This window comes from Bufo gargarizans, chromosome 2 (assembly GCF_014858855.1).
Source record: "Bufo gargarizans isolate SCDJY-AF-19 chromosome 2, ASM1485885v1, whole genome shotgun sequence".
Lineage (NCBI taxonomy): Eukaryota > Metazoa > Chordata > Amphibia > Anura > Bufonidae > Bufo > Bufo gargarizans.
This window is the reverse complement of record NC_058081.1, coordinates 380325897-380614254: the sequence shown is the minus strand read 5'-3', so window position 1 is coordinate 380614254 and position 288358 is coordinate 380325897. Positions and strand designations below refer to the sequence as shown.

At 43.3% G+C, this 288358-nt stretch overlaps 1 protein-coding gene across 2 annotated transcripts; it reads right to left on the bottom strand.

Moving 5' to 3' along the window:
• Positions 1-88572: 88572 nt before the first annotated feature.
• NR3C1 (nuclear receptor subfamily 3 group C member 1) lies at positions 88573-255369 on the bottom strand. Of its 2 annotated transcripts, none has more exons than XM_044280769.1 (9): positions 255232-255369; positions 250790-251959; positions 157579-157742; positions 139545-139661; positions 124847-125125; positions 121981-122125; positions 99988-100118; positions 98979-99136; positions 88573-96229 (listed from the first exon to the last, which is right to left on the bottom strand). In XM_044280769.1, exons 2-9 carry the CDS (start codon positions 251944-251946, stop codon positions 96077-96079), a joined length of 2304 nt encoding a protein of 767 aa, XP_044136704.1. In that variant the 5' UTR covers positions 251947-251959; positions 255232-255369; the 3' UTR covers positions 88573-96076. The 2 variants fall into 2 exon arrangements, with proteins under 2 accessions (XP_044136704.1, XP_044136705.1); XM_044280770.1 differs by lacking the exon at positions 255232-255369 and adding an exon at positions 255071-255219.
• Between the last annotated feature and the right edge of the window lie 32989 nt (positions 255370-288358).

Genomic DNA, 288358 nt, shown 5'->3' with positions numbered 1-288358 from the left:
AAAAACGACAAAATTACAAAACAAAGCGGTTTATATGATTTTATTTGAAAAATTATGTTCAAAGGCCATATTAAAACAAATTTTGGATGGCGCTGTTATGGGGAGGGGGATCTGTGGGTGGCGCTGTTATGGAGAGGGGGATCTGTGGGTGGCGCTGTTATGGAGAGGGGATCTGTGGGTGGCGCTGTTATGGAGAGGGGGATGTGTGGGTGGCGCTGTTATGGAGAGGGGGATCTGTGGGTGTCACTGTTATGGAAAGGGGGATCTGTGGGTGGCGCTGTTATAGAGAGGGGGATCTGTGGGTGGCGCTGTTATGGAGAGGGGGATCTGAGGGTGGCACTGTTATGGAGAGGGGGATATGTGCACTGTTATGGAGAGGGGGATCTGTGCACTGTTATGGAGAGGGAGATATGTGCACTGTTATGGGGAAGGGGATATGTGCACTGTTATGGGGAAGGGGATATGTGCACTGTTATGGGGAAGGGGATATGTGGATATGTGCACTGTTATGGGCATAACAGTGCACAGATCCCTTTCCCCATAACAGTGCACAGATCCCTTTCCCCATAACAGTGCACAGATCCCTTTCCCCATAGCAGTGCCATAGACAGATTTCCCCCTCCCCATAGCAGTGCCATAGACAGATTTCCCCCTCCCCATAGCAGCCCCGGCCCTGCTGCTCACAGCAGACTAATCACTCACTGTATCTTTATTTTACCTTACAATCGTGACGCTCCAGTTAGGCCTCTTTCACACTTGCGTTTTCCGGATCCGGCGTGTACTCCACTTGCCGGAATTACACGCCGGATCCGGAAAAACGCAAGTGCACTGAAAGCATTTGAAGACGGATCCATCTTCAAAATGCTTTCAGTGTTACTATGGCACCCAGGACGCTATTAAAGTCCTGGTTGCCATAGTAGTAGTGGGGAGCGGGGGAGCAGCATACTTACCATCCGTGCGGCTCCCGGGGCGCTCCAGAATGACGTCAGAGCGCCCCATGCGCATGGATGACGTGTCCATGCGATCACGTGATCCATGCGCTTGGGGCGCCCTGACGTCACTCTGGAGCGCCCCGGGAGCCGCACGGATGGTAAGTATGCTGCTCCCCGCTACACTTTACCATGGCTGCCAGGACTTTAGCGTCCCGGCAGCCATGGTAACCATTGAGAAAAAGCTAAACGTCGCATCCGGCAATGCGCCGAAACGACGTTTAGCTTAAGGCCGGATCCGGATCAATGCCTTTCAATGGGCATTCATTCCGGATCCGGCCTTGCGGCAAGTGTTCCGGATTTTTGGCCGGAGCAAAAAGCGCAGCATGCTGCGCTATTTGCTGCGGCCAAAAAACTTTCCGTTCCGGAACGGAAGACATCCTGATGCATCCTGAAGGACGGACTGTCCATTCAGAATGCATTAGGAAAATCCTGATCAGTATTCTTCCGGCATAGAACCCCGACGACGGAACTCTATGCCAGAAGACTATAACGCAGGTGTGAAAGAGCCCTAACAACTAACAGGCAGAGCGGAGGGCGGCGTAACGTCACTTACTCATGTGATGTGCCTGCTCCGCCCACTTTATGAATGAAGGAGGCGGAGCAGGCGCGTTACATGAGTAAGTGACGTTACACCGCCCTCCGCTCTGCCTGTTAGTTGTTACTGGAGCGTCACGATTGTAAGGTAAAATAAAGATGCAGTGACTTAAAGTAAACCGCCCGCTCGGCGCCCGCCCGCATAGCAACGAATCAGCGATTATTCGATAACTGGATTCGTCGACAACGAATCCAGTTATCGATTATTATCAATTACATCGATTAATCGTTGCAGCCCTAAATTTGATATTTTTATTTAAATAAAAATTAAAAATTTTGACTCAATTTTACCACTGTCATGAAGTACAATATGTGATGAGAAAACAATCTCAGAATGGCCTTGTAAAAGCGTTTTAAAGTTATTACCACGTAAAGTGTCAGATTTGCTAAAAATTGCCTGGTCCTAAAAGAGGACCTTTCATCAGTTTTGACTTGGCTAATTATGGTATGTATATATATTTTTTCAAACCAATCCCCCCCTCCCCTCATTTGTCCGTTGTGGCCCCACAATGATTTTGCGCGCTTTATTATAATGAGCATTAAACTCGCAACAGGGAGGAGACGGAGTCTTCTGCTGTGGGTGTCTCCTTCTCCCTGGCTGTAAGCGCGATCCAATCAGTGCGGACAGGTCACAGCCATGGAGAAGGAATCTCGCTCCTTCTCCCTGGCTTTGAGCGGTCCACTCTGATTGAGAACGAACGGGAGTGGGGATGGGGGATTGGTTTGGAAAAAAGAATATACACCCATTGCATCAGTGGGGGCCGCCCTACAAGGTAATACCATAATTAGCCTATGTCAAACTGATGAAAGGTCCTCTTTATGGTGAAAAAAAGGCAGGGTCCTTAAGGGGTTAAACCCCATAGACAACGCTTACCTAACAACAAAGAACGTGTATCATCCTAAAAAAAACAGGGCAGATACGAGTAGTATGCGAGTCGAGGGCCAGGTGCGAAGGCATTTCGCTAAATGATATTTTACTGTCTTGTCCAGACCTCAACAACAGACTTCTAGAGGTACTTCTCCGCTTCCACAGAGATTCCGTAGCATTTATGGACAACAAACAACAGACTTTGATTGGGATGTTTTTGTCTGGCTTTAGGAGTCACGGTATAAATTTTGTTTGTTCTTTACTGTGTTTAGAAAATTGCAGAACATTATGGAAAGGTTTGCAGACTTGATTTGTATAATACATATCAGTAACATAGTATACTAGGTGAATATAGTGAGGAAGCTCTGTTGAGACTGAGGGGAAATAGATGTCTGAATTTTGTTACTTTCTATAGTTCTGGTACAGTTGAAGAGAAATGGGGAATAATTTTAGTATACCCGAAGGTTATAAGACAAGCCAAAGCATTGATGAAGGAAAGAGGCGTTAAGGAGGGTCTGAAGAATGTGGACAGAGTGTTAGAGAAGGCAGGGATGAAGTATGGGAATCTTAACTTAGAGGTCTTGGAAAGATTCAGAAGTACACATTGTTGTTGGATAAAGGATCATCAATGTGAAGAAGTGGTTGGTATATAAATAAAGGTAGCTTGTGAGGTTGAAACTGAGGGATGGAGAGGAGAAGTTGTGTGAGGTAGATTGTTGTATACTCTGCAACAAAAATGTGTGAAAACTGGAGATACGCCAACTCCATACCCCCTGGCAAGTGCACCTACTAAAGAGACCAGTAGTGGACCAGAGGGATTAATGTGTAACGTCTGCGGAAATCAGAAACCAGACTGGACGGACACTTGTAAGGTTTGTGGGGCACATCGACCTCAGAAACCAGCAGGCATTTATCCTGTATTGACTAAGACTAGAATCCTACCTGCTCAGACACCCAAAACAGATGCCACAGACCCATTTGCCCCTATGGCTCCCGAAGCCCCAGGACCGTCAGGACAGTATGGTTACTGTTATAACATATGGTTACTGTGACAGAATATCACCCTTGGAGCCCTAAAGACCAATTAGGACTGTTGACTAGACTCCAAGACCCCCTGATGAGACCAATTCCCACTGCCAGGATGTTACAACAGATTCAGGCGACATACAGAGCCACCTGGGCTGACCTGAAGGATTTGATGTTGCTGAAACTAGGGGAGCCACAGTATAAGGTTGTGGACCCTTTCGTGACTGAGCATAGGAGGAGGGCTTTTGAGAATCTGTCTCTAGAGGACTGGGAGAAAACTCTACCATCAGGGGCAGAGTTTGTCCGGGTTTTCAAGGAATGGGCAAAGGGAAAAGAAGATGAGAGTTCCAGGAGTCTAAAATACATAGTTTAGGGACCTCAAGAGACAGTAGAGACGTATGCAGCTGGACTGTGGACCAATTAGACTGACATGGGTTGGGATCAGACTGGACCAATGGGTGAGAAATTATTGACATCCGCATTTATGAAAGGCTTGAGACCTGCTCTGCAAGCCAAGTTAAAAGCCTGTAAACCTGAATGTCGAGTCACTCCACTGCCACAATTGATTGCTGCTGCAAAACAGAACTGGACATGAAAAAGAATTCAGGGGCTGCAGTCAAATATGTCAAGCCAGGGACAGCAACAAACATCCCATAGAGACTTCAGATGTTATAACTGTGGGAAACCTGGCCACATAAAATTTAATTGCCGTCCTCCACGTCAGCAACAGGAAGCGCCCAATGATACTAACAGTGGAGATCAACAGACCTCCACTGCCATTTCTATTCCCTGCTAGGAAATAGGAAACCCCGTGCCAGTACTTCATGTACCCATATCCATAGGCAACAGAAAGACAGTACCATTCCTGGTTGACACGGGGGCAGCCAAGACAGTAGTGGACCAGAGTTTCTTGCAGCCTCATCAGTTAACCCCTTATTATGTACCGGCTGTGGGATTTACAGGAGAAACTGTTTTTGTCCGTGAATCTGAGCCAGTTAAACTAAAGATAAAAGACAGTACGGTTGTTACCCAATTGTTAGAAAAGCCCGCAAGAACCTTTTTTAGAGACTGATGTTTTGCAAGCTCTGGGAGCCCACATACACCTTTACCCTGATGGCACCACTCCTGTAGATTTTGGGGTCCCAGAGGAAGTATTATGTCCCTTAATAGCGACACTGGCCCTGCCTGAGACTGAACCGTCAGAATGAACCCTTGTAGATCAGGTTGTTCTTAAGGTGGTACAGAAGGATTTATGGGGAACATCAAAAACAGACATAGGAAAACTCCCCGTGGCTCCAGTCGCTGTGCATCTTTTTTTAAAATATATATTTATTGTTTTTTAACATATACATTCATTTTTACAAACATTTGATTTAATATCATTTAATAAGACTTACATCCCATCATCCCACCCGCCCTCCTTATTTGTTGGCCGCTTTAAAAAAACAAAAATCTTAAAGGGATTCTGTCACCAAGTTTTGGGCTATAGAGATGGATGCGGACATGCTCCAGTCGCTGTGCATCTTTTTTTATTTTTTTATATTTATTGTTTTTTAACATACAAATTCATTTTTACAAACATTTGATTTAATATCATTTAATAAGACTTACATCCCATCATCCCACCCGCCCTCCTTATTCGTTGGCCGCTTTAAAAAAACAAAAATCTTAAAGGGATTCTGTCACCAAGTTTTGGGCTATAGAGATGGATGCGGACATGCACGGCTAGATCGCCACTAACATGTCCGCAATATACCTGTCCTATAGGGCTGTGTGCTTTTATTTTCTTTAAAAAAGGATTTTAGAGATATCTAAATTAGTCTTGTAGGTGCCCAAAGGGCTATACGAACCTTCCTGGTGCCCAGCCGTGCCCAGCCACGCCCGCCTGTGAAGGAGCCCAGCACCGCCTATGTCCTCCAAATCTCCTCCTTTCATCAACAATAGATTGCCGTAATCTCACGATGCGCGAGCTCGCTCACGTGCAGTTCTTTCCCTGAGGCTGATGCCAGCACAGGGAAGGAACACTATACCGGCACTGCTCATCGCGAGATTACAGAAATCTATCGGTGATGATAGGAGGAGATTCGGAGGACATAGGCGGTGCTGGGCTCCTTTACAGACGAGCGTGGCTGGGCACCAGGACGGTTTGTATTGCCCCTTGGGCACCTACAAGACTAATTTACATATCTCTAAAATCCTTTTTTAAAGAAAATAAAAGCACACATGCCTATAGGACAGGTATATTTTGCAGACATGCTAGCGGCGATGTAGCCATGCATGTCCGCATCTCTATAGCCCAAAACTTGGTGACAGAATACCTTTAAGCCAGGATGTCAGCCTATTCAAGTGAAGCAGTACCCCTCAGTCATACCCAGGAGATAGCAGTGGCCAGTCAAATTGATGCTTTATCCCGGTCGGTGTATTGATAAAAACAGTATCACCCGCTAATACCCCGCTGTTCCCAGTAAATAAGAAACCAGTTAATGGACAGCCTGTCAGTTACAGGATGGTTCATGATCTTAAAGAAGTTACCGAGGTGACAATTTTACAAACGCCAATAGTGCCAAACCCACATACCTTACTGTCACAAGTTCCATACACTGCTACGTGTTTCACAATGATAGACCTGGCAAATGCTTTCTTTAGTGTCCAGCTACACAAAGATTGTCAGTATATGTTTTCCTTTACATTTAAGGGTAACCAATATACTTGTACTGTCCTGCCTCAGGGAGCTCAGAACTCCGCGACCATGTATACACGGGCTCTGCAATCTTTCCTTACAAACTGGACACTGCCAGGCTCAGTGGTCCTGTTGCAATACATGGATGTTTTTCTCCTTTGTGCTGAAGACAATGAAATTTGCTGTGAGGCAACTTTATCTCTTTTAATTTAACCTGTTCTGTTCAGAAATGCAGGGTCACAGCACGGCTTTGCTGACTCAGAAACATGATCACCGCCAGAGGCCAGTGGCGTACTTTTCAGCCAGATTAGATCCTGTCACCATAGGCGCCCCCTCCTGTGTCAGGGCAATAGCGGCAGTGCAGGCAATAATAGAAAATGCCTCTGAAATTGTGTTAGCCTACCCAGTAATTGTACAAACACCTCATGACATACAGGGCATATTAACACAGGTTCAACCTAAGCATATTTATATGGCCAGGCAACTCAGAATCCAATGTGCACTTCTCATGCCTGCTAACATTTCTTTCACAAGGTGTGCTACTCTGAATCCTGCTACTTTGTTACAAATCACAGATCCAGAAATGGGGGAAGGAGGCATAAAAGGTACAGGCAGCCTCCAAAATAACATGATGGAACATGACGGAACATGACCTCCATGACTGTGTACAATTACTGAAACAAGAAAGGTCAGGATTTAATTATGTATATAAAAAAAAACTTCATAACCCTGATTTTGAGTATTTTGAAGCAAGTTGATGGAAGAGGATGGCCAGTTCCACACTTGGTCACACAGCATGAGGTAGGAAAAGCTGAACCAATGCCACCTCACATGTCAGCACAAGAGGCGGACTTGAAGGCACTCACTGAGGCATGTAAATTGGCCAAGGGGAAAAAGGTGAACATCTACACAGACTCAAGGTAAGCTTTTGGTATTGCACATGACTATGGACCCATATGGTGGGCTAAAGACTTTCTAACATCAGCAGGCCAGCCAATTAAAGATAAAGACTTTGTACTTGAACTTATGAACTCTCTGTTATTACCAGAGGAGGTTGCTATTATTAAGATAAAGGCTCATACAAGATGTACCACGGTGGAAGCAAAAGTCAATGATCGAGCAGACAAGGCAGCCAAACAAGCTGCACTCCAGCCACTAAATGCTGATGCCTTGAGACCTGAGGACATTTCAGTAAATACATTTCAAAGAATGCTCGAACAAGCCCCTCCTGAGGAAAAAAGAACTTTGGGCAAAACAAGGGGCCAAACCTGATGAACATGGAATTTGAGGAAACAAGGACCAAATTTGTCTACCACGCCCTCTATACCCAGCTATGGCTCAGGAGGTCCACGGGCCCACACGCCTATCAAAAGGTGCCATGGTAAGTGTGGTTAATGCAGGGTGGATTGCTCCAGGATTTTCTACAGTAGCCTCTCGGTTTGTACAAGGATGTAGGGTCTGTACATTGAACAATCCCAGTCAAGCGGTGAAGACTCCAAGCAAGCACACCCCTAGGCCACTTTACCCGTTCCACAGACTGCAGATATACTATATAAAGGTATAGACTGCCCAAGGTAGGAGTATATGAATTTGTCCTTGGGTGTGTTGATCTCTTTTCAGGGTGGCCAGAAGCCTTCCCAGTAGCAAAGGCAAATCCAAAGAACATAGCAAAGAAGCTGGTCAGTGAACTGGTGTGCAGGTATGGGGTCCCTGAAGTTATTGAATCATACAGGGGTTCCCATTTCACAGGAGAAGTAATGAGGGAAGTGATGCAGGCTTTAGGGGTCACCCAAGCTTTCCATACAGCATACCATCCCCAAAGCAGAGGCCACGTCAAGCGCCTATATGGCACGCTCAAATTGAAAATCCAGAGAGCCATGCAGTAAACTCAGCGGCTTTGGCCAGAGTGTTTGCTTTTAGCCTTATACTCAGTCAGGACCACTTCAAACAGAAAGACAGGATTATCCCCATTTTAGATTCTGTTTGGAAGCACCGCCAGATTAGGATTGTATTTTCCAGAACGGTTGCAAATGAACTATGAGAGCCTAACAAGCTACATGCAAAGAGGCTTGAGCACACTCAAACAAATGTTTGCTTCCCTTCCAGATCCAGATTCAGTAGAAGGAACACACAGTCTGCAACCAGGAGACTGGGTGGTGATAAAAGGACATGTGAGGAAAGGCCTGGATCCCAGATTTGAGGGTTCTTTCCAAGTCCAGTAAAGGTTGAAGGAAAGCCTAACTGGATACACGCTTCTCACTGCAAGAAAGTTCTGACACCCAAGGATGAGGATCCTCCTGCTGATGGCCACCCTAATCCTGGGGAAAACAGCACTGAAGGATAACTGGGACAATGCACTTATCCGACACCACCAGGTGCTGTTTGCAGGACTCAATAACACTGACAGTAAAATTAAGGACTGTTGGATCTGTACTGAGTCCCGTGAGTTCAAGAACTCTGCCTTATCTGGCAATCCCTTTGACTTTTAAATAACTCATTTATTGTCTAGTTGGCAGTTTGTCTCACAAAGAAGACCAGGGTCTGATGATCGAAAGTATAACCCCACTGCTGTCCCTCTCCCCGTAGCAGGGTGGGTGGAGGCTCCCTGGTGGCAAGACAAACAATAATGCAGTGTTGATTATAATAGCAGTATATGCTGTGTTTAAGCTTATGTTTATGTGCGGCAACAGGTTCTGTACCAAAAGGAGAAACTACCAGGATTATTGATAGGTCTTGGGAACTTCATCAATACCTGAGAGGGAATCTGGCCTCCGGCTGGCATTTGGAGCTTTCCCACCTAAAGTACCTCTGGGTTAGGATGTCAGTTCAAAGATATCTTAAAATGGGGGAATTGTGAGGGATGAGAATCCATTTTTGTATGAATATGTCCTCCATGCCTGTGTATAGGTGGAAAATTACTGACCCAGCTGTGAAGGATGGGGGGGAGGGGTTCTGTTAATAAGCTTCCTTATCAGAGTCTGACATTCAAGAGAGAGTTATACTTCTTGTTAGTTTGGAATGCACTGCTAAGTACTAACTTTGAGAAACGATTCAGTAGAATCTTTTTAATTAGTAGAATGTTATTAGTATAATGTGGAAGTATTACCTTTTATAAATAACCAATCAAATCATTAGTTTCACTTTCCACCCCCTTTTGTGGTGTGCAAGATGTATCTGTTATCTATACTGTTATAAAATGTATGCTTTTTATGGAATAAAGTATAGTAGTTGATTCAGCAAGCGTGTCTGCTCTCCGAGCGCTCATAAATAATACTTCAATTTGGAATCCTGACAATCATAGAGGTGAGGTTTTGCCCTAACACCATCCAAGGTAAAATGATGTTAAGAGACTTCACCACAGAGATGTCCGATTAGAATGATCCGCTTCCCACAGAGAAAAAATACCTGTGGACAGGTTGAAGAAAGTCTCTTGAAGCTTTGACCACCTTTCACATGGCACGACCCTATACTTTCGTGCCATCAACTGAAGTCAAGATGCAAAGACTGTATATCTTCTGTGATGATTCAGTCAAGGCAATTGCTGCCGTAGCATACCTAAAGACCATTGATGTCAAAGAACAATGCCATATATGATTTGTCATGAGCTGAACCAAACTGGGGCCACTCCGTGAACACACGATTCCCAGACTCCAGTACACATCTCAGGGACACATCAGCAGAGCTGTTCTTTTGCATGTCTCCTTCTCAAACTCCACCATCCTTGTAAAATCATATCTGGTGAGAGATCTACCTTTGTTTCAGGAATATTGTGTGTTGCAGAGCTGTTCAGCTAGTTGTAATTGTTACTCAGGAAGTTGTTACTACTGTTAGCTAGACATGTAATCCTATGTATAGGCAGCCATTTTACAATGCGCTTTTAGTGTTAATGCAAATGTTACAGTACATGCCATCTATACTTATACTTGCTATATGTTCCAACTCTGCACTGCTGTGCTTGCAGTGGAGTTAGATGAACTTGTAATAAGAGGAATGAACCTAGAAATCGAGGAAATTTAGTTTGACACGGACAGCAAGGTAGTCCTAGGATATATTTGCAATGAACCCAGATGCTTTTATGTCTATGTCAGCAATCGGGTGCTAAGGATCAGAAGATCCACTTGTCCTAAGCAGTGGCACTATGTGCCTACACAGCATAATCCTGCGGACCACGTGATACGGTGTAGCGGTTACCACGGGAGCATAGAGGGGTTTCCACCGCTGGAGGGTGTCCTTTTCCTGATCGTTGATGAGTCTACTCAGCATCCAGTAGTGATCCAAGGGAAGAAGCTCTTCCAAGTGCTAGTGTGATAGCTGTATATTTGTTACCCCCAATAAGAGACAAGACTCTAGATTGAGGGTGAAGAAAAACTGTCTTTATTGATGGCCACAGCTCAGCCTTTTATGCAGGAACACAAACTACAGTAACCAATCAATATACAGTAAAAGATAATGCACTCACAAACAGGGGCCTGGTCACATATCTTACAAGTAGACACTGTGTCTTTACCCAGACAATAGACCAGAGTGTTATCTTCTGTATTGTAATTAAGTAGATCAGTTTTGAGGTTAGAGTAGACTGACTGTCCAGAAGTGTGTGTACACATATGTCCTTGATACACATAGCTGTCTGCTCCATTGGTAAAAGTAGGTATCCAAGGTCCTGGCTAAAAACCATCTTTAACTTTAAACAGGGGGATCTGTTACATACGGATCCGACACATTTGAATTGATAGACCCAGATGCTGATGCAGAAATCTGACCTGAAGTATCTGTTCTACGTACAGTGACTCGGACCACCAACTCAAATCCCATCGTTTTGACAGGTTCTCCACCTGGATGTTGCTCATTTGTGCTATAGCCTGTCTAGTTCATATAGCTCAGTCCTACAAGTCGACATTACCTATGAGCCAGAGGCCCTGCCATGGTTGGCATCACTGAAAACACTCCTTTACCCCCCCTAATCTGGAAAGGTCCAAGAACATAAAAATTAGCATGATACATCGTGAATGTCATGCTAAGGAAATAGACTACCTCAGCAAAGGTCAAACAGTCTCCAAGAAAAGCGCTTTGATGAAGCTTGTTCCCATCATTGACCAAAATGGGTTGCCAAGAATGAAGGAACTAGTAGTCTGTTGACGCGAGACGGGGAGTATTCTGCCCAGGAGGGTTATAAAATGATTCTAGTTCAATCTGCTAGAGTCATGGTATTTCTCAGGTGGTTAGTGTGGTTATAGCACCATTTAGTGGTGTTAAGTTGTATTATACTTTGCTTTTCTGTTACAAAGACTACTGCATTGTGGGAGTGAAAAGCATCCTGGGAAAGGGAAGTCTCCAGTCTCCGGGACACATCAGCAGAGCTGTTCTTTTGCATGTCTCCTTCTCAAACTCCACCATCCTTGTAAAATCATATCTGGTGAGAGATCTACCTTTGTTTCAGGAATATTGTGCGTTGCAGAGCTGTTCAGCTAGTTGTAATTGTTACTCAGGAAGTTGTTACTACTGTTAGCTAGACATGTAATCCTATGTATAGGCAGTCATTTTACAATGCGCTTTTAGTGTTAATGCAAATGTTATAGTACATGCCATCTATACTTATACTTGCTATATGTATTCTTATAGTTTTACCAGTCAAACAATCCTGTTTTGCCAATAAACACGTTAGACTACAGTCCTGTCAGATTGCACACTGTGTGAACGTGTGTGAAGACAGAACACCGGATCACAATTTTTTTCCCCTACTGCCCCCTATTTAAAGCTATACTGAAGTACAGCTATGCATGATGGAATCCTTCTCCTAATGGACTATGAAGTATTGCCATAAATGTTGCCAAATTTTTCAAACCTACACAATGTTTAATACATTTGGTGCATCCTTAAGGGGTGTTTCAAAGCTTTAATGGCATATTCACAGGCATATGTCTTGAGAATTTGGTTCTGTTTGCTAACTGCATCGTATGTGCAGGTTTTTTAATGCAGTTTTTTTTAAACCAAAATCAGAAGTGGATAATAAAAGTGGGAAAAATATAGATGTCTTATTACAAATACGTATTCCCCGACCACAGGATAGGGGATGAGTCTCTGACAGTGGGGGTACTCCTGTTGGGGCCCCAGCTGATCACAAGAAGGGAAGCCCTGTGTTCCCCCATTTGAATGGCAGTGCTGTCAAATATGGGTGCAGTTGCTCCATTCAACTCTACTGGACTGCCAGAGACAGCTAAGCACAAGCATTAAAGCATTTGATGAGGATCCTAAACTTGATAAATTCTTTAAAGAGGACTTGTTGCCTCTCCTCACGTCTATTTTAGCAACTACGGTACTTGTATTCTCCAGGTAACAACAGTTCTGGAGCATCTATTCTTATGACTTTATGTTATATTGTTTCTATATTATTCCTCCTAAAAGGAATGAATTGGTAGCAGTTTGCAATGAAGGTACAGATGTGTGTTTCTAGTAGTTGGGGCATGTCCCTGCATGGTATCCGACACTGCAGTGATTTGACTCTGTCAGACTGTGCAGGGGCACACCCCCAACTGGTAACACACGTCTGTACTTTCATTACAAACTGCTAGCAATCAATCCATAAATTCTAGGAGGAATCATAAAGGAACAGCTCAACCGAGTCATAAGAATTGATGCTCCAGAATTGGTATTACATGAATAGTGCAAGTAGTTAGTAAAACAGACATGTCAGGAGAGGTGCCAGGTCCCTTTCAAGTTTTGTGAATGCATGCTTGTAAGTGCAGTAACTGTGCATGCAGTTTTAAAACACATCACAATCATACCACGTGACAGCACCCTAAGCCATATCTATGGGGTTTACTCCACCTTTATAACCTGTTTACATGGCTACCTTCTACCATTCTCTGGAGGCAATGGGGAAATTTATCATGAGAGGTATTTGTGTCAAATTTGGTGCATCCTTATAAAGAACACTTGTCTAAATCTACGTAAAAATGGAGAAGCCAAGCTTGAATAGAGGTGTGGGGGGGGGGGGGGGGGGGTTAGACATCTATTGTCTGCCACGTATAATGCTGTCTTGACACCTTTTTCTGGGAAGTCTTTATCACCTACTGACTCCAATTAGGATAATGGAATCAACACCTTTGACCCAATGCTGGGTATAATTAACAGATGTGGATTCAGTTACATATTTATTTCCAGAATTTTTGTACAATCACTCAGAATTGAGAAAGCTCTTTGGAAGAACGAGTGAAACGTTTTCAAGAAATCTACAGTACGTAGATTAAATCAGTTGCCTTGATTTATTCTTTACAGATATACTTGTCTAAATAATGTAATTAACAACCTGGACCACTTTTCCATTCACACAAAAGTTTGAACAAAAATGATGTTCCAAAATTTGTGACTTTTTTTAAAAATGCCAGACAAGTAGCGTAAATCCTCTGTGTCACGGTTCATTATGCCAGTAAGGGAACACTGTACTTACAAATGACAGTAAACATGCACACACTATTTGCATTCTTGTAGAAATCTTGCAGGCAAGACAGGTATATAATTTTCTGTTAATCCCTTCAATTTTGGCTGTCAGACAGATGGTGGGAGACCACTGTATGACAATGGTGAATAATTTCTCACAGTTTTGTGTGCAGTATTAGACAGAATAGGATCAAAGGTGAGGAGGATATTAATAGAAGCATTTTTACCTTGTACATTTCGTGTTTCTGTAAGCTAGCTGTCAATAGATAAGGACTTATATGATGAAACATTGGTCAGATCTAATTTTTACCTTGTAAAAAGGTAATTTTTGCCTAAAACTTGCTTAGCTCAGTTATATATTGCTGCCCATAAGATTTACAGTGATATATATATTTTTTATAACTAAGACAACCCCTTTAGGCTGTGGGCACTTGGAAACCATCACAGTCATGCTGTGATTGGCCGGTGCACCATATGACCATGCATGCATAAATGCTGGATCACATGGTGCACCGCCATTCTTCTCTGACTAGTGTAGGGACAGGACGCTGCTGCAGGCAGGGAGAGTGTTGGGATTTTATCATTTCTAAAAAGTGTGCTGGTGACCCGTAGGCATTATTGATGGGTGCAATACATCTCCTTTGCACCAGTGAGACAGAAATACCATACTTAATCATGCTGTTCAGTCTGAGGGTGATCTGTTGGCAATTTTGTCAGTGCAATCCTACTCCTTTGCACCAGTGACAGGGAAATGTAATAGTTAATCAGTCCATTCATTTTGTGGGTGAGACATACCATACCTATTTATTTATTTTTTGAAAAACTTTATTTGCCACTGTCAAAGGGATATATAGATAATAGTTATTCAGCCAAGTAATAGGGTCGGTGTGTCCTAACTTTTTTTTTTTGTTTTGCTTAAAATACGCTGTACTTGCCAAAGTCAAAGGGAATATGTGTTAGGCAATAAATATTGCCGTATTTGTGCGAGGGGAGGCGGGGCTAAACGCGATTAAAAGGTATTCAGAAGCAGTCAGTCAAGAAAAGGCCCACCAGACAACCTTTCTCCGGTAACATGGTTAGGTCTGTTTCTGATGTACTGTTGAACAAACCGTTAGGCCAATACATTAGCTTACTAATAAGAACAGCTAAGTATTTGGCTTTCTATGGATTCCTCAGGCTGGGAGAGTTCACATGCGCAAAGTCTTCCTGTGGCTATCTGCAGAGGAACCAGCTACACTGGAACGGCACGCACTTTATCCTCCAGTTGGGTACCAGCAAGACAGTCCGGCCTGGGGAGTCAGTTCAGGTCAAATACTTTGCCACCAACTATAAATGGTGCCCAGTCACAGTATTGCACGAGTGGTTGCAGTGCATCAGAGACGATCCTGCTGAGTCCCGCTTGTTTAAGTTCGAGAGAGCAGCCATGAACATTCAAACTTTCCTCAAATACATCCGCTTGCTGTTGTCCACATCAGGAGTCAACCCACTGGCTATTACAGGGCATTCGTTTAGAATAGGCGCTGCCTCGGCTGCCTCTAAAAATAATGTACCCGAACATGTCATCAAGAAATTGGGCAGATCATGGAAATCTGCGTGTTATGCCCGTTATGTTCCTGATCCACAACGTGAGATGTCGCTTGCTTTCAATAAATTGGTTTTTTAAAATATTGATGCGTTAAATATATTTTCTAATCATTCCTGCATCTATTGTGTGTTTTTGGCCCCTTTAGGCTCCCCTCCTACAGCAGTTCCGGCATAACTCTACTGCTTCAGGTAGGTATATAGATTAGGCAGATCCTCACGGTGAGCTGATCTGAGCACAAGTGTTAGGCAATAAATATTGCCGTATTTGTGCGAAGGGAGGCGGGGCTAACCCCGTTTAAGAGACAGCGGCACATACCTGCTGGATGGTCGACGTAATTACTGAACCTCCGGTTTGTTCAGGTTCTCCCACGTGCTACTCAGGTCAGCGTTCGGGCGTCTTGCGGTTGCAGCAGAGACTGAATCAGAGAGTGACTCACGACACCAAAAGTAAGACTGGGGCTGTTCTGTGGGACCGCTGGGGTCTCCGGCTGTACAGCGCTCGGCCAGAGTACACAGTAAGGGGAGGGCAGTGGAACGCAGCACGAGTACCTTGTGGCAGCAGAGGCGCTCACATACCAGCCAGCTTCTTACATCGGCGTAGCGCCGCACACTGTCCGTGGGGGCTGTGAGCGCCCTCTGCTGCACAGAGCCCATGCAAAAGCTATGGCTGCTCTGACCATAGCGAGTCCAGGCTCCTAAGGACACCGGACCGGGTCTTCCCCAGGGGCACAACATACGGTGGCCGGGGTTTCAGTAGGGGAGAGGGCAGCAGAATGCAGCCAGGAGGCTCCTTGTGGCAGCGGGAGTGCTTGCACCCCCGCCGGCTACTTCACATCAGCATGCGCTGATGACAGTCGGCATGGGGTGTGAGTGCCCTCTGCTGCTCACAGACATTATAGCAGCATGCAAGGTAGCAAGTACGAGTGCGGGAGAGCACTCGATAGACCCTATGCTTCTAGGCACACATGGGGGATCATGTTGAGCATGCCTGTTCTATTGGGTTAAGTACATTTTAGTACAGTGAACTCATTGTCATGTTCAAGAAACCATTTTTCCAGACTTCAACAGTCCAATTTTGGTGAGCTCATGCCAATTGTAGCCTCTTTTTCCTATTTGTAGTGGAGATGAGTGGTACCCGGTGGGGTCTTCTGCTGTTGTAGCCCATCCGCCTCAAGGTTGTGCGTGTTGTGGATTCACAAATGCTTTGCTGCATACCTCGGTTGTAACGAGTGGTTATTTCAGTCAACGTTGCTCTTCTATCAGCTTGAATCAGTCGGCCCATTCTCCTCTGACCTCTAGCATCAACAAGGCGTTTTCACCCACAGGACTGCCGCATACTGGATGTTTTTCCCTTTTCGCGCCATTCTTTGTAAACCCTAGAAATGGTTGTGCGTGAAAATCCCAGTAACTGAGCAGATTGTGAAATACTCAGACAGGCCCTTCTGGAACCAACAACCATGCCACGCACAAAATTGCTTAAATGACCTTTTTTTCCCATTCTGACATTCGGTTTGGAGTTCAGGAGATTGTCTTGACCAGGACCACAACCCTACATGCATTGAAGCAACTGCCATGTGATTGGTTGACTAGATAATCGCATTAATGAGAAATAGAACAGGTGTTCCTAATAATACTTTAGGTGAGTGTATATATATATATATATATATATAACGGAAGAAGCCAGCAGCACACCATTAAGATAAAAAAAAAACATGTGCGGTTTATTCACCCAGTGTCATGTAGCAGCAACGTTTCAACCACTTGTGGTCTTTCTCAAAAAACTCACACAATCAGCTAATAGACTGCGCACGCCGCTCGCACTTTATTTCAATTATGTATTTTTCACATTGATATGGATGAATTTTTATATATGTTTTAATTGTGATTTATGATGAATTTTGTTCACTTTTATAGTTAATTGATTCTTTTGTACTATGAATTGATACACTTATATATATTGTGGTTGTAACACATGTGCACATAACTTGAGAAAGACCGCAACTACAGTGTTCATTTTAGGACATGGTCAGATATCATAGTCAAGTATCAAAATAATGCCAATGTGACACCTGACCCTGACTCTGACACCTGACCTTGACACCTGACTCTGACACCTGACTATGACATCTGACCCGGATACCTGACCCTGATACCTGACACCTGACCCTGACACCTGACTCTCACATCTGACTCTCATATCTGAGTTTGGCTTATGCTCTTCATAGGTCAGGGTCAAAGTGAGAATGAGTTATAGATATACTATGTATTTGTATGCTAAATCACACAACCAAAGTGTGTCTATTGCTGAGCTTATAGCTTTGTGCCAAGCAAGTTGGTAGCTCAGTGGTAATGCTGTTGCCCCATGTCCAGGCTTTCTGAGTTCAAAGCCCCTTTCAGTCTCAAAAAAATGTTTGCATTTTATTATGCCCTAGATAAGAGGCAAAATTAAATGATGTGTGACGCTGATATCTCACTTCCTTCACTTGTCAGTGTCACAAAGGATCTTAAGTTTACTGTGTTTTTTGCTATACTACATCTCATAGATCAAAAAAATAACCACCTTTGGTGTCTAAAGCTATAACTCAGTGGTAAGACACTTGCTTTGCATGTAGAGTTCATGGGCCCTTTTAGTTCATGAGAAATTAGGCACTTGAAACCTGCACATATGGGGGAAGGGGAGGGGAGAGACACCTTATACTGGCACATATTTGGGGGGGAGGAGAAAAGAGGCACTTGAAATTGGCACATATAGGGGAAGGGGTGGAAAGAGGCACCTTATACTGGCACATATTGGGGGGGATGAGGCACTTGAAACTGCCACATATGGGGGGGAAGGGGGGAAAAAGGCACCTTATACTGGCACATATGCAGCACGCCAGACCTGCAGGGTATAGCGATAGTGAGGTCACGGTTATGGGCAATCGAGGGTGACTCACTTTTCTGAGAAGAACCTTGGGCAGGCATGCGACAGTGAATGAGAGGTAGACACTAGTTCCTCTGGGGCACACTTGGTAAATAGGGACCAGGCCTGATGGTATGTGAGGTGCCCTGGATGTTGCAGGTATTTTGAGTGCCTTAGGTAAGGTCCCTTTAAGAATCGTGATGCCAGTGCCTGTAACGGTGGCACACCGGTTTGCAGGAGGATTAATGGAGTACACAGATGATAAACCAAACGTTGCTTTACTTTAGGAAACAGTCCAACTTTATACAAGCAATTGCAGTAGTTGATAATGCAGTCCTTTACAGTATAAATGCATAGCAGGTTTACTTTACAGCACGGCAGGTTTAAATCTTGCAAGATACTTGGAGGGTAAACGGTTAATGCTTTGCAGTACAATGCTGCTCTATCCCCTCAGCTATTCTAGCTGGCTGGATCCCAAGGCCTGGATGCCTAATTGCTGGCTTGAATCCTTGGTATATATAATCTTCCTCCAGTATTGGCACTTGCTTTAGGTTACAGTACCTTTGTTTCCTAGCTGTCTTGTCTGCTGAAGTGGAAAGGTGGCTGCAGGTTTCTCCCAGGAGGTGCTCTCTTACTACTGGGGTATCTCAACTGAGCTATGCTTAGCCTCAGGAGCTTCAGGCTGACTAGGTGACTCCTCTAGTCCCCTGGAATACACTAACTCTCCCCTGTCTGGGCCGTCCTATATATAGGGCTCTCTAGCTCCATCTAGCGTCTGGGAGGCTAAACTGCACCCAGACAGGCCTGACACCCAGTTAATACAGGGAAATGCATACACATGACAGTAAATGCAATAAACACATTAACCCTTGTGTAGTGCCCACCTTTACCTAGTGGGACACTACATACCCCCACGCTATGACGTTGCGTCCCTGGCGCAACATAAAGGGGTCTGCCCAACTGGAAAACTGCAGCCTGAAATACAAAATGGAGAACAGGCATACACAGCAATCACCACATTAGCAATATAAATATGACAGTGTCACTGAAAGGTGTGGTGAAAAGGGGCGTCGTTCTCTTCTTTCAGGATAATGTAAGGGAACAGGGGCGCTGACCTGGTGCAGCGTATCAATAATACCAGGATAGTCCATTATAGAAGTGCAAATAGCCCATAATAAAACGGTAGTAGTCCATAGAAAATGTAAACAAACATAAGTCCTTGGAGGCTCAAAGGATAACATGAGTCCGTACCCAGGCTTGCAAAGAGTTAAACAGGGGTTTCCCATGAAGGGCCACCTGGGCCCATAATGTAGTCTTCAAACCTCACAGGTGGGTGCCCCCTGGTAGAACGGGTGGACCTCCTTACTGGCAGGGATTCTTCCTGCCTGGACTCAGGGAGGTCAGAGGAGCCCACCGCCTCTGGAGCTACTTCAGGAGCTCTCTGGGACAAGGTGTCTGAGGGCTAACAGGAACTGGAGCTGGTACCATCAAGTTCAACCAGGGTGTGAGAAACCAATGGAGCGGTTCTTTGTCATAGAGTAAGTTCTCCACAGCCTGCATAGGGTCCATAGGTGGAGCTGGCAATTCCGGTTCAGGAGACTCCGGCTCCATATCCTCTGCCGCCGATTCTTCTTCTATACAAGGCTTTACCTTCTCTGGAGACTTGGTAAATATGAGCTTCAGCATTAGGGATGGCAGAAATAATATAGGGAATCCTTTCCCATTTACTGTCCAACTTGCTGGTTCAGTGGTTGTTTTTCAACCATACCTTGTCTCCTAGAGCTAGGGGTTCCGCATGAGCAGCCAGGTTATAGTCTTTTTGCTGTCGTTCCCGAGCATTCTCCATGCGTTCCTGAACAATCTCCTTTACATTGAGGAGACGTCTTTAGTGCTCCACTACCTAATCAGTCCTTGGCAGTGGGTTAATCACATCCGGCACTTGCACACCCATGGAGTGATCCGCAGGCAACCTCCCTTGTCGGCCAAATATCAAATAGAATGGGGTGTAACCGGTGGAACAATGAATGGTGTTGTTATAAGTATACATGAGCTGTGGCAACAGAGTAGGCCAATCACCCCTCGTCTCAGGGGGTACTGCTCTCAGCATTTCAATGAGAGTTTGATTCATCTTTTCACAGAGTCCGTTACCTTGCAGATGATAGGCGGTGGTCCGGACTTTCTGGCAATTATGCAGCAGGCACATTTCTTGAAACAGCTGTGACTCAAACGCAGACCCTTGGTCGGTGAGGATTCTCTCTGGGCAGCCGTAGGGCAGAAGGAAATGCTTCTAGAACGCCTCTGCTGTAGTCTTAGCTGTCAGGTCTTTCACAGGCACTGCTACAACAAACTTAGTGATGTGATCAATAATAGTCATGGCATAAGTATACCCTGAGCGACTCGGCTCCAACTTCACATGATCAATAGCAACAAGTTCTAAAGGAGTTTTACTTACGATAGGATGGAGAGGCGCCCTCCGGTCATGGCGTTCAGTTCGCCCCACAGCACAGGCAGTGCATTCTCGGCACCATTTCTCAATATCTTCTCTCATCCCAATCCAATAGAATCTTCTGCGAATAGTGGCCTCAGTCTTCTGCACGCCGAAGTGTCCGGACTGGTTGTGATACATTTCCAACACCAGACTGGCATCTCGACGTGGTATGAGGATTTGATATATCCTATCACAGGACACTGGATCCAGACTCCTTCTGAGCAACAAGCCTTTTTGAAGGAATAATTGATGGCGATGTCTCCACAGTCTCGCTAGTTCTAGGTCTGCACTCTTCCTGCGGATTCTCTCAGGGATTTTCCCACTAGTAATGAAGTCGAGCAGTTCACAGAGGACTCTACTTTCAGACTGGAGCTTAATACACCTTTCTTGGTCACCTCTGGACTCCGGAATGTTTGCTGAGGGAGGATCAGCAGCAGGGAGGTTTTCAGTGCAGATATTATCCTGCTGAGCGAATTTATTGTAGAACGCTGGCATTTCCACTTCTTCCCAGGCATCTTTTGGTTCATCTGGGGCTTCTGTAGTGGGAAGCCGCGACAGAGCATCATTGTTATTGTTGGAGCGGCCTGCCCGGTATTTCACAGTGAAGTCATAGTCGGCAAGGCGGGAGGCCCATCTTTGCTCCAGTGCCCCTAATTTGGCTGTATTCAGATGCGCTAGGGGGTTATTGTCCGTGAAGGCTACAAATGGTGTGGCAGCGAGATAGTCTTTAAACTTTTCTGTCACAGCCCACACTAAGGCAAGAAACTCCAGCTTGAAGGAACTGTAGTTCTGGTCGTTCTTCTCAGCTCCCTTCAGGGATCTTCTGGCGTAGGCAATTACCCTCTCTTTGTTATGTTGCACCTGAGCCAACACGGCCCCCAGGCCTCTTTTACTGGCATCTGTGTAGAGGTGGAACGGCTTCTGATAATCTGGGTAACCCAGAACAGGGGGTTCAGTCAACTTCCTCTTTAGGAGCTGAAAGGCAATTTCCCGTTCTTCGTTCCATTCAACAGGAATAGGAGTTTTTTGGGCTCTTCTTTGGATGCCCCCTCAGGAGTTCCTGGATGGGATCTGCAATTTGTGCGAAATGCGGGATGAAACGCCTGTAATACCCTGCAAAACTGAGAAAGCTTCTCACCTCTTTCACGGTGGTAGGAGTAGGCCAGTTGCGGACAGCAGCAAGTTTATCAGGATCAGGCTGTACTCCTTCGGCACTGACAACGTGCCCTAGGTATTTGACCGCTGGTATTAGCAGGTGGCACTTGGATGGTTTGATTTTGAGGCCATATTTAGTAAAAACTTGAAACACTTCACCCAGGTGTTTTAAATGGTCCTCATACGTCTTGGAGTATATAATGACGTCATCCAGGTATAATAGTACAGTCTCAAAATTCCTATGGCCTAAACAACGTTCCATCAGCCTCTGGAACGTTCCTGGAGCGTTTCACAGCCCAAACGGCATATAATTGAATTCAAACAGGCCCATAGGTGTAGTGAAAGCAGTCTTTTCTCGATCTTCTGGGGCCATGGGTACTTGCCAGTACCCACTGGTTAAGTCCAAGGTAGAGAAATAGGCTGATGACCCCAGAGCAGTGAAGGACTCCTCAATGTGTGGCAATGGATATGCATCTTTGTGGGTGATTTGATAAATTTTTCTGTAATCCACACAGAACCTTATGCTGCCATCTTTTTTCCGGACAAGAACCAGGGGCGCAGCCCAGGGACTATGACTGTCCCGGATTATATTAGAGTCTTTCATCTCTTGTATCATCTCTTTCACAGACTGATAGGTAGTAGGTGGTATGGGTCTGTGTCTCTCCTTAATAGGAGGATGCCGTAGTCCGTGGAGTGCTTGCTGAAAGCCCGGTGGTGCTCTTTCACCAGATTCAGAACTCCCTCTATTTGCTCCTTCGGGGTGGATTCGTTCCCCACATGAAGTTCTTCCCACCAGAATGTTGTAGGGGCACTGGCAGTGGCGCTGCTGCTCTGTGCGGTCTGGAATGTCTCCGTGGCAGGCAGACGACTCACATCCTGGAAAGACACTTGGAAAAGCTGAGCAACGAGGCAGTGCTTAAAAAGAGTAACGGGGTGATCACCAAAATTAATTAAACGGACAAGCACTTTACCTTGAGACACGGTCACCAGACTCTTGGCTGTTCGCACGAAGGGATGATTCTCAATTGGAATAGGTTCCACTAGGGCTTGATAGTCCTGGCCATAGATCCCTAACACAGCACGGCACCACAGGATGATCTGGGAATTTGGAGGCAGAATTACCGGCCGGTTATCCCGGATCCGGACAGTACAAACTTCTCCTTTTTTGTTGGCGAACCTTCGCTGATAGTCTTTTGAATGACTCTTCTGGAAGCAGGCGAGGCTGAAGATATAGTTTGATTCAATGCGTCAAGCACTTCGGAGTAACAATTTTTAAGAACATTAGTCCCTAAGATCACAGGGTGTCCTCCTTTATCTCCTGCTTGTACCACAATCACGCCTTGCTGTGGCAGGGTGGCTTCTCCCACCTGAACGGTAGGTTCCCAATACCCATGGACTTTCACTGGCTTACCGTTGCTGGCAATGATATCTAACCAGGACTCTGGTGGCTGGGTGAGGAGACTTGGATCCCAGAACTTGTCAAAGGCAGGCCGTTGAATGGGGGTGACCTGTGACCCAGTGTCCAACAGGGCTTCAAAAGGTATCCCGTTGATACATATTTTATTTTTGGGATGGGATCCTACATACTTAGGCATCCAGCTTGGATCCTTTGGACCTACTGTTCTACCTCCCGAGGGGTGGTCCTCTGCCTCAGGGGTTGCCCGTTTAACTGCCAGCACATTGATTCAGTATGTCCATATTTCTTACAATGGTGGCAGACAGACTGCTTTCTACTTCTGGACCGGTAACTCGGTCGCCTATCAGGCTCTTTTGGATATACATCCCTATAGGCAGGTGGGAGTCTTGGAGGAAAAGGGCCTTCATCTTCAAGTAACAATGGTCTCTCCCACTCCTCTATTTTCTTGCACACTTTCTCCAAGCTTAGAGTAAGATGGTTCACTTGCTCCATTAGTGCGGCCACTACATCTGTGACTGGAGCCTGGGTAGCCTGGCTGACCCCTGCAGGCCCCACATTAACAGTCTTTGGCTGACAAGCCTGAAGTTCAGGGAAAGCTGCTGGCCCTGCGGCAGGGTTCTGGCCTAGTATACTGATGGCCAATTCCTTAAAATCCAAAAATGTGCAGTGGGGGTGCTGAGCTGACAACATCCGCAGCTGGCCCTTTAAATGCTCAGTACTTATGCCTGCAATGAACTGCTCTCTAAGAGTCCTGTCCTGGTCCTCAGTAAAGTCTTTGGTCACTAATAGAGGACCCTCTCTGCTGCCCTGGCAGGGGTCGGGAATGTTCCGGTAAGGTAATCAGAAGGGCCGGCAAAAGATTAAAGTTGGTACTTACTCCGGTGATGCTCGCTCCAGATCTCACGAGATGCGTGGCTTCGTGCGTTGGGCGTCCTGCGTACAGCGTCAGCAGGTAGGCGCGGCCTCACGCATCTCCGGGACTCAGGTAGGCGGCACCTTTTCTTCCAGACAGGGCGGCATTCTTCCTCCTTGTTGGCTGGGCGATGACTCCACCTTGTTCTTTTTCGCGCCAAAGTCCTTTTATTGGTGCCAAACGGGTCCCACAAGGCGCACCTGTAATCCAGTCAGGTTAAGCGGCCATCTTTGAGCAAAATCGCTGTCTATTCACTGACAGAAAGCAGTGGCTTAAATAAGCAGCAAACAGTCCATGCAATATAATCTTCACACCGCAAATTATTACAGTTCACTTTGGCCCAGCAATTTTCAATAAAGCGATTAGGGCTTGGTCACTTTAAGGCAAATAGCAGCACACCGTTTTTATATCCGCAATGGCGCAGGAATGATTGTATCCTGTTCGTGACACCAATTTATGCAGCACGCCAGACCTGCAGGGTATAGCGATAGTGAGGTCACGGTTATGGGCAATCAAGGGTTACTCACTTTTCTGAGGAGAACCCTGGGCAGGCATGCGACAGTGAAGGAGAGGTAGACACTAGTTCCTCTGGGGCACACTTGGTAAATAGGGGCCAGGCCTGATGGTATGTGAGGTGCCCTGGATGTTGCAGGTATTTTGAGTGCCTTAGGTAAGGTCCCTTTAAGAATCATGACGCCAGTGCCTGTAACGGTGGCACACCAGTTTGCAGGAGGATTAATGGAGTACACAGATGGTAAACCAAACGTTGCTTTACTTTAGGAAACAGTCCAACTTTATGCAAGCAATTGCAGTAGTTGATAATGCAGTCCTTTACAGTATAAATGCACAGCAGGTTTACTTTACAGCACGGCAGGTTTAAATCTTGCAAGATACTTGGAGGGTAAACGGTTAATGCTTTGCAGTACAATGCTGCTCTATCCCCTCAGCTATTCTAGCTGGCTGGATCCCAAGGCCCGGATGCCTAATTGCTGGCTTGAATCCTTGGTATATATAATCTTCCTCCAGTATTGGCACTTGCTTTAGGTTACAGTACCTTTGTTTACTAGCTGGCTTCTCTGCTGGAGTGAAAGGTGGCTGCAGGTTTCTCCCAGGAGGTGCTGTCCTACTACTGGGGTATCTCAACTGAGCTATGCTTAGCCTCAGGAGCTTCAGGCTGACTAGGTGACTCCTCTAGTCCCCTGGAATACACTAACTCTCCCCTGTCTGGGCCGTCCTATATATAACTAGGGCTCTCTAGCTCCCTCTAGCGTCTGGGAGGCTAAACTGCACCCTGACAGGCCTGACAGGCCTGACAGGCCTGACACCCAGTTAATACAGGGAAATGCATACACATGACAGTAAATGCAATAAACACATTAACCCTTGTGTAGTGCCCACCTTTACCTAGTCGGACACTAAACATATTGGGGGAGAGAAATGAGGCACTTGATACTGGCACATATGGGGGGGAGAGAAATGAGGCACTTGATACTGGCACATATAAAGGAAGGGGGGAAGAGGCACTTTATACTGGCACATATTGGGGGAGAGAAATGAGGCACTTGATACTGGCACATATAAGGGAAGGGGGGAGAGGCACTTTATACTGGCACATATTGGGGGGAGAGAAATGAGGCACTTGATACTGGCACATATAAGGGAAGGGGGGAGAGGCACCTTATACTGGCACATATTGGGGGGGAGAAAAGAGGCGCTAACTCTTACTGACACATGGGGGGCATCTATGGGGGGCACTTACTGGCACATTATTTGGGGGCTTCTACTGAGGCCACAAAGAAGGGGTATTTTATATGGGGGCTTTGTGAGGTACTAGTATTATCAGCGGGTTTATCTGTTTCTGCAGTATAGTATTGGGGAGCACAGCAGCACAGTATTGGGGGTAGTAGGATGATTTGTCCAGAAGATGGGAGGATGATGGAAAAGTAGTAAACTAAGATTTTTTTTGTTGTTAAACTGCAGAGACGAAAAATGGCGACAAAATGGTAGTCTGGTCTGAAGGTCTGAAAGGAGAAGATGAGGAAAGAGAACATTTACATCACAGGAGACGTCACTGGATGTAAGAGGTATGGGGCGCTATATTTCTGTAGTGACGGGATCAGGGGCATAACGATCGAGGTGTGACAGCGACCAGGGGTGTAGGCGGAACATGAGCGTGGCTGAAGGTGGGACATGGGCGTGGCTGGAGGTGGGACACGGGTGGGGCCTGGCTGGAGGCGGGACATGGATGGGGTCTGGAAGGAGGCCCTCCCTCACTTCTGTTCAGGTTTGGCTTGAAGAAAAGGTGGCAACCCTAAACGCCATGCGCAAAGCCCCAAGCATGGTACAAAGAAGTTGGGGTCTACTTGGTGCAGGTTGCCTTGTACAACTCTTTTGTGCTGTCCTGGAGCACTGGCAACACAGGGAAATTCCTGCAGTTCTATGAGGCAGTCCTCAATGCCCTGATCTTTTCTGACCGGGAAAGAGCAGGCCGGAGTACCTCTGGAACTGGAGGAGCCCGGATTATCCCTGGCCAACGCTTTCCAGGTGTGGTTCCCCCATACTGGAAAGAAGGGATGGTCACAAAAAAAAGTGCAGAGTGTGTAACAGGAGGGGGTAACGGAAGGACATCACCACTCAGTGTGACACGTGCCCCGATCATCCGGGCCTCTGTATTGACGGTTGCTTCAGGGAGTTCCACACTTCCATGGAGTACTAAATTTATAATCCCCTTCCCCCATTTTAATTTATTTTTCCACAGTCTTCACAGGAATAGCTGCAAAGTGGAGGAGAAAATTCAAAATCTCCTTTTTTTACACTAACATGTAGCCCCTTTTATTTCATTTTTACAAGAGGTAATAGGAGAAAAAGCGCTCTTTCTCTTCTGAGCCGTGTAGTTCACCCACAGATCACTCTACATCCACATATGAGGTATTTTATGACTTGGGAGAAATTGGGCTATAAACTGTTGGGCGAACAAGTTCGTTTGCTCCACCATCAGATTCACAAATTGTTCACTGAAAAAAACTCAAAAATGTCATATTCAGTGAAGCCCACTGTGCGTACCTGGATTCCTGGTTGGCCAACAAAGTCAGAAATCAAGGGCTCAAAATCCTCTGGGGTACTCCAGCCAAGTTCACCGGTAGATGGCTCAGGTGAACTAGCCTGGTGGGCCAGAAAACTAGTACGAGCCCTAGGGCTGCTCATACTAGTGTGGGCAAAGGGTTCCTGGCATGGGGGGCTCCTGGCTCCGCCGCCTTGGGGCTCATCATTATCACTAGATGATGAGGAGCACGAGGATGACAACAGGAAAGTGGGGTTATCCTCATCCTCACTGGGGCTGTCGGAGTCGGAGAACATCCGGCGGGCCATCTTAGAACGCAAAAGGGGAGTGCGTGTGTGTGTAAAACTTTATTTAGTGTGTGTGGGGGGGGGGGGGGTGGTGTGTTTTTTTGTATACCCTAACCCACCCTAACCTAACAGAAAAAATAGCTCACAGCCCAAAAACGCACTGATCAGCGGTACCAAGCTGATCAGCGGTGGGGTGGGCGATGCACTAACAGTGGCCAGGCGCTCTTTTACAGCTAAGAGTGCCGGCCACATTCAGCGCACCTACAAATAGAAAAAAAGAAATAAAATGCGCTTGCGCCCCAAAATATGTGGGGGGGAAGGGCAAGTTGCAGCACCCCTGGGGATGGGCGTCGCACAACCCCAGCCACCCTCAGATCCGGGTGCTGCACACAAAAATTAACTTTTTTTTTCACTACCCCTGCCTAACCTAAAGCTCTCCCTAAATGTTTATATGCCAGATGGCACTTTATGGGGTCTCAGGGTCCACGGATGGCGGCGGATCGTGTGGGATGCAGATGGGCCGACACAGAAGTCTGTGGGTGGGGAGAGTGGAGCTCCAGGACGTTATCGCCAGGTCAGCCCCTCCAACCAATCACAGGCAATCCTCACCCTCATCCTCTGTCACCGTCACCTCACAGGATCTACGGAGGGTGATTGGTGGTGTATATTACACCACTGATCACCCTCCTATTCAGGGTCACCGGATATTATTTATTATAGTATATGCTATTAAAGAAAAAAACATATGTCTTTCTGGGGACTTCAACATACAAAGCCATTAATGTAACCTCCAAGCTATGACACTATCACATGTTTTTTCTATACTTAGAAGCTATCACATAGTACTGCGATCTGTATGATCATATATTGTGTGTGTGGATAAACCAGTAATATGTATATCAGCTTTCTGAGCAAATCTCAGTGTGGTGAAGCTATAGCACACTTTACTTCTTTGGGTACGGTTTTGGCCATCCTGAAAACAAGTCATCACATATCAATACATACTCATACATGCCCACCTTGGGTAGTTGAAGGTAGTCTGCAAACGTTGAAACAGATACAAAAAGCAAGACGTGTTTCTTGGGTACCTTAACCACCTTGCCCACGTTGTTCTGGGCACAAACCATTTATCCTTGAGTATGTCTGACTGTTACAGTGTTGAACCCTGGCGCATACCATATGCTACGTACTAAATCACACATAGCAGTTTTTGTCTGGTGCATCACTCCATGGGTTGCCTGTGCCATCGTGGAGTAGAGGGACCTGGGAAGGTAAAGTTTCCCTTCTTATTTGTAGTCCCCCTTTTCCATCCACTAGTCCCTTTCCTCCTTCCCCATCTGGTTCTGTAAGGTCTTAAGAACTTTCGGGAGACAGGAGGAGTTATTTCAGGGACCTGAACTGTGGCCACTTAAGACAGGGGTCTGCTTAGGTAATTTGGCAGCCATTTTTGCCGCCTGATCTGCCGTGGCTTTCCCCTTTGCCTCCTCTGCATCTGTTTACAGTGGCCTTTCGTTGCTATCATCACCCCTCATGTTAGTGACAAGAGGGCTTCCATCAGAGACCTCACTGCTTCCCCACTTTCGATGGGTTTACCTGAAGCGATCAAGGAGTCTCTGGCTTTCCATATGGGCCCATAGTCATGGGCTATCCGAAAAGCACACCTGGAATCAGTGTAAATGTTGGCTGATTTTCCATCTGCATATCTGCAAGCCATCTTCAGAGTCTTTTAGCTCCACTTCTTGAGCAGACATGTGTGGTAGTTCACGTTTAATCACCACTGCCCAACCTGTGTAGTACCTGCCATCCTGGCCATACCTTGATCCATCCACAAAGAGCACATGATCTAGATTACCTGATGGCTGATTTAACAAATCCCACGACCTCTTGTGACATCATCTGCAAACAGCCAGGAGCCTCTTCCTTTGCATCTGGAAGAAAAGTTTAAAGTGCGGTGCCCTAACTCTTCCCTCCCCCCTTGATCCAGAGGCAACAGGGTGGCTGGGTCCAAAGTATTACCTTTGGAGAGCAACATTGTCAGGCAACAAAATGGAACACTGCATTCCCAAATAACGGGCAATAAAACAATCACTTGGATTGTACGTTCATTAGGATAGATGTAATATCACCATCACTTTGTGTTTCAGAACTATCTAGCATAGCTAGTACAACTACTACGGCTCTGATGCAGAAAGGGGCACCTCTGGCCATGGGATCAAGTCTGAATAATATTCTACAGGGCGTTATTGCTGGCCATGCAGTTGGGTGAGGACTGCTGAGTCATGGCCACGCACTTCATAACAATACAATCTAAATGTAATAATCTGATAGCCCAGTGTGGGGGGACACAAAATTGCCAGTTCTAGGCACAAAAAGCATCTACCACCTCATCTGTGAGGCGGTAGGGACTAAAGGACAAATCAATCACAGTGGAGTGAGTAGGGATAATGGGAACCTGAGCCGACAAGGTGGGTGTTAGAAACTGTGGCTTCATTAACGGCATGTAGGTCATGTACCATCCAATGGTGAGTGGTTTGCTTTTCTCAGCTTCTGGGAGTACTGATACAAACATGGACCAGGGAATTTTATCACTAATGGCCAACAAACAAAGTTCCTGGTTGTTGAGAGCATCTGTAAGCTTCACAGTGCCGTCCTCCTGATGTGAGATACCAGCATGTACTTTTTCAAACAAATCTGCACCTAGGAGGCAACAAGGGGCGTTACCACTGACCAGCAAATGGGCAAGCGCATCTTGGTTAGGGGCAAATCTAATATGGATGGTTTCTGTTGAAAAGGGAGCGTACTACTTTCCCATCCACTTCTACCCAAAGACTAGTGTCCTTGGAGAGTAAATCAGGGGAGGCCATGTTTGCTGTGCACAACTGTCTTGGCTGCTCCAGTATCAATAAAAAACGGGATTACTTTCTTTATCACCCAGAGTGAGGGATATCATTGGGCCAGACTGAATCTGCTAAAAATGTTTAAAAGTAGAGCCGATACTGGATTTCCTGTTTCCTAATCTTGATCTAACTCCCCCCCCCCCCTTTACTGTCTTTGTGTTCTCCTTATGACAAAAAAAACAAAACATGGGTGTCTGTGGGGACGGACAGTGATCCGGGCATGGTCAACATAGAATACAATCCTCGTGTGGTGTGGACGAGGAGTACCAAACACAGCACACCACTCTGTCTTCTGGGATTTGGGTCCCACAGACTCTGCAGCCCCATCATAGGGTGGCAGACTTACTTTTTCCTCACTTCAATGAGGCGTTTGACATCAGGGCTGAAGCAATGCCAAAGGAACACTACCTATGGTTGGCACCACTGAACCACCCAATGCTGCTTGATGTTACTCTGCATTTTGGCTTACAGAAGTATACAACTTTTCCTATCGCAGAATTAATAGACTGGAAAACAAAACAGGACTTCTCATCTTCCATGGGAGTGTCTGTAACTAGGGGATGGGCACAAGGGCTGTCATTGTCTGTAACGTCCACCCCTATCCTCCTCCCTCCTCTCTGAGTCATCTAAGTCCACCCCCTTCAGTCGGACGCTGTGGTCCTCCTTTTGTCCGTCAGTAATCTGCCAGCTGTCCATTAGAACAGAGCTCTGATGTTTAGCACAACACTTAACATGTAACACGTAACTTCAAACATTGAAACAAACAGATCTGACAATACAGACATGAACACACAAAGGGCCCATAAGAAACTTTTCATTGACTTCAATTTAAAAATAAAATAAATAAATAAAAATGTACAGCTTGATCAATGCTGTTGGCACTAATAAAAAACAAAAACTTCCAAGAAAAATAAAATAAAATTCTCAATGCGCATATTATTTTTAAAAAAAATATCGTACTCCACACGCATTCATTTTTCCATGTACTCATTTTCATTAACAGCTCATAGTCTTCACACATATTCGCCTCAACTACAACTCAAAGCCACACCCAGCCACACTGTTTTCATCCCAAAACTTGCAGCACGGACAAACACAGCTTTCCTGGAAACAGATAGCCACACCACACCCAGAATTGCTGATGGTCTGTCGCTGCAAGACAATATACATGTTATAATCATACAGTCATTTTGTTAAAAGCTGGATTTCCACAGTACACTGCTTGGGAAAGAAGAAAGAAGATTATTGAACAATTTTTATTTTACTTCTATAATAATATTACACATATAACATCACTTACTCTACATGATTCCCTGCCCCCATGCCCCTTGCCTTGAGTCTTTTATCTCAGGAATGTTCAGGCAGGGGAAGTAAAGCAATCCATCACAGGACGCTCAACCGTCCCAAATATTCCTCAAACTTTTACTCATATCTGAATAAGGACTTAGAATGGGTGCAACCTTAGAATTACCAGCCCCCCCAACCCCCATATGGAGGGGAGTTGAATTCCTCAGGGGGTTTTAGTAAGAGCACATCCCAAAGAGAAAACAGGAAAAGTTCTTGTGGAACTACAAGTCACATTTTGGAATTAACAGCAGATGTGGTGGGGGAAGGGATGCCACATGGCAACTTCTTTGTTCTCTATAGGATTCAAAATCCTCCATCTTGTAATAAGAAATGCTACACATTTCTCCAACTTTCAATTTCTCTCAGTTACTTCCATGGACACTTCAAACCATAACTCAGTATGCACCAGCCTATTATTATCTTTCAACCAACTTCTCTTTTCCTTCAATACACTTATCCATTAACTGACCATTTTATATCATTAGGGCAACAAAACTTAACCAGTTCATTTCGGAACATTTAACACAAGCGCCTTTCTGATTGCAGACACTGGGGCACTTTTCTTTCTTGCTATTGCCATCAATTAACATCCTGACACTGCTCTGTTTTCTCACTCATTAGAACCCCCCCTCAACATCACGGGAGTTCTGATGCCCACAGTCTGTAAGCTCTAACTTCACAGATTCTTACAGATCTTCATCCCTGTTGCCAGCCGGGCGACCTCTGTCCGGGGCTACACTTTCTCTAACATTCTTTTTCACATTTTAACTTACAATTCTTAATATCACATTCTATAATCTCCCTCTTCCCTCACTACTAGCTAGGGGCTGTATTTTCTCCTTCTTCATAATACTGGGACTGATCCATATCAACAACAGTATTTCAGACTGACACACACACAAAACAAAGGAGTGATCAGCACCTTTAACCCTTTCCTCTGCAGACAAAGGATTCACCCTCCCCTCTGGTTGGCTCAAATCTGACTATCACGTCTGACTAGTCAGCTGGGACTCCCCGCACGTCTTCCCCAAGACCAGGGGTCAGGTGGGCTCTGTCGCGTCTTCCTGGGGTCAGGTCAGGTGGAGAATATCTCTGCAGTCTTCCCTTAGGTCAAAGGATCATACGGCTCACACTCATCTCCCTGGCCAGGTCAGCCGGAGTTTACTTTGTCCCACACCTCCGCGCTACAGCGCCCCCTTCCCAACCAGGAGGTTACTGTCCCCTTACTTTGTCTGTGGTCTTACCGTCTGTGCTCAACTCACTCCTCACATAAATCACAGACACACACAAAACATATACACACCAGAGTGATCTATAAATTCAGACTATGATTCTATGGACTCCAAGCTTTCAGCATTACAGCCGACTACTATACTTACATCGTTATCACCTCACAGCAGACTGAGCTATCTGAGAATGACGAAGTAAATAGCAAAAAGGCAGATGAGATAAAAAGTTTTCTCACCTTTCTTTGAGGTTGCAATCCTCTCCCCTCTGCTGTTCGTCAAGCTCAGGGGCGTTTTGTCAGCTGTTTGACGCTACGTTCGCTCAGAGTCCCATTTTGATGAAACCGCCCTAAATTAGGGCATTTAAGATACACTCTGGTGTTCCAAATCAATTTACCCCCCCCCCCCCAGGGTTTAATATCCACGCGTGACTGAGAGACTAGACGCTGACACAGAAGTTGGTCAAAGCAATCTGTAACTTTTATTACATGGGGTAAGCGTATATACATCTTCAGAAGAGGGCAGTCTTTCAATGAGGATTAAACATTGTTTCATTGGTCAAAAAGGAAGAAGAGATAAGAGAGAGGAGATAGCACCCTGGCTTCTGCGCACTGGGTCCTACTTTGGAATGTGAACTAATGTAAACATCTGGTTACCATCGCCATTTTGTAATGGAGTTTATTCTAACAAGAATACTGCCTACGTCATATGTGATACTTCAAAGAGGTGCTTCTCTATAGGCAGTGAATAATATATACATATCATCGAGCCATATAATTGGCTTATGCACTCCTTCACAGTCTATATGACTCTCTATATAGCTCCCTTGTTGGGACGCCTGTACAAGGATGAGAAAACAGACACCTCTCACAGCACAGCCCTTTGCCCCCCCTCTCTTCTTCAATCTTGGAACAAACAGGGGGGTGGGTGGGCACTTGGAAGTAGAAAAAGTTAACTCATTACAATCCTAGATATACAAAATATAGAATAAAATTCACACATCTTTAACAGTATAATACACATATATACAGTAGATATGTAAAATCCAGGATACAGCTCTGTATACAGGCCCCCCTTTACTATAGTGCTGCCCATGTACTCTTAATAAAATAAAAAAGGACTACTTACATCACACACCACTGGAATTTGTCTCTGATCTAGAGCTCAATAAAATATAAAATAATTTTTTTTATTAAAAGCCTAAAAGGGGCTTTGAGCCCATGAACTCTACATGCAAAGCAAGTATCTTACCACTGAGCTATAGCTTTAGACGCCAAAGGTGGTTATTTTTTTGATCTATGAGATGTAGTATAGCAAAAAACACAGTAAACTTAAGATCCTTTGTGACACTGACAAGTAAAGGAAGTGAGATATCAGCGTCACACATCATTTAAATTTGCCTCTTATCTAGGGCATAATAAAATGCAAACATTTTTTTGAGGCTGAAAGGGGCTTTGAACTCAGAAAGCCTGGACATGGGACAACAGCATTACCACTGAGCTACCAACTTGCTTGGCACAGAGCTATAAGCTCAGCAATAGACATACTTTGGTTGTGTGATTTAGCATACAAATACATAGTATATCTATAACTCATTCTCACTTTGACCCTGACCTATGAAGAGCATAAGTCAAACTCAGATATGAGAGTCAGATGTGAGAGTCTGGGATCAGGTGTCAGAGTCAGGTGTCAGAGTCAGTCAGGGGTCAGGTGTGGGTCAGGTGTCACATTGGCATTATTTTGATACTTTACTATGATATCTGACCATGTCCTAAAATGAACACTATACGCAACAAGCGGTTGAAGCATCGCTGCTACATGACACTGGGTGAATAAACCGCACGTGTTTTTTTTTTATCTTAATGGTGTGCTGCTGCCTTCTTCTTCCGTCTTATTGAATGGGACTGTGGTGCTGGTTCACACTGTCCTGATTTTGCACCCAACCGAGAAAGTGTGCTGCATCTTCATTTTCCATATATAACAGCTGACAGCGGTTTTGGACCCACACAGTGGATCCTGCCCACTTTATGGCTGTGAGTGACATGGAGCAGATTTGCTGTTATTCTGGACTGCAGGATGTTAACGGTGTGAATACCGCATCATCCCACAGATACAGATATCCTATTGGTGACTGACGTTGACCCGCCGGTCCCCGATGCTGTACAAGTGCCTGTCATATGTACATGGGCGGTTGTACTGGCATGCGCATGCGCCCTAAAGCAATGCTCAGAAGTAGCCATCTTTGATGTGGTTTGTACGTTCTGTACTACCTCTGTGAATCTCGCGATAGCAGTTGGAGCGGCGCATGCGCCGTCTTCTCTTCCAGACGCCAACAGTTCCCACCATGTCTACTCTGCCTGAAGTGATTCATTCAAAGGTTTTTAACTTTTTTATTGGTATATTATGTCAAACACACTTGTTCACTTGTCACTTTTGATTAGCAATTATGGATTTTTTTGTGATTTTATATTGTATTTATTACACTATGGAATTTCCATTACTATATTTATATTGCTGCTATATTGAACCACGGTGATATACTGACTATACTTGTAACATGGTTGTAATATGTATGCATTTGCACTTTATTATATGATGTATCAATTTGTATTTTGTTAATCACTTGCACTATTTATATATGTAATTTTGCACATGTTACTCAGCTGGAAAAAGGCTCCATAGAGAGAGCTGAAACGTTGCTGATGAGTGAATAAATCGTCCACTTTTTCATTATCATCTGGAGTGCTGCCTTCTTTTGCGTCTTTATATATATATATATATATATATATATATAAAAAACAAGAAAAAACACTGCAGCACATCCGTAGGTGAAAAATTGTGGATCTTTATTCACCCTTGCGACGTTTCAGTCCTCTTGCTGGGACTATTATCAAGCAATGCATCATACAAAATTGTGGGTATTTATGTGATCAAATCAAATTAATATACATAAGTGGTAATTAACAACATATATATATATATACAGCAAAAATATTTCATGTATAAATGAGAAAAATACATTGTGTCTAGAAAACCATATGGTCAATCCAGATATTCATATAAAACACATCCAGTATTGTGATTTATCAGAAAACATGATATAATTTACAAATGATAATCAACAAGAGTTATACTCATCACCTGTGAAAGTATAAGTGTGGGCAGGACCGACAAGGAATCAGTTGGGCTCAATGGCTGGAGGATACACTATTGCGGCATCACCGCATGAATACGGCGTCCCGGAACTAGAGCTGCGCATGTCCATGATCTCACTTCCGGAATAATCACATGAACCCTTTGCGAGAAGGTAAAGCTGTATCTGCGCATGTCCGTGAGGTCATCCCCAGAGCAATCACATGACCCCGTGCAAAGACATCACATGATCACCTGCGGAGGCGTCACCCGACAGGTCGCATAACAGTCTATTACAGTAAATCATCTAGTATGGGAGCAAGCGTGTTGAATCAGTATAGATAAGGAGTATAGGCTATTCAATCAGGATATGACACCCCGGGTAAAATATCGGGTGACGTGCTATCTTGCGATGCACTGTCATCCGAAAATTATGAAAAGAGAAGGGGGAGAGCAGCGACAGCCGCTATCCTCCCATCTCTCTCATTATGTAATAACCCTATCAGGTGAAAATTATCCTATATAGCCATAAAAGTAATGCTTGCAAATGTATGTTTAAAAAAACTAACAAAATCTAATAAGTATGCAGCTGTCACGGGATAAGTCGTGCATTATCCCGTGACAGCTGCATACTTATTAGATTTTGTTTGTTTTTTTAAACATACATTTGCAAGCATTACTTTTATGGCTGATTCCTTGTCGGTCCTGCCCACACTTATACTTTCACAGGTGATGAGTATAACTCTTGTTGATTATCATTTGTAAATTATATCATGTTTTCTGATAAATCACAATACTGGATGTGTTTTATATGAATATCTGGATTGACCATATGGTTTTCTAGACACAATGTATTTTTCTCATTTATACATGAAATATTTTTGCTGTATATGTATATATGTTGTTAATTACCACTTATGTATATTAATTTGATTTGATCACATAAATACCCACAATTTTGTATGATGCATTGCTTGATAATAGTCCCAGCAAGAGGACTGAAACGTCGCAAGGGTGAATAAAGATCCACAATTTTTCACCTACGGATGTGCTGCGGTGTTTTTTCTTGTTTTATATCATACACCTTGGTAAGGTGTTTCCGCCGCTGGCACCCATCGGTTTGATACTAGGTGTGCTGCCCTGATTCTACATAGTCTATATTTATATATATATATATATATATATATATATATATAGAAAAAAGGGCAGCACTCCAGATGATAATGAAATCACTATTTATTCACCCTTGTGGCAATGGTGAGATTTTGGCTCTGCTCTAGAGCATTTTTCAAGCAAAATCGCAGGACATAGTAAACAATATATATACACCAACAAATAATTACATCATGTATTATGTGACCAATACATAATCAGTGAATTAACTCTCTAGTGTCCAGATACAAAAGATAAAAACATATCATAATCACAAAATTGCATGATAGTTGTGATAAAATACTTCCATAGCTATGAAAACATGATCAGTGAAATTGCATATAACATATACATATATATTCATATTTTTTGCTAAAATGTAAATAAAGGCTGAGAAATGTTTTTTTTTCCACAATAATGCCTCTTGTACATCGTCTTATTATCTTTTGGGAAACACCTATGTCATTTCCCGTCAAAAAATTACTTGCTGGTTGAATAAAAGTAACTTTAAGTAAAAATTTGCCAGGGGTATGAATAATTATGGGCAGCACTGTATAAATATATATATATATATATATATATATATATATATATATATAGTAGGGATCTGCCCCAATGGTAGCCTTCAGATAAGAATACAGCAGCAGCCTTTTAGCGGTGAAAGCAAAGCAACGGTTGTCTTTTATTCTTGACAAAACAATAAGGCAGTAAATGACAGTAAATGACAGAAACAATAAAGTCCCGTATTTATAGCATAACACAGGTATGGTTTTGCACAGTACAGAAACCCCACGGGGTGTATGTGCACCTCACTTTGTCCTCAGTCTTTCAAGCACTGCAACTCCAGCTCAAACTCTGATCCCAGACAGCCCTCCACAGAGCTCCACAGTCAGAAAGGTCATCACCCCCACCTGGCACTGCTGGCTGTTTTTTGTAGGCCAGTAGTGATTAGCGGCAGGGGCAATATTCGAATTCGTGATATATCACATATATTTAGGCAAATATTTGCCAAATATTTGTGATTTCGTGATATTCATGATATTCTTTTCGATTGCGCTATTATGCACTCGAGCACACGTACGCACGCACTATTAGCTACATAAGTGGTGAAAATGGTTGGCAGCAACTTTTGAGATAGTGAGGAAGGACTCCTGATCACAGAAGTTATTGTACTGTACATTAAAACACTGTTTTAGATTCAAATTCCATGCATGTCATAACAATAGCTTTATATGCAGACAGAGTTTTTCAAAGTATTCAAGATCACGAAAATCGCCACAATTGATTCGAAAATTTTAGCACAATGCATACAACTTCACCTTCAATCAGGTCTGACAACATAATACTGATTGTTGAACTTAGTATTGTGAGGACATCACAGCACTATTTCTGTAGCATGTACAGTACAGACCAAAAGTTTGGACACACCTTCTCATTCAAAGAGTTTTCTTTATTTTCATGACTATGAAAATTGTAGATTCACACTGAAGGCATCAAAACTATGAATTAACACATGTGGAATTGTATACATAACAAAAAAGTGTGAAACAACTGAAAATATGTCCTATTCTAGGTTCTTCAAAGTAGCCACCTTTTGCTTTGATTGCTGCTTTGCACATTCTTGGCATTCTCTTGATGAGCTTCAAGAGGTAGTCACCTGAAATGGTTTTCACTTCACAGGTGTGCCCTGTCAGGTTTAATAAGTGGGATTTCTTGCCTTATAAATGGGGTTGGGACCATCAGTTGCATTGTGGAGAAGTCAGGTGGATACACAGCTGATAGTCCTACTGAATAGACTGTTAGAATTTGTATTATGGCATGAAAAAAGCAGCTAAGTAAAGAAAAACGAGTGGCCATCATTACTTTAAGAAATGAAGGTCAGTCAGTCCGAAAAATTGGGAAAACTTTGAAAGTGTCCCCAAGTGCAGTCACAAAAACTATCAAGCGCTACAAAGAAACTGGCTCACATGCGGACAGCCCCAGGAAAGGAAGATCAAGAGTCACCTCTGCTGCGGAGGATAAGTTTATCCGAGTCACCAGCCTCAGAAATCGCAGGTCAACAGCAGCTCAGATTAGAGACCAGGTCAATGCCACACAGAGTTCTAGCAGCAGACACATCTCTAGAACAACTGTTAAGAGGAGACTGTGTGAATCAGGCCTTCATGGTAGAATATCTGCTAGGAAACCACTGCTAAGGACAGGCAACAAGCAGAAGAGACTTGTTTGGGCTAAAGAACACAAGGAATAGACAAGTGGAAATCTGTGCTTTGGTCTGATGAGTCCAAATTTGAGATCTTTGGTTCCAACCACTGTGTCTTTGTGCGATGCAGAAAAGGTGAACGGATGGACTCTACATGCCTGGTTCCCACCGTGAAGCATGGAGTAGGAGGTGTGATGGTGTGGGGGTGCTTTGCTGGTGACACTGTTGGGGATTTATTCAAAATTGAAGGCATACTGAACCAGCATGGCTACCACAGCATCTTGCAGCGGCATGCTATTCCATTCGGTTTGCGTTTAGTTGGACCATCATTTATTTTTCAACAGGACAATGACCCCAAACACACCTCCAGGCTGTGTAAGGGCTATTTGACCATGAAGGAGAGTGATGGGGTGCTGCGCCAGATGACCTGGCCTCCACAGTCACCGGACCTGAACCCAATCGAGATGGTTTGGGGTGAGCTGGACCGCAGAGTGAAGGCAAAAGGGCCAACAAGTGCTAAGCATCTCTGGGAACTCCTTCAAGACAGTTGGAAGACCATTTCAGGTGACTACCTCTTGAAGCTCATCAAGAGAATGCCAAGAGTGTGCAAAGCAGTAATCAAAGCAAAAGGTGGCTACTTTGAAGAACCTGGAATATTACATATTTTCAGTTGTTTCACAATTTTTGTTATGTATATAATTCCACATGTGTTAATTCATAGTTTTGATGCCTTCAGTGTGAATCTACAATTTTCATAGTCATGTGTAGCTGAATAAAGAAAACTCTTTGAATGAGAAGGTGTGTCCAAACTTTTGGTCTGTACTGTATGTATGGACAGCAGAGAAATCTCTCTCACATGCACATTGCACATTTATTTTCCTGCCACACACTATAACCTATACTATCTAACACTAACTATATGGATTACAGTATATATTTGGGCTAACTATCTCTATAACCTACTCTACACCCTGCACTGGACCCTATCAGCTATTCAGCTACACAATTCCCTATTAATATCTAACACTAACGATCAGGATTATTTATATGTGATTTGAAATGTGATTTGAAAAAGCACAGCACAGTATTCAAGGTCCTCCCTCTCTCACATCAAACTCCACAAAATGCCTGCTGGAAAGTGACTTAATTTATATAGTGAAGGGGTAGGCAACTTTTCTATTGGTTGGTAGGGATGTTGCTTAGCTGTGACAAAGCCTTTTCATTGGCCCACAAGCTAGAAGAAGGGAGGGATGATCACCTGATGTGTACTGTGTTAAAAACAAAAAAAACAAAAAATATTCATCATTACGAATATATAGCACTATATTCTAAATATTCGTGAATTCTCGAAGAGCCGATATTCGCTATAAAAATTCGTAATACGAATATTCGCGCTCAACACTATAGGCTAGTCAAGACCTTGCCTGGAACGTGGGGAGTAGTCACCCACCCAACACTATGACTACTCCCAGTAAGAGCTGCCCGGATCAGCTATTCACAGCTATACTAAAGTTCAGTGAAGATGATGGACCACTTTATTCACCCCACTTGCAATGTTTCAGCCCAACACAATGAGGCCTTTCTCAAGCAATGTGACATGTGCATACAAACTCCATATAAATAGGGTAGTGGGAGGGATCAAATTAATGATCAATAATGAGTTCTATAGTGTACAATCAATAAATATATCACAATCCAAATTTTGTCAAACCTTAGTGCCATCATATACTGTAGCGTATTCTTCATCTGCAAACATGAAATCATGTGCAAAAAGTAATAAAATTCATGAAATATACATTAATTGATAATTGTGCTCATCACCGACTCATGTGTGCTAATTAAAATCATGTAAACACACCTGTAATGATGTATAGTAACTTACAGGATCTTTGATATGGAAGCCTATGTCCTGTGTGTAGAGATGAATTGGCGTCTGTATATGCGCACTACGCATGCTTCGTCTTTGATTTCATGTTCGCAACAGCAGCCAGATAGGTCGGGCACTGAGCCCACGTGCGTAGTGTACGTGATGAGATAGTAGTCAGGTGACGTATCGCAAACTGTCTACGCTTGCGCGCTGGTTGTGCCCTGACTGCCCATACGTTAGACATACAAAAGAGCGGTCATCAGCGCATGTGCAAATCTCAGTACATATTTTAAAACAAATAATGATAATAATAATATAGAAATAGTAATGTGATGGTGCAAGTAGTTTAAGTAATATTCTACCTCCTTGAGGTAGTTTCAGTTATATTCTACCTCCTTCAGCATCCAGTCTCTAATAAGGGGATTAGATATAAGTATAGTAGCTGACTACCTGTATGCAAACACTCAAATGACTTGAACCGTGGCTCTATGTGAAAATGGCCACTATGTAAATCCATCCACCAGTCGGCACCCCAATCATTTTAGGTGCCTGGGGATTGCCAAAAGCTGAGACGCAACCTTATGGAAGCATGTTTAATGTCCCAGCAGGTCACATCTACTCCAATGTGGCTGGACAACAGTCTAATGGCATCATGCTACCCCGATTTGTGATAAATATGGGGCAAAAATGGTTTAGTCCAACAATATCTAACTTACTTTGTACGACACCAGATACAGGGGTATTGATCACACAATTATCAACCTTTCCTTGTACCACACCAAGTACAGGGGAATCAATAGCATAATGATGGGTAAGTATACATTTAATCAGTTTAATCAATTTGAACTGACTAAAACTGCGGCCCACCTCGATTGTAAGTGTCTGTGTCCTAATCAAATGGGTAAAACTATAAAGAAGCAAACAAAAAGAGACAAACATTGCTCCATAGATGAACCTAAAGAGACTTGATTGTGTCATGTATACTAGAATGGATACCTAAAATAATAAAAGGAAAAACTCAATGAGTATATAGTTAACACATATCACATCTCCATAGCCACAACTTTATATGGACTAGGGATACCCCAGGTCAATGGACAACACAAATTCCTTATTGCCATACCCCGAAATTGAAATCAACATTAAGACCATTGGGTTTCAAAGTACGTAATCTGTATATCCACCGTAATTCACTTTGACGTAGTAGTTGTTCCCTGTTCCCACCTCGCCGAAGCGAGGGGATATGATTAGTGATGATCGAGCATGCTCGGCAGAATACCAGTTCGGCTCGAGCATCTTGATGTTCGGCACATGGCAGTATTCGGCACAATGCTGGAGTCTCCGCCCCGCACGTTTCTTGGCTGCTACGCAGCCCAAAAACGTACGGGTAGGTGATGCCCTCACTGTAATGCCGTAGCCATGTTGGTTGCTGCCATTACAGTGATTGGCTGGCCGGAACGCATCATAGGGTTCTATATAGCACTTGATGACGCATGTTCGGCTCAGTCTTAGTCAGGGAGAGCTGTGCTGAGGAAAGGACAGACATTGTAGGTAGTGATTTAATAATATATTTACCACCAAAACTTTTCAGAGACCCAAAAGTCCTTTTAAGGACTATTGTGTGTAGCAGCAGCAGCAATATCTTTTTTTAGCACAAACTGCTCTAAATAGCTAAAACTTTACAGACCGAAAAGTCCTTCTAAGGACTATTGTGTGTGGCAGCAATATCTATTTTTAGGGCATCCTACGTTAAATAGCGTACAATAGTTAGGCCGCTGCAGACATCTCCAGTGTAAAGTGTGCGCATCCCAAAAATATCTGTGACATCCAATGTACTTTTTCAATAGACGGTGTCCGCTGCGGACAGTGACATTAGCTGCACCACATCTGCAGTGTAATGGAGCACACCCTTGCAGAAATCTCCCTTGCCAAGGGGTAGTGTTCCACAGTCTTTTTTGAGGAAAGTGCGGAAGACAAAAGAATTGTAATTTGCAACCTGTGCCATACAAAAATGAGCAGGATCGTGAACACTAGCAACCTCACCACCACCAGCATGATCTGCCACAGAATCAAAGCACTGTAATAGGTGGGCCAAATGCCTGGATCCACAATCTGTGTCTGTGGGTCACACCACTGCCTCCTCTTCCCCTGTGTTACCTGCTGGCCAATCCCCTGTCCAAGATGCAGGCCCAGATGCCTCCCGCCCTGCACTTGGACCTTCGCAAGCACCATCAGCGACCACATCCACTTCAGTGTCCCAGCGCAGCATCCAAATATCCTTACCCCAGACCTTTGAACGCAAGCGCAAATACCCAGCCACCCACCCACAGGCCATAGCACCAAATGTGCAGCTTTCCAAATTACTGACCCTGGAAATGTTGTCAATTTGGCTTGTGGACACTGAGGCGTTACGCAGCCTGAGGCCTATCCCACGTTAAGCAGTCCCCAGCCGCCACTATTTTTCAAGGTGTGCCGTGCCCGCCTTACACCAACATGTGTCCCGTAACATCCCACGTGCCCTGACCTACGCAGTTACTGGGACGGTCTGGGGCACATGGACAAGTGCATTCAGCCAGGGATGCTGCATTTCCCTGATGGCACACTCTGTGAATGTTGTGGAGGCCGGGAGTGAGTGCTACCGACGCCAAGGATTGCGGGCCCTACGTTGATCAGGGTTTCCTCCAGCACCTATGTTAGTGGCTCCAACCACTACTTCTCCTCCTCCACCTCCACTTCCACCTCCGAATTATTTGCGTGCAGCACCAGTCAGTCATCAGTTGGTAGCTGGAAGCAGTGTAGCACTGCAGTGGGGAAGTGGCAACAGGCCCAGCTTAATCTGATATGCTTAGGGGACAAACAACACACTACCACAGAGCTGTGGCAGGGGATAAGAGACCAGACTGAGCTGTGGCTCTCGCCACTCAACCTAGAACCCGGCATGGTGTCTTATAATGGCTGTAACTTGGTGACGGCTTGGAGCTCGACAAGCTCAGACACATCCTATGCCTAGCCCACGTCTTAAACTTTGTGGTTCAGTGGTTTCCGTCTGTCAACGCTGCAGCAGCGCTTGAAATTGCCAGCTCGCCGGCTGTTGAGCGAAAATGCTGAAACTCAACGTTCCACATGTTGGCCAGGCTTTGTGAGCAGCAGAGGGCAGTAGTGGAATACCAGCTGCAACATGGGGGTCACCTTTCCAGTCAGCATCCGCTATTCACAAGCTAGGAGTGGGCATGGATGTCTGACCTCTGTGAGGTTTTAAGAAGCTTTGAGGAATTAACACAGATGGTTCCTATTATCAGTGTAACCATCCCACTTCTGCGTCTACTCAAACGCTCGCTGCTCACAATTAAGGCCGACACTTTGCATGTGGAGGAGGTGGAAATTGGGGAAAACATTACACAGGGTGCCAGACCACCCTCAGTTCGTCTTCTCAGCGCAAATTGGACGATAAAGAGGAGTAGGAGCAGGAGACGGTTGGCTCTGCTACAGAGGGTAGTACCCATGGAAGTTTCATTCCATCTGTTCAGCTTGGGTGGGAAGAAGAGGAGGAAGAGGATGAGGAGATTAAAAGTGATCCTCCTGATGACGACAGCAAAGTCTTCCCTGTTGGTACTCTGGCACACATGGCTGACTTCATGTTAGGCTGCCTTTCCTGCGACACGCGTGTTTTACGCATTTTAGACAACACATATTACTAGTTGTTCACCATTCTTGACCCCCGCTACAAAGAGAACACTCATCTCTCATTCCTTTGGTGGACAGGATTAGCAAAACAGTGCAATACCAGAAGGTCCTTGTTGAAAAATTGCTCCAAAAATTTCCATCTGACAATGCTGGCGACAGAGTAGGTAGTTCCTTGGCCAACCGAGGAGGGGAGACAAGGGGAACACATAGCAGTTCCAACAGAGGCAGGGCAACACTCTCCAAAGCCTGGGACAGTTTCATGACACCCCGCCAGCAGCCTCACCCTGATGCGCGGCCTAGTGTCACAAGGAGGGAAATTTTTTGGAAGATGGTTAGGGAGTACATAGCAGACTCAATGATCCCTCAGTGCCTTACAACTACTGGGTGTCCAAATTGGACACGTGGCACGAACTGGCACTCTACGCCTTGGAGGTGCTGGCCTGCCCTGCCACCAACGTATTGTCTGAGCGGGTATTTAGTGCTGCTGGTGGCATTATAACAGATAAGCGTATCCGCCTGTCAACTAAAAATGCTGACAGGATGACTCTTATAAAAATGAACAAGGCCTGGATTGACCATGACTTTTCGACTCCACCAGAGAAAAGCTGATGAACATAAAGGCACTTTAAATCTGTTGTTTGTAATGTACTGAATACACTGTATTCCCATGCACTCCTTCCACCACAAACAAGGGTATATGGCTGAATCTTCCTTTTCTCATCCTCCTTCTCCTCTTCCATCATATCAACATGTTTATTCATCGCATATAATGCCCTTCGCATATAATGTTTCACAGGGTCAGCTCACAGCAGGCCCTCGCATATACATTTTTACAAGGTCAGCTCACCAGCAGGCCCTCACCTACAATGTTTTACAGGGTCAGCTCACCAGCAGGCCCTCGCATATAATTTTTTAGAGGGTCAGCTCACCAGAAGACCCTCACATATGTTTTACAGGGTCATCTCACAGCAGGCCCTCGCATATGATTTTTCACAGGGTCAGCTCACCTAAAGGAACTTGCATATAATTTTTTAGAGGGTCAGTTCACCAGCAGGCCCTCACATATAACGTTTTTTTGTGTGAATGGACCCTAATGGTGGATTCTGCAATTCTGGAATATGTGGTAAACTATTAGATAAGGTTGACAAGTGTTTCCGTATGATCCTTACGTAAAGATGAAAGGGATTCGTTTATTGATGGTCTTAATCTTAAGTCTTCCACTGGTTGTCCATTGTGTTGACTGCTATGGAATGACTGACTATCTTTTGTATTTCAGTCAAAAATTTTAAAAGATCTGTAAATATTGTGTTATGTAACCCTGTCAGGAGTGTCTCTTTAAACAATTTAACTATTAGACAATACTGCATCAAACAGTATAGTATATACATTAAACAGTCTTGCTACATCTATGAGCTAATGCCATAGAAAATTACAAATAGATACAATGAGGGGAATTCATCACTCCCTGACCTCTAAAATCTCGCTTAAAAAGTCTCAAAATAGGGCTTTTTTGTACTTGCTGAAAACTTTTGGTCACATTTTGCATTTTCACTTTACTCGCTCTAGTTTTGAAAAGTAGATGAGAACGTGGGCATGGTTAGTCTGCTAAGCTGATTTAAAGGGTCACTGAGTTTTCAAAAAGCTTGTTATGGAATAGAGACCTATCAAAAGTTTTGATCACTGAGGGTCTGAGTGCTAAGACCCCCAATAATGCCAGTCTTGATCTCCCTGCACTGGTGTGAGATGTGCCTCAAAGCAGCAACAGGGAAGTGATAGGGTAATTGGCTGGGTGGAGCTGTGGTAAAGAAAGGAGAAGTGCATCGTAGTTTGGCTGGGTACAACAACAGAAAATGCTACATAGAAGATGTAAACCAACCAAGATGTAAACCAGTGTTCTATATTCTGCGTTTTTTCAGGCAGCCCTGGCCCCATAGAAGTGAATGGGGCTTCAGTAAAAACGCATTGCATCCGGAAGCAAGTGTTCTATATTCTGGCCCCATAGAAGTGAATGGGGCTTCAGTAAAAAACGCATTGCATCCGGAAGCAAGTGTTCTATATTCTGGCCCCATAGAAGTGAATGGGGCTTCAGTAAAAAACGCATTGCATCCGGAAGCAAGTGTTCTATATTCTGGCCCCATAGAAGTGAATGGGGCTTCAGTAAAAAACGCATTGCATCCGGAAGCAAGTGCGGATGCAATGCGTTTTTCACTGATGGTTGCTAAGAGATGTTGTTTGTAAACATTAAAAAATTTTATCACACACGTGAAAAACGCATCAAAACGCAATGCACCCGCATGGAAACAACTGAACGCAATCGCACACAAAACTGAGTGAACTTGCTTGCAAAATGGTGCAAGTTTCACTGAACGCACCCTGAACGCATCTGGACTTAATCTGTCACGTTCGTGTGAAAGAGGCCTAATCCTGAAAAACACCTTTAAAGGGGCTATGCAAGATTGGCGGGGGGTGGCCTGTAAAGGGAAGTTTATTTACCTGCCTCCTGGTGCTTGCTCCCTCCTACTCCTTCTCCAGGCCGGTGATGCTCCGCTGGGATCCTTCGATGTAAACATCCAGTTGGACATCGCCACAGCCAATCACTTTGCATCATGTGATCTATTTGTCATGATGTAAGGGGAGCTGTCACCACCACGCCCAGTGGCGACGTCAAACTGCATGTTTACAGAGAGGGAACCCAGCAGAGTACCGCAGGTCTGAATAAGGAGTTGGGAGTCACTGCCGGGAAGAAAGTAAGTAATCTTCACTTTGAAGGTCCAGTCAAGTGACAGGGTTTGCCAAACTGCCCCTTCCCCATTCTTGCACAGCCATATCGATAAGATTCTTGCACAGCTATATCGATACAGATAAGCAAAGTTTTGAAAATTTTTATTTTGTCTAATTTGCTGAACTTTGATTACTTACTAATTAATTTATCATGAACTGTAATAAATCAGATAAACCCAGGCCACTCTGCCTAATCATATTCATCCCACTTGGTGGCCCAATCTCAGTGTGCACTGCAGAGAGATTGTATCGGCGTGTGCATTACAATCTAGTGCACTCACATTCATAGTTAATCTGTTCTGTAGGTGCCACCAGTATTACAGGTATAAATTATCACTGTCTACATCGCTGTGCAGTGCACCAAGATTCATAGCCATTCCCTTCTGTTAAAAAGAAAAGCATACAGTACCCTTCAGTAAAGCAAACAAAAACAAAAACAAACATGCACACCCTTGCAGTGCAATGGCTCCTTAGTGGAACAAAATAAACAAAAAGAGGCTGTGTCAATAAAGTAGTGGAGACTTTTTTTTTTCTTTAGATTCATGTGCTTTTTAATACCTTCTGTTAGCTGTAGATTTACTTTGCATGGCCCCATGAGTGTGGAGGGTGGCAGCAGTGGCAGTACCAGAGACAACAGTGGCCCCATAACAGCGTGGGGGGGGGGGGGCAGCAACAGTGACAATAGCTTTCCCATGATAGAGTGGGGAGGAGAGGGGACAGCAGCAGTGTCATACAGCAGAAGATGGTTAGCAAGACCCAGTGGCATATGCTTTAAAAAAAATAACATGTACTGTACGCATCAGTAGGACAAGAAGCCCCATTGTAAAAGGGCAGTATGAGGGTGGCAGCATCAGAATGGTGGCAGCAGCATGTGGCCAGAAGTAACCATTTTGCAGAATATTCTGGTGTGGCAGCACACTACAGTATGATCTTTAATGCCGGAATGATCTATTCTGGCGTCTATAAATCCAGGTTGATCCACGTATGAGTAATTTTTATGGAGGTTAGTCTCTCAACATTTTGGGAGGAAAGATGAGTTCTCTTTAGGGGTAACTATGCCCCCCACCAAAGCGGCCCAAAACGGATCAGTTTAGCCCCATTGCATTCTAAATGGATAAGGAATTGTTCAGAATGCATCAATTTGGCTGCGTTTGGTGTCCATTAGGTTTTTTAGACGGTCAGGGAACAAGAGTGCTCTGGTCTCTGACTTCCTCTTGGCCTGTGGCTTAATAGTCTTGGTGTATGACGTTATACAGTGCCTACTTGGATCTCGACAGCCCGAACACGACCACCGGAAGATTTTCTCCAACTGCTATCCAGGAGAAGACTTTGTGAAGACTCGACGAGGAACCCCGACGATGAGGATTGAAGATCACGGTCTGAAGACTCCAGCCTCGGGGGACCCCGCCGAGGAAAACAAGCTCAACGAAGACCTTCCCCGGAAGAAGCTCCGCCCAGTAGTAAGGAAGCAGCAAAACCCCGCCCCCTGCGGCAAAGGGACGCTTTGCGAAGACTTTCCAGGGAGAGGAAGGCAGGAAGAAGGAAGAAGCCATGGCCTCAACCTCAATCTCCAAGCCTCCCAAGAACAAGACCAAGAAGCCGACCACAGAAGGAAGAAAGGCCACGGAAGAAGCCCTCCAGGACCCTTCAGCCTCCACTTCATCGGCTACTGACTCGGCGGCGCCAGTTCCTCCGAAACAACAGGAAGGCCAAAAACCCGGCCCTGGCTCCCCTCCCCTGGAGCCCTGGATGAGGCAGACGGTCGTCCTGAAGTTGAAGAAAGTGGACGGGAGAGTGCCGGACATGAGCTAGGATGTGTTTGGCAAGAGGATGGTCCAGGAACAGGGGTTTGCAAAGCCAGAAGTGGTATCCACCCATACATTCTTCTCAGGCATTTTCTGGATCAGTTTTGCTTCCGTGGCCATCTGCAAAAGGTACTGGGAGATGGTGAAAGCAGTGAGACCGGAATCCCCTTTCAGGCGCTTTGTGGGCAGCTGCCCCGTACAGAGGGAAGAAAGGAGAGTGACCACCTTTATGCGGAATCCACAAGTCCCAGGCAAGGACATCGTCACCTTCCTGAAGCGGTTCTACACCGTGGTGAGGGATCCCACCCACATCTTGGATGGAAACGGATTCTGGACTGGCAAGTGGTCCGTCATCGTCCGTCTCAATGAGGACCCTTCAGACCCGGATGGCGTAGAGCACCTGCCACAGTCATTTTCCCTGGGCAACTCTTCAGCCCTCATCTACTTCCCTGATATGCCGCAGGTCTGTAGGAAATGCAGAAAGAAGGGCCACCAGATGAAGGACTGCAAGGAGGATGCCTGCAGGATCTGTCTATGTGGCAGGGCACGACTTCAAGGACTGCCCCAAGAAGACGGTATGCAATCTGTGCAGTCTGGCCTCGCACGTCTACAAGGATTGCCCAATGAGGGAATGTACCTGGGCAGCCGTCGCAGCCAGAGCCACGGACAGCAGGAACTCCACTGAAGATTCTCAAATCCAACTGCCCATTACCTCAGTGGTACCTTCCACCGCCCCCAGCCCAACCCGCCCCATTGCCACCACTGCAGCAGCACTAACCCTTCCTCCAGCTGCTGCAGCCCTCTCTTTGGAGGACTTTTCCCCTCTTGAATCCCCAGGTGTCGCCCAAAGGATTGGGAAAAGAAAGGGGAGGGACAGCCTAACCGCTGATCACTCCAAGAAAAAGATGGTCGAGGCAGTGGAAATCTCCCTGTCTGACGAAGAAGAAATGGAGTAGCAGGTGGAAGACCCAGTAGTCAACAACGAGGCCCCTGAACAGCAAAACCTCCACACCACAGAAAGCCTCGGCGAGACGAATGTGGAGGTAACAGTGGCCAGCGGGGAAACCACCGAGCCGCAAGAAGCCCCCCAGAAAACTGAAGCTCTCGACGAGATCGCAGAGCAGTGCCAGCTGTTGGAGAATTCACTCATGGACAGCAGGCAAGATGAAGAGAAGCCGCCGGACGACCGGAGTGGTAACTAAGATGTATCGTTTCCGCTAACCTCTTTCTTTCTCTTACATGATGGCAAATCAATGTCAGGATCATCAGGGACAGGTTCAGATGTCAGACGGTACTAACCTTTCTTACTGCACAGGTCGCCGACGTGTTTATGTTACAGGAGTGTACTTTGCCCCCCTCTAGGTCATACAACCATCTGGCCAGGGAGTGGTCCCATGGCCCCTCCCACTGGTCCGGTGGTGGGGACTGTAAGTCGGCCGGGGTTGCCATCCTCCTCAGGGGAAACGCGTTCACACTTGACTCCATCCAGGAGCTCGTCTGCGGCAGACTTTTTGTTGTAGACGGCTCCTGGGCGGGAGAGCCGGTTAGGCTCATCAACGTGTACGCCTCCCCTGACACGAGTGAGCGACTGGATCTCTTGCAGGCCCTCCGACTGCGACTTGATACCACCAGGACCGTAGTGATGGCTGGGGATTTCAACTGCCCGATCGAGGAGGACGGAAGAAGCTCCAGCACTTCAAGCAGGCTTGACATCACTTCCAAGCTGCTCATTGTGATGGTGACCGAAGCGTCCTTACATGATGTTGTGGGATCCATTAATTATACGTGGTGCCGACCCAATGGCTCACTCCGTTCTCGGATCGACTTTGTGTTCACCTCTCGGGCAGTCAGGCGGTGTGGGCACTCTTGCTTCTTCTCCGATCACAGGGCCATTCAGGTCCAGTGTACCCTAGGCACCGGGTTTCCCCTGGGCCGTGGGTCCTGGAAACTGAACTGCGCCCTGCTGAATCGCGAGGGCGTGGTTGCGGAACTTAGAGAATTCTACATGGGCTGGCGGAATGACAAATGCTTGTTTCAACAGACTAGTGACTGGTGGGAGTATGTTAAAGTCCAGTTTCGTTGTTTCTTTCAGGTCAAACAACAACATCAGGCGTGTGAGAAGTAGGGGGCATTCAGAGCACTGCAACGCTCCCCTTACATCAAGACCTTCACCGATGAGGATGGAAGGTTAGAGAGTTGCTGGAGGAGGCCAAAAAGAGCCTGAAAAGGCACTTTGAGGAGGAATCCAGGCAAATCATCTTCCGTTCCAAAGTGGAAAACCTGGAGAAGGGTGGGAAGTGTAACTCATTCTTTTTCAGGAAACTCCACCCCGGCCACACGACCCTGAGCGAACTTCGAGACAAAGACGGCAATATGCGTTCGGGGAAGGAGGAAGTAATGGCAGTCATCACAGACTTCTACAGCGACCTCTACTCCCTGAAAAACACAGACTAGACGGCCACCGATAAATTCCTGTCAGGTATCACTATCTTGATCCGGCAGGTGCGGAGGCCATGGATGATCCTCTGATGGTGGGGGAGGTGCTCTCTGCCACTAGATCCTTTAGGTCCGGCAGGACCCCGGGCAGTGACGGCCTTCCAGCGGAGCTCTATGTAGCGCTGGGGGTCCTGATCTGTCCGGACCTGTTGGAACTCTATGAGGAGATGGCGGTGGAGGATACAGTGCCCCCATCCTTGAGAGAAGGAATGATCACGATCCTGTATAAGCGGTAGGGGGAGAGATGTGACCTAAAAAACTGGCGTCCCATCTCTCTCCTGAACGTGGACTACAAGATCTTCGCAAAGGTGCTAGCCAACCGGCTGAAGGTCGTCATCGTCGGAATCATCCACCCGGATCAGACCTGCAGCATTCCGGGCCGCAGGATCATAGACAGTCTCGCTCTCGTGAGAGACACGGTGCACTACATCCAGGACCGCCGTGTTCATGCTGCCCTGATCAGCCTGGACCAGGAGAAGGCATTCGACCGGGTCACTCATGAGTTTATGGGCAAGGCGCTGCGCAGGCTAGGTCTAGGCAGGAGGTTCTGTTCCTTTGTTGACCCTAATGTACCTTGACAGCACGGTGTTGGTGAACGGTTGGGAGACTGACCCCTTCTCTGTCCTCTCTGGGGTCAGGCAAGGCTGCCCTCTTTCACCTCTCCTTTTTGTTTGTGTTATAGAATCCTTCGCGGAGGCTATCCGGCAGAATGGGGAGATCAGAGGGATTACTGCACCAGGACACTACGAGGCCAAGTGCTCGCTGTATGTGGACGACGTGACCGGCGTTCGGTGACTGCACTCGTCCAGACCTGCGAGGAGTTCGGACAAGCTTCAGGGGCCACAGTCAACTGTGGCAAGTCAGAAGCCATGCTCTTCGGGGACTGGCAACTGGCTTCTTCTGCCCCCTTTCCATTCAACATCAAATAAGACGTCATCAAAATCCTCGGAGTCTGGTTCAGGAAGGAAGGCGCATCCCTCAAGTCTTGGGAAGAACGCTTGGCCAAGGTGAATCAAAGAATCGGATTGTGGAGCCTCAGACTCCTCATAATCGAAGGGAAAGCACTTGTCCTGCGTAATGAAGTTTTGCCCGTGCTACAGTACACCGCACATGGCATGGCCCCCTCTTGCCGCCGTTTCCAGGGCCATCACCAGGACAGTGTTTCGCTTCATCTGGGGATCTAAGATGGACAGAGTGAAGTGAGCCATCATGTACAAAGAGCCCCGCAAGGGCGGAAAGGGCATACCGGACCTGCCCACTTTATTGCGGATCGCCTTTGTCTGTGACAGCGTTCGCCGGACTCTGAGAACTGTCAACGGCTCTGCGGGCAAGGCTATGTCTCGCTTCTTCCTCCTGCCCCTCTGGAGGGGAATGGGCTGGGACAAGTGGGACAGCTCCATCCCTTACAACTTGCACGCTCCCTGGTTCTACGGGGACGTCGTCAGGTTTGTGAGGGAACACCAGCTGGAGGGCCTCAAACCCGACTCGTGGAAGCCAAAATCTATCCACAAACTCATCAGAGCAAAGGACGTGGTGGAGTCAATTCCAGGGATCCATGACGACACCGCAGAGACAGTTTGGACTAATGTGTCATCAGACAGGTTAAGCAACGGGTACAAAGACTTGTCATGGATGGCCATTCAGGGCGGACTGCCAATCCGGTCATTCATGCATGCCCGCACCTGAGCAAAACCCAGTACTGCCCCAGGTGCCCATTTAAGGAGGAAACATCTTACCACTTGTTTTGAGAGTGCCCCTTTGCTCAGGGCCTGTTGGACGCCCTGGAACATGAACTCAAAGACTCGGTACCCAGGAACAGCCTGCAATACACTTCAGTGATGTACGGACTATTTCCTGGGATTCATACTGTTGGAGCCATCCAGGAGGCCTGGCGCCTTATGAACTGTGTTAAGGCCGCTATATGGCCTGCTAGGAACCGGCTCGTACTGTCCATCCTTGACTGCCGCAGACTTATCCACAGCCTGCTGCGGGATTACAACATCTTCGAGGACGTCGGCAAAGAAGAGGACTGAACCCCTCTCCTTCCCCCTTCTCCCCCCGTGTGTTTGTATGTCAATAAAGCTTCGGGCATGTGATTTCCCCCTCCCTACCCCCTCCTCCCCATCCCCCACCCACATCACTGTCTGTATGCTTTGTTGTAAGGTTTATTGTGATTGAATAGGTATGATAGTGTAGCATGTATTGCGATATATAGCGTAGGTTAGCCTGTGTTTTTACATAACAATGCTATGCTCATCAAGATGAATATTTGTAATTTATTGAGTGCTGTGCTGCGTCACAATACCCTAGTATGTATGTATGACGACTGATTGTAATAAAGGTGTTTCAATTAAAAAAAATACAAAAAAGGATCTGTTCAGAATGCATCAGTTTGCCTCCGTTCAGCCTCCATTCCGCTCTGGAGGCGGACACCAAAACGCTGCTTGTAGCATTCTGATGTCCGCCTGACGATACAGAGCCAAACGGATCCGTCCTGACTTACAATGTAAGTCAATGAGGACGGATCTGTTTTCACTGACACAATATGGTGCAATTGAAAACGGATCCGCCTCCCATTGACTTTCAGTGTAAGTCAAAACGGATCAGTTTGTTTGCATTATCATGAACATTGTAATGCAAACGGATCCGTTCTAAACAGGTACAAGCATTTGCATTATCGGTGCGGACCCGTCTGTGCAGATACAAGACAGATCCGCACCTAACGCAGTTGTGAAAGTAGCCTTAGTTCACCCTTGACCCGGACACAGGCCTCTTACCCAGTTAAGCCAGTACTCTCTGCTCTGCACTGATGAGGGGCAATCACCCTGAAACAGCTGTCTGCAGATAAGGTGCTGGCTTATTTAATATCCAAGTCATATCTCAAGGCTTATTTTAAGAGCTGAACATTGACATCTGGTGGCATTAGAGGCAGAGCTTGTTAAGAGCTCATTTGCATCCCTCCCAGAATTCCAGAGGAGCATTGACTTAAAGGATAGCTGCCTTACATCTGGTGGCATTAGAAGCAGAGCTTGATAACAGCTCATTTGCATCCCTTCCCTCCCAGAATTCCAGAGGAGCATGTATGGCTTGTAAGTCTCGTCATGCTGATTAAGGTGCTCTCTCCCTAAGGAGAGTTAGTCCCCCCCCAACCATAACAATCGCTTTATATGCAGATAGAGTGTTTAAAAAAGGTGCCATTGTGAAAATCACTACTGATGTGATTTTTTTTTTTTTGCAGTACACACAACTTCACATTTTATGAGGTCTCAGTAGATATTAGTGATTGGTGCATTAATTATTGTTGTAACATCACAGCACTATGTCGGTGGCATTATGTATGGACAGGAGAGAAATATCTCTCACATGCACATTGCACATACATTTTCCTGCCGCACACTATATACCACACAAACACACATACACACACAGTCTATAGATTATAGTTTGTGTCCTGTTGGTCAGGACTCAGGAGAATCTTTATTTGTTAGACCGCCAGTATTTGCTGGTAGTGATGGACGAACATCGTACGGGACGGTTTGCGAACCAAAAGTTCACAACGGGCCCCATTCACTTTAATGGCAGGCGAACCTTAAAAACCTTCAGCTCATATTTGCAGCCACCAAATACTTAGTAGAAGTGTACAAATAGTCCCACAACATGGACAGTGACATACTAGAGGGGGATCAATGACAAAAATTCCAACAAAAAATATGTATCTTACTCAGGGGACATTTTTATGCGTCTTAAAGGGAAATTCTCTGAAATGTGCCCTGCTGGAGCCTAGAAAATTTTAGGCCACAGGAGTACGGGCCTTAAAAATTTGGCATTCACATGACAAAATAAATTCTGATTATGTGGCTCAAGGTACAATATTAGGTCAATGGATAAAAATTTTATTGTAGGCCACTGGACTACAGGCCCCAAACATTAGGCATTGACCGGACAGAAAAGATCAAGTGATTATGTGATCATATTACACGGTCAATGGATATCAATTTTACTGCAGACCAGTACAAATACAGATCACATACATGTGTTTTTACTCCTTAAGAACACAGCCTTACTTTACCTTAAGGACCAGGACATTTTTTGCAAATCTGACCAGTGTCACTTTAAGTGATGATAACTTTAAAACACTTTGACTTATCCAGGCCAGATTGTTTTTTCGTCACATATTGTACTTCATGACACTGGTAAAATGGAGTCAAAAAAATTATTTTTTATTTATAAAAAAATACCAAATTTGCCAAACATTTGGAAACATTTGCAAATTTCTATGTTCCAATTTCTCTACTTCTATAATACATAGTAATACCTACAAAAATAGTTATTACTTTACATTCCCCATATGTCTACTTCATGGTAGGATCATTTTGGGAATTACATTTTTTTTGGAGGACGTTACAAGGCTTATAAGTTTAGAAGTAAATCTCGAAATTTCTCAGAAATTTTCCAAAAACAACTTTTTAAGGACCAGTTCAGGTCTGAAGTCACTTTGTGAGGCTTACATAATAGAAACCACCCCATTCTAGAAACTACACCCCTCAAGGTATTCAAAACTGATTTAAAAAACATTGTTAACCCTTTGGTGTTCCACAAGAAATAATGGAAAATAGAGATACAATTTCGAAATTTCACTTTTTGGGCAGATTTTCCATTTTTTTTTTTTTTTCCAGTTACAAAGCAAGGGTTAACAGCCAAACAAACTCAATATTTATGGCCCTGATTCTGTAGTTTACAGAAACACCCCATATGTGGTCGTAAACTGCTGTACAGGCACACGGCAGGGCGCAGAAGGAAAGGAATGCCATACGGTTTTTGGAAGGTAGATTTTGCTGGACTGTTTTTTTTGACACCATGTCCCATTTAAAGCCCCCCTGATGCACCCCTAGAGTAGAAACTCCATAAAAGTGACCCTATCTAAGAAACTACACCCCTCAAGGTATTCAAAACTGATTTTTACAAACTTTGTTAACCCTTTAGGTGTTCCTCAAGAATTAATGGAAAATAGAGATACAGATTCAAAATTTAACATTTTGGGCAGATTTTCAATTTAAATATTATTTTTTTCAGTTACAAAGCAAGAGTTAACAGCCAAACAAAACTAAATATTTATGGCCCTGATTCTGTAGTTTACGGAAACACCCCATATATGGTTGTAAACTGCTGTACGGGCACACAACAGGACACAGAAGGAAAGAAATGCCATACGGTTTTTGGAAGGCAGATTTTGCTGGACTGGTTTTTTGACACCATGTTCCTGATGCATCCCTAGAGTAGAAACTCCAAAAAAGTGACCCCATTTTAGAAACTACGGGATAAGGTGGAAGTTTTGTTGGTACTAGTTTAGGGTACATATGATTATTGGTTGCTCTATATTAAACTTTTTGTGAGGCAAGGTAACAAGAAATAGCTGTTTTGGCACCGTTTTTATTTTTTGTTATTTACAACATTCATCTGACAGGTTAGATCATGTGGTATTTTATAAACCAGGTTGTCACAGACGCGGCGATACCTGTATATGTACACTTTTTATTTATTTATGTAAGTTTTATACAATGATTTCATTTTTGAAACAAACAAAAAATCAAGTTTTAGTGTTTCCATAGTCTGAGAGCCATAGTTTTTTCAGTTTTTGGGCGATTATCTTGGGCAGGGTATGATTTTTGCAGGATGAGATGACGGTTTGATTGGCACTATTTTGGGGCGAGTGTGACTTTTTGATCCCTTGCTATTACACTTTTTGTGATGTAAGGTGCCAAAAAATGGTTTATTTAGCACAGTTTTTATTTTTTATTTTTTATGGTGTTCATCTGAGGGGTTAGGTCATGTGATTTTTTATAGAGCCGGACGATATGAATGCGGCGATACCTAATATGTATACTTTTTTTTATTTATGTAAGTTTTACACGATAACAGCTTTTTTTAAAACAAAAAAAATATGTTTTAGTGTCTCCATATTCTATATTCTAAACCATAGTTTATATTTTTTTGGGTGATTGTCTCAGGTAGGGGCTCAATTTTTGCGGGATGAGGTGACGGTTAGGTTTGGCACTATTTTGGTGGGCATATGCCTAAGGTGACAATTTTTTTTAAATTTAGCACAGTTTTTTGATTTTTTACGGTGTTCATCCAGGGTAAGGTCATGTGATATGTTTATCGATACACACGCGGCGATACCTAATATGTCTTTTTTTCCCCCCTATTTTTTACCAATCCTTCCTTAGGCATCACGCTGCCTTCCATGCCATCGGGTCACCCCTACAGCCCCACGGGGACCCGATGGCACCGCTGACCGCAACCGCCGCCGCATGTAAAAGCAGGGCTGAATTGACCTGCGGTTTGCGGCAATCGCCGACACTGGACCCCCCTGGGCATTGAGCCAAGGTGCCTGCTCAATGATTTGAGCAGGCACCCTGTTCCGATCACCGCCTGCCGGCCGGCGGTGGTCGGATGTACGCATGACATACCGGTACGTCATGTGTCCTTAAGTACCAGGACAACATGCCGTACTGGTACGTCATGTGTCCTGAAGAGGTTAAAGAACTAAAAATATAAAATTGGATTAAAAACATAGCTAACGAAATCCCCCTCTAGTTGAAATTCGATAACACGTTGTCGTCACTGGTGTTGAATTCTTCCGAGGCTGCAACAATTATTCATTCAGCGTACATAAAAGAACAAGAATATGGGGCGGAGCCTGACGATGCATGGAGCAGGACGCGTGAGTGAAGAGCTCCTCTCCGGCAGTCCCTACAAACGGCTACTCCGTGCCATCAACAGTACCAAAAATGGTAAAATATGGCAAAGATAGGAGAACGGAGGGTGGAGGTACCCACCAGCCTTCGCAGAACTCGTCGGACATTCACAAATTCCTCCACCACAAAGGCTTTGCTGCGGCGGCCAGCACTCACAAGATGGCGCCGGAAGAACATGAGGCAGAAGACAGCGAGGATACAAGTCAAGCCTCTGGACAGCCTGCGAGCAGGGGAGAACTGGAATTAACAGCCTCCTTCAAAGCCTTCTTTGTGACAATTGCCTAGACCTTACAGACAGTCTTGTCGGATCTCTCAGAAATAAAATCGGATGTGAAACAAATAGGCAATCAAGTAGAAGCGCTGGAGAACAACTACGCTGCCATAATGGCGCACTCCGAAGCACTCAAGAAGCATGCCTCTGACCAGCTCACACATCTAAATAGAGCTCTAACGCTCATTGAGGACCAAGAAAATAGAAACCGCCGGCACAATATAAGAATTAAAGGGTTACCTGAGTCCTGGTCTTCGAATACTCTGCGGAAAATCGCAGGTGAAATATTTGCAGAGCTGCTCGGAGATGAAGCGGGGGAAAAATGTCGTCATTTAAAGGATTCATAGAGCGCTCCGGCCGGTCCCTCCACCATCGGACCCTCCGCGAGATGTGATATGTGGCCTTCTGTCCTATGTGGACACAGAGCGCTTATTAAAAGCCACCAGAGAGAAAGATCAACTGAAATACGCGGACATTTCTTTTTATCAAGATGTTGCCCCCTCAATATTCAGCAAGCGGAGGATTCTACGCCCACTGTTGGAGAAGCTACGCCAGAGAAACACACTATACTCATGGCTCTATCCATTTGGGTTGGCAATTCTGTACAAAGGTCGTAGAATCCGCATACATACACCGGAAGACCTGCACAAAGCATGGCCACTACTGGATATCGACCCGATCAAACTCCCGTCCTGGATGCCAATCTCGGAATCACTGCAGCTGCCAAACTTGCCCTCATCGCCATCATGGCAGTTCATCCACAGAGGGAAACGTCTGCGCCCCAGCAGAGAACACAAGGAGGATACACAGGACCCTGCTTGAAAGCTTTTAAGGAGAGCTCCAGGTATCTCAACCAGTCAGGGAATGGCCAGTGGGTCAACCCACCAGTTTCTTTCTCATGTTGAGCCCATGTTCAAGTTAGACCCTTAAATATGTTCCGAGCATTGTATACCAGGCCCTAGCGCACGGACAGTTGGCCTCGTGCTAACCAACGGGCGGACCCTAGCTTACAGGATCGAACACCATCCAACTACTGGTCGCAAGACTCTTTTTTCATTTGTCATTTTTTTCATTTTTTTCTTTTTCTTTTTTCTCTCCACCCTCCGCTCCCTTCCTCTCCTTTCCTTCCCCTTCCCTTCCTTCTCCCTCTTTGTTAAGTCTTGTTTAAGTATCTTATTGTTCATTTATGTATTCCTAAGTCCATTTATCAGTTTTAGCTTAATATTGAGTCTATATATGCTTAATGCATCGCTGATGTCAGACTTAAAGAGCACGATAGTAAGAGAATACCATACGTACTACATGTGTCACGATTTTACCCCCCCAATCAACCCCTCCCCCTCTTTTTTAGTTCCCCGCCTTCTACCTTTTATCAGGCTTTCCCTTTATTATTACCTATTTTAGCTGTACTGTTTGCTGTTACACACGCGCACATGCAGTAATTTAGATTTACTGATGAGGATGAGTTGGTATTGTAATGATTTCGTAGCCATACTTTCATGATCTCTGCCATGTATTTCATATATCACCCGCCTTTTGACATAGCCTAGCTCTGATTATGGTTTTTCTTATGTATCTCCCCCCCCCCTCCCCTCCTTCTTCCCGCCTCTGTACCCCCACTTTCCGGTAGATGGAGGAAAGGACAGGACCCCCCCCCCCCAACCCTTTCTCCCTGAATTGATGTGTAGCATTACCATGGAATACTTACAATCCCCGGGTCGACCTATTCGGTATTTCTCAACGTAGATGCATCTACACATACTAGTGTTACCCTGCTAACTTTATTAGCCTACCCACATTTTAACCTAGAGTAACCTTTTTACGTAACGCACACCCTCCTAATGGATTCCCCAAGTAAACCAACCACTTCCTGGAAACTACTGGGTCAGCCGCTTGCATACTGCCCGTCAGGACTGATACACTTGTCTTGCTCCTAAACACTTCCCCCACACTTTACTTTAGTCTCCCTGTTAAGGAAGACTACTTACAACTCTCTCTTTTCTACGAAATAACCTAGACACACGGTACATCTCTCCCCCTCCCCCTCTCAACTCCCCCTTCGATCAAACTATTCTCACACCTGAACCCCCCCTTTTTCTTACTATATTGAATACCCTATGTGGACCAGATTGCACTGAACAGTTAGCTCACACTAATGCATGTACAATTTACAACTCTCAATACTAAAGGTCTGAACTCACCCAACAAGCGAAGCCACATACTATTATTACTGAAGAAACTCAAAACGTATATAGCCTTTCTGCAAGAAACGCACTTTAAAACTAACAAAATGCCAAAACTCCCCAAATCACCGTTTACACAATGGTATCATAGTACCAGCCCCTCATCGACCTCCAGAGGAGTCTCCATAGCTATCCACCACTCGATACCCTTCACACATCTGAACACTGTCACGGATGCTGATGGTAGGGTATTGTTGGTGAAGGGGACAATTGGAACTCAAACATATACACTGGTGAATATGTATGCGCCAAACATTAGACCAGTAGCTTGGTTGCTCAAAGCACTAGATTCACTGTCCCTATTTGCTGAGGGTTCGATTGTTCTTGGTACAGATATAAATCTTGTGCTTAACCCGATTCTGATGATTCTTCCACAGGGAAGTCGAGGGTCCCCTCCAGAGAAATCAAGAGACTTAGGGATAAACTACACTCCCTCAAACTAATAGATGTATGGAGAACGTGCAATCCAACAACTAAAGACTATACTTTCCACTCACTTCCCCATAATACTCTTCATCGCTTGGATTACATTTTTGCCTCTGCAAAAGCTGTGCAACTCTTTCAGTCAGCGCATATAGGGAACATAACGGTTTCGGATCACGCCCCATGCTCCACTAGATGCCACATCCAACAACTCCCTAACAGAGAGTGGATCTGGAGACTAAATTAATCCTTGTTGGATACAGAGGAAGCCCAGTCACATATCCGCAACCACTTGATATCCTTTTTTAAAGAAAATAAGATCCCCAATATTTCCCCATCACTCCTTTGGGAATCGCACAAAGCATGCATTAGAGGTGCTTTTGTTGCTCTGGGAACAGCACAAAAAAGAAAAAAGGCAGAAAGAGATTGACAGCCTACTAGACAAAATAGCCTCAGAGGAAGCTAACCTCAAATCTAACCCTGCAACTGCACATACGGAAAATCTAAAGAAATTTAGAGTAGATTTGAGATGCATGCTTGATCTAAGGTATGCAAAACAGCAGCTACACTTTAGACATAAACTTTATGCGCATGGAGATAAGGGAGGGAAGCTGATGTCAGCTCTGATTAAAAAGGCACGTGCGCAGCAGTACATTCATAAAATTAAGACAAAACAAGGAATGATTCACACTCAAACCTCTGAAATAGCCAAAGATTTCCACTCGTACTACACGAGTCTATGTAACTTACGGCCCGATAGAGATCCTCTACTTCCCTCCAGAATCCAAAACTTTTTAAATCCCCTAGAGGTTCCTCAAATAACAGAGTCAGAAAGATCCACACTGTTAGCACCGGTCACGGAAAAATAAGTTAGGTCGATCTTATCCAGTTTCCCAGTGGGAAAAAGTCCAGGTTCAGATGGTCTCCCGCTGTTGTACTATAGGAAATTTGAAGATACACTTTTGCCCCACCTCACTGATCTCTGCAATTACCTTCTCACAGGAGGAACTCTTTTCCCTCAATCACTAGAAGCACATATTACTTTAATTCACAAACAAGATAAGGATCCACAGGCATGCGAGAATTACAGACCCATATCTCTTCTAAACCTAGATCTTAAGATCTGGGCTAAACTAATAGCAAACCGCATTAACCCTCTGCTTCCCCGTCTAATTGGCCCTGAGCAAGCAGGTTTTGTGAAAGGAAGGGAAGGTAGGGACAACTCGCGTAAACTCCTACACATCATCCACGCAGCACATCATAACAAATCCCCACTCGCCCTATTGGGAATAGACTCTGAAAAAGCGTTTGATAGGGTGGATTGGGGATTTCTGGAGGCCACGCTACACAAATTTAACTTCCCAGCAGAACTGGCAATTTTGACATTATATAAGAACCCCTCGGCACGAATAAAAATAAATGGGACATTATCTCCCTCTTTTAAGATAGCAAACGGGACACGCCAAGGCTGCCCACTATTCCCAGCCCTCCTTATATTAGTAGTTGAAACATTACTGCAGAGTGTAAGACAAAATTTGCAAATACAAGGTTTTAAATGTGGTCAAGCGCAACTGAAATGTATGGCATTTGCGGATGATTTGCTTTTCTTAATCTCCAATCCTAGGGCAGATCTACAAGTTATACAAACCCTATTAGAGGAATATGGATATGTATCATCCTTCAAAGTTAATCTTACCAAATCAGAACTTATAAATATATCTCTCCCTAATGCATTGGTTCTAGAAATCAAACAGAGGTCACCCTTCCCTTGGGCCGCAAACACCATTAGATACTTAGGGATACAGCTGCCTAAGAAACTCTCAGACTTATACACTCTCAACTTCACTCCCCTCCTAGTGGAATTCAAACGTCTCACAAGCGAATATGATTACCCATACATCTCGTGGCTGGGTAGAAAGAACCTCCTAAAAACTTATATAATCCCAAAAATAACATACATGCTCTCAATGATACCAACCCACTTACCAGCAAAGTTCTTTACTTCCGTTAGAATGCTTTTCTCGAGATTTCTCTGGAGGGGACGCAGACCCAGGCTTGCCCATTCACTACTGATAAGAAGAAAAGAGCATGGGGGTATAGGTTTACCAGACATACAAAACATATACCGGGTTAATCACATCAACAACTAGATGGACCTAGTAAGCCCCAGGAAACAGACAAATCTTACGTTATTTACTCAGGAGTCTATTAACAGACCGCTACGTTACATCCTCTGGTGGCCAACCGAGTGCACGTTAAAAGAACCAGACCTAAATCCCCTCCTCATGGGGATGTGCAGAGTGTGGCTGTCATCCAGGAACTCCCTGGCTCCAGTCCCATCCCCCTACATGCCTGCTGCCCTAATTCCAAACGCAGTGGCGAAAATTGACTCACCCTACAATGATTTTTGGCAGAAGCTAAGTAAAACTACAATAGCGGACCTACTTCCACAAGGTAAAATGCCTTCTCATTCTGCATTGCAGGATTTGCTGGGTCCCGTCCCCTTGGGAGATCTACACTGGGCCCACTTTCATAAAGTGACAGATAGGTTCCTCAAAACCTTCCCAGCTCGTTTGCAATTAACTAAATTTGAGGAGACACTGAAATCAACACAAATAGTGCAAAGGAAACTAGGGCTTACTTGTTCCTTGCTCTCCGAGAGGAAAGAAGTGAGCAGACCCACCTACATTTACTCATGGGAGAAGGAACTAAACATAACTCTTTCAGATGCAGACGTTAAACAGATTCTTACCAGATCACACGGTTTCTCACCATGTGTCAGGCTTTAAGAGAACCATTATAAGCATTATAAGCTACTCACAAGATGTACAGAACGCCGGAATTTCTCTCATCGTTCGACACATGCTGGAGATGTGGTAATGCTACAGGCTCCTTATCACATATATGGTTTACATGCCCAGCAATACATGCCTTCTGGAAAAACGTAGAAGAGACTGTGAAAAATGTATGTAATACTAGACTTAAGATACAACCTGAGCATATCATACTAGCACGAACCACAGATAACTATAAACCATCCGAACTAAATTTGCTAACACATCTAATTGCGGCAGCAAAAACCTTAATTCCCCTGCACTGGTTGAGTTCAGACCCACCCACTCACCAAGAGTGGATACAGAAGGTAGACCAAATATGTACGTTTGAGGAAATCTCAGCGTATAATAACAGGACCAGAGACAAATATCTCAAAACCTGGTTACCATGGCATTCCTTTCGTTCGTGAGTTTGTAAGAGGAACACAGCCTTTAGACAATTAAGCTTTACATCCTCCTTATAGCATACTGGCATTTCCGACAAGCCAGCGGTTAGCCGTTGGGCAAGAGGGTTATCCGGCGTCATCATCTTTTTTCACTCAAACATTTGGGCCACTGAAGCCTGCCTTTTGCCAGATGAACGCGACGATGGCACGGTGGAAGGTGGAGTGGAGGACAAATAGGAGGAGAGAGGAGAAGGGGAAGGAGAAGAGGCAGGATGTGGAGCACCAGGAGTGTGTCTTTGTGGGTTCTGATGGTGTTGCTCCCACTAGGCTCGGTGTAGGAGGCCAGGTGCCTTCTTAAGGCGGTCGTCCCTATGTTAGTGTTTGGCTTACCCCGACTTATGCGTTGCCTGCACAGGCTGCAGATGGCAACACTATTGTCAGCAGTGGACACGTTAAAAAAAGCCCACACTGCGGAGCCATGTGCTGGCATCCTGTGCGCTGTAAGTTCTGCTTGCTTCGCCTCCTTCTCCTCCCTATCTGCTGCTCCGTCTCTCCCTCTGAACTTCCCTCCTCTTCCTCTCTTGTGGGCACCCACGTGACGTCCATAGACACGTAATCATCGTCCTCTTCACCACCACTGACATTAGAGATCTTGGAGTAGGCAGCAACAGCGGGGAAACCCCTCCATGGGCTGATCTGGGTACTTTTTTCTCACACCGCTGGGTGGCAACTGTTGATACGTCCTCTTCCTGAGCCGATGCCAAGAATGGCTGTGTATCGGTAAGGTCTTGAAATGGATGGGAAAATAATTCCTCTGACTCGAGTGGAGGGGATATGGTGGTGGTGTCTTTGGGGGTGCACACAGCAGAGAGTGAAGAGGGGGCAGATAGAGAGGATGAGAAGGGTGCAGAAGCGGAAGGCTGAGTGAGCCACTCAACCAAGTCTGGTGCATCCTTTGACGTAATCGCACGCACCTTCTGCAACTTCCCACTTAGGCTCCAGCCTGGTGCACCTGCCCGGCCCCTACCACTTGTGCAGAATGGCCTGCCTCTTCCTCTGCCTGTCATTTTCAAAATGACCCTGTGACAAAAGTCCCTATAGAAGAGCAGTATTTGTAGAAGAAGGTATATCACTCCCTTGCATCAATATAGCCAGTAGAAATTATTTGTTCCAATGTCGTTTGTCACTATCTGTAGCTGTGGTAACGCAACAAAACCGGAAACCAGTGCTGCACTACCCAAATGCACTATATAGAAAGTATATATTTAGTATATACAAACCCCTGCTTCAATCACTTTTTTGGGGGGCAACTGGTATATCACACCAGTAGAAATTATTTGTTCCAATGGCGTTTGTCACTATCTGTAGCTGAAGCAACACAGCAAAACCGCAAACAAATGCTGCATTACCCAAATGCACTATATAGAAAGTATATTATTGGTATATAACACCCCTGCTTCAAGCATTTTTTTTTTGGGGGGGCAACTGGTATATCACACCAGTAGAAATTATTTGTTTCAATGGCGTTTGTCACTCTGTGTAGCTGCGGTAACACAGCAAAACCGCAAACAAATGCTGCACTACCCAAATGCACTATATAGAAAGTATATTATTGGTATATCACACCCCTGCTTCAATCAGTTTTTTTGGGGGGCAACTGGTATTTCACACCAGTAGAAATAATTTGTTCCAATGGTGTTTGTCACTCTGTGAGCTGAGGTAACGCAGCAAAACCGCAAACAAATGCTTCACCACCCAAATTCACTATATAGAAAGTATATTATTGATAGAAAAAAAAAACTGCTTCAATCAGTTTTTTTGGGGGGGGCAACTGGTATATCACCCCAGTAGAAATTATTTGTTCCAATGGCGTTTGTCACTTTGTGTAGCTGAGGTAACGCAGCAAAACCGCAAACAAATACTGCACTGCCCAAATGTACTATATAGAAAGTATATTATTGGTATATCACACCCCTGATTCAATCAGTATTTTTTGGGGAAACTGGTATGTCACACCAATAGAAATTATTTGTTCCAATAGCGTTTGGCACTCTGTGTAGCTGCAGTATCGCAGCAGAACCGCACACAACTGCTGGACAATACAAATGAACTATAATATACTTTCTATCTTAGAAAGTATAAGTATATTACACCCCTCAGTAAGTCACACCTATGGATAGCACACCTATACCAGTCCTTAAAAGGACTTTTGTGGCCCTATTAGCTAGCGATTTGTGTCCCAACAGTCTGTCTCTGCTCCACACAGCAACCTCTCCCTACACTGGCAAAAGACTGAATGTAAAATGGCGGCCAGATCAGTTTTTTTTATAAGGTAGGGGGTATGTCCATGTGCTGAAACGTCTCAATTGGCTGTCCTGTACCACCTGATTGATGGAAGTGGAGGAATCCAGAGCGGATCAGAGAGATCAGAGACCGAACAAGCCCAGGTACAATGCGTACATTACTTTTGTATCTCTTGCCAACACTCTGTAATGTATATATACAGTTGTGCAAATAAGTATTTCATCCCTTTATAAATGATTACTTAGAAGGTTACTTCATACATCTCTATCTCGCCATGAGCATATACCGTATTTTTCGCTTCATAAGACGCACTTTTTCCCCCCCAAAAGTGGGGGGGAAATGGCCGTGCGTCTTATAAAGCGAATACTTCGCTGGCCGCTATGCTGCACAGCGCGGCCAGCGAAGTATCAGTGTGAAGGGAGGAAGCGGGGATACTTATGGCGGGGCCCGGTGCAGTGACTCTACTCTAACACACCGGGCCCTGCAACTGTTAAACATTCAATTTGATCTCTATATCTAATTGTAGACGCGCTGTACGGTACTTACTGTAGTACCGGAGGTATAACATTAAGACGGCGCAGCGCCTGCTGCAGCTCCCTCCTCATGCGCCGCCTGCCCCAGCTCCCTCTGTCATGCGGCACCTGCCCCAGCTCACTCTGTCATGCGCCGCCTGCCTGTTCATTCATAAAGTGAGATAAGCAGGCAGGCGGCGCATGAGGAGGGAGCAGGGGCAGGCGGCGCATCAGGAGGGAGCTGTGACAGGCGGCGCATGACCGAGAGAGATGCCGGTCTACGCCGTATTAATGTTATACATCTGGTACTACAGTAGGTACCATACAGCGCGTATACAATTAGATATAGAGATCAAATTGAATGTTTAACAGTTGCGGGGCCCGGTGTATTAGAGTAGAGTCACTGCACCGGGCCCCGCCATGAGTGTCCCCGCCTCCTCCCTCCACACTGAACCATCTGATGGGGGATCTGTAGATGACACTTATGGGGATCTGTGGATGACATAAGTGTCATCCACAGAGCCCCATAAGTGTCATCCACAGATCCCCCATCAGTGTAATGCACAGATCCCCCATCAGTGTCATCCACAGAGCCCCCATTAGTGTAATGCACAGATCCCCCATCAGTGTCATCCACAGAGCCCCCCACAGTGTCATCCACAGAGCCCCCCACAGTGTCATCCACAGAGCCCCCCTTAGTGTCATCCACAGAGCCCCATAAGTGTCATCCACAGAGCCCCATAAGTGTCATCCACAGATCCCCCCTCAGTGTCATTCACAGATCCCCCAATAACAGTGCGTCATCCACAGATCCCCCCATAACAGTGCGTCATCCACAGTCCTGATCAAAAGTTTAAGACCACTTGAAGACCACTTGAAAAATGGCAAAAAATCTTATTTTACATTGTTGGATCTTAACAAGGTTCCAAGTAGAGCTTTAACATGCAACAAGAAGAAATGAGAGTGAGACAAAACATTTTTTGAGCATTTAATTGAAAATAACAATTAAACTGAAGCAGGCTGTTTTTCAGCTGATCAAAATTTTAGGATCACATGCCTTTAAAAGGCCAAATCTGTGCAAAGATGTGGATTCATTGATTCATTGTCATTTTCTGTCAGGTAGTCACACGTTGTGATGGCAAAGGCAAAAAAACTCTCCCTTTTTGAACATGGTCTCTCACAGCGTGCCATCGCTGCTGAGGTGGGACGCAGTAAGTCATTTGGAATTTCTTAAATGATCCTGAGGGTTATGGAACAAAAAAGTCAAGTGGAAGACCCAAAAAAATTTCATCAGCACTGAGCCGGAGGATCCAATTGGCTGTCCGTCAAGACACTGGACGATCCTTGACCCAAATTAAGGTCCTTACTGGTGCTGACTGTAGCCCCATAACCATCAGACGGCATCTGAGACTGAAGGGCTTCAAAAACAAAAAACTTCTTCAAAGACCTTGTCTCCTTGAACGCCACAGAACTGCTCGTTTGGACTTTGCAAGAGAGCACCAAACATGGGACATTCAAAGTTGGAAGAAAGTATTATTCTCTGAGGAGAAAAAATTTAACCTTGATGGTTCTGATGGTTTCCAACGTTACTGGCATGACAAGCAGATCTGACCCGAGATGTTTTCTACGCACCACAGAGGAGGGGGCGCTATAATGGTCTGGGGTGCTTTTTCCTTTAGTGGAACAATGGAGCTTTAGGACGTGCAGGGGCGTCAAACGCCTGCTGGCTATGTCCAGATGTTGCAGAGAGCATTCCTCATGAATGAGGGCCCTCATCTGTGTGGTAACGACAGGGTTTTTCAACAGGACAACGCTACCGTACACAAGTCCCGCAGGACAAGGGACTTCTTCCAGGAGAATAACATCACTCTTTTGGCCCATCCTGCGTGTTCCCCTGATCTTCATGCGGCCGTCTTTATCAATTGGAGAAATGTTCCCACTCACCGCATGGAAACGCTTGCATCAAGCATGCCGAAACAAAGTGATAAACAATAACGGCGGAGCTACTCATTACTGGTTCATGTTTGGAAGTTGAATTTCAGTTTTTTGGGGGGGTGGTTAGTTTTTTTTTTTTGGAGGTGTGGTCCTAAAGTTTTGATCAGCTGAAAAGCAGCCTGTTTCAGTTTATTCGTTGTTTTCATTAAATTGAATGCTCAAAAAAAATGTTTTGTCTCTCTCCCATTTCTTCTTGTTGCATGTTGAAGCCCTACTTGGAACCTTGTTAAGATCCAGCCATGCTAAATATGATTTTTTGCCATTTTTCAAGTGGTCTCAGAACTGCTATTACTAGTTAAACAAAGTAATAACCTTCCAATTATCATTCAAAAGAGCGTTTCTACAGGGAGGAACAAAAATACCAAACTTCAAAAAAGCTAAATTTAGCCAACTAAGAGAGGCCATAGGCCAAACTAACTGGGACAAAGTCCTCAAAAATAAAAATACAGCCACAAAATGGGATATCTTTAAAAACATCCTAAAATCTCATTGTGAGAGGTACATACCGTATGGTAATAAAAGGTTAAGGAACAAAAAGAAACCAATGTGGATAAATAGAACTGTAAAGAAAGCAATAAATGACAAAAAGAAAGCATATCATTTACTGAAACAGGAGGGGAGCACAGAAGCACTGAAAAACTATAAGGAAAAAAATAGAACATGTAAAAAACAAATAAAAGCGGCCAAACTAGAGACCGAGAGATTAATTGCCAAAGAGAGTAAAACTAACCCTAAAATGTTCTTCAATTATATAAATGTTAAAAAGTATAAATCTGAAGGTGTCGGCCCTTTAAAGAGTAATGAGGGGGAAGTCGCAGAGAGTGATGAGGAGAAAGCAAAGCTGTTAAATATTTTTTTCTCCAATGTATTCACTGAGGAAAATAAATTGTCAGATGACATGCAGAATGCAAAAATAAATTCCCCATTAAAAGTGTCCTGTCTGACCCAGGAAGAAGTACATCAGCGACTTAAAAAGATTAAAATAGACAAATCGCCAGGACCGGATGACATACACCCCCGTATCCTAAAGGAACTAAGTAATGTCATAACCAGACCCTTATTTCTGATATTTGCAGACTCTATACTGACAGGGAATGTCCCACAGGATTGGCGCATGGCATATGTGGTGCCAATATTCAAAAAGGGGCCAAAAACAGAGCCTGGAAACTATAGGCCGGTAAGTTTAACATCTGTTGTGGGTAAACTGTTTGAAGGTTTACTGAGAGATGCTATATTAGAGCATCTCAACAGAAATAAGCAAATAACGCCATATCAGCATGGCTTTGTGAGGGATCGGTCATGTCAGACTAATTTAATCAGTTTCTATGAGGAAGTAACTGGCTCAGTGATAGAAAACAGAGGGTGGTTATTAACGGTACACACTCAGATTGGGTCACTGTCACTAGTGGGGTACCTCAGGGGTCAGTATTGGGCCCTATTCTCTTCAATATATTTATTAATGATCTTGTAGAAGGCTTGCATAGTAAAGTATAAATTTTCGCAGATGACACTAAACTGTGTAAAGTAATTTACACTGATGAGGACAGTATACTACTACAGAGGGATCTGGATAGATTGGAGGCTTGGGCAGATAAGTGGCAGATGGGGTTTAACACTGATAAATGTAAAGTTATGCACATGGGAAGGAAAAATGCAAGTCACCCGTACATACTAAATGGTAAAACACTCGGTAACACTGACATGGAAAAGGATCTAGGAATTTTAATAAACAGCAAACTAAGCTGCAAAAACCAGTGTCAGGCAGCTGCTGCCAAGGCCAACAAGATAATGGGTTGCATCAGAAGGGGCATAGATTCCCGTGATAAGAACATAGTCCTACCACTTTACAAATCGCTAGTAAGACCACACATGGAGTACTGTGTACAGTTCTGGGCTCCTGTAAACAAGGCAGACATAGCAGAGCTGGAGAAGGTCCAGAGGAGGGCATCTAAAGTAATAACTGGAATGGGGCAACTACAGTACCCTGAAAGATTATCAAAATTAGGGTTATTCACTTTAGAAAAAAGACGACTGAGGGGAGATCTAATTAATATGTATAAATATATCAGGGGTCAGTACAGAGATCTATCCCATCAGCTATTTATCCCCAGGACTGTGACTGTGACGAGGGGACATCCTCTGCGTCTGGAGGAAAGAAGGTTTGTACACAAACATAGAAAAGGATTCTTTACGGTAAGAGCAGTGAGAATATGGAACTCTCTGCCTGAGGAGGTGGTGATGGTGAGTACAATAAAGGAATTCAAGAGGGCCCTGGACGTATTTCTGGAGCTTAATAATATTACAGGCTATAGCTACTAGAGAGGGGTCGTTGATCCAGGGAGTTATTCTGATTGCCTGATTGGAGTCGGGAAGGAAGTTTATAGTCCCCTAAAGTGGAGAAAATTGCCTTCCTCTGGATCAACTTGCGGGATAACAGGCCGAACTGGATAGACAAATGTCTTTATGTACTTTATGTACTTTATGGCCTTATGTACTATGTTACTATGTATACATATATATATATATATATATATATACACACACACAGCGATGTAGAAATTTATGATGTAACCGGCTGATTTCGTACATCTCCCACTTAATTTGCATGGGATTTTTTATATATATATATATATATATCTATATATATATATATATATATATATATATATATACACACACACCCCAGTAACTTAACCTTTATAAACCAATAATAAAATTAGAAACATGGACACATAATATCAATGAATAAATTAGGCCATGGCCAACGTTATTAAAGAATAGTTAAACAAATGAATAAATTCCATAAGACATATTAACCACTGAATAGATCAGCCATAAGCTTTGATAAAATACCATAAAAACAACTAGTCTGCTCGCCACCTATCGGCAAGTCACTTTATCCCTCCTTATAATAAAGTGACTGTGACAAAAAAATCTACAGGGAGGGTGGGCGGGCAGCAGATCTTCAAAATGTGGCTTGGCAAACAGTATAACGCTGGCAGCCACTGCAATTATATACCCACCATAACACCACCCAATAACCCTTTATCGAGTGTACTAATTGTTGCTGGGGTCCCCTAAACTTCAATAACCTAGCAACAGTACACTATAGGACACCTTACTAACCAATCCCCTGCTACCTCATCCTACCTAGTAACAGGCTATTTTTACCACTTGTTTTGGTAGGTTTTACTGCCAAAATCAGCCTAAGCCACAATTGGGATAATCCTAATCCCATACTGATCCCTCCATATTGTAATTTCTGGATATTTTAAGTTGTTATGATTTCTTAGTTGTTTGTCTAAATACTTAACATTGTGTGATTACAGATGTTCCCATTCCCTTAGTCCGCCACAGGCCTTCCACCGAGGATTTGGAGGTCTGCACAGAGGAGGAGGAGGGAGAGGAGGACAGACCCTCCCATCATGTGGATGCACCACACCCACCAGAGGTTGGCGAAGTGTTGGAGATGGAGGCGGAAACTGTCACCAGACCTGCCAGGAGGGTAAAAATGTGCACACAGCAATATGATTATGTATCCATAACATGTACATAAACATTAACCACTTAAGGACCACAGGTTTATACCCCCCTAGTGACCAGGCCCTTTTTTACAAATCGGCACTCCACAACTTTAGCGGTTTATTGCTCGGTCATGCAACTTACCACCCAAATGAATTTTACCTCCTTTTCTTCTCACTAATAGAGCTTTCATTTGGTGGTATTTCATTGCCGCTGACATTTTTACTTTTTTTGTTATTAATCGAAATTTAACGATTTTTTTGCAAAAAAATGACATTTTTCACTTTCAGCTGTAAAATTTTGCAAAAAAAACGACATCCATATATACATTTTTCGCCAAATTTATTGTTCTACATGTCTTTGATAAAAAAAAAATGTTTGGGCAAAAAAAAATGGTTTGGGTAAAAGTTATAGCATTTACAAACTATGGTACAAAAATGTGAATTTCCGCTTTTTGAAACAGCTCTGACTTTCTGAGCACCTGTCATGATTCCTGAGGTTCTACAATGCCCAAACAGTAGAAAACCCCCACAAATGACCCCATTTCGGAAAGTAGACACCCTAAGGTATTCGCTGATGGGCATAGTGAGTTCATAGAACTTTTTATTTTTTGTCACAAGTTAGCGGAAAATGATGATGATTTTATTTTTTTTATTTTTTCTTACAAAGTCTCATATTCCACTAACTTGCGACAAAAAATAAAAAATTCTAAAAACTTGCCATGCCCCTCATGGAATACCTTGGGGTGTCTTCTTTCCAAAATGGGGTCACTTGTGGGGTAGTTATACTGCCCTGGCAATTTAGGGGCCCAAATGTGTGAGAAGAACTTTGCAATCAAAATGTGTAAAAAATGACCGGTGAAATCCGAAAGGTGCACTTTGGAATATGTGCCCCTTTGCCCACCTTGGCAGCAAAAAAGTGTGACACATCTGGTATCGCCGTACTCAGGAGAAGTTGGGGAATGTGTTTTGGGGTGTCATTTTACATATACCCATGCTGGGTGAGAAAAATATCTTGGTCAAATGCCAACTTTGTATAAAAAAATGGGAAAAGTTGTCTTTTGCCAAGATATTTCTCTCACCCAGCATGGGTATATGTAAAATGACACCCCAAAACACATTCCCCAACTTCTCCTGAGTACGGCGATACCAGATGTGTCACACTTTTTTGCTGCCAAGGTGGGCAAAGGGGCACATATTCCAAAGTGCACCTTTCAGATTTTGCAGGCCATTTTTTACACATTTTGATTGCAAGGTACTTCTCACACATTTGGGCCCCTAAATTGCCAGGGCAGTATAACTACGCCACAAGTGACCCCATTTTGGAAGAAGACACCCCAAGGTATTCCGTGAGGGGCATGGCGAGTTCCTAGAAATTTTTATTTTTTGTCACAAGTTAGCGGAAAATGATGATTTTTTTTTTTTTCTCTTTTTTCCTTACAAAGTCTCATATTCCACTAACTTGCGACAAAAAATAAAAAATTCTAGGAACTCGCCATGCCCCTCACGGAATACCTTGGGGTGTCTTCTTTCCAAAATGGGGTCACTTGTGGCGTAGTTATACTGTCCTGGCAATTTAGGGGCCCAAATGTGTGAGAAGTACTTTGCAATCAAAATCTGTAAAAAAATGACCGGTGAAATCCGAAAGGTGCACTTTGGAATATGTGCCCCTTTGCCCACCTTGGCATCAAAAAAGTGTCACACATCTGGTATCGCCGTACTCAGGAGAAGTTGGGGAATGTGTTTTGGGGTGTCATTCTACATATACCCATGCTGGGTGAGAGAAATATCTTGGCAAAAGACAACTTTTCCCATTTTTTTATACAAAGTTGGCATTTGACCAAGATATTTTTCTCACCCAGCATGGGTATATGTAAAATGACACCCCAAAACACATTCCCCAACTTCTCCTGAGTACGGCGATACCAGATGTGTCACACTTTTTTGCTGCCAAGGTGGGCAAAGGGGCACATATTCCAAAGTGCACCTTTCAGATTTTGCAGGGCATTTTTTACAGATTTTGATTGCAAAGTACTTCTCACACATTTGGGCCCCTAAATTGCCAGGGCAGTATAACTACGCCACAAGTGACCCCATTTTGGAAAGAAGACACCCCAAGGTATTCCGTGAGGGGCATGGCGAGTTCCTAGAATTTTTTATTTTTTGTCGCAAGTTAGTGGAATATGAGACTTTGTAAGGAAAAAAGAAAAAAAAAGAAAAATCATCATTTTCCGCTAACTTGTGACAAAAAATAAAACATTCTAGGAACTCGCCGTGCCCCTCACGGAATACCTTGGGGTGTGTTCTTTCCAAAATGGGGTCACTTGTGGCGTAGTTATACTGCCCTGGCAATTTAGGGGCCCAAATGTGTAAGAAGTACCTTGCAATCAAAATGTGTAAAAAATGGCCGGGGAAATCCGAAAGGTGCACTTTGGAATATGTGCCCCTTTGCCCACCTTGGCTGCAAAAAAGTGTCACACATCTGGTATCGCCGTACTCAGGAGAAGTTGGGGAATGTGTTTTGGGGTGTCATTTTACATATACCCATGCTGGGTGAGAGAAATATCTTGGCAAAAGACAACTTTTCCCATTTTTTTATACAAAGTTGGCATTTGACCAAGATATTTCTCTCACCCAGCATGGGTATATGTAAAATGACACCCCAAAACACATTCCCCAACTTCTCCTGAGTACGGCGATACCACATGTGTGACACTTTTTTGCAGCCTAGATGCGCAAAGGGGCCCAAATTCCTTTAAGGAGGGCATTTTTAGACATTTGGATCCCAGACTTCTTCTCACACTTTCGGGCCCCTAAAAAGCCAGGGCAGTATAAATACCCCACATGTGACCCCACTTTGGAAAGAAGACACCCCAAGGTATTCAATGAGGGGCCTGGCAAGTTCCTAGAATTTTTATTTTTTTTGCATAAGTTAGCGGATATTGATTTTTTTTTGTTTTTTTCTCACAAAGTCTCACTTTCCGCTAACTTAGGACAAAAATTTCAATCTTTCATGGACTCAATACGCCCCTCACGGAATACCTTGGGGTGTCTTCTTTCCGAAATGGGGTCACATGTGGGGTATTTATACTGCCCTGGCTTTTTAGGGGCCCTAAAGTGTGAGAAGAAGTCTGGAATATAAATGTCTAAAAATGTTTACGCATTTGGATTCCGTGAGGGGTATGGTGCGTCCATGTGAGATTTTATTTTTGGACACAAGTTAGTGGAATATGAGACTTAGTAAGAAAAAACAAAAACAAAAACAAACAAAAAATTTCCGCTAACTTGTGCCAAAAAAAATGTCTGAATGGAGCCTTACCAGGGGGGGGTGATCAATGACAGGGGGGTGATCACCCATATAGACTCCCTGATCACCCCCCTGTCATTGATCACCCCCCCTGGGGGGTTATCAATGACAGGGGGGGATCAGGGTAATCAGGGTGATCACCCCCCTGTCACTGATCACCCCCCCTGTAAGGCTCCATTCAGACATCCGCATGATTTTTTACGGATCCATGGATACATGTATCGGATCCACAAAACGCATGCGGACGTCTGAATGGAGCCTTACAGGGGGGTTATCAATGACAGGGGGTGATCAGGGTAATCACCCCCCTGTCACTGATCACCCCCCCTGTAAGGCTCCATTCAGACATCCGCATGATTTTTTACGGATCCATGGATACATGTATCGGATCCACAAAACGCATGCGGACGTCTGAATGGAGCCTTACATGGGGGTTATCAATGACAGGGGGTGATCAGGGTAATCAGGGTGATCACCCCCCTGTCACTGATCACCCCCCCTGTAAGGCTCCATTCAGACATCCGCATGATTTTTTACGGATCCATGGATCGGATCCACAAAACGCATGCGGACGTCTGAATGGAGCCTTACAGGGGGGTTATCAATGACAGGGGGTGATCAGGGTAATCACCCCCCTGTCACTGATCACCCCCCCTGTAAGGCTCCATTCAGACATCCGCATGATTTTTTACGGATCCATGGATACATGGATCGGATCCACAAAACGCATGCTGACGTCTGAATGGAGCCTTACAGGGGGGTTATCAATGACAGGGGGGTGATCAGGGAGTGTATATGGGTGATCACCCGCCTGTCATTGATCACCGCCTGTAAGGCTCCATTCAGACGTCCGCATGTGTTTTGCGGATCCGATCCATGTATCCACGTAAAAATCATGCGGACGTCTGAATGGAGCCTTACAGGGGAGTGATCAATGACCGGGGGGTGATCAATGACAGGGGGTGATCAGGGAGTGTATATGGGTGATCACCCGCCTGTCATTGATCACCCCCCCTGTAAGGCTCCATTCAGACATCCGCATGATTTTTTACGGATCCATGGATACATGTATCGGATCCACAAAACGCATGCGGACGTCTGAATGGAGCCTTACATGGGGGTTATCAATGACAGGGGGTGATCAGGGTAATCAGGGTGATCACCCCCCTGTCACTGATCACCCCCCCTGTAAGGCTCCATTCAGACATCCGCATGATTTTTTACGGATCCATGGATCGGATCCACAAAACGCATGCGGACGTCTGAATGGAGCCTTACAGGGGGGTTATCAATGACAGGGGGTGATCAGGGTAATCACCCCCCTGTCACTGATCACCCCCCCTGTAAGGCTCCATTCAGACATCCGCATGATTTTTTACGGATCCATGGATACATGGATCGGATCCACAAAACGCATGCTGACGTCTGAATGGAGCCTTACAGGGGGGTTATCAATGACAGGGGGGTGATCAGGGAGTGTATATGGGTGATCACCCGCCTGTCATTGATCACCGCCGGTAAGGCTCCATTCAGACGTCCGCATGTGTTTTGCGGATCCGATCCATGTATCCACGTAAAAATCATGCGGACGTCTGAATGGAGCCTTACAGGGGAGTGATCAATGACAGGGGGGTGATCAATGACAGGGGGTGATCAGGGAGTGTATATGGGTGATCACCCGCCTGTCATTGATCACCCCCCTGTAAGGCTCCATTCAGACGTCCGTATGATTTTTTACGGATCCATGGATACATGGATCGGATCCACAAAACGCATGCGGACGTCTGAATGGAGCCTTACAGGGGGGTTATCAATGACAGGGGGTGATCAGGGTAATCAGGGTGATCACCCCCCTGTCACTGATCACCCCCCCTGTAAGGCTCCATTCAGACATCCGCATGATTTTTTACGGATCCATGGATACATGGATCGGATCCACAAAACGCATGCGGATGTCTGAATGGAGCCTTACAGGGGGGTTATCAATGACAGGGGTGATCAGGGTAATCAGGGTGATCACCCCCCTGTCACTGATCACCCCCCCTGTAAGGCTCCATTCAGACATCCGCATGATTTTTTACGGATCCATGGATACATGGATCGGATCCACAAAACGCATGCTGACGTCTGAATGGAGCCTTACAGGGGGGTTATCAATGACAGGGGGGTGATCAGGGAGTGTATATGGGTGATCACCCGCCTGTCATTGATCACCCCCCTGTAAGGCTCCATTCAGACGTCCGTATGCTTTTTGCGGATCCGATCCATGTATCCGTGGATCCGTAAAAATCATACGGACGTCTGAACGGAGCCTGACAGGGGGGTGATCAATGACAGGGCGGTGATCAATGACAGGGGGGTGATCAGGGAGTTTATATGGGGTGATCATGGGTGATCAGGGGTTTATAAGGGGTTAATAAGTGACGGGGGGGGGGGGTGTAGTGTAGTGTAGTGTGGTGTTTGGTGCGACTGTACTGACCTACCTGAGTCCTCTGGTGGTCGATCCTAACAAAAGGGACCACCAGAGGACCAGGTAGGAGGTATATTAGACGCTGTTATGAAAACAGCGTCTAATATACCTGTTAGGGGTTAAAGAATTCGGATCTCCAGCCTGCCAGCGAGCGATCGCCGCTGGCAGGCTGGAGATCCACTCGCTTACCTTCCGTTCCTGTGAGCGCGCGCGCCTGTGTGCGCGCGTTCACAGGAAATCTCGGCTCACGCGAGATGACGCCAATCGGCGTTAGCGTAGCCTGGGAGCGCCGCGGAGATGACGCCTTTCGGCGTTAGCTTAGCGGTAAGTGGTTAAAAGGGCCAACAATGAGGACACAACATTAAAAATACTCCACACAATGCACTAATTTGCTCTTAATCTGAATTGCAAGTAAATATATACATTTTTTTATCCTAACAGTAAATCAAAAAATAAATGGGAAAATAAAAAAGCTGCAGCAGGAGCACCAAAAAGCAATCAAGGAGCTTGAAAATTAAGGAGCTGCAGCGCAAGATGCGGGCGCAGAGCATGACATTTGTGCACAAGGTGCAAAAGTTGGATGAGCAGCACCACACTGGGATGCAGGAGGTGCTAGACCCGCTGGACCAACTTAAAAAAATTCCATAAAAGGCATGTTATTTTTGTATAATTGTTCATAAATAGTTTTTTCGTTTATAACGTGTGCTTTCATTTTTTAAATATTGTTATGTTTTGGTAAGGTCCCTTTAGTTCAGGGCAAACTCATCAGGACAGACAGCAGCAGGTAAAGTTAATGGTTAAGTATAAGGCCTACACATAACCTGGGAAAGAATGGGAGAATAATTACCCTGACTTGAGTGGAGGGGATATGGTCGTGGTGGTGTCATTGGGGGTGCACACAGCAGAGAGTGAGGAGGATAGAGAGGATGAGGAGGGTGCAGAAGCAGAAGGCTGAGTGAGCCACTCAACCAACTCTGGTGCGCCCTTTGTACAGGCAGTCTAACTTAGGCTCCGGCCTGCTGCACTTGCCCGACCCCTACCATCCCTGCGGAATGGTCTGCCTCTTCCTCTGCATTTTCTAAATGACCCTCTGCCTAAGTCCGTAGAGAAGAGCAGTATTTGTGGAGAAAGGTATATCTCATCCCTCAATCAGTATTTGGCGGAAACTAGTAAATAGCATCCCTCAATCAGTATTTGGCGGAAACAGGTATATGGCACCCCTCAATCAGTATTTGGCGGAAACAGGTATATGGCACCCCTCAATCAGTATTTGGCGGAAACAGGTATATGGCACCCCTCAATTAGTATTTTGTGGAAGCAGGTATATTGCACCCCTCAATCAGTATTTGGTGGAAGAAGGTATGTAGCAATCGTACCCCTCAATCAGTATTTAGTGGAAGAAGGTATATGGCACCCCTCAATTAGTATTTGGTGGAAACCGGAATATGGCACCCCTCAATCCGTATTTGGTGGAAGAAGGTATATCGCAATAGCACCCTTCATTCAGTATTTAGTGGATGAAAGTAAATGACACCCCTCAATCAGTATTTGGCAGAAAATGGTGTATAGCACCCCTCAATCAGTATTTGGTGGAAACTGGTAAATAGCACCCCTCAATCAGTATTTGGCAAAAAAAGGTATATAGCACCCCTCAATCAGGATTTTGTGGAAGAAGGTATTTGGCACCCTTTAATCAGTATTTGGTGTAAACAGGTATATAGCACCCCTCAATCAGGATTTTGTGGAAGAAGGTATATCGCAGCCCTCAACCATTTTTTTTTGGGCAACAGGTATAGCACACCCGTTGCAATTAGTTACCCCAATATCGCTTGTCCCTCTATCTAGCTGCGGTATGACAGCAGAACTGCACACAACTGCTGCACAATACAAATACACTATAATAAAATTTCTATGTTACAACGTATATTATAAGTATATCACACCCCTCAGTATGTCACACCTATCGATAGCACACCTATACCAGTCCTTAAAAGGACTTTTGTGGCCCTATTAGCTAACGTTTGGTGTCCCTAACAGTCTGTCCCTGCTCCACACAGCAACCTCTCCCTACACTGGCTGCGAGGTTGGGTTTATTTATAGGGTAGGAGGTGTGTCCATGTGCTGAAACGTCTCAATTGGCTGTCCTGTCCCACCTGATGGATGTGTCATGTCAAAGTTCGGCGCTATGCAAAATATATATGGCATGTGCGAATATCGCCATATGTTCGCATGTTCGGCAAATAGCGAACGAGCAAAGTTCGCAGAGAAACGACCGCTAGGCAAACCGCAAGGCCATCTCTAGTAGGAATTACTGTTCCTCTGCTGTCCATATATACATGCTACAGACATACAGTAGCGAGTGCTGTGATATCACAACAATACTTAGTGCACCAATCAGTAATATCTACTCAGACCTGATAGAATCTGGAGTTGCATGTATTGTGCAAAAAATATGCGCATCATTAGTGCCGATTTGCGCAATCGCGAAAATAATGACTGGAGATCACAAATTCGAGAATTCGCTAATTTATTGCAAATATTACCCCCAAAAAATTCACGAAATATCACAAAAATGAATATTGCCTACGCTGCTCAGTAGTAGCGAGGGTCTAACAATGTGGACGGTCTGTCGGTGTCATCTGCATCATCGCCCTCCAGCTCCTCTCGTGTCACTTGGGCAGATAAACCACCTAGTTGTGTAAAAAATTCCTGGCCGTTTATGTCCACTGCCAGTTCATCTATCTTCGGGCTCAGGTGGCCATGAAATGGAGGTGCCACGTCTTCTGTCCCCTTGCCTCACTTCCTCAGAAGTGGAATTACATAATTCATCCCATAGTTCTGCCGACTGACAAATAAAGTGGCCTCCTCAAAGGGCATGAGCAAATGGCATGTGTCATGCATGAGCTGGTACTGGCTAATGTAGAAGCTACACCAGGGAGTAGACCTGTCCGTCTGCAGCATTAATAAATTGTTGACCACCTTTCTCTGCTTGAACAGGCAGTCTAACACATGTAGCGTGGGGTTCCGACGAGTGGAAATGTTACATATCAGTTGTTGTTGGGGAACAGCATTTTGCCTTTGCAGCTCAAGGTGGGTGTGTTTTGCACAAGAAGAGTGGCTGAAGTGTATGCACAGTTTCCTGGACATTTTTAACAGCTCTTGCAGTTTAGAGGACCCCCTGAGGAACCAGGTGACGAGACTGAAGACATACGATATGCAGTGCGCATGGATCTGCCCTCCCTGACGCAGCACAGACAAAATGTTCTTCCTGTTATTAGTATACACAGTTCCTATCTCCAGTTGGCAAGAAGACAGCCAGTGCTCAATTTCTTTATTGATGACGTGGAACAGTTCCTCCCTGCTGTGGCTATGTTCACCAAAGCTGACAAGGTGCAGAACCGCATGACAACACCTAGCTTTGCATAGGTGATATGCTGGAGGACCACTGTGAACTAAGCCTAGAGGGGAGGTTGAGGACAAGATAGAGGATGAGGAGGCAGAGGCGCAGAAATCTCAACATGTCTCATTCAAACGTCAATGTTTTGGTCAGTGCTTTCCATCAGTGATTGTGAGCCAAAACCAGATGTGGCTCTAAACACAGAATAGGTGCAGATCTTTACATTCTAACGTATCTCTGTGGACGCTCCAATCCTGGTTTTGGCTCACAATAATTGATAGAAAACACTGACGTGTAAACTAGGCTTTTTAAAGCAGAGGTGGCATTGCCATCACCTGGCCAAGTTTCAGGTGTGCCTGGTCCGCAATGACATTTAGGCAGTGGGTTGTGAACGACATATATTGTCTTTGACCATAGTTACAACTCCATACCTCAGCAATCTCTACCAGACACCGAGAGGCTCAAAGATTGGGCACCTTCTGCTCAATATAAGTGTGCAGGGGTGGTACAGCTTTTTTGGAAAAGTAATGTTGGCTTGGGACTATCCACCTTGGAAGGGCACAAGCCATCCGTTCAGAGTGCAGAGTCAACTACATGGAAAGGGAGGGACTATAGTACCAACAACTTGGCCAGGTACACGTTCAGCTTCTGCACTGTAAGATGAGTACACACATACTGTTGTTTTTTTTTTTGCAACTGTTTCGGTGATCGATTGCTGTTGGGAGTAGGAGGAGCTTCAGGAGCACAAGACATTGAAGTTGATGTCAAGTCTTGACTGACGCGAGATGCAGCAGTTTCTGCATCAGGCTATAATACTAAATGAGTGGCACTGTTTTCCCACACCAGTTTATGGTGACGCTCCATGTGTTGACGCAGGGCTGCTGTTCCAACATTAGCACCCTTGCCATGCCTCTTCTGCCCACAAATCCTGCATACCACCACGTTAATGTCACCCAGCAACTTGGTAAAAAATTCACACAATACATTTTTCCTTCACCACTGCGTGATGCCTGCTGCTGCTTTTATGAACCCGTGCACTGCTAGTGTGTTCCTCACAGGTAGTCTCCCTAGTAGCAGACGGTTTACGCCTCCTGTGTTTAACTGCAGATCTCCTACTCTGCTGTCTAACAAGCACGCTGCCACCCTCACCCCCACTGATGAGCACGATGTCCCCTATTCACTTGGCTCCATCATCTACATCTTTATTTTTGTCACCCTCACCTATCTCTTGTGCATGTCTTTCACCTCTATCAACATGTGCTCCCACCCGTGCTAGCCTGTAACTGCTGACTGTCCTCACAAAGCTCATCTTGGCTGAGGAGCAAAGCCAGCGTTTATCATTACTTGGCTAGCAGAAGAAGTAGCAAAAGCAAGAAGCAGGTTCAGGACAGGTGAGGACACAGAGGCAGTTTCTGGGCCATGTGAACTAAGCGTGGTGTCAAGATAAATCCACCATTTCTTGGCTGTGTGTATCTGTTGTCACTTGAAATGATGTTGAAGAGCGAGTCAACCATTCCAGTACAGCTTTGTTAAATCATGGCAGCTGGCGGATAGTAGCAACTCTGGGCTGTTGCTGAGGTGGCTATCTCCTGCTGCTACTTGTGCCGGCTACAGCAACATTTCTGCCACTGCCCGTTCCTTTGAAAGTCCAAAGCAACTGTCTGTTGGTCATAGTGTACAGTAACTCATCATTAATTTAACGGATTAACTAAGAATGTGGCAGCAGTTGAACATGATGCTATGCAGCGATATATTAGACCGCCCTTTAATACTGAGGCACAGTAAGTCTATGTATAAACTAACAGATTAACTAGGAATGTGGCAGCAGTCATCAACAATATGCACACAGCGATTCTTTTCACACAACGTAGTGTGAATTCGGTATTCTGTTCTACAATCTTTAAAAACATTTCAAATTCAGAATCTGAAGTCGGGTCTGGTACGAGCTGGTAACTCGACTTCGGATTGCTAATTTGAATGTTTTTAAATGATGTAAAACTGAATACTGAATTCATTCACCAAAGTCTTGCGTGACTTTGAGTGAAATGATTTTTCCCTCAACGGAGGCAATACATTTTAATCCAAAGTTCGATTAGCTCACCACTAGTCATCGTGTTCTCAGGCTTCTTACGGTCACTTTGTAACATGTGCAGCATGCATTTTCTGGTTTTGATACACCTTAGTATTCATTGTTCCCTCAATGACTGCAAGGTGTCCAGGTGCAGAGGCAGCAAAATAGCCCTAAACCCCTCCGACATGCTTGACAGCTGGGATAAGGTTTTGTTTTTTCTTTTTCCTCCAAAAATAGCAATTGTACTAAAAATCTTAACTTTTGTCTCATCTGTCCAACATCAAAGTGGTCTAGGGCACTCATGAAATGGGCCGCAATGTGTTTTGAAAAGCAGAAGCTTTTTTCGTTGTGTTCTTCCATAAACACCATTCTTGTTCAGAATTTTCTACAGTCCTCTTCTCACAGCACCATATTGGCGCCATATAAGGGTAATGATTTTAAGGCGTGATAGTAACCAAGACTTTGGGTGGCTATTTGATTAGGAAAACAGTATTATTGATTCATAAAATAAATTAAAAAAATCATTTTAGGCAATGTAGAACATTTTAAAAGAAGATTTTATAAAAGTTTAGTTACTCTTTAACCACTTCCCATCTGGGCCATTTGCCCCCTTCCTGACCAGGCCTAATTTTGCAAAACTGACATATCTCACTTCATGTGGTAATAACTTTGGAACGCCTTTATTTATCCAAGTCATTCAGAGATTGTTTTCTCGTGACACATTGTACTTCATGATAGTCATAAATTTGTGTCAAAATATTTCACCTTTATTTATGAAAACATCCCAAATTTACCCAAAAATTTAAAAAATTCGCAATTTTCTAAATTTCAATTTCTCTGCTTTTAAAACAGAAAGTGATACCTCATAAAATATTTATTATTTAACATTCCCCATATGTCTACTTTATGTTGGCATCATTTTGGAAATGTCATTTTATTTTTTTAGGACGTTAGAAATTGCCAAAACCCACTTTATAAGGACCAGTTCAGGTCTGAAGTCACTTTGTGGGGCCTACATAGTGGATACCCCCATAAATGACCCCATTGTAGAAACTACACCCCTCAAGTTACTCAAAACTGATTTTACAAACTTTGTTAACCCTTTATGCGTTCCACAAGAATTAAAGGAAAATGGAGATCAAATTTTTAAATTTCACTTTTTGGGCAGATTTTCCATTTTAATCCAATTTTTTCTTTAACACATCGATGGTTAACAGCCAAACAAAACTCAATATTTATTACCCAGATTCTGCGGTTTACAGAAATACCCCACATGTGGTCATAAACTGCTGTAAGGGCACACGGCAGGGCGCAGAAGAAAAGGAACTCCACATGGTTTTTAGATGCCATGTCCCATTTGAAGCCCCCTGATGCACCCTTACAGTAGAAACTCCCAAGAAGTGACCCCATTTTGGAAATTAGGGGATAAGGTGCCAGTTTTAGTAGTACTATTTTTGGGTACATATGATTTTTTGATCATTCATTATAACACTTTATGGGGCAAGGTGACCAAAAAATTGGTTGTTTTAGCACAGTTTCTATTTATTTATTTTTACAGCGTTCACCTGAGGGGTTCAGTCAAGTGACATTTTTATAGAGCAGATTGTTACGGACGTGGCGATACCTAATATGTATACTTTTTCTCATTTATTAAAGTTTTACACAATAATAGCATTTTTGAAACAAAAAAATTATGTTTTAATGTGTCCATGTTCTGATAGCTATAGTTTTTTTTTATTTTTTGAGAGATTTTCTTATGTAGGGGCTCATTTTTTTCGGGATGAGGTGACTGTTTTATTGGTACCATTTTGTGGGACATACGCGTTTTTGATCACTTGGTGTTGCACCTTTTGTGATGCAAGGTGACAAAAATTGCTTGTTTTGACACATTTATTATTTTTTTTTTACGGCGTTCATCTGAGGGGTTAGCTCATGTGATATTTTTATAGAGCTGGTTATTACGGATGCGGCAATACCTGATATGTATACTTTTTTTATTTGTTTCACTTTAACACAATAATAGCATTTTTGAAACCAAAAAATGATGTTTTAGTGTCTCCATGTTCTAAGAGCTATAGTTTTTTTATTTTTTGAGAGATTTTCTTATGTAGGGGCTCATTTTTTGCGGGATGAGGTGACGGTTTTATTGGTACCATTTTGTGGGACATACGCATTTTTGATCACTTGGTGTTGCACCTTTTGTGATGCAAGGTGACAAAAATTGCTTGTTTTGACACAGTTTTTTTTTTTTTTTTACGGTGTTCATCTGAGGGGTTAGCTCATGTGATATTTTTATAGAGCTGGTTATTACGGATGCGGCAATACCTGATATGTATACTTTTTTTATTTGTTTCACTTTAACACAATAATAGCATTTTTGAAACCAAAAAATGATGTTTTAGTGTCTCCATGTTCTAAGAGCTATAGTTTTTTTATTTTTTGAGAGATTTTCTTATGTAGGGGCTCATTTTTTGCGGGATGAGGTGACGGTTTTATTGGTACCATTTTGTGGGACATACGCATTTTTGATCACTTGGTGTTGCACCTTTTGTGATGCAAGGTGACAAAAATTGCTTGTTTTGACACAGTTTTTTTTTTTTTTTTACGGTGTTCATCTGAGGGGTTAGCTCATGTGATATTTTTATAGAGCTGGTTTTTACGGATGTGGCAATACCAAATATGTCTATTTTATTTTATTTTTTTCTATTTTTAATTTTTTTTTTTATTCCTTACTTGGGGACATTTTTTTTTTACATGTGAAACTTTTTTTTATTTTATTTTTTTCAACCCTTTATTTTTTTTATTTTATTTTACACTTTTCGTCCCCCATAAGGTCATACAAGACCTCTGGGGGACATTTGCTTCACTTTTTTTTTTTTTTTTCACTGTTGATTTCTCCTGTAACTGGGGCCGGAACAGGAAGCGCGCAGCGATCCGGAAGGCAGGGACACCTGGGCACTGTCCCTGCCTTCTCTCTGGGTTGCCCTGCTGTCACTGACAGCGGGCAACCCGATCAGCAGCTGCACGATTAGCGTGCAGCTGCTATTTCTGAAAGGACGTTTTAAAACGTGCTTTCAGAAATAGAGGTCCACCCATAGGACGTTTATATCCTATGGGTGGACTTAAAGCGGTTAATGGCATTACTACAGGCCATTATAGGACTCGTGTCTGGTATTTAAGTGGTTTACTTCTCTGCCTTGTCTTTCTCAAATTTTCAGTTTCCAAATAATCTAGGTGGACACCAGCTGCTATAATGGTTCCCATACACTGCATATGGAAGAAACAGGAGATTCTGCTCACATGGCCATATTCTTTCACCCAAGATGACCAACTTCTCAAAATATCTTAAAGGGAATCGGTCACCATGAAAATGCTAATTAATTTGCAGGTAGCATGTTATAGAGCAGGAGGAACTGAGCAGATTGAAATGTAGTTTTATGGAAAAAGATTTCCCATAAAAATTTCATTGATTTGAATTCCTGCTCAATCTGGGATTTTAAAGTCAAGGAGGCAGTCCTATCAGTGATTGACAGCTATCTCTGTATACACAGTTATAGAGGGAAGGCTGTCCACCACTGATACGACCGCCTCCTCGATTTCAAAGCCCAGAATGAGCAGAAAGTTAAATCAATGAAATACAAGTTTTTATTGAATATTTTCCCATCAATCTGCTCAGCTCCTCCTGCTCTATTACAAGCTGCCTTCAGCTCAGACACCATGTTCAACGTGACAAGTTCCCTTTAAGAACAGTGTGCTATGGAAGAGTGAATCCCGTCTGCTGTCCATTGGAACAGAACTAAGGCGTCAGCACTGTGTTCATGTTCCTCTGCAGGATATGTGACCAATGTCATCAGTAGTGTGGAGTGTCTCAGACTTCCACAGAAGATGGTGTATACCTCGTGGCAAAATGAGGGATTGGTGGAAAAACACCAAGGTACTTTTACTAAACATTCCATAGCTACTGTTACATATTTGTGTAAAACCAGAGGATCTCATTCATGAAATTGCACGCGTATAATCAAATGAATGCATTAATGAGAAAAGACACACAATTATTTATAACTAAAAATAACAAAGACTGAGTAGAAGTTGGTTAATGAAAAAGCATGTTTTTATTATGTGACTTCAATGTTTCTTTTATTGAGAGCTGCAGCGTATGTCTCACATATACTGCAACACTGTACAAATGGGACTTGGTTTTACGCAAACAGCAAATTAAGAGAAAATAAATGCAAATCTGTTCCACACACAGACATAATAGTCCAACATTTCACAAAATAAAGGGAAAAGACATTATTACAAGTGAATTTCATTCAGCATGTATAAAAAAAAAACTACATTTTAACAGAAGTTACTGTTTTAATTTTATACAGGGTTTACAATTAATATAATGTAAAAAAAAATATATATATGCATCTTTCTATTAATTTCTAATAAGGCCTTACACCATTATAGAATCCAATCTCTCCCCATTATAATGTATTTCTTATACTTTATACAAAATAAAATATTGACATAGCTCCAATCTTTTCATATGGATTATTCTAGAGAAAAAGGGTTAAAACAACATTGGCATCTGTTGAAATAAAGAAACATTTTTTATAATATATATATATATATATATATACATATATATTGGCTATAACATGTAGCAAAGTAATCAGCACAGGCATACGGACAGAAGAAAGGACACAAGAGTAACACAGTGCTGCTTGTACGATCAGATGTTGTATCAATAATTTAATAATGAATGTTAAAGCTTGACAATGGTGACATCTACATAAAAAAAAAAATATATATATATATGTTCTCTGCATGGCTTACAAAAGGATACTTGCATGGAACAATTCTAATATCCCACCAAAACAAGTAATGAATAACACTAGAACCATACAAAAGTGCTTTCTTTAGCTTACTCAAGTGTGCAAGCTCGTCTACACCCAGACCCCCTACTCCTCGTATACTAATTGGCACATCCATATGGATAAGGCAAACAGACAATTGTACAATGTAAGTGGGCAGCTTTTTAGAGTTTATTCAAATATACCTGTACTCATCAGTAGTATGCCAGGTAGAGAAAGATAATACATGGTCATTACATAAATTATAGGTATGTTATCGGTAGCTTAAGTAACTGTATAATATTACAAGTAAATAGAAGCATGTGCCCCTTATGTTAGGACTATGGCTTGTCAATTATGGGAATTTGATTTTATATACAGTAGGATGAGACAGTTATAATGAAACCATGTACAAAGCTGCAAGGAGCAAATGCATCAGCCCTTTGCCACTTCTATTGCCAAAAGGCTCAGTTTCCTTTATTACTAGACAGGTAAAAGAGGGTAACCTCTGTTCAGAAGATCAACCTACAAACCTCTGTTAGAACATTTTATGAAGACAACTGAAGCAAGCAACATAAATCTACTCAATTTAGTTGATCACGGAAAATATTCCTATACATGAAATACTGAGAGTTACTGATATTTGGGAAAGTTCCTGTCTATTTTTGAATTTGCTTTCTTCTTTCTTTGGAGTCTGCTCCCATGTGGAAAAAGCATGTGCAGCAACTGTGAACGTGGTTTTAGTTTATCACACAATATAGTACACTCCCTGCCTTCCCACATATAAATATTGCATCAAGCAAGCATTCAAATATAGCTGTTGCTGAATGTTACCACAAAGGAGGGCCATTACCATGTACCCCTGGCTACCTAAGGCATAGTTAAGTGCTGTCCTTTTCACACACTACAGACTACGAGACAGACTAGCTGTCTCAGAGTTGCTAACAATGGTCAGCAATATATAATTTCTCACATACGGTACTTAGAATTAACATACTTAAATAGTCCATTGTTGGGTTCTGTCTTTGATATGGACAACAAGATCACTGACGTGAATTCTGCATTGTGGGGGAGAAAATCTCCTCAGGAGCATTCACTTCAGCTCCTTTCTGATATTACTATGACATTTTTAGAAATATTATGTCAAAAGGTTTGCTTAGTTTTTATAGCATACTTCAAGCAAACACATGCACTGAACTAATCTTTACAGTATGCTAATCACTGTGTTCACACACTTATAAATCCCTACTCGCTTACACCAAACTTGGAAATTGGAATCTATCTCATAAAACGACCAATGAATATCAGCAGATGCAAACTACGACTAAGTTAACTATGGTACCTAATGTCCGCTTACACTCCACCGTCCATGGGCCCGATAAGTGCTCATAAGAAATGTCATCTGGGTTGATCATTACTTAAGTCCCTTCTGCAGTCCACAGGGGACAATATCTAACATTCTCAGGACTCCATATGGTATTTGGGTACAATACTATTTTACCAGAAAAACAGGTCATTCAATGTCTTATGCCAACAATCACTTAGCTTTTGGTTTTCATAGTGTTACAACAGTCAATTATCAAGGGGAAATACGTACATTATTAAAATGGGGAGAATTCATTTCACTATAAATTTGGAGAGCTTAAAACTTGAGCTAACTGTGCAAAATGTATCCCTTCGATTTACACAGTGAGAGAGATTTGGTGCACTTTGCTAAACATTTAGACACTTTCTCTGACTTACACAACTTTTTCATTGGCTTACTTTAAATCAATATTTTGTGCCAAAGTTTAGTTGCAAGTTGGCACATTTTAAGGCATACCCTTTTTTCTAGAGTTCCAGCTTATTTATCTTTGTAAATCAAAATCATTGTTTTGGGAGTTTCTTTGTGCACAAAAAATTAGACTGATTACATCATTAGGAAAAAAAAATAATCTCAAATTTCTATAGACTTTTTTTCAATCTTATTTGGACTTTCAGGCCTATTGCACTATTGGCATGTTTAGTTCTAAGAAAATAAAAAGTTATCTTCTACAGATTACACTGGACCATAATATTTTCATTTCAATGTCATACATCACCACACTGTGGCCAATTTTTCCCCATTTTTAGGGACTTTTTCACTAAACATCTATTTCAGGGAAGAGCGGCATTTCAGTAGTGACCAAACTGCTTTCTTTTCTAAACCAGTACAGATCAATTGGTGAAAGCGCTGCCCAATGTTATGCTAGTCAATGAGCTGGCCACTACTGCTGTTAGCAAGAAGGGCACAGAACTGAGAGTCAATAAGTGCAACTACTATTAATTAATTGTCAATTCTTGACAGATTTGTCAGCCCATAAGCAGTAGAGATCTTACACTAAAGCAATTTTACACTCCCTCCCCAACGTTTCACAGCTACAGAGGTAATGTGACAAACTTTATATACATACACAACTACAAATGAATTTATGGAAAAAAAAAAAAAAAAAAACATCTCTGGTTCCTTCCAGAGACACATCACTACTCTTGTCCCTGTACTATGTCTGGTATTGCAGGTCAGGTGCATTCAAGTGAATGTGTCTGAGCTGCAGTGCCATTTACACCAAAATAATACATCTAACATCATACAGCCCCTTTAAAGAATGGAGATGGAGAATAAGTGATCTATAAATGTTGAGATTATCTACTACAGCTGTCCAGAGAGGTGTGATGAGAGGTTATTTCACAAGATTAAAGAACCTATCAAACTACAGACTCCGGCCTAGTTCACACTCCAGTAATTTGGTCTTCGAGTTTTCACATTCAGAGATGGAACTCACCGACCAAACCACTGAATTGTGAACTGGACCTCAGACCTTCATTTCATTGACTTGGCCTCTTTCTTTTAGGTTCTTTAACCTCCCTCTGTAACTCTGAATCTGATGCAAAGGCAACACCATATAATTATATGTGGCTTATTTATAAATTATGTCTTCACAGCCCTATTTTCATGTAGCAATTTTTTTAAAATACATTTTGCTTCAGATTAGAAGGCATGCCTATTATGTTGCGGTTTTGCAGTGGTTTATAATGGCAGATTTCAACCTTTGCAAAGCAGATTCATGTTGCATCTAGGGTTTCTACACATTTTCCTAACATGTATGAAAATGGGAGGGGACTTATGAGAAAGTGGATGGAGATTCGTAGGGAAAGAGGGAGCTAAGATGTGACATAATTCTGGCTTAAAAATCTGTCTCAAAGTAAGCCAGCTAATAGTTGGTATAGAATCAGAGAAAAGAGTCTATTCCTGCACCAGATTTATCATCCAGCCTGAGCCCGTGTGATTAATCCTGTCATGGTCTAGACAGCACGTGTAAGCTTACACTATCTTTAAAGATTAGTAAATCGGAGCATTTATTTTAATAATATTTTAATAAATCTTACTAATCCTCCACAGCTTCCATGTTAATTGCTGGGGCCGATTGCCAGTTTCTGTATCCTAGTCTCAAGTGATGATGTTTTAAAGTGAGCATGTGACTGTTGCAGCCAATCAATGTCTAAGACAAACCATCATCAATGGAGGCTAGGATACATAGACCAGTGGGGGACCCAAGAAGCAGACGCACAAGAGCAGCAGGAGATTCATAATGTATTATTTACTTTATTTTATATCATAAAACTTTGGTAACAAAATGTCAAGGGGCTCTTCAAATGAAATGACAATTTAGAAGCCCACATGGCATGGTATATAATGGGGCCTCATATATAAAATGTAGACAAAAGATGGAGTTACTGCCCAGAGCAAAAATGGCTTTTAGTACTTCCAGAACAGGTTAGAAAAGAAAAGGGTAATTAGATTATTTGCTACAGGCAACTGCTCTGCCCTTTGTATGAGGCCTTTCTTAAGGGGTACATAAAATCTATGCAGCTCTCATCTCTTTATATTGGTAGGCATATCACTGTTTATTACACCCTACAACATGGAAATTAGGTTTATAAATTATCCAGTCACATAATATGTGAATTATGTCTACATAATAGGCTTTGTCACATTATCAATTAAAGCACTCTAGCAATATACATTTACCCTGAACTAGGCACATCTTACATGTGCAAGATTTGGTATTATACAGTGCCCTCTGGAAAGCAAAGAATGGCTAGCTAGGTAGGTTCAGTAGATATAAATTACGACACAACATCGATCGGTTTTAGGTAATAGCATAGCTCTTAAAAGACCAAGGCTGTATTTCCACATGTCGTTATTGTTGCAGTTCATTTCTATAACTTTAGTGTGAATGCTCCCCAACAGCCACTGGTGCAACTAATAGATTGAGACTTATTCCCTGGAAACAGCTGATAAATTGACACTAAACTCTTAAGGCATTGAAGATTTCAAAACATATAAAAACGTTTAAGGAGAAAGAGAAAATAAACTTCAACACTAACGGTAACTAAATTATGCACTACAGGAATATGGACATCACAATACATTAGGCTATTTACACCACATACAAATAAGCCATCAGGGGTGGGGTATTATAGATAAATTTGTCAAGGAAAGAGAATCGCTATCTCTATAGTTAGCCAACAAGTGTCTGCCTGACATTCAACATAAACCTTTTGGTACAGTGAGGGGTTGGGTGTGTGTCCTATTAACACAATTCTCCATCTTAACACTGCCATTTTAGATAAGAGAATAAGTGTTCTCAATACTGTCTTCTGGGGAATGATGGACAAGATTCACAGATATCACTGGGAAATAGGGTGATCCTTTTATAGGTGCAGATTTCAACTATAGACCTAGGAGGTAGAGCAGTGGGAGGTGGTGGGACTAAGCCAGAGAAATCCTGAGAAATTACACTGATTTGCTTTCCTAAAGCTTCATAGCACAGAATTTGATTGCGCTTGTACTATTTTTTATTCTCCTTGACAAAAATAATAGTCACAGATTTGTCTCTGAATCCTGAAAAAGTTGAAAAGTTTCTAAAAACAAATATGAAAATTTCCCATTTATTAAATCTTTAAAAAGTTGTAAAATGTGAGGATTTAGTTACGCACAAACTAATGGATTCTCGTCACTGACATTTGAGCAGACATTTGTTATATCATTCAATGCTGTTGTAGGATGACATTAGAGACAAAAAATTCATCCTATAAAATTTTAGGCCTAAATACAATAAGGCCTGAACGCTATTGCAGATTATAGCATATATTAAGTAGTACAAAAGAGAAATGCAGAGAAAAGACTTGATTCACCGAAGTGCTTATCCAGTTTTTTTTTTTTTCAGAAGCAAAAATCACACAATAAAACATCAGCACTATCAAAGCTGGTTAATGTCATACACCTTCTGCATTCTGAATTACCACCATGCCTCTTTCCATCTGGAATTAACTAGTTGTCCTGAACCCAATGGGACTTGTTTCTGTACATTAGATAAAGCATTTAGCGATAGACGAGAGAGTTATTCAAGCTGCAGTAGCCCTTTCATTTTCTGTCTACATTTCCAATTATACCAATATGGCATACATCTGTAAAAAGTATAAATATAAGGTTAACAATTTATACATAGTAATGTAGCTTGATGATTATTTTTTTACCACATTAAACTGTTTTTTTTATGACCCTGCTGTAAAGTGGCTTTGTAGTGACCCTGATAAAGTAAATCATAGTTTTCTCTGATTAAAAAAAATTCTTGTGAATGGCAATTTTTTTTTGTTTTCTTTTGTATATTTTTTTGTATTTTTTTGTATTTTTTTTTTTTTACAAATACACGCATACATATAGGCAAGCTTTGAAATGGCTACAGCAGCTTCTACCATTGCATCTCTGAGCAATTATGGCACATGATCGATGGGAACTAATCCACTTAAGAACAACCGTGCAGTCAGTTCCTGCCACTGCAAGGCTCGAACCTACACAGTGTTGTAGGGAATATGAACCAGATCCCAGGAGAAACACTCCTGGTTGGAACTAACAACTGGTACACTATTTGTAAAAAAAAAAATTAAAAAAATAAAAATAAAAGAATGGTACGTGATTCAGACCATCAACTTCATAAAAAATAAATGTATTTGGCCATACAACTCTGACCTTAGTTTGGGAGAGTAGCTCATGGCCAACATGGTGAGAATAGTTATAAAAGGCAGACTGTGTGAGACTGTTACATTTTATTTGTGTTAGGAAAGCTGTGAGCTGCCCCAGTCTTAAAAAAAGGACCACATCTGTAAAACAGGATTCTTGAAAGAATAGGAAAAAGATGATGTAAGAAAAAAACTCTGTAAAGTTCATCTGTAAAAACCGAGAAAATGCTAGATCCAAACAGTAGCTTAAAAGGCACAACTTCCCTTTTCTGATATTCACTTGTAAACATTCAGCAGGTTACATGCAGAAATCAAATTCGTATTTTTCCCCATGGGAGAAAGGAAAAAAAACAAGCAAAAACACCTGACAGGAGAATAAAACAATGATAAAAATGTAGCACAACTTCCATCCAATTTAAGGATATTACCAGAATGTTCAGAATGGAGCCTCTGGTTTAATGATCTTTTATTCTTCTCATTTCCATAGTCCAAATCTTGGCCCTCTGTAAACCACATGAACTGTAGTGCATAATCACATTAGGTACACCGTTGTAAGGACAATTACCACGTCAGATTTCTTTTTTTTTTTTTTTTTTTTTTAATACAGTAAAAGCTATAATTTGACTTATTCTTTCCTTAAGGCAACTTTTTATGTTTATGTATTTATATATTTATATATATATTTTATATATAAGATTTTAGTAATGCAGTCACTTCTGATGAAATAAAAGTTTTCGGATATTTCCAGACGAATATTTTGGTATCTGATTGCTGATAATTTCAGACAACATCTCCGGAAATTCAACACTCAGCGATTTGTCCGTAAAAGAATAGAAGCAAAAGGCTAGAAGATTTTCAACCACCTAAAAATGAAGGACAATATGGTGACATAAAACATACGAATACATGACAGATAGCTATGCATTCTATTACATTATATAGCACTATGCATTTAAATTGGTGAAGATGCCATTCCCCTTGCAATAGCTAGATTGTAGATGTAAATAGGACATTATGTGCAGTTTGTTTCATGGGGTGACAATGCACGCTCTGTCATTCCCTGTAATATTGGGATTCTTCTGTCTAGCTGCCTGCAATTGTCTCCAAAGTTACTAAACTCCAGTATCTGTATTGGCAACAAATAAGTGTTTAAGTTCTGTCATATTGCCCTTGAAGTAAACTGCATGTACCACATTTCCATTATCAACCCCTCGACAAGTGGGAGAAATTTAGGTAAGGCTGCAATTATATTGAAATAATATCACAACTATGTGAACTCATCCTTATATGAAAGACAGAAAGTAGTGAGTCTCCCAATATACAGTTGCAAGAAAAAGTATGTGAACCCTTTGGAATTATATGGATTTCTGCGCAAAATGGTCATAAAATGTGATCTGATCTTTATCTAAGTCACAACAATATACAATCACAGTCTGCTTAAACTAATAATGCACAAATAATTAAATGTTACCATGTTTCTATTGAACACACCATATAAACATTCACAGTGCAGGTGGAAAAAGTATGTGAACCCCTAGACTAATGACATCTTCAAGAGCTAATTGGAGTGAGGTGACAGCCAACTGGAGTCCAATCAATGAGATGAGATTGGAGGTGTTGGTTACAGCTGCCCTGCCCTATATAAAACACACACCCATTCTGGGTTTGCTTTTCACAAGAAGCATTGCCTGAAGTGAATGCTGTTCATCAGACCACGGTAAGACAAATTGTCTAATAACTGAAAAAGTTCAGCACTGCTGCTACTCTCCCTAGGAGCGTCCGTCCTGTAAAGATGACTGCAAGAGCACAGCGTAGACTGCTCAATGAGGTGAAGAAGAATCCTAGAGTGTCAGCTAAAGACTTACAAAAGTCTCTGGCATATGCTAACATCCCTGTTAGCGAATCTACGATACGTAAAACACTAAACAAGAATGGATTTCATGGGAGGATACCACAGAGGAAGCTACTGCTGTAAAAAAATACATTGCTGCACATTTACAGTTTGCACAAGAGCACCTGGACGTTCCACAGCAGTACTGGCAAAATATTCTGTGGACCGATGAAACCAAAGTTGAGTTGTTTGGAAGAAACACACAACACTATGTGTGGAGAAAAAGAGGCACATCACACCAACATCAAAACCTCATCCCAACTGTGAAGTATGGTGGTGGGGCATCATGGTTTGGGGCTGCTTTGCCGCGTCAGGGCCTGGACGGATTGCTATCATCGAAGGAAAAATGAATTCCCAAGTTTATAAAGACATTTTGCAGGAGAACTTAAGGCCATCTGTCCACCAGCTGAAGCTCAACAGAAGATGGGTGTTGCAACAGGACAACGACCCAAAGCATAAAAGTAAATCAATAACAGAATGGCTTAAACAGAAGAAAATACGACTTCTGGAATGGCCCAGTCAGAGTCCTGACCTCAAACCGATTGAGATGCTGTGGCATGACCTCAAGAAAGCGATTCACACCAGACATCCCAAGAATATTGCTGAACTGAAACAGTTCTGTAAAGAGGAATGGTCAAGAATTACTCCTGACCATTGTGCACGTCTTATCTGCAACCACAGGAAACGTTTGGTTGAAGTTATTGCTGCCAAAGGATGTTCGACCAGTTATTAAATCCAAGGGTTCACATACTTTTTCCCCCTGCACTGTGAAAAAACATGGTAACATTTAATTCTTTGTGTGTTATTAGTTTAAACAGACTGTGATTGTCTATTGTTGTAAATTAGATTAAGATCAGATCACATTTTATGACCAATTTGTGCAGAAATTCATATCATTCCAAAGGGTTCACATACTTTTTCTTGCAACTGAAGTTATTAAAGGGGTTTTCCCCAGGCTAGGTCATCAATATCAGATCAGTGGGGGGTCCAATTCTGCCGAGCAGCTGTTTCAGACAGACGCTGGAAACTGTGTACTGGCCATGTTGGGGTACTTCAGCTCAGCTCCTATTCAACTGAATGAGAGCTCAGCTGCAGTATGCTGGTGTTGAAAACTAAACAGTGGATGGATACTTCTGACTACTGTATAGCTATCAATGGCGGTGGCTGCCCAAAACAGCTGATCAGTGAGGGTGACAGGTGTCGGATCCCCACTGATCTGATATTGGTGACCTATCCTAAGTACTGGAAAACTTATTTAACAGGAAAGACACTGTGAAAAGGGGCACTGTCTACATAGTTGACCATATTCTGTCCATGGTGCTAGGGAGAGCATCTTAGATACAGTTGCACTTTCTCTTCCTGATTATAAAACGTAGATGTGGCCATAACTATGGAACATAGGGCAAACAATAGTTTTCAGAGACTGTAATGATGCTTAGCATTAGATCTCAGTACAGTCTCTTATGGAGTGGTGGTGACATCATTAACTACCGTCTGCCCAGCTTCCTACACTGGGCACTGGAGATCCTGTTAAGGATCCATTAAAGGTTTGCTTTGGCTTTAAAGAATTGCAAAGGTTAACAGCAACGCGAAGGGAGGGATGCAATATGAAGATGTCTCTACAATGCTGTGAAGATCCCAAGGATCTGTATTTCACAATCAATCATTCTCCTGTGAGCAAGGAAATTATTGAATCCTATTATATTCCTCTAAAGACTTACCTCATGCATTGTATCCATGAGCTTTGTCAGTTGGTAAAATCGTTGCCAGTTTTGACTGGAATTTCCTTCCCTCTTTACTATGGCTTTTCCAAGTTCTTTAATATAGGTCATACGGATTTCCTCAAATAGTGCATGGCTTTTCAGGCCATCCTTAGGAACTATAAAGTAATACACAGAAAAGGAATGTAAGAGGGAAGGAGGAACAAGTTTAAATTGTAGCAGATTCTCCTCTGTAATGTCTAATGCCAAGCTGTTGCATTCAGTTATTACAGGGAAGATGATCAGCTTTGAATTACCATTAGGTATCCAGTGAGTAACTGCTGCCGGTCAGACTGCCGTGAACCATTAACATCTGACTGACTGAAAGATCAAAAAATCAGCAGCAATCCGAGCCCACCTGTTGGGTAGAGTACACTGGACATCTGAACAATAGGTCCATGGAGTGAAGGTGGACGTGGATACGGATCCTGGCAGTAGAAGGATCCACAGCACTCAACTGTTTAAATAATCCCTTGAGTTTATTCAGAAGACGCTTGATAAAGACTTAACGTCGAAACGTTGCAATGTTTGCCGTCTTCTGAATAAACCTAACGGATTATTTAAACGGTCAAGTGCTGTGGATCCTTCTGACTGACTGAAAGAACACTGGACTGCCAAAAGCAGGCAGATGGTAAGCTTAGAGAAATGGTATACAGATGTCTCCCTGGAAGATGAACTTTTAGCTTTGAATTTTATTTTCTACTCTACAGGGTCACTAAACCTTTGTAAAAAAAAAAAAAAAACATGAAGGGCAGAAGCGCTGTTGAAAATGCTCTGCCCCTAAAGCTGGATAAGTGTGCGTACTGCGTAGTATGGATCCCTACCCCACACACTCGAAAAGCCAAGCACACCAGATTTTATTTTATTTGACAAAGGTTTAGACACCCTTTTTTAACTGTTAGTTTGGACAGTGGAAACAACTATGACCAGGCCACAATCTAGAAGAAACACACAGTCTACCAATACTTACTAGTACACAGAAGCAACAACGTTTTCATGCACAGATATTCGTCATATGAAACCTGTAGGCGAGTCATTTCACTGACAATTCTGAACATGTCTTGAAATCGCTCTTGCATGTAGGGTAAGTGCATCCTTTCCCTGCCAGAAGAGAAAAGATGTGAGTATTGACCTGCAGTGTCAAGTAGTAAAATAAGGCCTCATGCACACGACCGTTTTTTTTTAAGGTCCGCAAAAACGGGGTCCGTAGGTCCGTGATCCGTGACCCTTTTTTCGTCCGTGGGTCTTCCTTGATTTTTGGAGGATCCACGGACATGAAAAATGAAAAAAAAATCTAAGTCAAGTTTGCCATTGAAATGATAGGAAAAAATGGACACGGATCACGGACACGGATCACGGACACGGATGACAATCTTGTGTGCATCCGTGTTTTTTCACGGACCCATTGACTTGAATGGGTCCGTGAACCGTTGGCCGTGAAAAAAATAGGACAGGTCATATTTTTTTCACGGCCAGGAAACACGGATCACGGATGCGGCTGCCAAACGGTGCATCTTCCGATTTTTCCACGGACCCATTGAAAGTCAATGGGTCCGCGAAAAAAAATGGAAAACGGTACAACGGCCACGGATGCACACAACGGTCGTGTGCATGAGGCCTAAGGATGCATTTTTCACACCTTATTTCACAGTATATTTAGAAAGAGGCAGATACACGGTCTGATGCATAGAATAACAAAAGGAAATGTAAAGCGTTACATCAAAATATTAGGAAACCAAGCTCCAACTTTTAGAAAACAATGATGATTAGGGGGTTCAGTCTTGTGCACGGGGAACTACTTCCTATATACAATGTAATGATATTATACTGCCTTTCCACAGTGCAGCATATCAGCACATGGCATATCAATCTAATAACAGTATGCATAACACTACCATCAGTTCTACTAGAGAACATTTCCAACCTATACTATCATTTCCATAGCACAATGTGGTAATGACTACTGGGTGTATGACATATTTACAGGGCAGAGATCTATTAGTGTCACGTGACACTGTCAGCAAAGCTTGGATAATGTCAGCGTGTGTGGGGATACAACCCTGGCAAATAACCACTTGTCAATTTATTCATAAACTTCCATCCCTGAGAATGGGTGAGGACCACAGCTTATCCTCCCTGAACTGGTCACACATGTCCAGAACAGTTTCTGGAAAAAAACATGGCAAATGTTTCATTCAGCTGGCGTTTATTTCAGTTGATGGTGCACGGACAGAAGATGTGTGTCTCTTAGTGTCTTTAGTACTTTTTTTTTTATTTTTTTTATTAAGGAATAACTCATTTCTTTAAAGCTATCTCTACAAGTATCTCAAAACCGTTCTTACTGTTGCTTCATCCCTGCTACAAGTCTCTCTTTCTGCTTTTCTTGCACTGGTCTGCCATCTTTATCTGCCTTTTCTCTCTACTGCTGCTGTGTACAAATTCGTTCCCACGTTGCTGTAGTCTTGCCTACAAGTCCCAGAATACGGCTGTCATAAGGCCACTTTCACATGAGCGTACTGAAATCCATCGGTATTCTGGCTCTGGATGATATACCATCAGTATTACTTCAGCATTCCATCAGGATTTATATGCGTATTGCTCACTCCTTGCATTTTTGATGCACTCCAACATACTATAATGGACATATTAAGGAAACAAATACGCAAAAGACTCGGACATGCTGCAGATTTCAAATACTGACGGAAATTACACGCCCATGTGAATAGCTCTATTCATTAACATTAGCAGCATATTCTGGTGCATATATACTGATTGTAAATATGCTCGTGTGAAAAAGGCTTAAGGGGAAGAGTGTAAATAACGGTGGGTGTTTCCTCCATAATGTTGTTTCCACCCACTGATCCTCCTCCTGGCAGTCTGTATGATCTATTAAATTATTATATTTCATTTCATAACATAATGGAGCTTATAGAATAGCTATCACAGAGCATTGTTTCATTTTTCTGTGTATCCCAGATCTGGTCACATGAGCTTCAGCATTCTGTGCTGGTGTGGAGGAGGAGGTCTTGGGGCTGTAGTGGGAGGACTGAAGAGCTGCTGAGGGGCAGAGATACACCAGATGACAATCTTCCTTCAGTAACTGCAGAGGAAGGGGAGAAACTGGCTTCCCGGGAAGAAATAAGTGTAAGGACAGAATCTAAGGCTAGTCTCACACCTCCATTTGAATTCCATCAGGCTGTTCAGGTAAAGGATGCTGGGAATCGTCCAGTCACAAATTGCAGCATTCCGCAGTTTGTGTCCAGCCGATCCTCCACATTGTCTTCTGGAATGTGTACAGATGGTACCATGGGAGTGGGTCTTTAAAACTGGCATATGAGTCACGGCCACACTACAGGTTTGTATGGTCCATGTGGTAGCTGTACAGCACATCTGTGAATACAGCATCAAAAGCAAGATGTTCACCTCCATAATAATTTTTCTAGGAGAGTACAAAATACTCCTCTCAAAATACTTTTGAGAAGTATTTTCTAGCCGAGGAGGAGTATGAAAGTTGCAGTAATTCAAATTAATAATATGTAGGCCTCCATAATGTTAAACAGGTTTTCCAAGACTTTATAATTGAGGACCTATCCTCAGGTAAGGTCTTCAGTATCTGATTGGTGGGTGTCCGACACCTGGGACTCCCGCCGATCAGCTGTTTGATAAGGCAGTGGCGCTCAACCTAGCGATACGGCCTTCTCTAAGCTTTTCCTAGCCCAATGACAACACGTTCATTGATCACAAGGACTAGGAGAAGCTCAACCCCATAGAAGTGAAGGGGGCTGAGCTGCAATACCAAGCACAACCGCTATACATGTATGGCGCCGTACATGGTGAGCTGAGAGAAGGCCGTGGTGCTCACAGGAGAATTAAATAAAAACTCAGGTAGCGCCTGTAAATGGTATATATATTTATATATTATTATTAATTATTAAAGCGCCATGCATTCCGTAGCGCTGTACATATGATAAGGGATGCGCATACATAATACAGACAATTGTACTAATCATAAACAAGACGAGTTACAAACTGGTACAGAAGGAGAGAGGGCCCTGCCCGTGAGGGCTTACAATATATATATATATACAGTACAGACCAAAAGTTTGGACATACCTTCTCATTCAGAGTTTTCTTTATTTTATTTGATGACTATGAAAATTGTAGATTCACACTGAAGGCATTAAAACTATGAATTAACACATGTGGAATTACATACATAACAAAAAAGTGTGAAACAACTGAAAATAGGTCATATTCTAGGTTCTTCAAAGTAGCCACCTTTTGCTTTGATTACTGCTTTGCACACTCTTGGCATTCTCTTGATGAGCTTCAAGAGGTAGTCACCTGAAATGGTCTTCCAACAGTCCTGAAGGAGTTCCCAGAGATGCTTAGCACTTGTTGGCCCTTTTGCCTTCACTCTGCGGTCCAGCTCACCCCAAACCATCTCGATTGGGTTCAGGTCCGGTGACTGTGGAGGCCAGGTCATCTGGCGCAGCACCCCATCACTCTCCTTCATGGTCAAAAATCCCTTACACAGCCTGGAGGTGTGTTTGGGGTCACTGTCCTGTTGAAAAATAAATGATGGTCCAACTAAACGCAAACCGGATGGAATAGCATGCCGCTGCAAGATGCTGTGGTAGCCATGCTGGTTCAGTATGCCTTCAATTTTGAATAAATCCCCAACAGTGTCACCAGCAAAGCAACCCCACACCATCACACCTCCTACTCCATGCTTCACGGTGGGAACCAGGCATGTAGAGTCCATCCGTTCACCTTTTCTGCGTTGCACAAAGACACGGTGGTTGGAACCAAAGATCTCAAATTTGGACTCATCAGACCAAAGCACAGATTTCCACTTGTCTAATGTCCATTCCTTGTGTTCTTTAGCCCAAACAAGTCTCTTCTGCTTGTTGCCGGTCCTTAGCAGTGGTTTCCTAGCAGATATTCTACCATGAAGGCCTGATTCACACAGTCTCCTCGTAACAGTTGTTCTAGAGATGTGTCTGCTGCTAGAACTCTGTGTGGCATTGACCTGGTCTCTAATCTGAGCTGCTGTTGACCTGCGATTTCTGAAGCTGGTGACTCGGATGAACTTATCCTCCGCAGCAGAGATGACTCTTGGTCTACCTTTCCTGGGGCGGTCCGCATGTGAGACAGTTTCTTTGTAGCGCTTGATGGTTTTTGTGACTGCACTTGGGGACACTTTCAAAGTTTTCCCAATTTTTCGGACTGACTGACCTTCATTTCTTAAAGTAATGAGGCCACTCGTTTTTCTTTACTTAGCTGCTTTTTTCTTGCCATAATACAAATTCTAACAGTCTATTCAGTAGGACTATCAGCTGCGTATCCACCTGACTTCTCCACAATGCAACTGATGGACCCAACCCCATTTATAAGGCAAGAAATCCCACTTATTAAACCTGACAGGGCACACCTGTGACGTGAAAACCATTTCAGGTGACTACCTCTTGAAGCTCATCAAGAGAATGCCAAGAGTGTGCAAAGCAGTAATCAAAGCAAAAGGTGGCTACTTTGAAGAACCTAGAATATGACATATTTTCAGTTGTTTCACACTTTTTTGTTATGTATATAATTCCACATGTGTTAATTCATAGTTTTGATGCCTTCAGTGTGAATCTACAATTTTCATAGTCATGAAAATAAAGAAAACTCTTTGAATGAGAAGGTGTGTCCAAACTTTTGGTCTGTACTGTATATATATATATATATATATATATATATATATATATTAATATATATCACTGCTTGAGAAAGATCCCAGTAAGCGGATCGAAACGTCGCGGGTCTGGTGAATAAAGCCTTTTCTATTTTTATACGCTTTGGAGGTGTGGTAATTTTTTCACATATATATATTATATATATATATATATATATATATATATATATATATATATATAAATATATATAGAAGAAAATCCAGCGGGAGCACCACCAGGAATCGGGTGCAATATCCACAGAGGCAGCGGCAATGCCCCAACAATACGGTTCAAAGAAAGCAGGACTGCACTCCAAGTGAAAGTGAAAAATCAGTGGAGTTTTATTCACCCATAACTTCGGCAACTTTGCGACGTTTCGGCTGGAAGAAGGCTCTTGTGAGCCGAAACGTCGCAAAGTTGCTGAAGCTATGGGTGAATAAAACTCCACAGATTTTTCACTTTCACTTGGAGTGCAGTCCTGCTTTCTTTGAACTATATATATATATATATATATATATATATATATATATATATATATATATATATATACGAAAAATGGCGGCACTGACTACAAATAGAAAAAGTGGGTGCACGTTCCAGGGGAATCGACCTCTTACCCCAATCAATGGATCCAGAAAAAGGACGGCACTCCGGTCTTGAAAAAGTAAAATTATTCTTTAATCAACCTTGCGGTACAACGTTTCGGCTCCAATACTGAGCCTTTCTCAAGCCTTGAGAAAGGCTCAGTATTGGAGCCGAAACGTTGTACCGCAAGGTTGATTAAAGAATAATTTTACTTTTTCAAGACCGGAGTGCCGTCCTTTTTCTGGATCTATATATATATATATATATATATATATATTTATATATATATAGATATATATACACACATACACACACTGCTTTGTCCAGCGCTGAACTCCAGTCTACCACTCTGCTGTTTGTTTTTGTTGGCTACAGCGGTGATGTTCCATGGACGTAGAACATCTTTGTAGTCAATTACTGGCCTCAGCAGTGGCGTCCTGTATACTGCTGAGGCCAGTGATTGGCTGCACAGTAACCTGTGTGCACAGAATGTCGCTGATGCAGCCAGAAAGATGATGTCAGTTGCAGGGAGCACCAGAGTGCAGTGCTAGAAGAAGCAGGGGAGAAAAGGGTTGAGTATTGACTATTTTATTTCGGCACATTCACAGGGGCTTCCCGTATTTTTATGCAACTTTGACAATGCCGTTAAGAAATGTATGCCAGAAGGCTCTCTATATCTCAACAATGAACCTGTAACCCTTTTCCCAACAGCTTTCATACCTGGATGTGCATGACAGACATGAGATTAAAGGGGTTGTCTTATCTCCCTCTTTTACCTCTTCAGCAGTGTCAGATCACTCTGCTTCCTGTGTGGGTGGTAGCCTTTTGTTTGATTGACAGCACTGTGGTGATGTCATAGCGCTGCTTGCCTGTATGGGTGCACTCTACATTTACATATAGAGATAACAGTGCCTTAAAGCAAGTGTGCTGTCTAAGCCCTGAAAAGTTTTTTGGAGCTTAGCAGCTACTCTCACACTGCATCACTGAAGTGAACAGATCCGGGACTACTGTGGCCTAGAGCTGTCCCACTAAGAGCATTTGCACATTTGCACAATTATGCATACTTCCATGTTCCTGGCCACTAGACTAAGAAGAGGTCATCTTACCTTGCAAGCGCAAGCAACCGCTGCTGCATCGCAATGATGACTGTAACCCCAGACAAAGAGCAGTAAATAAAGAGGGGAAAGTGGGAGGTCTAACAGGAAAACAAGACACTTTTGAAAAAGTAAGTTCTTAATAAGTGACTTATTTTGAGTTTTCCCACAGTTATAGAGATAAGACAAAATCTTAATAAAATAATTATGGGCTTTGGTTTTGATCACGGGAAACCAGACCTGCATTCTTCTCAGCTATTACAGTGCCCTTTGACTATTGAACAGAGAAGGCTGGTAAGGCTACTTTCACACTTGCGGAAGGACGGATCTGACAGGCTGTTCACCATGTCGGATCCGTCCTGCGGCTATTTCGCCGTGCCGGATGACTATAATGGGGACGGGGGCGGAGCGCTGGTGCAGCACGGCGGTGCACGGAGAAGGCCGCCGGACTAAAAAGCCCGACATGCAGTAATTTTAGTCCGGCGGGCTTTCTCCGTGCACCGCCGTGCTGCGCCGGAGCTCCGCCCCCGTCCCCATTATAGTCAATGGGGACGGAGCAGCGGTCCGGCGGCACGGCGAAATAGCTGCAGGACGGATCTGACCTGGTGAACAGCCTGTCAGATCCGTCCTGCCGCAAGTGTGAAAGTACCCTAACTAATATTTTATTTCAATGTATAAAAAGTTATGACTAATGAAGTGTATGGATGCAAAAACAATTTGTTGACTATCACTACTTGGATAGTAGGAAATACAACTTTTCGCTTACTGTTTGTTTAGGTTAAGTCATCCATATCAGATTAGTGAGGGTCTGACTCCCAGCAACCCAGCCCAATCAGCTGTTGGCAGGGCCAGTAGCATACCATATAATCATATAACCTCTCTGCAGCTCAGACCTTTTCAAGTGAATGTATAGTGGATTTGCTTGGTCCCAATGTATGGCACTGTACTTGGTATACTATGAAGAGGCAACAATGCTTCTTCAAACAGTTATTTAGCAGGGGTGTCAGACCCCCACCCATCTGATACCAATAGCCTATCCTGAGAAGAGGCCCTCAATATTTAAGTCCTGGACAACCACTTTAAAATACTGTAACCCAGTAACTCTGTTTACTTAAGTATTGAGGCGCAACTGTCTCAACAATTTTTGATATACTGTAGGTGTTTATGTAGTTTAGTGACTGAAGTAATATGGGCACTTGCATAAGCATCTACAGTATCTCACAAAAGTGAGTACACCCCTCACATTTTTGTAAATATTTTATTATATATTTTCAGCACTGAAGACATGACACTGATACAATGTAAAGTAGTCAGTGTACAGCTTGTATAACAGTGTAAATTTGGTGTGCCCTTAAAATAACCCAACACACAGCCATTCATGTCTAAATTGCTGTCAACAAAAGTGATTACACCCCTAAGTGAAAGTGTCCAAACTGTGCCCAAAGTGTCAATATTTTGTATAGCCACCATTATTTTCCAGCACTGCCTTAACTCTTTTGTGCATGGAGTTCATAGGGTTTGGGTATGGAGACATGCTTGGCCAGTCCAGCACCTTTACCCTCAGTTTCTTTAGCAAGGCAGTGGTGGTCTTGGGTGGGGGTGGGGTAGGGTTAGAATTGTTATGTTGGAATACTGCCCTGCGGCCCAGTTTCCCGAAGGGAGGGGATCATGCTCTTCTTCCGTATGTTACAGTACATGTTGAGATTCATGGTTTCCTCAATGAACTGTAGCTCCCCACAGCCGGCAGAACTCATGCAGCCATAAACCAAGACACCACCATGAGAACAATATGGAAAATTTCAGCCCGCACAACCCCTAGCAGGTGCAGATTGCTATGGCGAAATAGAGATATAAATGTAAAAACACAAAATGCAATCGCACACTGCAACCAGCAGTCTGCCCTGCCTTTATGCTGGATGTTGAATAAGGCATTGGTGTACATTTTGGCCAAAGCGTAATAAGCCACTCACCGCGTCAAGGTTGCCTTCATGAGTGGTCCCTAACACTAGTTCCTACCTGTTATGGGCCATGACAGCCACATAAAGTCCAGGGAGCGCAGGTACAGCATGCATGCCAAGCACACTCTGCTTTTAACCCCGTCCGGTGCCATTACAGCTTTCATCGGATCCAGGGATGCAAGTACTCACATGCATGCTGAGCCCACTTTATACTTCTCCTGGAGCCTAATGGCTACTGGTAGGTGCTGTATAAGCAGACTCAGTTTTATACTGACTTTAAAACCAGCCTCCAGGGGGCAGATTAACTGGACAGGTGTGCTTGACTGCTTGGAGATCGCCACGCCTCCAATACGTACTACAAAGAGAAAAATATGGAAAATTTCAGCCCGCACAACCCCTAGCAGGTGCAGATTGCTACAGTCTTCTTGTCTTCAGCAAACTGTTTGCAGGCTTTCTTTTGCATCATCTTTAAAAGAGTCTTCCTTCTGGGACGACAGCCATGCAGACCAATTTGATGTGGCGTATGGTCTGAGCAGTGACAGACCCCCCACCCCTTTAAACTCTGCAGCAATGCTGGCAGCACTTATACCTCTATTTTGAAAAGACAATCTCTGGATAGGACGCTGAGCACTCAACTGTTCTGAGTGGAACTTGTCTTGTTAAACCGCTTTATAGTCTTGGCCACCGTGCCGCAGCTCAGTTTCAGGGTGTTGGCAATCCAGTCACCAGTAGGAAAGAGTGTGAGAGCGATAACAAAAATGTAACAGTATACTCACTATTGTTGCCAACGGTTTAGACATTAATAGATGTGTATTTTGAGGGCACACCAAATTTACACTGTTATATGTACACTGACTACTTTACGTTGTATCAAAGTGTCATATCTTCAGTGTTGTCTGATGAAAAGATATAATAAAATATTTGCAAAAATGTGAGGGGTGTACTCACTTTTGTGAGATACTGTATTTGTGGCACATATCTACTTATTGCCTACTGGGCAAGGTAATGTTGGTAAAGTACATCATTATGGGGAGGGATTAATGACATAATTCAGGGATTTGTCCACTCTGGCCAGCATCCAGAAGATCTGAATTCTCAGCAAATAAAATGCAAAGTCAACAACTTCATAAATTGCTCTCCTCTCACAGTAGGATTCAAATCATGAAATGTTAATAGACATATGAGGGAATATAAGGGGTTTCTTCATTTTGTATCCAGAATTGTTATTAGTACATTTAATAGGCATTTAATCAGCTGGTAGAATCAGGTTTATTTCGATGTCCTGATAACATGTATATATTATGGTCACACACAAATGTATATTTCTACAGTTTACAGCAATGAACTAGTGTTATGCAACATAAGCACAGAGAAGGCAGCCATAAAAGGGATACAGTTTGAGGAAGGAATGTTTGATTCCAGGGCATGAAGTACGTGTTAGATCTACATCACAGAACTCTCCAATATTTCTAAACCGTGACACACAAAAACGTCTAATATTCATTCACCAGGTCTGGTGAACTCAGGAAGCAAGTATGCAAGAACGTGTGGTCTAGCGATACCATACACGTGACTCATCTTTTATGTTCATCATTATTTTTATAGCACAATTTTTTTTTCCATACGTCTGTTGCTGGCACAAGTAAACAAATAAAAGTAGTCACTGGCAAGAGACCAATAAAGCCAAACAAAACACATTCTCTGTAATTAATGTTAATTATATGTGCAAGCAATTCCAATATAGAAAAAAATAAATATAAAAATCTCATAAAATTTCCAACTATCCCTTGAATATGAATTAATAAAACAAAAAATAGTGTCATATTAACACTGTAATCACTAGGAAACGTGTGCTGCAAAATGCCTGGCCTGAGATGGCTTTGTATAACATGCAGCAGGAGGGACATCAGTGTAGAAGTCTAGGTTTTCTACAGTCTCCTCATGCGAGGCATGGACACAGCAGTGCCAAGGCTAGGAGTGTACCGCTAGGCATGGCCTTGAAACCGTAGCACCAGTGGCTTTTAAACTGGCGCCGTATGGCGACACCTCCTCTCTAGCCCTGCTAGCAGCTTTGCATTGTTTGGTTACGACAGAATCTGTTGCTGCTATGTGACGAGATCACGTCCTCTATTGTCACAAAGCTCTAGCCTCGCTGAGAGTTTCAACTATAATATACAGTGCTGTGAAAAGTATTTGCACTTAAACATTTCTCAGAATATTATCAAACAACTTTGAATATCAGACAAAGATAACCTGAATAAATACAAAAATACAGTTTTTAAAATTATGGTTTCATTTATTAAGGGAAAAAAGCTATCCAAACCAACCTGGCCCTATGTCAAAAAGTAATAATTCATAATTTTATAGCAACAGCATTTTTGTATTTACTCAGGTTATCTTTGTCTAATATTCAAATTTGTTTGATAATCTGAAACATTTAAGTGTGACAAATGTGCAAAAACAAAAGAAATCTGTAAGGGGGAAAATTCTTTTTCACAGCACTGTACCTAGTGAGCGCAAAGTGCTTTTTATATGCTTTAATTTTATTTTTGTTTGAAATATACCGTATTTTTCGCCCTATAAGACGCACCGGCCCATAAGAAGCACCTAGGTTTTTGGGGAGGAATATAAGAAAAAAATAATTTTTAACCAAAAGGTGTGCTGTGTGTTTGGTGGGTTTGGGACGAATGGTGGTCTCTGGATGGCACTATTACTGGGGATCTGTGGATGACTGACACTTATGTGGGGGATCTGTGGATGACTGACACTGTTATGTGGGGGATCTGTGGATGACGGACACTGTTATGGGGATCTGTGGATGACGGACACTGTTATGAGGGATCTGTGGATGACGGACACTGTTATGAGGGATCTGTGGATGACGAACACTGTTATGAGGGATCTGTGGATGACGGACACTGTTATGGGGGATCTGTGGATGACGGACACTGTTATGGGGGGATCTGTGGATGACTGACACTGTTATGTGGGGGATCTGTGGATGACGGACACTGTTTTGGGGGATCTGTGGATGACGGACACTGTTATGGGGGGGATCTGTGGATGACGGACACTGTTATGGGGGGATCTGTGGATGACGGACACTGTTATGGGGGGATCTGTGGATGACGGACACTGTTATGGGGGGATCTGTGGATGACGGACACTGTTATGGGGGGATCTGTGGATGACGGACACTGTTATGGGGGGATCTGTGGCTTGCACTATTACAGGGGGATCTGTGGATGACTGACACTGTTATGTGGGGGATCTGTGGATGACGGACACTGTTTTGGGGGATCTGTGGATGACGGACACTGTTATGGGGGGGATCTGTGGATGACGGACACTGTTATGGGGGGATCTGTGGATGACGGACACTGTTATGGGGGATCTGTGGATGACGGACACTGTTATGGGGGGATCTGTGGATGACGGACACTGTTATGGGGGGCATCTGTGGCTTGCACTATTACAGGGGGATCTGTGGATGGCATTGTTACAGGGGGGGGGGGGAATCTGTGGATGGCACTGTTATGGGCTGGGGGGGGATCTGTGGGTGGCACTGTTATATATGTGCCATCCACAGACCCCCCCCCAGCCCATAACAGTGCCATCCACAGACCCCCCCCAGCCCATAACTGTGCCATCCACAGACCCCCCCAGCCCATAACTGTGCCATCCACAGATCGCCCCCGCCGCCAGTATACTAAAATAAGATGTCATATTCAATTAATACTTATTAAACATGCCCCCTCAGTCCTATTTCTACCTTACATCCGAATCGCTGCTGTAGAATTCAGGCAGGCAGGACGGGCGTCCGGCGCGTCTCTTACTGACGTCACTTGCCTGCGCCGCCTGCTTCATTCATAAAGTAGGCGGCGCAGGCACGTGACAAGAGTTACGCTGCCGCCCGCCCGGCCTGAATTCTACTGCCGCGATTAGGATGTAAGGTAGTAATAGGACTAAGGGGGCAAGTTTAATAACTATTACTTGAAAATTACATCTTATATTAGTATACTGGAGCGGCGGGGCGGTGCTATACTACACTGACTGCACCGCCCCGCCGCTATTGCCAGCCCCCAGACCCTCCTCCCAGTCCCTCCCCGAGTCCCCGCTCACTGATACATCGCTGCCAGCGATGTAAAACTGCAAGCATTCGCCCCATAAGACGCAGGGGCATTTCTCCCCCATTTTGGGGGAAGAAAAAGTGCGTCTTATGGGGCGAAAAATACGGTAATAAAGCTCTTTAGAGTACAAGCCTCAATAGAAAAGGACTGATGTGAGTTACACCAATCTCTGTAAAAGCACTGCAGAATATGTTTGGGGCTGTAGAAATGAATAAAACAAAAAATACATTGTGTAAAAAAATACATTTTTTAACGGTTTTATGTCCATTCAATTAAGTTGTAGTGTAGATACACAGACTGACGCGGAAGCCCGAGGTTTGCAACGGAGGTCTTGATATCCCATGCACTAGTGGAGGGTGGATTCAATTTATGACTAGGCAAATGCCTTGTCATAAATTAAAGGCATTCTTCTGCAGTCTGTGCGTCAGCTCAAGGCCAGTGAAGGTTTTAGTCCTCATTTAAGCCGGGAGTAAATGATGATAAATATGCTGGGGACAATAGCCTTACCTCCTTTTTGGAAAGTGGAGAGGGTGAGGTAAAAATGCCAAATTGCAACTAAGGTTAGTCACAATGGCATTTGAAAAGTTGCACACCGGGTTTGGGGGAAGATAAGGTTCCTCTTATTATTGGCATCTAGGCTCTATTTGACACATCCCATGATCTTATATGCCTTTGCAACTTTTGCCTGACCCTGGTTTCTACAATTAAGGGTCCATTCACACGACCATATGAGTCCTTGCGGACTGCAAAACACTGATACCGGTTGTGTGCATTGTGATAGAAATGCATATTCTTGTCTGTAAAATAGGACACAGTCTATCTTTTTTGCTGGGCCATGGAATGGAAGTGTGGAAGCGGACAGCACACTGTGTGCTGTCCACATCTTTTGCGGCCCCATTGAAATGAATGGGTCCGCATCTGATCCGCAAAATTGCGTAACAGATTTAGACAGAAAAAATACATAGTGCATGTTATTATATTCACTTTTTGCACAACCTTCCCGCTTCTCTAAATGAGTTTGTAAAATGATGCTATTCTTTTCTGTGTTAGTTTATTAATTATGGCTCTTTCACATGGGCTCAGGTCTTACCATAAACGCTGCTGACCGAAGATATCAAAAGATGACTGGTGCTCGTTTACAGAGCTTTTTACACTGCCCAATGCAAACTGTATGAGGATGAACATAATAGGCAGTACATCCCTGGTTAACAATAAAGATCTTTAGGCCCACATAAAAGACATTTAATCCATATTTTCATTTGTAAAAGGAAAAAAAATAATGACATGTAATATCCCAATAGTTCTAAGTATGTATAGTTTGTGTATGTACTGATCCAGCGGAACAGAGGGATAAAACTTAACATTTAATGTCAGTAAATTCTAAAATAGATAGGTAGACACCAGAGGATGAGCCTCTACAACAAACAATAATTAAAGACAGCCCTATGGGCATAAACTTGTACACATACATACAAAATGTGGCCAAGATGGTATAAGTAATAAAATCAGGAACGTTCTCACCCGATTAACGACCAGGGTTTCTCACAGAGATGGCTAATGATGGAGAGGATCCTGGAATACTTGATGGCCGCACTGGAGACAAGTAGGTATAGGTGCCCCTTTGACATAGGTGGGTAGCAGGGCGATTAACCCTAGACGGCCCTGAATAGGGGGCAGGGGCTAGTACGCCCTACCTACCTATACGGGGAACTTGCCCCGCAAGGAGCGTCCCCGTCCGGATACCTGGCCCTGGGGGGACAGATTCCCTAGTAATCCTTAAAAAAATGTGCTCCCTACGTGTCACGTTTCAGTTCGTAAAGAATATCATCAGGGGAGATCAAATGGTGGTCACAGGGCTATGGATGGGGCCTGTGCAACCATTGAGAGGGGGGAAAAATAGTACAAAAAGAGGGGAAGGTAAGGTCAAGTGTCTGTCAGTGTGTATAGCCAGTCAGGCTGAATCACACAGGACACGACCGCATCAAGGTTCTCTATCCAAAAAAGTACAGCTGCACCAGTGGGTGCCAACTATAAAGGATAGAAGGGGCCACAGGATGGTCAATCCAAGGGCAGGCTGTCAGCCTGCCCTTGGATTGACCATCCTGTGGCCCCTTCTATCCTTTATAGTTGGCACCCACTGGTGCAGCTGTACTTTTTTGGATAGAGAACCTTGATGCGGTCGTGTCCTGTGTGATTCAGCCTGACTGGCTATACACACTGACAGACACTTGACCTTACCTTCCCCTCTTTTTGTACTATTTTTCCCCCCTCTCAATGGTTGCACAGGCCCCATCCATAGCCCTGTGACCACCATTTGATCTCCCCTGATGATATTCTTTACGAACTGAAACGTGACACGTAGGGAGCACATTTTTTTAAGGATTACTAGGGAATCTGTCCCCCCAGGGCCAGGTATCCGGACGGGGACGCTCCTTGCGGGGCAAGTTCCCCGTATAGGTAGGTAGGGCGTACTAGCCCCTGCCCCCTATTCAGGGCCGTCTAGGGTTAATCGCCCTGCTACCCACCTATGTCAAAGGGGCACCTATACCTACTTGTCTCCAGTGCGGCCATCAAGTATTCCAGGATCCTCTCCATCATTAGCCATCTCTGTGAGAAACCCTGGTCGTTAATCGGGTGAGAACGTTCCTGATTTTATTACTTATACCATCTTGGCCACATTTTGTATGTATGTGTACAAGTTTATGCCCATAGGGCTGTCTTTAATTATTGTTTGTTGTAGAGGCTCATCCTCTGGTGTCTACCTATCTATTTTAGAATTTACTGACATTAAATGTTAAGTTTTATCCCTCTGTTCCGCTGGATCAGTACATACGCCATTTAATTTGGGATTAAGCAGGCCCGGTCGCCAAATCCGGCCTTTCTGGTCTTCCCTATGTATAGTTTGTCATCAATTTGCTGACTGTCATACAGTTAATAAAAGAATAAAAAATATTGCTTGCTTTTCTTTAAAATACTACAAGTCATATGCTTGTTTTTAGCATTAATAATGAACTCTATGGGAAACTGGAAAAATAATTTGGATGGGATGCCCTGCTGTGTCTAGATAATGAAAGCTCAAAATGTAATCTCAAATCCATTCTGTCCCCAACAAGCAGAAATAGGAGAATTTAGGAGCCATCTAACAAACACTACATTATTCAGCTATAACTATGGTCACATTTTGATTGATTTTATGTGGTACTTCAAAAACACTGACATGGCCAGTCTGACTATAAAAACTCCTATATTGTGCATGGATTGTCAATAATACACATACCGAGTGAGAAGGGTTAGTTGACATTTTGCATGTCATCATACTACGCTGCCCGGTTAAAGTATGGTGAAGCTAAGCTTTCCTGTTCCATATGGCTAACAGGAGCTATCAAAGTACACAGTGGACTCATAGTTATAAGTCTGCTATGTTCATGAGGGCAGCAGTGACTGTTGTGTAGGATATATGCTGACTTTTTACAGATTGGAGGGGACCGCTGCCTTCATGAATACAGCAGATCCATTGTGTTCTTCATTAGCTAAATAGGTGCATTTTTAGGGACTAGACTGTTGAGGCTCAGGGTAGTTTCACACTAGCGCTTAGGATCTAGCAGGGAACACCCTGCCGGATCTCTCTGCATTCCAGCATTGCCAGAAGCTTAAAGGGGTTGTCTGGATTCAGAGATGAATCTAGACATGACCCCTTCTTCCTCATGCAGCACTGTGTCGTGCAAGACAAGGGCTTTTTCTTTAGATCGGGTGACGTACCGAGTCTCTGTATGGGAATGCTAGGCGGAGACTTCCATCTAGCAGTGATCCTGGTGACGTCACAATCACTAATGGGCGGTCTTTAGTGCTGCCCTAGCCTGTAAAACAGCATCTGCCTGGCAGTGTAAAAGAAGGGGTTATGTCCAGGTTCAGCTCTTAACTTGGACAACCCCTTTAAAAGTCGCTGTCCAGCCCCATTAACTATAATAGGGACCGGCGGAGATCAGGCTGCAACCTGGCAAATATACTGAGAATCAGCTGGAAGAAAACCGCTGCACAGTTAGGCCTAATTCACGTGTCTTGTTTCCATCAGTTTGTCAGTATTTGATCAGTGATTGCGAACCATAACCAGGATTGGAGACTACACAGAGATAAAGTATAATGCAAAGATTTGTTCAGTTTTTTTGACCCATATAAGGTTTTGGCTAACAATCTTGGCCTGTATGATGAGAGATCCTCTTTTATGGCCAGGTTTGCATCTCAATTCCTATTTTTTCTCCAGATATCACCTAGAAAGAGACATGGGTATTTTCTTTTAAGTAGTCGGAATACTTTTCAGGTATGTCTGTATATTGGTCCTCTTCTGACAATTTTTTTTCACCAAAATTAGGCATTGGTTGAGAGTCCATATTACATAGTTAATACAGTTGAAAAAAAAAGACAAACGTCCATCAAGTTCAACCAATAGGTGGGGACACGAATCCCAGAAGAAAGTGAGACTCAGATTTCTACAAATTTTCATAAGCCTTAATGTCAATTACTTTTAGGAATTCATCTAAGCCCTTTTTTTAAACTGTCCACTGTTCCTTCTGTGACCACGTCCTGAGGAAGTCTATTCCACAGATTCACAGTTCTTACAGTAAAGAAGTTTACTGTAATTGTTAGATCCATTCATGTGTGTTTTGGAAGACCCTGCATCTTTTTGAAGGTTTCTGGTTTATGTTGGAAAATTACTACTGGAGAGACTACTACTAATAAGAAACATTTCAGAAACTACCTGGTGATTATAATTTATCAAGACACATTTTAATTATGACTCGCTTCCTCTGAACCCCCAGAGTTGAACTATATTATATTGGTTTATTGGTTATTCTTATTCCTCTCCCACCTTCCTTTGTGATGGCTTTAGGGGGTTTAATTGTATAGATTTCTGATTCATTCTTTTGGGCTTTGCAAAAACAATTTAGTATTAACTGATTCTAGCATTATTAAGTTTTCGGAAACATACAGAATGTGGCAAATAGGCTCCCTAGTATACCCATTAGACTGTCAATCATTGTGGAGATTTAGAGATATCGCTCGCCAAACAGCAAGTTGAACCTATTAGGGTTAGATGCATCAAAACCATTAAAAAAAAAAAAACATCAGTGTTGCCCGCTACTTCCTTTTAAACCTGCTCTGGAAATATCCAAAGAGGGACCAGGTCACCCAGGGCAATATATTTTGTTGGTTTCACTACTTCTCACCCTTCTCAGAAAAATAGCTGCCATACAAGAATAGAAACATGACACCAGGTTAGATAGGGGCATTTTTAGATTTTGCAGTGGAGTGAACGGATAACCAGTTTATAAACCTGATAGATGGTACTGGACAGTTTCTGTAAGCTGCCAGGATGTTATTGTAGTTCTTCCAAAAATCCAATGCTTTAGAAAAAGGCAATGGTCATGGAAAGAGCAGAAGTGCATATTTAACAATGAGCAAATGTGAATGCGTCTGGGCTGCAGTAAAATGTGATGGGATGCATCATATTTATGAGTAATATTTCGCAATAGAGAAAAAGGCAGTGTCACTTCCTAGACTGTAAAAGAATGCTCAATAGATCATATGTACAGGGAGTGCAGAATTATTAGGCAAGTTGTATTTTTGAGGATTAATTGTATTATTGAACAACAACCATGTTCTCAATGAACCCAAAAAACTCATTAATATCAAAGCTGAATATTTTTGGAAGTAGTTTTTAGTTTGTTTTTAGTTTTAGCTATTTTAGGGGGATATCTGTGTGTGCAGGTGACTATTACTGTGCATAATTATTAGGCAACTTAACAAAAAACAAATATATACCCATTTCAATTATTTATTTTTACCAGTGAAACCAATATAACATCTCAACATTCACAAATATACATTTCTGACATTCAAAAACAAAACAAAAACAAATCAGTGACCAATATAGCCACCTTTCTTTGCAAGGACACTCAAAAGCCTGCCATCCATGGATTCTGTCAGTGTTTTGATCTGTTCACCATCAACATTGCGTGCAGCAGCAACCACAGCCTCCCAGACACTGTTCAGAGAGGTGTACCGTTTTCCCTCCTTGTAAATCTTACATTTGATGATGGACCACAGGCTCTCAATGGGGTTCAGATCAGGTGAACAAGGAGGCCATGTCATTAGATTTTCTTCTTTTATACCCTTTCTTGCCAGCCACGCTGTGGAGTACTTGGACGCGTGTGATGGAGCATTGTCCTGCATGAAAATCATGTTTTTCTTGAAGGATGCAGACTTCTTCCTGTACCACTGCTTGAAGAAGGTGTCTTCCAGAAAATGGCAGTAGGACTGGGAGTTGAGCTTGACTCCATCCTCAACCCGAAAAGGCCCCACAAGCTCATCTTTGATGATACCAGCCCAAACCAGTACTCCACCTCCACCTTGCTGGCGTCTGAGTCGGACTGGAGCTCTCTGCCCTTTACCAATCCAGCCACGGGCCCATCCATCTGGCCCATCAAGACTCACTCTCATTTCATCAGTCCATAAAACCTTAGAAAAATCAGTCTTGAGATATTTCTTGGCCCAGTCTTGACGTTTCAGCTTGTGTGTCTTGTTCAGTGGTGGTCGTCTTTCAGCCTTTCTTACCTTGGCCATGTCTCTGAGTATTGCACACCTTGTGCTTTTGGGCACTCCAGTGATGTTGCAGCTCTGAAATATGGCCAAACTGGTGGCAAGTGGCATCTTGGCAGCTGCACGCTTGACTTTTCTCAGTTCATGGGCAGTTATTTTGCGCCTTGGTTTTTCCACACGCTTCTTGCGACCCTGTTGACTATTTTGAATGAAACGCTTGATTGTTCGATGATCACGCTTCAGAAGCTTTGCAATTTTAAGAGTGCTGCATCCCTCTGCAAGATATCTCACTATTTTTGACTTTTCTGAGCCTGTCAAGTCCTTCTTTTGACCCATTTTGCCAAAGGAAAGGAAGTTGCCTAATAATTATGCACACCTGATATAGGGTGTTGATGTCATTAGACCACACCCCTTCTCATTACAGAGACGCACATCACCTAATATGCTTAATTGGTAGTAGGCTTTCGAGCCTATACAGCTTGGAGTAAGACAACATGCATGATGTGGTCAAAATACTAATTTGCCTAATAATTCTGCACTCCCTGTATTTAATCATTGAACATGCCCACTACAGGGTGCCCTGCTGTCTCTTACATGGCTTGCTCTAGAATTCAGTCTATTAATGAGCATCATAAAGACGCCATAGTGGGCGGGGGTAGGAAATGTTTATTTACGAATAAATATATTTTATTTAAAAAGTAAATTGATTAGTAAATGTTAGCATGTATTTTTCCCTTATATACCACTCCAATTATTTTAAGAGACAATGATACACTGGTTCCTATCATTCTACTGTGATGTGATATTTATCAGCAGAAATAAAGAAATAATGTTTACTAGGTCATGCTGCATGTGTGCCAAAAATAATTACTGCCCTGACCTTCAGACACTGACCTTACAGGGAGTATCAGATTCATATTACTGTACAGGGATTTGCCAAGCAATGACTACAGACAAGCTATTCCATTATAACATGAAGAGTAAAAGTCTAGAAGCACAGGTTGGACATAAGGTTAGTTTCACATACTTGGCTGGGTGTTTTCTGGCAAAAAATGCAGGGAATTGGCAGGACAAAAACCAGCATTCCCAGCATGTTTGCTGGGTAGTGGACGGATCTCTGCAGGACCCCATTATATAGACAATGGAGTCTGGTGGGCAGTACCTGGCTATGCCGCATCGGGAGAACTCTGCTGCTTATGTGAAACTAGCCTAAGCACTCATGTACCATTATTATAATCTTAGTGTAACACCATGCATCCTATTCCTAAATAGAAAATCCATACTTACTGTACATGCTCCACGCCGCCCCGTTCCTCTGTGGTCTCTTTCTTCTGGTCCCTGCACAGTTTACATCTGGCAGTGCATGGTCATGACTTCATCCAATGACTGGCTTCAGTGATGATGTGGCCACAAGCAGCATGTTACTGCTGAAGCCAGTCATTGGCGGGAGCGAAGCATGTGGTCATGCCCTTGCAACTTCGGATGTAAGCATTGTGGCGACCAGAACAGAAGATGGAGGCAGCGGAGAACTGAAGCAGTGGGGAGCAGCTAAGTATGAATCTTCTATTTCAGGGGGCAGGCTGTAGGCACTTACTTAAAAATCAATATTAACAGAAAACTCCTTCAATTTCTCTCTGTACATTTTCATTTCAAAAGTGAAACAACTCTCGTATATACTTTCATTAAATATACTGTGCCATTACAAAATAATAAAAATATTTGGATCCAATGTCCCCAATCCAGGAAGTGAGTGGTCAAACTAAATTTCATCCTGCTACTCTCCTATCCACACTTAATGCTTGATCCATAGACTTCTATGGGCTCCACTGACTTCTATGGAAACCACAAAAAACAATAGGAGCCTGAACTGCATGTGTGGCATTAGATATCTGGCCATTCAGAGGCGATTAGGAGAATCAGAATAAGGACTGACAAGGAACGGCAAATGCCTACAGCACACTGCTCGATAGAGCAGCTGATTGCCGGAGAGGAAGCATTCCTTCCCGACAAGCATCTGCTCGTCAGTGCAGGTGATTGCTGCATTTACATGCAGAGATCCCCTCCACAGTATGAGGAGGAGTGATCGCTAATGCCAGTCATCCTTATACAAATTCATTGTTTGCCAGCAACAGAGTGCTGTATAGGCACCACAATCTTCTGTCCACAAACTATAATTTAGGTGACCACATCAATGATCTATTAACCGATGAATGAGAGCTTTGCTCGATCATTGAGTAATCATTGGCTGATTATCACTATGAGCGAGACGTTAGCGATAATCTGCTTGAATATCAAGCAGTGAAAAGAGGCTTTAAGGCTTTGTAACTAATGATGTGCAGTTATTTTACCCCATCCCCTGCACATAAACTTTGGTTTTCCCACCTACCTCCTGCACTGTCCTGGTGTGCCTGCAGACAGTTTGTGCCACCAGCCATCATCAGTAAATGGTTTTAGGATTATACGTTTTCAGCTTTACAAATTTGTCCTCCAGATGTTGCTCATCACAAAATTCTTATTTATAAACTGCATAATGCAGAATGATTCAGAATAATATTGGACCAGTTAAATAAATGTGTTGTCTGGCCATGGATCAGATACCCAATGTAGAGAAATATTTGTTCTGTACAGATACCAGTTAACCAACAGGAAATGCAGTATTTGGTAGCTGTGGAGCTGTCATTCCGCACTGAAGTGCTCCTGACACGTCTAGGATCTAGTTTAACAGAATTAGGGTAATTACTGCTTTCACAATAAAATAAGTAACACTGAATGTTTCTATTGATGAACATTTTAGGGTAGAATCAAAGCAAGTCTCTGCAAACAGATATTTGTGTAGCTGCCTCTTTCAAATTCAAATGTATTCCACAATGAAATCTACTCACTCATCAATGACAAGATCTGGTGCAAAATATAGCACCTTCCCATTGGATTGTTTGTAAGACCTCCATCCGAGGGCAAACACCATGAGAAACATCCAGGAGTACTGTAGAAGGGTCATTTGGTCATCCAGGTGCAGATTTCTGAAACCTGACAATAAAACAGAAATAACTAAGTGAATCCTTCGACACCCACAGCACACGCCTCACAATTAATTATGTACGCACAAAATGATTACTGGGTTATTATAGGATTAATGGCTTCAGATTCCTAAAATATCCCAGCGCAATCGCTTTACCTGGACAATCCACCTAACAAGCCATGAGTGTATTCTACTCTATGTGACTGTATACTTTACAGCAAAGGATTTATTTATATGATAGGTTTGCTTTGTACAGCATGAATACATTGCTCCATAATAAGTCAGTGTGCCTGCAACATAGCACTTTTATGTGGCCCCCCAGGAGCCATGCTAACAACGCATCCACTATAATAACACTGCGGAAAGTCATCATCTTTATGGTTAGGAAATCTTTCTTGTAAAATAAGCACTCTGGAATTTTTGCCTATATAGCACAGGATAAGCCATTATTAAAAAAATAATCTCTTTAAAGAAATTCTCTCACCTCTTTTTACCTTATAGAGATGCGGACGTGCATGGCTAGATCGCCGCTAGCAAGTCCGCAATATACCTGTCCCATATCTCTGAGTGGTTTCATTGAGTATAAAAAATGATTTTATATATATATGTAAATCAGCCTGGTAAGGAGCCCAAGGGGCTGTACTAACCTTCTTGGAGCCCAGCATCGCTTGTATCCACAAATCTCCTTCGCGCTTACGAATTCAGATCGCCGTAATGCGCAGTTCCTTCCCTGAGGTTGATGCTAACACAGGGAAGGAACACTATGCCGGCACTGTGCATCGCGAGATTACAGCGATCTGATTTTGTGAGCAAGGAGGAGATTCGTGGATACAAGGCTCCTTCACAGGGGGGCCTGGCTGGGCTCCAGAACGGTTAGTACAGCCCCTTGGGCTCCTTACCAGGCTGATTTACATATATATAAAATCATTTTTTGCACTCAATAAAACCACTCAGATATGGGACAGGTATATTGCGGACATGCTAGCGGCGATCTAGCCGTGCATGTCCGCATCTCTATATGGTAAAAGGAGGTGACAGAATCCCTTTAAGTAGCACATCTATAGGCTCTTGTATATACCTGTTTTAGCTGATGTGTAATTAGTGGGTTGTCTGACATCTTGATTCCTTAAATCCTACATTTCCCATCATGCCTAACTTTGTAGACAGACAACGTGGAGTCTGATCACACTGCACTGCTCTGTGTCTAATCTAAGGGCAGCAAGTTACAGACCAGTGACACAGCATTTGTGTCCCCTCCAATTGCAGAGTCTCAGGGTATCCTAATCTCATAGAACTAAACTGGAGATTCAGCACAAACACATAGCCAAAGGTGCACAACCTGTGGCCCACGATGACTTTCTGTGTGGCCCACAACTAGTGTTGAGCGAAGTGAGCTTCAGGTCATAGACGTGCTGCTTTTCTCTGACATGGGAAATGTATGACAGCAGTCTCCAGAATACACAAACGTGACCAGATGGTTGTGGACCTGTTGAGTGAAGAGAGCTTCGGATCATAGAGCCAAAGTTGCTTCAATCAATGTCTCTGTACATCTCTGTACTGCATTTAAATGTATAGGCTCCTGCAACATGAAATTCATTATCTTTTAAGTCAACTTCGGATTCAAGTTTTAAAATGGTTTTCAAGTAATAGAATCGATGGCCAAAGTTATTCAACAAATTCTCACGTAACTTTGGAGACAAAGAATTTCACTTCACCGGAGTCCATATATTTGAATGCTGTAAGGAGACTGATCTCTGTACAGCATTCAATCGAAGTTCTGACCGAAGATACTTTGGACCTGTGATCCGAAGCTCGCTTCGCTCAACATTACCCACAAGCATCTGTTTACGTTTGTGTGTCTGGAGACTGCTCACATGCATTTTCCATGTCAGAGAAAAGTGGCATGCAGCATGGTGGTTATCTCTGGTATCACATATATTGAATGCACATGTGACTATCTTCATCGTAGTATTAGGGAAGTGGTAAAACTCACAAAAGAAAGCCAGATACATGCATGGCCTCTTATTCCATTCCATATAAGAAGTGGCTGTCCTGGAAATGCAACCGGTTACTATCAGATCTATATTTTCCATATGTCATACATGTCCCAGATGGTTTTAATGCAGCCCTTGGGATTGAATAAATCTGGTAATGTGACCTTCAGACCAGAAAAGGTTGTGTATCCCTGGTATAAATAGTTAGTGTAAATCAGGGGAGTGTCATAAAGCTACAAGGGACTCATCTACTAAATCAGTAATCTCCTGGTCCACTAGATAAGGCAGAAATGATCCCTTCTGTATTATATGCATAGAAGACATACAGTGCAATAAGGAGAATAGAGTTGGGAGAATAGAATTGCTGATGATGTCATCCTTTAGTTCACAGGAAGTTAGCCAATAAGAGAGACTACACAAGAGAACATGATCTGAAATGGGGGGGGGGGGGGGGGGGGGTCATACAGGAAATCACATGATCAGGGGCCCATAACAAAAAGGTTCAAAATGTATGGATGCAACTGAGCTGGGGTGAAACAAGTTACACTGCTAGAATATTGATGGTAGTGTGCGTCTTTAATAGGCAGCTGTCTTAGGGACATGGACGATAGCTGTCACAAGGATTCTGGGTATCTCAGTGCATTCTGATACATGAGAAAAGTGCATCTGCTGTAAGGTTATGTAGAAACATCCAAACATAAGACTCTAGGTACAATTTTGTACAGTCCAAATTACCGGGTATAGCCTTTGCCCATTTCACAACTGATACTACTTGGCGACCACCTAGCATATTCAGTGACGACATAAGTCTCCATGCTGTTTCAGGTACAGTGCCGTCATATCCTGAATACAAAATCTCAGGCTCAATAGCCTCCAGTAAGGAGATGAGGGTGGGTGTAAGTTGTGCTACAGAGGCTGGAACAATGGTCTTGTTCATCGAACTTTCAGGAAGTTCGCGCACTGCTGTTACATTCGACTGCTGGATTCCTTTTATTTTCTTCTTTGTTTTGCGTGCTAGAAAAGAAAAAAAAATATTTTGTTGAAACACTATATACAAAATGGGTAGGTAGGGTTTTTTTTTATATATATATCAACAAATACATTGATATCCTAACATACATATACATAATTACTACTATATAAGCCAGGTATTATAGAGAATAGAGATAATTATACTGGATTTGGTGATGTGAATCCACAAAATATGAATGGGTTGCCTAGTGCTTTAAAGTAGCATTTAAGGCCCTTAAACTGCTACGGTCTAACAATGGTGCACAAAATCCCTGACACTGACTAGGAAACATAGTTAAGCTTCTACGCAAGTTTTCTGGTGGATGGGGCTTGGGAGGAACCTCTGCAGCCCAACACATGTTGCTATATGTGCACATATAATACCAGAAATGTATGCTTGATACTTGCTGGTGTAGATTTATTTTTCCTGGCACATGGACTTCTCAAGGATGCACCAAATTTGCAGGCATGCATATCACTAGTAATAAGTCAGAGCAAGTGGACTTGCATTTTCAATTTCAACTGGCTTTTGCAATTAAAATTAGGCTTCTACAAGAAGTCTCCCAAATTAAATACTGGTGAGGCTACTTTCACATCTGCACTTTTGCTGGATCCGGCAGGGGATCAGCAAGAAAGCTTCCGTTATGATAATACAACCGGCTGCATCCATTCTGAACGGATCTGGTTGTGTTATCCCTAAAATGAACAAGACGGATCAGGCACTAAAACAATTGTAAGGGTACTTTCACACTAGCGTTATTCTTTTCCGGTATTGAAATCCAGTAAAGGGTCTCGATACTGGAAACAAAACGCATCAATTTTGTCCTAATGCATTCTGAATGGAAACAATCCGTTCAGTGTACATCAGGATGTCTTCCATTCTGTCCCTTGTACGGTATTTGACCGGACAAAATACCGCAGCATGCGGATCCGGCATTAATTTCCAAAGTGATGTATTAATGCCGGATCTGGCACCAATTGTTCTGGAAATAGCTGCATCGCTGAATCCGGTTTTCAGGTCTGCGCATGCGCTGGGATATAGGAGTGGGTTTCTCTTTTGATCTTTGAAAAAATGTAAATACCAGATCCGTTATTCTGGATGATACCGGATGAGACGGATCTGGTATTTCACCGGATCCATCTAACGGGTCTGGAGAAAAAAAGCTAGTTCCGTTGCTGGAACTACCTGCCGTATTCTAAAAACGCTAGTGTGAAAGTACCCAAAGTCAATGGGCGCTGGATCAGTTTTCTTTTGTGTCTGAGAAAACGGATCCAGCACCATTGACTTACATAGTGTTTAATGCCGGAACTGCTTGCGGTGGTTTTGTGTCCGGCATGGGAATGGAACGGAATGCATTCTGGTGCACTCTGTTCCGGTCTGTTCAGTTCTGTCCACATTGACAATGAATGGGGACAAAACTGAAGCGTTTTCCTCCGGTTTTGTGATCCTATGACAGATATCAATACCGGAAAGGAAAACGCAGATCTAAAAGTAGCCTGACCCATGCTTCAGTCATGGAGGTAAAGTATTGATTGCTATGGGAAACTGTGGATTATAGTGACGTCCCTGATGAGAACCTCCCCACTTGTGTTCCATGTATTCAGGAAAAATTAAGTCTAAAAACATATGAGGGATGTTGAATCTACAATTCATCTACCTGAATATGAAAACAATTTTTTTTCGGAGAAAATTGAATTGAACTTAATACTTTTCAGTGTAATCATCCTGGATTTCAACACACTTATTCCACTTTGCCTCCAGTGACTGAATGCCCTCTGAATAGGAGACTTCTTGCTGCTGCAGGAACCCTGTCATCAGAAAATCATTGCCCACACAGAAATGTCTTCAGGTTTCAAAAGAGAAAGTAATCACTAGGAGCCAGGTCTGGACTGAATGGTGGATGGTAAAGTTCCACAAAGCCACATTCCCTGATAGCTCCTTGTGATTTCGGAGACTTGTGAGCTGGTGCATTGTTGTGAAGCAGCAACACACCTGCTGACAACTTCTTATGGTGTTTCTCTTTGACTGCCTCACGTAATGCCTTAATTGTTGAAGCATACGGTAGGTGTCTCTAGTAATTGTTGTCTTACGTGGCATTAATTCTAGTAATAAAACGCCTTCTGTATCCCAAAAAACGGTGCCATGATCTTTCCAGCTGACTGGTGCACACATAATTTCTTTGGAGTTGGTGGCTGCTTGTGCTTCCATTGCATGGCCTCTTGTTTGGTCTGAAGACCATGGTGGTGGAGCCATGTTTCATCATCCGTAATAATTTGAGAACAGAAGTCTTCTGGATTTTAAGCATGTCTAAACTCTCTTTGCTAAATTGCTGGTTATAAGTTTTTGCTCAGACATCAAGATTCGTGGCACCCACCTAGAACTGACCTTTGACATCAAAATATCATAAATGGCAACTGAAATGCCTAATTCAAGAGCTATAACACAGATTTTGACCCAACAATCTTCCAAAGTCACGGCCTCCACTTTAAGGCACATTTCCCATGAAGATCCTTTGGCAGGTTGCCCTGAATGGGGGGGTCATCTTCAATGAATTCCCTATTCCCATTTAAACTGCTTGGCCCAAAACTTTACTAGTAGTAGGAAGATGCATTGTCACCATATACAGCAATCATCCTTTGTAGGATTTATCCAGGCTTCTCTTGTGCCTTAGTAAGAAATTTAATCACAGAACGAAGCTCCATATTCCTCACTTTTTTGTAGACCTGCACTGTACTGCACTTGCCATCCTGTCATTTCCAGTGCTTTCATCAGACTGAACTGACAGACCATGCTGGGGTAGATAACTTATTGAACATCCCTTGTACTGTAACAGCTATTTGAGAAGGCATTGGCGCTCACAGTAGCTGACTGATGAATGTGACGTCACATGGCCTAGGCCAGTGATGGCGAACCTATGGCACGGGTGCCAGAGGCGGCACTCAGTGCCCTCTCTGTGGGCACCCGCCCCCTGGAAGAAGTCCAAGGTGTAACACTATGCCTTAGACCTTTTCTGCCATTCATCATCGCAGGGTATGCTATGAATGGCACAGACAGCTCACTGAATGAAGGCAGGCTATTATAGATAAATTATAAAGTATATGGAAGATAAGTTATATTTGTATTCAGGGTAAATGGCCATGTTGGCACTTTGGGAGAAATAAGTGAGTTTTGGGTTGCAGTTTTGGGCACTCGGTCTCTAAAAGGTTCACCATCAATGGCCTAGGCTAAGCTGCTAGAAGGCCGTGGCTCTACTGCAACTGCCGATGCCTTCTGAAACAGACCCTAACAATCAGATAATGATGTATAAAAGTCTCAGAAAACCCCTTTAAAATTATATAATCTGTTCCATGAAGTACTGTATTAGTAGGCGTGTTGGCGGGGAAAAGGGGTTTAACAGTTTTGGGGAATGTATCAACCACTTTTGGCGTAAAGAGTTAACAGAAACAAATTTGAAAAGTCATAAATTGTGTACTTGCAAAAAGTGGACAAAATGGCTATGGTTTACACGATGGAGCTGTGGCTGCAGATTTTGAAGTAACTCTATTTCTACTCATAGCAGGCATAGATTTCAATTTTTGACTTTAGAACTATCCAAAATGCACCAAATGTATTAAGAGGCATGCATCTCCTAATAAATTTGGAACAATCTACTTTAAAGTACTTTGGCTTAAGACCAGTAAATAAAAAAAAGCCCCGTTTTAGTATATTTCCCCCCTTTATCCACCAATCTGATTTCAAGAGGTTGGTTGCTTATAGGGGATTTCCAGGCTACAAGTATTGATGACCTGTCCTCCGTATATTACATCAATAGCAGAGCATCCATAAAATGAATGCAGATGGAGAGGCATGTGACCAAACATGTCGTGCCTCCTTCACTGAAACACAGTGCGATCAACGTCTGACGCTTGTGCCGATGGCAGGTACACTGAATGCACATTGAGCTTAAATTTTGGTAAACATGTTTATAATGGTAATCACTACCAGCATGCATTCTCTCCTGTGTGGTCTCATTATGATCACATCAGCAAAGATATCAGCAATGTTGACTATAGGCAAGAGGGAGGTGGCTTTTTCTCTCAAGCTTTCTACCTGCAAAAGTGGGTAAAGCAAGTAAAATAGATAGCCATGTACAGTATATGCTCCATATGTTCAGCATTTCCTAGACACGCTGGAGGGGATAGCTGAGGAAGATACAATTATGGAGAAAGGTTGAAGGATTTACTTTTTAAATAATCTTAAATAGATTTATGTTTTGTTCTATACTTCACCTTTTTAGCACAAACTGAAGAAACTGCAGAAGCTTATGTGGAGTGGGAATCTGTCTGCCAGCGGTGATAATGCAGGCTATGAATATATTAACCAATGAGGCTAGGGACTTCTTACACCTGTTAGTCTTATTTCCTAGGAACACATTGTATCACACATTCAGCTCTTCACTGGTTACATGCAATGTGCTGCTGATGTGAATTCATAGAGGAAGTTAACCTTACTGAACAAGAGTGACAATCTGCCATTTTCAGCAGTCAAAACAATACGTTCCCCTGTAGTAAGACGTAAATGGGAAGCGCTAATCTCATATAGGATGATAAGTGCAGACGCTAAGCAGGGCAGTGACGTGACCAATGTATGCTATCGGTGCGAATGTGTGAACAACATGGCAATGATAAGACTGTGATCTAACTGGCTAGAAATCCCACAATCAAAATCTAGATCTGTCAACCTCTAGGCTGGGGCATAACTACATGGTAATTAGAAGTCCTTCCTAAAATTTTCTCCTGCAATTTCCATTGCTATGTTTCACATGTTTTGCAGCCTGATCCCATTTTTGTGGTGGTGGTCTACGTACACACAATTTCTTGTGTTCAACAGCTGACACTATGGCTCTAGTGGAATGTAACAGTTTTGCTCAGAGAGATTGACGGCCATTCATGCTGGGAAGATTAGGGAGGATACTATGACAGATAAACTGGGAAACAGCATCTCGCCTCTCACCATTATAACTTTAGCATATCGCAAACAGCTAGACAGGGACGGTGCCCTTGACTGCTGTACCTGGTTATTAGTTGGAACAGTCATGCCTCACAGTTGTTCGCACCCTTGTTGTGTACCCCCTTGTGCAGACAGATGCTACTATATCCTGAAAACTACTGCGGAGCAATGTTGGCCATCGACATACAGGTGATTTCTATGCTATGACTGATTTGTTATGTTAACAAGTTGTGGAAAATGTCTGCTGTATACATGGCTGCAAACGCGCAAGTGCATGCAGTTTGCATTATAATGGGAAAACTCAGCATGCTCTAAAATCTGGGCAGAACTTTTCTCACTGCTTATAACCCAGTCATTTACTTTGTACTATAGTTTGACACAGATTTCCAAACATTAGGTAGTAGATTTAGTTTACCCTTATTTTTTATTTTTTTTTATTATAATTGAGGAGGTAGGGGTGGAACGGGACCATTTCATTTGTCTCATTTAAAAGGGCTATGTGATGATTGATGTTAAAAAATAAATTAAAAAAAAAATTGACATCATATGACATCATGTCAATCTCTTTCTAAGAAAGCAAGAATCACCTTTGTATCTCACATGGATCCAGAGATCTCCCCATTCATTGCTGTGCTAGATTTATATCAAGCTGACAGCTCAAGGGGAGTGTCTTTTCTGCTGCAGTGGTTAAATGGCAAAAGAGAAAAGGGGAGAAGGCGCTCATAGGTGGTGGTTGACAAGAGATGTTGTTACTTGTTCTTAGCCAGGGTGAGTGGATGCTACTCACCTTGGTTAGTTTGTACTTTTTGGTAGTACAGTTCTGGTGGTGGTAAAAACGTGGGGTGTTGTGCGTTGGTGCAGCCGATTGACGTCCAAGTTGACCATGGGCGGGAGCCAAGCCGCCACTTTGGTGCGAATTGTGGTGTATGGGGAGGTTGCTCGTCTGCACTGGGTTCATGCAGTGAGCGGATGGACACAAGGCGCAATTCACAACCCAGTTGAGGATACGAAATATTTTTTATTTTTTGATTAGCAAAGACGACGCGTTTCGGGGTACGCAGACCCCTTTATCAAGTCTGTATCCTTGTCACCGTAGGCTAATTGGAGGTCACTCTCGTTGGAGATCCCTTATTTGGGGGGGGTTTTTATGTTGCGGTCCGCACTGCTTTTGGATGCGGCCGGTGAGTGTCCTCCAGTGATGGCGCTTCTGCACTATGCTTCTGCACGTGTGGCCAGTGGTGTCTTTTCTGCTGCAGGTCAGGGGGCGTGTCTCAGCTCTGCCTATCACAGCTCAGGATGAAACTGAGCATGTGCGTCCATCTCGGTTAGAAGGACAAAGAAATAAGAAAAAAAAAAAAAACAGAAGGTGGCGCTACACAGATACATTTTATTGAATAACTCAGTCGCTATACTAAATCTATAATTACATGCAATTGTAAAATAATTTAGATCCAGGTGCCGGTTTGAAAACTGTAGAAAATTTTCCGTGGGACAACCCCTTTAATGAAAACCAAACGCCTTCCAGAACTTATATTGTGGTGCATATATTAAGTGATCGGATTTAATCTTCCTTGCTGTAAATGTTCCATAAGCACTATGCATAGGAGGAGCTGCCAGAAAATACAGTATGCTTCTCTACCTCCTGGAACTGGAAATACTGTACATATTTAATCTGAAAAACAGTAATGCTTTTCACTGGAGCCAGAAGGGGATGATACAGTAAGACTGATATTTACTTTGGAAAGGAAGAGAAGAAGCAGTTTCCATGCACAGGCTTTACCCTTAAATACTCATACCAGAGAGAGCACGCACCATGGTGTGGGGACCTTGTTTATGCCAACTTCAGGCCAATCCAACACATTTTCAAGGGGGAAAAAAAATTATGTAATCCCGTTCCATAAATTCTATTTTCTCTCTCTAGCCTCCCAGAACTTGGCAGGGGTGAATGTCCCAAAGCGGAGTTAAACAAGAGCATTCTCGTGCTAAACTTTTAACTATTACTCCGCTGTAAGGAACACAGCGAGTGCTGCTCTGCCTGCTTCCTGTCAAAGTGCTTATTTTATTATTTTACTTTATCAAAATCTATCATGTCTCGTGCTGCACGTACTACACTGCTAGTACATGCTTAGGGTAGACAACGCTGACTGCGGGATTACTTAGTGATCATTTGGTGCAAGTTATTTTTACATTTGCTTCTATTGATTCACTAGAAACTAAACAAACTGTGCAAAACTAAATCAGCAATGTACCACGTACAGCACGGGTCCCCAACCTTCAATACCTCGTGAGCCATATTCAAGTCACAACTGCTAACACATTAAACATAAAACACAAGATCAATTGGCAGGTATTTCCGAGTAAAATGTGACGCCACCCAAACCGGTGCTGTTCTGGGAATTGGATATGACATGTTTTAGGAGGAGCATATGTAAATTCACGGTGAGCCACAAAGTATGGTGTCGAGAGCCACATGTACAGCAAAACTATGACATAGCTTCAGCCTCAGAGCTGAAAGGGTCTGTCACCAGCGACCTTCCTATCTAACCCTTTGCATAGACACACAACTGTGCGCTTGTTGATTTGAAACTCTGTTCCCAAATTATGATACTTTTTCTTAATAGGCAAATTAGACCTTTAGTGCAATGAGGGGATCGCCATAGCTCTTGTTGCACCCATTCTCCACTCCTCTCTGTGGACAGCACCTTTATGGCTGCTTTGATTGACAGGGCCAGGCAGTGGCAAGGGAGGGACTGGTAAAAGAAGTGAGTGTAGCCTGGGTGCAATAAGAGCAATGGTGAACCTCTCATTGCACCAAAGGCCTAATCAAGAAAAAGTATCACAACTCCTGTATGGAGCCTCGGATCAAGAAAAGAAGGTGAATCACAGCTATGTGTCTATGCAAACAGTTTGATAGTGAGGTCACTGGTGACATCATAATTTAGGTTCACAGTTTAGTGCAGATTCCTATAATATTACATCTTTGCACTACCTGACAGCATATGATTACCCACGATGTATTTCCCATGTTTCAGTTCTAGTGAGATGGTATAGGTTCCTGGATAAGATGATGAAGTCGGTGCAGTCTGCTACTTATTTTCTCCTTTGTGAGTTGCGCTTTACAGTGCTCTGCACATGCTCAACACTCTATCAGGAGCACATGGAAATCAAAGGAGCAGAGTATGTATGTGCAGTCACATGGGAACTGAGAACAACATGGCCCTGTAAGCTAGAGCAGACCAATAACTGCAGGTAACCTCTGGGGTGCGGGTGTCCCATTTTAGACAGAGCAGCGGGGGAAGGCTACTTTTTTGCCAGCTGTCTTACAGCCAGACAGGAGAAGGAAGGAAGGGAGGGGGGAGCCGACTGGGCTACTGGGACACTCAAAGACGACTTCTTTATAAATATCTCAGTTTTAATTGGAATATGAGACAACACAGCATCACAGAAGTAAGGAAGTGCAGGGATTATTTTATGTATTACCATGTTTAGTACTTCTTAAATATGGTGTGAAAACCTGTGCCGCTGAATACATATGCTCAGATAACTACTGACAAGCCCACTGACACGCTCCAGCTGATTTACGCAGTGGCCGATGGCTGATTTTTCGGGTAAAACAAAAAAACGTACTGCAGTTGTGGATTAGAATACATGCTATACCTTAGGAGCAGCACAAGAGACGCAGCCCAACGATGAAAGTAGATTTTATATGTATATAAGCTGTATAATGGTGAACTTACCCCCCAAAAAATAAAAATGAAGAAATACAGGTGCTTGCAGTGGTATTTTGTCCAGCTAAATGACGAATTCATTTAGCTGATGGACCCCATTATAGTGAATAGGATCCGTTGGGCGGCTGGTGGTGTCCAGCATATACCAGATCTAGCAGTTCTGGTAAACTGTTCCTGTACCAGAACACAATAGTTTAATCTAAGAGCAGATGTGCACTTAGTCTTAAAGGGGTATTCCCATCTGGGACATTGATCACATGTTAGACAGGAGCAGGTCTTAGAGGTAGAATCCATACCTATCTCCAGAATGAAACTGCAGAGAAGGTCAATAGCGGAGTAAATGGTGACCAGAAGGTGGCTGCTCTCCTTTTACTTTGGTGGCCCAGTTCTGGAGATAGGATCCTAGTGATAAGCCATCAGTTGGCACAGTCACTAAATGTAAACTCCTAGTCATCTAGTCAATGGTTGTTGGTGACTAACCACAGAACTCCAGAAAACACAAGTGCAGCACTGGCAATGGACACAAGGTATGGGCTGATTCTTAACCTCCTCCCCAAACTCTCCAGCAGTGTGATTTTGCAATCATAAAGAAGAATCAGCAGTACAACATTTGGATCTAATTTTAAGGGTCCATTCACACGTCCGTTTTTTCTTTCCTGATCTGTTCCGTTTTTTCAGGAACAGATCTGGACCAGATCTGGACCCATTTATTTTCAATGGGTCCTGAAAAAAAACGGACAGCACAATGTCAGATTTTTTTCAGGACCCATTGAAAATGAATGGGTCCAGATCTGGTCCAGATCTGTTCCTGAAAAAACGGAACAGATCAGGAAAGAAACAACGGACGTGTGAATGGACCCTAAGGATGCCTTTGTAAAAATACTTAGCTTTTACAACATAAGGCACATATACATTAGCCTTACTGAAGAAGAATATACGCTTTACACCACACATGTACTGGAGAAAGGAAGAAGAAGATTCCCCTATGAAGTGATAAAGGGAATCTAAGGACATAGGCGCGCACAGCCAGTCTTTGTACTATGTAAAATATGTCTATAAATACTGCAGTGAGACGGTAAATGATGTTCTTTCATCTTGTGATGTGTTTTCCCCCCTTTGTCATAAACCTGCATCCACTTCTTAGGGTCTGGCCACTGGCTTGGTCTCCGAAGCTCAATTCCTCAGTGGAATCTGTTCTACGTCAATCATTAAAATGCATTATGGTTAATGCTCATTCATATGCAAAAACATATTCTTCCTGTACAAAGTGGTACATGCTGCTCATTGCAAATCAGGCCACTTAGTTTTCTGTACATAATAAGAAACAATCTGTGAACAGGAAGGCAGCCATTGGGAAGATGAGAGAAGCCAAAGTGAAAGGCTGCTCTTTAACCTCCTTCTCTGTTGTGAGGATGGCAGCGCATTAATGACTCCACAAATAGCATCAGCCCTTTCCATTTACCGATGAGTAGAATTTCTTTAAATGCTGCCTCTTATATTAAATGCACTTCAGGATGCTATATCCATTTATAGTGTTAAAGGACTACAAAAACGAGCATGTCAACTTCTATAAAGATGTTCAAATATACAAAAAGAAGCTGTTCCGCTTATCATGGGTAAAGAGGATGACGGTGGATGTGGGCAGGGCCTTTTTTTCTTAATTAAACCTGCAATTTCACCATCACCTTGTTTCTATTTATTTTATATCTAATGTTGGCCATAGATATTCTAGACATGCAAGATGTTTTAGCTATGCCAACTAGAACTCCATGGAACCACTGAATCTGAAAAGTGCAGTGGAGTAACTATAAGGGCTACAGTAGCGACTAGGTGCCATTGTGCAGAGGGCCCATAAGCTACATCAGGGTCCATCACACAAGGTTCTGACATAGCCCAGCATCACATCATTGCATGTGGAAGAGCATTCAAGGTCCTGACGCTACACAGTATCAATGCCTGTGTGCAGGGCTCTGTAAGAAGCAAAAGAAGGCATAAGGCTGCGCTTGAGTCTGATTAAAGATTCGGGGGTCTGAATTCATTTGGAAGTCTGGTCTGTGGTCTGAAATAATTTAGGATTTATCTAGGGGGTTGAATTTAGGCATCTGACCTAGAATTACTTCAAGGCATTGGCCTAGGGATTGAATTAGGGATATACTTAATTTAGGGCTCTCATTTGATCAGGGTCTAATTAATTTAGGAGACTAGTCTGGAAATAATTTATGTTCTGGACCAGAGGCCTTAATGAATTTGTTGCCTAGTTTGGATTAATTTAGTGGTCTTGGCATCATCAGAATTAAATTTACCTGGGGCATACATTGCAGGTCATCAAATTAATTTTGGGGTATTGTATCCGATTTCAGGTCTGATTAATTCAGGGGGTCTGGTGCCAGAATTTATTTAAGGGTATGACTTGATTTGGGGGTCAGATTAATTTTGGTGTCTAGTCTAGATGCTGAATTAATTTAGGGGTCTGGGTACTGAATCTATTTAAGAGTCTGTTGTGGTGTCCGATTTAATTTACAGTTTGATATGGGGTCTGAATTTGCTTAGGTGCATGATCTGGAGAATGAATATATTTCCGGGTCTGATTCTGGAGTTTGAATTAAAGGGGTTATCCAATTTCTCAGCCCCCCCCCCCCCCCCGCGCGCTTCCCCACTACTCCCTGCACACGGATGAAAACATCCGGTGTCGGTGGTGGGGGAGGAGCAGCCAATGGCAGGCGGGGACAGGGACGAGCCTCCCTAGCATCGCAGGTGACACTAGGGAGGCTCATCCCAATCCCCGCCTGCCACTGACTGCAAAAGAAATTGGATAACCCCTTTAATCTAGGGTCTGGTCTGGGGTCTGATTTCTGATTTCGTTGCAATTTTTACTTTGTCATTATACACACCATTTTACTGTCAAATGCAGTTTCTCACAAAGTTGGGTGACATGGGCATTGCACAACACCAGTGCTAGATCTCTATTCTTAAGGATAGCTGGAAGTCTAAGAGGGCAAACATCACTACAAAGTATAAAGAGATGTCATATCCTCATTATAGCCCATCATTTTACAACATGGGAATAACTCTCCAAGTTTAATAGAAGAGGTTGTCTGCTTTGGACGAACCCTTTTTGTTAAAAGGGTCCATAGATTATAAGCTGATCACAAGATGTCATGTTGCTGGGGTCTCACTATGTTTACAACAGTAAATGGGTATTCCAGCAAATGGTAAATCACCCTGCAGCACTAGAGAGAATTACACCGGTCCTACAAAATTAGTTTCTTCTTTAAGGCCTTGCTGTATCTCATCACCATTTAAGTATGAGTGGAAATAAAATGCACTACAACACACAGTCCATGGACAGATATAGAAGTTCTGAAAAATAAAATAAAAACCTAGACGATCCCTTTATTTCTGAATCTGAAACACTAAAAATACAAATTCCACATAAGCCAGATAACAATGCAGATATCATGAGAAAAATGCGAAACAACCTATTTCACATAAATATTTATTGAATACTAAAATGCATGTGAATGAGAAAAATGTTTCTTTAATTATGGCCTTGACTGTGTCACAACAGTAGCCAGATTTGAAGACGGAAAGCACAATCATTCTTAAAAATTTTAAATAATTCACCAGATTTGAGTTTGCAGGAGAAAAATAACAGGGAGAATATAACAAGACTGGGGCAGGGGGCTTGATAAACTCTCCCTGTTATTTTTCTCCTTGTGTTTAACATAATTTTTTTTTTTTTATAAATTTGTTTTTGCTATATATAAAAAAAAAAAAAAAAAAAAAAAAAAAAAAACACACCAAACTTTATGGTGGTGGTGGGGGACAAATCCTTCCTGCCTCCAGCAGGGTGTGTTTGCTTTGTGGTACCAGAAAAGGGTATGCCAGTTTCATGATACTGAATCGGGAACGGTCATCAAAATCAGAATAGCACAAGTCTGACTCCCTAAATGATAAGCTGTTTGAAGGGGTCATAGCCCCTATCTTGAAGAATGTGATGGAGTACAGCCCTCTTCACCACAGATCAGGGAATTACAGGATAAACTCATACTCTTATCTGTATGTACACTGTTAGTTACCATCTTGCCTTATTTAGGTCTTCAGCAGTATGACAGCTGTTATTAAATCCCCAGCCCTCTGTTGTCCCAAGCCAGTCTGTACAGCAAAGTTGATAATTTAGGGTACTTCCACACTTGCGGCAGAGGATCCGACAATCTTGACGCAAACGGATGGCATTTGTCAGACGGATCCGGATGCGGATCCGGCTGACAAATGCATTGAAATACCGGATCCATCTCTCCAGTGTCATCTGGAAAAACGGATCCTGTATATATTTTTTTTTTGCATTTTTAAAGGTCTGCGCATGTGCAGACTGGAAATTAATGCCGGCATTCTGGCAAGTGTTCAGGATTTATGGCCGGAGAGAAAACTGCAGCATGCTGCAGTAATTTCTCCGGCCAAAGAATGTAGCAGGGACTGAACTGATGCATCTTGAACGAAATGCTCTCCATTCAGAATGCATTAGGATAAAACTGATCAGTTTGTTTCCGGTACTGAGCCCCTGTGACGGAACTCAATGCCAGAAAAGAAAAAAAGTGTGAAAATACCCTTAGCTACAGGAAACAGAAGTGTCAGTTTATTGCATCTGCTATAGTGAAAGTGAAACCTGGAACATTTCAAGTTTTGGTCTTTTATTAGTCATGTAAAAAAAAAAATTATGAAAAAAAGTTTATAATAAAAATCTTAAATTGTACTTGTCATTTTATGCAAGGCGTTGTGTTAGGTACAGTAGTATTTCTAGGCTACTAATACTACAAATGCACACATAAAGAAGCAGTAATGGGCTGTCTAGCTGTGAATCAAACACTGGGGTGAGGTAGAAAACGTACAATAGCTTTTAGTAGCATCTCTCTGGTCTCTGCCTCTCTCTCACTGAAACTGTTGCATCCTCCATTATTCCTCTTCATAAACTTCAAAGTGCAGCATGTAACCTGATAACTGACAGTCAATCTCATTTCTCAAGTTGTATTTTAGCAGTGAACTGAGGCAGGGGACAAAGTGGCTGATAAGTTGAAAAAGGGTATTTTTCTTCTAATAATAGGTATTCCAAATGTTCTTATACTTGTTTGTACTATTGGTATTTGAAAAATGTTTGTTTTTGTTTTTTAAAGAAGGTGCCTATCTAATTAAAAAATACGCCATTTTCTGACTATGGATTCCCTCAAACACTACTTAGTGTCAAAATCTGGTCAAAGGGGTTGTCTGAAATAATTCTAAATCTCGGGCATGCCCCTGAACGGTGCAAACTAAAAACGAAAAAAAAGAAAAAAAAAGTGGTATGCTTGCCTCATTCTCCGATGCCATGCGCCACTAGTCTGGTCCTCCTGCCACTGCTTGTCTACAGAATACAGTGGTGACATACAGGTAGACGGCACATCACCACTGCAACTAATCACAGTCCTAAACCGTATACTTACCGGTCTTGGTGGCCATAGCACCCAATCACAACACAGCTTGGCTGTGATTGGTTGCTATTGGCAACAAATGCAGTTTTTCTATTAGATAGCTTAATTAATCTGCCCTAGGTGTTTGTACTGTAGGGCACTGGGACCAGCTTGCAATACCAAGTCAGTGTGTAGGGAAGTAAAAGAATTGTATTTAGTTAGTCATACATGGTAAGAGAGTTAAGGAATTGCTTTTCTACCTTCTAGATTCATTCCAGCTTGGAGACACTTCCGATATCTGCAGGCTGGGCAGTTTTTCCTCCTTATTTTGTCAATGATACAATCATTTCTTCCAGCGCAAAGGTAATTGTGCTGACCTATTAAAAAGAAAAGTGGTATGAATTCAATCTGTTGTACATAATGCTAAATATTTCCTGTGTACGTAGTAAAGAGTAGTGATGAGCGGCAGGGGGCAATATTCGAATTTGCGATATTTCACGAACATTTTGTCGAATATTCGTCATATATTTGCGAATTCGAGATTATATTCTTGAGGTGGGGCACTTATGCTACATTTTACAAGCTGGTATAATTTTCCTGAGACTGGAGAAAATGGTTGGCACGGCAGAACATTAGAATAGCTTTAATTTCAGAAATTAATGATGCGCATATTTTTTCCCAATATGTGCAACTTGTGACATCACAGCAATATGTCTGTAGCATGTATGTATGGCCAGCAGAACCTATCACACTGCCTAACACCCTGCACTGGAACCTATCAGCTACACTATAGATCAATCTAAGGCTACTTTCACACTAGCGTTCGTCGGTCCGCTCGTGAGCTCCGTTTGAAGGGGCTCACGAGCGGACCCGAACGCAGCCGTCCAGCCCTGATGCAGTCTGAATGGAGCGGATCCGCTCAGACTGCATCAGTCTGGCGGCGTTCAGCCTCCGCACGGACAGGCGGACAGCTGAACGCTGCTTGCAGCGTTCGGGTGTCCGCCTGGCCGTGCGGAGGCGTGCGAATCCGTCCAGACTTACAATGTAAGTCAATGGGGACGGATCCGTTTGAAGATGCCACAATATGGCTCAATCTTCAGGCGGATCCGTCCCCCATTGACTTTACATTGAAAGTCTGGACGGATCCGTACGAGGCTATTTTCACACTTAGCTGTTATATGCTAAAAATAATGCAGACGGATCCGTTCTGAACGGAGCCTCCGTCTGCATTATTATGATCGGATCCGTTCAGAACGGATCCGATCGAACGCTAGTGTGAAAGTAGCCTAACCTACACTGACTATCTCCCCCTAAGGCCTCTTTCACACGGGCTTCATATTTTTGGCCCGGATAAGAGGCGGGTGCGTTGCGGGAAAACACACGATTTTTCCGCGCGAGTGCAAAACATTGTAATGCGTTTTGCACTCGCGTGAGAAAAATCGAGCATGTTTGGTACCCAAACGCGAACTTCATCACAGAAGTTCGGGCTTGGGATTGATGTTCTGAAGATTGTATTATTTTCCCTTATAACATGGTTATAAGGGAAAATAATAACATTCTGAATACAGAATGCATAGTAAAATAGTCCATCACCGTGGTGATGGAGCATGTGATCTGATGCCACCACAGGTCCTTTAGCCCACAGCTCATCATTAAAGAAGTAAAGAGACTGGGAACTACGTGATCAAGAGGAGAAGGTGAGTTAACTTTTTTATTTTTTTAACCCCTCCAGCACTATTTTACTATGCATTCTGTATTCAGAATGCTATTATTTTCCCTTATAACCATGTTACAAGGGAAAATAATACAGTGAATAGACTGTCACCTAGAACCCATGCATGAAAATCACACCGCATCCGCACTTGCTTGCGGATGCTTGTGATTTTCACGCAACCCCATTCATTTCTACGGGGCCTGCGTTACGTGAAAAACGCAGAATATAGAACATGCTGCAATTTTCACGCAATGCATAAGTGATGCGTGAAAATCACCGCTCATGTGAACAGCCCCATAGAAATGAATAAGTCAGGATTCAGTGCGGGTGCAATGCGTTCAACTCACGCATCGCACCCGCGCGGAATACTCGCCCGTGTGAAAGGGGCCTAACTATCTGAATTATATATATAATCTAACTATCTAATGTAATACAACAAAGCACAGAGCACAGCAATGACACTGCTGTATCTTTCATAACTGCAATAAACTTTAGAAAATAGCTGCTGGGGAGTCTCTTATAAAGTAAGGGGTAGGCAACTTTTCTATTGGTTGCTAGGGATGTTCCTAAGCTCAGACAAAGATATTGCAGCCTTCTCATTGGCTCACAAGCAAGAAGGGAGGGATGATCACCTGATGTGTACTGTGTTAAAAAAAATAAAAATATTCGTAATTACGAATATATAGCACTATATTCTAAATATTCGTGAATACTTCAAGTGCCGATATTCGTGATAAAAATTCATAATACGAATATTTGCGCTCAACACTAGTAAAGAGTAGCACCACCAAAAGCATTCTTCCAGCATCTAACCAATGCTCAATTCCTAATCAGCACCAAAGCCCATGTAAGGCTACTTTCACACTAGCGTTCGATCGGATCCGTTCTGAACGGATCCGATCATATTAATGCAGACGGAGGCTCCGTTCAGAACGGATCCGTCTGCATTATTTTAGCATATAACAGCTAAGTGTGAAAATAGCCTCGTACGGATCCGTCCAGACATTCAATGTAAAGTCAATGGGGGACGGATCCGCCTGAAGATTGAGCCATATTGTGGCATCTTCAAACGGATCCGTCCCCATTGACTTACATTGTAAGTCTGGACGGATCCGCACGCCTCCGCACGGCCAGGCGGACACCCGAACGCTGCAAGCAGCGTTCAGCTGTCCGCCTGTCCGTGCGGAGGCGAGCGGAGCAGAGGCTGAACGCCGCCAGACTGATGCAGTCTGAGCGGATCCGCTCCATTCAGACTGCATCAGGGCTGGACGGCTGCGTTCGGGTCCGCTCGTGAGCCCCTTCAAACGGAGCTCACGAGCGGACCAGCGAACGCTAGTGTGAAAGTAGCCTTATGCTGGCTGCCCACAATCGTATACGGCTCAAGGTGACTTCTATTGCAGGGCTCTGAAATCTGGTGTCTATTAAAACCTCCTTCACACACAAATTTATCCTGCCATTTTTGCACTACTTAAAAAAAAAAAAGCCATGAAAACCACAATTTTATTTATTTATTTTTTGCATACATGTGCTTTTATGTTTTTTTTTTCTTTTAACAAAAGTGTGCATGGTGCTTTTTTAAGACTAAGAGGAGATGTAAAAATGCCTGAAGAAAAACACCACTGCTTTGACATGCCGTGGAAGCAAAAACAGGCACACAAAAACACCACTAAATAAAAAATTTGCATAAACCTTGCTAGAGACCCCTTCCTGGTGGTCTAGCAACTAGGATTTGGTTGAGAGCCACCACCATGGTGCCTGGGTTCGATTTCCGGTCAGGGAAAAAAGCAACAAAAATAGCATGCTAAAAAAAAAAAAAAAAAAACACCAAGATTTGCTGAAAGATGACAGTAAAAACCTTCCCCAACCGAGATAATGGGGTATTTGACATTGTTGTTCGAGTGGGGTACCCCACCTCAAGGCCTTCATCAATTAGCAGAGCTGCTACAAAAAGCACCTCACTATCTCAGCACGTCCGCATGTTACATATGCATCCTCAAAAGGATGGGACATTTTTTGGGGAAAAGGGATGTCTCATCAGGGCAATATATATATATATATATATATATATATATATATATATAAAAGAGAGAGAGAGAAAAGACATCAAATCGAGTCCCAGCTCAAACCCTATAATTTAGACTGGAGAACAGCTGCAAGCCACTATTTTTAAATGCCATGTTTTATTCAGCCAGTCATGTTGGCTGCCATACCTATTCCTGAAATATGGACTTTGGTGACTATACCGCCCACCTAATTCAAGTGTATGGGTGGAATTTATAGAGAATAAAAACCTGACCCAAAACTGCACAAATACAGCATTAACACACAGAATGTGGCTTTATTTTCCCTTTTTACCTTAAGTTACCTCGGCAGATGTCTCCTGTATATTTCTCAGAAATGTTCCATCTGACAACCTCAGAAACATATGATGAATTTGATGAACCTGTCCACATCTCACCAACTAAACGATCTCATTAGATGTCAGGAGTTTCATTCACCTATTAAATACAATCTACATCTATAACGATGTAACGAGTAATACAGCTCCATGTACAGCAAGTCCCTTACTCACATTCTGTCTACAGGCCAGGGCCATCTTACTACAAGGTGCATGCCACATCACACTGAAGGTCAGCACAATTCTCTGTCTAAAATATGAATTTTGTAGCCAACATCCACTGTTTGTATAAATATGAACAGTTGCATACTAGCAGTCTATGTACCAAAGTACTGTAAAGAGGACAAAGGCATACTATCAGAGCATCTACTCCTCCTCAGCAGCACCACAGAGAAATGGAGAATTCACATCTTCTTGCCTGGCCTACACAATGCCAAGAACCATTCCCACAGACACAAGTATCCAAGCAGTCTGACTGAGCTACTTATCATATACGACCAGCAACTATGACATATCAGGTGAATGTTCTGAGAGGGAATCACAAGTGGCACCATAACAAGTACGGAAGGACCCTCATATCCTCTGGGGATAATTCCCTAGACCACATGGATGCTGGGAAATATGGGCAGTAGTGAACACCGTACATACCTACGATAGGAATGTGATACAAAGAGTCGCAGCTAAAACATTACATCACAGCTGCAGTGGCAGGGAGGACAGCAGCAGAAGGAATGGAGGGGGTTTGGGACGGTAAGTCTAAAACTTTTTCTTTAAATTATTAATCTGATAGGTTCCTTATTCAGTCCCAGTTATGCAGGCCAGGACTGGAGTACACCACTAATATTATAAACCAGGGCAGTGGTGCCACACACAACTCTTTGTGGCAGATATTGTTGCGATTCTTTGAGCCAAATCCAGAAGTGGGTTAGGAGGGATTGATAAATATAAAGTAGCTTGTACTTCTCCATCCTGCTGGATCTAGCCCTGACTTTGGCTTAAAAACTGCCACAGAAAGTTGTGTGCGACACCACCCTTAGGTTACATGCACACCAACGCACCATGTGTTGCGGTCCACAAATTGCAGGTTCACAAAACACGGATGCCTGCCGTGTGCGTTCTGCAATTTGCAGAACAGGCAACCCATTATAAAAATACATATTCTTGTCCACAAAATGGACAAGAATAGGAAATGTTCTATTTTTTGAGCGGGGTCACGAAACGGAGCAACAGATGCAGACAGCACACAGACCTTCATTTTGCGGCCTCACTGAAGTGAATGGTTCTGCATCCGAGCCGCATTTTTTGCAGACCATGTGCATGAGGCCTTAAGTGGTGAAATGGTATAGGAGCAGTTGATATGCTCTGTTGGTTTATTAAACCTGGGAAGCTAAATTTTAGGTTCTGTTAGATGTCCAGTATATACATGCACATTATATAGGGCACCACTGTGGTTAGCACTGGTGCCTTGCAGTGCTGGGGTTCTAGGTTTGAATCCGACCAAGGACAACATCTGCAACATGTTCTCCCCGTGTTTGCGTGGATTTCCTCCAGTACTCCTCTCCTCTGTGGTTCCTCCCACACTCTAAAGACATACTGATGGTGAACTTAGATAGTGAGCTCCATTGGGGACAGCTTGATGCTAATCTCTGTAAAGCGCTGAAGTATATAGCACCACCAAATAAGTGCATAAAATTAAAAATAAATAAAAAAACAAAACAAAAAATGATATATATATATATATATATATATAAAATTCTAAATTAAAGTTGTATTATATCTACTATAAATAAAAAAAATAGAAGTTCTTTGCCCACATTTTTGATCAAACATGTGTTGGGCCCATCTACTAGGCGTCAAGGTGGCTTCCACAGATGGGTCCCTAACACTAATATATTCACTCTTGCACTTAACTAAGCCTACAACTTTCAGGGCAGTGTAGGAACCAGCTACATAAGTACTCTATTCAGAAGTCCCAGGTAGATGGACGTTGCCTAGTCTAAAAAAGGCGCTACCCTCAATATAAACTACAAGAAAATTTAGACTAGCACATTCATATTCATAGTCACAGGTGCATATCCATCAGGCAAACATGGTTGATAAAAAATGGCTGCACAACATTTCACATACAAACAATAGAGCTGAGAAATGGGGATCATTCTAAATTAAAGTGGTGTTATACCTACTATAAATGGAAAAATAGAAGCTCTTTGTGCATATATTTGATAAAACGTGTGTCGGGCCCATCTACCAGTTCAGCCATTTTTTTTTTTTTATCAAACATGTTTGCTTGATGGCTATGCACCTGTGACTATTAACCACTTCAACCCCGCTAGCTGAAACCCCCTTAATGACCAGGCCACTTTTTACACTTCTGCACTACACTACTTTCACCGTTTATCGCTCGGTCATGCAACTTACCACCCAAATGAATTTTACCTCCTTTTCTTCTCACTAATAGAGCTTTCATTTGGTGGTATTTCATTGCTGTTGACATTTTTACTTCTTTTTCTTATTAATCAAAATGTAACGATTTTTTTGCAAAAAAATGACATTTTTCACTTTCAGCTGTAAAATTTTGCAAAAAAACAACAACATCCATATATAAATTTTTCGCTAAATTTATTGTTCTACATGTCTTTGATAAAAAAAATGTTTGGGCAAAAAATAAATAAAATGGTTTTGGTAAAAGTTATAGCGTTTACAAACTATGGTACAAAAATGTGAATTTCCGCTTTTTGAAGCAGCTCTGACTTTCTGAGCACCTGTCATGTTTCCTGAGGTTCTACAATGCCCAGACAGTAGAAAACCCCCACAAATGACCCCATTTCGGAAAGTAGACACCCTAAGGTATTCGCTGATGGGCATAGTGAGTTCCTAGAATTTTTTATTTTTTGTCACAAGCTAGTGGAAAATGATGATTTTTTTTTCTTTTTTCCTTACAAAGTCTCATATTCCACTAACTTGCGACAAAAAATAAAAAATTCTAGGAACTCGCCATGCCCCTCACAGAATACCTTGGGGTGTCTTCTTTCCAAAATGGGGTCACTTTTCCCATTTTTTTTATACAAAGTTGGCATTTGACCAAGATATTTATCTCACCCAGCATGGGTATATGTAAAATGACACCCCAAAACACATTCCCCAGCTTCTCCTGAGTACGGCGATACCACATGTGTGACACTTTTATGCAGCCTAGATGCGCAAAGGTGCCCAAATTCCTTTTAGGAGGGCATTTTTAGACATTTGGATCCCAGACTTCTCCTCACGCTTTAGGGCCCCTAAAAAGCCAGGGCAGTATAAATACCCCACATGTGACCCCACTTTGGAAAGAAGACACCCCAAGGTATTCAATGAGGGGCCTGGCAAGTTCATAGAAATTAATTTTTTGGGCATAAGTTAGCGGAAATTGATATTTTTTTTGTTTTTTCTCACAAAGTCTCACTTTCCGCTAACTTAGGACAAAAATTTAAATCTTTCATGGCCTCAATATGCCCCTCAGCGAATACCTTGGGGTGTCTTCTTTCCAAAATGGGGTCAGTTGTGGGGTGTTAGTACTGCCCTGGCATTTGAGAGTCTCCGCAATCATTACACGTATGGCCAGCATTAGGAGTTTCTGCTATTCTCCTTATATTGAGCATACAGGTAATGAAATTTTTTTTTCCGTTCAGTCTCTGGGCTGAAAGAAAAAAATTAACGGCACAGATTTCTTCATTCGCATCGATCAATGTGGATGAAAAAATCTCTGCCCAAAAAAAAAAAAAGGAGGGGAAAGGCGTCTGCCAGGACATAGGAGCTCCGCCCAACATCCATACCCACTTAGCTCGTATGCCCTGGCAAAACAGATTTCTCCATTCACATCAATCGATGTGGATGAATAAATCATTGCCGGGATTTTATTTTTATATATACAAAGTGTTTGCCAAAGCCTAGGAACGCCGCCTCCTCCTCAGCTCGTATGTCTTGGCAAACGTATCTTTTACTGCAGAGTAGAAATCTCGTCTTGCAGCGCCGCATACACCGACTTGCGTGTAATCTGACAGCAGCGCAATGCTTCTGTCAGAATGCACATCAGTGCTGCAGCTAGTCGATCAGTTGGTCCACCTGGAAGGTAAAAAGAAAAAAAAAAAAAAAAAAGAAAAAACCAGGCTGCAACGCAATAATTTTATTAACTTTGGAACAGAACATATAAACTTTAGCTTATTGAACTAAACATTAACCTTTTTGCTTACTGGTGTTTTTTTTTTTTCCTTTATAGAACAAACCTCTCCTTCCCCATGGGTTAATGTGCAAAGCGCAAATCGCCCAAAGATGTGGCGAAGTGCGTTATGCACTTTGTCCCAGGTGAAAGGAGACGTTTGCAGCAGCTGTGAGTGAATGGGCCCTAATAGCCCTGTGTGCCTGTCCTGGTGAGATGTGATCCCTATGCTAGGTGTACCTGTGTGTGGTACTTCCGGACACACTCTCCAAAGCATAGGGCAGGGTGGTCAGGACAGTCAGGACAGAAATAGCGGGTGTCACGCCTTATTCCACTCCTGCTACAGACACATCTTTTTCGGGGTGACAGTTGGGTTGAGGTACCAGGAACGACATTGGGGAAATGTCGCTCGTGTAGACGGCCAACTACACTGGTGGATGGGGCCACGGAACCTCCTGGGTACAGGAGGTTCGCGATGATCTCTTCCTGAAATTTGAGGAAGGATCCAGTTCTCCCAGCTTTACTGTAGAGAACAAAACTATTATACAGAGCCAATTGAATTAAATATACAGACACCTTCTTATACCAGCGTCTGGTTCTGCGGGAAACTAAATACGGAGACAACATCTGGTCATTGAAGTCCATCCCTCCCATGTGAAGGTTAAAGTCGTGGACTGAGAGGGGCTTTTCAATGACACGGGTTGCTCGCTCAATTTGTATTGTCGTGTCTGCGTGAATGGAGGAGAGCATGTAAACGTCACGCTTGTCTCTCCATTTCACCGCGAGCAGTTCTTCGTTACACAGTGCGGCCCTCTGCCCCCTTGCAAGACGGGTGGTAACGAGCCGTTGAGGGAAGCCCGCGCGACTAGTTCGCGCGGTGCCACAGGCGCCAATCCGTTCTAGAAACAAATGCCTAAAGAGGGCCACACTTGTGTAGAAATTATACACATAAAGATGGTACCCCTTGCCGAATAAGGGTGACACCAAGTCCCAGACTGTCTTCCCACTGCTCCCCAGGTAGTCAGGGCAACCGACCGGCTCCAGGGTCTGATCTTTTCCCTCATAGATCCGAAATTTGTGAGTATAGCCTGTGGCCCTTTCACAGAGCTTATACAATTTGACCCCATACCCGGCGCGCTTGCTCGGGATGTATTGTTTGAAGCCAAGGCGCCCGGTAAAATGTATTAGGGACTCGTCTACGCAGATGTTTTGCTCAGGGGTATACAAATCTGCAAATTTCAGGTTGAAATGGTCTATGAGGGGCCGAATTTTGTGGAGCCGGTCAAAAGCAGGGTGGCCTCTGGGACGGGAGGTGGTGTTGTCACTAAAGTGCAGGAAACGCAGGATGGCCTCAAAACTTGCCCTGGACATAGCAGCAGAGAACATGGGCATGTGATGAATTGGGTTCGTGGACCAATATGACCGCAATTCATGCTTTTTAGTTAGACCCATGTTGAGGAGAAGGCCCAGAAAAGTTTTAATTTCAGAAACTTGGACTGGTTTCCACCGGAAAGGCTGGGCATAAAAGCTTCCCGGGTTGGCGGTTATAAATTGTGTGGCATAGCTGTTTGTTTCGGCCACGACTATGTCTAAGAGCTCCGCAGTCAAGAACAGCTCAAAAAATCCCAGGGCCGAACCGATCTGAGCTGTCTCAACCCGAACTCCAGACTGGGCAGTGAAAGGGGGAACTACAGGTGCGGCTGAAGTTGGGGACTGCCAATCAGGGTTTGCCAGCACCTCTGGGATTCAAGGGGCTCTACGGGCCCGTCTTTGCGGTGGCTGCAATGGGGTCACTACTGCTCGTGCCACCGTACCAGCTTCAGCTGCCCTTCTGGTGCTCGCCACTTCACCAGGTTGTACGGCAGTGCTGGTACTAGGTCCAGGGAGGGCTGCGCTGCTGGTGTATGCCTCACCACGTAATCCGACAGCGCCAGCCCCACTCTGCTGCTCTTGAAGCGGATCCTGCGCAACTTGTGGTCTAGCGACACGGGGCCGGGTACGCCTGGTGCTATCAGGGACCTCAGCCTCCTCGTCCGAACTTTGGGTCAGAGAGCCACTGCTTTCTACAGGTTCGTATTCTGACCCGCTAGATTCATCAGATGAGGGTTCCCATTCCTCATCCGACTGGGTCAGAAGCCTGTGGGCCTCTTCAGAAGAATACCCCCTGTTTGACATTTGGGCAACTAAATTTAGGGGTATTCCCTGAGACTACCCAAGAAAAAAAAGCAAGCCTGTCTTACAAAGGGGAGGCTAGCGAAGTACAGGAAGCCGCTGCGGTTGATAAAAAATATCAAAACTGATTTTTTTATCGCCGCAGCGCGTGTAAAGTGAATGTGCAGTGATCAAAAATAAATACATTTTTGGTCACTGCGGTGGGGCGGGTGTGGGCGAACGCACGTGTGGGCGACCGATCAGGCCTGATCGGGCAAACACTGCATTTTGGGTGGAGAGCGAACTAAAGTGACACTAATACTATTATAGATCTGACCGTGATCAGTTTTGATCACTTCCAGATACTATAAAAGTACAAATGCTGATTAGCGATACGCTAATCAGCGTATCAGTGACTGCGGTGCGGTGGGCTGGGCGCTAACCGATCCCTAAACTACCTAACCAAGGGGCCTAAACTATCCTAAAACCTAACGGTCAATACCAGTGAAAAAAAAAAGTGACAGTTTGCACTGATCACTTTTTTCCTTTCACTAGTGATTGACAGGGGCGATCAAAGGGGTGATCAAAGGGTTAATTGGGGTGCAGTGGGTGATCTGGGGCTAAGTGTGTACTGTTGGTGCTACTCACTGTGAAGCCTGCTCCTCTGCTGGATCCAACCGACTGGATCTGCTGTTATCTGGCACTTGATTGTTTTTTTTTTTAAATCATCAGCTTACCAGCCGCGATCATTGGCTGGCAAGCTGATGACGCGACCCCCCCCTTGACGAAATGCCGGCCCGAACTGCGCATGCGCGGGCCGGCAAAGTGCGTCATCTCGCATCTCGCGAGATGACGCGTATATGCGTGACTCTGCGCAGCGCTGCCGCCTCCGGACCGCACATCTGCGTTAGGCGGTCCGGAGGCGGTTAATATGAATGTGCTAGTCCAAATTTTCTTGTAGTATATATTGAGGGTAGCGTCTCTTTTAGACTGAGCAACGTCCATCTACCTGAGGCTTCTGAGCAGAGTACGTATGTAGCTGGTTCCTACACTGCTCTGAATATTGTAGGCTTAAGTCCAAGAGAAGCAGTATATTTAGTGATAGGGACCCATTTGCAAAAGCCACCTTGACGCCTGGTAGATGGGCCCGACACACGTTTGATCAAATATGTGGCAAAGAGCTTCTATTTTTCCATTTAAAGTAGGTATAACACCACTTTAATTTAGAATGTCCACCATTTCTCAGCTCTATTGCTTGTATGTGAAATATTGTGCAGCCATTTTTTTTTTTATCAACCATGTTTGCTTGATGGATATGCACCTGTGACTATGAATGTGCTAGTCTAAATTTTCTTGTACTGTGTATATATATGGGGCATTCCCATCTCAGACAAGGGGAACATATTGCTAGGATATGCCCCTATTGTCTGATAGCTGCTTTTCCCAGCAAAGCTTTCCTTTTGGCCCACCGCTTGGCTATTTTCGTAATCTCCTTAAAAATGAATGGGAGCGCACTGCTTTTGAGCGGCCACTGCTCCTGTTAATTTCTATGGGGCCGACAGAAATTTTTTGGTGGCCCCATATAAGTGAATAGATGTCAGTCACGCATATGCGGTGCGCCCTCCTTCACTTTGCTGTCTAGGTTTACAAGAAAGGTAAGGGTCCCAGAGTTCCTAGCGATATGTAATAATATGACAATTACTAGATTACACGAGAAGGGCCATTGAACCAGGGATTTATTCTGATTGTCAAATTTAGAATGGGGGATTATTGGTTTTCTCCAAAACTGCGGAAAATTTGTTTCTGCATTTTTTTTTTGCCTTATTCTGGATCAACTCTGTAGGATAATAAGCTAAACAGGGTGACGTACTGGGCTTCACATCAAGTGGAAACTTCAACTGAGCCGTAAGACCGGTGACATCACCGACATAAATGGGCAATCTACAGCACTGCTGGAGGCCGTTCTTGCATAGTACCCTGCTCCAAAACATCCTAGGGAAGTGCTATAGACCACCCATCTGTGCCTCCAACACCCATCATTTCAATGGGGCCGCAAAAGCAGTGTGCTGTCCGCATCCATACTTCCATTCTGTGACACCACAAAAAAGATAGAACATGTCCTATTCTTATAGGCATTTCTATAATAAGGCTGGCCGTTTCGTTAAATGTGGAATGCACATGGCCGCTATCCGTGTTTTGTGGATACGTAATTTGCAGACCACAAAAATGGATACAGTGGTCTGAATGGGCCCTTACAGCCAGATGCAGGACGGTGCGGAGGAGGAGGGAAAATAACTATTCTTCTGTGATTCAGAGAAGATTTGCTTTTAAATTTCTCAGCTTAAACCGTAATATAAGACAAAATAGGATCAAGGAAAACAGATTATGGGAGGAAATGCTGAGAAATTTTATGTGCATTTTCCACGTGTAATCATGCTTTCAGTCTGCATTTTTGTCCCACAGGATCCTTCTGTGGTCTGGTGAAGGCTATGGATCTATTTTGCCCAAAAATGTTTTTTTTTTTATGCTTAGAAAGTTGAAATAGCATTTGAAATTTTCAACTGAAATGTTTTAAAGTGTAATTGCCTAAATGTTTATTTATTTTTTGCTAATGTGTATAGAGATACAGAACATTTACTTATAGTAGAAAACTTGGGCTGAAATGTCCCTTAGCAGCGATCTTTTGCTAAGGAATGTTTGACACGAGCGAGTCCATGACAGGAATCACGTTCTGTGAGAGTGTGATCCAATGTTTTGGACTTGCATGATTTATAATGCTGTGTGTCTCTGCTTGACCTTACTTCTACAGGATCATACTGACATAAAGCTGTCAGTATGATTACATAAGGATTCCAGATCACCATTTTCCTACTGCCCCCCTGTTCCACCATTAAAAGCTACACTGAAATACACAGTCTGGTCTGCTGTGCTAACACAATGTATTTCAGAGTTTTGGCTCACAATCACTGATGAAATTTACTGACCAAATAACTGAAGTGTGAACTAGGTCTTACTGCAGATAATAGTCCAAAATCCTGGGCGACAGAATCCCAAAAAACAAAGAAATTTAGGAGAGGATTTATCAGCTCCCTATACCATGTTTTTGGCATAAAAAATATTTTTTACGACTTTTCAAACACCACTTGCGACAAATTTTGCAGCAAGTGGCGTTTCTGCACAGCCCTCGCCACTTTCTGAAAAGAGGGCATGGTGAGGACAGCGCATCTGCCACGTTTATCTTCATTTGCACTTGTTTTCAGGTGCAAAAGAAGAGAGAAATCTACAGCACCTATGACCTGCCATAGATTTCATTCTTATGCACGAACAGCCGAGGTATGCACCCCACTTTTAACATCCTTCTGCAGCGGGATATTTCAAAGTCTGCCATAAAACGCTGGTCTTTGATAATCCTCCCCCTTAATGTGCACAAATATTCACCTCTAAAAGTCAATACTTTGTGGAGCCATGATTTGCTACAATTAACCCCTTCCTAATGCATCGATATTATGTTTTTCGCTCCCTGCCTTTCCAGAGCCATAAGATTTTTATTTTTCTATTCACATAGCCATATGAGGGGTTGTTTTTTTGCAGGACACGTTGTACTTTCAAATTTTTACCTTTGAGTATGGCATACAATGTACAAGCAAGCTGAAAAAATAAAATAAAATATCAAAATGGGGTTGAATTGGAAAAAAAAATGCAATTCTGCCACAGTTTTATGGGTTTTGCATTTACGGCGTTCACTAATCTTTGAAACTGACTTCATTTTCCAGGTCAGTACAATTATGGCGATACCACATATGTACTGTTTTATTGCATTTTAGTACTGAAAAATATATATATTTTTTCTTGTCTTCATGGTATTCTGACCACCCATTCCATTTTTTTTTTATAGTTATGTCTACGGAGATGTATGAGGTCTATTTTTTGGCAGGACGATCTGTAGTTTTTGCTAATACCATTTTAATACCATGTATGACATTTTGATAACTTATTAAGTTGCTAAAGTGCTGGAAAAAAAATGTGAATCGGTCATTTTAATTGTTTTTCCTATTCAACGTACCGGATAGTTTTTAAAAGATTTTACTAATACGTATGTTTTTTTTTAAATTGTTTAATTTTTATTTTGAGGAAATGGGCAATTTGAATTTATATATATATATATATATATATATATATAATTTTTTTTTTTACATCCCCAAGCGGACTCAAACTTGCAATCATCACATTGCAATTTGTATAGAATAATGACATTTGCTCCATTATTCTATACAGAAATAGGTATATTACAGTTCAGAGCTGCCATCTTCTTTAATATTCTTTAAGTATTGAGTCTGGAAACCTAGTTCCAGCTCAGGCTCATTATGAGCATAGACCACTTTCCCTATTCTCCGCTGGGGGAAAGTGTTCCTGTCACATTTGACCACAGCATCTGAGGGGTTGGCATTACCGCCGATCATGGACGTTAGCTGCTTCTGTATGACATAACAGGCACCCGTTAGCTATGGCCCTCACACCGGAATGATCAAAATCTTTAAAGACCCGACATCTTCCGTATGGCAGATGTTGTGAAGGGGTTGAACATGCAAGTCTCTTGGGGAACGTCTACTAGATTGGCACATCTAGACAGGGATTTTGCCTGTTCTTCCAGGAAAACTGCTCCAAGTTCTTCAAGTTTATTTAGGATTATTGACCTGCTTGAAGGGGAACCTACAATTTGGTCTCAAATATCTGGAAAACTGCATCAGGTTTTCAAGAATTGCCCTGCAATATATCTTCTCAATCCTGACCAGTTTTTTCTCCACAGCATGAGGCTGCCACCACCATGCTTTGCTGTGGGAATACTGTAGTGTTTTTAGGGTGATGGAAGTGCTGTGTTTGCACCTCCCATAGTGTCTCATCTGACCAGAGAACATTCTTCTATGTGTTTGTGGAGAGCACCACATGCTCAAAATACATCTTCTTATGTTTTTCTATAAAGGCATTGTTCCACTAAAAATATTCTACAGTTTTCAAACCAACACATGGATCTGAATACTTTTGTCATTGCAATTAACAATTAGTAAAGACTTTGAGTAATTCAATAAAATTTATTTGTATAGCGCCACCTTATTAATTCTTTGTCCTGCTTACTGAGAAGGCCGCACATGCTCAATTTCATCCTTCAACTGCCTCCTGAGCTGTGATAGGGAGAGCATGGACACGCCTCTAGATGCAGCAGAAAATATACTCCCCATTAGCTTTGTTCGAAAGAGCTGGTCATGTGCTATATGATGTCTGATTATTATTTTTAAAATTAATCATGAAATAATTAATCATGTTGTACTCACAACTTTAATTTATACATTTTTTTGTTTAACTGACTAGGCGCATTTTTCAGTTTTTAGTCTTTGAAAGCCATAACTTTGTTTTTCCGTTTAGTTATGTAAATATTTTTTGTAATACATGGGGCTTTATGTTTAGGTCTTACTTAGCATGTCTGTTTTTCATATTTTTAAACAGCACAAAGTGTAACTAAAATATGTCTTTACAAGATGTTCCCTTTCTGTAATGGTATATGTTTTGATATATGGGGAGATACAGTTTAAGGTTGCCACATCTAATTATTGTTATGTGTGTTTTTAGCTTGCTTTTATTTTTTAGCACTGTGTGCTCCCCATACGTCATACAAGACCTTTAGGGGCCATTTAAAAAATAATAATTAATTGATGATTTTTTCCTGTATCTGGTACTGACATACTGTTAACCAATTTCAGTAATACAATTCAAAAAGTTAAACTCATATATTATATAGATTTATTGCATACAGCGATCTATTTCAAGAGTTTATTTCTTCTAATGTTGAGGATCATGGCTTACAACCGAAAGTTAGTATCTCAGAAAATTAGATTATACAAGAGCAATTAAAAAAATGACTTAATACAGAAATGTTGGCCTACTGAAAAGTATGTACAGTATACGCACTGAATACTTGGTCGTGGCTACTTTTGCATGAATTACTGTATCAATGCAGCATGGCATGGAGGCGATCAGCCTGTGGCACTGCTGAAGTGTTATGGAAACCCAGGTTGCTTTGATAGTGGCCTTCAGATCATCTGCATTGTGGGGTCTGGTGTCTCTCATTTTCCTCTAGACAATAACCCACTGATTCTCTATGGGGTTTAGGTCAGGAGAATTTGCTGGCTAATCAGGCACAGTGATACCGTGGTTATTAAACCATGTATTTGTACTTTTGGCAGTGTGGGCAGATGCCAAGTCCTGGTCGAAAATGAAATCAGCATCTCCATAAAGCTGGTCAGCAGAAGGAAACATGAAGTTCTCAAAAATGTCCTGGTAGATGGCTATGCTGATTTTGGCTCCCCAAACCATTACTGACTGTGGAAACTTCACACTGGACCTAGAGCAACTTGGATTATGTGTCTCTCCACTCTTCCTCCAGACTCTGGGACATTGATTTCCAAATAAAATGCAACATTTACTTTCATCTGAAAACAGGACTTTGGACAACTGAGCAACAGTGCAGTCATTTTTCTCCTTAGCCCTGGTAAGAGGCTTCTGATATGCTTGGATACAGCTCTCTGTGAACCTTTTGTGTCTTACCCTCCTTATGCTGTCTTCTGGACAACTGTGAAGTCAGCAGTCTTCCACATTATTGTGTAGCCTACTGAACCAGACTGAGGGACCATTTCATGGCTTGGGAAACCTGTGCAGGTGTTTTGTGTTGATTAGAGTCTATATTTCACAATATCCTAACTTTCTAAGATTAAGATCATTAGCTGAAAGCCATAATCATCATATAAAAAAAAAAAAACTTGAAAGAGAGCACTCTGTGTGTAAAAATTAACTTTTTGAAGATATTCTAATGTAGAGATGCACTAGTGTTAGCCAGAGTTATAGATGGAATATAGCCCCCAGCGAGATTGTACAAGGCTACAGAGCTGATATGGTTCTGCTAAGCATTGCCGCTTTCTGATCTCTACATACTGCATAGTACTAATTGTGCGCTATGTATACAGCAATATAGAAGCATGATCTCCATACAGCAGCTAATTTTGCAAGTTAGTTCAGGAATGTCCTTGCAGAGTTAAGTGCTGACCATCTCGACATTTACAGTCAACGGGCAACCCACTAATGGTTAAAAAAGCATTTAGTATTTTCAATAATCTTTATTGAATGCAATTTTAAGTCAATGTTGAATATTAATATACTTTTTTTTTTACTGTAACCAATTTTAGCTATTTTGTCAGGTTCATTTACATATACTCTAAATGAAAATCCAGGGGGGTAATGCAACAAAACCGGATAAACACCAAAGGGGCTGAATACCGTCCCAAGGCACTGTAAAGGTTGTTCATTGTATAATGAAAAATAATTTAAATTTCTAATATACGTTTTGTATCAACTTTTAAAATACTTGTGGTCTACAGCATCTCTGCTTGCAGTCAATAAACAGAAAGGTTCAATTGTTTACATCCAATAAATACAAATCTGTCCGGGATAGGCAATGATTACAAATGGTTGCCTTGCTACAACTGCACTGTAACTGTAATCAATCCTATGCCTTTGTGTCCATCACATGATCAGAACAGATATAAAAAATAAAAAAAAAAATCTATTTCAATGGTAATAGTGTATTGCAATATAGTGTGGGATTGAAACAGAAAGTCCAACTGAAAATGCTAACTTTTATTACGCAATGTATAACATTAATTGCTGTAACCTCTACACAAATGTATTACTCTTGGCGTAAGGAAGAATGTAATTGTTGCTTTCTAAATTTGATTATTAAAAATAGTATTAAGAGAATTATAAAATAAAATCAGAAGAAAAACATACCTTCTACTGCTCTTTTGAAGAATACTTTGCAGCTGCCACAGGTCAATACTCCATAATGACACCCAGATGCTTCATCTGAACACACCAAACAGAGTTTTGGAGGTGGCCCGGTGCTAGTAGATGAGCTGGACGGAGAAGGGCTCACATCAGATCTCATTCCAGGGCTGGAGAGAAAAAACAGACAGACAATCGTTACAATGGGTTTCAAGGAAAGCAGGCTAAATGCATATACACAAGAGCTCATTCTACATAAAGCTAGAAAAGTGATTGCATTTTTAGTATGGCAGAAAAAACCCTGAAATGTCCTTGTGGACAACAAACATAATAAGACACAAGGCTATCCAACCGTACAAAACTCCCAACATGCCCTAGCAGCTGAAGACCACAGGTTGGAGATGACTGTTCTATAGTTTTCCAAGAAACTTAAAGGGTTTATCTGAGATGCCGCATGATCCTGTGTGACCGGCACTTCTGGGATCATGTGCCTGGGAATAGAACCCACTGCACATACATGAGCCTAAATCTCTCGCTAGCGCTTTAGCGACAGATTGAGACTCACACACGGTCGGTTGTAATCTCAGGCTGGGATCACGTGCCACATTGGTCACTAACTGGAGGACATGTCAGGAAGATCTACCCAACTAACTTATTGTTGGCATGTCATGTCTTTTTCAAGATACTTGATCAGATCTTTTTTATTTTACATGTCACTATCTATATTTTGAAAATATATCACCCTGGCCACTAAGTCTAATGATAGAGTACATGTACTGTTCTTTCCAGCATTCATCTTATCATCATCACATCCAGGATTACAATGAAAGATATAACACCTATACATAAATAAAACAGGATCCATTATTCACAGTAGGTGACGGTCATAGCTTATCTACTCGTGCTCCCTGTACAGTGACATCTACAAAGGCCACAGAGCGGTCTAAAACACCCTCAAATAGAAGTTAACGAGTTTCCGACATCTATTGCATCTATGGCCCAAGTATCTGTTGCAAAACATATCTTCAAATCTCAGCCCTTCCTCCCCCGTAATTATGTACAGAAAACAAAATAAAAAAAATCTGGAATCCTCTCTTCTGTACATAGCTGACATGCTCTACAAGAAGATTTTCTCTCTTTTCCGTCATCTGGGGAGCTGACCAGCTCCTTATCTCTGCTCTCTTATATTATAGACACTAATCAAAGCTCAATCTTTATCTTACTGATAATAAGTGTTTATGACCTTTTAGTCATTTAGAAATAAGGCTTAAAGGGCTTCTGTCACCCCACTAAACTCTTTATTTTAATTTTTTTGGGGGTACTTATAATCCCTATACTGCGATATATCTATACATTATGTTATTAATCATTTTCGTTCAGTAGATAATGCAAAAAACATACTTTTATAATAATCAAATTACCTGTCTACTAGCAAGTAGGGCGGCTACTCGCTGGTAGCAGCCACAAAAAAACGCCCCCTCCTCCTGTTGATTGACAGGGCCAGCAGCGATCTCCTCCTCCAGCTGGCCCCGTCTGCATTTCAAAAATCACACGCCTGTCTTGATTTGGCGCAGGCGCTCTGAGAGAAGGAGGCTCGCCTCCTCAGTACTCCCTCAGTGCGCCTGCGCCGATGACGTCTTTCCTTTCGGTGACGGTGGAGTGCTAAGGAGGCGAGCCACCTTCTCTCAGAGCGCCTGCTCTGAATCAAGACAGGCGCGCGATTTTTGAAATGCAGACAGGGCCAGCCGGAAGAGGAGATCGCTAACAGTAAGTGCAGGGAGATCCCTGGGGGCCGCTCTCCATGTCTGTATAGTTAGTTTAGATGTTTTATTCTAGTGAAAGGCCCTCTTTAAGAAGGTTCCACTGACTTTATACATCAAAAGAAAGAAAGAACTATGTCAACTTAAAAGGTATAAACTGTACCTTAAAATGGCTGGATACTTTAAATGATAGGTCATCAATATGAGATTGGTGGGGGTACAACTCCTGTGACCCTCATTGATCAGCTGTACGAAGAGGCTGTGGCGCCCCATGAGCACTTAAGCCTCTTTTTAGGCCATGTGATGTCAAGTTCATTGGTCACATGGCCTACATGCAGTTCAGTATCATTTAAGAGAAAGTGGCTGGGCAGCAATTAACAAGCACAGCTGCTACACAACGTACAGCACTGTACTTAGTATGCTGCGAATAGTCCGCGGTGCTCATCGACAGGGGTGCCAGCAGTCACACCTCCTAAGAACCTCTTTAAGATAATTTTTCCTAAATGTAATGTATTCAGAGAGAAATACAGATACACACAGAAAAACTAATATCATATTAACCCCACAACAGTATACCAATGCATTAAGAAAGTGAATTCCACTACAGTGTTAAATAACACGTTGGAGTATGTGAGTTATTTTCCCGGCTACTGGGTTAAGAACGAACCGATATTAATAGATTGGGATTGATGTGTTGCGTATGTTGATGCTTTACTTAAATTGTCAATTCTATCATAATTTTTGGATTATTGGATTGTCATAAGATTACATGAGAAAATGTGCATATTTTCTTTTATTATTGTACCATCCATCAATAAAAAGACAATTATACAAAAAAAAAAAAAAAAGAAAGCAAATACCCTTAGTGGGGCCACAAAATAAGAACTAAATACAGTTTAAAAGTAAATAAAACATAGAAGGTGCTGAAAAAAATGTATGCACAAATATATATTGCAGTGTTGCGTTAACCTGCATAAGACCACTTTCACACTCGCGTTTGGTGCGGATCAGTCATGCATCTGCGCAGAAAGATACGTTCAAATAATACAAATGTCTGCATCCGTTCAGTATTATCTTTAACAAAGCCAAAACGCATCCGTCTTGAACACCATTGAAAGTGAATGGAGGACGGATCATTTTTTTATTGTGCCAGATTGTGTCAGTGAAAACGGATCCCTCCCCGTTGACTAAGGGTCTATTCACACGTCCGTTGTTTCTTTCCTGATCTGTTCCGTTTTTTGCTGAACAGATCTGGACCAGATCTGGACCCATTAATTTTCAATGGGTCCTGAAAAAAATCAGACATTGTGCTGTCCGTTTTTTTTCAGGACCCATTGAAAATTAATGAGTCCAGATCTGGTCCAGATCTGTTCAGCAAAAAACGGAACAGATCAGGAAACAAACAACGGACGTGTGAATGGACCCTTACATTGTGTGTCAGAACGGATCCGTTTGGCTCAGTTTCATCAGACGGACACCAAAATGCTGCAAGCAGCGCTTTGGTGTCCGCGTCTAAAGTGGAATGGAGACGGAAAGGATCCAAACTGAGGTATTCTGAGCGGATCCTTTTCAATTCAGAATGCATTAGGGCAAAACTGATCCGTTTTGGACCGCTTGTGAGAGCCCTGAACGGATCTCACAAATGGAAAGCCAAAACGCCAGTGTGAAAGTAGCCTAATACAAGATAGCGTTATTTAAACTGCCCTAACGTAAAAAAAAAAATATTTAAATAAAAAAGAACAAAGGAACACCCAAAAATAATAAAATGTGAATCAATAAGTCCCCAACATTAACAACAAAAAATACATGTCATCTCACAAAAAGCATGCCACATGCAGTAAAATTCACAACAAATAGTTAGATTTTGTGACAAAAATTCTTGTGAAAAAGCTGAGGAGTTTGCTGTCTGTATCTGCACAAAATAACATGCCACAGATTAACAATCTGCACCACATGTCGTTATATGTGGGTTTTCGTGCAGAGAATGTCTGCAGCATGCGGAGGAGATTTTTGAAAATCTCACCCACTTCATTGCTGCTGTAGCACTGTGAATTTTCTAAATGCTAATCTGCTGTAGAAAATACAGTGTTTACGCAAAGTATGGTCGTACCCTTAGGAAAAAAGCTGGAACCTGCTTGAAAAATGTATCGTCGGCAACTGATTTTTACAATATAGTAACATGTGCAGGACCAACAACATCTAAAAACTATGGTCTCGTAAATGTTAGCTGGCAAAAGGGAAAATACAGTCCACACCTTCATACAGCTGCTCAACAGTGAAAATGATGAGCGTCTACCTAGTGTAGGGGCAGCATGACATCTGAGAAGGATAGTGAAGACCATGGAAAAACATGTCCAAATAAATTGTATAGTTCGATTCTTTACAACATATCAAGGCTTTAATCCTCCAGCCTTGTGCACACAACATTAGTAGTGATCTGTATGGTACTGTGCTTGCTAATGAGACAATACTGTACCTCCAGTTTTATGATGAGACATTTGGTGTTTTTACCTCAGATAAGCATATGACTGTATGCTACATAACTAAGAATACAGAATGTAAAAGCGCACAAAAGAAAGGAAAGGGATGAATGGTGGCTAAACTGGCAGCCCAAAAAGCCATTCCTCCAATGAAGACCCACATACACAAAGGAGAAATACATTTTTTTTGTTTGATTTGGTGGATGGACTGTTTGTTGGTAGACATGGATGTCAGCAGCCAACAGTGAAATATCAAAGCAGAGCAGTAGATTGTCACCAACAATTTAATCCCACCACAGGCTCCAACTTCATTCTGCACCAAGATAATGATCACAAAAATGTGTTGTACAGGAATATGTTCAACAAGAAGTTGCTCCACAGAAGCCATGGACTTCAAGGAACCCGATATTAACCTCATCATGGCAGTGAGAAGCATGTGACAATGCCTGGAGAACTGTGGAAATCTCCCCAAAAAGCTTGGGGTAATCTCCCGGTCACATTCGGCATGAATATACGTGTGTGCATAATATATAATCTCTCTCTCTCTCTCTCTCTCTCTCTCTCTCTCTCTCTATATATATATACACACAGCATAGAGAAATACAAATATCAAGTTATACAACATACACACACAGCTAAAAATAATGTATTAAATACCACAGTATCCCGGGGAGCCGAATCTAATTTGGGTTTTGGCATGTTCAGCAAGCAATCCATCTAGCCGACATCAGATAAATGACAATATTTACTGGGCCATGCCGGACGTTGCCAGATTCAATACTGTCTGTGGACAGCTTGCCAAGGGTAAAAATAATGCAAAACAAGTAGTTATTGCAACGGACAACCAGAGTACACAATCCTGGCTCCATCAGAGATTCTGCGGCTTAGTGGGGGAGCCTGGTACGAAGAACTGAGAACTTTAGAGGCTAACAATTCTATGTTTAGAAGTTTGCCTGGCCGAATATCCGCATCATTGTTAACATAAAATTCCACCACTGTTCATGAGCATGAAGCCTGGTCAAGTTCACACCCAAGTTTGTATTAACACGAATATAACATACAAAAAAGCACAAACCCCTCTACACTATGGAATTTACGAACCTTGTATATACTGTATAAAGCATGTTTTATGAATCATTAGTCTACTCCAGTGATCCCCAACTTGTCCTTCTTGGGACCCTTGCAGGTGGCTTCCTCTATACTGGCTGCAGCCATATCGCTGACAGTTATATGCCATACCAGTAGTACTGTGTTAAGGTTGGACAAACACATCACATGCCTAGTACACACTTCAGTGTTTTGGTCAGTGATTTCGAGCCAGGAGTAAGGTATAATGGCGAAATCTGCACTCGTTCTATGTTTTTGACCTGCAACTGGTTTTGGCTCACAATCACTACTAGTAATCAATCTAGATCTCATCACAAAAAATAAAAAAAATAAAAAAAATATTTAACAGAAAAAAAAAAAGTCATGGCCAGAAAAAAAATGCCAAGCTGGATTTTCATACTCCTCTCTGGATAAAAATACTCCTAAAAAATGCTAAGTATTTTTACTCAGCTGGAACAAATGTAGTGTGACCACTGCACATGGGTTAATTCAGACGAGGCGGGGAATAAAAGCTAAATGTCCATAATGGACTCTTGCTGGCCTCCGTACAGAGGTACTCTTGTGGATTCACTAACCTATCGCTTCTTGCCATTATTTTCAGGCAACAGACATGTTGCTGATCCCTTGGCGTCATGTATTACACACATCTCGCACAACAGGTAGTGTGTTAGAGAGATGTACAGAGATTCAGAAAGCGATGTAACAAGGACGAGAAGGGAAAGCTTGCTTTTGAGGCCAAGAGATATTTATCATTTATGACATATAAAGAAATTGTAGAGTCTTCTGACTGGCTTGGGAAACATGAAGAGCTATTAGATGTGAAACTAAATCCAGGAAGCTGCAATCCAAGACTTTGCTCATACCCATGTTATTTCTTGGAAAACTAAGCTTGCACTTCAATCCACCAACTACATTTTATGTGAACCAAAGGCATCTCAGGGGAAACAAGGGAACACGCTCAAATTGGGCTGGGGAATTTACAACTTCAGTCATTTTCTGATCTAGAATATTGTAGTAATTGCAGAATGACAAGCATGCCAGTGCTACAACCATACTCTAAGGCCTCATGCACACAACAGTATTTTTTCACGGTCTGCAAAAACGGGGTCCGTAGGTCCGTGATCCGTGGCCGTTTTTTCGTCCGTGGGTCTTCCTTGATTTTCGGAGGGTCCACGGACATGAAAAAAAAGTCGTTTTGGTGTTCGCCTGGCCGTGCGGAGCCAAACTGATCCGTCCTGAATTACAATGCAAGTCAATGGGGACGGATCCGTTTGACATTGACACAATATGGTGCCGTTTCAAACGGATCCGTCCCCTATTGACTTTCAATGTAAAGTCTGGAGTTCTTTTATACCATCGGATTGGAGTTTTCTTATTATTAGAACAAATAACGAAAGGACAATGGTCGTGCTGCCTAAACAGTGATTTTTATGCCTTGCCCAGTACACATTTCCTTTATATAGCATTTATGAGAGCAGAGGCTGGATTGATGAGGTTATGAGCTGACCCTACCCATAGCTCTACTTAGGCTACTTTCACACGCTTCCGATAAACCATCTGTATCCGTTTGAACCGATCCGGTTGTATTTTCTTTAACATATTTTTAACATTGCCAAAACGGATCCATCATTAATTCCATTGAAAGTCAATGGGGAATGGATCCGTTTTGTATTGTGCCAGATATACAAACATACTGCGGTTTGGTCTCCGGTCTGGGAACGTAACTAAATGGAACAGAATACATTTTGGGTCATTCCGTTCTGTTCAGTTTTGTCCCCATTGACGATGAATGGGGACAAAACTGACGTTTTTGTTTTTTTTTCGGTATTGAGCCCCTAGGACGGAACGCAATACCGGAAAACGTTAACGCTGGTGTTAAAGTACCCTTACCTGAATGCCGCCATTGCACAGATCATTCACCAATTGCAGCTTAAGGGTTCATGCACACGAACGTGTGCCGGCCGTTCCGTGCATTGGGGAATACAATTTGCGGTCCCCAATGCAAGAGCAACATCCGTGTGGTTCCATTCAACTTGAATAAGTCTGTGATCCATCTGCACCGCACAATAAAGAACATGTTCTATTTTTTTGCGGTGCGGAGGCGCGGAGAGAAACCACATGGAAGCACTCAGTAGGGCTTTCGTGGAGTTCTGTGTCTCCGTTCTGCACCAGAACTTTTGGATTGCGGACCCATTCAAGTGAATGGGACCACATCCATGATGCGGTGCACAAACAGCCGGGTCCTGTATATTGCGGACCCGCTGTTTTCAGGCTGCAATACGGCTCCGGCCGGCACACGTTCGCATGTAAGAGCCCCAAGCCTGTAGAGGCTGATTTTTAGGGTCCCAAATCGTGGATCAACAAAACTCAGATATGGTCCATGTGCGTTTCCCATTTTGTAGATCTGTGCATCCTGTCCCCTATTAGACATGCCTATTTTTATGTGAAACACAGACGAGAATCAGACTTTTTTTTGTGGGGCGGCGCAACAGACATACAGATGTGGACAACACACAGTTTAAATTAATGGGTTTGCATCCAATCTGCAAAAAATGCAGCTCCCAAAGGCTTATTTCTATATATTAAAACTTCATGTTACTCAGCAATGTGGGCACATATGAACATGAGACCAACACAGATGCCTTCAGCTGCCAAGTGGACATGTAACAGGTCAGCCAGTTTTTATAGGTACAGATCTGCTGACAGATGCCCTTTAACCCGTTCGCTACCAGAGCCGTACATACAGCAGAGACCTGCGGCTACTTACCATGACAGGCAATAATGCCGATTGCAGTAATTAAAGGCTTTAGATGCCGTGATCAAGCGAGATCACGGCATCTAAATGCGCAAAAACCCGGAAGCTTGCGTTTTCGGGCTTCCTACCGATGCCCTGTGCGGCCAATGTGGGCATCAGTAGTTGAACTAAACACTGTAAGGCCCGCTGACGAGACTTTAAGTGTTCAAGCTGCAATTCTTATTTTTGCTACCAGATGGCAGGCCAGGCTAAGAAATGAGCAACTTCTAGTTTAAATGTCATTTTAAAAATCCCTGATAGAACAAAATAAAAAATTTAAAAACATTATTTATAGGCTCATATATGAACTTCATAATCATCACAAAAAATGAAAATGTTGAAAAAATATAAAAGTTTTAATCACCCCACTTTCCGTATACCGGTAATTAAAAAATACCAAAATAACAATAAATATAAACATCATGGGTATTATTGCAACCGAAAACACCCATACTATTAAAATATATAAAAGAGAATTCCAGTACAGCGATTGGATTTGGCCAATTTGCCATTTTTTCATTGCTTCTCTTACCCCCCAAAAAAGTGATAAAATGTGATCAAAAAGTCACGCACACTCCAAAATGGTGTCAGAAAAACCAACAGATTGTTCCTAAAAAAATTAGCCCCTATATTTTTTTTTTTATCAAAGTTTACATTTATTTAGACATAAAAAAACCTATACATATGGGGTATCGTTGTAATCGTACTGTCCCAGAGAATGAAGGGCATGGGTTACTTTTGCCATAAATGAAACACCGTGGGAACAAAACCTGTAAAGCGGTGGAGGATTTGCATATTTATTTTTTATTTTTTTCAAATTCCACACATTGGAACTACATTGTATGCCATAATTAATGGTGACATTAGAAAGTACAACCTATCCCGCAAAAAAATAAGCCCTCATAGAGCTATGTGACCGGAAATATAAAAAAAGTTATGGCTCAACGAAAATAGGGAAGAAAAATGAAGACGCCAAAACGACATAACCTTTGGTAGCTTAAGGGTTAAAGCATGTACTTGTGCTGCTTTCTACACTACTAATCGTACACACTTCTTCCCATTAGCAACAAAAACAAAGCCCATTTCAAGAGAACAGCAGTGTCTGTCATTTCACTGCTGTGCTCAGAGAAATAAAGGAAGAGGAAATCTAGAAGCACTTTGAAGTATTAGCTGAAAATATGTTCCCAGAGCAAGTGCAATGCAGTGAGGAAAATGACATTAATACAATTATATCTCACGTCCTTCAAACGTGTATGATTAGAGAAACAAGGCTTTCATGATCACCTAGAGCTGCTGCCACTGCCTGCCACATAGCCCGGAGGAGGTCCAATTCAGGACTCCAGCATGGGCTGACATGTGGCATGTGTATTCTGTGCTGCAGATGTTCCCAGTACACACTTTATCACAGCCAAAAGACCCAGGGCTGATGACACAATATCTGCATGGCTTTACCTAGAATCCATTTTTGCGGACCCATTCACTTCAATGGGGCCGCAAAAGATGCGGACAGCACTCTGTGTGCTGTCCGCATCCGTTGCTCCGTTCCGTGGACTGCAAAAAAATATATAACCTGTCCTATTCTTGTCTGTTTTGCGGACAAGAATAGGCAGTTCTATCAATGGCTGTCCATGCCGTTCCGCAAATTGCCATCTGTGTTCTGCAGATCTGCAATTTGCAGACGGCAACACACACAACGGTTGTGTGCATGAGGCCTTACACTGCACTTCTGAGACAAAGTGCAGTGTAATCGAGAAGCAGCAGAGCTCACATGGAGCTGATCAGCAGGGATGCCGGGTGTCCTATCAGGACATCCTCAGATTCAGAGGAATCATATTAATGTACTTCTGAAACCTGACTCTGACCCCTGTGACATAAAATGGAGACTGTACAAATGCAAACAAAGGATACAATACAGATTCATTCACAAAGCACCAGAAATGAAACTCCCGATACTTTCTTGGTTTGTCTGAAGTACAGGAAAAGGAGGCAGTTGGCTAAAAGGGGCATGGACTCCATTGTAGAAGATCATAGCCATTAAATCTAGAGAGGCTTATGGAAGAAAAAATGTGTGCCTTCAAATTCTGTGTCTTTTGTTTATTTAGAATCATTTTTAAGAAAGTTAGGTTTTTCTTTTTTAAGTTTACAAATAGTTGCATTTCCCTTTTAATATCTGAAAGATATGGTCATAGAAAAAACACCTAGCCACTTTGTCAGACAACACCAACATCAGTGTCCTCAAACATGTTCAGCCCCAGCAAACGTCGGTAGAGAGGAGTCTAGTAATGCCACCAAATGAACAGACATTGTCCAACTCGCCATCAGAAGTCTTCTCCAACCAGGCAGACACAAGAGTGCTACCTAAAGCTAATCACTGAAGATGCTAAATCACAAAAACATGATCCACACAGTTGCCCCCAATTTATTCTTTTATTTTCCATAGATTCATTTTACTACATCGCAAACCAAGGAAAATTATTTTAGACTGGCGTGAACCAAAATGAAAAACACAAATAAAACACTTTAGGCTTCCCATTGCTTTAATAATATCCTGCTCTTCTTTCTGTGAAAATTTCCTCAATTTCTTCTGATGAAAAATACATCTGTATTCCCCTGGACCCTGTTCAAAATACATACTGTAAATCAATATTCACAACCTCTTACTCAAATAACTCAGAGACACGGTCTTAGGCAAAAACATACATATTTCTCTGGTTCTGGCAAAGATGAGACTTCAAAGGGAGATTTCCATATGGGCAAGTGCTAAAGGATATAAGGCATGCACCACCTAGAATGGCTGGGGCGGTTATGGACAGATGCCTCCAACAGAGATACAAAGGCATCCTTTTCAAGTGCTAAATTAGTCTTAAAGGGACACTGACAGGGCCAATAAGCATATTGAGGTATATATATGGCAGTACAGGTCTTATAATGGGTATTACAATCATCTAAGTATCCCCCCTGTCCACATTATACATACAGTAAACTTAAGTTTTATAACCTGCTCCAACGGTCTGCAATCTGCCCAAGGGGCGGCGTTTCACTTCTCTTGCGCCCAGCCAGCCTCCCCAACTGCCGCTTTGAAGCGCCACCCAGCTCATGAATATTCAGTTTGCTGGGCGGCTTCTGCGGTCCCCGCTCTGAAGCTCTGCGCTGAACAGTGCCCTGCGCATGCGCCGGATCTTGTGAAGTCGGCGACAGTAAGCGCCGCCCAGCGAAGTGAATATTGATGAGCTGGGCGGCGCTTACTGTACCGGACTTCACAAGATCCGGCGCATGCGCCGGGCACTGTTAAGCGAAGCGCTTCAGAGCGGGGACCGCAGAAGCCGCCCAGCAAACTGAATATTCATGAGCTGGGCGGCGCTTCAAAGCGGCAGTTGGGGGAGGCTGGCTGGGCGCAAGAGAAGTGAAACGCCGCCCCTTGGGCAGATTGCAGACCGTTGGAGCAGGTTATAAAACTTAAGTTTACTGTATGTATAATGTGGACAGGGGGGATACTTATATGATTGTAATACCCATTATAAGACCTGTAGTGACATATATATACCTCAATATGCTTATTGGCCCTGTCAGTGTCCCTTTAATATTTAGCATTTTGCAAAAACAGAGACATTAGCATCTATTTTCTACAATCATGATCCTGCGCCCTGTGTAATATTTTCTCCTCAGTGAGATCCACACTATTGTTAGGAATCTCCATGAACCACAATTGGCTAATATGTTCTCAAAGCAAGATTATTTCTATATAAGGTTTTTTTTCACACCGGATTTATTCAGTTTGGATTCTGCAGCAAGCAGTGCAATGTAAGTGAAGAGAGTATCCAATACCCTAGTCCAGGGCTGGCCAATGTGCGGCTCTCCAGCTGTTGCAAAACTACAACTCCCAGCATGCCTAGACTGCTTACAGCTATCAGCCTACAGCAGGGCATGGTGGGAAATGTAGTTTTACAACAGCTGGAGAACCGCAGGTTGGCCAGCCCTGCCCTAGTCACACATTCTAGGGCTTGCTCTGCTGGAGATTTCCATTGTTATCAATGGTAAAACCTGCATCAGAATCCAAAGGGGTGTATTGATTTTTGGAGCACATTTCATAGTGAATTTGCTCTGTGCAACACGTCCTAAGGCATCTTTCACATGGTCAGTGGTTCATCTGTGAAGATGACCATGAACGATCTGTGTTTGGTCTGTGTCTCTGTTTTTAGTCCTCCTTGTGTCAGGAGGAACACTGGAGATGTTTAGCACACGATTTTAGCAAAATGGCTGGATCAATTAAAGTGGCCCAGCATTTTGCCTAGGAGACCTGTCACAAGTTTGCGTTGTCCTTAGTTAGAACACCATAAAACTGGTGATGGATTCCCTTTAATGTGGAGTTGGTCCCCACTTTGCAGCTTAAAGATGATGTCCCCTTTATGGTTACTGTTGACCAAAGTTTTTGTAAGATGTCTACAGGGAGTGCAGAATTATTAGGCAAATGAGTATTTTGACCACATCATCCTCTTTATGCATGTTGTCTTACTCCAAGCTGTATAGGCTCGAAAGCCTACTACCAATTAAGCATATTAGGTGATGTGCATCTCTGTAATGAGAAGGGGTGTGGTCTAATGACATCAACACCCTATATCAGGTGTGCATAATTATTAGGCAACTTCCTTTCCTTTGGCAAAATGGGTCAAAAGAAGGACTTGACAGGCTCAGAAAAGTCAAAAATAGTGAGATATCTTGCAGAGGGATGCAGCACTCTTAAAATTGCAAAGCTTCTGAAGCGTGATCATCGAACAATCAAGCGTTTCATTCAAAATAGTCAACAGGGTCGCAAGAAGCGTGTGGAAAAACCAAGGCGCAAAATAACTGCCCATGAACTGAGAAAAGTCAAGCGTGCAGCTGCCAAGATGCCACTTGCCACCAGTTTGGCCATATTTCAGAGCTGCAACATCACTGGAGTGCCCAAAAGCACAAGGTGTGCAATACTCAGAGACATGGCCAAGGTAAGAAAGGCTGAAAGACGACCACCACTGAACAAGACACACAAGCTGAAACGTCAAGACTGGGCCAAGAAATATCTCAAGACTGATTTTTCTAAGGTTTTATGGACTGATGAAATGAGAGTGAGTCTTGATGGGCCAGATGGATGGGCCCATGGCCGGATTGGTAAAGGGCAGAGAGCTCCAGTCCGACTCAGACGCCAGCAAGGTGGAGGTGGAGTACTGGTTTGGGCTGGTATCATCAAAGATGAGCTTGTGGGGCCTTTTCGGGTTGAGGATGGAGTCAAGCTCAACTCCCAGTCCTACTGCCAGTTTCTGGAAGACACCTTCTTCAAGCAGTGGTACAGGAAGAAGTCTGCATCCTTCAAGAAAAACATGATTTTCATGCAGGACAATGCACGCGTCCAAGTACTCCACAGCGTGGCTGGCAAGAAAGGGTATAAAAGAAGAGAATCTAATGACATGGCCTCCTTGTTCACCTGATCTGAACCCCATTGAGAACCTGTGGTCCATCATCAAATGTGAGATTTACAAGGAGGGAAAACAGTACACCTCTCTGAACAGTGTCTGGGAGGCTGTGGTTGCTGCTGCACGCAATGTTGATGGCGAACAGATCAAAACACTGACAGAATCCATGGATGGCAGGCTTTTGAGTGTCCTTGCAAAGAAAGGTGGCTATATTGGTCACTGATTTGTTTTTGTTTTGTTTTTGAATGTCAGAAATGTATATTTGTGAATGTTGAGATGTTATATTGGTTTCACTGGTAAAAATAAATAATTCAAATGGGTATATATTTGTTTTTTGTTAAGTTGCCTAATAATTATGCACAGTAATAGTCACCTGCACACACAGATATCCCCCTAAAATAGCTAAAACTAAAAACAAACTAAAAACTACTTCCAAAAATATTCAGCTTTGATATTAATGAGTTTTTTGGGTTCATTGAGAACATGGTTGTTGTTCAATAATAAAATTAATCCTCAAAAATACAACTTGCCTAATAATTCTGCACTCCCTGTATATGGCACTTACCAATATAGCCATTGTTAAAATTCGGTGCCATTTTCAGAAGCTTTGTCCCCTTGTTTGCCTAGTCTTTTTTGTTTTCCACAAAGAGGTCTTGACCATAAAATGGCCGCTGATGGAGGGTCATGTGACCAGGCAAATCACTTTCATGTGATGTGTCCTCCATTCATACACACTGCACCTGACATCTGCACTTGTACTTTTGGGCATTTAGTGCAGGTGCAGTATATTTGAATAGAGGAGGGTGAGCTGTCACATGCCCCTCCATCAGTGGCCATGTTGTGGACAGGCCCTCTTTGCGGACAGCACAGAAGATTTGTCTGACAAGAGGGCATGGCTTTTGAAACAAAGTAATGCACAGAATATTAACTAAGGCTATATCGGTCAAATTGAAGTGGGAGGAAACAATTCAAATGTTGATTCTTTAGTTTTCCTGTGTCTGAACTCCAAATGAACACTCACTCACCAAACCCTGACCACCACAATCCTCCAGCGAGCAAACCTAACTTTTCTCCTTTCTAGAGCCACTTATAGATTATGTCTAACATAATCCAATATGTCCCTGGCAAGGTGATGGTTAGCTTATATAATCATCTTGCAACTGCGAAGTCTCTACTGAAGACAAAATGAAGATTGCTTATTGGAGGAAAGTCATTTTTTGGTGGTACAAAAGGTGGAACAATTTTCACAAGGGTATAACACAATCCACCCCAACCCCCCCCCCCCCCCCCAAAACACCACTTTTAGTGTAAATGCAGCGGTGTGCCTGATAAATGATGCTTGTCACACAATCAATTATCTACCCGTGCAAAGGGGCCTTTAAATATTATCCACAATTTTATGCAACCATTCTCAAATGTATAATGAAATGGGTTTAATAGTTAAAGGGATTCTGTCAGCAAGATTTTCAATATAGAGCTGTTCATATCATCGTCTCAGCCTCTATTATCTAATTAAAAATATACTAGTTTTACCCCCACCTGTCCTTTCATTTTGGATAAAAATCGGTTTTATTAATATGCTAATTACCTTACTAGCATGCCCAAGGGGCTGCCCCTCTGGCCATTTGTGCCCAGCGCCGCCCCACTGCTAATTATGCACTCCTCATCGCCGATGGTGCGCCGTAATCTCGCACATGCACCCTAAATCCACTGGTCAGCACCCACGCGGTTTCCTGGCAGCAGCCTCAGCGAACGAAGTCTGCGCACTTCGCCCGCGGGCGCTGACCAGTCGATTTAGGGCACATGCGCGAGATTACGGCGCACCATCGGCGATGAGGAGTGCATAATTAGCAGTGGGGCGGCGCTGGGCTGCGAGATAAGGGGCGTGGCTGGGCACAAACGGTCGGAGGGACAGCCCCTTAGGCATGTTAGTAAGGCACTTAGCATATTAATAAAATCGATTTTTATCCAAAACGAAAGGACAGGAGGGGGTAAAACTAGTATATTTTTAATTAGATAATGGAGACTGAGAGGATTATATGAACAGCTCTATATCGAAAATCTTGATGATAGAATCCCTTTAAGTAAAAAACACCCCCACCTTTCTAAAATGTCTTGCTGAACCACGTTGTGATTGGCAGAGGAAATAATCAGGTATGAGCCAACTACTGACAAGCATTTCCTATTGGTTACAATAGGTTCATGTGGTCACTTGGAAGGTTTGAACACTTATGACATTATACATGCTCTTGTGAAGCTACATCGAAACCACAGCAATTCTTAGAGCTGACAACACCTCGCCTCAAGTCATGCAACTCAATTCATAACTATCATCTTCCATTAAGGGTACAACCAGATGTGGTGACCGCTGGGCGGTGAAGACTTGACCAAAAAACATGCATACAAGCCACAACTGTTTTCTACTATTCATTCAAAACGGACTGTAAATCGCTTGCTGCAGGGTTGGCTGCCCCTTGCAGCCATTAATAAGCAAGCAATTTACAATTTTTTAATGAATAATGGAAAACAACTGCAGCTTGCATGGCCACAGCATTTTTGGCCACCTCACCTCTCCACTGTCTATCTGGTTGTACATTCATTTGGCATAATTAAAATGGTGGCAATGTGCTTTACACCTTCCCCTGAACAAAAATGGAAATCTACAAAAAGAAAAAACACTGGAATACCCCTTTAAGAGGAGGAATTTATCTTGACAGGTCTGACTAGCTATTCTACCAAACAGCACAAAAACATTGTGCTACTATAATAGTCCAATTCACAGCAACTGATGTATCTGAGAAGGGAGCATACAGTGAAGACATACCTAGAAGTACCATGGTTTTCTTTCTTCTCTACTATTGCACAAATGGCACAATATTTTTTGCCCTATTTTGAATAATAATCATTTGGATTTGTCATGATAATATGCTACTCTTAAAGTATAACTATCCTATTTTTTTTATTTTTTTTTTGTATTGGATTGTGGTGATTAATATCTCCTTGGTGGCCCTATTTCAACTTTTCACTGTGTATTCAATGACCCCTTAATTCCACATTTTTGTTCCCTGTACTGCCTACTTTTACCTCTGCTTAAAATAGGGTTGCTAGGCATGGTCCATCTATGTGTTGAAGGACGGAGCACGCAGCGTGCAGGCTCACATTACTGACAGCCAGGGACTGTAAGTAAATTATTAAAGCCAGGTCCTCCCCAGCAGCTGATAACAGTACCTGGGCTGTGTGCACTTCTTCCTGTCCCTGCGCTTGGCAGAGGCTCCCTCACTCAGCAGAGCTGGAGAATGCAGAGTGGAAGCAGCGCAGACCAGGGAAGGGAGATCTGCCGTCTGCTCGGTGTATAAATGAAAGCAACATGTGGTAAGAGGACGCCTTTGTGCTGCAGGAGATTAACCCTTTAGGGGGAGGTCTCTGGTTACTGACACTTTTGGGGGGCTATTGTTACTGGCTAGTGAGGGCAGACAGGATTAGCCTCAGGGTGAGGGCAGTGGCGGCCATCTTAACTGAATAGTGAAATTGCAGTTTTATGCAGACTGGTTGCTAAGGGCTGAATCTTATTAAATATGGGGTAAGTCAGTCTAATAGTAACTGATTCTGGAATATCATGTTATTAGTAACTACATATATGAAAATTGAAATTGGGGTCTAAGTATGACAGTTATCCTTTAACTTTTTCTACTCCGGAGGTTTTATCGTTTTTGCGTTTTCGTTTTGAGCTCCCTGCCTTCTCAGAGCCATAACCGTTTTATTTGTCTGTTCACATTGCAATTTGAGGGCTTGTTTTTTGCAGAACAACTTGTACTTTCCAACGCCACCATTTAATATTGCATATGATGCAGTGGGAAGCAGGGAAAAAAATCCAAATCGGGTGAAATTACAAACAAAAAAAAAAAAAAAAAAAATTCCACCAGTTTTACAGGTTTTTTTTTTTCTGCCGTTCGATGTGCGTTAAAACTGACTAGTTACTTTTATTCTACATGTCAGTACGAATCCGGCAATACCTTATATGTATAGTTTTTCTTGCATTTTGATCAAATAATAAAAAAGTGTGTGGGGGGGGAATCAGTTTTATTTTTTAGTCGCCATATTTTGACCCCTATAACTTTTTTGTAATGATGTGTACTGAGCTGTATGGGGGCTCATTTTTTGCGGCATCTGAGCACATGAATGTCCACGATAGGCATTACTGCCGTTTGTGTACATTAGCTGATCGGATGTCTGCTATAAGAAACAGCAGGCCACCCGCGGCTATGGCACCCGCTTCGCTCAGGAACGGGCGCCATCTTTAAAGACCCAGCCAGCGCTGTATTATTACAGCGCTGGTTGGGAAAGAGTTAAAGGGAATCAGTCACCAGAGACCTCCCTCTTAAACTGTTTGCAAAGACACATAGCTGTGGTTAACTTGACTAAGATGCTGTTGTTCTTTTGTTGATCTGAGGCCCCATTCCAGAGTTATGATACTTTTTCTTAATGTGCAAATTAGGCCATTGGTGCAATGAAGGGATCACCATTGCTCCACTCCTTATGTTGCCAGCCCCACCCTCACTGTTTTGCCTCTACCTGACTGTCAATCAAAACAGCCAGGGAGGGGATGTTCATGGAAATGTGTGGAGCTTGGATGCAATGATGCCCTCATTGCACCAAACGCCTAATTTGTATATTAAAGGAAAGGTTATCAATATATGATTTGGGGGGTAGGGGGGGTCCAAAACCCAGCACCCCCATGAATCAGCTGTTTGAAGAGGACTCGGCGTACCATGCGAGTGCTGCTTCCTCTTCATTACACTATGTGTTGTCTCCCCTGTAGCGGTTCAAGTGAATGGAGCAAGTACTTGTAATTACAATGCACTTCCGTGACAATGGGCAGTGTAATGAAGAGGAAGTAGCACTCACATGGACCACTAGCTTATCTTTAAACAGCTGATCGGCTGGGGGTGCCGGACCCCTGCTCATCAGATATTGATGATCGACAGCCCCGCCGAAAGGAGACAGCACGTGCGAACTGCACGCACCCTATCCTCATACAACTGACCAGCGGGGGTGCCATGAGTAGGACCCCCGTCGATCTGATATTTATGACCTATTCTGAGTTACAGGAACAGAGTTCAGCACGGGAAATCACACTTGCACCCAGAGCTTGTTTCTCGTAACCTTGTCTGAAAGTAGCCTTAAAGGGGCTTTCCTATTACACTTATCACCTATCTATAGAATAAGGGATATGTGTCTGATCAGCAGGGGTCCAAATGATGGGGGTCTTTGTCGTTCATAAGAACTGTGGCACTGTGTTCCTCGGTTCGAGTCACATGGGACTGCTGGTGATAGCAGAATACAAGCGTATCCCATAGAGGTGGAGTGGTGGTGGCATGTGTGACTGTATGGAAGAACACAAGACCTTCTTTCTCTTGCTCAGCTGGGGCCCCAGCAGTAGGACCTCCACTTAGCACCTGACCTATGGAAAGGGAATAAGTGTGTGTAATTGGACAATCCCTTCAAATCACAAAAAAATTCAAAATAGAAATAAATAAAAGGAAAGGAAAGTGTGTATGAGGGCAGTGCAGAAAGTAGTGCTGGTGAAGCCACTGCCTATTATCGTGTTCCATACCGCATGGACTCTTGTCCAATTTTTTTGTTTTCATTGCTCTTTCATAGCCACAATAATGTAGCATGCAGCACTATACTACCCAGTAAAAACTAAAATGGACTGTCAATGACTATAATGCGGGAGATCCCGGGTGGTTTACAGCATCATGTCTGGAGGCTGCTCCGCTGCTGAGAAGCTCCAGGCAATGGAAGCCATGGCCTGCAGCGACATGTATTGCAAGCAGCAGGTCGGAATTGATGTCCGTTTTAGATTTGCTTGTCACTGTGAATATAATAGATCACAGAGGAAGGTTTACAAAAATCTAAAAAGCATCAAGGTACAAAGTACATTGTCCACTTATTTGCACAGTGACATTTGCTTTGAATGATGTTAAAAAGCTTCGTTTTCTGTGCATGAAGCCACCTCTGGGACAACGCCACAGTCTTATATGCAGGATTATTTTTGTGGGAACTTCTCAATGGATATATTGAAGGGTATTTTTTATTTAGGTGTTAGAAGAAGTTAGACTTGCTATGACTTTGCAGAAGCTGTGCACACAAAGCACTGTCCACTATAGACCGTGCAGTCAATAAAGCTGTATGTCTTCCGCATTCACTGGGGAAATTAAGCTGTGATTTTCCGCTTACTTAGAAAATCAGTTAAGGGACAAGCCCACTTGTCAGCAGTCTCTGTTATACTCCATCTGCAGTTTTCAGAGGGACCGTGAGGGCAATGAACAGGCCAACTTGTCCAGTATACAGCATAAAACGGGCTCGGAAATGCATCCAGCTACAGAGGCATACACTAGATAAGATTTCTGTATGAAACGGACAGGCAGCCAGTTTTTCAGGGTAAAGAACATGCTGGAGAGGGGGTATAAACTCGTCGCCCTGCTGCAGCACTGTCCAGACACCAGAAAGCTGGTTACGTCACTCTGAAGCTATTTACTTGGCCTCTGTTAACTGGTGAGATGTTACACAGCAAAATTCTACACAGGACAGGCAAGGGCAGTGACTTTCAGGAACAATCCCCTTCCAAGATAGGGGTCAGATGCTAAAAGAAGCCAGCATTTCATTTTAGGGTATTTCACACTAGCGTCGCTGGATTCCGGCAGGCAGTTCCGTCGCCAGAACTGCCTGCTGGATCCGGCAATCTGTATGCAAGCAGAAACCAATTTTAGACGGATCCGGATGCGGATCCATCTACAAATGCATGGCAATACCGAATCCATCTCTCCAGTGTCATCTGGAAAAATGAAACTGGTATTATTTCTTTTTAAAATTTTTAAGGGTCTGCACATGTGCAGACTGGAAGACCGGGTCCGTCAATGCGGCAATTTTAATGATCCGGCACTAATACATTACTATGGAAAAAATAAAAAATGCTGCATCCGACATTCCGGCAAGTGTTGCAGAATGCTGCGTTTTTTCTCTCCGTCCAAATACCGTAAAAAGGACTGAACTGAAGACATCCATGTTTTCCATTCAGGATGCATTAAGATAAAACTGATCATTTTTTTACCCCGGTATTAAGCCCCTAGGACGGAACTCAATACTGGAAAACTTTGATGCAAGTGTGAAAGTACCTTTAAAGGGAACCCACCATCAGAAAATCACTTTGTGCTTAGATCAAGTTCTTACATTAACCGTATTTTTGGGATCTATGATAAAGAAAAAAGCCTGGAATCCTGTTTTATTTCCTTCCATCGCTGGCCTCACAATATACTGACACTTCTTATTTACTATTAGCAGTCATCTCATTCAAATCACAGGCGGAATTACAATGGCATAACACCTATGTATAGATAATACAGGATTATACCATTTACAATAGGTGATAGGAACAGGTCACAGAACACACACAAAAACTTCTTCCAATAAAGGCAAAAGATCTTTTTGACTCAGGTTTCTTATGCTCATGTGGCGGCTGTAAAGCAAATCTGTGAGCTGCTATTCCCAGCACAGGCAATATAGCTGTGCCAAGAGGAGAAATCAGAAGATAAAAACAAATTGGGAAAGGAAAATGAGTAACACTTTGACGGAATAAATGATTGAATATGGAGCCTATCTGGCGTCATGCTGCGGTATTTTTCCAGTCGCCTCTCGGTTTGCCGTGCTGTGGCCGCATCCTCGGCCCATCCCCATAATAGTGAATGGGGTCGAGGCAAACTTCCGGCAGCACACGTGTGCAAGGGTTAGTACAAGCCTACCGCTAGTGTGAAAGAAGCCAAAGGTCAGTATTACACAAGCGTGACAGATCCGGACCGGATGCGTTCATGGTGCATTCAGTGAAACTCGCACCATTTTGAAAGGAAGTTTAAAGTTTTGTCTTTGATTGTGTTTCGTGGTTCCGTTTTTTCTGCGCGGGTGCAATGTGTTTTGATGCGTTTTTCACGCACTTGATAAAAAACTGAAGGTTTACAAACAACATCTCCTGCTTGCGAATGCAATGCGCTTTTCACGCAGCCCTATTCACTTCTATGGGGCCAGGGCTGCGCGAAAAACGCAGAATATAGAACATGCTGCGATTTTCACACAACGCAGAACTGATGTGTGAAAAACAACACTCATGTACACAGACCTATTCAAAATGAATTGGTCAGGATTCAGTGTGGGTGCTATGCGTTCATGTCAGGCATCGCACACGCCCAGTAAACTCGCTCGCGTGAAAGGGGCCTAAGAGTAGAATCTCAAATTTAAAAGAACGCTTACTTCATAATTCTGTGCCCCCTTCTACTTACTCCACGTACAATACCACAATTTACTTTTATAATTGCCATCACTTAGAATCCTTTTACTCATCGGGACTCTGAATAAATACTCTATTTACTTTAAATAGTTCTCAGGCGAATGTTAAGTATCTGAAAAAAGAGAAAGATGGAAACATCTGGACATGAATGGCACCACTGGCTCAGTGCCACCAGAATCTAGGTAGATCCCTTGCTGGCTGTGACTCTCTGCAATCCACACGGCTGACTGGTCATGTACAGATGTGTGTGTAATAACGTGACACGTGTGATAAGCAAATTAATGCTTAGTGGTGAACATCTGCTGTAAAAGGATGGGCCCAAGTTGCAAATAGAGGTAATTGTTTAGAGGGAAACCAGTGCGTTCTGGCATGTGTGGAAATCCTTCAGAAGGTCTCACAATCACTTGTATTCTCCTTCATTGCTGCTTATTCTTAATAAAGGAGGCATGATATAATCAGGATAAAAAGAACTATGGCTGAATAAAACAGTCCTACCAGATGGTAGTCCCCGAATACGTTAACAGATCTGTATCCATTAACAATACACAATTACTACAGTTCCCGTTAGGCCTGACCATATAAAATATGGTTATATGCTTCAGGTTGATGTGGAGCATCACATGAATATGCCAACAAAGCAAAATCTGAAAATTCTATACTAACTTTTACTCTCTGACGGCCCAAAGTACACAAGAAGTTAGCCATGTAACCCTCATGCATCATGTTATGGGCAACATGGTGGCTCAGTGGTTAGCAACATCTACCTGGAGTTTGCATGTTCTCCCCATGTACGAGTGGGTTTCCTCTGGGTTCTCAGGTTTCCCCCCAAACTCTGAAGAGAATGTTCCTTCCCAATAATTGCCTGCTTGGCAGCGGAGGTGAAGACTAGGGCTGCAGCTATTGACTATTTTTATAATCGAGTATTCTATCGATTAACCCAGTACTCTATTAACAAAAAACTAAATTAAAAACTTTTTTCTTTATAAAAACTCATCAGCCCCTCCAGTGCCATAAGCTTCCACCCCAGTGCCATCAGCTGCTCCCCAGTGCCACCAGCTTGCCCCCCCAGTGCCATGAGTTGATACCCAGTGCCACCAGGTGCCCCCCCCAGTAGGGTTGTCACAATACCAACATTTTGGTGCGGTTTCAATACCAATAAAAAGAATTGCGACACTCGATACAATTCGATACGCGAAAAAAATTAAACACCAAAAAAGCCGCATGCATTCTGCATTTTATGGAACATCCGGCCCATAATAGAACAGTACTATCCTAGTTTTATGAGGGGACAAGGTGACAAAAAAATGTTGAATCTCGCAGTTTTTACGCAATTTGCGGAACAGATGCGGACCCATTCTATGGACGTATGAATGGACCCTAATAGTTTGGACTTTTCGGGCGTGGCAATATGTACCGTAATATGTTTATTTATTTATTGTTTATATATTTTATATGTAAAATTGGGAAAGAGGGCGATTTATACTTAATATTTTGTTTTTACTTTTTATTTAATAACTATTTCCCCCCTTAGGGGCTAGAGCCTGGGATCTATTGATCCCTTGTCCTATTCACTCTAATAGAGCTCTATTAGGATGAATAGGACTTCACATTCTCCCTGCTGCCCTGTGCCTAGTGCACACAGCAGCAGGGAGATTACCATGGCAGCCAGGGCTTCAGTAGCCACCAATGTTTTTATTACTAGGGGGGCACACTGCGCTACCAATGAAGATAACTAACGTTTAATACAAATACAGGAGGCACAGTCGAGTATCGGTAAAAGGCAAATCCCGGTATCGAATCAATACAAAAGTATCGACTGGGTATCGATAGTTATTTAACCTTTCCTGTAGGGGCGTCACTCCACAGCTCCTCCATCTTCTTCTACGTGCGCTGCACTGTCATCCTGACGTCACACAGCGTCGGGTCATAGTGGACTATGACCTGACAATGTGTCAGGAAACAGTGCAGCGCGGTGCGGGCCGGTGGGTGACCGCGGAGAAGTGAGTAATAGCAAGTGCCTCACTCCCGCTCCGTGGTCACATGACACAAATGAATCCTCGATGCAAAAAATTTGCATCGGGGATTTTTTGGGTCTAATTACTCGATTCAATTGAGTAATCATTTCAGCCCTAGTGAAGATCTGCATTTACATGCAGCAATCACCTCCCCAGTATGGGGACAAGCAAAGGCTATTGCCATCACTCATCCTCATACAGATTCAAATGTTTCTGGACGTGAGATCTCTACTGGTGCTCAAACAAGGATTTAGGTGTCCGCATAAATGATCATTTCATCTCATGAAATCATTGGGTGATTATTGGGAATAAATGTTCGTTCCTGATTATAGACCTGACAATTGCCCCATGTAAACCAGCCATTGGGCTACTGCCTCAAAATGCTGCGGATTCTCTGTAGCGAAACCGAGTTCAGAAAATCTGCAGCATTTACAGAACGCAGCAGAGTGGATGAGATTTCAGAAATCTCCTCCACACACTGCGTAAAAAAACAAAAAACTGTGGTGTAAGCGAACTTGTGCTGTAGGTTTCCAATCCATAGCATGTACATTTATGTTGCTGGTTTTACTCGCAGCATTCAACCTTTGCAAAGTGAAGTTTGGAAGCAGCAGCAGACTTGATGTGATCCCGGCAGCAATGTCCTCGCAACCAGCAGCAACCTCTGAATGATTCCTATGCACACTGTTCTCTATCCTTCTACTAGAGATAAATCCATACAGTATCTATAGGTATACAGCATGTCCAGAAGTGCTGCTGGGTCAAGTATAACAGACATCGCAATGTATCAGCCATAGCAGGTATTCAACACTGCGAGGCACAGGAGTGCGTGGCAGGAAAGTTAAATATGCACATTCACTTGCTACTAAGAAACCCTGTCCAAAACAGCACAATGACGTTTCAGAGACTGGAGAAAGAACTCCTAAGGATCCATATTAATGGGCACAGGCAGGACTTCATACTATTATCTTCACACATAGCCCACTCCAGCACCAAGGGCACACCCGGTAAACAGGCATGCATGCTCTCACCACCAGGAAACAAAGTACTGCAGATTGAGGAAAAAGCCATCAATACAGTTCTTCTAAAGGATTCCTTGGCACGCAAACAATTTGCTTCAAAAGAAAACGACTGCCCCGGAAAAGAAGCCAGACACACAGCAGGACAGCGCTCCATCATAATGGAACATTAACCTGGCAAGACACCTGTATGGAAACAGAATCCATCCCATTTCTTCACTCAATTACTATTGTGTGGATAATAGAAAGAAATCTTCCGTAATAGACTGGAACCTGGCTGTCACATCAAGCAAGACGTTTAATGAAAAGCTTGCGATTTTTTCATGCGAGTGCTGTCAGTTCAGTATGTGATTGCGTCGCGTTCTTGCGTTTTTCCCGCGTGTGTGGCATGCGTTTTTCACGCAGCCCCATTCACTTCTATGGGACCTGCGTTGCGTGAAAAATGCAGAATATAGACCCTGCTGCGATTTTCACGCAACGCAGGAATGATGTGTGAAAAACAACGCTCATGTGCACAGCCCCATATAAATTAATGGCTCAGGATTCAGTGCGGATGCAATGCGTTGAACTCACGCATCGCACCCGCGCGGAAAACTCGCCCGTGTGAATGGGGCCTAAGAGGTTACTCCGTGACCTAGAAGGGCAGATCTTCAGCGATCAGTAGATGAATTTCAACGCCAATTTCAGACGCCTGTCATATGGCCGCATTTCAGCAGCTGTATTATATGGCCTCAATACCTCCAAGGGATCTTTTGACCCAAACCAGATCACCAGAGAACCCTATGATGTTCTAAGTTCAGTTTCAGACCAACCTTACTGATAAATCAATCAATTTCTTTCCATTCACTGCATTCTAATCCTAAAAAGAAAAATTAAATACAGCATTGGGCCCTAAGTTCAAGATTAGAAAAAAAAAATAATAAGTGCTATTTTTCCAGAAACCGAGCAGGTTTCCCCACATGCTCCATTCTGATGAATTTGAGACAAATTGCGCTATTTGCACTCACACATCAATGCCTGCATCTTAAAACATTATCCAGAATTCTGAATAGGGCTTGCAACATTTTTTTTTTTACTTGTATTTTAATGTTAAAGAGTTTTCTGAGAACTTATATTGATGAACTACAGTATCCTCAGGATAGGTCATCAGTATCTGATCAGTGGGAGTCCAACACCCGGGACCCTGCCGGTCAGCTGTTTTAGAAGGTAGCAGCGTTGCGGTTGTGCTTGGTATCGCAGCTCAGTCCTATTCACTTCTATGGGGCTGAGCTGAGCCTAGTCTATGTGACCAATGAACGTGATGTCACGGTCTAGGTTTAGGTCTCTTTCACACGACTGTTTTAGTTTTTCCGTTTACGGGCCGTTTTTTTTGCGTTTCATATACGGAGCCATTCATTTCAATGGTTCAGAAAAAAACAACCGAATGTATGAATTCTGTTTCCGTATTTACGTTTTTCAGTTCCGTTGAAAGATAGATTATGTCCTATTATTGCCCGCAAATCACGTTCCGTGGCTCCATTCAAGTCAATGGATCCGCAAAAAGAAAACGGAACACATACGGAAATGCATCCATATGTCTTCCGTATCCGTTCCGTTTTTGCTGAACCATCTAAACCAAAGGAAATTTTATGCCCAGCCGAATTATGTAATTACTGTATACTGCATACGGCATATGGGAAAAACAGAACGGAAAAACGGAACAGAAACACACCAAAAACAAAAAATGGAACAACGGATCCGTGAAAAAACGGACCACAAAACACTGAAAAAGCCATACGGTTGTGTGAAAGAGGCCTTAAGCTGAGAGAAGGCCAAAGGATAGGTCATCAGTATAAAAGTCTCAAAAAACCCTTTTAATGACTTTCAGATTTGTACTTTATAAAAAGTTGCAACAACAGTTACAAGTCTCCTCTGGTAGGGAGGCAGCTTAAGAAACTGGAGCAGCATTTCTAAACAAAGGGGGGAATGTATCCTGAGGGTAATAGTTGAAATCAGCTTTGCTTGAGTCTGCGTTCATGTACTTTGTGCTAACTTTATGAAATGTTTGACGTTCACCACCACCAGTCTAGTGATTTTTTATTTATTTTTAAGTCACAGGGGGAGATTCATCAAAACTAGTGCAAGGGAAAACTGGTTTAGTTGTCCACAGCAACCAATCAGATCACACCTTCCATTTCTCAAAGGAAAAAGTATAGTTTATTAGTAGCTATGTGCAACTAAGGCTGAGTTCACATCAGCGTTCAGCCTTTCAGTTTCCGCTCAGAGGAAGATTTTTGAAGCGGAGACAAAAGTCCTGCGCACGCAACTTTTGTCTCCGCTCCAAAATCTGCTTCTGAGCAGAAACCTAACGGACCCCTTTATAGTCTATGGGGTCCGTAGGCTCCGTTCGGCTCAGTTATGTGCCCAAATCCATCCTCCTACTCCTATAACGGAGCAGAACAGAAAGGCTGAACGAAGCCTAAACCAGATTTCCTTTCCACTTGATTTGATAAATCTCCCCCACAGTACTAAATCTGGAGTGAAACTCAATAACACAGTGAAACTCATTAACATAGCTAACCACACCCAATTCCCCACCCACTTTTCAAAACCAGTGTGGTATAAAAATACTAAAGTTGCTCAATGCTTTTGCGTAAGCAAGCACCAAAAGCTGCAGAGCCTGTTTTGCAACTTTTTGAAGCTAGAATTCTTGAGTGCAGGCTGTCATAAATTCTCTCCACAATGTTAGGTTTAACCCCTAAAGTCTAGGTGGATTTTGCATTTTTTTAATTTCTATTTTTATCTCCCTGCCTTCCCGGAGCCATACATTTTTCAGTTTTCCATTCACATAACCTGATATGATGTTGTGGGAAGCAAAAGAAGCAAAAAAAAAAAAAAAAAAAATCCAAATGGGTTAGAATTAGAAAAAATAAATAAATATGCAGTAAGGGTCCATTCACATGTCCGTAGTGTATTGCGGATCCGCAATAAACCCGTCTGGCACCCCCATAGAACTGCTTATTCTTGTCAGCAATTGAAGACAAGAATAGAACATATTCAATTTTTTTACGGAGCTGCGGACCGGAGGATCGGGGGTGTGCTCCGGAAAAGCAGATGCACACTGTGTGCTGTCCACATCCATTTCTGCCCCATAGAGAATGAATGGGTCAGTAAGATTACAACGATAACACATTTATATAGTTTGAAAATAATATCATTGCCCTATTCCTAAGTTATGTCTACGGAGTTGTAAGGGGGCTGATTTCTTGCGGGACTGCGATCTGCAGTTTTTATTGATACCATTTTGAAGTGTGTGACTTTTTAATCACATTTTATTCAAATCTTTGGGGTCAGTAAAGCAATAAAAAAATAGGCATCTAGATTTTTTTTTCCGTCACGACATTTGCCGTATGGATAAATATTTTTAGATTTTTATAGCTCAGGCATTTTGGGATATGGTGATCCCCATGATGTGTTTTTATTGTTTATTTTAATTCAGGGGAAAGGGGGTGATTTCTGAAAGAAAAAAAGGGGGTTGTCCGAGTTATGAAAAAAATAACTATATAGCACTGAAAATCTGGTGGGCAGCAATATATAACTGAGCTAAGCAAGTTTTAGGCAAAAAAAAATAAAAAAAATAAAAAATATATATTTCCTTATTTCCCTGGTTCTTTTCTGGCCCTTTGTTTACATGCAATAAAAACAATCTCTGCCCCTCCCCCTGCTCTGCTAAGGGAGTGGATACAAGAGCTGCCCTGAGTGACATGTCTGCCTGCTGGGAGACTCAGCAGCATGTTGTATGTGTAGGACTACAAGTCCCAGCTGTATAATCACACTGCTAAGGGAGTGGATACAAGAGCTGCCCTGAGTGACATGTCTGCCTGCTGGGAGACTCAGCAGCATGTTGTATGTGTAGAACTACAAGTCCCAGCTGTATAATGACAATGCTAAGGGAGTGGATACAAGCGCTGCCCTGAGTGATATGTCTGCCTGCCGGGAGACTCTGCAGCATGTTTTATGTGTAGGACTACAAGTCCCAGCTGTATAATGACACTGCTAAGGGAGTGGATACAAGAGCTGCCCTGAGTGACATGTCTGCCTGCTGGGAGACTCAGCAGCATGTTGTATGTGTAGGACTACAAGTCCCAGCTGTATAATGACACTGCTAAGGGAGTGGATACAAGAGCTGCCCTGAGAGACATGTCAGTCTGCTGAGATACTCTGCAGCATGTTGTATGTGTAGGACTATAAGTCCTAGCTGTATAATGTCACTGTTAAGGGAGTGAATACAAGTGCTGCCCTGAGTGACATGTCTGCCTGCTGGGAGACTCTGCAGCATGTTATATGTGTAGGACTACAGGTCCCAGCTGTATAATGACACTGTTAAGGGAGTGGATACAAGAGCTGCCCTGAGTGATATGTCTTCCTGCTGAGAGAATCAACAGCAACTTGTAAGTGTAGAACTACAAGTCCCAGCTGTATAATGACACTGCTAATACATACAGGATCTTTCCCCTACCTTCTTGTGCAATGCTCTCTCTAGTATGTCAGCTCCTGTGCCCAGAATTGTCTCCTCACTAACTGCTGCAGCTAGCCAGTCTGTGCAGCTGAAGGGGTTAAGAATCCTAGGATAGAGCAGACATGCAGTGAAGGGGGCGTGGCCAGCACATTGACATCATAAGGAACATTATCACAGCAGGGAGAGAAGCTGACATCAAAGGTCATGTGACCCTCAGTGACATCTGAGAAACCAGCCACTGGAGATAAAGTGAGTTAATTGGAAAGCTGTTACATTTGCTTAGTTAGGAACATAGAAAGAACAAAAAAATTACTCGGACAACCCCTTTAAGTCTCCTCTAGGAGGCTAAAATATGCAATCTTCAGATCGTGTTTAGCTTAAACTGTAGTTCAAAAGAACTACAATCTAAGCTTCATTTGCAGTTATCCTATGAAGCCCTGCCATCTGCAGGCCTCCATAAGAACTACAGCTCTGACACAATGGGTCTCTTTAGAGAGATCTAGCGAATCCAAGCAAAGGAACGTCTCCCCTGATCGCCACATGGGGGCGTCGTTCCTGATCTGGAAGCACGCGCTTCTAGTTTTTCCGCATTTAAATGCCCTTGGTCACATTTGACCATAGCATCTAAAGAGTTAAACATCTGTTATTTGAAATAGCAGACACCCAGTGGCTATGGCGCCTGCTGCTCTCACGAGCAGGTGCCATATTTAAAACCCCTCCTTCTGCCATACATGTATGGCGAAGGGACAGAAGGGGTTAAAGACCAAATTTTACTAAATAATGAGGGACATTTATTAAGACTGGCATTCCCATACGTCAGTCTTGATCTCTGAGCACCAGAGTGAGATGTACCTAATTTATTAAGCAGCAAATGCCGCTCAATAAATTAGGTGCATCTCTGGGAGTTTGAGCACCAGAAACTGAAGTCTAAGGCTGCTTTCACACTAGCGTTCGCTGGTCCGCTCGTGAGCTCCGTTTGAAGGAGCTCACGAGCGGACCCGAACGCAGCCGTCCAGCCCTGATGCAGTCTGAATGGAGGCGGATCCGCTCAGACTGCATCAGTCTGGCGGCGTTCAGCCTCCGCTCCGCTCGCCTCCGCACGGACAGGCGGACAGCTGAACGCTGCTTGCAGCGTTCGGGTGTCCGCCTGGCCGTGCGGATCCGTGCGGATCCGTCCAGACTTTCAATGTAAGTCAATGGGGACGGATCCGTTTGAAGATGCCACAATGTGGCTCAATCTTCAAGCGGATCCGTCCCCCATTGACTTTACATTGAAAGTCTGGACGGATCCGTACTAGGCTATTTTCACACTTAGCTGTTCTATGCTAAAAATAATGCAGACGGATCCGTTCTGAACGGAGCCTCCGTCTGCATTATTATGAGCGGATCCGTTCAGAACGGATCCGCCCGAACGCTAGTGTGAAAGTAGCCTAAGCCTGCTAGTGGCTGGTGTAGATTCAGCTATGTCTGGCGCAAGTTATACCAAATCCGTAAGTCTGTGTGAAGCCACGTCCCTTTCCATACCACTTTTAAAAAGAGATAAAGGTTGTAAAGCATTGTGCACATATAGCATGCGCCATAATGTACGACTTTTCACACCACTATTGTGGCATTAAAACATTGATAAATGTCCTCCAATGTACAATATTTGGCAACATTTTAATAAAAAGTCCCAAGAAAACAGACTTCAAATATCCCCCTCATGATAAATTCTTCCCTTTCAGTGGGGTTATTAGTAGTGGACAGGGTGGCGTGGATACAAATTCTGCTGTTACATAAGTCTAAAGGTTCACCAAGGATAATCTTACAAGCATTCCCTACATTCCCCTACAATATGTTTAATTGAAGAGAGCAGGTCCTGACTTTTGGTAGATCCGCTTTAGTGGCTAAAAACTGCTCATTGTGTATTTATACATTCACCTCTGGCTTTGTTTCTTGGGAGCTGCAGCCAGTAGTTGTGCCAAGTATATGAAATGCAATCTGGAGAATGTCATTCCTCATTAAGAGGTTTCTAGGATATTTGAAGGTGCGCTGCAAGAAGCGGTTCATGGCAGAAAAGTGGATATTGTACATATAAGATTCAGAACACATGATGGCAGTAGGTAGGGTACATTTTGCCCACACCGATGACACAGAATAAAGAAGTAGGGGTGGACAGCTGCCGCACAGAGCAGGTTCAGTAGCGGTGGTCATGGCAGGACACCTCTGCAGTGAACCTAGATGGATAGAAGGTAGTTTTCAGAACACAACGTGTTTGCAGGTATACACATAGGTCATGGTTTTAAGAAAAGTAAAATAATAGTTTGACCGCTCCTTTAGTCATCGCAAGTTGCTGTAAAGCTGCAGAATTTCTGCAACATGTATCCTTACAGGGGTTATCAGGAACGAATAATGATGCCTAGTGATGAGCTCAAACCTTCAGATTAATACGGAGATCCGTTTCCATACAGCATTAATATGTATGGCCTCTGATGTTATTCGCAAAGTCTTGTGAGACTTTGGTATTTGATTTTTAAAGAGGAAAACCACTTTAAAACTTGGATCCAAACTTGGCTTCGGTTCCGACTGGTACCTTGCGCAACTAGGCCCTGTGACCGATCTACACTGGCATTACATGGCTTAGGAAGAGTCCACGACGTTCATGGAGCACCGGCCTCTTCGAACAGCTGATCGGCGGGGACCCCAGTTGAGCCAATATTGATGATCTATCCAGAGGGTAGGTCATCAAAATGAATTACCAGATAACCCCTTTAATGTTTCTCTAATAGGAAATTAGGGTCCTAAGCGATCATTTACCCAAAAAATGATGCAGAAAAGTCCCAGGCGATTCGCAGCATAAGATAGAGGAACATAAATGTGGTTACATTTATACTATTTTCTTTTCCAACTAGTTTACTGACAAAATAATGGTTGACTAGACTGCTGGCTTTGATCCCAAGCACATATGTACAACTTATGAAATGCATCTAAAGTTCAGAGGATCAAATTCCGACTATTCCATAGGCATCTGTGTCATGGGCAATAGACACGTTTTATACTTTTGCTGACTTTTAGAACAGTCAGTGGGTATATAAAGCCCATTTCACCTGACTGCGCCAGCTATATTAGAAATAACTGTAAGGCTTCCTGTGATATCTGACAATTTTAGCATCTTTTATGCAAGCCCATTTTATTCAGACACAATGCTAAACATTTGTGAGAACTTTCGTTTTTCAAGTCCTACAGCAGACTCTTTATTGGGTTCAAGTCAGGACTTTGACTAGGTTGTTGATGGAGGGGCAGCTGAAGAATTATCACATGCTGACTGTGGGTGATGCAGTTTTTTGTGTAGTGGTGACCATAAACCAAGGAACAGAAGCACAACAAAAAGGAAAGATGTGTCAGTCCAACTCTAGTGCTGTTTTCTCTCAGCTAGGTTTGTAAAAAAGTGAAAAAAGAATGACAAAGTACACATGGATGCATTCTTCACAGGCCAGAGCACTACGGGGGGGGGGGGGGGGGGGGGGTATAACTGAAAAAGGGCATTAAAACTACAGCGAACCTGCAGGGAGCCTTACAAATAGTGGGGGCACTAAAGGGGGGCTTTTTAAACACTGGGGCTACAACAGGAGGTACAATAACTACTGGAGCTACGACAGAGGGAATAGAAAATATTGAGGTCATTATAAGGGGAATTATAACTACTAGGGACACGATACAGGGCTTTATTACTACTGTGGGCTCTATAGGGGTGCCTTATAGATAGTCCTCTTTACTACTGGAGGCTTATAGAAGGACCTTGTAGTGCTGGAGGCACTATAGGGGGGGCCTTTTCTCTACTGGTAGCACTGAGGGGGCATGCATAATATAGAGGGCACTGCAAGTAAAGGGGACACTCTTGGGACCATTATCACCTTTGGGGGTAACTTACTGATTACTATGGGGTGGATTATCTGTATGGCACTGTTATTTTTGCACTACTTATTTATTTTACGCATTTGAGCATTGGGGAGCACAGCAGGGACAGTATTGGGTTGGGGGCAGGATGACAATGTTGGGGCAGCAGGAAGGGGAGGATGCTGGAAAAGTGAGGAACCTAAGATATCTGTGTGCCAAAGTCTGCAGAGACAAGATGCAGGTGAAAGAAGTTGTCAAGACAATCCAAATAAGAAGACTAGGAAAGAAAACATCCAGATCAGAGGAGACGTCACTGGATATAATAGGTATGTAGTGCTACATTATAGTAACAATTATTTAGTATGGTATCATATATGAAATGAATGTGGCCCGTCAACTGAATTTTTTTTCCAATGTGCAGCCATATATCCGGGCAGAATTTGAGATCCTGGCCATAAGGAAAGCAAACCACAAAAAATTCTTGCTTTTTTTCATAGCCAGACAGTGCATGAACCCCTACTTAGGTATCAGTGTTGTTAACCCATAGGATACCAGCGCCGTACATGTACGGCACTGGGAACTGGATCTGAAGCTAGCTGATATCCTGATGGGTCACGTGTGTCCATCGGGTCCCCGCGCTGCTGTGACTTGGACGGCAGCCTGATGCCTTCCTTAGGCATCGTGGCTGCCTTCCCTGTAAGCCTATGAGATCCAGCCCCCTGGATCTCACAGGCAAGCTAGCTGAAGTGTATTACAGTGAGTAATACACTTACAGTCAATGCATGACAATACAAGTATTGTAATGCATTGAACAGGGGATCTGACCCCCAAAAGTTGAAGAGCCAGAGTGGGATAAAAAATAATGTTAAAAAAAATAAAGTTTTACAAAATAAAAAAACTACAAGTTTTAAGTAAAGAAGAAGTTGTCCTTTTCCCAAAATCAGGTTGAAAAAAAGGTAAATAATAGGGAAAAAGAGAGAAGTGGAGATATTAGGTATCGCTGCGTCCGTATTGATCGGCTCTATAAAAATTTCACATGAACCACCCTGTCAGGTGACTGCCATTGAAAAAATATAAATAAAAACAGTGCCTCACAAATTATTCCATGTGCATTCCATTTCCGTATTTCCATTCTGCCAAAAATAGAACATGACCTATTATTGTTCGTTTTATGGACAAGGATAGTACTGTTCTATTAGGGGCCAGCTGTTCCGTTCAACAAAATACGGAATGCACGTGGACTGCAAAATACATACGGTCGTGTGCATGAGCCCTTGGAAAACATAAACAGGCCTTAGATTAAGAGACAGAACGGCTAAAAGCCAGAAATGCAATACAAGTAAACCAATTCAATAGTCTAGAAAATTAGCCCAATTTAATGGAGCCATTAAACCTAACATGATTTAGACATTTGCAGTCGTTCTACTGAATGGCTTCAGGTAACGAAACTGGCAGAAAGACCTCAGTGATTGGTGAGAAAAGCAGAATTGTGCCATGCTAAAGTGTAAGCAGGAAACATAGCAAATAGTAGAAAATCATCTTATTTAATCCCGGATAATTAGGCCAAATGCATTTAAAGCAAAGAAAACGATTGTGGAAATGTTTGACTTCAGTGATAAACACAGATGCATTAAGAGAACGCTCCAGCAATTGTCAGCAGGTTATTTTATTTTGCATTATCAAGTTAGTGCAAATTCATTACTGCTGCCTCTGAAAAAAAAAAAACAGACTCTACAGGGAAAAGAGCTGTGTGAATGAGCACCACACAGCCGAACCTGCACTGGAGAAATGATGCAGAAACAGGATGCTATGGATAAGGCCTCATGCACACGGCCGTTATGTGGCCGTGGTCATATTGCAGCCTGCAAACGGCGGGTCGGCAATACACGGCCACCGGCCGTGTGCACCCCGCATCACGGATGCGGACGCATTCACTTCAATGGGTCCGCAATTCCTGAGATGCGGAACGGAGCCACAGAACACAGGACGCACTACTGAGTGCTTCCGTGGTGTTTCTTTCCATTGTTCTGCACCGCAAATAAATATGACGTCATATTGTTTTGCGGTGTGGACAGACCATGGACCCATTCAAGTTGAATGGGTCCGGCCCGCTGCCGCACAATGGGGACCAATGCACGGAACGGCCGCACAATGGCCGTCTGCAAGAGGCCTAAGGCTACAGTCACACGAACGTATTTTGTTATCGTGAACGGATCTCACAAACGGAAAGCAAAAACATGAGTGTGAAAGCAGCCTAAATGGCATTGACTCATGCACACAGCTGTAGCTGCTTTTTAAAGTGGCACTGTACTATCATTAAACTTTTCATATGTTATAGGGATATATAAAAAATTTAGATCGGTGGCGGTCTGAGCACCGAGACCCCACCAATCTAAACTTTAGACATATGCCCATGTACTGTATATGTTGCATCACTGTAACGACTTCAAGTGAGATGGTTAGGAAAAGGGGGTGGGGGTCTACAATGAAGGTAAAAGAGGAGGGGGGTATTAGAAAATGTCAAATGTCAAACCACAGTTCGCTGCCATTAGCGGCCCAGTTACAGGTCTTATTGATATGCATGGCCATGCACAGTATGCATCACCCTACAGCCAGGGCAAGGCATCACAGTGATATAAACCGCAGTGTCACACAAGAAACTTCCCTACATCAACTGGACAAATGTTGACTTGGCAAAGTGCACTGTAGAAAATGACTGGTGCGGTGGGCAATGTTCTCCTTCCATGTGGTGTCCCTGAGCAGCATAGTAAGCTCCTGAACTGAAACGGTTAAAGAAAATGAGCAGGACAGTGCTTTTTTGTGTGAGAGGAAATGAAGTCAAGTCATTTTTCTAACCCTGAGCACTGAGGAGTGTCACAAGGCTCGCTCCTGCCTGGTGCCAACTGGCGCTGCTCCCATTTACAGTAACTTGTTTACGCCTCACCAAAGATATCTGCAAAAGGAAAATATGTGAAGTTTTCTAAGCAAGATCCTCATTCTGACATGGAGGGAGGGACACATTTCAAGCCACAGGCATCTTCTTCAAACACGAAACAAGGCAGCTCTGTCTATCCATGCCTTTCATTTACGACATCTGAATCAAATGAATTAGCCCTTCAATTTTCCATAGTTCTCCCCCATTTACTACGAATACCATACAAGACGAAAACCCTGTCGGCCGTGCAATGTCCTTGCCTGCTTTTAACTGCTTCCAGCAGGGTCTAAAGGAACTACACCAGCCTACGCATCATGGAGAACTATTCCAATGTCGCTGCAGCAAGACGTGGAGATTTCCAGTAGGAGAAAAAGGTAACCTCTTACTTCCACTGGTCCGGCAGTACGGTTATGCTTTACTTCAGAAGAACAAAACATACTTGAAAACTGAGTTCTGGTCTTTCCTGCCCAAGATACGAGTGTATAATATAGCTGTAGAATAAGGCCTGCGACGTGGCATCCCGGAACAGATGTATCCGGATGTGTTAACATCAAACAGAACAGTTTTGTTCTGGTTTTGAGATCCTCTGCCAGATCTCAAAACCGGAAACCAAAAAACGCAAGTGTGAAACAGGCCTAAGTTATGTCAGACCCATATTAAAATAATGAAGTTCTGCTGTGACATGATATAGTTGATTCATCTGTTTTAGGGCTCATGCGCATGAACGTGTCCCAGCTGGACCACCGCAAATTGTGGTCAGCAATGAACGGGCACCGACCGTTGGGCTGCTGCATCTGTCTGCACTGCAAAAAAGTTGTGGTGCTTCCGTACCTCCGATCCATACCGACTAGAGATGAGCGAATTTCATATTGTGTTATGGATTATGTTACTACGGACCATAACGCAATTCTATGACGGAATGCATAACAGAATGCCTTTAGAGGCATTCTGTTATTCAGTCTGTCATAAAAGAAGTCTATGGGCTGCAAAACGGATCCGCCCCGTTTCTGTTATGCAGGAGAGTCCGCAAGTGAACGGGTCCAGAGTACTTAAGTGAATGGGTCCGCATCCGTGATGCAACGGCCGTGTGCATGAGCCTTTAAACTGCAGAAGAGATAAGATAGTAGCTTAAAGGGGTTGTCTCACTTCAGCGAATGGCATTCATCATGCAGACATAGATAAAGGGGTTGTCTCACGTCAGTAAGTGGCATTTATCATGTAGAGAAATGTAATACAAGGCACTTACTAATGTATTGTTCTTATCCATATTGCCTCCTTTGCTGGCTTGGATCATTTTTCCATCACATTATACACTGTTCATTTCCATGGTTATGACCACCCTGCAGTCCAGCAGCGGTGGTCATGCTTGCACACTATAGGAAAAAGCACTAGCCTATGTGAGCTCCCGCAGTCCCGGCCATCAGAGACGCCGGCATTTTTCCCTATAGTGTCTAAACATGTCCACCGTTGACTGCAGGGGCACTGACTTTTCCCTGCTCATGCCAGGTGTAAATAGTGGGCTTGGAGTGGGCGGGGACAGGCCAGCTGGCCCATCCCATTCATCAATTTCTATGCCTGTTTTAGGTGTAGTAAATGATGTAAATGTAAGCCAGCAAGGAATCTGGCTTACATTTAGAACTTGCGCTGGATGCGCAAAAGTTATGTAGAGGCCTGCACATCCACCGCCAGATACAGGGTTATTAAGACCGACACCTAAAACACTGGTCTTAATGAATGACCCCCTATGTCTGCTATGTGAAAAGTTTTGAGCTGCAATACCAGACACAGTCTATGGACAGGAGTGGCGCTGTTTTGGTAAGAAAAGGCAAGCAGTTTTTCTAACAACCCCTATTAACATTTCTAAATGCCATGATTACTAGTCGAAGATCTAGTTATAACAGACACTTTAAAGTTCCCAGCTCTCCAAGAGATAAGAAACTAGAAAGAAGATGCAGTCATTACACACTTGTAGCTTCTATCTCATATTGTTGCCCCCCATGTGCTCCTCCTCGGTCTTCAGCATACTACAGTCCCCATCATACATAGATGACACCTATCCCAGGCGGATCTATACCCTCTGTATTACCCTTCCTGCTGAAGAGCATGGGGGAAATGTCTGGGCGCCAGTGTTCTGGAATTTTAGTGCAAGCACGCCCTTGCCCCTAATGGTGCATTCACACGACTGTATGTATTTTGTGCTCTGCAAAATGCTACGGGTGACAGCCGTGTTGCATCAATTTTTTGCAGATCCTTTGTAACAATGTCTATCCCTGTCTGCAAAACGGACAAGAATAAGACAAGTTCATCTTTTTTGCGGGGCTACGGAATGCTGCCGACATCAGGTGTGGTCTCCATGCTTTGTGCAGCCATTGAGATGAATGAGTCCGCATGCTAACCACAAAGAATGTGGTTTGGATGCGGACCAAAAATATGGTTGTGTGGATAGGGATTAAAGGGAACCTGTCACCGGGATATTGGGTATAGAGCTGAGGACATGGGTTGCTAGATGGCCGCTAGCACATCCGCAATACGCAGTTCCCATAGCTCTGTGTGCTTTTATTGTGGGGAAAAAACGATTTGATGCATATGCAAATTAACCTGAGATGAGTCCTGTATGTGACTCATCTCATGTACAGGACTCATCTCAGGTTAATTTGCATATGTATCAAATCAGGTTTTTTTACACAATAAAAGCACACAGAGCTATGGGGACTGGATATTGTGGATGTGCTAGTGGCCATCTAGCAACCCATGTCCTCAGCTCTATACACAAAATCCTGGTGACAGGTTCCCTTTAAAGTCAAGTGTTTTAAAAGTGGGCATGGTTAAGTATGGTAAGTAGTTTGAGGTCAGATTTATCATTGTGACTTTTAAAAGAAAGTCACAAAATTCCACCAGTTGGGGAGGATAGGAGAAAAGTGGAGCAGCATTTCTGTATAGCGCTACTTTCACACTGGCGTTTTGTCTTTCCGTTTGTGAGATCCGTTCAGGGCTGTCACAAACGGTCCAAAACGGATCAGTTTTGCCCTAATGCTTTCTGAATGGAAAAGGATCCGCTCAGAATGTATCAGTTTGCCTCAGTTCCGTCTCCATTCCGCTTTGGAGGCGGACACCAAAACACTGCCTGCAGCTTTTTTCTGTTCGCCGTGTGGGGCAGAGCCAGTCCTGACACACAATGTAAGTCAATGGGGACGGATCCGTTTTCTATGACACAATCTGGCACAATAGAAAAAGCATCCGTCTCCTATTGACTTTCAATGGTGTTCAAAGCGGATCAGTCATGGCTATGTTACAGATAATACAACCGGATCCGTTCATGACGGATGCATGCAGTTGTATTATTGTAGCGGAAGCGGTTTTTGCAGATCCATGACTCATCCGCAAAAAAAGCTAGTGTGAAAGTAGCCTAAGGCTTACAAATGCACCAAATATAACAAACATCATGCAATTTTTGATAAATTTGGCATTTCATTCAACAACTCAAACCTAAACAGACTTCATAAAAAGTTCCAATGCGATAAGTTCCTCCCCAAATCTACCTCCTCTTGTGCGTTTTGGTGCGCTCCCTCACTGCTGAGCTGCTCACACTAGTTCCAAGTTAGGCACCTTTCACTCGGGCGCCATTGCACCCGCACTGAATCCGGACCCATTCATTTCTATGGGGCCGTGCACATGAGCGGTGATTTTCACGCATCACTTGTGCGTTGCGTGAAAACCGAAGCAAGCTCTATTTTGTGCATTTTTCACGCAACGCAGGGCCCATAGAAGTGAATGGGGCTGCGTGAAAATCGCAAGCATCTGCAAGGGGATGGGGACCCGATCATCTTTATTATTTTCCCTTATAACATGGTAGTAAGGGAAAATAATAGCATTCTGAATACAGAATGCATAGTACAATAGCGCTGGAGGGGTTAAAAATAAAATAAAAAATTAACTCACCTTAATCCACTTGTCCGCGCAGCCGGCATCTCTTCTGTCTTCTTCTGTGAGGAATAGGACCTTTGATGACATCACTACGTTCATCACATGGTCCGTCACATGATCCAACACCAGAAGAGATGTCGGCTGAGCGAACAAGTGGATTAACTCCTCCAGCGCTATTGTACTATGCATTCTGTATTCAGAATGCTATTATTTTCCCTTATAACTATCTACACAACCTTGAACCCAAACCTGAACTTCTGTGAAGAAGTTCCGGTCTGGGTACCACATTCAGTTTTTTTATCACACGTGTGCAAAACGCATTGCACCTGCGCGATAAAAACTGAACAACGGAACGCAATCGCAGTCAAAACTGACTGCAATTGCGTACCTACTCGCGTGGGTTTGCCGCAACACATCCGGACACGCTCGTGTGAAAGAGGCCTTAGGGCTGTTTCACACGAGCGGATGCCGTGCGTGACATCCGCTGCGTGAATGACCGCCAAGACCCGATGCGGACAGCAGAAGCACGGAGCATTATGAGTCATGTTACTGCTCTGTGACCTCTTTACTCTACAAAATCACAGTGAGATAAAGTTGTCATTGTGATTTCGTAGTAAAGAGATCACAGAGAGGCACGGGGCGTTATCAGTCATGTTAATGCTCTGTGCCTCTGCAGTCTGCATCGGGTCTTGGCACTCTTTCACGGAGCGGATGTCACGCACGGCACCCGCTCGTGTGAAACAGCCCTTAGGGTTCCATCAGAAAATCAAAACTTTCCTCATGTTATCCCGCAGGGCTGATTGTCTATCCCTGAGTTATGTCTCAATGCGGAATTACATTCCCCAGTGTAAATAATTTCTGTATGAGAATCTTTCCATTTAATGGGAAACGGATTCTGCAGTGGAAAACACTGCAGAAAAATCTGCAATAAACTCTGGACAGATGTTTTCCACTGCAGAATCAGTTTCCCATTGACCTGAGAGAGTCTCAGAAAGGAAATCTGCAACAAAATCTACACCATAAGGGCTCATGCACACGAACATATTTTATTTCCGCTTCCGTTTTTCAAAAACAGACCGCAAAACAACAACGGTTGTGTGCATGAGCCTTAATTCACAGCAAAAAAATGGCAACTTTGTAAAAATCTGCACTCATTTTCTGGCGGAAAATTCCACTGTGTGAGTGCACTCTGATAGCCTCCTATAATTCGTTGGTGCTGAACTGAGCATGCTCAGAGTAGAAATAGAATATGTACAAGAGTAATGGTCGTAGCCCTAGGCTACACAAATTTTTGAGCCAGTAAATGGCGAATAATTATGTGGGAAACAACGGAAAAGATTTAATCACTATGTTTTGAGGATTTTTACTTTGTACATCACTCTTTCAATTAGAGTCAAATTCTGTATATTGGAATACTTTTTTAACTGTAGGGAACCTGTCACCTCAAAAATGCATCTACACCTGCCAGCAGTACCTCATAGTAGCCCACAGCCTGTTAATAATCATGCATTTCATCCTGTTGTCCGATGCTGCGCAAGTTAAAAAAACCGCCAGCAGTGCGGCCGCGAATGACTTTAAGCTGGAGATCGAATGACTGATAAATGAGCTCTCTCTTTCCCTCATCCTCCCATACATATCTAATGAATTACGAGAGGGGACAATGCTGCTGCCAGACACCTCTGGCAGCAGCTTATCGGATGAGAAAAAAAGATTGTGCTTGATCCTATAGACATTAGATGATCTTGAGACATAGATCTAATGAACATGTCCAGCTTTAGCCATATCCTTTAAATCCTTCTAAAGGGACACTTCTATATCGCATATTAACCTATGTGTAAGCATTTTGTAATTTTATTTTATTTTTTATAAAAAACTGGTGGATCATTTTCTGGATATAGTTTTTGAAGTCACTCCATGTTTCTACTTCCTGTCCTGGTCCTTTAACTTCCTCTTTAAACTTTTAGCACACAGACAGACTTGCTCAGCTTTGTCAGACCATCACCGCGACCAAAAAGAGCCACCTGTAATGAATCACAAACATGGCAAGAAGCAGTCGGACAACCACCACTGTGCGCTGCGGTTTTTGTCCGGTCGATCTCCGGCCAGTCCCTATTATAGTGAATGGGGTCGGGCGGACTTATGGCAGCACACGTGTGCAAGTGGTAGTATTGATCCGGCAGGCTGCTCCCTTGCCGACACAGCCTGCTAGAAATGCTTAACACCAGTGTGAAGCTGGCCTAGTGCAAAGCTCTTCTGTGAGCATCTTTATCTAGGTCTAGCAAGAAAATAATAGCGCTGTCATATTGTTATCCCCATATTTCCCTCACAGCAGCAGTAAACTGACAGTGGATTACCCCTCTATTCAAGTTTTGCGTTCACTGCCACAGAAGGACAGCATTTTGTATTTAATTTCAAAAGGTACAATACTGCCAAATGAAAAAAGTGATGTGAACGCATTGCACCCGTACTGAATCCGGACCCATTCATTTCTATGGGGCTGTGCACACGAGCTGCGATTTTCACGCATCACTTGTGCGTTGCGTGAAAATCGCAGCATGTTCTATATTGTGCATTTTCCACGCAACGCAGGCCCCATAGAAGTGAATGGGGCTGCGTAAAAATCGCAAGCATCCGCAAGCAAGTGCTAGGAGACGATCGGGATGGAGACTCGATCATTTTATTATTTTCCCTTATAACATGGTTATAAGGGAAAATAATAGCATTCTGAATGCATAGTACAATAGCGCTGGAGGGGTTAAAATAATAATAATAATTTAACTCACCTTAATCCACTTGCTCGCGCAGCCGGCATCTCTTCTGTCTTCTTCTTTGCTGATTGCAGTCAAAGGACCTCTGGTGACGTCACTCCGGTCATCACATGATCCGTCACATGATCTTTTACCATGGTGATGGATCATGTGATGACCGGAGTGATGTCACCACAGGTCCTTTGACTGCAATCAGCAAAGAAAGAGACAGAAGAGATGCCGGCTGCGCGAGTGGATTAAGGTGAGTTAAATTATTATACTTTTTTTTTTAACCCCTCCAGCGCTATTGTACTATGCATTCTGTATTCAGAATGCTATTATTTTTCCTTATAAACATGTTATAAGGGAAAATAATACAATCTACAGAACGCCGATCCCAAACCTGAACTTCCAAACATGCCGATTTTTCTCATGCCTGTGCAAAACGCATTACAATGTTTTGCACTCGCGTGGAAAAATCGTGCATGTTTCAGCAACGCACCCGCACCTTTTCCTGCAACGCCCGTGTGAAACCAGCCTAAGGCTACATGCACACAGCATTTTTAGCTCCAGTGAAAGTCTATGGGGCTATTCACAACGGCCAGTGAATAGCGTCCGTCCAAAAATAGGCCGGACGGACCCCATTGAAATCAACGGGACTGTTTTTAACGGCCAATTGACAGGAGTGCACCAGTCTAACGGCCGAAAAAACGGTTACACAGGCCATTTAGGGGTTAAAAAACAAAACAAAAACAAAAAACTCACCTCATCCACTTGCTCGCGGTGCGGCAGTCTCTTCTCTCGTCATTGAGTAGGACCTGCCGAAGGACCTGCGACCCGTGTGGTGACGTAACCACGTGGGAGCCCGCAGTGATGTCATTGCACACCTTCGGCAGGTCCCGTTCTGTGAAGAGAGAAGAGACTGCTGCAGCGCGAGCAAGTGGATAAGGTGAGGGTTTGTTTTGTTTTTTGGGGCTGCGGGACACTATGGGGGCATTATATAAACCATGGGGGACATTATAAAGCAGGGGGCCCTTGGAAAAAAAAAAAAAAAAAAATTAAAAAAAAATTTAATTAAAAGAAACACAATATGGGGGACATTATTTAAGATGGGGCATTATTAAAGTATAACTGACGTATTTTTTTTTTTTTTGGGGGAGTATTGGATTGTGGTGATTAATATCTCCTTGGTGGCCCCATTTCAACTTTTCACTGTGTATTCAATTACCCCTTAATTCCACATTTTTGTTCCCTGTACTGCCTACTTTTACCTGTGCTTAAAATTGGGTTCCTAGGCATGGTCCGTCTCTCTGTTGAAGGACGCAGAAGCACGCAGCGTGCAAGGTCACATTACTGACTGTAAGTAAATGATTAAAGCCAGGTCCTCCCCAGCAGCTGATAACAGTGCCTGGGCTGTGTGCACTTCTCCCTGTCCCTGCGCTTGGCAGACGCTCCCTCACTCAGCAGAGCTGGAGAATGCAGAGTGGAAGCAGCGCAGACCAGGGAAGGGAGATCTGCCATCTGCTCAGTGTATAAATGAAAGCAACATGTGGTAAGAGGTCCCCTTTGTGCTGCAGGAGATTAACCCTTTAGGGGGAGGGCTGTGGTTACTGACACTTTTGGGGGGCTATTGTTACTGGCTAGTGAGGGCAGGCGGGATTAGCCTCAGGGTGAGGGCAGTGGCGGCCATCTTAACTGAATAGTGAAATTGCAGTTTTCTGCAGACTGGTTGCTAAGGGCTGAATCTTATTAAATATGGGGTAAGTCAGTCTAATAGTAACTGATTCTGGAATATCATGTTATTAGTAACTACATATATGAAAATTGAAATTAGGGTCTAAGTGTGACAGTTATCCTTTAAAGCTGGGGGCACTATAAAAAACAATCTATACACTGTGGGGGACATTTATTTAGCTGGGGGCCTACATGGGGGCATTATTATAGCTGGGGGTAACAAAAAAAAAAAAACTACTGTATGGGGGACATTATTTTAGCTGGGGGACTACCGTCCTGTGGGTGTTCTCAGAAGGGTGGGTCAAATTCATCCATTTTTCATGTATGTTTTTAACGGACATGAAAAACTGATGCCAAACAGATATTAAAAACGGACACACGGCCATAAAATGGATGCACACACTGAAGCAAAATGGCCATGAAAAACTGGCCATGAAAAACAAAGACAGTGTGTACCTTCAGTTTAGGCCTCATGCACACAGCCGTTGTGCGGCAGTTCCGTGCGTTGGGGACCGCAATTTGTGGTCCCCAATGCACGGGCAACATCTGTGCTGCGGCCAGGACAGATCGAGACCCATTCAACTTTAATGGGTCAGTGATCTGCCCGGACCACAAAAAAAAATAGAACAGGTTCTATTTTTTTGCAGTGTGGAGGCACAGACAGAAAGACTACAGAAGCACTCAGTAGCGCTTCCGTGCCTCTGCTCCGCACCGCAGCTCCAGATTGCGGACCCATTCAAGTGAATGGGTCTGCATCCGTGATGTGGGAAGCACGCGTCCGGTGCCCGCATATTGCCTGCATAGGAGGAAGTACAGCTCACTTACTTGTCTTGCTGAGTCTGCCGATATGAATGTGACAGTGTTGTATAAAACAGCAGGTGGCTGCAAGAAATCAAGAGAGCACAAATATACAGCCCAGGGAAGGAAAGCAGTACTTTTCTACTTGCCTATTGTTAACACAGAAAAAACTTGAAGTTTAATGTGCAGCATACTTATGAATTCTAGCTGGCTAATGATACTTGCTGAGATCGGCCAGGAATTTCAGTTTATGAGTAAGTTTAGAGATAATCTACAAGGATGACTGCAGGCCTTCAGTACTATCTCAGATTTTCTTTTGGCTACAAGTCGAGGTTGATTCCATTGATACAAATTCTTTTATGTGAAAAAACAAGAATTATGATCATTTCAACACAGGCAGAACATATGACGATTAGGTTTTCACACGTGGCAGACTTGGTGCAGTATTTTAAGTTAACTCAATTTACAGTTGCAGAAGTCTCTGCCATGTGTGAATTTACCCTTACTATAACTACATTATTTATCTAGCGAACAGGAAGGGCGGCTTCACACAATGCGTTTGCAATGTGGTTTATGGCACAACACCTTCACTGTAGTGGGCATGTTCCTTCATAAATACCATCACTTTCTCTTCAATCGCCTCATGCAGTTGGCAGTGACTGGAAGCTGCTCATCTTCCTCTCCCTATGGCTGTAAAAATGAATGTTCACCCTACCCAAAAACATCTGGCAAGGACAAGATGGGGGGTCTGATGAGTAAGTGTCCTCTAAGGTCTATTACCAGATTTAGGGTTCGTCCCAGAGTTGGAAAATACAGCGGAAAATCCCCTAACGATTTTCACACGGATCTGCAGCAAAAACAGCTTCTATTGCATGTTTCACAGAAATCCTCCACTGCAAAGGGTAAAATCTTCAGTGGAGAGCCACAGCAAAAACATGTTACAGATTCGGAACAGAGCACGGAGTGCTGTCCACATCTTTTGCAGCCTCAAAGAAGTGAATCGGTCCACATCCAAGCCGCAAAAAATGCGGCTTGGATGCGGAAACAAACCACGTTTGTGTGAAGGCGCCCTAAAGTTGAGGATTTACGGCATGAAAATTTGCAATGTAGGGTGGTTTCACACAGTATTTTTGGAAAAATACCAGTGCTGTTTTTGGGTGAAAGCCAGGTATGATTTCCAAAGGAGTGGTAAATATACAAGAAGGATGTCTACGTATCCTTCCTGTTAGATCCCCATAAGGCTTTAGCGGAAAATAAAACTGCAGTTGCGGTTTTCCCAAAAAATAGAAAAAAAAAACACCGGGGGAGATTTTTCAAAACTGGCTTAGTAGCCCATAGTAACCAATCACATTCCACCTTTCATTTTCCAAACGAGCTCTGGAAAATGAAAGGTGGAATCTGATAGGTTGCTATGGGCAACTAAGCCAGTTCTACTTTACACCAGTTTTGATAAATCTCCCCTACCGTGTATGAAGCCACCTTTAGTCAAAACCTTTCCTTCACATAAATTACCAAGTTCTTGGAAACGTAACTGGGAAGATATTTTTTCCGTACAAAGGCAATGAGCAAACATAAACCTCAAAGTGCTTGTTTACTGCATAGCTAAGAGCTCGTCCTTCTTTAATAAAATTAGGACTTTGTCACACTGACTTGTACTCCAAGACCTCTTTATGTTGTCAATATGGCATCCCCAGCTTTCATTCACCTACTCAATAATGTATGATAAAGTTACTATACTAAGAAACCCCCACCTATTGTAGGACAATGTATGGAAAATACTGCAGACCAGTGCTCCTCATCTCCAGTCCTCGGGGCCCACGTCAGTATTTGAGAAGATCCCACAGAATGAACACCTGTGGTAAGTCCTGGTGCACTGACACTAATTATATCACCTACTCAATACTAAGGAAATCCTGACAACATGACAGTAAGGTGGGACCGGGGTACTGGTGTTGAGGACCACTGCTGCAGACACGCTAGCAATATAAGGGCTTATGCTCACGGCCGTGTGCCAGCTGGGCCCGTGCTGCAGACCTTAAATTGCGGTCCACAATGCACGGGCATGACCATGGGGCAGCTGAATGCAGATCGCCAATCCATTCACTTGAATGTGGTCCTCGATCCACATCCGACGGTCCGCACTGCAAAAAAGTAGTGCATGCACTACATTTTTGCGGTGCAGAGGCACCGCCAGAAACACCACGAAAGCGGCAACGGCCATGTGCATGAGCCCTAACTACCAACTTACCAACATGGTGTCTGTCCAACTGCTCTACATGTTTCTGAACCAGTTTGGAGAACAGGACAGTATATTACAGCTTAATCCATTTCATGTTTTTTTTTTTTTTTTTTTTTGGGGGGGAGGGGAGGTAGTGCTTAATAAAGGGGAAAGGTCTTAACCTGTCTGGTCTAAAAACCACCAGGTGTGTAAAAAGGGGAAATACTGGGATGCATATTAAAGACTTCTGCTGTATTAAACATATTTACCTATTGCATTATTATTTTACATAATGCATGTATTTAATCTCCAGGTAATTGCACCTTTTCCTCATGTTCTACATTGCAAACATCTGAGATTAGTAGTCCTATCCTTGTAGAGTATATTTGTCACATCCCTAAAGCTTAGTCCAAGTAGTTTCAATCTCTTGGGCAAGTAACAAAGGAGCTTTTGTACTTCTGAGCATGCCTGTAATACCACACATAGCAGATGAGGAAACAGCCATTACCAGAACAAACAGCTACAAAACAAAAGAAACTGAATATGAATATTGACAGAACCCAACCATTAGGTAACATGTCAGACAGAAGACATAGGGATCTCACATGAGCCCTAGCTGCCGACATCTCTAGCGTGGTCTATAATATCTCATTTTATCGGTTATCACAAAAAAGGCTACTTTTACACTTGTGCTGTTAATTCTGGTATTGAGATCCGGCAGAGGATTTCATTACCAGAATTAAACGGATCCATTTTGATTTTGCACATCAAGATAAATCTGTTCCGTTAGGATGCGATTGTGTGAAAACAAAGCGAAAAAACAAACAAAAAAAAAAACAGATCCCTCACTAATTACATTGAAAGTCAATAGATGACTGATACCATTTTTTTGTCTCCTAAAAAAGACGATCATCACCATTGCCTTACATTGTTCTCAGTGATGGATCATTTTTTTTTTTTCTATTTTTATGACCGGACACAAAACCACAGCTTGCAGCTGTTGTGTGTCCGGATCTCTTTCCATTCAGATGCATGAGGACTAAACAAAGTTTATTTTCCAGTACCGAGATCCTCTACCAGATCTCAATACCGTAAAACAACGCAAGTATGAAAGTAGCCTCAGTAATGCCCCTGTGCCAGTCAATCACTATTGACCTATTTCTATGAGATGCTATAGTAAGTGATGTCCTATAGCTAGATTAAGGACTACTTCTAGATCTCATAGGGCACCACAGCAAAACTTAGTATGAGCCATCCCCCTACTGAGTAGTATGACAAGTTACGATTTTATGATTCATTTAATAATAAATAAATAAATCTCACCAACTTTAGCAAAGTGTGATGCTTTCAATGTAGTTACACCAGACAACAGGCATCGAAACACTGAAACTTCCCCCACACAGCTCTACAACATCTGCTTCATCTCAAAGTATATGATAAAACTGGTTTTCTTCAGCCACCACTAGGGAGAACTGAGTGCATATAATTGTATACCATTATCATTGAACTTAATGGGAAGCTGTTAAAATCACTATACACTGAGCTGCACCTAGTGGCTACTGCCAGAAAGTGCAAAGTTATATGTCTGGAATAGATGAATTTCCGAGCTAGGCCACCGTCCTCCCCAGGTCTGGGCTCATAGCAGTCTTATGGTCTGCCTCTATGGTAGGTATGTCACTAACTCCCAGTAACACATAAGGGAATTGCATTATCACAGATTAATGAAATGATGAATGTGTGTACCGAAAGTGATGCCGAACCAGGCAGCTCGAGATGACTGTAAGAACCTGCCACCTGACTTCATGTCTGTCTGTTCTCTCTATATTGTCCTCCTTACAGAATGATCCTATATTGGTGCCAGAATAAAACAGCAATCTGTGTCACCTTAATCCACTTGTTTGCGCAGCCCCGCTTCTCTTCTTTGTTCATCTTTGCTGTGCACAGGAAAAGGACCTGTGGTGACGTCACTGCACTCATCACATGGTCCACCACATGATCCATCACAAGTTAAATTATTATTATTTTTTTACCCCTCCAGACCTATTGTACTATGCATTCTGTATTAAGAATGCTATTATTTTCCCTTATAACCATGTTATAAGGGAATATAATACAATCTACACAACACCTAACCCAAGCATGCCGATTTTTCTCACGCGTGTGCAAAACGCATTAAAATGTTTTGCACTTGCGCGAAAAAAATTGCGCATTTTCCCGCGACGCACCCGCATCTTATCCGGCCCAAAAACATGACGCCTGCGTGAAAGAAGCCTTAAGGTTGTGGGAGCACACGGCTCCCGCGTCTTCACAACTCACATTTTACAGCATCTGAGTGGTTAAATGTCTGCGATAAGCTCTATGGCCAATCGCAGACATTAGCCTTGGGCCTCTGCTGTTTGAAATGTGAGAAACCCAGTGGCTATGGCGCCTGCTGCGCTCGTGAGCGGCCAACATCTTTAACATCTTCATGGTCATCAAGGGGTTAAAGAAGATCTGTCGTCTCTTCTGACATGTCTTAGTAAAAAACTGTATTCCACATGAATTCTGCATATACACCCTACACAGGGACACACCCCAACTGGTAAATAAATACCCAGTTGTATATTTATTCATGCCAACAGTTGAGACAGGGGTTAATAATTGACCAGCAGCAAACATCACAGGAAAAGAAGAGCAGCATACTTTGGAAATTTGTAATAAATGTATGTAATATAAAAGTAAATATGTGCACAAAGTGCTCATTAAGCAGAATATGCGACTCATGTGTGCTGTATAAAAGTTTCAAAGTTTTGCATTGAGCACACTAAGGGTCATTTGCCTATCGGCTTAACGGTCATATTGATATAGTCTCATAAAATTCATAATAAAATCCCAGATCACGTGCCACAGTATGGAAATAAAAGCTGCACGTCCGCAGTATGACCACAGACAGTCATAGTCAAATGCTATACAAATAACTATACAAAGTGGCAATTTCCCCTGAATGATGGCTGTGCACTCACTTTACACCACCCCATTTCAAATAGCAAACCACTAACCTACTATTCAGGGTGCTGTCATACACGTATTCCATATGCACTTAATCACATACACAGACAGGTACAGCAACATTAAAGTGTACCTAAGCTTTAGAAGAAGCTTTTTAAAAACTATTCTAAATGCCATCCAATTCATTTTGTAATATAGTTTATTTCTCCCCATTTCACAAAATAGGCACTGGTCAGCATTGTCCGGAGTCCATGACTGGGCTGCACTGAGCGTTGTACTCATCTGTGCCAGTTCTGCTTTGCTAAAGCCTGGTATAGCACATCTGTTCTGCTATGCCAGGCTTTAGCGGAGCAGGAACGGGCAATAGCAGGATGTGCTATGAAGAGCTCCTGCCTGTACTCACTCCGCTCTGCTGAAAGCTCTACATAGCACATCAGTACAGGGTCCCCTGCACGCATGTGCTTTTTAGGAGAGAGCAGGTGCAGGTATGAGCTCTGCATAGCATATCTATGCCAGGCTATAGCTGGCGCATGCAGGAGCAGCAATGTATGCTCCTGCATGTACTGCGTTAACTGCAGTCCCACAGTGGAACCATTACACTCCTGAAATGTCAGCGGTATACGAGTGTAGGGATTCTAAAGTGGAATAGACACCTGAGCTACGGGTGTCTATTCTGTAAGTAAAATAGGAAAATAACTATATTACTAAAATGTAAATAATGTTAGGTACACTTTAAAGTGAGCTTTTTCTTACTACACAAAAAGATTTCTTATTTACCAAAGTGAACTACAGCATTCACATCTTTGATATATACTGTAAATACATATAGCTCTTGTGTAGATCAGTGATCCAAAAGAAGTCCAAAGAAATAATAGCGGTATGGAGATCACTACAGGAGGAGAGTCCAGAGCATCACATGTCTAAGGTCTCTTGCACACATGTGCTGTGGACCGCAAATTGCTACTGATGGGAGCCGCATGGGGATCGCGACCTCTGCGATCTGTCCATTCCGCAAAAAGATAGAACTTTTCCTATCTTTTTGCGTAACGGAAGCATGGAACGGAACACCACAGAAGCACTCCATAGTGCTTCCGTAGGGTTCCGTTCCACATCTCTGAGAATGGGTTTGCATCCGTGATGTAGAATGCACGCGGTCGGTGTCCTGTGTATCGAGGACCCGCCATATGCGGGCCGCAATACGGCCACGGGGGTCACACGGTCGTGTGCAAGAGGCCTAGGTGACATTTCAGGGGAAAGCTGAAACGTTGCTAAGGCTAGTTTAAGACTAGCGCTAACAATCCGGCGGGGAACAGCCTGCTGGATCTCTTTGCATTCTGGCATTGCTAGAAGCATGAAAGTCTCTGTCCAGTTTTCTTGCTAGGTTGAAGCTGGATCTCAGGATCCCATCAGGCAAACTGTTCCATGCCAGATTGCTAGCTCTAGTATGAAGCTAGCCTTTTGTAAAGATCAGGACTCTCTTCCTCTAGTGATCTCCAATTTTCTTTGGAAAAGAAGAGTCATATGTACAGTGCCTTGAAAAAGTATTCATACCCTTTAAACTTTTCCACATTTTTTCACGTTACACCTACAAACTTAAATGTATTTTATTGGGATTTTATGTGACAGATCAACAGAAGGTACTAAGTATGTGTGAAGTAAAAAGAAAATGATACATGGTTTTCAAACTTTTTAATAAATAAAAATCTGGAAAGTGTGTTGTTCATTTGTATACAGTCCCCTGTACTCTGATACCCCTAAATAAAATCCAGTGTTACCAATTTCCTTCAGAAGTCACCTGAATAGTGTGTAATTTATTCTGAGTATAGCTACAGCTGTTCTACGAAGGCCTCAGAGGTCCGTTAGTGAACATAAGTGATCAAACAGAGAACACACCAGACAGTTCAGGGATAAAGCTGGTCAGAAACTACAACTCCCAGAATGTGCCATTCACTTCTATGAGAATTAGAAATAGAGCCAAATATGCTTGGACTTGTAGTTTCACAGATGGAGTGCCGAAGGTTACTGATCCCTGTTGAAGAGTAAGTGCTACATTTAGTATTGAGCGAACTTGTGTTTTAAGTTCTGTGTCCAAAGTCTGGGTTGGAGTCATCGAAGAATCCCGTTATGGATTCCAAATTCCATTATAGTCCGTGGTAGTGAAATCCATAACGGGATTCTTCGATAACCCGAACTTTGGACACAGAACTTAAAAACACAAGTTCGCTCAACACTAGTAAAATTATAAAAAAAATATATTCAGCTTTTTATTTATTAAAAATTTTGAAAACAATGTTTAATTTTCTTTTTCCCTTCACAAATACTTGCTACTTGGTGTTGGTCTATCACATAAAATCAATTGAAGTTTGTGGGTGTAACTTGAAAAAAAAAAATTGGAAAAGGGGTTTGAATACTCTTTCAAGGCACTACACATATAACCCTTCTGTAGATTAGTTATCAAAAACATTTTATTTTCCATGTATCATTATCTTTTCACTTCACACATACTTGCTTACTTTGTATGCACATAAAATCAAATAAGGCCTATTTCACACTACCGTATGGCTATTTCAGTGTTTTGCGGTCTGTTCTTCACGGATCCGTTGTTCTGTTTTTCCGTATGGCATATACAGTATACAGTAATTACATAGAACAAATTGGGCTGGGCATAACATTTTCAATAGATGGTTCAGCAAAAAATGGAACGGATACGGAAGACATACGGATGCATTTCCGTATGCATTCTGTTTCTTTTACGGACCCATTGACTTTAATGGAGCCACGGAACGTGATTTGCGGCCACATATAGGACATGTTCTATCTTTGCATGGAACGGAGATACAGAAACGGAATTCATACGGAGTACATTCTGTTTTTTTATTTTTTTTGCGGACCCATTGAAATGAATGGTTCCGTATACGGAACGCAAAAAAAGCCCGCCAAACGAGAAAAAAAATAAAATAAACGGTAGCGTGAAAGAGGCCTAAAATACAAAGTTTGAAGTTTGAGTGTAACGTGATAAAATGTGGAGAAGTTCAACAGGTATGAATACTTTTTCAAGGCACTGTATGTATATACTGGAAATGTGAATGATATATTCCACTTTAATATGAAATATTTTTTCCACAGGACCAGAAATTGGCTGTGTCCTCCGACTGCTGTGACTTCAGTAGAAGTGTAGGGGCCAGTCTCGATTCAGTCCTCTACAGTGAGGAGAAAGAGTGTGATCTGTGCGCGCTTCTCTCTCTTCATTCTTCTGACTGGTGAGTAGACCTCCAATCACAACGTTTGATATATATCTTTAATATATCAAAAATTTTACCCAAACTATGTGACTCTAAAGGGAACCTGTCACCAGTTTTATGGTGTCCTAACTAAGGGCAACATAAATAAGTGACTGATTCTCTTAGCAAAATGTTGGGTCACTTTCTTTAATTGAACCAGTCAATCTGCCAACATCTTGTATTGAAAAGCTCCAGCTGATAATGATGAGTCATGAATATTTATGAGCTCTTTACTCTCCCCGCCCACCTGCTGCTGAATGAACGTTATTTTCCATATGAATCATCAGCAGGTGGGCAGGGGAGCGGCTATAGCTCTGAATAAAAAAAAAAGCTAGACTCAATGACATCACGCCCGGACTCGAATCAGCTCATTAGCATGCGGCATCTTTGTGTGTATATTATGAGGTAACCCTCTGTCACACCAGTAAGTGAATACATCTAAGGCACTTTTTAGCAGTTAATGATTGTATATAATTAGTTAGATTATAATCAAATATCCACATGACAGGTTCCCTTTAAACTTTACTGCAACTATGTGTAATGCATTAAATATCAAGGTAAAGGTGTTGTACAAGCTACAGATAGGATAGGTCATCCATAGCAGAACATCAGATTGGTGGGGATGTCAGGCTCCTACCAGTCTCTACTATAAGACTTAAAGGGGTTGTCCGGGTTCAGAGCTGAACCCGGACATACCCTTATTTTCACCCCGGCAGCCCCCCTGAGGCTAGCATCGGAGCATCTCATGCTCCGATGCGCTCCAGTGCCTTGCGCTAGATCGCGCAGGGCACGGGCTCTTTTGTTTTCAATAACACACTGCCGGGCGGTAACTTCTGCCCAGCGGTGTGTTTGGTGACGTCACCGGCTCTGAGGGGTGGGCTTTAGCTCTGCCCTAGCCGTTTTACTGGCTAGGGCAGAGCCAAATCCCGCCCATCAGTGCCGGTGACGTCACTGGGGTTCCTGTCAGCCCCATGGAGAGCCCCGGTACGTCACCGGAACTCTGAAAAATGCCTTTGCCCTGTGCAATTTAGCGCAGGGCAAAGGAGAGCATCGGAGCATGAACTGCTCCGATGCTCATGTCAGGGGGGCTGCCTGGGTGAGAATGGAGGTATGTCCAGGTTCAGCTCTGAACCTGGACAACCCCTTTAATAAAAAATTACCAGACCGCATAAAGTATAAATACACTTTATTAACACAATATATGAGGTATAGTCCATACATAAAAACAGGTGCAGGAAAAGGCGGCATCCACAAAGGTGATGATTCGCACATTAAAATAACAATAAAAGTACAAGTGCAAAGTGCAATAGTATTCAAACATATGACCAAGAATCCATTACCCATAATGTGCTTCCTCTGGGATGGCGCCAGATCCGACGCGCGTTCTACCAGTCTCTATGGCATATCAACTGTTTTACCAAAACTCAGTGACCAAACAAATCCATTCAAAAAATCAAACTGGAGTTTGCTGCAACTGTGTATCTAATGGGCTGTCATGTTAAGGGTCCATTCACACGTCCGTTTTTTCTTTCCTGATCTGTTCCGTTTTTTCAGGAACAGATCAGGACCAGATCTGGACCCATTCATTTTCAATGGGTCCTGGAAAAAATCAGACAGCACAATGTGTGCTGTCCGTTTCCGTTGTTCCGTTCCGCATGTCCGTTTAAATATAAAACATGTCCTATTCTTGTCCTGAAAAATCGGATCCTGGTACAATACAGAGTCAATGGATCCGCAAAAAACGGATGACATTCGGATGTCATTCCGTATGTCATCCGTTTTTTGCGGATTCCGTTCCTGGAAACACATAACAATTTTATTTTTATTTTTTTATTTTTTTTCAAAGAAATCCAAACAACTTTATTTGATTATTGAAATGTATACATGTTTCCGTTTTTTGCGGATCCGCAAAAAACGGATGACATACGGATGACATACGGAAACATTTTCAGGAACAACGGATCCGCAAAAAACGGACCGTTTTTCAGGATGAAAAAAAAACAGGACGTGTGAATGGACCCTAACACTTGCTACATCTGTACACGTACAGTATATTGGTATTGTTAGCAGATCCTTATCAAATCAGCAGAATTCAATAATAATAATTCCGTACCATAGTCTCAAGCATGGTAAATTCTCTGAAATTGACATTATTACTTTTTATTGGTAAAGGATCATTTCTGATCACAAATATTCATTCTTCTGTTTCTACGGCGCTGGTGTACGTGGCTTAAGGACCAGTGCCGTACATGTATGGCGGGCTGATCGGGCAGGTGCAGGAGCTGCGCCCGTCTAATCAGCAGCACAGACCCAGCATTCACTGACAGCCCCTGCTGCATTCGCCGGCATTGATGAAAACACCAAAGCCGGTGTATTAACTCCTTGTATGCCACGGTCAGCATAAAAGCTGACATGTAATGCATTACAATACAGGATGTATTGTACTGCATTGTAGAGGGGACCAGACCCCGGAAGTTGAAGTCCCAGAGTGGGACAAAAAAAAAAAAAAAAAAAAAAAAAAAAAAAGTGTTTTACATAATAAAAAAAATAATAATTATTAAGTACAAAAAAAAAAGCCCCTTTCCAAAAATAAAACACATAAAATGATATAAAAAGAAAAACAGACATATGGCTCTCAGAATATAAAGACACTAAAACATGTTAACCTGCTGTATAAAAATATTACATGACCTAACCACTCAGGTGAAATTCTGGGGTCACTTGTTAAAATTGCTTGGAGGAATATCTTAAATACGTAAGCTTAAGTTCTGAAATTTCCAGCATGGGAAGTGACCCCAGAATTTAAGCATACATGGGAACAGGGACTACTCCAGTGTTCCAAAATATTGATGAGCATGTTGATTGACCACGATAAGGAATTATTACAACAGACAAAACTAAGATTGGGTGATCTGGAGACTAAACTTGCGTTGTGTGACAGGGACAAAGTGGACACGTTTTATGTGAAATTGAAAGAAACATTGGAAAATTATGATAAGGAAATAATGGTGGGTAAGAAATCCAAATTCCATCGAGATAAATTAGATTCCGATAGGAAACAGGCCTTCAAATGCAAATATACTGGAAACATATGTGGTCAAAGAAGGACTAGGAGTGACAATACGGCAGCAAAAACTGTGGTCAATATCTCTGAAAATAGCAGTGATGGGGATTTTTTTATCCGAAATCAGCAATGACGGAGGATTAGGAGGGGATTACGTAAATCCCCCAAAAAGGAGCCCTCAGCACCACAAGTGCAACAATTATCCGCCATTCCACAAGAAATCTACAGCAACAAGTACTGACTCTCTCCAAGTGATTAACCTTTCTTCACATGTCTTGACTGTGGATGAGAAGTCAGTATTAGAGAAGGGCTTATCTTGTTCACCTATGTATACTTTGGATAAGTTTGAGTTTGTTAAATATACTTACTTGTTTTGCAGACAACTATGTTTTAGATTGATGTATGACCAACCATCGATGGTCCATAATCTTGCAGAAGACGAATGAGGGGTCTTTCTAGACCTTATGGATTTACTCCAAGAGAATGATTCAAACACACGTAGGAGGTGTTTTACATTACGCAGACCCTCCACTATTACACCTTCCTTGGGCTTCAATCGTGAAGCACTGTCACCAAGGGTGAAATATAAAAAGTATTTAATATACTCACAGATGAGTAAGGCTACTTTCACGAGTTTTGTGTGGATCAGTCATGGACGGATCTGTTCAGATAATACAACCATCTGCATCCGTTCTGAACGGATCCGTTTGTATTATCTTTAAAATAGCCAAGACGGATCTGTCTTGAATACCATTCAAAGTCAATGGAGGACGGATCCGTTTTCTATTATGCCATATTGTGTCAGTGAAAACGGATCTGTCCCTATTGACTTACATTGTGTGTCAGAACGGATCCATTTGGCTCAGTTTTATCAGACGGACACCAAAACGCTGTAAGCAGCGCTTTGGTGTCCGTCTCCAGAGCTGAATGGAGACGAAACTGATGAAAACTGATGCATTCTGAGCGGATCCTTTTCCATTCAGAATGCATTACAATGCAAACTGATCCGTTTTGGACCGCTTGTGAGAGCCCTGAACGGATCTCACAAATGGAAAGCCAAAACGCGAGTGTGAAAGTAGCCTTAAAATAACAGGCATTTCAAAAAGGTTAGACACTCCTCATTCTAGACATCTTTTATAAAAAGCCCCAAATCTTCGTAATCATTTGGTGCACAGCTTTATCCCTACAAGAACCTCTAATAAAAGAGGGGGTACATTTATATGGTGTGGCTTTTGCTTCACATTTAAAAACTAAAGGAAATAGAAAGAGGGATATACATACCATACATTCTACTAGAACAAACCAGGATTTTAAAATAAGAGGGGAAATTACCTGTGAGAACTCTGGTGTCGTCTACCTATTGGTGTGCCCTTGTGGCCTCCAATATGTAGGACGAACAATGATAAAACTGAAGACAAGGATTCAGGAACATATTAGAAACATTAAGAATGATCTTGAGACGCACAGTATCTCTTTACATTTCAAAAATGTTCACCATAAAAACTCGAGAGGCTTGTTATTAACTGGTATAGAATAGTTTAAACCCCATTGGTGTGGAGAAGATCCTATTGCGAAATCAACAGCTGCGAAGTAGCATGGATAAACACGCTACAACCACAGGGGTTAAATGTGGAGTTTGACCTTAAGCCATGTTTAACTTGAGGGGTTTGTGCCGAAACCTGAGGATAACATACTGTAAGAAAAAGCTGTAGAATGAAATGATTGAAGAACTAGGACCTTTGGGAACAGAAGGTGTGTAACCTATGATAGGTGGATACTTACCATGTGAGCAAATTCCCTGGGAGGTCACGTGGGACGAGAGATTTATGAATGAGAGTAGCGGAGCATCGCTTTGGTTTGAACATACAATGGGAGTGATCGTGGGTAAGAGGAGGTGGTGCCGTAAAAGCCGCTTACATTGGAGGGGATTTATGAGATTAGTTTTTAGGAGACTTATGCCTCATGAGAGGGGGAATTCTTGATGTGAATAATTGCAATGTTAGAATATTGTTTTTATTGGTATTTTTAAGTTTTATTGTTCTTTTTGAAAATGTATGACAATTTTTGGAGGTTGGACTTACCTGCTTACTTAAAGACATCCCAGAAAAGAGAGGAGTATCGACCCTGATGAAGCGCAGAGCGAAACCCGGGTCGGGCAGCAGTATGAGGAGAGGCTAACCTTTTAAAATGCCTGTTAATTTAACTCGTCTGTGAGTGTATTAAATCCTTTTCAAGTTTGACCCTTTGTGACAGTGCTCCACGATCGGTGCAACTCTTTGATGTTCCACAGAGGTGTCCGATAAAGAAAAAGAAGGATACATGTGCTGATCGATGTTTTCCTATACCCATACATGTGGATGGCCCTAAATTAGGAAGATTACTTCCCGAGCAACTGAGGCAGCGCAGTCCTACAAAAATACATTTGAATGTGAATTTTACCCACTTCACACTTGGGACCTGCACTACAGGCAACGTAAAGAATAATTATTTTTATTTCTTCCTTGGGCTTGTTCCATAATATCAGTTAGTTTTTTCAAGCAATTCTACAGGAGATTCGGAAATTGACACCAAATAATATTTATGGTAGAAATTTGGGGAAGGCGGAGCTTATCACGATCCAGAAATTACAACGGAATACATAATTTGTTATCAAGGAAGCAGATAAAGGTGGGAATGTTGATTGGAAGTTTACATGATGTCATTTTACCGCCAAACACTTTGTTGGTTACATGTGACGTGGAAACGTTGTACTCCAACATATCACATACCGATGGTATCATCGCCACAAAATATTTTTTGTAAGCTTGTTGGAGTTCATTCTCAACCAAAATTATTTTGATCGGATTTTTTATAAACAAATATCCGGTACAGCAATGGGTGCCCGTTGGGCGCCCTCTTATGCCAACCTCTTTTTGGGTTAGTGGGAGGAGGCACACGTGTACCCACTGGACTTGTTCCGGGAATGTGTTGTTGGTTGGTTTTGTGACACCGATGATGTTTTCTTTCTTTCTTTGGCAAAGATCAAAAGACACATGTGATCAATTCATTGGCTTATTGAACCAAAACCAATTTAATATTTTTCAAACACATAAGATCTCTGAGACGGAGGTCAACTTCTTGGACTTGAAAATCCAGATGGATGGCCCTCACATTGTAACATATTTGTTTCACAAGAACACTGCCACTCATAGTTTACTTCATTACCGCAGTTTCCATCCAATTCACCTTAGGGAAGGAATACCAAAGGGCCAGTTTATAAGACTCCTTCGAAACTGTACACCTATGGCAGATTTTAGAGAAGCTTCTACTGATCTATCGTTACGTTTTCAGAGGAGGGATACCCTAAAACAATAATTTCACAAGCCTATTGCTTTGCCAAGGGATCGAATTGTCTAGATTTGTTTAAACCACGATCTAGGATCTGTGACAGTAAGGTACGTCCCATCACCCGATATAACAATTAATGGACTGATTTGTAAAAGATTTTAGGCACACATTGGTTTTTACTTACCTCAGACATGAGACTTACTCCATACATTGATGCCACACTGAGAATTGTTGCCCGCAGAGCACCTAATTTGAAGGATAATTTAGTGCAAAGCCACTTCCAACATCCAACTGGTGGCATGACATTAAAAGACACATACCCTTGTGGTAATTGTAATGTATGCCAATTTATGATGTGTTCGGATAATTTTATCAATCCTGGCAATCAGAAGAAAATTGTTCTAAAGAACTATGTGAATTGTCGCTCAAGAAACGTGGTATACGCCTTATTGTGCCCTTGTGGGAAGATGTATATTGGACAACACAGGAACTACACAAGAGGATACAGCAACATCTCTCCAATATTGGTTTGGCATCTCAAGATAGGTCCAAGAAGGATAAACCCTTGACGTTGGTTGTATCTCATTTTTTTGAATATCATGGAGGTAGGCATAGTGGTCTAAGGGTTGCGGGGCTGGATCTCGTTTGTAGTAACATTAGCGGAGCACCTGTGTCTCAAAAATTGCCTATATCTGAATCCAGGTGGATTTTTAACCTGGGCTCTCTGGTCTAAATGAAGAACTCACCTTCACTGGATATTATGCACAGTAATTTTGTTTCTGTTTTTATTTTATCACTTGGTTAGTAATTTTTGTTGCTTGCATTTTTTTAGGTTCCATCTTGCTGTTTCATTTGAAAGTGGGATATATTTTTGGTACTACGAGCACTTCGCACTGTATATTGGGATTTAACGGGATCATGGGCACGGACACTTTAAAGACACTCTTGAGATCGTTCTCCAAAAGACCTTGGGCCTTTATTTCTGCCTACCGTTATATAAATAGGAGGATCTGTGAATATAATATGGACTGTAGCTCTATATCCACACAATAGTGTGCAATGGATTATTGATTCATTTTTGTATTATTATTATGAATTATTTATTTATATAATTCTTATTTGTATGCTTATTATATTTCTTCTACTTTTACACAAATATATGGGTTGCTTGGTGAGGAAATATAGGATTAGGACTTATGAATTATTTATATATGTATACTTATAAATATTCACATTTTAATTATATATATGCGCATATATATTGGTGTAGGTATCCGAATTATGTGGTGTATCATTAATTTTATGTGAAAGAGGCTTTCTTCATGACATATTAATACTTCTTTGTTTATTTAGTTTGTTGTTTTTATGGTTTCCTCCCCTTTGGTTACCTGGTATTGGTGTTTTCAGATATAGGCAATTCATGTTCTATGAAATATAATATAATCTTATATGTTCCTTCCGCTGCCTTCGCTTGGAATGCATGTTGGTACGCATTTTTTGGATGCAGCGCATGCGCATATTGATTGCTGTGATGCGTTTCCGGTCTTTGGAACGCATTGCAAATATAATTCCAGCCGTGCGCCGTTTTGCGCATGCGCAGATTGCATTTTTGAGACCCCGGTCCACATTAGGCAATGCCATCATGCGGAGACAAGGGCTCTGCATGGAGAGTACTAACGCAGCCACACCACCTGTGACATCTATTTTTCACTAATGGTTTATGTATATATATTGTGCACATTTGCTTTGGTTCATGGACCCCTGAGGAGGCCAGTTTGACCTGGCGATATGCGTGGGGCGGAATTTACCTACACATCATGCCCGCCGATTCCCCTATTTGATAAGTATTTGCATTTTTTGATGCCTTATTTATGCATTATGTACTACTTTGGTGGTGTTTATATGTTTCCATTCAGAAACTGGTGGTTGTAGTTATGTGTTGGACATATGCCTAGTCCACACATAGTGCTGTAATTGTATACAATGATTTTTATTTTTGGGCTTTGTGTTTTCTAATAAATTATATATTTTTATAACAAGAGGTGCAGCCTTGTATGTGGTATTTCTTTCTACATGGTTGTGTATCAATACCGTGGTTTGCACTCTGTGAGGTCTATTTGGTGTGCCCCCTAATTTCAGTTCTTTGAAGGCATATACACAGCCATCTAAGGTTAGCTGAGGGTTTCTAGAGATGGTTGTCCTCAGCACGTGGCTTCACCAGCATACAATCTGGTGTGATTAAGTAGAGATAAATGAGATATAGGATTTTAATTTCAAAGCATAGGACAGTTAGAAGGAGATTATACGTATTGTTTAACATAATAAGAGACTCTGGCCAACTTTCAGCCTCATTAGAATTCCCTTAATCTGCACGCTAAACAAACACTGAAATCTAAGAATCAGTGGTTCATAACGTTACCTTCGCTGTGGCAGAGAACCTGATATGCCCTTGGTGCCTCTCCATCGCCTGAACCAAGAGATTCACATAATTAAGACCTGATGTTGAAGGAGTCACATGCTTTACAATATGTAATTTATGCTTTCTTTCAGTTAAAGAGCATGTCTAGTTTGTCTACCAAAAAAGATAGTCTGCGTCTGCTGTCCCACCATGCCTTAGGGCGGTGAGGAGTCCTGACATCAGCAGATCATGTGACACTAAGCACGCCCCTTGTTCTTACCAATGACGCCTCCTACATTACAAGGTTCCAATGCATGACGTAACCTACAGCAACCGAAATCGAAACTATTTTTTTTCTGTGTCCATTCAATTTTTTTGCTGCCCATATGCCAAACCATTCTCTTCAAATGGAGCCTCAAAGAAATGACTCCATGTGCATTCCGTGCCCATATGTCCAGATGGCCGTTCCGCAAAATAGAACATGTCCTATTATTGTCTGTATTACGGACAAGGATAGGACTGTTCCATTAGGGCCGGGCCTTCTGCTGCCGTGTGCATGAGCTCTAAGGCAGTTTTGATAAATAGTGATATTTGGGGAAAGTGATGTAACAGCAATATCTGTTGGACAGGATTCAATTATATTAATAGCACAACCCATTTAACTTCCCTTTGCAAGCAATTTTCATATTTATTTATTTTTCCATTTTTTTATGTTCAGTTCATATAGCCGGGTGGCTTGTTTTCTGCAGGACAAGTTATACTTGGCACAATTTATGGCATAATTTAATATTCCATACTTTGTATTGGGAAGCTGGAAAACAATTCTAAACAGGGTGGAAAAGAAAAAAGGCACAATTGTGGCATTGCTTTACAGCCTTTGTTCTGACGACGTACACTTTGCAGTAAAAATTACCCATTTGTTATAGCTGCACGATGCATTGAAATATTGATACGCCTTTCAGTTCAATACTGACAGTAGAGCCGTGTGGCCAGTCACATCAGGAGGAGGAAGAGATGCCAGAATTTGTCCAGAATGCTCTATTTGTGCAGCCTGTGTGGTCCATTTAGCCCCTGCAGCCTGTACCATTAAACCAGGTGCAGGGGGCAGGGACTGAAGACAGTACACGGGCTGCACTGATATAGCACTACAGATCACCATGGTAGCCCAGCACTGATTGTAGCTGGGCTCCAACTGTAATGCCTGGCATTGGAGACAATTCCCTAGATGCCACAATCAATAGCGACTGGGACATCTAGGCAATTAAACAAAGGGAGAGGGCTCCCTCTGCCACCATCGGCCCCCTGCGAATGTAATCATGGGGTGTAGATGCATTTCCATTGCAGCCAGGGGCCTAACAAAGGATATCTGTCTATTAGACTGTGTAGCAGACACAGCCTAATAGACTACCTGATATGTTCCTTTTTTTCTATTCCCCCTCATAAAAAATTAATGTTAACCAATAAGTCACATGTACCGTAAATTGGTACCCTACGGGGAAAAAAAAGTCTTCATATGACTACAACAAAGCAAAAATGAATTTCTGGCTCCTAGAAAGAAGAAAAAGTTTAGCAGCCAGCCTAGAGGAACATTAGGGTTAATGAAAAAAAACAAGCCCCCATATAGCCATATCAATGGAAAAATAAAAAAGCTATGGCTCTGCGAAGGCAGGAAGCAAAAAATAAATAAAAAATAGGGTGCAAGGCCCAATGGGAATAAGCTTACCCAATATACAGGAAACAAAAAACAGGCAGCACTCCATCGTAGAACAGCGACCTCAAGCTTTATTCACCCACGTGGTAAGGCAACGTTTCGGCTCAATACCAGAGCCTTGAGAAAGGCTCTGCTTTGTCAGACAGCATGTTGGTGTCCGCCTCCAGAGCGGAATGGAGGCGGAACGGAGGCAAACTGATGCATTCTGAGCGGATCCTTTTCCATTCAGAATGCATTAGGGCAAAACTGATCCGTTTTGGACCGCTTGTGAGAGCCCTGAACGGGTCCCACATACGGAAAGCCAAAAATGCCAGTGTGAAAGTAGCCTTAACTATTTCTTGCAATTACAAAATAAAAATGATAAAATAAAAAATGTATGTTTTAATGTGACACGTTTCAAGTTATTTGACTACAGATTACACCCACACACCTGCAAAGATTCCTTTTTACCTCCTTTATGCTCACAATTAGTGCAGAGCCGTTTCCCCGAGTTCTTTTGTTAGTGTAGTGCAGAAAGCCTAGGCTATCAATAAAGGTAAGCCGTTTCCAAGAAAACATGATTAACTGAGGACTGTCAAAGGCACACCACCTGCAATTTGCATCGTGATGAGCAAGTAAAATATTTGTTACCACAAAGCTGCCTGTATGTCACATTTTTCTGAGAATCATACATGCATTTTAAGTTAATGAAGACTCAAAGATGGCAGGACAGTTTTATTAGGTCTTGTTCATATAGTGCAGCCCTTTCCCCCTTTTTGGCTTAAAGGGATACTATCATCAAACACTTGTATCATATGTCAACAACCTATGTGGATATTCTATGTATTTTTCTGTCCTGGCTTTTTACTTTCATCTTTGTTTGGACTTTTGGCATTAGTAAACAGTTTCACTTGAATTTCTCAGTCAGGCCATCAGTGTGACCAGAGAGAGCCCCCTGTAGTGACACACATTACGCTCTTTTGTGGGCGTCTTGAGCTAGGTCTGACAAGAGAACAATAAAATGACAAATGGCAACTCCCTGGGAAGTCCATGGCTGTTATTCCTATTCTACACCTATCATAAGGATCACCCTGCATCACATCTAATGCTCACAGCAGCAGTAACGTTACTATGTACTTTCTATCTCTATAGGAGGCATTATTGTTTGTGTTGACTGCTAAACAAGGACAATATTTCATCATTGAAAGAGAAACCAGTCAAAGTTTTTTTTTAACTCAATTTTTATAGAATTATATATATTTTTTTTAATTTTGTATATTTTTTTAAAATTTTCACAATGCTGTGCCATTGAAAATTAAACATAAAATACTGTCCTGTTGCAGTGAGCACAGAGAGATAAAAAAAATTGTATAAAGATAGGTAACCCATTGTCAGTATACTGCTGCTGTGAGAGAAAGATGTTATCTGCTAGTAAAATAGTAGAATTCGGATGACAGTTGATAAGCCTTGATAAAGATGCCTACCAAAGAGTGTAATATGTGATGCTCTAATTCAGTGACAAACACCCCACCCCTCCCTCTATGGCTGCAGTAATTGGTCTGACGGAGAAAGTCAAACATGGCTACTTGCTGGGATAGAAGACCAAATAAAGGAGGAACTTGGGGCTCTCACACAAGTGAGTTTTCCACATGGATGCAATGTAAGTAGTGAACGCACGGCATTCGGTTCTGACCCATTCCTGGCTCTGTGCTTTTCAAGCTTTGCGCTAAGGAAAAATCGCAGCATGTTCTATATTGTGCATTTTTAACCCAGCGTTCAACAAGCAGACAGGCACGTCTTCACCTGTGGGGACTTTGGTTAATGAGGCTTATTGATTTCTTAGAATACATTTGTTTAATAATATATATATATATATATATATATATATATATATATATATATATATATAGCGAATCTGGTTCCTCCTGCTGTGGACAAAACTGATTCATTGATCTGCATCACTGAAATGTATTATTAGCCCTATCTCTGCATATGCATTAAAATGTATCGAGGCAAGACTTCATTAGTTTTGCACATGCGGCAATACTGTGAGTAGCGTCGCAAATGCATAAATGTATTTCATAATGAATCTGGACCCAGATTTGTGGCACGCACCACAATCAGTAACAAATCCTGGTTCGAATTTATTATGAAATACATTTATGCATGCACCGCTACTCACAGTAATGCCTCATTCACACACCAGTGTTTGGTCAGTGATTTTCATCAGTGATTGTGAGCTAAAACCAGGATTGGAGCCTCCACAGACTTAAGGTATAAGGGAAAGATCTGCACCTGTTTTGTGTTTAGAGCTGCACCTGGTTTTGGCTCAAAATCACTGACCAAACACTGACGTTCGAATGAGGCATAACTCTGCATGTGCGAGACTAGTGAAGTCTTGCGTTAATGGCAGCAATTTTTTAAAGAACCCCATTGGAGTCAATACATTTTAATGCAAATACGGAGATAGGGATAATAATGAATTTCAGTAATGCAGATCAAGAAATCAGGTTTCAGTGTTTTTGTAAAGGACCATGCTGCTAACTGCTTCCAAAGATCCTTTCTCCTAACACGAAGCCATTCGCATTTCTGGACATAGGTAACACATCAACCTCCACGAGTGAGCTCCCCTCTTCCAACAAGCACTTCTGTGGGATATCGAGAGGTCGCACCAATAGTGAAGCACTGATTACTCACCTCAGATAAAATGGTTTATTGTACTCACAAGCGTATTCTTGTTATAAGCATATAAAAACTGTGGCGCAATCTTCGTACTCTTGCCCAAGACATGCCCATAGGAATGCTTGTTGGAAGAGGGGAGCTCACACGTGGAGGTTGATGTGTTACCTATGTCCAGAAATGTGAATGGCTTTGTTAGGAAAAAGGATCTTTGGAAGCAGTTAGCAGCGCGGTCCTTTACAAAAACGCTGAGATCGAATTTGTGAACTTTGCCCACGTCACATCTGGGACCTGCAGCGCTAAAAATACAGGCACCGTATCAGAGTCGAATTTGATTGTTAAGAAATCAGGTTTGTCCACAGCAGGACAGGCACAAACACATAGAAAACCACAATCCACCAGTTTTATGTAAAAAAAAAGTGACATAGAATAATAGAATATTTACATATAGGCTGCTGATAGATAATAATTTGATGGTAGCATCCTTCTAGTGTTTAATGGCAGAGCACTGCTGAAATAAAGAAAAACAGGCAAAAATTCAAAAAAAAATTGTCTATGACTAAAAATAATAATATTAAAAAAATAAATAGCAGTAGATAAATCCAGTAACTTAAACTCCCCAGGCCACCAGGCTGGTAGTCAGAAATCATAACACTGAAGAACATTTAAAAATCAATCTTTTCCTGTCATATGAACCATAAAGTAATGGAAGTTACACCATCTACCTGAAAATTAAAAAAATGGTATATTAAATTCCACCAAAACAAAAAATAACAATGTTTTTAAATATAAAATAATGCATGTATGAACTGGAAGTAAATATTTAATACCTGAATTACATTGTACATTAAGGGCATGTTCACATTGAGCACGTACACTGCAGATTTTCAAGCTGGTTTTTGAGTAGAAAAAAAACACTGCTTAAGGCCTCTTTCACACGACCGTTTTTTTTTTCCGTTTTGCGGGCCGTTTTTTGCGGTCCGTATACGGTCCGTATACGGAACCATTCATTTCAATGGTTCCGCAAAAAAAACGGAATGTACTCCGTGTGCATTCCGTTTCCGTATTTCCGTTTTTCCGTTCCGTTTAAAGATAGAACATGTCCTATATTTGGCCGCAAATCACGTTCCGTGGCTCCATTAAAGTCTATGGGTCCGCAAAAAAACGGAATGCATACGGAAATGCATCCGTATGTCTTCCGTATCCGTTCCGTTTTTTGCGGAACCATCTATTGAAAATGTTATGCCCAGCCCAATTTTTTATATGAAATTACTGTATACTGTATTTGCCATACGGAAAAACGGAACGGAACAACGGAACGGAAACGGAACCACAACGGAAGCAAAAAACGGAACAACGGATCCGTGAAAAACGGACCGCAAAACACTGAAATGGACATACTGTCGTGTGAAAGAGGCCTAAAAATGAGTGCAGAATCCACATGGAAATCGACCTGTGGTGTTTGCTGATTTTTCCCTTGTGCGATGCATAGGGAAACAATCCGCTGCCTATCTGCAGATTCGCCGCAGCCAAATCTACAGCAGATGTCCAATGCTCGATTTATGCCCTACAGTAAGTTCACACAAGGCATACATTTTGCAACTATAATCAGTTTTGTGGCTGTTTTGGTGGCGAACACACAAATAAAAGGGACAGCTGCAGAAATTTCTGCAACAAATCTGCGGCATGTGAAAACAGCTTGGGAGGCGGATATATTACAGTGCTCACTGCACAGCACTCTACTATACAGGATGGCACTTCCCAAATGGTAACCATGTACTCCGTGATGTGTTCAGCATTGCAGAAAACCACATTACCAATACTCATCTACTCCATCTACCATTCGAAAAAAATAAACCAAAAAAGCCATGTGCATTCCGCATTTTTAAAAATGGCGAATCGCACAGTTTTTATTTATTTTTTTCTGTTCCGGCATTCACCACCTAGATTATTTTTTATATTTTAATAGTTTGGACTTTTCTGACGTGGCGATATGTAATATGTTTATTATTTATATATTTTATATGTGAAATTGGGAAAAGGGGGTGATTTATACTTTATATTTTGGTGGGGGTTTTTTTTTACACTTTTTATTTAATAACTATTTCCCCCCTTAGGGGCTAGAACCTGGGATCTTTCATCCCTTGTCCTATTCAGCCTGATAGATCTCTATCAGGGTGAATAGGACTTCACACTGTCCCTGCTGCTCTGTGCTTTGTGCACACAGCATCAGGGATGTTACCATGGCAACCAGGGCTTCTGTAGCGTCCTGGCTGCCATGGTAACCGATCGGAGCCCCAGGCTTACACAGCTGGGGCTCCGATCAGAAGCTGCCACTGCACCACCAATGAGGGGGAGGGGAGAGGTCCCTGTGGCCACTGCCACCAATGATTTTAATACTGGGGGGTTGAGAGGGGCCGGCGCACTGCGCCACCAATAATTTTAATGGGATGGGGGGCACACTACACCACCCATGATAATTAACCCTTTATACAGGAGGCGGGTACTGGCAGATCAGCGGCAGTTAACCCCTTAGGTGCCGCACCTGAGGGGTTAACTGCCACTGATAGCAGCTCCCTGTCAGGGGCAGGGTAGAGTTGTTGCGATCCCAAAATTTTGATTCGATTTCGATACCATGAAAAAGTATTGCGATACTCGATACCATTCGATACCACGCGAAAATAAAATAAAAACACAAAAAAGGCTTTTGATTACAGTGCATTGTTCACAGTGTCTCTCAACTTCATAGTGATTTGCTTGTGGTACAATGGCCACATGATTTTAGGTCGGTCAGTGTGGTTCTAGTTGTGAAAAAAAATTATGCATATTTTTCAATGGCTTACAGGGATTCTGCACTTTTATTTAACTATCCTCTGGATAGATCATCAGCTTCTGATTGGTGGGGGTCGGACACCCGGGACACCCACCGATCAGCTTTTTGAGAAGGCAGCGGCACTCCAGCAGCGCCACGGCCTTATCACTGTTTGACTGTTTACCGCCGGCCCACTGACGTCACCTCACGACTAGTATCAACTAGCGTGGGCGGGGCTAAGCTCCATTCAAGTGAAGAGCTTAGCCCCGCCCACGCTAGTTGTGATGTCACTGGGCCGGCAGTAAACAGTGATAAAGCTGCCTTCTCAAACAGCTGATCGGCGGGGGTCCTGGGTGTCGGACCCCCGCCGATCAGAAGCTGATGATCTATCCAGAGGATAGATCATCAGTTAAATGAAAGTGCAGAACCCCTTTAAACCACACCTCATTCACTAAGTGGGGTGGTGGTGGTTGGGGAGGGGGAATGGGCTTCACAAAAATCGACACAGATTGGGGTTGTAAGGGGCTGTGAGGTCAGCTGCTACATGATATACATTGTGGTGCTGGGGCCACGTTACATCATAGGGTAATTGTGATTGTGATGCACAATTGCACAGGTACAACAGTTTCTGGTGACAAACCCCCCCCATGTGTCTCATAATAACGAAATAACCCTATCATCAAGTATATCCATATTCTTGCATAATGGTCAACATGGGGTTAATGTATGAGCTACAACAGTCACTTGCTATTTGGCAGCACAGTCTTATGAATTCAATCTATGTGCCTCATATTAATAATGACCTGTATTCTGCAACTCACATTAACCCTATGTTGCCTATTATGTTAGATGGTACTTTTGGGGTCACTTACTATTAATGTGAGGCACATGGGGTCCATTCCAAAGACTCCAAAAGCATGTGCCCAGCCTGACATTAAAAATAAGTGACCCCCCATCATGTTTAAAACATGGGTAGTGGCAAGATTGGGGTTAATGAGTCACATTAACCCCAAATCTTGCTGGCTGTCTTTCTTATAGATATGTTTTTTGCCTGCCTTTATTTTGAGGCAGGCTAATCATCACTCCTGCACTAGGTCTGGCTGTGGGCTAGGCTAGGTACCTGCTATGCTGGGCTGGCTGCTTTTCAGTGCTCAGACTCACTGTCTCACTGACTCTGGGGCTCGGGCTGACGCTGGGAGGACTCAAAGGAGTACACATGACAAGCGTGAGTGACTCAGTTAGGAGTCAGGACGGAGGAGGAGGCTGCTCTGCTGCCGCTGGTGCCGTTCGCTGAGCTCAGCGCTCACTCGTCTCAGGCGGAGTCAGACGGCGGGGCGCAGCAGTTTATTACCTCCCCCATCCCTCCTCCTCCTTTAATTAAACGCACAGTCATTGGTGGCAGTGGTGGAGGCATCTTCAGAGCCCGCTTACTCCATTGGGCTCAGCGGCGGCAGCGTCATAGGAGGGAGGGAATCCCTCCCTCCTTCTCCACTGTCTTTTTGGCGGAGCGCCATGTTGTGTCATAGGAGATAATGGGCTGTGCAGCCCAGTATCGAAAAAGTGCAAATCACAGTACTGAATCGATACTTGTAAAAAAGTATCGATTGGGTATCGATTTTTCGATACCCGCAACAACCCTAGGGCAGGGTGCCGGCAATGCGATTCTGCTGCCAGCACCCGCCTCCTGTATTGTGTTAAAGACTGACTACTTTATATGGGACTCCAGACTTTCACCATTAGGCTACACAGAGCGGCGCCCAGCGATGTCCTAGCACTCACCATTAGTCCTGGGCGCCGCTCCGTTCGCCCGCAGTGCCCCATTACTGTCTCCTCTCCTGCTCCACATGCTGCTGATTACTATTGGAGCGATGGGAGGAGATATCAGCTTCACTAGTGAGCGTTCCTTCTCCCTGGCTGAAGCGCTGTCCAATCGCAGCGCAGGGAGAAGGAACGCCCACTAGTGAAGCTGATGTCTCCTCCCATCGCTCCGATAGTAATCAGAAGTACGTGGAGCAGGAGAGGAGACAGTAATGGGGCACTGCGGGCGAACGGAGCGGCGCCCAGGACTAATGGTGAGTGCTGAGACATCGCTGGGGGCCGCTCTGTGTGAGAATAGTCCTATAATTGGTGGCGCAGTGCGCCCGCCCCTCATCCGCCCCTCTCTTCTCATTGGTGGCAGTGGCAGCAGCACAGGGGGGAGGGAGGACAGCTTCCTTCTCCCTGTGCTGCTGAGAGAACATGAGCGCGCCGACAGCAGCGCACTCATGTTCAGAGATGCTAGACTGCGCAGAAGCGCAGCCCAGTATCGAAAAAGCTGAAATCCCGGTATCGTATCGATACCGGGACAAAAGTATCGATTGGGTATCGAAATTTCGATACCCGCAACAACCCTATTTCATACCACTTGTTTCTGCATTCTTAATCTTTATACAAAAATGAGATTATAGAATGGGGAAGGGGGGGAAAGTAATAAAAAAAAAAAACCTGTGCCTTACTATGCAGTGGGACATCATAAAATATGTCTACTCTTTCCTTCACGCTTTGAGTCAGTGGGTGACATATGCCACTGCCATATATCACAGCCTTCCATTGGAGCTATGCATCAAGAAATGTTCCTGAAATTTTTGAACTGCTTTTCCCCAGTATCGATACAGTAGACTAGTTACTGCATCTGCGTGAATAAATTATAAACTCTCAGGGTACTTTCCCACTAGCGGTTTTCTTTTCCGGCACAGAGTTCCGTCATAGGGACTCTATACCGGAAAAGAACTGATCAGTTTTATCCTAATGCATTAATCTTCAGTTCAGTCACTGAACAGCGTTTTGGACGGAGGAAATACCGCAGCATGCTGCGGTATTATCACAGTCCAAAATTCCGGATCAGTTGCCGGAATGCCAGATCCGGCATTAATTTACATTGAAATGTATTAGTGCTGGATCCAGCATTAAAAATACCGCAATCCTGGATCCGTCCTTCCTGTCTGCGCATCTGCAGACTGGTAAAAATGTGAAAAAAATATATAAAACTGATCCATTTCTCCGGATGACGTGCGGAGAGACAAATCCGTTCTTGCAATGTACTTGTAAGACGGATCTGCATCCGGATCAGTCTACAAATGCTGTCCATTTGCATGCAGATTTCCGGATCACTCTGCCACAAGTGTGAAAGTAGCCTAAGGCTGCTTTCACACTAGCGTTCGCTGGTCCGCTCGTGAGCTCCGTTTGAAGGAGCTCACGAGCGGACCCGAACGCAGCCGTCCAGCCCTGATGCAGTCTGAATGGAGGCGGATCCGCTCAGACTGCATCAGTCTGGCGGCGTTCAGCCTCCGCTCCGCTCGCCTCCGCACGGACAGCTGAACGCTGCTTGCAGCGTTCGGGTGTCCGCCTGGCCGTGCGGAGGCGTGCGGATCCGTCCAGACTTTCAATGTAAGTCAATGGGGACGGATCCGTTTGAAGATGCCACAATGTGGCTCAATCTTCAAGCGGATCCGTCCCCCATTGACTTTACATTGAAAGTCTGGACGGATCCGTACTAGGCTATTTTCACACTTAGCTGTTCTATGCTAAAAATAATGCAGACGGATCCGTTCTGAACGGAGCCTCCGTCTGCATTATTATGGGCGGATCCGTTCTGAACGGATCCGCCCGAACGCTAGTGTGAAAGTAGCCTTAGGCTGCTTTCACACTAGCGTTCGCTGGTCCGCTCGTGAGCTCCGTTTGAAGGAGCTCACGAGCGGACCCGAACGCAGCCGTCCAGCCCTGATGCAGTCTGAATGGAGGCGGATCCGCTCAGACTGCATCAGTCTGGCGGCGTTCAGCCTCCGCTCCGCTCGCCTCCGCACGGACAGGCGGACAGCTGAACGCTGCTTGCAGCGTTCGGGTGTCCGCCTGGCCGTGCGGAGGCGTGCGGATCCGTGCGGATCCGTCCAGACTTTCAATGTAAGTCAATGGGGACGGATCCGTTTGAAGATGCCACAATGTGGCTCAATCTTCAAGCGGATCCGTCCCCCATTGACTTTACATTGAAAGTCTGGACGGATCCGTACTAGGCTATTTTCACACTTAGCTGTTCTATGCTAAAAATAATGCAGACGGATCCGTTCTGAACGGAGCCTCCGTCTGCATTATTATGAGCGGATCCGTTCAGAACGGATCCGCCCGAACGCTAGTGTGAAAGTAGCCTAAGTCGTATCTTCACAGAAATATGGAGGAGATATGCTTATGAACTGACTTAACACACCAGAGTAAACTAAACTCGAGGGCAGCCCTTAGTAGGTCACATGGACTCCGCTTGTCCGCTCAATAATGGCAACAGGTTTATAACCGCATTTTAAAACAGATAAGATGTCATTCATAAAAAATAAAAAATAAACGGTTGGCAGCAATAGAGCAAATGCAAAATGGATTTATGGTAAAACTACATTGCAAACACATTGATTTTCAGCATGGGAAAGGCATGACAACCTTCAACGTGCAAGAAAGTCGTAAATCTTACATAAGCCCTTTCTCTGCAGCGTGCTTTATGTGCTGTTTCTATGGCAATCATAGCATGGCTATCTTAATTGATTTCTCTATGAGGAATGTCAATTGCGCATTTCTTCTCATGTGCCAGGATCAAGGGCCCCACTGTAAGTAAAGGACCAAATAATGTAGATATTCTGTGATCATACTCAGGAATAATCAGATGTTCCGCACCTGACGTAAAGAGGTGGGGGATTTCATTGTTAATAAAGGGGTCTGTCAATGCTAGGATTCAATAGGTCTCAAACTACTGATGGTCCAGGCTAGACAGATTTTCAGGGTCACTATGGATTTTAAAGGGCATCTGTCAGCAGATTTGTACCTATGAAACTGGCATCAACTGTTAAAACGGTAAAAACAACGAATAGCAATATAGGGATCGCAAAAGATGTTTTCCTCGTAAAAAATGTATGAGCTGCCATAAACTGTCGTGAGTGCCGTCTATGAAATGAAATATAAAGCAGGCCTTTACAAACAGACAATAAAACAGATTTACATGTCATACTAAAGGGGTCAAAAATTTTATAACATGCCCATGTGAGAAATTTGACGTAGCTAGAACAAAAAGACCCCTAACAGAACGTGTAAGAAAGCACATATATAATATAGAGCGAAAATATGAAGGCCAGCCTCTATCGAGACATTATTGTGAGGTACATGGTGGGAAATGGAAAGGGTCCTCTGAATGCGGTATAGAGAAGGAGATTTAATCAAATATCAATCCAAGGCGGAGACTAGGTGGATTTTTTAAAGGGATCGACCGTTATTGATTTTTTTAGGGCCGATACCAATAATCTGTGAACTTTCAGGCCGATGGCTGATAATTTATACCGATATTCTGTGAATTTTCATTTTTGAAAAAAAATAAAATAAAAAATTTCTACACAAATCTGCTGAAACGTGTAGTTTTTTTTGTAAATCTTTCTTTTTCATTTATAATTAATATTTGTATTTTATTTTTTACTAAATATTAGGCTACTTTCACACTTGCAGCAGTGTTATCCGGCGGACAGTTCCGTTGTCGGAACTGCCCGCCGGATCCACCGATTTTGATGTGACTGAAAGTATTTGTGAGACGGATCCGTATCTGTCTCACAAATGCATTGCAAGAACGAATCCGTCTCTCCGCTTGTCATGCAGACAGACGGATCAGTCTTGTATATTTTTTTTCCACATTTTTACTGGTCTGCACATGCGCAGGCCGGAAGGACGGATCCGGCATTCCGATATTTTGAATGCTGGATCTGGCACTAATACATTCCTATGGGGAAAAATTCCGGATCCGGAATTCAGGCAAGTCTTCAGTTTTATTTTCGCCGAAGATAAAACCGTAGCATGCTACGGTTTTATCTTTTGCCTGATCAGTCAAAATGACTGAACTGAAGACATCCTGATGCAAACTGAACGGATTACTCTCCATTCAGAATGCATGGGTATATGCCTGATCAGTTATTTTCCGGTATAGAGCCCCTGTGACGGAACTCTATGCCGGAAAAGAAAAACGCTAGTGTGAAAGTACCCTTAGCCTCCTTAGGGACTAGAACCGTTGTCCTATTCACCCTGATAGAGATCTATCAGGGTGAATAGGACTTCACACTCTCCCTGCTGCTCTGTGCACACAGCAGCAAGGGAGCAGACTATGGCAGCCAGGGCTTCAGTAGCGTCTTGGCTGCCATGGTAACCGATCGGAGCCCCAGGCCTACACTGCTGGGGCTCCGATCGGAACTGCCACTGAGGAGGAGGCCTTTGGCCACTGCCACCAATGATTAATACTGGGGGGCTTGGGTGGGGGAAGGGGGGGCGCACTGCACCACCAATGATTAATACTGGGTTGGGGGGCGCACTGCACCACCAATGATTAATACTGGGTTTGGGGGGGGCGCACTGCACCACAAATGATTAATACTGGGTTGGGGGGGGCGCACTGCGCCACCAATGATTAATACTGGGGTTGGGGGGCTCACTGTGCCACCAATGATTAATACTGGGGTTGGGGGGGTGCACTGCGCCACCAATGATTAATACTGGGGTTGGGGGGGTGCACTGCGCCACCAATGATTAATACTGGGGTTGGGGGGCGCACTGTGCCCCAAATGATTAATACTGGGATGGGGGGGGGGGCACACTGCACCACCAATGATTAATACTGGGGTTGGGGGGCGCACTGTGCCCCAAATGATTAATACTGGGATGGGGGGGGGCACACTGCGCCACCAATGAAGATACCTCTCTCATTAATTCATATACAGGAGGCGGGAGCTGGCTGCAGAATCACAGCCGGCTCCCAACCTCTATGAGCGGTACCTGCGATCCATGGCAGTTAACCCCTCATTGGTGGCGCAGTGGCCACAGCCCCTCCACTCCTCTTGTCCTCCCTCCTCTCATTGGTGGCAGCGGCAGCAGCAGCACAGGGGGGAGGGAGACACTGCTTCCTTCTCCCCTGTGCTGCTGAGGGAACACGGAGAGCGCTGTCAGCAGCGCGATCCGTGTTCCCGAAACGTTATCGGTATATCGGCAAAATAGGTGCAGATACCGATAATGTTCAAAATCCTGAATATCGGCCGATAATATCGGTAAAACCGATAATCGGTCGATTTTTTATAGTCTTAATAGTGAGGTTGAATTGTTCACTTTTGACAACTAAAAGGGTCACATATGTGTATACCCAGACAACTGACATGGATTTGCATAACTTCACACATAAACCCGGCTAGAACTTATATAGAGGAGCAATAATGGGAGAATGGTATCACTGAGGAAGAGAAGCGATACTTCTCGAAACATGTTAGTATTTTCCCATTTCAGCTTTCGTAGCTCTGCTTAGGTGACGTCACTCCACTCTATACCGGAGCGCGAGCATCAAACAGGAGGCGTGCTGCCGGCCAGGGGATCTTCCATCTGAAGCCATTGGAGCTTTTACCAGAGCTGGACTATCAAAGGAACAGACCCCGGGGGAAACGAAGGTAGGAGCGATTTATATCACGAACCAACTGCACTATTTTTATAGGGGAATATCGGATGTGCTGGAATCTCAACAGAAGCCAATTAAGCGATGGTTTATATTTGATAGTTTGCGCAGAAACAATACAGTTTTTGTTTTTTAAAATAATTTATAGTTCCTCCCACCCAGCTAGTTACATAGAAACTTCCCTATCACTGCCCCTCCCACACAGTATATATCTCCTCCCACCCAGATAGTTACATAGACACTCCCCTATCACTGCCCCCTAATGCCCAGCCAGTTACACAGACACTCCCCTATCACTGCCCCTAACATCACCCATCTAGTTTATAGCTCCTGCCACCCAGCCAGTTACACAGACACTTCCCTATCACTGCCCCTAACATCACTCATCTAGTTTATAGCTCCTCCCACCCAGCCTGTTACAGACACTCCCCTATCACTGCCCCTAACACCCATCTAGTTTATAGCTCCTCCCACCCATCCAGTTACACACATTCTGCTATTACTGCCTCTAACAACACCCATCTAGTTTATAGCTCCTCCCACCCATCCAGTTACACACATTCTGCTATTACTGCCTCTAACAACACCCATCTAGTTTATAGCTCCTCCCACCCATCCAGTTACACAGATTCTGCTATTACTGCCTCTAACATCACCCATCTAGTTTATAGCTCCTCCCACCCAGCCCGTTACAGACACTCCCCTATCACTGCCCCTGTTGCTGCTTTGACACGCCCATGCATATAACATCACAGGAAATAATGAAGAGCTATACAGACATGGTCATATGACCTCAGCCTAGAAAGGAAGAAAGAAGCAATAAAAAGTACAAGAAACACACTACAAAATTGCAAGTACCTTCATAAATGATTATTTTAAAGGAAGTTGATGTAAACTGGAAACCCCCTTTAATGATTATTTTTTAAGTCTTAACTTGAGACTGAAATATTAAACTGTCCACAGTGTAGACACGGCAATGTAAAGCATTTGCTGTGAGAGCAGAAGCATAGCCCCTGAGTAAGATCTGCCTGTCTCATATATTTCTATTTAATTCTATTTATGCTGCCGACATCATGTGGACTAGTAAGAAAACCAAAGGTGTTCACATAAACTGCATCCAGTCGTGATAAAGGAGTTCTGAAAGAACACAGGAAAACTGGTGCACAGGAGAAGTGGAGTAGTCACACGTAGCAACTAATCAGGGCCAAAGCTCCTCAGAAGATGGAGGACCACAGAGGGAAAATGGCCAGAACATGTCACTGTAAGCACAGTTACTAATGCGACTATGCAAATGCATGAACACAATGGTTGGCCGAGAACAGCCTGCCGATTTGCTCTACCGCTTGTCAAGTCGGTGCAGCTTAAAAGGAAATCGTTCACATGGATTATCACTAATAAAGTAAAACCATTGCCATGTAGACCAGAACACCCTTCTTCCCTGATGTACCTTCCAGTCGGCGTTTCTTGTTTTCTATCTGCGGAAATCATCTTTATGCAAATTAGGCAGTAAGGTGCCCAGAGGGATGTTATTTTCTTTCAATGGTGCCCAGGAACGCCCCCATCCAGTGCCCAGGCTCACCACCCTCCAGCAGAGCCCAAGCACACCTCTCCTGGGCTGAGACTCCCCCATCAGTGCCATTGCCGCCACCCCACCCCCCCAGCTACGTCACTGAAGAGGTAACACTGCCCACACTTGCCTCATATATCACCTTCCTATACGTTAAAGCTGGCCCTCTGCTGATCATGCATATGCGGTGAATAGGGAGAAGGCTGCTGACAGACACCTCTGCCAACAGCTTATCTCCCCCAAGAATAAATGATTGGACAGTTGAAACCCAACAGGTTTGATCCTCATCTCCTCCAACATCACCTGCCGGGGAGACAAGCATACACATTAGATGGTCGGCCAAACGCATCTGGCCAGCTTAACCCATTCTAAACCTAGGGATTCTGTGAGAAACTGCTTTAAGGAAGTAGGGCCATATCCATCAATAATCATGTTAAATCTAAGTGAACAAATCAAGATAATACATCCTCTGTTCCAGATGAGGAAAGATCTTTCTTGGCACTGAACACTGTCAAACCAGTTTTAATTTCTCCTAATTAACATGTCTGCAACATGGTGGCGTGCGAAGCTCACTATTTCCTTTAGAAACACGTGCAGGGACCACACCCTGGATTAGTATTTTCTTGATTCTTACAGTAGGTCAAGGGCAAAGGCTTTCTTCCATGATGAAGATTATAATAGTTGTAGCTATAAGACAATAACAAGAACTCAACTATGTCCCCCAACCTGCCCCACCCCCCCCCAAAAAAAAAATAAAAAAATAAGGAAATTACAAGTAATGTTCTAACACAAGGAGATGGATATAAAGGCCACTCAAGTGTCCCCCCACTCCGCATGAAATGGTTGATGTCTGGTATATAGGGCACAAAGAGGAGAAATAGTTATGTGACCTGCACATGCTGTTCGATCCATCCATAATAGTGAAATAAAATGTATCTGATTTGAACCTAACTAGTGTACAGATAGTAGCTCAAGAAGAACGTCCTTAATCCTAGTTATTTTACACCGACAGTAACCTCAGCTTATCCTCTCCTACAGAAGAAAATCTGAAATCATACAAGACATCGAGGGTCTCCATCTGGTGGCTTCCCAACTGCTGAGATAACACAAGTTGTTTGTCAGGGTACTCTGAGGGTTGTAGTATCACCGGTTGAGGACCACCATGCTGATGCTGATCGCAGCAGGCAGGAACTTGTCAGGGCCAGGTTAAATGCCTGCCCTGTCAATCATGTAGCAGGTGGCCATCTCTTCACCAGTGGGGACAACCTTCCACAAGTGAAGAAGCCCTGCTGATGAGATGAGTCCATCTTTCAGAATCGATTCGCTCATCTGTGTACTTGCGCTTCATACCCGGTTTTCTGAATTTATGAGTCTTCAAATGTGTTAAAAAATAAATTAAAAATACCCATCGTATCATGTCCTTACTGCGAGGACCCCTCTTTATGATCCAGAGCAGAAAGCATCTCCTAAGCAGAGGCTCCTGCTTTCCATGTATAACACACAGGCCCTTGGCTGATACTATGGAGTGCCATAGACATTAGATTGCTGGCAGATACAGCTATATTGGCAGGATCTCCAGTTCAGCTATAGTGCGCCAAGCTTTTGAGTCCACAATACTTTATGGCAGACTCCTCTAGTCTGCAAGACTACAGAAAATACAGAAAACAATGTAAGAGATACGTTTGGTAAGCAGGAAGAATAATAGTACAATCACACAAATTAATAAAAATTACCACGCACTCACAAGGAAGATACTAAGTTAAGTGGAAATGTTCTCCAGCACATAAGTCATCTCGACTTCAGTTTGAAGTTGGTTCCAGTCAGGTTAAGATGTCAATGTTTTCTAATGCCTGGACCTCCACTTTTGGCCTTTTAGTCCAGAGGGGAATATTGTAATAGGCACACAGCAATATTTCATTTAATGCTCCACTGATATGAGCTAGTGACTTGAGAAAGGGTGAAAGCAATATAAAGTAGAACAGCTATAAAACGTGACTGAGCATCACTCAAAACTAAGAATACTTAAAAAGTACTGTAACTGTAATCCAGCCATGGAGCATTTGAGGACATCGGCTCTAGAAAATACACATTCCATGCCTGCAGAGGATCTGATAAATTGTGGGTGTGTTTCCAAGCCTTGTAAAACACTCATTCCCACCACACATCTGTCTCATCAAAGGCTACAGGTCTCAGAATATAAAAAAAAAAAAATCTATACTAATTACTAAACTAAGCCTTCCATATATTTCAGCGTTCATAGATTTCCCCCTGTAAGACACTAAGGGGACCTGTCAAGTAGAACTATTACATTCTGATTCTCTATAATATGGTCCATGATCAGAGGTCGCAATAACGCCTGTACAAGCGTCATATACACCTGTTCAGGCCATTTTACTCCCTGGAAAAAGCCTAAGGCATACCAATATGCCTTAGACTTTTCCCTGCCATTTATCAGTGCAGTGAGCGATGTGAACAGCAAGGGCAGCGCATCGATGCTGCGGCTGCTGCCTGAAACAACCAATCATAAAGCTCCTTACAGTAAGGAGCTTTGTTATTGGTCAGTTTGAGCCGACTGCCAGAACTTATGGCACACCGGTCTGAAGCGAGGAAGGAGGCGTGCGGTCGTCACTTGCTGTGTAGTCAAATGTAGTGCGGGTCCCAGATCTGAGCTCCTTCTTTTTCCTTGTCACATGCTGTATGAGCCTGATTATTATTATTTATTATTTAAGCGCCATTCATTCCATAGCGCTGTACATATGATAAGATCCCTATGAACACATATGTGAGCTATACGGCCGGCAGCACGGTGAGTGTCGTGTCACGTGTAAATGTTTCAGTTTCCCACGCTTATCTGTAGTACAGCTCCTATAGTGCAGGCAGCGTGAGGACAGCTGTTACCCATAGCAACCGGAGACAGCCTGTTCTGTAATTAGAGGAAGCAGCCACAGTCTGTTCATAAGTCATCACCCTGTCAGCCACATGACCCCCAGGACAGTGCCAGACATGTTACCCCCAGAATAGTGCCAGCCACAGCAATGACCTCTCCACCACTGCTGCCAGTAAAGTCGGGGCGTATCAAGTAACTATGGGGCAGCACATTACCGTGTCAAAGGTATGCACATTTGAACTAAGTTTTCCCAGTCATAGTCTGATTACTTCGAGACATACTTTCTATACGTTTTTCTGTTTACAAACATATCTGCTTGATGTACAGCATAAATTAGATCTCAACAGCCCCTGACTAAGCAAAGGTGATGCAATAATAATGGCAGGGTTATGTGCACAGTGATGTCACAGTGCAGGGATAGTACACCCAGTGATGTAATAATGCAGGGTAATGTACCCAGTCATGTGGCACTGTTGAGGTGGCAGTGGTCTTATGTTTAGTATATGATGTTGGCTAAATTTTAAATAGTCTAAATTTGCTATTTATGCACGGAAGACAGTTCTAGAGTACTAGTAATGGTTTTCATGTATAAATAGCAACCCCTAATGTTATATACGCCTTCGTATTAACTATTTGAATTACTGTAACTTTCATACTCATCATCAGCTAAAAATACTCCTCAAAAATGGTAAGAGGAGTATTTTTACTCTTCCAGAAAAAATGTAGCACGACATCTGTCCATGATGTACCGTAACTACACAGATAATAGAGCTGGACCAACTCTGGGACTGGTATGATTAGCGGCAAGCAATAATATAATAACCAGTTATTCGTCTAACAGTAGTCATAATAGGGCAAATATAAATTTTTTCAACCATGATATCTAACCGGAAGAGAGGAGGCACAGGAGCTCTGTATCCTCATACAGCTGATCAGCAAGGGTGCCAGGTGTCAGACCCCCACCAATCTGATATTGATGACCTACCCTGAGGATAGCTCATCAATATAAAAATCCTGGGAAACCCCTTTAACACGTTTGAATTGACCGCACGAAAAACTACCATGATGAAAGGTTTTCATCCTGTCAATTCACACCTGAGGAAGTGTGCAGTCCGCACATAACACGTTGTATGTCTAGTTTAACCAGCTAACCACACAAACATATTTTCTTTCCGTGTCAGTTCAGTTTTTTTGCGGACCGTATGTGGAAGCATTCGATTTAATGGGTCCGCAAAAAAAACGGAAGGTACTCCGTGTGCATTCCGTTTCCGTATGTCCGTTCTGCAAAAGAATAGAAAATGTCCTATTATTGTCTGCATGCCAGCTTTCAAACAAGACTATGAAAATGGTCTTGTTTGAAAGCTGGCATTCCAATACCAGAATGACAGCCATAGGTTCAGTACAGGGGAAGATATCACTGATAGAAATCGTGATGCTGTGAATGCAGCTGAAAGTGAAAGTAAAAGCAGTTTTTTTCGAACAGTGATTTCTCCTCTGTTGCTTTGACTTTTTTGGTCTTGTATGAAAGCATGGGATGTCAGCTTTCAAACAAGACCAGTTTCATAAGTGCTGCAAAGTATGGATGTGTGGGGCACTCAATATCTATGGCTGGATGAGTGCAGTCAATAGACCTGAAGAAGCGTGTTCTGAAGTTACAGGCACTTAGAGGTATAAAATACAACTGGATACAATTATCCTACTATAAAGGAGATTTATTTGATATTTGCAAGGAGTACATAACAATTGCATAAATATAAAAAAAAGGTTAAAAACTTAAATAAAAAGTTGGAAAAAAATGAAAAAAAATAAAAATAAAAAATCTGGATAAAAAAAAAAGATAAGAAATAATGAAAAAATATGAAAAATAAATGAAAGAAAAGTCAAATGGATAGAGTCCAATAAAAGTTATTCTACAAAGTAGTAGAGTTTCCAGTAGAAATAGTTATTTTGTAGGCAGTCCGTTTTACAGAAATGTCTCTGTTGATAGATAGGAATGCTGGGCTTTGTCGTACTACTCACACACTAGCCCGTTGGCAGCGGTAATAGTGTTTGCTGGTAGCTGGATTTGTAGGATCCTCCTATCTCAATGAGTATCATATTTGTAGCTGTTATTATTCAGGAGATTGCAGCATCTAAAGCAGCCCCCCCCCTCCAGTTAGCTACTTTTGCCCGAGTCCAGCTTGGGCAGTGGGAAAACAGTTAGGTGGGTTGTCCGGGTAAAGAGCTGCCTTTGCCCTGCACGATTCAGTGGAAGGTAAAGGAGAGCATCGGAGCATAAACTGCTCCGATGCTCTTGTCAGGGGGGCTGCCTGGCTGAAATTCTGGGTATGTCCAGATTCAGAGCTGAACCCGGACAACACCTTTAACCACCTAACTGTTTTGCCCGAGTCCAGCTTGGGCAGTGGGAAAAGTACTGCACTTTACGGCTATTTGGAGTCAGTCCATGGGCAGATCTATATTGCTCTGCTTGATCTGATATTTACCCTGAGGATGGATCATAAATATCAAAATCCTAGATAACAGTTATATGTTTTCAAAAATAAAGCTGCTTAATTCTAAAATATGGTACAAAGGGACTATGAAATTGTGAAAAAATTTTGTTTTTATACATTACGCTGTTCTTTGTACACTGGGGCACAGTCATGCTGGAACAGAAAAGGACGATTCTCGCCATTTTTCCCAGATCTCTGTGCCACAGATGTGAAAGTAGCCTAAGAAGACTATACAGCACTTAATATAGCTTGTTTGCCAAGTCTTTTGTGTTGTCCACATGTAGGTCATGTCCATAAAATGGCTGCTGATGGAGAGTCATGTCACCAAGAAAAAAAAAAAAAAGAAAGAACTCCAGACACATCACTCAGCCCCCTCCATTCAAATACACTGCACCTGCCATCTATTACTTGCACTTTAGTTTATTACAAGTGTAGTGTGTCTGAAGGAAAGAGGCTGAGTGTTGTGTCCGGTCATATGACTCTCCATCAGCGGCCATCTTATAGACAGGACCTCTCTGCAGACAGAAGAGAAGATTTGCCCAAGGGGTGAAGGCTTATGAAATATGCCAAACATCTCAGAATATCACCCATATAGTCATATTACCAACCCATTGGAGTGGACAACCCCTTTAACCATACCTAGACTCATCCATCAGACTGCCTGATTTCTCCACAAAGCACGTTTCCAAAGGCGCCATGCTTTACACCACCACATATGACGCTTGGCTTTGTGAGGTATGGTTTGAAACAGTTGCTCAGTCATGGAAATCCATGCCATGAAGCTCCTGGTACAAGATGTTAAAGAGGTTGTACATCATTACTATAATGATGACTTATCATAAGGATAGATCAATATCAGAACAGCAGGGGTCCGACTCCAGGAACTCCCACCAATCAGCTGTTTCTAGAGGCCATGACGCTTATTTGAGCGCTGCAGCCTCTTCACTATTTAATTTGTAGTGGAGGTGTAGTGTAACTAGAACTACACGTCCCATTCAAGTGAATCTAGATGGCATGCAGTTAAACAGTGAAGAGGCTGCAGCAGTCAAACAGCAGATCAGTGGGGTTCCCAGATCCCTAACGATCTAATATTACCTATCCCGAGGACAGGTCATCAGTATGCTAGAACGTTCCTACGACAGGTGACAGGAGATCAGCGAGACTGGCAAAACGTGGTTTGATCTGACATGTTTTCCATTTGGATCAAATGATGTCTGTGTTGTTTCTGGTGCTTGCCACACCTTTTTTCCCCAGGTGTGGCTATTATGGTTATTTAACCTTCTCTATTTACTGTTGTTTCTCCCACTATGCTATGCGGTTTAAAGCTTATGTTTGAGTTGTGGATAGCTGGTGTGTGGATCTCGGCTGAGTTCCTGGTGCTACCATAGCAACTTGAAGTTAAAGAGGACATTTCACTACTTTAAAAACTAAAAACTAACTATATCAGAGAGCAGAGCGGCGCCCAGGGGTCCCCCTGCACTTACTAGTATGTCTGGGCGCCGCTCCGTTCGCCCGGTATAGGCTCCGGTGTCTGCAGCTCCCGCTGTTGTACGGGCGAACGGAGCGGCACCCAGACATACTAGTAAGTGCAGGGGGACCCCTGGGCGCCGCTCTGCCCGCTGATATAGTTAGTTTTTAGTTTTTAAAGTAGGGAAAGGTCCTCTTTAAGTGTTTTCTTTCACTTTTGTATTTTTTTTGGGTTATTTAGTGTCTTGCATTTCCATAGCATTTGTATCAAGGTCTGAGGGAGACTCCTGTTTGTCCTTCCTTTTGGAGGAACAGGTTGTCTCAGTCCTGACATTAGTACCAGGGTCCTATAGGGTGAGTTAGGACACTAGGTATTCCTGTGTATAAACTCACCTACCTCTGGGGTCTGTTCATACTGGTAGTTAGTCAGGACTTTGATTAGGGTTTTACTAGGAGGTGTTCATCTCCTTTCCCTAGTTTCCAGGTCTTATTCCCTCACCCCTTTCCCTCCTGTGTTTGGTTTCGCGTTTCCCTTCCACACCCGAACGTGACAGCTAGTGCTGCACAGCCCCTTTAACGCCAGAGGAAGTTTGGAACCTGGCGACCCCGCTGTGTAACTTTACATGGTCTGCCACTTACACTCATAGTTAATGGAGGGAAGAAATTTCATGAACTGACTTATTACAACGTAATGGAGTGGACAACTCTATTTTACAAATGCATGTGGTTCACGGGAGTGCACCTGGCATAGACATGCTACTGATTTGTAGGAAAACGAATATCTCAGAGAAGGCAAAGCAAGTAAATCTACATAACAGTCTGAACAGCATCATACAATATTTTACATACGCAGAATCCAGTCAATATGAAGCAGCCATCAAACAATACGTGACTAACAGTTCAGCAGAGGCAATTTTGTAGAACCCGGGGAACTTAGACTCATTTTCTTTCACTGCTACTCTGCCCTACATTATAAAAAAAAGTTGGCAAGCTCATCAACAACGCTGACCAGCAGTGGGTTTTCCATGAAGAGCGAGAGCTTCTCCGTGACTAATTTGCTCATGTGTCTGCAGTCATAAATCATCATTAGGCTGATATATATTTGGGAACAAGAAGCCTGGATTATTTTACTGTAAACACACGACAAGTGAGCGACCACATGATGTGGTGAGCATAAGGCCGGTGCCCGCATATTTCAGACACACAATATGGGCACAGCCGGGCAATGGCCATGTTCATTAGGCCTAATTAGGATACCTTGGAGTTCACTTCACTGGAGCGCTGATCAGTCTGGGAAATACTGCTCTACACAGGGTGCGTTTCCCAGACTGAATACGCTGGTCTGAAACTGGCTTGAAGGTCTGCTAAGTAAATTCCAAGACCTGACTGGAAAGCTAACATAAATGTCTCTCAAGAAATAAATAGTTTCTTATGCTACGATCTAGACTTGTAACAAGAAAGAAAACCACAACAGAGAACATATATTTGTTGAGCTACACAAACTAGGGCAACCAGTCCCTCCACATTTTATAATTAATGTTTTGCCATTATTGATATGACAACATATTTAGCGAGGGATCATGTTGTAATAAAACAAGCAACTGCAAATGTGTGATGCTCATTCTAAAAGTCTTTTTTTATTTATCTTTTATGGACTACACCCATTTTTTATTGTATATCAAGTAGTCAAACCAGGAATCCTTAAAACTAGGGGACCAGGACCTGTACAATAACGTAAAATCACCTCCCTTCTTCTAAAAGTAATGTAATATTTGCACTTTATATTTGGCTCAGACACATTAGTAAACAGCTGGGGAAGAGAATGAAAATAAAACACAGCTACTTCTGAGCTTCAGTGGCATCAGGCAACCTTTCAGACACACGTTGCTATTTTTCTGCATTATTATAAGCTCCTGAACACTTTTATGCCAAGCCAAAAATAGAAAAGCTCACCCAAGGTCAAATAATTTAAAGGGAGTCTGTCACTAGATTTTGATCTTATAGACCGCTTACATAGCGCTCTAGCACAGTAGTCTATGATTCTAATGGTACCTTTGATGTTTTCTTGTGAAGTTCCCCCAAAGGCAAAAACAGACTTTTATTCATATGTAAATTAGGGCTCGCAAGTGCCCAGGGGCGGCTTTCACCTCGTTGGTGCCCCAGCCTCTTCCTCTGCCCGCCCCGCTCTTCCTTTGTGTCCTTCTCTGCAGCGAGATCCCGCGCCTGTGCTATCCATAGCTTTGCCGGGGCATGTGCACTGCGATGACATCGCAGTAGCAACGGCGCAAAACAGCGGCGAGAAGGCAGACCACAGACTCCCACAATGGGCATCGCAGTGTACATGCCCGGCCAAGCAATGGAGAGCACAGGCGTGGGATCTCGATGCAGAGAACTTGAGAAGGAGGACGCAAAGGAAGAGCAGGGCGGGCAGAGAAAGAGGCTGGGGCGGTGATATGACGAAAAGAGGCAGAACAGCCTGGGCACCAACGAGGTGAACGCCGCCCCTGGGCACTTGCAAGCTCTAATTTACATATGAATAAAAGTCTGTTTTTGCCTTGGGGGAACTTCACAAGAAAACATCAAAAGGTACCATTAGAATCATAGACTGCTATGCTAGAGCGCTATGTAAGCGGTCTACAAGGTCAAAATCTGGTGACAGACTCCCTTTAAAGGATTTTCAAAATCTTAAAGTTTCATTTTTCTCCCCTCAAAATTACTGCAATATTTAAATGAGAAATTACGGGAAGACATGGGAGTCACCCTTTCATTACACCCTAGAATTACAAATCGGCCAATCACATTGTGACATGTGTAATACCATAGACCTATATATCTCCAGAGCAAGGCGTCTGGAAGTGATCACGGTAACTTTTAGACAGGAAAACTAAGAAATTATTTTGTCTAAATACATGAACAGTGTATATACAGACTGTTTATCCTGTATTATACTGTACATAATAATGATGTCCAATTTAATAAGGTTTAATTCATCTTACCAGTCTTATCAGTTTCAAGAACAATCGTTCATTAATACACCTCGAAGTAATTGTCCTGAATCGCTGCTCAATGAAAACCTACTAGATGACCTTCCTTTACCTAATGGCTTCACAAAGTTGGAGGATTGAGATACTCACAGCATAACTCCATGACAAGCTTAATGGCTAATTCTGATGGGACTACCACCAATCACGAGAATGGGGGGCCTCGTACATAGCCTCCGGCAGCTAACCTGAAATGCGCGCTCGCTCAATTCATTTCTATAGGAGTTCCCTAGGTAGCTGAGCAGTGTACTGGGGCCCCTTCCTCGAGATCGGTGGAGGTCCTACTGCTGGTCTGATAGTTATCCACTATCCTTAACTAACCGGAATCCCCCTTTAACTCATGGATCATTATCCAAGACTAACCAACGAATACCTTATCCAAGACTGTCCAGAATATCAGGATCTTCGAAGTATGGACTGATAATTCTTAACCCAGGCAACTCCTTGAGTTGATCTGCACATCTCCCTTTCTCCTTCTAACCCAACGTTGGTGCTCTATTTGTATGGTCCCTGCTACGGACTCAAAGTCCTCTGGTAATCTGTTTTGTATCTTTCATGCCTATTCTCAATACACTATTCGGCTGACTACAACTGGAACCAATACTGCTCATTACAAGTGACCTATTTTTGCGGATGATGCACCTATGATATCATCTACATGTCTTTCCTTATTCTGAGTCCATACATTGTTAGGCCATTGGTCATATTTGTTGTTTTATCTGAATTCTTATTCAGTAAATGAGCGACAATCATATGACATCTAGGTCAAATGAGTTAGCTAACTGGCCTGCACATATGCAGGAGAGATTTATCAAAACTGGTTTAAGGGAAAACTGGCTTAGTTGCCAATAGCAACCAAAGTCCACCTTTAATTTTTCTGAAGTTCTTTGGAAAATGAAACATGGAATCTGGTTGGTATGAGCAACAAAATCAGTTTTCCTTTACACCAGTTTGGATGAAGCTACCCCCACTGGTTTGCAACATACAAGATGGTGGGACGTTACCAGTGGCTCCAGGATACGCTGTTCGCTCTGAGCAGGAAGAACTACAAGTCTTCCAACCAAGAGGTCACTGCAAAGCTCTAAAATACAAGCTTGGGCTGTATCTCTGACAAACTCTAAGTATTACACAGGAATATATAATTGTTGACAGCAAGAACAAACCAATGCAGTAAAAAAACAAAACAAAAAAAAAAATCCACTACTAAAAGGCATTGACTTTACAAGACATGCAGCAGAACTTATGTCCATCTTATTATAACAATCTAGCCCCCTGATATCACTAGGCTATGGGATCAGAAGATGGTTCACTGCCACAAGTCTCAGCAACGTGACACTTTACTGGAGCCCCACCTATCCAAAACTGATAGAACCGGGGTAACTACCGCTCAGTGCCTCAGAGGCCTGTGGCAATAATCACAGATAGATATTTGTGGCCTTCAGCTGATGTGCTCAGCTCAGAGGTCTTCCTACAGGCAGCAGAATGAATTTATCTGGAACTCTGCTGCATTTTGGGCGATGTATCAGAAATTATAGTACAACGTGTAAGCACTACATACAGGGCTCACTTTCACATCTGGAAACCCCCGAAGTGCCTGTGTCCAGCTCTATATGGGGGTCAGTATCTGTTGGAAGTAACAATCATACTAGGCTGGGTCCAACCATTTGCTTAGTGCCGGATCTGGACACAACTGATAACACTTTTGAGGAGCGGTCCAAAGTGCATAGAGCCGACCAGGAGAATGCTACGATCTTCTGTCTGGCACTGAAGGCCGTATGCCCGAAATGATCCCACAGAGAACCACTGTTTTCTGTATCCTTCTGGAAGGAAACTACAATGGCTGGTCTTATATATGCAAACCTACAACAGGAAAACCTATTTCCTGATCTCACATATACAAACTAGGGTCAATTTATAAGAAACCGATAGTCCTAAGAGGAAGCCAATGCTTACCAATATCTAGACATCTAAAATAAAGTATATTTTCTCAAGGTACCCATCAGCACGTGAAGTAAGGCACACTGCCATCCATTTCATTACTGTATTAGGCTAGCTAGATTGGATAAGACTAGGATGCTTATCACATCTGCTCCACTGACCGCCCCAACATACAGGCAATGATTATTAGAAGTAGATGGAAAGCAATAATGTGAAAAATGTATGAGCAATTATTAGGTCAAACTGATTAAAACACTAAGGCAGCAATTAAATATGTATGTGCTTATTGCCAGTGTCTGATTCATAAGCATATATGAAGGAAATATTTGGAGCCGAGCGTCACCACCACAGTTTAGCCTGGTGTGAGGCTCACACATCACTGAGAAACGTAATACTTCCTTTTTCACTTACTAACTTGGACTGAAATGAAACCCTGACTTAGACTGTTGTCTCAGAACGCGTTACATCACATTCACTTCAGATACACACGTTCTGAACACTAGGGTGTAGGCACTGCTAACAGCCAATCATCAGTTTCTAATTGACTCTTCATAGAGTACAGATTTCAATGCACAGCATGGAGGGATGGGGTCACCTAGCTCAACATTTTTTTTATTGTTTCAATGCTTCTGAAATGAAAAATGAAGTAACCTTTCATATAGTATTGATTAACAATCTGCTATGTTTTGGAGTCTACAGTTCCTATGTAGAAATACGAGGAGAGATTTATCAAAACTGGTGTAAAGGAAAACTGGCTTAGGCTACTTTTACACTGGTGTTTTGGGCGGATCCGTCATGGATCTAAAAAAACTGACCCGTTACAATAATACAACCTCATGCATCCGTCATGAACAGATCTGCTTGTATTATCTTTAACATAGCAAAGACGGATGCGTCATGAACTCCACTGAAAGTCAATGGAGGACGATCCGTTTTCTATTGTGCCAGATTGTTCAGAGAAAACAGATCCGTCTCCATTGACTTACATTGTGTGTCAGAATAGATCCGATTGGCTCAATTTCATCAAGCGGACAGCAAAACACTGCAAGCAGAGCAGAATGCTGACAGAACGGAGGCAAACTGATGCATTCTGAGCAGATCCGCTTCCATTCAGAATGCATTAGGGCAAAACTGATTCGTTTGGACCGCTTGTGAGAGCCCTGTACGGATCCCACAAACTGAAAGCCAAAACACCTGTGTGAGAGTAGCCTTCGTTGTCCATAGCAACCAATCAGATTCCACCTTTCATTTTTCAAAGGAGCTCTGATTGGTTGCTATGGACAACTAAACCAGCATTGATAATTGTCCCCCCTGTGTGTCTCCATGGAAACAGACTACTATGAAACTGTGTAGTCTGATTTCTCAGTCCTACCTTCTGGAAATAACTAAATTAATGTTGGTGAGAAGTAGGGGGCGGTGAATTTGACTGCCACTTATACTGCACTGGGTTCGTAGTTTGTTACCCTGTAGACACATAGGTCTACATATGAGCTTTAGTACCAATCAGTGGAACAAGTTAAAATTAAGATTATTTGCAACGTGGGTTTATTTTTCCTGCTGAACCATAGTGCCCAGCAGATGTCATGCTCTTCCAAGTGAAAGATCACTTTGAGATACCAGGGTGTGCACTGTACCCACAGTTTAGAAAGACAAATGGTAAAGCACAAGCTCTGTAGAAAGTAGGGCACGTTCTATTTTCGTCCATTCATGCCACAGTCTAGGGATTCCCGGGTGCACCACACTACAGATAAGTCTACAGAATTATGATTTACTCTCTCGTGTATTTCCCATGATTGCACTTCAGCCCATAATAAGCATATTACCTTAAACGTAAAGACACAACGCAGACCTATATCAACATAGTGGTGTCTACCAGAGAGGCGTGCTCCAACATTTCTGATGCTTCGTATACATGAACACAGACCACTGTACAGGACAAGACATGAAATCACTTGTAATAGAGAGCGCAAAGCCTTAAGAGCGTAGCCCTGTCTGGATAAATATAACAAAGGTTGATCCTTTGCAAAGTGCAGTGTCAACGTACAAATTCTATTCTGCCAAACACTCATAAAAGAAGCAGCCGGGGAAAACAAACAGCTCGCTGCGCTTTTTATATGCAATCTCCCCTGTGTAATATTAACCAATTCTGAAATTAAACCAAGCGACAACATCAATTTGTTCCTCAGCGCATAACACTGGAAGTTTACCAGGTAACAAGTCGACTTGAGAACTTTAACCCAAGCACTGCTTGAAGGTAGCATGGAGCGGAGAATAAAGCCCATGCAGCAAACAGGTGTCACCGCTATCTGGTGGCTTTATCTAACCTATGGCCACTTAAGTACAACACGTATCTGGAAATAGACTGAATGGCTATGGGTCACTGTGACCAGCAAATGCGGGAACTTACCTCGGGTAGCCGTTTGAAAAGGCAGACCGGCCGGGATAATTTATACTCCCTGGGGTACTGTCATCCCCAGTCCCATGGCACCTATTCCACGAATCTGAAATGGTGGACAGAGGTGTGCCCAGAGCAAAAACTGGCTTCTGATCTTGCTGTTTCTGAGAGATGGAGGCAGTGTTCAAGTCATAGTGGTACATTTGTCCCCCTGATGTGCTGACGCCGTGTACAGAAATTGCTGATGTTTTGTTACCGAATAGGCCAGATCCAGAGTAATGGGCACCACAATAAACGGGGCTAAACTTTTCCTGCTTTATCACCCCTGGGGTACACAGCTCTATAAAGTCTTCTTTTTCAGTCTTAACTTGAGACAACTGGATTTCAGGGTTGGGCAGTAGTAAGTCCCCTGCTTTGGGTGTAAAATCCTGCATAAGGAGAGGTTTGCTGTCCTCATTTACTATACCAGACCTCAAAAGAAATTCATCATCAGTGGTCAAAGGAGAAAGCAAGCCAGCTGCGTCATCTTCAAAGATAGGGTCCAATGCCCATGGACTGCCCTTACTATCCCTGGGCGAATCTGGGGGCAGGTCTAGATCTTGTAAAAGGTCAAAGGTGCTTTGGTCTTTGGAATACAACTTGGCAACGCTGCTCCCCTGACCCTGTGCAGAAGGACTTGCTTGGGTAGACATGTCACATTTGTTGCCTCCTTTATCTCCAAGGCCTTCTGGCACTCTTTCTGTTGCAGGTGGCTTTGCCTGAAGACTGGCAATGCTCTCTTCCAAAAGTCTGAAATCTGTTTCTGCTGCAGGGACTCCGAGTGGAGCTTGCTGAGTATAACCAAGTTCGTTGCCCATTACTTTTGTGTCTGGCTCCCCCATGTAGAGTCCCATTGAGAGTGAGACTGCCTTGGAAAGGTCTGGCTGAGGGACATTGGCCAGACCATTGGCCGGGTCCACAGTTGGAGCCAGTTGCTGCTGCTGAGGCGGTGGCTGTCTTGTGTCTGGCAGTGCAGCAGGTGGAATTGCACAAGATGTGGAGATGTTCACACAGGCTCCACCTCTGTAGTTTGTAAATAAGTCAATCACGTTCCCGGTCTTGTCACTGTAATGTGCGCTCTTCACAGCCTGAGCTCCATTGGGTGGCTTTAAAAGATCTTTGGGATCCATCGAGTACCGATGCCTGGGAGGTGACAGGGAACAAAAGAAAGCCGAATTTGCAAAAAAATAGGAAATACAGAAACATTCAAGAAATAACTGGAGCTAGCGCTCCTCTGTTTAACTCTTAGCTGCCCTGAAAGTGTGCTACACATGAGAGGCTTTACTAGGATTTTTCTAACCATTCCATTTTAATAAAACATTCACAGATAATGTGGAAAGGAGACAAGTCATGTCATCAGAGCTAGCCAGATGCAGCACGCAGAGCCATGCTCACAGCAGTATCATTACGCTCTCTTAGAGATACATTAATTACATACAGTCTCTTCCTCCTGGCTCTCGGCCCTTGATTCAAACAATGGAGCTTTTATGGAACAGAATATACATGAACACAAGACTGGGACACAAACATACATTGTGCCGTGTCACTAATGGCAGATTAGCAATGCAAATCAACTTCCTAATCCTCCATATTGTGCCACCCTGCACACTCCAATACATGGAATAATGAAGAAGTCCACAGTCAGCCGCAGGTGGTCTATGAAGCCTCAACATCATGTGGATGGATGGATAGATAGATATGAGATAGATATAAGATAGATATGAGATAGATACATAGATACAATGCAAAGAGAGAGCAGCAGCACTTGTGGATGTAGTCGGGTGCAGAAATCCTCTGACCTTAGGCAACTCGGTCAAGTGTGGCTATAAAAAAAATCAAAGAAGAGGCAGCACTCCAGAGTATCCGTAAAACGACCCACTTTATTTTCCCCTGTGCAACGTTTCAACTGCTCCTTGCAGTCTTTTTCAAGCATTGAAAAAGACTGCAAGGAGCAGTTGAAACGTTGCACAGGGGAAAATAAAGTGGGTCGTTTTACGGATACTCTGGAGTGCTGCCTCTTCTTTGATTTTTTTTTTAGATAGATAGATAGATAGATATGAGATAGATATATATATAACAAATATATGAGATAGATAGATAGAGATATGGAGATCTGAGCAGCCGGGCGTCCTCCCTTCCTGCTAAACAACTGTCCACTTTGAGAAACTGACAGCTACAACTACCTAGGGAGGCCTATAAATCAGCCAATCAGGGAGTTTTAAGAAAGCCATGGAAACACTAAAAGACAAGGCAAGCAAAACCTTCTATGCCTTCAGAAGGCGTCTGTATCATCTTAAGGCACCAGTTACCGTCTAGCTTAAAATCCTTGACACCATCATCACCCCAATCCTCCTGTATGGCAGCAAAGTCTGGGGCCCAGACACCTACCCAGACTGGGCAAAGTGGGACTCTGGGCCAACAGAACTTTTCCACCTAGAATTGTGCAAACACCTTCTCCAGGTCCACAGAAGCACCTCAAACAGCGCCTGTCGAGCAGAACTGGGCAGATTCCCACTTCACTTTGCTGTCCAGAAGAGGGCGCTAACATTCTGAGCCCATCCGCATAGCAGCAGTCCCAGCTCCTATCATCACAAAGCCTTACACCAAGAAGCCCCAAAAAATACAAAGCACCCTGCGAGAAGTCACCCAAACCCAGCCTGCCCAAGCCACCAACCAATGCAGCCTGGCAAAGGGGGAAATCCAGAAGACGATACACAAGGGTAAAGAGGAGTATATCAGCATCTGGAGGAACGACATACGAACATCACAGAAGCTGACAGTATAACAGACCCTGCAGAGGGAGTACAAACTGGCCCCATATCTGGAGAAACTCCCCAATCCAAGAGACCAACAGATCCTGAGCCACTACAGACTGAGCGCCCACAGCCTGCTCATTGAATCTGAGCGTCAACGACAGACATACATGCCCAGGGAGAGCAGACTGTGCCAGCAGGAGACCATGGCTTATTTCCTGCTGCGGTGCCCCAAATACTCAGCAGTGAGGGATTCTCACTTCAGGAGACTGTCTGATCTCTGCCGAGACTTCATCTCCATAAAGGAGGAAGAGAGACTCTTTATACTGCTGGGAGAAGAGGAGAACACAGCAGCCATAGCAGCACAATATATTACTGCTTGCCATAGACTGGGAGGAGCTTGATATACCATGGATACCCCACCCTGGATGTGTCCCCATCCCCCAAACTTACCCTATACCCCCACCCTGGACGTGTCCCCATTTCCCAACCCTACCCAATTATTTCCCACTTGCTTTGGCAATGCTAAAATGTATTTAGTCCTGCCAATAAAGATGATTTGATTTAGATAGATATGAGCTAGATAGGTGAGACATATAGCTAGATTAGATAGAGTTAAGAGCCCATTGATTTCCTACGTGTTTACAGTGTATGTAGGGCAGATGGACAGGTGGGGGCCAGGAGTCAGTAATACATATTTCCACATTCCATCATATACAGCCTTGTAGTCAATACTCCTATATAAAACCTGGGAATGAAACCCATGCAGTCAGGTCTAGCCGGGGTTCAACGGTTTCCACTGCACTGTATTTTAGGGCCACAGCACCCATATTCCTTGAACATGGCCCCTCATCCTCCTGACTCCATAGTACTACAGTGGATCATCTACTATAATGGAGAGAGGGGTTTCTCAATGGCTGCCATGCGCTATATAACCCCTACATACAGAAGCGACCTGCTGCACGCACACCCACCAGCACATGACAACCAGCGCTGTACACAGACGGCTATTAATACTAGGGAGGGCGTGACGTCACGCACGGCCCCGCCCCCCCAGCCTGCGCCGCTGTCAGCAGAGAGGAAATAAACAGCTCGGCCGTCATGGGGGTAATGGAGCCCACCACGGACAGCAACCTGTGGCGACACTACAGCCCCAGCGAAGGCTGAGAGCAGTGACTTTCACAACAGCTGGAGGCCCACAGGACATTGGGGTGGAGGGAAAGTTACATGTAGGCATATGGAGTGTAAGTTCTTGGGCCCAGGCAGTCCCTCCTAAAGTGCACGCGTGTAATTCGGAAGTTGCGCGCCAGGGACAAGAGTGTCATGACGTCCGAAGCCCCCCGAAAGTTCCGTGCAGAGAGCGGAGGGGCCGCCACGGAGCGCGGCGCCGTGTCACTCCCGCGGGCAGCATTTGCCCTTCAGCCGCCATTCGTGCACCGGCTGCGCGTCTCCCGAGCACTTCCATGTGCGGGAACTTCCCCAGCGAGCGCTCTATACGTACACAAGTGTGAGGAGCGGCTTCCCTGGAGCCCCGGGAACATGGCAGAGCTCGTCCCGTCACCCGCGTCACCCACCAGAAGTGGCCCCGGACTCTCCGTGCAGCACAGCTGTTCCCTCCAGCCTCTCCTCCCTCCGCTCCCGCCCCGCACTGCTGACACTTACTCCTCCCGGCCCTCAGACTCCGGCCATGTCTCTCCAGCGCTTCCTGTGGGTGGACGGTGCCCCCTCGACGCGTAGCTTACAGCGGCCCCTGTACGCGCTGTAGACGGCAGAGGCGCCCTCGGGCTTGGGAGCCGCCTATCCCGGACATGCGGGGAGGAGGGAGGCAGAGGGCGGCCGCCCGACAGAGCGGAGAACGCTGCAACCTGTTGGCTGCTGCCGGCAACTACAGCGCGGTCCTTCCCCGGCTCTCCCGCGGATGGCAACACATCCACACATAGCCTATGGAGATGCCCACATATTTCCAGAATCAGCCCTGTTTTGTATTTAAGATCTCTGCATGCTGTTAGTGAATGGCAACTATCTGGACTACAAAACAGCTATATGACCTGTGCTGCTCACTGGCACTCCAGTTGTTGTCCACTACAACTCCCAGCATGAACACATGCTCGCCTGTTCTTGGAAGTGAATGGTGCGTATTGGGAACTGTAGTTATGCTGATCCCTGAAATAGGGACATGACTTGAAGCTCCTGGTCCCTAGCATATGGCTGGCCTACCAGAGGATCCTCTGCTGGGCCCCGGCTCTGATGTAATGGGCCCCAAAGGTCCAGGTGCAAAAAAAAAACCTTCACACACAGACAGCCCTATGATAGAAATGCAGGGCTGTAGAATGGATCCATAAATACGGTGGTGTGAATGTACTCTGAATCTATCGGGCTGCTTTCACACTACCGTTATTAGTTCCATATCCGGTATTTCCGGATCTTACCAGAATGCCCGCCCACCCCATTGACTATAATGGGAACTGGCAAATATGCAAGGATTTGGCTGGACAAGAAAATGCCGCGTGCTGTGGTTTTTGTCTGATCTCCAATGGTTCCCATTATAGTCAAAAGGCCTTGTGGGTAATCCTCACATCCGGATCCAGAGAGCCCCAGCGGGCTGTTCTCTAGCAGAACTAAGGCCTCAGGCTGACGGCCATTGCCATCTTTGCAGTCTGTAAATTGCGGATCCACGAAACACACGTACCGCATTTTACAGAATGTTCTGCCGTCTATAGAACTATCCTACTCTTCTCGATAAAACGGACAATACAATAGGACATGTTCTATTTTATATTTTTTTTGCAGGTGCCACGGAATGGACATACGGATGCAGACCGCATCTTTTGTGGCCCTATTGAATTGAATGGGTCTGCATCCAACCCACAGAAAATGCAGATCAAAGATATGGTCGCATGCATGAGCCCTAATAACTTAGACTTTATTGATGATATGAGGGTTGGGCCTCAAGGATACCTTCCTCTGGTAGGCCCCCACCTTCCGTGTAACGTGTACATTATGCCAGCAGTATACACCACTCCCTGTGTCCTGTTCCATAGCACAATTATCTTGCCTTTCCCCTTCTTGTATATCAGTAGGGTAGTTAAAGGGGTTGTCTAATCTCCTGGGAGAAAATCATTATATAATACATTCTCAACGTTCTATTAATATCTTCAGCTTTCTGTCACTGAACGGAAACATTCTTGTTTACACCAAGAAGCAGGAAGCCATGCAGACCTTATACCTGTCTCAGCTGAGAGCTCCACAGTACAGCGCATTTCAGAGCGATCAGCCGAGCCGCAAGTTGTTCACATAGGCTACGTTGGTACATGCAGTTTTTTATTTATTTTTTCTTAACGTATGTTTTATTTTTCCCAGATATAAAAATTAGGACAAAAAGTTGGCCATAATTTGCATTTTTTTTAAGCTTCTCTCCACCTTTCTATAGTGGTGGGAAAAGGGGGCTTAGTGCACCAGAAAGTGGACTAAGCCATAGCTGAAGTCTGTAGTTGATGTAGACTTTCTGGTGCAGGGCAGAGATGTGCCTAATTTATTAAAAAGCATCTGCCTCTTAATTAGGTGCATCTTACTCCAGTCATGATACACGTCCCTTAAGATATCTGTCGGCAGAACACTAGTTTGTCTCCCCGATGTCCCCCATACACATGCCCACTTAGCAGGTTCAGCTCGCCCATGTGCAGATGGCCTTATTGTCTCTATGCAGTTTGTCCCAGTTATATTTTCAAGCTTGTGCTCTCCTCAGACCCTGCAATCTTGCACTCAGCGTTGGACTGTCCCTCCTCTGTCAGTACTGCCCACCTGTTGTCTATTTGCAGCGCTGTGAGGGAAGCGCTGCCTACTTCTGATGCCCCCATACAGAGCCTTCACCTTACTGACAAGCCTGCTGCCTATTACTAGCAATGCTTAGTTATATTTAGGGATGAGCGAATCAACTACAGATGAAACATCTGAAGTCCATTCGCATAAAACTTCGTTTCAATACTGTACAGAGTGAGCGCTCTGTACAGTATTGAAACAAAGTTTTATGCGAATCGATTTCGGATGTTTCATCCGAAGTCGATTCACTTATCCCTAGTTATAATGCCCCCATATAGTGCCATTAGCTTACTGATCTGTCTGCTGCGACGGTAGCCCTGCTTACTTGCTGGGGCCGGAGCTGCCTGTCACTGAGATCCGAAGTCGATCTGTGATCCATGATGGAACACTGGGATATCCTAGGTGACTACTGTGCATTCAGAGAACACAACACTTCAGTGTACTTTGAATGCACAGTAGTTTAGAGATGAGGTTTACTAGATGACCAGCACAAAGTGAAAGTTTCAGTCACACAGCTAGAAAAACATTTAAAGGGGTTATCCCATCACAATGATCACTGTTAAATCTGTTAATGATTTGACAGTGATCATTTTTGTAAATACATTTTTTTACCCAGTTCCCACCCTTTTTGAGAAAATAAGTCCCCTCTTACCTGATTGTTGTCTTTCGTCTCCCCTGGTTACGGCCTCTCCAATAATGAGTAACATGCAATCATTTTTTAAAAATTGCCTCCGAAGGTGTACATAGCCTTTAAACACCCCCCACTACACAGCCACCCAATGCTCTTCCCACATAACCCAGTTTACCACTGTCAAGCTTTCCACCTTAGTTTTCAAGTCACACCTCACCACCTGTGCCCTTGACTCAGTACCATCCCACCTCATCCCTAACCTTGCCTCTATAGATATTCCTGCCCTAATCTACCTCTTCAACATATTGCTAACCACTGGTGTCTTCACATCCAACTGTCATACCCATACTCAAGAAGCCTTCCCTGGACCCATCCTTTTTATCCAGCTATCGTCCCATTTGACTGCTCCCATTTGCAGCCAAACTCTTTGAACAACATGTCCATCTCGAATTGTCCTCTTACCTCTCATCCCACTCAAATTTTGATTAGGTGCAATCCAACTTCAGACTCAATCACTGCACTGAAACAGCTCTTACCAAAGTCGCAAACGATCTGCTAGCTGCCAAATCTAAATGTCACTACTTTGTACTCCTCCTTCTTGACCTTTCCTCTGCGTTTCACACTTGTTGACTCCTCTTACAAATCCTCTCTGCATCAGAGACCTAGCCCTCTCCTGGATCTCCTCGTACCTCACCAGTAGAACCTTCAGCGTTTCCAATTCATACACCACCTCCTCGTCCCTTCCCCTCTCTTAGTATCCCTCAGGGCTCTGTCCCGGGTCCCCTACTTTTCTCCATATATACATTCCACTAGGACAGCTCATAGAGTACCATGGCTTCCAATACCACCTCTATGCTGACGACACTCAAATCTCATCTCTATGGCCCAGATGTCACTTCCCTGCTATCTAGAATCCCAGCATTTCTGTCAGCTGTATCTTTAGTCTTCTCCCGCTTCCTAAAACGCAACATGGAAAAAAATGAATTCATTGTCCTTTCCCCATGTAACTCAGCCCCCCTAACTGACCTATCCATTACAGCTAATAGCACAACGCTTTCTCCAGTCTCACAGGTCCGCTGCGTGGGGATAAAATTTGATTCTGCCCTGTTCTTTAAGCCACACATCCAAACCCTCACCTCCACCTGCCACTTTCAACTTAAGAACATCTCTCGTATTCACTCCTTCCTCACCCCTGAGTCAACTAAAATACTAGTGCACACTATTGTCATCTCCTGCCTGGACTACTCCACATCCTCCAATCTGTTCTCAACTTTGCAGCCTGGTTAATCTACCTCTCCCCTTGTTTCTCATATGCTTCCCCCTCTGCCAATCTCTTCATTGTCGTTCAGTGAATTCAGTTTACAATACTTACAACTACATATAAGGCCTTTGACAACCTCAGATCCTTACAGGACCTCCTCCTCTGTTCTCCTCTCATCTGTTCTTCACACAATCGACTACAAGATTTCTCACATGCCTCTCCCCTACTCTTGTACTTACTACCCCAGCACGGCAGACTCAATCCCAACATCCAAACCTTCATGAGTAACCTGAAAACCCACCTTTTCAGGAAAGCCTACCACTTGCAATAGCATGCTGCCACCACACAGCCACATGAGCAGCCCATACCCTCACCTACTGTGTTCTCCCCTTCCTTTGTAGATTGGAGGCTCTTGGCAGGTTCCTCTACCTCTCTGTACCAGTCTGTTAAAGGGGTATTCTCAACACCCTGTTTCATACTTACCTGCTCCCGGCGCGCTGTCCACTTCCTGGTTTCGGCACTCGGCTGGGGGCGGGCTCCATCTTGATTGAAGTCTTCTCCCGGCCGGGCCGCACCCTGGACTGAACGCGCACACCGAGGCTGCGCATGCGCCCTGGTGACTTCTTCCTGGCAAGTATACTATACTGGCCAGGAAGAAATCGCCATAGCGCATGCGCGGCCTCGGTGTGCGCTTTCGGGACTGAGCACGTCCGGGAGAAGAGAAGAAGTCGTCTGCGCAAGCGCGGCCACCGCGATTCTTGAAAAGAGCGGTGGCCGTAACCAGGGGAGACGGAAGACAACAGTCAGGTAAGTTTATGTTTATTTTCTTCTAAGGGGTGGGAATTAGTTAATAAAATATATTTAGAAAAATGATCACTGTTAAATCATTTACAGATTTAACAGTGATCATTAAGATGGGAATACCCCTTTAAGGATGTTTATTGTATTTTTACATTTGTGTAACCCCATCTGGATGTATAGTGCCATGGAATTAATGGCGCTTTCAAATAAATAATAAAACACTCCAAAATGTCTGGAGTAAAAGCACCCTAAAATTGTATGTTAATACTTCTTGCATATTCATGGCTAGTTATATGAAGTGAGTCTGGGTCTGTCCAGGTTTTGCATACAATTTTAATCAGTTTTGTCTTTAATTGCGTTCAGTGTTTGTTTTTTTCCACTTGGGTGCAATCATTTTTTGAAGAATATACACCGGTGGAAAAGAGCAGGGCGGCACTACTGCATATGGCGTGGGGTTGTGCCAGTTGCTAGGCGGCGTATTTCACATCTAAGTAATTCTGACATATTTTTCCTGACGTATTTTACTTTATTTAGGTGGTAAAATTAGACCTATACAATTTACATATATTTACTATAAACACAAAAAATGCATTTCCCTATCTTTAAGGGCTCATGCACACAAGAGTACTGGCTCAGTGCTCGTGCTGCAGACGGCATATAGCAGTCCGTGTGCACTCCATTTTCAGAAATATCCCGGTTGTGGCCCTAAACCTGTGCTGGGACACGTGGCAGGGCTTAGAAGGAACGGTACCCCTAGTTTCCCTAAGGGCACAAATGTTGCTTGAATATATTTCTGTACAGGTATAGAGCTGCTAAAATGTTTAAAAAACATAACTCCATATTAGAAACTGAACGCCTCCAATTATCCAAAACTGATTTTACATACTATGTTAACCCTTTAGTTGTTTCAGAGGATTAAAGCAAAACTTTAAAATGAGCTCTGAAAAATGAAAGGCGGAATCTGATTGGTTGCTATGGGCAACTAAGGCAGTTTTCCTTTACACTAGTTTTGATATATCTACCCCTTTATTTTTTCTCAGATTTTCCATTTTAAATTTTTTTCCTGTAAACACAGCGAGGGTTAACAGGAAAACAAACCTTAATATTTATTATCCTGATTCAGCAGAAACACCCCTTATGTGGTGGGCTGCAGGGCAGTGTTTGGAGGGCAGATTTTGCTGGAATGGTCTTTGGGCACCATGTCGCAATTGAAGAGACTCTGAGGTACCCTACAGTGGAAAATCCCCAAAAGTGACCTCATTTAGGAATTTTTCCAGGGGTATAGTGAGTGCTTTGACCCCACAGTGATTTCATAGAAGTTAGAAACACTTGGCCGTGAAAATGAAAAATTACATTTTTTCCAATAAAATTTTGTTTTAGCCCCACATTTTTAATTTTCACAAATGATAATAAGAAAATCACCCCACAATTTCTTATCCATTTTGTCCTTAATACGGCAACACCCTATATGTGGTCGTAAATTGCTGTATGGGCATATCTAATATTTTATTTTATTTATTCTTCATTGTAAATGGCTTGATGAGGGGATTTTAGCTTTTGGAGGTGTGATCCCATTTACAGTGCAGTACAATACATAGTAACAGCCCAGGCCATTGCCTCTGATCATGTGTGCACAACTCCTGGGCCCGCTCGATCAGTGTGCTATATTTATGTGGTTGCCCGATATTGTAGCTAATCATTAGTCATCAGTGTGATCATTTGGAACTTTCTCCAGTGTGGTGGCAAAAAGCTATAGGTACTGTCTTTAACTTTGGTCTTGTAAAAAAAAAAAAAAAAAAAATCGGTAGAGTCGGGGAAATTAATTCAGTTTTGTACTATATGAGTTTAAGTGTCATCACTTCCACAAGTAAGGGACACACACGTGGACATTTGCATGACGGAAAAAAATGTTTTTTTTAAATATATTTAAATCATGTGACCCAAAACACTTTGATGAATCTCCTGCTTGCTACTCTAAAGCCTTACTTACCTTCACTAAGAATATTATAAACCTGTCTGCCTGCAGCCACCACTAGGGGGAGTGGATCAGTGCAAAGGAATATATACAGTTACCATAATATAATATATTGCAACTTATACAAGTACATTTTGGAGCCACACTCTTGGTTTACATGAATTTTCTTGTTAAGGACCTTAACTTTTACATAAATTGCTTTAAAACTACTCCAAACCTTCTAAAATTCATTTTTATAATTTAAATTAATGTTTGTGTGTGTTAAAGATATCCACAGTGCCCCTCATAACAGTGACTTCCACCCCCTTAACAGTGACCTCCACAGTGCCCTTCCCCCTTAACAGTGACCTCTACAGCTCCCCGCTGACTTAAAATGTGACCTCCACAGCACCCTCCCCCCTAACAGTGAACTCCACAGCAGACCACCCCTTAATAGTGACCTCAACAGGGCCCCACCCCCCTTGACTTGCAACTTACACAAGTACATTTTGTAGCCATACTCTGTAGTCTACGTGCATTTTCTAGTTTAAAGTGGCTTTAAAATTATTCCAAACTCTCTAAAATTCATTTTTATAATGTATTTCATTAATCAATTTTGACCTTATCCTGCCAAAATACAGCTCTGAAATTCCAGCCTGTCTACAGCTTTTTTCTTCCTCCAAATGTGTGCTTTTCAATGCTGCCATGCAAAATCCATAAACCAAAAAAGGTTACATAAGAAATGCATGAAGCAATGAATGGCATAAACCCCCTCTAGCAAAGTTAGCTCAGAAATACTGGAAAAACCTATAAACAAACACTGAGACTAATTAGCTATAAAAATATGAATTTTTATTAAAGTACACGTTAAAAAGACATAAAATGTGGGATGACAGACATATCAATATCAAAAGGGCGGAACAACCCTGGGAGATATACGTAAGGGGTATGACTTAAAGAGGAGCCTGGGAAGAGGATGTAAGGATAAGTCTATAAGATGAGCATCATGATCAATAAAGTGCCATATAAGTAAAGTGCATGAGCAAACCCTAAGTGAACAACAAAAATCGCATCCCTGCCCTACTAAATGGCTCACAGATGGTATATATTGTAAACTAAAAGGTATAAGTAGTCACATACCGTTAATGGGAATGATATCTCCACAGGCAGACCGCACACCCGACGCGAGTTTCAGTGGAAACCTTCCTCTAGGGGTATGGTTCTTCCTACTGGAGGGGCTCTATTTACATGGATACTCCTCCAATCGGATGCTACTGCATCAGCATGAATTGAAAACAAATGGTGTGGACGAAACCAGCATCTTGCCAGTGGATGATGTCACACAGCAGCCGCGCGGTGGCCAATCGTGCTGTCGCTCTTGTGCTCACCAAAAGTGGTCAAGCAAGGACCTTAGGTGATGTCATATCCCGCGAGACAAACAGCGGTCACGTGATGGCCTGTCAGGTGGCCGTCGATGTCAAAGGGATGAATCAATGACCGCAACTCGTGGTCACGTGATCGGCAGACATCAGGAAGCAGAGGACAAACCAGAAGACATGGTATCGCTGCGGTTATATAGTGAAAGCATGAATGCTAGTGAAAAAGTTATAATGAAAGTAAAAAGAATGAAAACACTAGTATTTGAGATAATAACCATGAATATATAGTAAAATCACATTGCGCTCAGTGTTACAAAGTGAACAGGTGAAGCAAAAAAACAATGATAACTGGATATACCTAGTTTAGTCAAAATATGGGGAATAATTCCGCAGACAAAAATTATAAAAAAGTTAATAAATAATGTGTGAGAAGTGAAAAGAGAGAAAAAATATTAAATGCATATTAGAACAAAAAATGCATACACAGTAAATAATGCAAGGTGAGAAAAGGAGATAAAATAAATAGATAAGAAACCACGTGACTAATAAGATAAAATTAGGAATAATATATTCTTAAACAGGTGGTCAAGGAAAGTCCCGCAACGCTTCTGTCTTCAATCATGATGGAAAGGCGAGTCCAACCAAATGCATCCAAGGTCCATGTAAGATGGTGAGTGCAACTACAGTATCCTAAATATGTAGAAAGGTGGCGCGATAGGCAGATCTCAAAAGGAAGAACACAAACATTAAAATTAAGCATAAATTAACAATAAGTAAAAAAAACTGAGAGACAATAAATAAAAAGAATAATAATGCTCATTGCAGAAATGGGGCATAAGACAGAGCATCATTGAGGGCTTTATGTTGCATAGTGTCTAAGGTCCAAATCCACTTCGTCTCACGTTGGGCAAGACACTTCATCACATTGCCCCCTTGCATCCCCAGGTCTATGTGATCGATCCCACAGATTTTCAAGAGCGAGGGATCGCTGTCATGGAACCTTTTAAAATGCTTCGGAATAGGTTTGAGACTGGTTAGATCAGTGGAGTCTTTAGACTTTATGATATCCCGAACTTGTTCACGGACACGTATCTTGAGTTCCCTGCTCGTCAAACCAACATAAATTTTTGGACATGGGCAGGTAGCATGATAGATTACCCCCCCAGTGGTACATGAAATGCAATGGGTAATTTTGTATATTTTAGTCCGTGGAATTGGTAAATTCAGTGGTTTTTAGAATGTTCTCACTTGCCACAGAGGGAACAACCCCATTTAGGTCCCTTAGAGCCAAAGATTGTACCCTACACTTGAGGGGTATAATAGGATCTAACCAGATGGTCCCCCAAATTTTTGGCTCTCCTGGCCACCAAAGATGGATATGGTGGTAAAACCTTATCTAGTATTGGATGCGCCCTGAATATCAGCAGGAATCTCCTCAGCACCTTCCGCATATGCGGCCACTGTGAATGGTAATAGGTGATGTAGCTTACCGTATCGGTTGCTTTCTTTTTTGGTTTGGGGTGAATAAGATCTTGTCGCGCTGAATATTTTGCGCGATTATATGCCTTCTTCACTGATCTGCTGCTGTATCCTCTTTCCAAGAAACGTTGTCGTAGGATATTTGACTGAGCCTCAAAGTCTTCATTGGTGGAGCACACTCTTCTAATCCTGATAAACTGACTGGTGGGTATTGACTTCATTGTCTGAGGGGGATGAGAAGATGACGCATGTAAGAGTTCGTTGACAGCAGTCTCCTTCCTGTATATCTCAGTTTGCAAAAGACCCCCGAAGGTCACGTCTAATCAAGACATCCAAGAACTCTATTTGCTCTTCGTCATATTTGAAGGTCAAATGAATTTAATTATTGTCATTTAGACCCTCCATGAATTGGCAGAATGTATCAGAGGTACCCTGCCATATCAGAAAAATATCGTTGATGTACTGGGCCCAGAAAATGACCCGGTCCATCGACGCATTGCCATCAGACATGAATAGCTCCCTCTCCCACAGCCCCAGGAAGAGATTAGAATACGAGGGTGCACAGGCCGCCCCCATAGCTGTCCCCCGGAGCTGTAGGTAGAAGGAGCCATTAAAAGTAAAAAAGTTATGCGTGAGAGCAAACTGCAACAGATCAATGAGGCAGGTGGAAAAACCCCTATTGCCATCAGTCATGGACAGAAAATATGAGGAAGCTCGTATTCCATCCTCATGATTGATGCTGCTGTATAGCGATTCCACATCGCATGTCACCAGCAACATGCAAAATACATACACTGTGCCCGTATATGTGGTATACAGATTTCAGTCGCTTAAGAGTATGTGAAGGAGATGCCAGTTATGTCAGCATGTGTCCCTCCAAAACGACATCTCCCAGCATACCCTAATAGCTGTATTATGTGCATGCATTGTAGTTTTGCAACAGCTGGAGGGCCACAGGTTGGGCATCCCTGTTCTAGAGAAATAAGCTCTACAATCAGCTCAGTACTGGCCTAGGACACTGATCTGCTCCTGCCTGTGCCTGCTACACTACCCTAAAACCTCTGAATTGCACATTGGAGCAGGTCTCAAGTCTGTGAGTCAGCAGCTGACTGTGGCACCTATTTCTCTAGAATGCCACATGAGCCTTGTCCATGTACCTTAAAAGCTTTGTACACCTTTGGGGGTAATTTATTTATTATTGCATTGTACTCATTTTGAGCTAAAATAATTTTTAAATTGGTCTTTATTAAAAATATGGTGTCCTTTCTTCTGTACAGAGCTAATATTCTCTAGATTCACCCTTTGGATTTTCTGTCTTTTCCATCAGACCAGGAGCAAATAGACAACTAATCTCTGCTCTATGACCTCCTAAACACTAATTATCGGTCAGTTCCTATCTTACTGATAAGAATGTGTCTCAAATAAGTGATTCACCAATTAGTAGTTTAGAGATAAATGTTATTACATGACCAGCACAAAGTGAAAGTACCAGTCACACAGCTAGAAAAACAGTTAACCCTTTGTGACAGAACATCTCAATATTTTTAATAAAGGCCAATTGAAAAAAAAATTTTTAGCCCAAAATGAGTAACATTCAATCTTAAAAAAATTTCCTCAGAAGGTGTACATACCCTTTAAGAGACTGGAATCATACACCACAAAGCTATAGACTGTAGGAGGCTAGGAGTAGTGATGGACAAACATCGGCCAGGACAATAAAATGTTCGGGAACCAAAATTTCGCGGCGGGTTCCATTCACTTTAATGGCAGGCGAACCTGAAAAACCTTCAGCTCATATTTGCAGCCAGCAAACACTTACTAGAAGTACACATATAGTCCCACAACATGGACAGTGATATACCAGAGGGGGATCATTGGCAAAAATTCCCACAAAAAAATATGTATTTTAATCAGGGGCCATTTTTATGCGTCTTAAAGGGAAACTCTTAAAACTGTGCCCTGCTGGAGCCTATCGGTTTGATGTATACAAATGTGCAGCACTCCACATTTTTGTATCCTGCAGAGTCTATTAAAAAAATGGATACGTTAACATAAATTTATTTTCTACCATGGAACTGTATGGTGAACGGACACCACTGTACAGCATCAGTCTGATAACGCATACATTTTTTGTATGCATTAAATGGATGGCAAAAATAGGATGTGAACCCAGCCCTAGTACACATTGGAGCAGCATGGCGGAGAGGGGAGGCTACCATGTACTGACAGAGCGCTACCTGATACTGGTGGTCAGGTATGAGGACTGTGCTTCCCAAGGATAATTTTCTACTGGGAAATACAAGGCACAGTATAATACACTAGAATCTATATAATTTAAAGATATTAGCCCTACCCCTGAATGATAATACAATTAGGTGATCATTTATGATATAGAAATATGTCTATGTTAGGCTAATTTCTGACACAGATTGTGGCTCAAAGGTCCTTAGCACCGCAATCTGCATATTTTTCCCACTCGTGCCAGGTCTATAAATAGATGGTGTGGGCAGGGAAAGGGATACAGTTATGGCCATCCAGATATTGGATACCACCACCATACATTGACCGGATTACACCTTTCCAGAAGTGACCGGATAAAAGAGTATAAGAGGGCACAGTACAGGGAATGACTAGGGGTACTGCACAAGGTGTGGTAACAGAGCACAATGCAGGGTATAAGGGGGCACAGTATGGGGTGGAGAGCACAGTATGGGGTGGGGGGCACAGTCACATGTCCCTGTGACATTAGGTCCTTATGGTGAATGCGGTTCATATGCCACCATAATGAGAGGCAGAGGAGTGAGACAAGGGTGTGATAATTTAACACTAGGCATTCACCTGACAGCAAAGAACTTTGGATTCTGTGGCTGGAGGTACATTAGGTGGTCACAGGATAAATATGTAACTGTCGGCCAGTACAGGCCCCAATAATTAGCCAATAGGCATTCACCTGACAGCAAAGAACTTTGGATTCTTTGGCTGGAGGTACATTAGGCGGTCACAGGATAAATATGTAACTGTTGGCAAGTACAGGCCCTAAAAATTAGGCAATAGGCATTACCCGACAGCAAAGAACTTTGGATTCTGTGGCTGGAGGTTCAATTAGTCGGTCACAGGATAAATATGTAACTGTAGGCCAGTACAAGCCCAAAAAAATAGGCATTCAACAGACATAAAAGGCATTTTATGATGCTGTATTTACCTAAGACAGGGACCATGATTTGTTCTGGGTGGTGGCGGATATTTGTGGACTGTCATGAGGAAATTCAATCAAACGTGGTCGACTCGTCACATGTGTTGAATTCCTCTGAGATCCATGCCTCATTCATCTTTAGAAATGTGAGGTAGTCCACACTGTCGTGAGCTAGACGAGTGTGCTTATCGGTCACGATCCCCCCTGCTGTGCTGAACGTCCTTTCGGACAGGACACTGGATGAGGGGCAAGCCAATAGTTCAATGACAAATTGTGCCAGCTCTGGCCACAGGTCAAGCCTGCACACCCAGTAGTCCAAGGGTTCATCGCTTCTCAGAGCGTCCACATCGGCCATTAACCCGATGTAGTCAGACACCTGTCGGTCTAGGCGTGGAGCGCCATGACTCCTGCTCATTGCCCAGGAGAATGTCATCCTCGGTCTCCTCCCCCCAGGAATCCCCGAAAAGTTTAAAGCCTACTCTTCTTGCTCCTCCTTCTGCTCCCCCAGGCACCATCCTTCTCTGCAGACTCCTGCTGACTTGTATCAGATGGCCTAGCCCCCCTGGGAATTCATTCAGCATTGTGACTTCCTCATCTTACAGCTCTTGCTGCTCGACGGCTTGATCTATGACACAACGCAATGCACGCTCCAGAAATAAGGCGTAAGGTACGCCATCACTGATTTGACTGGCTAGCCCTGGATGTGACTGACCAGTTTGGTGATCTCATCAAATTGCCGCAGAAGTCTGCATGCGTCGCGCATGAGCAGCCACTGGCGCGGTGAAAAGAAACCAAGCTCCCCAGAACCTGTCCTGCTGCAGCGTTCATACAGGCAGTCATTAACAGCACGTTGCTGCTGGATCAGCCTATCAAGCATATACAAGGTGGAGTTCCAGCGCGTCGGGCTGTCACAAATCAGATGTCTGATGGGCACGTGGTGTCACCGCTGAACGTCAGCAAGGCGAGCCATGGCTATGTAAGATCTTCTAAAATGGCCAGAGATTTTCCTGACCTGCCGCAAGACGTCCTGGACCCCGGGGTATTTGGCAACGAATCGCTGCACGACTAAGTTCAGGACATGTGCCATGCACGGCATGTGTGTCATATTGCCCTGTTTCAGCGCGCTCAGCAGATTGGCATCGTTGTCGCACACCACTTTACCAACTGTCAAATTGAGCGGGGTTAGCCACTGATCGGCCTGTGACCGCAAAGCTGAAATGAGTGCAGGACTGGTGTGGCTCTTGGCTTCCAGGCACAACAGACATTTTAGGCAATGAAGCCTGCCTTTTGCTAGATGAACGTGACAACAGCATGGCAACGTCTCACCTGGCACGTTGAATAGGTTCTGGGGGAGGGAGCAGTGGAAGAGACGGTAGCAGCAGAAAAGGAGGAGTCAGCCGAGGAGGAGAGGGAGGATGGAATAGGAGGAGGAGAAGAGCCAGGCCTGCATGCAATCCGTTGTGGTAACACCAAATCTACACAGGTGCCACGGGTTTCATGCTTGACGGCCGTCAGAAGGTTCACCCAGTGGGCAGTAAAAGTTATGTACCTTCCCTGTTCGTGTTTGCTAGACCACGTGTCTGTGGTCAGATGTATTTTGGCACCGACACTGTGTGCCAAAGATATATTAACTTGCCACTGAATGTGGCCATATAGCTCTGGGATGCCCTTCTGGGAGAAATATTTCCTTCTGGGGACCTTCCATTGGAGTGTTCCAATGGCCACTAATTTTCTAAAGGCCTCCGAGTCCACCCGTTTATATGGCAGTAGTTGGCGGGCTAGCAGTTCTGACAAGCCAACGGTCAGCCGTTGGGCAAGAGGGTTATTCAGCGTCATTATCTTTTTTCTCTCGAACATTTTAGGCAATGAAGCCTGCCTTTTGCTAGATGAACGTGACAACAGCACGGTGGAAGGTGGAGTGAAGGACAACTGGGAGGACAGAGGAGAAGGAAAAGAGGCAGGAGGGAGGAGCGCCGGGATTGTGGGTTCTGATGGTGTTGCTCCCAGTGGGCTCGGTGATGGGAGGGCAGGTGCCTTCTTAAGTCGGTTGTCCCTAGGTGAGTGTTGGGCTTACAGCGACTTATGCGTTGACAACACAGGCTGCAGATGGCAACACTATTGTCAGCAGTGGACACATTAAAAAAAGTCCACACTGCGGGACCATGTGCCGGTGTCCTGGGTGCGCCAGAAGTGACCGTGCATGGTGGATGGCTCGTTCCAGATATATTAGCAGTCTGCTTTTTGCCTCCTGTGCACTGTAAGTTCTGCCTGATTCTCCTCCTCCCTATCTGCTGCTCTGTCTCTCCCTCTGAACTCCCCTCCTCTTAATCTCTTGTGGGCACCCCCGTTCAGCAAACGAGCAAAGTTTGCTGCGAAACAACCGCTGGGCGAACCGCAAGGCCATCTCTAGCTAGGAGGCTATTTTAGCAGAATGAAGGTAAAATAATTTTACAAAACACATTATAGAAATGATTTTGAAGGCATTTGGAAAAGTTTTAAAGTGAATATTTGGGTACAGTTTTACATTCAGTTACTACGATTCAGAAAGTTGGCATTTTCTTTCATTGCATGGCTGTTTGTAGAAGCAGAATATCTTTTTCCCCTTAGGCCTCTTAGCAGAAAATGTCTGTCCCCTGATGGCTGTGACCTTTCTGTGGATTAGTCTAAAATGGCATACTTCTTAGATCACTACCATATATTTTCTTTTAACTAGTAAATCTTTTTACTGTGCCTTTGTCACAGACATGCCATTTTCATCCCCTAGTGATGGCCTTGCGGTTCGCGGCAAACTTTGAGCGTTCGCGATCCGCTGAACATTCGAACATATGGCGTTTACGCGCACCATATTCTTTTGCATTGCGCCGAACTTTGACCCATGACACATCCATCAGGTGGAACAGGACAGCCAATTGAGTTGTTTCAGCACATGGACACACTTCCACCCTATAACAGAACCCGATCTGGCTGCCATTTTACATTCTGTATTTTGTCAGTGTAGGAAAAGGTTGCTTTGTGGAGAAGGGACAGGCTGTTAGGGACGCTCATTAATAGGGCCACAAAAGTCTTTTTAAGGACTGGTATAGGTGTGCTATTGATAGGTGTGATATACAGAGGGGTGTGATATACTTATAATATACTTTCTAACATAGAAAGTGTATTATAGTTAATTTGTACTGTGCAGTAGTTGTGTGCGGTTCTGCTGCGATACTGCAGCTATATAGAGGAACAAACGCTATTAGAGTAACTAATTGCAACAGGTGTCATGTACAAGTTGCCTCCCAAAAAAAAGATTGAGGCAGGGGTGTGATATACCCATAATGTACTTTCTATATAGTGCATTTGAACTGTGCAGCAGTTGTGCGCAGTTCTGCTGCGATACCGCAGCTATATAGAGGGACAAATGCTATTGGAACAACTAATTGCAATGGGTGTGATAAACTAGTTGCCCCCCCAAAAAACGGATTGAGACAGGGGTGTGATATACCTATAATATACTTTGTATATATTCATTTGTACTGTGCCTCAGTTGTGTGCAGTTCTGCTGTGATACCGCAGCTATATAGAGGGACAAACACTATTGGAACAACTAAATGCAACGGGTGTGATATACCAGTTGCCCCCCCCCCCAAAAAACTGATTGAGGCAGGGGTGTGATATACCTATAATATACTTTCTATACAGTGCATTTGAACTGTGCAGCAGTTGTGTGTGGTTCTGCTGCGATACCACAGCTATATAGAGGGACAAACGCTATTGGAAGAACTAATTGCAATGGGTGTGATATACCAGTTGCCCCCAAAAAAACTGATTGAGGCAGGGGTGTGATATACCTATAATATACTTTCTATATAGTGCATTTGAACTGTGCAGCACTTGTGTGCGGTTCTGCTCCGATACCACAGCTCTATAGAGGGACAAATGCTATTGTAACAGCTAATTGGCAATCAGGTTATTCATGGATTACAGCAGATGTTGTATCACTCTACACGGTTATCCCTCATGATTTGGCCCTTGTTTCCCTGAAATGTTTTTTGAATGTTTATGCAAATTTTTCTTTGAAATTTCAGGACTATATTTGCCAGGTGGTCTTTCTGCTTATACACAATTATTTCATGTTTGACCAGTGTTTTTTTTCTACAGCAGATGTGTCTATGGGGGCGAAATTTTGGCCATTCATGGCAAATATCTATATGGCGTGGTGGGAGCATCACTATTTATTTTCAGTTGATAACCCTAGGGGGACCTCTCTGAGGTGGTATGGTCGCTACATCGACGACCTGCTATTTTTCTGGTCAGGCGAAGTGGCGGCCGTCCCAATTTTTGGCAATTTCCTCAATAACAATAAATGTCATCTTAATTTCTCTATTTCTGGTGATGCTTCCACCACCCCCTTCTTAGATTTAACTCTGACTGGAGATGCAACACTGTATCTTCTTCTACATATCACAAGGATACCGCTGGTTATACAACTCTGCCACATCGTGTCACCCTCCTCATGTCATACATAATATTCCCAAGGAGATGTAATTGCTCTAGTGATCAAGCTTATAATAAAGAGGTGTCAGTTGTTGCTTCCAGACTATCCTTGCAAAGATATCCCTCCTGGACTACAGATCGGGCGCAGAAATTTGTAGCGTCAAAGTCCAGAACTGATCTTGTTCTCCCTGACAGGTCTCATTCTGTCAGAAGTAGAAGACAGTGTGACAGCAAAAAGGAGGATTTTGTGCCCTTTGTCACCAATTACAGTCCTGAGTATTCTCAGATATGCAGGATTGTAAAAAAGCATTTTGTGGTTTAGAATTTTGATGATCAATGGACGAGTATAGCTCAATCTGGGATCAAATGTATTGCGCGCCGGGCATCTACCCTGGCGCAGAAGATTAGTCCCAGTTTATATGTTGAAAAAAAACAAACCTCATCCACCTGGTTGAGATATAAGGGCACTTATAGATGTGGACATCAAATTTGCACGTGCTGCAATTGCATTCTGATAGGCCTCAACTATAGAATGTCAGCTGTACAGTGTTTGTTGGGAGTGGCCTATTATATGTGGGAGGGGCTTTTAATAATGGGTGTGGCTAAAAATGGGCCACTTGACTGGATTTGCCCCCCAGGACTAAGGCTGCCAGCCCTCCCCTGCCCCGGGGTCCAGGACGTCTTGCGGCAGACCAGGAAAATCTCTGGCCATTTTAGGAGACCTTACACAGCCATGGCTCGCCTTGCTGACATTCAGCGGTGACACCACTTGCCCGTCAGACATCTGGTTTGTGACAGCCAGATGCGCTGGAACTCCACCTTGTATATGCTTGATAGGCTGCTCCAGCAGCAACGTGCCGTTAATGACTGCCTGTATGAACTCTTCAGCAGGACAGGTTTTGGGGAGCTTGGTTTCTTTTCACCGCGACAGTAGCTGCTCATGCGTGATGCATGGAGACTTCTGCAGCCGTTCGATGAGATCACCACACTGGTCAGTCGCAGCCAGGGCACCATCAGTGACATCGTACCTTACGCCTTCTTTCTGGAGCGTGCATTGCGTCGTGTCATTGAACAAGCCATTGAGGAGCAGGAAGTTGCAATGCTAAATGAATTCCCAGGGGGTCTACTCCATCTGACATAAGTCAGGAGCAGTCAGAGGAGGCTGGGGGGAGGAGGAGGAGCAAGAAGCGCAGGCTTTGAGGGGGACTTCAAACTTTTCGGGGATCCATGGTATTGTCCGTGGCTAGGGGGAGTAGACCAAGATAGACATTATCCTGGGCGATGAGCAGGAGCCAGGGCGCTCCACCGCTTCCAATTTAGTCAAAATGGCGGCCTTCATGCTCCAGTGTCTGCAGAGGGATCCCCGTATAAAAAACATGAAGGGCAAGGTCTAGTACTGGGTGGTAACGTACTTAGACCGCCGGTACAAACACAAAATGGCGGACATGTTAACAGCTTCACAGAGGGGAGGCAGAATGCAGCATTTCCAGGCCTTGCTGTGAGAGATGCTGCATTCTTCTGTTGCGGGCCTGGAAGAGGAATTTCCACCCACAGCAAAACAGGTGCAGGTATCAATCCTACCGCGTCTCCAAGAAAACGGCGGTTTAAAGATGTGTTGGTCACTACGGATATGAGATCATTCTTGAAACCAACCCATGTGGACGCTCTGAGAAGTGATAACCCCCGGACTACTGGGTGTGCAAGCTTGACCTGTGGCCAGAGCTGGCACAATTTGCCATGGTTCTCTTGGCTTGCCCCTCGTCGAGTGTCCTGTCCGAAAGGCCGTTCAGCGCAGCAGGGGGGATTGTGACCGATAAGCACACTCGCCTAGCTCACGACAGTGTGGACTACCTCACATTTCTATCAAATTAATGAAGCATGGATCTCGGAGGAATTCAACACCTGTGACAACCACGTTTAATTGAATTTCCTCATGGCAGCCCACACATATCCACCACCAACCAAAACAAAGAATGGTCCTTGTCTTATGTATATACAGCGGCATAAAAGGACTTTTCTGTCAAGTGAATGCCTCATTTTTGGGGCCTCTACTCCAGCGGCCTACAGTGCAATTTTTTTATCAAGTGACCGCCTAATGTACCTCCAGCCACAGAATCACAAGTTCTTTTGTGTCAGGTGAATGCCAAATTTTTGGGGCCTCTACTCCAGTGGCCTACAGTAAAATTTTTATCCAGTGACCGCCTAATGTACCTCCAGCCACAGAATCACAAGTTCTTTTGTGTCAGGTGAATGCCAAATTTTTGGGGCCTCTACTCCAGTGGCCTACAGTAAAAATTTTATCCAGTGACCGCCTAATGTACCTCCAGCCACAGAATCACCAGTTCTTTTGTTTCAGGTGAATGCCTAATTTTTGGGGCCTTCACTCCAATGGCCTACAGTTCTATTTTTATCCAGTGACCACCTAATGTACCTCAAGCCACAGGATCACAAGTTCTTTTGTGTCAGGTGAATGTTGAATTTTTGGGGCCTCTACTCCAGTGGCCCACAGTAACTTTTTATCCAGTGACTGCCTAATGTACCTCCAGCCACAGAATCACCAGTTCTTTTGGGGCCTTCACTCCAATGGCCTACAGTTCTATTTTTATCCAGTGACCACCTAATGTACCTCAAGCCACAGGATCACAAGTTCTTTTGTGTCAGATGAATGTTTAATTTTTGGGGCCTCTACTCCAGTGGCCTACAGTAAAAATTTTATCCAGTGAATGCCTAATGTACCACCGGCCAAATCAGCCAAAGTTCTTTTCTGTCCAGTGAATGCCAAATTTTTGGGGTTTGTACTCCAGTGGCCTACAGTAAAATTTTATCCAGTGACCGCCTAATGTACCTCCAGCCACAGAATCACAAGTTCTTTTGTGTCAGGTGAATGCCTAATTTTTGGGACCTCTACTCCAGTGGCCTACAGTTCTATTTTTATCTAGTGACCACCTAATGTACCTCCAGCCACAGAATTACAAGTTCTTTTCTGTCAGGTGAATGCCTAATTTTTGGGGCCTGTACTGGCCGACAGTTCTATTATTATCCAGTGACCGCCTAATGTACCTCCAGCCACATCATCACAGGTTCTTTTCTGTCAGGTGAATGCCTAATTTTTGAGGACCGTACTCCTGTGGCCTAAAATAATTTTTATTCTAGGCTCCAGCAGGGCACATTTTTGAGAGTTTCCCTTGAACACGCATAAAAATGGCCCCTTATTAGAATACATATTTTATGTGGGAAATTTTGCCAATGATTCCCCTCTGGTATATCACTGTCCATTTTGTGGGACTATTTGTGTACTTCTAGTAAGTGTTTGCTGGCTTCAAATAAGAGCTGAAGGTTTTTCAGGTTCGCCTGCCATTAAAGTGAATGTGGCCCGCCGCGAACACGTGGTTCGCGAACATTTGATCGCGAACGCGCATTCCCGAATCATCCCGGCCAATGTTCGTCCATCATTAGCATCCAGGTGTGAATCCATATTCTGGGTGTTTGTCTATTTTTAATGGCCGTTTTATATCTGTTTTTCATGGCCATTAAAACCGGTCATGAAAAACAATGAAAATCCCAACCCTTGCAGTACTCTTTGTATATATTATACACCCCCACACTGCCCCGGTATAAATAATAGCCATCATATTACCCTAGGTATCTATAATGACCCCCATGTAGTGCCCCAGTGTCTATAATGCCCCCCATAGTTGCCCTAGTATATATAAGCTCCTCCCCACAGTGCCACCTCTATATAAGATGTTCCCCATTTGTGTGCTCCAGTGTAAATATTGTCCCCAGTTGATACCTCCTTTATCCACTTACATGCGAAGGAACACTCGCTCTGCACTGGAGGGAGCAGGACCTGACACTCCTAAGATTGTGACGTCACTCAGCTATTTTCAGCACTTCTATAGAAATTAATGGAGAGCATGTGGCACATCTCCTTCTCTCTAGGGACTGCGTTCTAGAAATAGGTGTGGGTTACAGCAGTGGGACCTGAACCTATCTGACATTGGTTACATATCCTAGTGATATGCCACCAAAGTCTCAGATGACACAACCCCTTTAAGAAAAAAACAGGTTTAGCCTACTTTCACATTGGAGATTTTGCTGTACAGTTTTGAGATCCGGCAGGGGATCTCAGAACCACAGCAAAATGCTTCTGTTATAATAATACAACCAGCTGCATCCGTTCAGAATGGATCTGATTGTAATGTGTCGGAAAAAAAAGAAAGCGTAAGAAACCGGATTGAGCACTAAAACTATTGTCAGTCAATGGGCCCTGGATCCGTTTTTTGGACACCTTTTGGGCACCTTTGACTTCCATGGTTTTTGGTGCTGGATGCAGCTTGTTTCCCATGCTGCACACAAAAATGCTGCTTGCAGCAATTTTGTGTCCGGCATGGGAACACAGCAAACCAGAACGGAATACATTCTGGTGCACTCCTTTTCGGTTTGTTCAGTTTTGTCCCCATTGACAATGAATGGGCACAAAACTTAAGCTTTTTCCTCTGGTTTTGAGAGCCTGTGCCAGATCTGTGCCAGTGATGTAAAAGTAGTCCTACGCTATATAGTATCGTCAAATTTATAGCTTGTCCGCATTCAGATTTGTCATGTAGATGTAACAAAAATGCTCAAAATAGTCTGAAATCAACTCCATTCTCTGACAGGAAGTTTCATTCTTAGTTTGTAAACATTAAGGTAGGAGAAAATAAATTGTGAAAATTGCTAACATCCTTCATTGTGCAGGACAGAGGTCAACAAAGGAACAATGGGATTTTTAACTTGCCAAGAATTTACCAATTAAGATGATTTGGAAACTCTAGTGATTTCTATTCTAATTCTATTACATAATTCTCTTTCTTAGAGGTTATGGTTTCAATAGCATGATCTTTCGTTCCCTGACTTTGGATCTGTTCTGGTGGAATTTATATTACTAGATGTTACATTTTCCCTTTGTATTTATTTCCTGTTGCTTACAGTATATAGCGCCAACATCTTCCAGAAGTGCTGTCCCCAGTGGGGCTCTAATTTCCAAAATAACCACAGAAGGTTATTGCATAGGAAACCAGTTCACTTTTAATTATGCTGTATGTTTGAAGTGTGAGAGGAAACTCATGCAAATACTGAGAGAACATACAAACCCAATGCAGATGTTGCCTTTGGTGAGATTAAAATCCAGTATCCAGTAATGGCAGTACAACCGTATCTTAAGCTGTATTCCTATTATATCTGGATTTGTATGATATGGATCTCCCATACAGTCACATTTAGCGATCAAAAAGTCATATGTACCCCAAAATACCAATCGAACCATCACCTCATCCTGCAAAAAAATCAGTCCCTACACAAGACGATCAGTAGAAAAATGAAAAAATATGGCTTTCAGGGATTGGCAACAAAAAAAACAAGATTTCTTTCTTTTCAAAAATGCTTTAACTTTGTAAAACTTACCCAATATGTATTTTTATTTTTGTTATCACTGCATCTGTAAAGACCTGCTCTATAAAAATATTACATGATTTATCCCCCTCAGGTGAATGCCGTAAAAAAAATTAAATAAACTGCAAAAACAGCATTTTTTTTTTTTTTGCTACCTTTCCTCACTAAAAGTCTAATATCAAGTGATCAAAAAGTCATATGTACCCAAAAATGGTACCAATCAAACCGTCACCCCATCCCACAAAAAACAAGCCCCTACACACGAAAAAAAATCACATATCGCGTCTGTAACAACCTGCTCTATAAAAATAACACATGACCGATTATGTCAGGTGAACCCTGTAAAAATCAAAAAATAAAAAGTGCACCAGAACAGCCATTTTTTGTTACATTGTCTGACAAAAAGTGTAATATTAAGCGTTTCAAAATCATATATACCCCAAAATTGTACTAATAAAACTGTCACCTTATCCGGTAGTCTCCAAAATGGGGTTACATTTTGGGAGTTTCTACTGTAGGGGTGCATCAGGGGGTCTTCCAAAGTGACATGGCACCTTGAAATTATCCATGTGAAATCTGCCCTCCAAAAAACATATGGTGCTCTTTCCCTTCTGAGCCCTGCATTGTGCCTATACAGCAGTTTATGAACACATATGGGGTGTTTCTGTAAGCTGCAGAATCAGGGTAATAAATGTTGAGTTTTGTTTGGCTGTTGACCCTTGCAGTGTTACAAGAAACATTGATTAAAATTGAAAATCTGGAAAAAAAAAAGGGAAATTTTGAAATTTCACCTCCATTCTCCTTTAATTCTTGTGGAACACCAAAGGGTTAACAAAGTTTGTAAAATAAGTTTTGAATAACTTGAAGGGTGTAGTTTCTAATATGGGGTCATTTATGGGTGGTTTTTACTATGTATGTGGTCCTTAAAGAGGACCATTCATGCGATTTTATTAAGGGAGATATATACCTGTTTATATATGCTGCCACCCTGCTTGATTTTTTTAAAATAGGCCTCCTGTGCCCCGTGGGATATTTCCCGCTCAGTATGCTAATGCGGAGCATCGGAGCAATGAGGAGGAGACTGAGTCTTTCTCCGTGGGCGTCTCCTTCTCCCTGGTTGTGACGCTCTGTGCTGCGATTGGACAGTGATATAGCCAGGGAGAAGGAGACGCCCACGGAGAAACACTCAGTCTCCTCCCCATTGCTCCGATGCTCAGTATTAGCATACTGAGCGAAAGAAAGCCGGCGGGGCATAGGAGGCATATTTTAAAAATCAAGCAGGGTAGCAAGTACAGGTATATATCTCCCTTAATAAAATCACATAAAAAGTCCTCTTTAAAAAATGTTTTTGGGGAAATTCTCTTAAAAATTTTAAGAATTGCTTCTAAAGTTCGAAACCTTCTAACGTCCTAAAAAATTAAATGACTTATTTCAAAATGATGCCAACATAAAGTAGACAGACATATGGGAAATTTAAAGTAAGAACTATTTTATGAGGTATCACTATTTCCTTTAAAAGCAGAGAAATGTAAATTTTGAAAATTGCAAGTTTTTAAAAATGTTCGGTAAATTTGGGATTTTTTTTTAGAAAAAGATAAAAGATATTGACTCAAATTTAGCAATAACATGAAGTACAATGTGTCCCAAGAAAACAATCTCAAAATGTCTTGAGTAAGTAAAAGCATTCTAGAGTTATTACCACATAAAGTGAAACATGTCATATTGTCAAAAATTGGCTTGCGACTCAAGGTAAAAAGTGGCTCGATATTGAAGTATATTGTATTGTATTTTTTTTTTCTTTTATAATCAACTACATGCATACACAGTCTACAGGAAGAACAAGAATATGAATATGCAGTGTCAGTTTTCATGAGATATGATGGGTGTGTATCCCTTTACCTTCTACCATACTGATAGTGTTATCATATACAAGCACTGGTGTCACCAGCCATACTATAAACATTTTGTGTATGACTTTTTTGAAAGACAAAAGGTGATAGAAAAGGTAAGTAAATTAAAGTGTACCTAAACTTTCAAACTATTTTATTAAAACCTATTCAAAATGTCATAAAAAATATTTTTTTGTAATATATTTTATTTATTCTTGTGTTTTGCTTTGGAGTCTGTAAACTCTTACACTGCTGACTTATCAGTAGTGTACAGATTCTACGCCGAGGCCTCATTGAGAGCTGTACAAACAGGAGCACAAATCGCTGACCCTGACTGTACCAGCTCCACTCCAATGTGCTATGCCAGGCACAGGCAGGAGCGGCATTGTGCTATGCACAGTTTCTGCCTGATCCCACTCACTCTGCTCACTAAAAGACACCTTTATACTGACGAGCCAACATCTGTCTGCTCGTCAGTGAAGGAGACCACTGCAATTACATGCAGCAATCTCCTTCACAGTACTGGGAGGAGAGATCACTAATGAGAATCATTATTTGCTGGCAGCAGAGTGCTGTTTACACATGATGATTTAGGTCTCAAAACAAATAAAAAGCCAGATGGCCCAGAGAACCGCAATAATATGAACATCCAAGACTTATAAGAGCAATCAAACAATTTTATTGGACAACACAAATATACAGACATTTAAAAATTGTATACAATAAACCATGTGCTGGTAAATATAAAGCCAGACACAAATACATGGCCCACCGAAGTCCATATGTAAGGACACAGTATGTGTAGTCCGGGGTAAAGTGAACTACAATACAACATAAAGCCAAAACAGAAATAGTCAATCAATAATATAGCATCAAAAAATCAAAAGTGATACCTGACCAAAAAATGAAATAAGGCAGTAAGAGAGACCGGACTAGTTAGGTCAGCCTATGTTTAGAAAAAGAGAACCCCTCAAGCTTATCGCCAGTAAAGTCCAGCTTCCTCAGGGGTACATCTCTGTATATGACAGTGTCCCATAAATACCTGTATAATTCATGCTCAGTGGTAGTGAAATAATAATCACCTGTGTAGCTTTAAAGTAAGGAGAATAAGGGTTTGCTCGTGGCGTCCCAGGAATCAAACCACGAAAGTGTAATGAACCGGAATGGACCGGAAGTATAATAAAGCATGTGATCAAAGTAGAAAACACGCGTATCCAAGGTGGAATGCAAAATGTGTTCCACATTGGAACGCAGATGCGCTTCAGGTGAAACAAATATAAAGACCATGAAGAAAAATTTCAATAATACCACATGGACGCAAACCTTTAGTGTAACTAATTAAATCATGATTCTGTAAAATTGATCTGTGAACTTGGGTCCGATCGACATGACATGGTTATAATATGATTGAATCAATGACAGTGATAATTTCATAACTAAATACATAATTGGTCAAATAAAAGATAATAGACATTTTATGTCCAGATATATTGAGCATGCCCTGAACATAGAACATGAACGCACTGCAAATAGCCAAAAATACAAAAACCTAAGAAAGGAGGAGTGATCTTACCTATATCAATCAAATCATCGATTAACCATATAATATAATAATCATATACATGATACGTGAAAAACAACAAAAATAAATATACCATGATTATCATTCATAATAATACAAATATATATGTTTTTAATTTATTGGCCAATAAATATTTTATAAAGAGAAAATTCATCATGATAATTGTAACTTTTAATAAATTAATAATTTGAAATTAATTATTAACCACCCCACAAATGAAAAATATGTAGTAAATATTATGCAGCACAGGTCCTGGGAAAGCCAGGAGCAAACCCCAAAGAAAAAAAAGGAAAATGATAAAAATACAAAAATAAATATGTAAAAGAATATTTTTGTATTTTTCTTTTTACCTATCCCTCCATCCATCTCATTATCTATCTATTGTGACACAGCGAGGGATTTCGTCTGGGAAGGCAGGTATTTTCCTCCCAACATGTGCGGCTGGGCTGCTTTCTAGCCAGGTGAGGTTAAATACCGGACCGGAGTTTAAGTGCCGAACCGGGTTTTGGCAGCCCCTGGCTGTCCTTTAATTTGCAGCTGGGCTCAGCAGCTGAATCTGTTTTTGGGATTTGAGCTTTGTGCCATGCTGGAGGGCTGAGAGTCACACACTGGGAGATAGGCCCCCTAAAGCCTGCTGTGGACCGCTGGAGATAAAACTGCCAACAAGGTGATTTTTTGTTCTGTGGACTTTCCATTGTGTGAACTAACACCAAGACTGCAAAGTGTTGTTTTGCTTTAGAAACTTGTTGTTGCCTCTATACTGCGTCTGCTTACCCTGCCTACCAGAGCGAATCCCCACAATTGGTGAAGAATGCGGGCAGCGCAGTGAGGCTGGCGTGAAGGCCTTTTGTTTTTCCGAGCACGGTTGTATGTCTTACATCAAACCAGTGAGGTTTACAACCCGTGTAACTTCGACAAATGGAAGAGGTCGTGAAAGCTCTCGTGGAGGCTAACCTGCAGCAGCGGGAGGCTAATAAGCATCAACAAGAAACAAACCAGCTGCTGTTACAACATGTGATGGCTATACAGGCGGCAGGAGCATCCCAGAGCGTCCACGATGCCCGGAAAGCGGTCCGTGCGGCAATCCCCAAGATGACCCCCTTGGATGACGTTGAAACCTATCTGGCTGTGTTTAAAAAGGTAGCTGTGAGTGAGAAGCTACCCCGAGCTAAATGGGCTCAGGTCGTTGCTCCGTTCCTGGCATCCGGACCCCAGCAGGTGTATTTCGACTTACCGGACGATCAAGCAACCGATTACCCAACAGTAAAAGGTGAGATTCTAGCAAGACTGGGGGGTGAATGTGTTGGTCCTGCCCTGCAGGTGCATCAGTGGGATTTTAACCCAGCTGAACCCTCGAGACCTCAGTATTATGATCTATTACACCTGTTGCAAAAATGGCTGCAGCCTGATGTGCTGAGTTCCACTGCTATGCTGGACCGTCTGTTGGCTGATGACTTCTGGAGGGCTTTTCCATACCCTCTACAGCACTGGATCAGCCAGGTGTCTCCTGGTAATGCCCTTAGATGGTAGACCTGGTGGAACGCTATGAGGCAACCTAGAATCTACAGCGGGATTCTTTTGAGAGGGGGGCAGTCAAACACTGGAAATCTTCACCCCAGCCAGCGACTTGTGCCAATAAAGCCCGCCTGGGATGAACCCCCTACGGACCCGGCTCTGATAGTCTGCTGGCGGTGCCAGGAGCCTGGCTACGTTAGGGTTGACTGTCCCCTTTGGGGTGAGCCCATGGACACTAGCTATGGCTACCACCAGTGGCGTACCGCCAATATAGGCAGACCACGCCGCTGCTATGGGGCCCGCAGCACAGGGGGGCCCGGAGCACACAGAAGGCCCCGCCCCCTTAGTTTATTTTAGACAGTACACAGACTTGTGGTGCAGGCGCAGCGGGCCCTCGGCACTTGCGTTTGATCGGCGGCACCCCCCCCCCCCCTTCCCCAGCATCTGGAGTCTTGTCTGACCTGCCTCTTAATTCATCCGGCCGGGCTGTGGGCGTGTTTTGATTCACACTGGCCAATCAGCACAAGGAGGCAGCTGCTGATTGGCCAGTATATTGCAGGCAGCAGGAGCGGGCGCTGCTCATACATACAGAGCGCGTGAGCGAGGCAAGTAGGCGACACACACGGCCCCCTGCAAAGCCATGCTGAAAAAGTAATCTGCCACTGCCCTGCCGTTTCCCGGCGACAGCAAGTGCAGTGACACTAGTGAGTGAAGGCCAGACTGAAGGACTGCCCGCTCCTGAACAGACACAGACGGTGGTCTGTTGATTGGTTGGTGGTTGTGTATGGGAAGGGATAATGCAGCATTGCCAGCAAGAGAACTCCTAGGGAGGGAGGGGAGGCTCATAGAGGACAGTGTGCTTTCCTCCTACACTGTCCTCTATGAGCCTCCCCCCCATGAGTCCCCCCAACCCCTAATGCCCCCCCCCCCAAAATGCCCAGGGGGGTGGAGTAATAGGAGTAAAGCACACTGTCCTCTATGAGCCCCCCAACCCCTAATGCCCCCCAAAATGCCCAGGGGTAGAGAAGTAGGAGGAAAGCACACTGTCCTGAGAATTTTGGGGGGCATTAGGGGTTGGAGGGGCTCATAGAGGACTCAGGAAACCCCTTGCTGCTGATGCTAAGTGTGCACACAGCCACCAATCACATTCCCCCAAGCCACCCATCCCCCAACACATCAGTTACCTTTGGGGGGGGGGATATGATTGGTGACTATGTGCACACTCAGCATCAGCAGCAAAGAGTTAAAGGGGTTTGGGGTAAGAGAAGTGATGACAAAATGGCACTGGTAGCAAAGGGGTTAAGATGTGGGGGATGGCCTACGTCTGGCTTTAGCACAGTGGACACAGGCAGGAGGAGCGATGTGTATGCGGGCTCCGGCCCTGCACTCGTTCAGCTATGCTCGCATACATATCGCGCCCTGTGTCCACTGTCCTGTGCCCACTCTGCTAAAACCTGACATAGCCCATCTATGCCCGGCTTTACCAAAGCAGACAGGTATGTATGTGTGTGTGTCTGTGTTTGTATCACTATCACCATGCCCACAATGTTCCTATGTCTTGACGCAGCTGCATCAGGACGTTCTGTGCGGAGCAAGAAGATGGAAGAGGAGGCAGCGCCGCCAGCATGGAGTCCGTGGAAGAGACACAGGGAGGCACACTAAGGACACAGGTAAAACTACCACATGATCTACTCTAGTGTTATCTGTGGTTTTACAGAGGACTGCAGGTAACACTACCACATTATCATCACTAGTGTTATCTGTGGTTTTACATAGGACTGCAGGTAACACTACTACATTTTCGGTAATAAGAGAGCCATCACTGTGTTATCTGTATTCAGAGAGCTATCGCTGTGTTATTTGTGGTGTTACATAGGACTACAGGTGACCTCTACTACATTATCTGTACTCAGAGAGTTATCACTGTGTTATTTGCAATGTTACATAGGACTGCAGATAAAACTTTTATGGAATATCCACAGTAGTCCCATAGATTCAGATACCACAGGGTTTTGTTCCTGCGGCATTCCCTTTGCCGCAAAAATGACCTGTGCCCTTCATTCTCTGGGTCAGTACGAATACGTACGAATGTATGTATACATTTCTTAATTGGCAAATGGGGGGGGGGGGGTGGCAGGGGAGGAGCCAGGACAGGAGGTGGGATGGACCAGGGGTGGGTAGTGGGCGGGGTTAGGGGGCCCAATTCAGATTCTTGCTATGGGGCCCAGTGATTTCTATGTACGCCCCTGGCTACCACCATTCATTATATGCCAGGAAGCTGTGTGCCTCTGGTACCCCAGAGACTATAGACAACAACCTATAAACAACAACCACTTATGCCAGGTGGAAGAAGGAAACACTCTGGTGGTGGCGTTGCTGGACTCGGGGAGTCTGGTGTCCTTGGTAAGGGCTACACTGGTATGGCCCACTAAGTATACTGGCCGAAAAAACAGCGTAATGTGTATTCATGGAGACTTAAAAGACTACCCCACCGCTATGGTGTCTCTATCCACGGTTGCCGGCAGGTGGACCCACAAGGTGGCCATCGCCACCAATCTACACTGCAAACTTATAATAGGGAGAAACTTCCCGTCACTGTGGCCTGCTGTGAGAGTGACTGATACCCATGAGACAGGGGTAACACTTGCTGCCGGGTCCTGAATTGGCCATCCTAAATGTCTCGGGAGATAATTTTGGTAACGCCCAACGTCGGGACCCAACCCTATCCCACGCCTGGGAAAATGTGTTAATAGTAGTGAACTACAACAAACTGGGGCAGAGACAGTGTTTCCCCTTTTTGTGGTTCATCAGGATATGTTTAGCCTATTGAGCAGTTGGTGGTCCCCAAGGCTTATCGCAAGTAGGGATGAGCGAACCCGAACTGTATAGTTCAGTTCGTACCGAATTTTGGGGTGTCTATGACACGGACCCGAAACCAAACATTTTCGTAAAAGTCTGGGTTCGGGTTCGGTGTTCGTCGCTTTCTTGGCGCTTTTTGAAAGGCTGCAAAGCAGCCAATCAACAAGCGTCATACTACTTGCCCCAAGAGGCCATCACAGCCATGCCTACTATTGGCATGGCTGTGATTGGACAGTGCAGCATGTGACCCAGCCTCTATTTAAGCTGGAGTCACGTAGCGCCGCACGTCACTCTGCTCTAATTAGTGTAGGGAGAGGTTGCAGCTGCTGTTAGGGCAAGATTAGGCAGTGATTAACTCATCAAAAACACTTAATTCAGTGATCGATCTACAGCTGTGGATCATTGAACTGCTGCTATTTAATTGCTCACTGTTTTTAGGCTGCCCAGTGCGTTTTTCAGTCACTTTTTTCTGGGGTGATTTTCGTGTCTTGTGGTGCGCAAGCACAAGCTGCCACCAAGTCCATTTAACCACCGATAGTGTGGTTATTTATTTGCTATATCCTACATCAGGGGCTTGGCTGTGCTTGCTATTTTATTGAGGGGTGAAATACAATTGCCAAAATAGCAGTACCCTAAATTTGGTGTTTCAGCTGTGGCTAGCCAATTGTAATACTGTCTGCTGTCTGGCAAAGGATATATTTTTGTTCTGGGTTGAAATACAATTCCCAACTTAGCAATTCCCTAAATCAGTGGTTTCTGCTGTATCAGGCCTACTTTAAATTTATCCATAAAAGGGTATATTAGATTGAAGGTGCGGATAGGGTCATTCTCAATAACTTCACACCCTACCGTGCATTTCCAAGTCTAATTCTGTCCGTAAACGTATACCTGTCATCCAGCGCCTAAATAATAGGCCTAAAATTTATATTCAGCTAAGGCCTCCTGCACACGAACGTTTTTTTACACGGTCCGCAAAAACGGGGTCCGTAGGTCCGTGATCCGTGACCGTTTTTCCGTCCGTGGGTCTTCCTTGATTTTTGGAGGATCCACGGACATGAAAAAAAAAATAATTTTGGTGTCCGCCTGGCCGTGCGGAGCCAAACGGATCCGTCCTGAATTACAATGCAAGTCAATGGGGACGGATCCGTTTGATGTTGACACAATATGGTGCCATTTCAAACGGATCCGTCCCCATTGACTTTCAATGTAAAGTCTGGAGTTCTGTTATACCATCGGATTGGAGTTTTCTCCAATCCGATGGTATATTTTAACTTGTAGCGTCCCCATCACCATGGGAACGCCTCTATGTTAGAATATACTGTCGGATATGAGCTACATCGTGAAACTCATTTCCGACAGTATATTCTAACACAGAGGCGTTCCCATGGTGATGGAGACGCTTCAGGTTAGAATATACAAAAAAACTGTGTACATGACTGTCCCCTGCTGCCTGGCAGGTGCTGCCAGGCAGCAGGGGGCAGACCCCCCCCCCCCCTGTTTTTAACTCATTGGTGGCCAGTGGGCCCCCCCTCCCCTATTGTTAACTCGTTGGTGGCCAGTGTGCGCACCCCCCTCCCTCCCTCCCTCTATTGTAATAATAGCATTGGGGCCAGTGTGCGCGCCCCCCCCAACCCCCCCCTCCCTCCCTCTATTGTAATAATAGCATTGGGGCCAGTGTGCGCGCCCCCCCAACCCCCCCCCCCCCTCCCTCCCTCTATTGTAATAATAGCATTGGGGCCAGTGTGCCCCCCCCCCCCCCCGATCATCGGTGGCAGCGGAGTAGAAGATTCATACTTACCTGGCTGCTGGCTGCTGCGATCTCTGTGTCCGGCCGGGAGCTCCTCCTACTGGTAAGTGACAGGTCTGTGCGGCGCATTGCTGTCACTTACCAGTAGGAGGAGCTCCCGGCCGGACGCAGACATCGCAGCAGCCAGCAGCCAGGTAAGTATGAAAATCTTCTACTCCGCTGCCACCGATGATCGGGGTGGGGGGGGGGGGGCACACTGGCCCCAATGCTATTATTACAATAGAGGGAGGGAGGGGTTCGGGGGTGCGCACACTGGCCCCAATGTATTAAAACAATAGAGGGAGGGAGGGGGGGGGGGTTGGGGGGGCGCGCGCACACTGGCCCCAATGTATTAAAACAATAGAGGGAGGGAGGGAGGGGGGTGCGCACACTGGCCACCAACGAGTTAACAACAGGGGAGGGGGGGGGGCGCACAATGATATTCAAACTGGGGAGGGGGGGGGTCTGCCCCCTGCTGCCTGGCAGCCCTGATCTCTTACCGGGGGATATGATAGTACAATTAACCCCTTCAGGTGCCGCACTATCATATCCCCCTGTAAGAGATCGGGTGCTGCCAGGCAGCAGGGGGCAGTCTTGTACACAGTTTGTAGTGTATTCTAACTAGAAGCGTCCCATCACCATGGGAACGCTTCTGTGTTAGAATATACTGTCGGATCTGAGTTTTCACGAAGTGAAAACTCAGCTCTGAAAAAGCTTTTATGCAGACGGATCTTC

What these genes read in the sequence shown, in the direction of transcription:
- NR3C1 (XM_044280769.1), bottom strand. Translation starts at nt 251,946, where the DNA reads ATGGATCCCAAAGATCTTTTAAAGCCACCCAATGGAGCTCAGGCTGTG. An exon ending in ATGGGCAAAGGCTATACCCG is followed by an intron (nt 122,126 to 124,846) that starts GTAATTTGGACT and finishes TTTTATTGTCAG; the next exon opens with GTTTCAGAAATCTGCACCTG. An exon ending in TCATGGATACAATGCATGAG is followed by an intron (nt 96,230 to 98,978) that starts GTAAGTCTTTAG and finishes CTTCATTTTTAG; the next exon opens with GTGGTTGAAAATCTTCTAGC.